The 248,678-nt window shown below is 34.5% G+C and overlaps 10 protein-coding genes across 23 annotated transcripts; 3 read left to right on the top strand and 7 right to left on the bottom strand.

Annotated features, from left to right (window-relative positions):
* Positions 1–7,397: 7,397 nt before the first annotated feature.
* LOC143919999 (uncharacterized) lies at positions 7,398–12,072 on the top strand. The gene is made up of 4 exons (XM_077442661.1): positions 7,398–7,780; positions 7,853–8,086; positions 8,229–11,771; positions 11,854–12,072. Exons 1-3 carry the CDS (start codon positions 7,667–7,669, stop codon positions 9,846–9,848), a joined length of 1,968 nt encoding a protein of 655 aa, XP_077298787.1. The 5' UTR covers positions 7,398–7,666; the 3' UTR covers positions 9,849–11,771; positions 11,854–12,072.
* A 909-nt stretch (positions 12,073–12,981) lies between these two features.
* LOC143920000 (uncharacterized) lies at positions 12,982–17,981 on the top strand. Of its 2 annotated transcripts, XM_077442663.1 has the most exons (4): positions 12,982–13,084; positions 14,389–15,732; positions 15,809–16,027; positions 16,172–17,981. In XM_077442663.1, exons 2-4 carry the CDS (start codon positions 15,619–15,621, stop codon positions 17,501–17,503), a joined length of 1,665 nt encoding a protein of 554 aa, XP_077298789.1. In that variant the 5' UTR covers positions 12,982–13,084; positions 14,389–15,618; the 3' UTR covers positions 17,504–17,981. The 2 variants fall into 2 exon arrangements, with proteins under 2 accessions (XP_077298789.1, XP_077298788.1); XM_077442662.1 differs by lacking the exon at positions 12,982–13,084 and having other exon boundaries at positions 13,915–15,732.
* A 5,040-nt stretch (positions 17,982–23,021) lies between these two features.
* On the bottom strand, positions 23,022–25,712 carry LOC143920001 (uncharacterized). The gene is made up of 3 exons (XM_077442664.1): positions 25,504–25,712; positions 25,115–25,420; positions 23,022–25,034 (listed from the first exon to the last, which is right to left on the bottom strand). Exons 1-3 carry the CDS (start codon positions 25,612–25,614, stop codon positions 24,024–24,026), a joined length of 1,428 nt encoding a protein of 475 aa, XP_077298790.1. The 5' UTR covers positions 25,615–25,712; the 3' UTR covers positions 23,022–24,023.
* Positions 25,713–27,387: 1,675 nt separating this feature from the next.
* LOC143919998 (uncharacterized) lies at positions 27,388–30,070 on the bottom strand. Of its 2 annotated transcripts, none has more exons than XM_077442659.1 (3): positions 28,804–30,070; positions 28,443–28,722; positions 27,388–28,359 (listed from the first exon to the last, which is right to left on the bottom strand). In XM_077442659.1, the coding sequence occupies exons 2-3, from the start codon at positions 28,641–28,643 to the stop codon at positions 28,045–28,047; spliced, it is 516 nt and encodes a 171-aa protein (XP_077298785.1). In that variant the 5' UTR covers positions 28,644–28,722; positions 28,804–30,070; the 3' UTR covers positions 27,388–28,044. The 2 variants fall into 2 exon arrangements, with proteins under 2 accessions (XP_077298785.1, XP_077298786.1); XM_077442660.1 differs by having other exon boundaries at positions 27,389–28,359; positions 28,794–28,987.
* Positions 30,071–32,589: 2,519 nt separating this feature from the next.
* Positions 32,590–36,109, bottom strand: LOC143919997 (uncharacterized). Of its 2 annotated transcripts, none has more exons than XM_077442655.1 (2): positions 33,728–36,109; positions 32,590–33,134 (listed from the first exon to the last, which is right to left on the bottom strand). In XM_077442655.1, exon 1 carries the CDS (start codon positions 35,477–35,479, stop codon positions 34,946–34,948), a length of 534 nt encoding a protein of 177 aa, XP_077298781.1. In that variant the 5' UTR covers positions 35,480–36,109; the 3' UTR covers positions 32,590–33,134; positions 33,728–34,945. The 2 variants fall into 2 exon arrangements, with proteins under 2 accessions (XP_077298781.1, XP_077298784.1); XM_077442658.1 differs by having other exon boundaries at positions 34,462–35,963.
* A 7,935-nt stretch (positions 36,110–44,044) lies between these two features.
* Positions 44,045–54,385, bottom strand: LOC143919995 (uncharacterized). Of its 4 annotated transcripts, XM_077442652.1 has the most exons (6): positions 54,114–54,381; positions 53,497–53,727; positions 53,144–53,413; positions 53,003–53,066; positions 50,046–50,234; positions 44,045–46,150 (listed from the first exon to the last, which is right to left on the bottom strand). In XM_077442652.1, the coding sequence occupies exons 2-6, from the start codon at positions 53,602–53,604 to the stop codon at positions 45,462–45,464; spliced, it is 1,320 nt and encodes a 439-aa protein (XP_077298778.1). In that variant the 5' UTR covers positions 53,605–53,727; positions 54,114–54,381; the 3' UTR covers positions 44,045–45,461. The 4 variants fall into 4 exon arrangements, with proteins under 4 accessions (XP_077298778.1, XP_077298780.1, XP_077298777.1 ...); XM_077442654.1 differs by lacking the exon at positions 50,046–50,234 and having other exon boundaries at positions 54,114–54,385; XM_077442651.1 differs by lacking the exon at positions 54,114–54,381 and having other exon boundaries at positions 53,497–54,001.
* A 3,469-nt stretch (positions 54,386–57,854) lies between these two features.
* On the bottom strand, positions 57,855–233,750 carry HDAC4 (histone deacetylase 4). 8 transcript variants are annotated; one of them, XM_077442643.1, is made up of 18 exons: positions 233,507–233,750; positions 215,336–215,445; positions 74,028–74,173; positions 69,571–69,696; positions 69,323–69,487; positions 69,121–69,191; positions 68,910–69,040; positions 67,423–67,575; positions 65,572–65,792; positions 62,062–62,929; positions 61,786–61,988; positions 60,863–61,006; positions 60,453–60,572; positions 60,246–60,368; positions 60,028–60,168; positions 59,779–59,949; positions 59,560–59,699; positions 57,855–58,481 (listed from the first exon to the last, which is right to left on the bottom strand). In XM_077442643.1, the coding sequence occupies exons 2-18, from the start codon at positions 215,379–215,381 to the stop codon at positions 58,421–58,423; spliced, it is 3,030 nt and encodes a 1,009-aa protein (XP_077298769.1). In that variant the 5' UTR covers positions 215,382–215,445; positions 233,507–233,750; the 3' UTR covers positions 57,855–58,420. The 8 variants fall into 8 exon arrangements, with proteins under 8 accessions (XP_077298769.1, XP_077298770.1, XP_077298774.1 ...); XM_077442644.1 differs by having other exon boundaries at positions 69,571–69,678; XM_077442648.1 differs by lacking the exon at positions 67,423–67,575 and having other exon boundaries at positions 69,571–69,678.
* Positions 233,751–235,381: 1,631 nt separating this feature from the next.
* Positions 235,382–236,148, top strand: LOC143919622 (uncharacterized). Its single transcript, XM_077442017.1, has one exon. The coding sequence runs from the start codon at positions 235,528–235,530 to the stop codon at positions 235,933–235,935; it is 408 nt and encodes a 135-aa protein (XP_077298143.1). The 5' UTR covers positions 235,382–235,527; the 3' UTR covers positions 235,936–236,148.
* A 203-nt stretch (positions 236,149–236,351) lies between these two features.
* On the bottom strand, positions 236,352–237,946 carry LOC143919621 (transmembrane protein 222). The gene is made up of 4 exons (XM_077442016.1): positions 237,809–237,946; positions 237,387–237,597; positions 237,184–237,314; positions 236,352–237,105 (listed from the first exon to the last, which is right to left on the bottom strand). The coding sequence occupies exons 1-4, from the start codon at positions 237,901–237,903 to the stop codon at positions 237,027–237,029; spliced, it is 516 nt and encodes a 171-aa protein (XP_077298142.1). The 5' UTR covers positions 237,904–237,946; the 3' UTR covers positions 236,352–237,026.
* Positions 237,947–239,165: 1,219 nt separating this feature from the next.
* On the bottom strand, positions 239,166–244,742 carry mio (GATOR complex protein mio). Its single transcript, XM_077442168.1, has 16 exons — positions 244,332–244,742; positions 244,061–244,258; positions 243,163–243,303; positions 242,906–243,082; positions 242,086–242,281; positions 241,797–242,017; positions 241,530–241,711; positions 241,362–241,455; positions 241,138–241,291; positions 240,880–241,063; positions 240,636–240,809; positions 240,398–240,536; positions 240,186–240,324; positions 239,913–240,123; positions 239,616–239,845; positions 239,166–239,540 (listed from the first exon to the last, which is right to left on the bottom strand). The coding sequence occupies exons 1-16, from the start codon at positions 244,459–244,461 to the stop codon at positions 239,444–239,446; spliced, it is 2,667 nt and encodes an 888-aa protein (XP_077298294.1). The 5' UTR covers positions 244,462–244,742; the 3' UTR covers positions 239,166–239,443.
* Between the last annotated feature and the right edge of the window lie 3,936 nt (positions 244,743–248,678).

Raw genomic sequence — 248,678 nt, 5'->3', positions numbered from 1 at the left:
GGCAAAACAATAATATATTTTGAAATTAGTTCTATGATTGACAGATGAATTGTCTACACAAATGGACGAAAATATGTAAAAAGACAAATGGGTTATAAAATTTTACTACCCTCATGTTAGAGGCTATTGAATGCATTTTTTTCTTTGCGTAAAACCCTAGGACAATAGGCAAATGGTGGGTTCGAAATCTCTTCAATGTCCTCTTCAACTTCGGTTTGTAGCATTAGAATAATAATTTTTAGCTATTCACAGTTGATAAGCTCGATCACATTTATTATAGAAAAATATACATATATCTATGTAATAAATTTATAATTTCTCTGGTATTATAAAGTTCTAATAAGGTTATCAAGTTAACAATACTTGTTCACCATCCCACCGCAAAATGCCTATGTTGAACGTGTGTTCTCATTAATTACATAAAGCTCACTGAACAGATGAGCGCAATTCGCATTATATTGACACAGTGAAAAGCGTGTTATAAAAAAGTGTATGTATTATAAAATGTCGTGCATTGAACTATATAATTATATAAAAGGGGAAAAAGAGCTGCTCCAAAAAACGAAAACATGAAGTCGCCCAATTCAAAGAAGAGTAAAGGCGAGAGAAGAACGTATGAATTAAAATGTTAAGGTAAGGTTCTATTTGGTTTTATTAAATTGAATCGCCTATTAATCTATATTGTTTGATTTTAGATTTGGTACAGATGCATTGTTTTAAAAGATTGCACAATTTTTTATAACAAAGCTATGAATTTCGAGTGTATAAAGCTATGAAAGCTATGAGTGTTTTTTTTTTTTGGGGGGGAAGTCCCCTTCGGTGGTTCGACAATTATGGCAACCCTAAGATACGTACGTACATAAAAAGTAGTAATTAGTCACAGTCAATATTGTGTGCACTACAGCCCTTTACGCAAAAAACAGCTTTGTCTGTTTATTTATGAATGGCATATGTCGTTTCAAATGAGTATTTATTTCTTAAACTTACCCGGAAATATTGCAGCTGTTGGTTAAAACAACAAAGAGTCAAGTTTTATTGTTATTGTTAAGAAATATTTTGTTGTTATTGTTTTATTGTTATGAGAGATGTTACAGATCGACGAACTCGTAAATAGCTTCACAGTAAAGCCTAATTTAACTAAAGCCAAACTTATAAATTTAAGTTATGTTTAGCGTTCATTATTTCAATTATAGATTCATTTTTAAAACCTAAAAAAAAAACAATAAGAAGGATATCTATTTTTCATTTTGTTAAAAATCTTGGATATTATTGTAGATTATCTACGAGGGAAAAAATAATAAAATAGCGCAACTCGTAGGCGCGCGCGATATTTGCCAAAAATGGGCTCGATCGGCCTTAAAGTGAAATAATAATTATATTATAATTTCTCTAGTTAGTAAAATTATTTATAATTTATTTATTTCTTTATACAGATGCAGGATATGACATTTGAAAGGACGCAAAAGAATGGAGTTTTATTAATATGCGATGGATTCTGCTACACGCGTCATCGATCGGGTATAGATACTGAAACGGAGTATTGGGTTTGCGAAAACCGAAAAATATGCAATGGACGTGCAATCACAAAATCTAACAGACGCGAGTTTCGGCAAACTAAGGAGCACAGCCACTTGCCCGATAGGCTAAGGCGTGAGATACGCCAAATTCAAGGCTTTATGCAGCAAGCGGCATCGAACGCTATCGGTGCCAGCACCACCACTAGCATAGTGCAAAGATCGTTAATGGCAGCGACTGATGTAGCCAGGGCAAGATTGCCTTCGATAAATCATTTGAAGAGAAATGTACAAAGGCAGAGGAATAAAGCACAAGTACCACTTCCTCTGCCAATAACAAGGAGCGACATAGATGTACCTACAGAGTATCAAATAACAGGTAGCACAACTACACCGGAGCAATTTTTATTTTGGGATTCAGGCTCTGGTTCTGAAGAAAGAATTTTAATGTTCACAACGAGAAAGAATTTAGAATTTTTAAAAAGTTGCCAGAGCATACTAATGGACGGTACATTCAAAACTGCTCCACCACTATTCACGCAGCTATATTTTATACATGGCACGCGACTGGAGGGCACTGACCAAAAGCCGGGGAAGGCGGTTCCCTTAATATTTTGTCTGCTTCCAGATAAAAGTGGAACCACATACAATAGACTCTTTAGTCAATTAAAAATGTATATTCAAGATTGGGAACCTAATAGGGTAATGATGGATTTCGAGAGGGCAGCCATCAATGCCGTTCAAAACCAATGGCCAAATGCGCAAGTAACGGGTTGCTTTTTCCATCTGTCCCAAAGTATCTATAGAAAAATCCAGGAATTGGGATTAACGGAATTTTATGATAATCAGGAAAATGCAATTAAATTTAAAATGGTGTTGGCTTTAGCATTCGTTCCTCCAGAAAATGTAGTCGAAAGCTGGGAGGAACTCCTCCAAATTCTCAACCCTTGGCTATTGGAACAAGAGCGAGAAATCCAACAAAAGGTCGATGATTTCCTCATTTATTTTGAGGTAAATTATATTGGGAAAATCATAGCGAATGTAAGGCGTGAACCTCGGGTAGCTTCCATAGACATATGGAATGTTCGAGACCGAATAATACATAATTATGGAAAAACAGATAACGAAGTGGAAGGCTTCCATATGAAAGTTGGCTATACAATTGGAGCCCAATTTCCAAACCTCTGGAAATTTTTGAAAGCCCTTCAAGGTCTCCAAGCCGAGACCGAGAAGTTAGTAGAAGAACTAAACTCCGGAGTTATGGGAAGACAACAGCGGCCGAAATACGTACAATTGGCAGAGAGGATAAAAAACGTCACAGCCAATTGGGCTAATCGACAAAGTTTGGAGACATACCTAAGAGGAATATCGTATAATTTTTAAACACGTTAGTTTTTATTCTAAAATATTATTTCGTTAAAATTTTGTATATAAAATAATATATAACATTCATTTTCAGGTGCGTACACAGGATATTTTTCTCGCAGCAGTCAAGTCAAGGGCGAACAGGGTTCTAGTTTATATATCTAGTCACATACTTATGTATATTATATTTAGTTATTAATTTTAAATCCTTGTATTTTAAAACTAAACTAAACTTATTTAATATGAAAAATATTAAATTCCTTTTAATGTACATATGTATGTATGTATCTACATTATTTAAATACTGTCATACCATTTTTTAATCTTACTAATTATGGATTTTTTAATATTATATACAATATTTTTATTTCCTTTTAGTACATTTTTTGTATCTTTTTTTTATAAAAGCTTCCTCTTATTATCGATATTCCATCAAATGCACAACTTTTTGCTTATTTATTTCTTATTATTTAAGAATGTATAAATTAAGTCATAATATACTCAAATTTTTTAAATGACATCAATATTTTTATGCAGCGGTAGCTGTTGATAAGCAATTATATTATAACTAAATTTGTCACTGATGTTAGGTATTTTAAATTTTTAATTTAACAATTATTGTTTTAATCTGAAAATTGATAAATTTTGTGTTTTAATGTTTTAAATTTAATGACATGTGCATTTCAACAGTTCGAACTATGATGATTCCATTATTTGAGAGCAGATCACTTTTAATCTTACAATTAATGATGTATTATTTTAATTGAATATTGTTTATTTATTAAAATAAATATTATTACAAAATTAAGTAATAAATTTAAAAATGATTTTAAAAATACATGTCAAATGATGATCTATTTTGTATGCTCATATTATGTTTAAATGATTTTTGTTTTGTTTTCAACTGAATACAACTTATTTCATATGAAGAAAAGATTTGTAATTTTGGCTTTTATTTATTTATTTTCATTATAAGATTTTATATTACGGTTGAGAAGCCCTGCCATATAAACTAATGCAATGTAATCTGCAGTTCATACGCTCAGAAAGTTTTTTTTTTCAATTTAAATAAGAAAATATTGGATACGGTTGAGAACCCCTGACATTTATACTAATTTAATAACGCCCGCGATGTGTACGATAAAAAGTAAATTATTCATTTGAAATAAAGTAAATTTTGGAGACGGTTGAGAAGCCCTGCCATATAAACTAATGCAATGTAATCTGGAGTTCATACGCTCGGAAAGTTTTTTTTTTCAATTTAAATACATAAATATTGGATACGGTTGAGAACCCCTGTCATTTATACTAATTTAATAACGCCCGCGATGTGTACGATAAAAAGTAAATTATTCATTTGAAATAAAGAAAATTTTGGAGACGGTTGAGAAGCCCTGCCATATAAACTAATGCAATGTAATCTGCAGTTCATACGCTCGGAAAGTTTTTTTTTTCAATTTAAATACGTAAATATTGGATACGGTTGGGAACCCCTGTCATTTATACTAATTTAATAACGCCCGCGATGTGTACGATAAAAAGTAAATTATTCATTTGAAATAAAGTAAATTTTGGAGACGGTTGAGAAGCCCTGCCATATAAACTAATGCAATGTAATCTGCAGTTCACACGCTCAGAAAGTTTTTTTTTTTCAATTTAAATAAGAAAATATTGGATACGGTTGAACATTTTGAACATTTTTGAACATTTTGTCGCGGGTACATTTTGTCAGTGCACTAATTTTCGGGTACATTTTGTCGTTGAACATTTTGGACTTGCACCAATTGTCGTGTAACCAGCAGAGAGACTCGATTTTCGGTGATTACTCGTCAAATGTGAACCACTAACAGGATAACCGGTCGCACGTAGAAATAGGTTTCCAATATGTTGTTCTAAATTGTACGCCAGTCCTCAAAAGTATTCCGATAGTGGGCGTCTTGCGTACTCCAATATGGTTCCGCGACAAATCACTCATAGACTTTACACTCAACGGCGTTCCGAGCACGAAATTCAGCGACTAATCACTCACGCGAAAACTGGCTCACGGCCAATACACTCACAGATAAATCACTCACGGAATTATTAAAATAGCGTACAAAAACGTTATTCCGATGAGACATTAAACAAAAAAACTGTCGGTGATTTGTCAAAGGGTTTTTTTTTCATTCGTCGAAATAAAATTAATAATCACACATTATCCGATAAATTTTACCTCTGAGATGGATTTAATTATTTGATTTATTTCGACGAGAGAAACAATTGAAGACATTATCCGATAAAATTTACCTCTGAAATGATTTAATTAATTGATTTATTTCGACGAGAGAAACAATTGAAGACTAAAAAAATTTCGTTTGATAAACCGACAACCTACCGGATTGGAACCATCGCTCGGTCACCCATACTTATACATGAGATATTCTCAGTAACTGCGCATTACGGGGAAGTTAAAATAATAATTCTTTGATTTTTTTTTTCGATATTAGTGCGTATCTTCGTAAGTCAAAACATCTTCGACAAACAAAAGTCGAGGATTACCTGTATGTGATTGTTGATGATCTAATTTTAGGTCGATCTCGAAAATTTATTTAAATTGGGCATGTTCTGTTTTAACTTTCAATATTTTATTTTAATTTTGATATATTGATTACAGTGGCGGCTCGTGATAATTTTTAGTGGCGGGGCTGCACTGAAAAGATGTCTATTAAATGTCACCATAATTATTCTATCATGTCATAACAGGACAAAATAAGTACAATTTTTGGCGTACGACCACTTACATGTGGATTTAAGTATTATTGAAACAAAAACTAGCAAAATTCACCACCCATTAAAGGGGTGCGTCCAAACGGGATGAAGATTTCGAAAAATACGCTGGTACTCCAGTAAGATAGCTAAAAAAAAATCGTTCTTGCTGGTTTCGCGACGCGGATTAAAAAAAACCCCTAATTCGTAACGAAAAACATTAACCTGTTGACAATGCATCGATACATCGGTTGTTTCATCTGCCATAACAGTTAGATAAGTTGCTTTTTTTATTTCAGCACTTATTTGTTCCCTACACACGTTCAAAATACAATCTAAAAGTTCATTTTGGATAGTTTTTGATGTCCCTTTAAAACCGAAGAAGTTTGAAAATGTTTTTTTAAAGAATCGTCGAAATTTTGTGAATATTCTAGAAGCCCCCGAAAAACTCCTGGATTTTTTGAATTATCTGTTTCATCGTGTCCCCTCATTGGCATTTCAAATTTACCGCAAAATTTCAATAATTTTAAATAAAACATCCCGATTTTTTTTGACGTTTTCGTTATGCTTATCTATTTCCCGCCGACAAGCTTCCCAAAATCGTGAGATTACACACATTTTTTAAGTGTTCGACACTTCCCTCGTGTTTTTAAATTTATCGTTTAAATGTTTTAAGTCAATAACTCCTGTTTTCGTCCAAGATGCTTCGCCTGGCGACTCGCCTCCAAACAAAAGACACGGATAACAAAATAACGCGTTTTTTTCTGTACATCTCGTTAACCAATTGTATTTTTTATAAATGTCTGGATTCAATTTTTGCGAGTAACTAAAAGATCTACTAGTTGCAGGCTGTGAAATAATTAAATTGGGCGTGAGGCAGCCTAATGCTTTTATAGCGACTTTTTCGTTAAGTTCTAGTCGCGAAAAGTGCAAATTTTGTAAATATTTTACTGAATTCTTTTGTTCTTTCATTTTGAAAAGAAAAAAAATCTTAATATATTTAAATAAAAATTACGAGAAAAAGTTAAACTGATTTGAAAAAAGTTTGCTGTTATCAAAATGAAAACGACTCACCGAAGATTTGATGAGGGCTCGTACACAACCAATTAAGAGTAACGAAAACGAATAAAGCTGTGATCGTGCGATTCAACTAATCAAATGTAAGATCAAGCGCGCGAAATCTTAAACAAACTGACAGATGAATGTCGTTTAACAGGCGAAGGCTGCCGACTGTCCAGCCCAAAACGGCAGAGTGAGTGAAAGAGAAAGAGCTATCTGCAGTTGCAAATAGCTCTTTCTCTTTCTCGTTCCGAAACTCCGGGCTGCGCAGCGTTCAGCGCGGCGCTGTAACACTTTACAGCCAGTACAGCAACATTTTAATTCATCTGTCACCATACAAGTTAGTGGGGTCTTCGAAACGGTCAACATTACTTACAATGTCACCCTTTTGGATATGGGTGATATTGTAAGTAATATTTACTCTGTCGAAGGCCCCAATAGTTCGTCCATCCAACTAATAAAAAAATATCATTAATAAATAAAATATTAAACATATATCTTAGAATTTTATAGGAGGGTCTGCAGCCCGGCAGCCCATTAGGACGAGCCGCCACTGATTGATTATAATTTTATTTTGATATTTGAATTTAATTTTAATATAATAATAATAGTTTTAATTTTGATATTTAATTTCAATTTTTAAATTTAATTTTTATTTTGATATTTTGTACGCTACTGGTTTTATCCTGCTGGTTAAAACGTTGGACCAAAATCGTCGTTGGTTTGGTCCGTACGCAGCATAAGGTGGACTTTTCTTGCCAACGTAAAATTGCCTGGAATTTCCAGGAGAATATGGTTGTTGGCAACCCTAATTTTGACACCCGACAATCTGGAAACCCCTCTCGAGTCTGTCACCACCCCAACTTGCTTGTGAGCCTGAGAAGACCCTCAACTCCAAACGTCTTATACGTCTACATCTACATAGGTATCCATTGTCTACTATCCACTCTCCAGGAGTTTGTGTTTCTCCCTCCCGAGAAGCAATGGAGTGCAGACTTTGTCTCTGCTCTGCTCCAGCAGGCTCCTTCGTCTCCATCCATGACGACCCTCATCCACCGTGTTTGGTGCAACGCATTTGGGCCTGCTGTCAGCTGCGGGTCAGTCACGTGAACCATTGCTATTGATAATTCACTACTCCTCGCAATCGTCAATACCTTTCACATTTGCAGGTTAGGAAAGGTGACCATCTGCCAGATATGATATGCCTTTCTTGTGTCAATAATCTGGAATTGTTCGACAGCTTTCGAAACGCTTGTTTTCGGAATGACACATCGTCGAGGGTGAAATTAGACAAGTATTTGAATGTCAAGCCAGAGGAAGTTTTGCTGGAAGATTTGATATGGGAAGATGAGTTAGGTGCTGATTGTTCACCCGACATTTCTAGTTCACCAGACGACGCTGAGGTAAGTAAACAGGATTCAAGTTCTTAGATCGATGCTTGAAAAAACATTTACTTAATCGAAAACATAAATTCACATGGAAATTACATCTAATCACACTATCAGTACACATGTTTAATTGAATAACGTTCGGTTTATTTTTTAGACTTCTGGAAGAAAAATTGCTTCGAGTGATAATGTGACAGCAATAATAGATAACAATGGACACATTCTAGCGGAAGAATTACCGTGTAGAAAATCTTTAGATAAGATGTGCTCTACACATTCTGAATTGGACCATAAAATTAATAGTGTGACACCAAAAAACTCTGATACTCGAAGAAAACTGCATTATTGTGACATTTGTTCAAAATCTTTTAACAGGAAAGCTAGACTAAGTGAACACATGAGTGTTCATACTGGGGTAAAGCCACACAAATGTAACGTTTGTTTCAAATCATTCCCTTCAAAATCTAGACTCAGTGAACACATGGATAGGCATACTGGGGTAAAGTCACACAAATGTGATATTTGTTTAAAGTCATTCCTTAGAAAAGCAGAGCTCAATTCACATGTGGGTAGTCATAATGAACTAAAACCACACAAATGTGACATTTGTTCAAAATCATACCTTAGGAAATCAGACCTCAATTCACATGTGGGTATTCATAAGGGGCTAACACCACACAAATGTGACATTTGTTCAAAATCATTCCTTAGAAAATCAGATCTCAATTCACATATGGGTATTCATATGGGGCTAAAACCATACAAATGTGACAATTGTTTAAAGTCATTCCTTAGAAAAGTAGAGCTCGATTTACACATGCTTATTCATAATGGGTTAAAGCCACACAAATGTGACGTTTGTTTAAAATCATTCGTTACAAAATTTCAACTCAATGTACATAAGGGTATTCATACTGGGTTAAAGCCATACAAATGTGACATTTGTTTAAAATCATTTCTTAGAAAATCTCAACTCAATGTACATATGGTTATACATAGTGGGGTCAAGCCGCACAAATGCGAAATTTGTTCAAAATCTTTTAGTAGAAATTGCAGACTTGGTGAACATATAGGTATTCATACTGGAGTGAATCAACACAAATGTGACGTTTGTTCAAAAACATTTACTACGAAACATAGTCTTAGTTCACATATGATTATTCATACTGGGAAGCCACACAAATGTGAAGTTTGCTTTAAATCATTCGTTAGAAAATGTGAACTCAGTGCACATATGGGTATTCATACTGGGGTAAGGACATACAAATGTGACATTTGTTCAAAATCATTCTTTAGAAAATCACACCTCAACTCACACATGCTTATTCATACTAGGTTAAAGCCACACAAATGTGACGTTTGTTTTAAATCATTCGTTAGAAAATCACACCTCAATTCACACATGCTTATTCATACTGGGGTAAAGCCACACAAATGTGACGTTTGTTTCAAATCATTTCCTTCAAAATCTGGACTCAGTATACACATGGATAAGCATACTGGGGTAAAGCTACACAAATGTGACATTTGTTTCAAATCATTCCATAGAAAACGTGAACTCAGTGAACATATGGGTATTCATACTGGGGTAAGGCCATACAAATGTGACATTTGTTTAAAATCATTCTTTGGAAAATCAGTCCTCAAAAGACACATGCTTATTCATATTGGGCTAAAACCACACAAATGTGACAATTGCTCAAAAACATTTACTACGAAACGTAATCTTAGTTTACATATGGCTACTCATACTGAGGTAAAGCCAGAGAAATGTTAAAATAATAGAAGCGCTCTTTCGAATACATTTTACGGAGCGGTTCAAATACATAAAAAAAATACCTGTAAGAATATTGTTGACAATAGTGGCTACTATATTATAATTGTATGACAAAATTAAAAAAAAAAACCTTTTATGCACAGTAAATACAATGATTTATTATGTTTTCAACACATTATAAATAAACATATTCTTGAATATATATTATAATATATAGATGACATATAGAAAATGTTATACAATGTAACAAAGATAAACAAACAATGTTACTGACGATTTATTTATTTAGATGAGATATAACAAGTTCATAATAAAATGACGAATTCACTTATAGATACCGTCCATATTAAAGATGATTATTCATAATGTTTCTTAGATCTGTCTGTAACGCGATAAATTTAATAACGACAAGGATTTCTTTAATGTATGATATTAGAAACTTTTACATACATATAATCGTTATTAGTTTGTCATCGGACTGATACCAAAATATTCAATACCCTGTAATTCATTTCATTGCATTCTTTCAATACAAACATTTTCATTGAAAATCTGAATTATTGTTTTATTCTAAATCGGCTATTCAGTACATAAGTAAGTTTATGAAACGAAAACATACATATGTATGTATGTACAAATGAAAACAGATTTTCACAAAATCATATTTCTTAGATTTGTCTGTAACGCGATAGATTTAATAACGACAAGGATTTCTTTAATACATACAAATGATCGGTATTAGTTTGTCTGTTTATGACTTTCCATCGCAAAGTCAATATTAAAATCAAACGTTATTCTGAATCAACGCCAGTGATCTCATATACATATTTCACGACAATACACAAGTCTTACGATAGCATAATCATCGCTCTTGTACAAACATGCAGAATTAATCTCTGGCAACGTCCCATTTGACTATTCCAGAAGAAATAATTCATCACTACGAAGCTGAGAAACGAGCTTCTTTGTACATATAATTACTATTGTAACAAGTGAACATAAATAAAGGATCCTCTTAATAACACAATCAGTGTTTTCATAGACTGAGATACTTTCATACACACCTTCCCGCGGTGAATTAATATTAAACTGTGATTTGACACTCGAACGGTCAAAGTGAAATGAACCCAAAAGCGATTGCCAGCCGGATGGCTAGAGAGCGTCGGATGAGCTGACTCTGATGAGTGATGAGTAGAGGTAGGATAGCCAAGGTGCCGCTCATTGTTCCATTGTTGTAAATCCTTTGTAAAAAAGGTTCGGCAAACCTTTAACAATGCATTTACAACATTGAACAATACGCGGCACCTTCTGGAGCCGGGATTTAGTGATGAGATGCCCGCGAACTCCTGACGGCCACCACCAACGGCTTTTGGCTCGAACACCTATAAAGTATAATCACATCGATGCTTAACACGTCGAATCTACAATGACGGAAAGAACTCGTAAGTCCGTATCAACGTGCGAAGCTCATATTTCTAGTCGATTTTAGGGTGTGACCAGTTTTAGTGTGACGGGTGATGACGTGTGACCGATATAGAGCGACTGGTTGTCCTGTGACTGGTTTAGTCCGTTTACCTTTTCTTAACTACGTACAAATGCCTGGATTTCCCAGGAGAAAATGATAGTTGACAACCCCAATTTTGATACCCGACAATCTAGACACGCCACTTGAGTCGGTCATCAGAGCCACTTGCATGTCAGTATGTCAAGACCGTGAACTGCAAACGTCTTAAGCATCTACATACATCTAGGCATCCATTGTCGACTATCGACTCTTCACGAGTTAGTGCTTCTTCCTCTCGAGTAACGATGGAGTGCAGACTTTGTCTCTTCTCTGCTCCAGCAGGATCCTTCGTCTCCATTCATGACGACCCTCATCCACAGCCTTTGGTGCAACGCATTTGAACCTGCTGTCAGCTGCGGGTCAGTCACGTTACCAAGTGTAAGCCATTGCTATTGTTAATTCGCTACTCCTCGTAATCGCCAATACCTTTCACATTTGCAGGTTAGGAAAGGCGACCATCTGCCAGATACGATATGTCTTTCTTGTGTCAACAATCTGGAATTGCTCGACAGCTTTCGAAACTCTTGTTTTCTGAATGACACAACGTCGAGGGTGGAATTAGACCAGTATTTGAAAGTCAAGCCGGAGGAGGTTTTGCTGGAAGATGAGTTGGGTGCTGATTGCCCACCCAACATTTCTAGTTCACCCGACGATGGCGAGGTAAGTAAATAGGTTTCTAGAGCTTTAGATCGATTCTAAACAAATTGGCATGTAAAATGGCATCTAATCACACTATAAATATACATGTTTAATTGAATAACGTTCGGTTTATATTTTAGACACCTGAAAGAAAAAATACTTCGAGAGATAATGTGGCAGCAATAATAGATACCAATACACACATTCTAGTGGAAGAATTAACAATTAGAAATGCTTTAGATAAGATGTGCTCTACAAATCCTGAATTGGATCATAAAATCAATAGTGTGACAAAAGTTATCTTAGTAGACATGAGTATTCATGCTGGGTTAAAGCCACACAAATGTGACGTTTGTTTTAAATCATTCGTTAGAAAATCAGTTCACGCAAAATATACTCCCATATTGGCGTACTAATTTTGAGAGTTTGGCTACATTCTTTAAATTTTCGGTTCGCATCCATAAATTTCTAAGATTAAATAAAACACATCCGCAAATGTAATTAAATAAAGTGAAAAACGTCGTTTTGATTCATTGATTCGTTTTTTACAAGTAGTTTGTACCGTCTAGTAATTATTCATCGAAACAATCCACCTAATATGAAAAAAAAAACCCCAATTACATTTACTTTATGTAAATAATTCGGATGTGACCAACCTACGACTTTATCTATATATTTGAGGAATATAAGAAGGATAAAAATCAAAATTCGATAATCGAACATATTGTGGCGGCTCATTATATGACATGGTCGAGCTTGGTCACCTTCCTGCGAGTTGGGACCAACTCGCCCGTGTTTCAGAGTTGCTACTCACTCCGCCTTCGGCTTCCATAATAAAAGCACGTGCATCAACATGCCAGTCGTCTCATTCGTTCATCCCCTATAATATGTATGTACATATGTACATACACTTTCACACATACCGGCTATGAGCATTTTCAATAAAAATTGAACACACATGTAGGAAAACTTACACAAGACTACAGTTCTACTTCCGGCTTACGAATTCCGACCAAAACCTTATCAACTCTATGTTAGTACAAAAAGTATTTTCACTTAAGATTTTTTCCAATGGGAAAAAATTCCAAGTGAAAATACGTACTTTTGACTTTTAATTGAACTGGACGACTACTTTAAAGAGATTTTAAAGCTGAAAAGTACTACAAATGGAAGATAAAATACCCGACTATAGATTCCAATATTCATTTTGAACAGGAAATTGACAGATTTTGAGTCATCGACCGAACAACACCAAGATATAGAAAAATCGCGCGATTTAAAAAACACATATATCTCCGAATCTCGAGCCAATCAACATTTTTTATTACCAGATTCGTGTTTACTGGGCATAAATCTATAAGAAAAGTCATATCTCGTCTCTGAACCAAAAAAAAGTCGTCATTTGTCGAACAGTGTTATAGGATTCAATGCATGATATATTATAAATCAAAAGCTCACGAGTCAAAACTTGACCGAATTTTTTATGTTAACAAGGACCCATACTCAAAAGCTGAAAATTTTGAAACCTCACTTGTTTATTGCCCTTTTACACGCAAATTTCACCATTTCTTGCTATCGCACTCGTAAAAGCTCCGACATTGAATGGTTAAATTTTTTATATCTGCCCGTTTCATTATCTCAAAACTTCCCACAGTCGAAAGCTCTGTTTTTTGCGACTTTTTTCTCGTAAAAACTCGTTTTTTTTAACCCTCTTATTCGTCAAAGCTTCGAGGTAAGAAAGTTCAAAGTCTTAAAAGATGCCATTTTCAACGAATGTCGCGGTTGCCGAAATTCGACCCTTATTTTGGTTTCCTTAAAATTTTTTCATATTTTTGAAGTGTTTATTTATTTTTATTTATCATACGTAAGGAAGAAAGTAAATTAATATTTACTTAAATTTTTAATTTAAAATTAACACCAAGGAGTTTAAGTATATTAATTATATATAAAAACGATATGTCGGTAAATATGTATATAAATATGTACATACAGGTAGTCCTCGACTTACGACGGTTCGCACTTACGGCCGAAAAAACTAATATATTTTTATTTATTAATTATTTTTCAAAAATTGATTGAAAAATCTCAAGCAGACGTGAGTTATGAAAACGGAGAATTCTCTTTCGGAAGAAATGAAACATCGCAGTAGTTTTAAAAATTAAGTTATGACTCATTCTTTTGGGATTCGTCACCAGTCGCACGACGGTAACAAACTCATACGGTCGTTACTGTTTGTTACAACTTTTCGTTATTGTTTTAGGATGTTTATTTTCTCAATTTCGTATTGATTAGTGCTCAAATTTTTATTTATAAGAACATTTATAATGTGTGATATAGAAACGTGACAATGACTGATAAAGAAACTCTTGTTAAAAGAAAGAGAAAGGTGATAGACTTAGAAATGAAACTTGAAGTGATAAAACAATATGATAGTGGTAAAAAAGTGATGGACTTGGCAAATAATTTGAAATTGTCACATTCAATGGTCTCCACTATTTTAAAAGCCGTTAAAGGGTCCTTGTCAATCAAATCTAAAATAATAAATAAAAAAAGACTCGGACCCATTCAACAAATGGAAAATTACTAGTGATTTGGATCGATGACAAGATTGAAAAGCGAATTCCATTGCGTCTCTCAAAGCTCATTATTTAAAAATTACATTTGCGCAAGGCATTGAAGCAATAGAAGAAGGAAAAATGAGGTTCACATTTGAATGATTTTCAAATGTGAACCGCAGGATTCAAGAAAATCTCGCATGATACCAAGAATTATATAGAGAAAAAAAACAGGATACTGTTCAAACAAAATAAGACACATTTTTCAAAAAAACTCATACAGTCAAACGTATCTCAAACTGAAGATGAAGAAATGGATTGTACTTATGTGATAAGTGATGAGGATGTATAATTTATAATTAATAAGTACGGATGATGTAGATGTTTAATTTTTTTTAAATTTAAATATGAATTCATTTGAATTACTGTATTAATAAAAGTAAGTAAAATCACCGAAAAAAAATATAAATATATTCCTCGACTTACGACGGATTCGACTTACGACCGAGGTTCGGGAACGTATCTCCGTCGTAAGTCTAGGAATACCTGTATATGGCAGACGATGGGAGCAGTATGAGTCATTTGAAAAAAAAACAATTTTGAGGTTGAGGTGTACGCCATATCGATACGAGAGGGTTAATATAAATACTAACCCTTCACATTTAAACACAAACCGAAAATGTAAACAGTAAAGATTAAACTAGTAAAATCGGAGCTGTGGAGTCGGATCAAAATTTACCGACTCTGACTTCAAACTCCGACTCCAACTTGAACGATTTTAGTAAGCGTGACTTTTATTGCCAACGTACAAATGTCTGGATTTTCCAGGAGATTATGGTTGTTGGCAACCCTAATTTTGACACCCGACACTCTGGAAACCCCTCTCGATTCTGTCACCAGCCCCACTTGCTTGTGAGCCTGAGAAGACCCTCAACTCCAAACGTTTATATCTAGGTATCCATTGTCTACTATCCACTCTCCAGGAGTTTGTGTTTCTCCCTCCCGAGAAGCAATGGAGTGCAGACTTTGTCTCTGCTCTGCTCCAGCAGGCTCCTTCGTCTCCATCCACGACGACCCTCATCCACCGCGTTTGGTGCAGCGCATTTGGACTTGCTGTCAGCTGCGGGTCAGTCACGTTACACTTGAACTATTGCTATTGATTCGCTACTCCTCGCAATCGTCAATACCTTTCACATTTGCAGGTTAAGAAAGGTGACCATCTGCCAGATGTGATATGTCTTTCTTGTGCCAACAATCTGGAATTGTTCGACAGCTTTCGAAACGCTTGTTTTCGGAATGACACAACGTCGAGGGTGGAATTAGACAAGTATTTGAAAGTCAAGCCGGAGGAAGTTTTGTTGGAAGATGAGTTGGGTGCTGATTTTTCACCCAAAATTTCTAGTTTACCAGACGACGGCGAGGTAAGTAAATAGGATTCAAGTTCTTTAGATCGATTCTCGGAGAAACATTCATTTAATAGAAAATATAAATTCACATGTAAAATGACACCTAATCACACTATAAATACACATGTTTAATTGAATAACGTTCGGTTTTTTTTTTAGACCCCTGGAAGAAAAATTGCTTCGAGTGATAATGTGGCAGCAATAATAGATAACAATAGACACATAATAGCCGAAGAATTATCATGTCGAAAACCTTTAGTGAAGAGTTGCTCTACACATTTTGAATTGGACCATAAAACAGATTTCCAAGACAATTCGTTTACTCATAAAATCAATAGTGTGACACAGAAAATCTCGGATACTCAAAGAAATCTGTATGAGTGTGACATTTGTTCAAAGTCTTTTAACAGGAAACACAATCTAAGTAGACACATGAGTGTTCATAGTGGGGTAAAGCCACACAGATGTGACGTTTGTTCTAAATCATTTACTACGGAACAAGGTCTTAGTTCACATATAGTGATTCATACTGGGTTAAAGACACACAAATGTGACATTTGTTTAAAATCATTCCTTAGAAAATTTGAACTCAATGCACATATGGTTATTCATAGTGGGGTCAAGCCTCACAAATGCGAAATTTGTTCAAAATTATTCAGTAGAAATTCGGAACTTAGTGTACATATGGGTATTCATACTGGAGTGTATCAACACAATTGTGAAATTTGTTCAAAAACATTTACTAGGAAACACAGTCTTAGTACTCATATGGGTATTCATAGTGGGGTCAAGCCTCACAAATGCGAAATTTGTTTAAAATTATTCAGAAGAAAAAGGCACCTTTTTGAACATATGGGTATTCATACTGGAGTGAATCAACACAAATGTGACATTTGTTCAAAAACATATACTACGAAACAAAGTCTCAGTACACATATGGTTATTCATACTGGGAAGCCACACAAATGTGACGTTTGTTTTAAATCATTCGGTAGAAAATGGCAACTCAGTGAACATATGGGAATTCATACTGGAGTGAATCAACACAAATGTGTCATTTGTTCAAAAACATTTACTAGGAAACAAAGTCTTGTAACGCATATGGGTATTCATACTGGGTTAAAGCCACACAAATGTGAAGTTTGCTTTAAATCATTCATTACAAAACGTGAACTCAGTGCACATATGGGTATTCATACTGGGGTAAGGCCATACAAATGTGACATTTGTTCAAATTCATTCCTTAGAAAAGCAGACCTCAATTCACACATTGTGATTCATACTGGGGTAAAGTCACACAAATGTGACATTTGTTCAAAGTCATTCCTTAGAAAATCAGACCTCAATTCACATACGGCTATTCATAAGGGGATAAAACCACACAAATGTGACATTTGTTCAAAAGCATTTATTACGAAACATGATCTTAAATCACATATGGTTACTCATACTAGGATAAAGCCACACAAACAGAGAAATGTAATATTATAGAAGTGGCTTTAGGCTACTTTACTACATCGAATATTAAAATAATAACCAAATGCACTGGAAAAAAAGAAAGGAAATACTAGATTATAAAAATAAGGACCTTAAATAGGGGCGCAATTTCAGCTTTTCCCAGGTGGGGGGCAAAATTTTTGACCCGTAAGAAATTACATTCTAGGGGGGGGGGGGGGTGGATGTATGTCTATATGTCTGTCTCAAATAGGCTCCTAAGCCACTCAACCAATTACGATGGAACTTTCAGGATTTGTTGTATGCATGTCTGGGAAGCTTACTGTGAAAAAAAACGTAGGAAAACCTCTTAATAATAATACTCGTAATTACGATTTTACCGATGTAGGAGTATAACATAACTTGTGCCATTTCGAAGCAAAAACAGTGATCCCATACTAGCCCACTTCCCCGTGAATTTTCTGTACTTACCATAAATTTGTATACTGGAGTAAATAAACTTCCTCTGTTAACTACAACGAGTTTCCATAGGCCGGGTTTCGGTCACAACATTACCTCCCGTCCTATAACTGGTGACCCCGTCAACAAACATCGCAACTTCACGGCTACAACTTGTGACTCCTTCAACAAACATCACACCTTCACGACTATCATCCCCTTCGAAGAACATTGCAACGTCGCTGCAACCGCAGCCTCAGCCGAAGCAAACTTAGAAAAACATGTCAGTGAACGGAGATCTAGAACCGGCACCTGTACAAGAAGCCCCAGCACCATTGGAGACAGCACGCATAGCGCTACGCCTCCCACTGATTTTCAAGGAGAACATCTCCTTGAAAATCGGAATTGCAAAAGCTCACTTTGATGGCGCCGGCATAGTATCCGACTGTACAAAATATGGATGCCTTGTCGCAGCCCTGGACTGCGAAACCGTGTCCTTCGTTAGCGACATCATAACTGGACCACGCACAAACGGAGATCAATACGAAAAATTGAAGAACGCATTACTCGAAAGACTAGGCGAATCAGTGGAACGCCGCACCACCTGCCTACTCACTGGTCTCCAACTCGGTGACAAGAAACCATCGCATTTATTGCGCCAGATGCGAGAATTGGCTGGTACACAGCACCCTGACTCCCAGATAGTAAAAACACTGTGGATGCAAAGCCTCCCCAAGCCCGCCCAGGCAATACTAAAATCCATGCCTGACCCAACGCTCCAACAATTGATGGAGGTGTACCACAATCAAGAGACGTACGCTGTAACGAAGGACACCCGAACCCAATATTGTGGAAATGGCAGCTGAAATCAAACAAATTTAGAAAAAACAGGCCGATCGCGAACGTCAAATCCAGCTATCAAACGTGGAACGACCAATTTGGTGTGATATATCTACGGGAAACATACGACCGTATATACCAGTATCATGTCGAATACCGCTCATCAAAAGCTTTCATGATATAGCACACGTTGGACCAAAACCAACACTTAAAGCTATACAGACTCGTTTACTATACACAAAGTTATTACCTCATTCGCTACAAAGACGTGAAAGTGACTTCATTGCTATTTGTACTCGGTGTAAAAAATATGTAAATAAAGATCCTACGTTAAATCTTAACCAAGTCTCCACGAACATTAACCGCTTAGCTGCCCAAAGCGCCTTAAGGCGCAAACAGCCGTATCTATTATACGCTCAGCGCGTCGGCTGGGCGTCTAAGCGGTTAAAACCCAGCTAGATATACCAACCCTACATATGTATATATCAGTGGCGTGTCGTGACTTTTAAATCAAGGGAACAGGAAAAATAATAAAAAAATATATATGTATATAAAAATATTTTTAATTACAAGTAGTTACAAAATTATATGGGTAATACATATATAGTATGAAATTTCACGATGATTTTTCAAATTTGTTTCATTTATATGCGATAGCAATCCTATCGCCTATTTAATAGGTTTTTGAGCTCTTTTTCCTATTACGCTGTACATATTAACATTATAATAATATAATACTATGAGTACTAACAAAATTAATTTAAAATTGTAAAATAGAAAATGATCAGTAGATCAGTAGCTATTAAAATAGATATAAGGTGTATTGTGAACATAATTTCGTAATAATAAAAAGCATTTAAAAATCAAAAAAAACGCCTTTTTCTACAAACTTTTGAACTACCATATCGTAGAAATTTCTACGATTTTGTATAATATATCTTCATGTAATTTTTTTTCAATTGATATCATTGATATTCTGCTTTCACCCTGAGCATTGAGAATTGACGTATTCATGCGCTTTTAAGATGAAAAAGTGCGTTCAACTGTTGACGTACTTACTAGAATAGTCAAAATCAAGGTAGAAAGTTTATATATTTCAGAATATGCTTCATCAGCCAGTTCTGTTTTTTTTAAGAATTCAACAATTTTGCCTGAAAAATCTGACTGTGACTGTACACGGCCATCAATTCACTTCGCAATTTCGACAAATCAAAAAAATTTTGATACTTTCATTTCGGCGATGAAAACTGTTCATCAGGAAATGAAGCTATGAATTTAGAAATTTTTTTAAAATTAATTAATTCTATAAAACCAAGCTCTTTTAAGTCATTAAATCTTACTTACGTTTGCCCTATTATTGTGTCAAATATCTCATTATAGAGACGCAAATACTTTTCTGTATCATCTTCTCCACGTCTTTTTCTTGGTCATCCTTTCCACATCATTTTTTATTTTGGTATAAACTAAAATGAAATCATTTCTATTTTCTTTTAAAAGATAGATTATTTCTTTAACTTTATCTATGCAGTATTTAATATCAAAAGATTTTGACTGAAGAATATTAAATAAAGTGTCTGTCAACCAGTGGTGTAGCGTGAATTCCAGGCGCCCCCCCCCCCCCATATATTCATACTATTTCCTTACAGCAAAATAACTTTCCAAATTAATAATTCATACCTCTTTTACGTAAAAAAAACTTTTTTCAAACACGACTATTTTGTTAAAATTTAATACTAATCATTGCTAATACTTTAAGATGATGTTGTGACATATGTAGTTGACCTTAAGTAATTTTTAATAAGTTTCAACTTGTGAAGTAGCGCTCCGTAGTGGCTACAGTTACCGGAAGCGTGAGGAACAAGATGATTTAAATGACGAATTTAAATTATAAAAATTACAAATAAAGAGCTTTGCCAAATCTTCTTTATTTTTACAAGGTTTATTTTCTTTTAAGCACGAACGGAAATCAAGTATCTGATCAGGCAATGATTTTTCAAAATCATTGACATATTAGTTGGCTAGAGCTTCATGATATACATATGTACATACATATATGTAAATCGTCATCTGATAATTGTTTTGCAGGAAAGCGAACTTTGAAACGATGTTTAAATAATGTGATACGAACCTTCATTTGCACTTGGGTTACGTTGAGTGCCGCATTAAAAATTGTTCAAAATTTCTTTTAATGAATCCTGGAATCGTATATCATGACTAAGTTCATCGAAATGCTTTTAGATTCAATTTTGGCTTCAACCCTAATATTGTTGAAATTGTTACGAATCCTTCAAATTTATTTCTAAAATTACTGATCTCGCAATATGCATTTCTAATCATAGACTGAGCACTGATATCATCAGCGTTTTTTGATTGAAGGAACTTTGAAACAAAGTTGAGAAACCGAAGAATTTTTCAAGAAGCACGAGTACGAGAATAAATTCGAAACTTTCCATTTTCTTTTTTAGTCACTTTTCTTTTGATTGTTCATCATTTCTTTTACTTTTTAAAATTATTTCTGTAAGAAATTTTAAAACATCTTTACATATATGTAAGTACCTACATATATATCGAAGTACATTAATAGAGTCTAATCTGGACGACCAACAAGCAGTGCACAATCTGTTTAAAGTAACTGATGATGAATTTTCCTTAAAAACTTCCCACCTGTTAATGTTGACAGCTAAAAATTTATAAATTTTTACGATTTTACGCCTCATATAATTTTATTTTATTGTTTTAACAAAAATATATACAAGAATAAGAGAGAATTTTCAGCTATATGTAAATACAATAAAACGAGTTAAAAAATAACGGAGGTTTTTAAAAAATTTATTGCAAAGAAATTACGGAACAAATTAAAAAATCTGCAAAAAAGGCACCCCGCCGCGGGGGGGGCGCCCCCCAAGCCTCGGCGCCCCCCCGCATTGCGGGGTCTGCGGGCGCGGTAGTTACGCCACTGCAGTCACTGTCAACGCAAAGATATCGTTGAAAATTTCCAATTGAAAAGAAAAGTCTAAACATTCCACTCTACCTCACGGCACCGAAAGTGAAAAGGTCGAAAAAGCAAATATCGGAAGGCAAAGATCGAAAAATCTTAAGTCGAAAGATCAAAAAAAATGGTAAACGGTACTATGTATGTATATATAATATATATCAGTGGCATGCGGTGAAATTATCTCTCTTTTTGTCATACAGCCTTGTTTAATGTGCGCGCGCAGGGTGCGGGAGGGAAAGCCTGTTCCTCTTGTTCCTGTTGTATCCTACTAGCGCAAATTAAGTGAGGATGTACGACGGGGGGGAGAGAGACTTTTACGGCACGCCACTGATATACTAATACTGATCTACTATACTAACCGTTTTTCGGCAGCGTTAACACTAGAGGTATCCACCACGGTATTTGATGGAGCTAGCAAATACAGCGTGTTCCAATCTTTGGCGAGCCACACGCCCCTCCATAATTCCCGCAGTACCCATCGGATTGCCTTGGGAGGATGTCGTCGATATTTCAGAGAGCGTGTCGCGAACATATTTACGACATTTGCTCGGCTTATTACTTTATTAAATTATCTTTCTATTTATTACTTAATATTGTTTTTACATTATACATTATAAATGATAATAGACTTACTTAGATTTCCGTAAATGTTCAAAGAAACGAGTAAATCGGAATATGATATGCATGCATGCGCACACAGACGTGTAAACCGGTCTCCGAGCTTCGGAAACATCTCTGAATTACGTCAATCGCCAATTGTATCAGGGGCACCGGAAAGAAATCTACTTTTTTTTAACATCATAGGCGTTTATTGATTTTTTTTCTTCATATTAACTTACATATTTATAAAATGTAATACCCATCGTTATCTAGCACTGTTTGCCATCTTTCAGGCAATTTTTTGATTCCTTTTTTGTAAAAATTTGGCAGATTCGAATTAAAATATGAATTTTAACGATTTTCGACTTCCTTCAGATTTTTAAGTTGTTTGTCCCTAGGTGAATGTTGCATCGATCTAAAGAGATAAAAATCAGATGGAGCGAGGTCTGGCGAATATGGAGGATGCTTCAAAACCTCAAAATTTAAGCTCTTTATCTTTTCACGGGTCATCTTTGCAGTGCGAGGGCGCGCCTTATCGTGTAATAGAATCACTCCTTTTCGGTTGGTTAAATTTGGACGTTTTATTTTTAATTGCTCATTCAATCTATCGATTTGTTGACAATAAACGTCTGTAGTTATCGTATCGCCCGGCTTCAACAGTTCATAATGGATAATTCCCCGAATATCCATTATATAGAGTATATATTAACCAGCAGCGTGGTCTAGTGGTGAATGTTGAATTATTTCGTACTTGATGTTACGAGTTCGATTCCCCGCTAAGTCTCGTTGTTGGCCAGACCTTGATTTGTCTAGGTCGATCGTTTCTTATCAGAATTTGCCAATTTTTCTGATTTTCATTGAAACGATTCCTGTAAAATTGGCGTTTCCTTCCCAATTTTCTGTTGCGAACCTTTAGTTATTGTTATATCTTAGGTTTCGCCATATTGCTCACCATAGATGTCTCTGTGGTTGTTTATCGAATATAAAATTCGTATCGTTACATGAAAGTTATTCATCTTTATTTATCGTATTGTTACGTACGCCGCGGATTGAGCGAATTGCACTTAGACCAACGGATATCTGTTATCGGATTAACTAAGTGCATGCACTTACTTCCAAGGATTATATCTGGACTCTAAGTGCATTTAGGCTAAACAATGACCGGTATTAGTTATTTCTCAGAATCGGTACAGGGAGACCCAATGTCGTGGAATTACATATCCGAATACGTGACTATATAACAGGTAAACAGATTAGGCGTCCTGAGAGATCTACCCTTTATAAGGCGGTACGTAGGCGATATCATGTCATTCTGGACTGAGCAGTGACGGTGCATGTATCTCCTTAATCATCAATAGATGCTGTGCTACGACTGTTGGCCTTTTACTTGGATCCTCCACCCACCCCTACGCAACAGTATTAATACGATGTTTGTAATATATGTATACTGACCATATATGTCAGATATTTAGATTTACATGTATCTATGTAATAATTATGTGGACCAGGAAGGCGCATTTGGGGTTTACCTGTTAAGCCTTCCTGGTATATTTGTATATATGTATGTAAAAATAAAAATAAATAAATATATGTACATATGTATATACAATGGTAATTTAGACAGTAAATAGGTATGCAGGTATATTTCCAAGTTTATTTGATATCAGACATTTGTATGATTTTTCAGATGTGAGATTTCGAATGTCTCACGAGATGAGACTTTTGTGAAAATGATTTCAAACAAATATCACATTTGTACGGTTTTTCCCCCGTATGAGTTCTTTCATGCGATGTTAGGGAATATTTTGAATTAAATGATTTTAGACAAATGTCACATTTATACAGCTCAGTGTGACATCTTACATGTTTCATTAAGCCATATTTCGTACCAAATGATTTTATACAAATGTTACATTTGTGTGGTTTTTCTTCACCGTGAGATCTTTTATGTATAGCGAGTGTATACTTATGAGTAAATGAATTTAAACAAATGTCACATTTATGAGGCTTTTCCCCAGTGTGAGATCTTTCATGAACGGCGAGGTTACATTTTTGAGAAAATACTTTCGAGCAAGTATTACATTTGTACGGTTTTTCTCCAGAATGCGATCTCAAATGTCTCTTAAGGTTAACATTTCTGACAAACCCCCTTGAACAAATGTTACATTTGTATTGTTCGACCATAGTGTGAGTTTTGATATGTTCAACAAGACAATATTTTGCAACGAATGATTTTAAACACATATCACATTTGAACGGCCTTTCTTCAGTATGGCACCTCAAATGTCTCATAAGACTACGTTTTGTAGAAAGTGATTTAGAGCAGATGTCACATTTGTGCTGTTTTACCTCGTTGTGAGATTCAACGTGATCAACAAGGTTCGATTTTGTAGCAAATGACTTTAAACAAATATCACATTTGTACCACTTTTCTCCAGAATGCCCTTTATAATGTCTCAAAAGGTTACACTTAGAAGCGAATGATTTTGAACAAATGCCACATATGTATGGCTTTACTACACTATGAGATTTTAAATGTCTCACAAGCTTCCATCTAAGAGGAAATGATTTTAAACAAATGTCACATTCAAACGAGACCTGGGTAGACATATCACAGGAAATAGTTTTATGTGGTTCATTATCATTAATTGCTTCAGATTTATAATCACATGAAGTAACGTTTCCTCCGCGCATCTGAAAACATAAACGAATACCATATCAATTTTAATGTATAATAATATTCATACATATATTGGGACAAGAAATCGTTTTACTTTCGAACTAGTATTTTCAATTGAATCGATGTTTTGTGCAGAATCACGACTCTCTACGTCTACGGCACTCGGTATCATTTTGATTGTATTGTCATTATCATTTGCTGGTGAATTAACACCCGACTCATCCTCCCATTTTAAATCCTCCAGTAAAACTTCTTCCAGCTTGATATCCAAACACTTATTAGACCTCTGTTTCGACATTTCGTCACTTTGAAGACAGACATTTCGGAAATTGCTGAACAACTTTAGATTACTGTCACACGAAAGACATATTGTATCGGGCAACCCGTCACATTTCTTAATCTGCAAATGAAAAAGTTCATGAGACTGGACTAATGATATATAGCAAATGATTAAAAGTAACCGTAAGCCCGACTGTAGCTGACCTGCAGATGACAGCAAGTCCAAATGTGCTGCACTAATGGATGAGGATTGTTATGGATGGAGACGAAGTACTCCGCTGGAGCAGTACAAAGACAAAGCCTGCACTCCATCATCAAAACTAGAAGCAGGGCTTCTTCGGTCGAAGTCAGAGAAGAACGTCGAATCAAAGAGCTGATTGAACAAGATGCATAACACCTCGGTTTACGACCAGCGTCTCGGTGCTGCCACAACGGCAAATTTTGTTTTAATCTAAGCTTTTGATGGTAATTGGATTATTAGTCACATTGCGGTGGTCACAAAGACAATTTTTGCCATTAAAATCGCGAATATGCAATATTTGGCACTCAAGTTCTCGTTAGTATTGTTGCGTAGGGGTGGATGGAGGATCCAAGTAAAAGGCCAAAGTCGTGTCACAGCATTTATTGGTGATTAAGGAGATACACGCACTGGCGGTGCTCCGTCCAGAATGTCTTGATATCGCCTAAGTGGTAATTGGACTATTGGGGTGGTCACAAAGACATTTTTTGTCATGAAAATCGCGAATACACAATATTTGGCACTCAAGTTCTCGTTACTATGATAGTTATCGTTAGTATGATGAACTTTTCGGCTGCCAGATGTTCCGTTATAGAGATTTTAGTGACTTTGTGACGAGTAATTTGTGACCAGTAATCACCGAACCCGCCTAAGTACCGCCTAATAACGGATCGGTCGCTCAGGGCATCTTCGACGTCCGGTTACTCCCCTATTGTTCAGGCACGTACCCGGATATGTATTTCCACGACACTCAGTCTCACGGTATCGGTCACTTCTGAGAAGGGACCGATAGCGGCCAATTCGGTGGCCATTGTTTAGCCTACATGCACTTAGTAAAGAGATAATCCTTGAAACCAATTATAACGGTCACACAGTCTCTGGGATGCTACTCGGCCTAATCTGATTGCACTTACTCGACGGTGTTTTTAATAGTATGATGGACTTTTCGGCTGCCAGATGTTCCGTCATAGAGATTTTAGTGACTGTGTGACCAGTAATCACCGAACCGCTTTTGATTATTTTTAAGATGATTTCATTACCTCCACCAGTGGATTTATAGTGACATTTGTCAATACTATTTTAATAATTTTATTGAAATTATACATTAGCTGCGCTGAACTGATTGAGAGGTTGTGGAACAACGCTCGTGGTTGATTTTATTAAATACAAATGTTGCTGAGCACAGGTGTTTTGTATAGGTACCTATATTTATGCCTGACCACAGTGGCGCATTAGAACACTCTGTAATGTCACTGTGGCTAATATGTTAAATAAAAAATTAAAATGTGTATTATAGTTTTGCTTAAGAAATACTGATAAAAACAAAAAAATATTATATGGGGGCGTAAATTTTCCCCTTCTCCCTCAGACGACAAAATGTCTAATTTCGGCTGATATTTATAATGCATTATAATATAATCTAAAAAAACAAAAACCATGTTTTGAAAATGATCAAGAGCCCCCATTCGTGAAAATCTTAATTTCAAGCCCTGGCTACCACTCTAAACTACACATCCCTAATTAAAGAATTTGCTTAAGTTAAAGTTAGAAGGGTTAAACTGTAGCTGATATCATTTATCTGGTAGTCTGCGCTCATCATTGTTTTCACGATTGATTGTGATTTAAGAGTTGAATTTTGATTAACTCTCTTCCATTTGGTTTTGTATTTGCAGTTGCTTCTTATTTATTGGAACTGGCTGTAGGCGCAAGGCATTCCTAATGTTATATTTGATATTTTTACGTATCTGCTATTATAATTGCTATTGTTTTTTATGATTATGTATGAATGTATTATTGTCTGTGTATATATGTACATATGTTTATATTTATATATTTTTTTTCTCTCTTTTCAAGACATTCCTTCTTTGTTGTTTTTTATATTATTATTATTTGTTGTTTGTGTATATATATATATATATATGTTTTGTTTTCGTTATGTCTAATTTCTTTGGTTATTATTTTGTTTCTTTTCTTTTCTGTTATGTTTTTGACCATTGCGGGGCATTAGGAATTCCTGTAATGCTACAATGGTCCAAACTTTAAATAAATAAAAAATTATTTTAAAGAAGCTTTCGATTCACATTCGATTATTATTGCCTTGAAAATCTTTACAAAAATATTTAAGACAATTTTATATAATTACCGCATTTGAAAATTGTGAAAAACGGAGTAAATAAGAGGGATCAGTAGCATGTCTGACCTCGGACAAAAATTACCTTATCTACGGCACTGGTGCATAAAAATTATTATTCATATGATAATTTAATTTATTGCAAATGCTGTTTATATAAAAAAAACTCATTTGAGAGATTTTCATTCTTCAAAAGAGTGCTTTCTTCTAAAATCCCAGTCTTCGGACGTTTGGTTCTATTACTATAATAAATATTCTTCAATGTTGTTTGTATACATTTTTATTGTTCTACCGTTGTGCAAGATTTGATTAGTTTCCAACAAACGATTTAAAACACATTTTCGTTGCTTTTATTTAGTATGGCGCCTCAAATGTCTCATGAGATTTTTTTTAAAGACAATAATTTAAAACAGATGTCACATTTGTGCCGTTTTACCTCATTGTGAATTTCCACATGGTCAATAAGTTTAAAAATCAATAATTTTAAACAAATGTCACATTTGAATGGCTTTCCTTCACAATGAGATTTTGAATGTTTCACAAGCTTGCGTCTATGAGTAAATGATTTTAAACAAATGTCACATTTGAATGACACTTGGCTACACATATCTTGGGAAATAATCTTAGGAGATTCATCATCATTAAGTCCTTCAGCTTTATAATCACATGGAGTAACGTTTCCTCTATGCATCTGTAAAATAAAACAAATTTCATATGATTTTTAACGCATGTAATAAATATACATTCATATATTGGGACAAGAAGTCGTTTTACCGTCGAACTCATATTTTCAATCAAATTAATGTTTTGTGCAGAATTGCTCCATTCTGCATTACTTGATATCGGCTTTTTTTTAATATCTTTAGCACCTGAATCACCCTCCCGTATTAAATCCTTTAGTAAACTTTTCCGGCTTGATATCCAAACGGTGATTATACTTCTGTTTTGACGTTTCGTCACTTTGAAGGCAGACATTTCGAAAATTGATGAACAATTTCAAACTGCGGTCACACAATAGACATATTGTATCGGGCAACCCGTCAAATGTCTTAACCTGTAAATGACAAGTTTCATGAGACTGAACTAAAGAGATAGCAAATGATTAAAAGTGACCGTAAGCCTAACTGTAGCTGACCTGCAGATGACAGCAAGTCCAAATGTGCTGCACTACCGGACGAGGATTGTTATGGATGGAGACGAAATAGTCCACTGGTGCAGTACAAAGACAAAGCCTGCACTGCATCATAAAAACAGTGCACGTTGTTGGAAGTACGATTCTTCGGTCGAAGTCAGACAAAAACGTCAAAAAGTTGACCGAACTCGATTCATAGCACCTCGGTTTACGACCAGTGTCTCGGTGTTTCCACAATGGCAGCATTTGTTTGGTCCAAGTTTTTTTATTGTTTTTCAAATGATTTCGCTACGTCCGCCAGTGGCTTTATACATAGATATAGAATACATAAATACGCCCTGACGCTCTAAGCCGATCACCCTTTTGGTGCATGCACACCCACAGGAAAGTAAAGTGCATGCACACTCTCTCTCAGTAGCTAGTTAGCTTCTAAATCGGAAAGTCGATTGACGTTTTTCGAAAATGCCAACGTATTCAGTGAAGTTGTGTTACAATTACTCAAGAAAACATAAAAAGTCGGATGGCATCACATATCATAAGTAAGAATTAATATATAATGTCTTCAATTGTAGTAGTATTTTAACATATAATGAAATATCGGCGCGATGTATGTAGTGATTGAACAGGGCTCGACAACCTCTGCCACAGATGTCTCTAAATGTACACGTATAACTTGTTGGCACTGAAGGAAATTCAGAAATCGACATTAAGTTTAAAACTATAAACAATGAACTAAATATTAAAGTGTCAGCTTTAAAATTGATCCTTGTGGAAGTTACTAATGTTTAAATATTGTAATAGTTAATGATGATTTTATTATTTATCGTATATACAATTTTCTCAATATATCTGATTAGTATGGTACGATTCATAACAGGGTACAACACACAACGGAACATCACATTGTTTGCAGAAGTATTTTGTTTCTTTGCGCTTTTTTTCACCAATACTAGTTGTTGAGCAAACATGACATCTCTTCCACGAATTTGAGCGATTTTTAGCTGGTGAAAATTCGCCAAAGCAATGGTTTCCATCTAACCGAGAAACTGGCGATGAACTGGTCCGAGGGCGTTTACTCTTCTGGGTTTTTTCTTTTTTGTGTTTAGATATCAGTTGCCTTATAACTTCTAATTGAAATTGTTTTAGACTTTTATTGTTTCCTGATTTTCTTTTTTTGTAAATTATATGGGCGTTGAAAAGGGACAAATCGAGAAGATGAAAAAATAATTTAGTGTACCACTTCATCGTTTTTCGTGTATTATTCATGGACGATATCATCATATCACTCCTGTCGACTTTTCCCATATTTTTACTGTAATCTATAGCACTGCAGGGTTTAGTAATGGGCTCTTTTGTTTTATGGTTTATTTTTCCAGTTTGTTGGAAATCTGCGACATGCATCGTAGTGAGCATCGATACGTCTCTTTTATCATGCCATGTCTGTACCATCATGGTATCGTTATGATATGCCACAGATTCTTCTTTTTTCAATGTTTTTTCTAATTTGGGTAGTCCCTTTCTATTTTTTCGAACTGTGCCACAGGCATTAGTTTTTTTTTATTATGGAGGGTTTGAAATAGTATTGGGCTTGTACAATAATGGTTACACGACAATTGGTGCAAGTCCAAAAGGTTCAACGACAAAATGTACCCGAAAATTAGTGCACTGACAAAATGTACCCGCGACAAAATGTTCACGCGACAAAATGACCACGGAAATAATGTTCAAGCGACAAAATGTTCAAAAATCCTACATTTTTAAAGTTAATTTTAAATTATTATTATTTTTCAATTTAAATAAGTAAATATTGGATACGGTTGAGAACACCTGTCATTTATACTAATTAAATAACGCCCGCGATGTATACGATAAAAAGTAAATTATTCATTTTAAATAAAGAAAATTTTGGAGACGGTTGAGAAGCCCTGCCATATAAACTAATTCAATGTAATCTGCAGTTCATACGCTTAGAAAGTATTTTTTTTTCAATTTAAATAAGAACCCCTAACATTTAAACTAATTCAATGACATCTTAAAATGATATTCAATGAGTCACAATGACATTCGCTTAAAACCTAATTGTTAAATTTAAATAAGAATATGTTGGTGCGGTTGAGAACACCTGTAATTTATACTAATTTAATAACATCCGCGATCTATATGATAAAAAGTACCATATACATCGATAAATATGTATAATACAATAAAAAGTTACCTTTTCCATTAAAATAGGAAAATTTAGGATTTTTGAACATTTTGTCGCTTGAACATTATTTCCGTGGACATTTTGTCGCATGAACATTTTGTCGCGTGAACATTTTGTCGCGGGTACATTTTGTCAGTGCACTAATTTTCGGGTACATTTTGTCGTTGAACCTTTTGGACTTGCACCAATTGTCGCGTCCCCTATAATAATTGTCCACATATAATGTGTGCCCAAGATCTAAATAGGGCTCAAGAAGCGTAGTGACCGTGCTCTCCAACTCTTCAATGCGTGTAATCTCAGTAGATGCACCAGTGTATATTTTTATTTTATTTTTACATATATACCAGGAAGGCCTTACAGGAAAATCCCAATGCGCCTTCCTGGCCAATTACAAATACAAATGCAGCATTTTTTATTATAATTCGTTGAATTGCGAGACACTGAAAAAACTCGCAAATTAACGAGACATCTATGAATTGTACATAAATTCTTATTGTACATCCATCAAATTTCAAATAGTGGTGACATAGTAGGTAGGAAGGATTTTTAGCCAATTTTTTTTTTCCGGGAACCGTTTCAACAATGAAATCAGAGAAAATTGGCAAACTCTGATAGGAAACGAACAACCTGGAGTCACAAATCCAGGTCTGACCAACAGCATACTCTGAAAAATTCATTTTCATTCAGGGATAGAACCCGGCACCTTCTTGACGGTAAGCAGAAGCTTAACGTCCGAGCTATGCTGCTGGCTCTATGATATGATAATGTTTAGCACATATCCACTTTTGCAATCACACAACACAAATAGTTTTATTCCAAAACGTGATCTTTTGGACGGTATGAATTGCTTGAACACTAAACGCCCCTTGAATAAAACCAAGCTTTCATCTATGCATATTTTTTGATGAGGATAGAACAGTTCCGAAAATGTTATGCTTAATTTATCTAATATTGGTCGAATTTTATATAATCGATCGCCAGGTGGTTGCAACTCGTTGTCGTTGAAATGCAACATTCGTAGGAGCATTTGGAAGCGGTTTCTGGAAATTGTATTCCCGAAAATTGGTGAATACAATATGTAATTCATCAGTGGACCAATTATCCTGTATGGCATTGCGCGAATTTAGAGGCAATAGCATAATAACGGCCAAAAACAAAAACATTTCGTCGACATCCGTATCGACCCACTGCTGCAAACGCCAACTAAGTGTAGTTTTATCTTTTGTCGAAAATTTAAATTGTCGATTTGTTTCTTCGATTACAGTGTTGAAAAATAGCTTAAGTGCATCACTTGGAATGTCAGTTTTTACGCCAGAATTGATACCATCGACGAACTCGTGAAGTTTTGGTATGAATGGATCTGATTTCCATTGGAAAAAATCTGTGTTAACCGGATTCATTTCCAAATCATATTCCATACTAATTTCTTCATCCTCATCATCGGAATAATCCGATTCCAAGCTGCTATCATCTGATTCTGGAGTTACAAATAAGGCTTCGTCGTCTTCTTCTAAAACAATTTGGTAAATTATTGTACATACAAACAAAATCAAATCAAAATTTAGTTTTTATTTTTTTGTTTTCAATTTTTCAATTTTTATTCAGTAAATCAAGTTAATACATAATTCAACATACTTTTAATAATCATGTTTCCTGAATTATGTATTAACACGTTCAACCCGGCGTGTACCACCGGTGGCCACGCGGATAGTGCTATAGCAGTATCAGTATTATACACATTATTGCAAGCGGAATGATCTTTAAAAAATATTGTCCATTTCTCATTTTTTTCCTCGTTTGCTTCAGTAAAAAATTGTTTAATAAAAAGACATCTTCGTATAGAAGGTCAACATTGCAAATAATATTAAATAATAATAGTTAATTCTTCAATTGAAGAAAATTTAATTTTCATGTTTGGTTTAAAGACAAAACTTGAATGGATTGAAATTTGTTACTTTTGAAGTCAAACCATTTCTATTTACATACGTACGTTTTGTACATATACAAATTTTGTTAAGTCGGGATTTTCATAGGTAATACGTGACTCGGGATTTGTCTGTTGAACTGGGACAGTCCCGTTCAAATAGAGACGTCTGGCAACCCGGTTCCGCGACAAATCACTCACGGACTTAACACTCGACGGTTTATAGTTTTTGATCGATGCAATGACACATGTATCAAATCATATAGAGTTCAAACTAACGTTTAAATTATGATCACTGCAATCGTTTGTAAAAGATTGCAATCAGATCAATTATTTTGATAAATCTGCGGATTTTCAAAAGCTTTTATTTAGTTTATAGTACCGGTAGTACCAACATTTTGTTTTCGGTCAAATACCGATACCACCGGTATCGGTACTTCCGGTATTGTAATCCCTAGTGACGACGAGTGTATTACCCATATTCGTTTTTTTGACAATGCTTTATATTGAGTGTAAAGTCCGTGAGTGATTTGTCGTGACACCCTGGCAACTCTGTGCGGAATGGGCGTTGAAGAAATTGCAATATTAGCATTTCTAATTTCAAAGAGAAAAAAGAAAAGAATATTGGGTGCTGTTTCAGTTCCGGATCCCGATTATTTTTTCAGTTTCCCTTCAATTTACGACACCTTTACAATGGAAACAATTACAGTTATATTTCTAATCCCCTAAAATTAGTCATCCGATGTTCTACATTTGGAAATCATTATTTGTTAGCTCTTCGGTCCAAAATTTCTCACGTGTTTGGTCCATGTTGCTCGTATCACCAAAGTCCAAATTTGCTATGGCAGCCCCGTATTCCTGTCATGTGGCCCAGCATCCTGCTGCAGACCAACGTTCAACCCAGAACGTGCTCCAAAGCCATGTCCCACAAGAATCGCTCCCATCCTCACAAAAGTGACTTGGTCCATGTCTCTCGTGTCACCATCGTCCAAATTTGCTACGGTGGCCCAGTGTTCCTATGTCATGTGGCCCAGCATCCTGCTGCAGACCAACGTTCAACCCAGAACGTGCTCCAAAGCCATGTCCCACAAGAATCGCCACCATCCTCACAAAAATGACGGTTGACCCTGGAAAATGTGCACCCCTCAGTCTGCCACTCTGTTGGTGGTGCTTCTTTTCCGTTCCCTTGACCCTGGAAAATGTGCACACCTCAGTCTGCCACTCTGCTGGTTGTGTTTCTTTTCCGTTCCATTGACCTTGGTAAATGTGCACCCAACAGTCTGCCACTCTGTTGAATGTGCTTCTTTTCCGTTCCATTGACCCAACTGAAATCCATTTCTTTCTGATGTATTTTCCCGTTACATCTGCGAGATGATCTAAACACTGCTGCAACTGTCCATGTATTTTTTCAGGTACTCGTGTTTCCACTAGTTTCCAACTAGATTTTTTTCGATGTTGACGTATATCAATTGTTCCGCTCTCTCTCGTTGAAGTCGCGATCTGGCGTTTCTTCGGTTTCAAATGCCCTCACGTGGTTGATCCAAGTCGCTCGTTTCCCCAACGTCCAAATTTGTTGCGGTGGCCCCGTCTTCCTGTCATGTGTCCCAGCATCCTGCTGCGGACCAACGTTCCACCCAGAACGTGCTTCCATTGCCATTCCCTCTGAAGCGGTGCCTCTATCCTCCCAAAAGTGACTTGATTGACTCCACCGACTGACCAACCAACAATTATCCAATCTGATAGATGTGCCTCTCTGCCGTTGCATGGTATTGATTGAATTCCATTTCAATCCGTTTACTTTCCGACTCTTTGCGAGATGCCACCTGTGACATAACAGGTAGTTAACTAGTTTCCAATTAGATTTTTTTTCCAGTTTGTTGACATCTGCCGTCAACAAACAGTTGAAGGGAATAGTGGCTTGTAATCGACATCTCTCAGTTGTAGTCGATCTCTACTCCTCTTCTGACGACGATGCTTTCCCGTGGATCGTCGTCACCTACAGCCGCTAATTCTTGCTACTTGCGGCGAATTGGCGAACTGCCCTCGTCCCGGTCGCCCTTTGGATGACTCTGCAATTGCCGGATGCTGCTCTCCAATGTTGCCCTTGACAACGCCTCAAGTTGTCCTCTCCCGGCAGCACTTGTACGAAACCTCCCTTTTCGTAACCTCCTTCCGTCATCCCGATGAATTCTTGCTCCTCCGCATTCCTGATCTCCGCTCTTCTTCTGACGACGATGCTTTCCCGTGGATCGTCGTCCCCAACAGCCGCTAATTCTTGGTACTTGCGACCTTTTGATCACTCTGCCATTGCCGGATGCTGCTCTCCGATGTTGCCCTTGACAACGCCTCAAGTTGTCCTCTCCCGGCAGCACTTGTACGAAACCTCCCGTTTCGTAACCTCCTTCCGTCATCCCGATGAATTCTTGGCGGCCACCACCGATAATGTCAAAGTCGAGTTGCAGTGATAACTGCAATTCGACAACCGAATATGTGATGACCGATTCTGTGTGTTGCAGTGAAAACTGCATTTTTTTATTTCGTGTCTCCATGGCTCGAACTCTCTCCTACAGCTCCCGAGGATGGCTTCGCTGTAGCTTCTCTTCCTTCGCTGGTGATTTTGTTCCACGGCCCATCTTGGATCCCACTTCTGACGACCAGTGTTACGTAGGGGTGGGTGGAGGATCCAAGAAAAAGGCCAACAGTCGTATCACAGCATTTATTGATGATTAAGGAGTTACACACACTGTCACTGCTCCATCCAGAATCGCATGATATCGCCTACGTACCGCCTTATAAAGGGTAGATCTCTCAGGGCGCCTAATCTGTTTACCTGTTGAATAGTCACGTATTCGGATATGTATTTCCACGTCATTGGGTCTTCCCGTACCGATTCTGAGAAATAACTAATATCGGTCATTGTTTAGCCTAAATGCACTTAGAGTCCAGATATAATCTTTGGAAGTAAGTGCATGCATTTAGTTAATCCGATAACAGATATCCGTTGGTCTAAGTACAATTCGCTCAATCCACGGCGTACGTAACATTATTATTGTTTGTTTCAGATATCTTGCGAGTGGCTGTACCTTCACTGACTACATCTATAGACTCGGCTTAGCAATAAGTAACGTAGTCAGAGATGTTTTTGAAATGTTCTAAGATTGAAATGCTTACCCGTGCCAACAAAAGAAAAGTGGGAAGATATTGCTTCAACTTTCGAAAAAAGAGTAAATTTTTCTCATTGCTTAGGAGCAGTTGATGGGAACACATTTGAATAGTCAACACAGTTGCACCGATGTATTATTATTACAAGGGATTCTCTTTCGTGGTATTAATGGTTGTTGTGAACTGTGATTACCGAATTATTTATAAGGACATTAGAAATTATGAGAAGTATTGCAACTCCATAATATTAAAATATTGCTCACTATGGAAATCAATTGTAAATGATGAACAAGACCTGTGCTGTGTCTTTATCTCGGAAAGAGCTGTTTAATGTTTGGCGTGCAGAAAAGACGACAAGTGCGAAAAATTTTGACTTTAATTCAAAATCTATTATAGTATTGCTGTGGAAAAAGTGAGCATTGGAATCAATAATCAGATGTTTTCCTATCGATTGTAAATCGAATTATAAGCATACGTGGTAAAGTGAAAAATTTGCGAAATATTATGAAAAAATATATATTTTTCATTTTGATAGTTCGCTAGATAATTAATTATTGTAAACAATAAATTTAAAATTTAAAACATTGGTAAACAATAAATTTCAAAGTCAAATTGAACATGATAAAATAACTCAGAATTGAGTATTGTAAAATAATTAAACATATTCTTACAAAATACAAGTTTTCATAAAAATACAAGAAATGTTGATAAACAATAGATTTCAAAATCAATACAACATACATAATGTTACAAAATAGCCATAAGGTAAAAAATGAAATTATTTGGTATTAAAATTAAAGTGCATGTAAATATTTGATATTAGCTTATCACATAAAATAAGTCATCAGGACATTAAAAAAAATTCAAAAAGTTAAAATACATAAAAGACATAGAAATTAATAATTTTATAAAATATAATTTGTTTGTTGAATTATTACACGATATAGGTTACTTTTTTATCTTCACTTGCACTTCTTTCACTTTTTTCACTATATTTTTATTATTATAATCAAATTTTTTTTAAAAACAGACAGTAGGTAAAAAAATGCACATAACTCAATTTGTCAGTTCAGATAAATGGCGTAAGTAGTAATTGCCACCTACGAGAACAATACAAGATACCCAAGAATTTTATTATTATATACTTATACTTATACACAATTTTTCTTCAATTGATTGGCTTAATTAAATTAACGTGAACTCTCTTATGTTTGTTAAATTCAGTTCTCAACGTTACGTTTTGATTATCGTGAATTCTAACGATTTTATACGGCCCTTTCCATTTCGCGAGTAGTTTACGATTGACGCGATGGTGTTCTTTGAGTAACACCATCTGTCCTAAATTATACGGTGGAACATTTGCATTCTTATCATAAATTAATTTGGATCTTTCTTTGGCTCTCAATTGATTTTCACGCCCCCTTCTTCTAATTTCTCCTAACCGGTATTTAAATTGGTTAACTAAATTTGGATATTTAATTTGGTTTTTGGTTTTGATGATTTCAATGTTGGGTTTATAATTTTCTTTAAATCAATTCCTTAATTTAAAATCTGTGGAGATACACAGAGCAATATTGTCTTCTTGCTTTTCTAGAATACCGTCTATTTCTTTGAATTCGGTATCACCTTTAGTGAAGTCCGAATCAAGAAAGTCTTCATAGGTAGATTTTTTTATCCTTGAAAGACAATCTGCGTTAGAGTTGGTTTTTCCCGGTTTATAATCAATTTTATAATCAATTTGAGCCTCCATCGTAATAACCTTGATCCCGGATCTTTGGTTTTGACTAAACTTCCTAGGGATCTATGATCCGTAAGAATTAGGAATTTTCGTCCATATAAATATGGCCTGAAATGATTAACTGACCAAACTATAGCCAGCAATTCCCTTTCTATAACGCTATAATTGGTTTCTGCTTGATTCAAAGTTCGGGAAGCGTAACAAATCGGGAGATCTTTACCTACTTCTCCTTGGCTTAAAATAGCACCAATCGCGTAATTCGAGGCATCCGTAGTAAGGATGAAATCTTTGAAAAAATCAGGATATTGAAGAAGAGGAGCTGTGGTGAGTTTTTCTTTTAAAAGATTAAATGCATCTTGTTGAACGGGTTTCCAATCGAATATAGCATTTTTCCTAAGAAGCTTGGTAAGTGGTTTGACGACTTTACTAAAATTTTCAATACATTTCCTGTAATAACTGGCAAGTCCGATAAAAGATTTGATATTTTTTGGATTTTTGGGAGTAGGGAAATCTTTTACTGCTTTTACTTTGTCGGGATTAGGAGATACACCGTCTTTCGTGATTACATGTCCGAGATACGCGACTTCTTTACGAAGGAATTCGCATTTGTCGGGTTGGATCTTAAGGTTATGTTGAGAAAGTTTGTCAAATATGATACGTAATCGGGACAAATGATCTTCTAATGTACGGGAGTAGATAACTATATCGTCGAGGTATACAGAGCAATATAGTCCTTGAACACCAGTAAGGACATTGTTCATGAGCCTCTGAAAAGTGGCGGGGGCATTTTTCAGTCCAAAAGGCATTCTGACGTATTCGTAATGTCCAGTGGGTGTAGAAAAAGATTTTTTTGCGATATCTTTATCATTCATGGGGATTTGGTGAAATCCATTAGCGAATCCATTGTGAACATAATTTCGTAATAATAAAAAGCATTTAAAAATCAAAAAAAAAAATTTAGCGAGATCGAGGGTTGAAAAGTAATGACTATTACCTAGTTGATCTAGTATTTCATCAACATTCGGAAGGGGGTAAGCATCACCTACGGTGATGTCATTATGGTTGCGATAATCTATCACTATTCTCCATTTAGGTTTCCCAGAAGAGTCAGGTTTTTTTGGTACTACCCAAATGGGCGAAGACCAAGGTGAATATGAAGGTCGAATTATTCCTTGTTCGAGCATACTGTTTATTTGTTTATTAACTTCTTCTTTATGTACATGGGGATACCGGTAAGTTTTATTGTGGATTGGAGGAATGTTATTAGTAGAGGTCGGAATCTGAAGGGGCCGGAAACGTGCCGCCTACTATTCCATTGTTGTAAATCCTTTGTAAAAAAGGTTCGGCAAACCTTTAACAATGCATTTACAATCTTTTAACAATAAACAGCCCCTTCAGATTCCGGGCTCTAGTTATAAGCCGTGACGATTTCGTGGTGGACCGAACTGGTTTTTGTTAAAATGTCACCTTCCAGATGAAATAAAAAATTGTATTGTTCGCAAATTTCAAAGAGGCTTTGTCGTTCTTGGTGGTTTAGATGTTCCGTTCCGAAGTTTGGTGTTTGTCTATACTTTCGTTATTATTGTTTAACATGGAACAAATAACTTGATTATTTTTGTCTACTTTGGATATGCAGTTTGATACATACACTCCGTTTATTCCTGTTTCGATCTCTACTAATCCTTCGTTAATCTCAGGGTTTACTACATCTAACCGCAATATAGTTTCGCTGCGCGGTTTTAAAGTGAATACGTGATTATTTACTTTAACATCATTAATTTCGCGATCTATAACCTTATTATTAGTAGTCTCTTTTACTTTGGTTTTAGTTTCAATTCAAAGGTGTCGAAATCTAAAATTGTTTTATTTTTTCCCAAAAAATCTAATCCTAAAATTCCGTCGTAGTCTAAATCTATTTCTCTAGCATCGACGATATGAAAGGTATGAATTATATTATTATCGTTAAATTTTAACTTCAAGTCGATTGTTCCTAATGTTGTAATGGGATCTCCTGATTTTGAAAATCCTTTTAATAAATGTTTTTCTGCTTCAAGATTAAAATTATTGTTTTTTAATATTGATAAATCTGAACCAGAGTCAATTAGAATGTCGTAAATTTGGTTTTTTAATTTAATTTTAATTGAGAGACGTTTGGAATCTTCAGAGTTTAATAGCCTTTTTTGTTGTTGTCCACGATTTCGGCTTCTACATTCGTGGACATTTGGGAGTTTAAATGACTTTGATTTTTTTCGTTTTGTAAGCAATTCATTGAAAATTTCTTCTTTCTACATTCTTCGTCAGTATGGCCATTTATTTGGCAATACGAACAATGTTTTATATTATGCGGCGGATATCGGTTAAAGTAGGGTCGTTGACCGGAATGGGGCTGTCGATTCAGCTCGAGTTGTTTATTATAATGGGGTTGTTGGTTGAATCGAGGTTGTTGGTTGAATCGAGGTTGTTGGTTGAATCGAGTTTGTTGGTTGAATTGAGGTTGTTGGTTGAATCGAGTTTGTTGGTTGAATTGAGGTTGTTGGTTGAATCGAGTTTGTTGGTTGAATCGAGGTTGTTGGTTAAAATGGGGTTGATTGAAACGGGGTTGTTGATTAGGGCTTTCGATATATCACAGTCCATTATTATTGTTTTCGTAATTTTTTTCGAAGTTCATTTCAATTACGGAATATTCCAAGGCTTGCGTCGTGGTTATGACGTCTTTTGACCGAAGGACTGTTCTAATTCCTGGGTCGCGTAATCCTTTTACATAAGCATTTAATGAAATCTCTTCAAAATGTTCTAATCTAGTGAAAGTTAACGGATTATCCGAATCGTTGCGGATACGACTGACTATTTCTCGATGTTTATCTTTAAATCTTTTAATATAATCTAATGTTGATTCTTCGGGGAATTGGGCATACGTTTGAATTTCTGATAAAAAGTCTATGAATGTTTGTGGTTCGAAACTGGCTTTAATGATTAATTCGCGGAGTCTTTTCCAATTTTTTATGGGTTCTCCCTCTAGTTCATTTGAGATTTCGGACAATTGCGTATAAATATATGTTAATAATAAGGGTTTTTGATTGGATGAAGCCAATGAAAATGCTTCATCACAGCATTTGACGAAGAAATTTGGATTTTTTTTCTCAAAAGGTTTATTAATAAGTTTAAAGAGAGTGTTTCTGGGTATCACTGACATATTGAATTATGTACTCACGGTTTTTAAATAAGTTGTAGCTTAGTGCTGGAACTGCTAGGCTGATGCTCGATGCGGCTAGGCCAGGGGTCGGCAACCTGCGGCTCTTTGGATGTGAAGCTGCGGCTCTTTAGTTCCATACGCAAATATTATTTATTTTATCAAAAAAAAATTTAAAATCGTTCTGAATCGATTAACGAGGATTAGGCACCGATTCGATCACACCGAGTCACTTGTAGTCGCTTTTCACCGCACCCCTCCCCCGTGACACGCGTCGTCACTGACGTCAGTCCGTCGGAAGCTCTCGAATTCCACAAATAACAATAGTCATAATTTATTTGTTTGCAGTGAAGCGTTCACCCCAGCTCGCAGTTTCGTCATCCGCTCGCCGCTTCCACGAATCGTGTTGCAGATTTTGTCCTCAGCTGCAATGATATTCGAAGCATATATTGACATTTTTTTCTTTTTATGTGACCTGTGCTATTTAGAATCTAATATGATTTTCTCAGTCGTACTTTGGATTTTCAAGTGCTTAGATCTCGTTACGCGGTGTGTGTGTTGTGCTAAGACGCTGTTGTTTCTGTTAATTGTACGAAGATTATCTATTTTTATGTAATTACATTTTATTACAATATTTATATGTCCAGTTCTTCGATACAGCGAAGAATAAATTATCAATAATAAACATGGTTGTAAATATGTATGTCCAAATACTTCAGAGCCCGATATAGAAATAATAGACAATGAAATAGAGAAAGTTGAACTAGAAATTGAACAGTCCTTGCAAGAGAAACTTAATCAAGCAAGTAAATAATTGCAAAACTTGTCATCTGCTGTTTTGGATACCTAAATAATAATTTTAAAATTTTTTTATTACAGCTTCACCGCAAGCATGGCATCTACAAAAAAAAAAGATAAGAACTGAAGAGCATCGAGAATTCCATCGGGATTGGATGGAGTCGTTCACTTTCATATGCAACTCAGATGGCCTTCCGACTTGTCTCATTTGCCAAGAAAAACTCGCACACAATAAGAAATCAAATTTAGAGAGACACTTCACTAAAAAACATACTCAGTTTGCTAGTAAATATCCAGCCGGCGAAGAACGAAAAAAAGCTGCCGACGAGCTCCAAAAACAAAAACAGCAATCAAGTTCTACATTAATTAACTGGACGCAATCTACATGTAATGTTAATCTGGCAAGCTTCGCGGTATCACTAGAAATTGCAAAAAAAGGTAAGCCATTCACAGATGGTGAGTATGTCAAAGATTGCTTCATACGTGCAGCTGAAGAACTGTTTTGTGATTTCAAAAACAAACCAGAAATCTTGAAAAAAATCAAAGATTTGCCACTATCCGCTAAAACAGTACAAGATAGAATAGCTAAAATGTCTTCAAATGTAACATATTTGCAGGTGGAAGATATTCAACTTTCTTCTGCCTTATCACTTGCTATAGATGAGTCTTGCGACATAAAAGACACGGCACAAGTTGCCCTTTTTGTCAGGTATATGTCATCCCAAGGTCCAAAAGAAGAACTTCTAGGATTGTTACCGCTCTCGGGACAAACTAGAGGGGAAGATATAGCGAATGCCGTGCAAAAATGCCTTGAAGACAATAAGATCGATTTAAATAAAATCGTTTCAATAGCAACTGATGGAGCCAGAAGTATGACAGGAAAAAATAAAGGGGCAACAACGATTCTTCAGAGCAAAATAAACCACGAAATTCTTACGTTTCACTGCATAATACACCAAGAAGCGCTTTGTGCCCAAACATTTCCGGCCGAAATAGTTGAGGTCATGAATTTGGTAATCAAGCTTTTGGCATCTTGTCAAAAGCACTCTACCATCGTCAATTTAAAGAATTCTTAAATGAAATGGAGACTTAGTATTCCGACCTCCTTCTTCACAATAAAGTGCGATGGCTTTCCAAAGGTAAGGTGTTGAAACTTTTTGCTTTGTGCTTGAATGAAATAAACACATTCCTAAATGAAAAAGGCATTAATCACCCTGAAATAGAGAACGACAAATGGTTGCAAAAATTTTACTTTATGGTGGATATCACAGCGAAATTAAATGAGCTGAATCTAAAACTGCAAGGAAAGGGAAATCCGGCCTATGTTTTGGTAGAAGGATTGGTTTGTTTTGAAGAAAAATTAATTATTTTTGCAGAAGATATTCAGAGCGGTAAATTACTTCATTTTCAATTTCTAAAGCAATATCGCGATAAAACCAGTGCAACTGTTGACACGAATTACTTCAGCATAGTTATAAAAACAATTAAAGATGAATTTGCCGACAGATTTGAGCAATTCAAAACCAACAAAACCACTCTAGCATTCATAGTAAATCCTCTCAACACAAATAGTAACGAAATCCACATTGAGCTATTTGGAATTGATACCGGATCTCTAGAAATACAAAAATTGATCGATTTAAAAAGTAAAGCTTTGTGGGGTGGAAAATTTACAGAGTTGAAAAGCAAGTTGGAAGAGTTGGAGGTCCAGAAATATATATACGTAACGCAACAAAAGTGGACAGCTTTAAAAGAAATGCCGCGAGTTGAGGCACTTATATTCGACGCATGGAATAGTCTTCCAGATTGCTACAGTGAGGTGAAGAAGTTGGCATTTGAAGTACTGACTATCTTCGGATCGACATATTCGTGCGAGCAAGCGTTCTCTAGCATGAATATAATTAAAAGTAAAATAAGAAGCCAACTAACAAATGAAAATTTAGAGTCGTGTTTGAAACTTAAAACAACAAGTTATGAGCCAAATTTATCCAAACTTTCTAAAAACATGCAAAGCCAACGCTCCCATTGAATTTGTTTGCTCAATTGTTTGTTATTGAAGTACAAGTTATGTAGTGTTGTAAGTAAATTTTTAATTGTTTCAATTTTTTACTTAAATAATAAGTAATTATTTAATAATGCCATATATGTATATATATTATCTAATTTGTTGTGAAAACACTACTTATGTATGTATGTATGAATAAATAGATATTTTTTCTTATGAATAAATAGATTAGTTTTTTTTATCAAAAAAACTTTATTTATTGTTTATTGTTGGCAAGAAAAAATTTTGTGGCTCTTTAAAAACTTTGAAATTTTGTAAATTGTAATTTTTGGCTCTTCCGACTCAAAAGGTTGCCGACCCCTGGGCTAGGCTGAAGTTCGATTTTTGATGCAACTGCTTTCTTCTGTCTCGTCGTGGGCGTTGGTTCAAATCTTCATTGAAGGGTAACCACCGCCTGATGATCATGGAAGTAGCTGCTCGAAGTTGCACGTTCTGCTGATCCTTCGGCTTGGCTTTCCTTGTTGTCCACCAGACGTTAAATGGAAGTAGCTGCTCGAAGTTGCACGTTCTGCTGATCCTTCGGCTTGGCTTTCCTTGTTGTCCACCAGACGTTAAGCAGATCCCACCGCTATGGCACCAGTGTTACATTCGTGGGTGATGTGTATTTTGTTGTTATTAATATTTCCGCTGCTACCAAGCGTTTTTGCGGAACGCTACCCCGTAAATAAAACTCACTTTATTTTATAAGATGATTATCTTCTTTAATAGTAGTAAGTATACACGAGATTAATGTACAAGTTTGTATTACACGTTACTAGTTAGGCTGTCTAATCGCAAGTCACTAGTTAGACGGTTCAATCGCAAGTGATTAGTTAGAGTGTTTGATCGCAAGTCATCTTCCATATGTTTAACATCAGTATATATTCAATAGGGGTAACAATTTGAACCAATCATAGCTCGTGAGAAAATAATATTTTAGGGGGGAACTCGAGTCGTGTGAAAAATGCTGGTAAAACAATAAAATTAATTAAAGACAATATTTTAGTGTTTGCATATGTATCCCTTGAGGGTAGATTACACACAATTCGTTGTGTGGATTAAGAAGGGTTTTGATTTTTGTGAGAAACACAATTTGTCACGCAGATAGCGTGGGAATAAGCAATAAAGTTAATTAAAAACGATATTTTTAGTGTTAACATATGTGTCTTGAATGTATCGAGAAATGGTTGATTAGATATACACAATTTGTCTCGCAGGGTCGTGAGAAAAGAATACAGCTAACATAAAACAAATAAAGACTTATGTAGACGTAACAATACATATGGAAAATAGATTTCTATTTAGAACTTATTATATTAACTCTATTCACTAAGCTGATCATTTTTAGTAATACTGTTATACGATGTCGTTTTTTCCACGTTTTGAGAGAAATAACGTACTTTTCCGCCAATTCCCGCGTGTCAAATTCGGTTTTTTTTATTCACAATCGTTTCATTGGAGGCTTCCGCTTTTTATGTAAAATTACATTTGCTTCATCGGAATCACTTTCGGAATTGTATTTATCAATAAATTCAGTTAGATTGCTATTTGTAAGTAACAAACAAGGGTGAAAAAAATACAAGAAATTTTACAAATTTATTACTCAAAGAACATATCATCAATTATGGAATTATCAGAATGATTTGAACTATTTGAATAAGCAGCCGGTGATGGAGTTGTGGGGCAGTATGAAGGTGAGGAGTCGAATGGAGTGAGGGCGTGATGTGACGGTGTTGGAATTGGAGTACATGTAGAAGCATATTCATGTGAAGGAGCTGGAGCAAACGTGTGTGTTTGAGGATGATATCCGCAATGAGGCGAAGGCGCACTTGGATTACGTACTGGTTTATACATATTATATTTTTTTAAAAGACGTAATATATCTCTCATCGCATCCAATTTAACGTCTACGTGAATATTTTTAATGAACGGCAATAAAGATAACAAAAAACCGCGATCGGCATCATCCTCACTTTGTGCTTTCTTTATTTTAATGTTTTCAGAAATGTTTTGCAACACCTCTTGTTCCGTCTTTTCAATATTTGACATCAATCTTGATTTTTTTTTGATGTTTTTGCCTGGAACAGGAGCAGGAGATGGTGACCCTTGCTCTTGATTTAGACTATCTGGTTTAGTCTCCGCCAATACCGACAAGAAAGACAGCTGATTTAAGTATAAGTATTGTTTTCTGCCAGATGCTGCAGCCCCGCTCTTAACATATTTTTGTTTTATTCTTTCTCTTTTGTAACTATCGCGAAGACTCTTCCATTTGCGTTGTATTTGGGTAGCTAAAACAAACAAAAAGAACAGTATCATTAGCATTACATACGGCATTAACTTGGTATTCCTATTTTTAACAAGTATCTTGCAACTGGGTGCTCATTTGTTGATTTTGAATTTGATTATTGCAGTGGATCATCTACTCCAAGAATGATTGTAAAAGAAACGTTACAAATAATTTGGAACTACCTGAAAAATATCTGCACACCGGAGACAACTGAGGACACATGGATAAATATACCCAGCGGGTTTCAAGAGATTGCCAACTTTCCCAATTGCTTGGGTGCAATTGACGGGAAGCATATTAAGATAATTAAGCCATTAGAAAGTGGATCCTTATATTATAACTATAAGCCCTGTCGCACACACAGCCACCTCGCCACTGCCACAAGCTGCGGAATGCATTTCTCATAGAGTTTGTATGGGATGGCATCGATCGATATTGATGCATTTATATCGGAAATCGAAGAGCGTCCATCAATTTGGGATTTGCGCTCAAACGTATATAGCGACAGATTGGCGAAAACCAAGTCCTGGGAGGAAATATGTTTAAAATTTGTGCCACACTTCCAGGAAAAAAATTTGAACGAAAAAAAACAAAGCAGGTAATTTATTTGAAATGTATTTACATCTATTTACAAAATTATATTCCATTTTCTTGCCAACGTATAGCTCCTTTTTCGCTTAAGAAGTAATCCTTTAATTTATCTCTGGTAATGATAGATCGCCGAGATGGCATGTCAGTGCCGTCAGTATCATGAAGTCCCATTAAATTCAATGTGTGGTGAAAATTATAACCATCTCTTAGACGAACAAAATTGTGTAAGATGCAAGATGCCCTTACAATGTCTATAGCGAAATCTATAGACACATTTAAGGGGCGGTGCAATATTCTCCACTTATTTGTTAATATCCCAAAGGAGCACTCGATACATCGCCTAGCAATTAAATATTCTTTTTTCAAAATTCGAATGTTTCCCAGAATATGGCCTCAACATATGTTCCTAAAGACCAAATGCCTCATCACCGACAAACGAATAATTTACAGGATTAGAAGTTCTCGAAATTGGCTTTGGTGATGGTATGTTAAGTGTTTGGTCTTGCATTTTTTTAATCGTTTGCCCGCGGCCGTCTTCTATGGAAGCTTTGGGCGACAAGTGTGTAGCGCGGCTGTCTTCCATACAATTTCTGAACTTTGCACGAGATTTTGAGCCTTATATGCGCCTATTTCAACTGTTTTAAGGTTCAAAATTGGTTGAATATAAGGATCCACTTTCTAATGGCTTAATTATCTTAATATGCTTCCCATCAATTTTCTCCCAAGCAATTGGGAAAGTTGGCAATCTCTTGAAACCCGCTGGCTATATTTATCCATGTGCCCTCAGTTGTCTCCGGTATGCAGATGTTTTACAGGTAGTTCCAAATTATTTGTCACGTTTCTTTTACAATCATTCTTGCAGTAGATGATCCACTACAATAACAAAATTCAAAATCAACAAATGAGCATCCAGTTGCAAGATACCTGAAAAAAATAGGAATACCAAGTTAATGCCGTATGCAATGCTAATGATACTGTTCTTTTTGTTTGTTTTAGCTAACAAAATACAACGCAAATGGAAGAGTCTTCGCGATAGTTACAACAGAGAAATAACAAAACAAAAATATGTTAAGAGCGGAGCTGCAGCATCTGGCAGAAAACAATACTTATACTTAAATCAGCTGTCTTTCTTGTCGGTATTGGCGGAGACTAAACCAGATAGTATAAATCAAGAGCAAGAGTCACCATCTCCTGCTCCTGTTCCAGACAAATACAACAGAAAAAAATCAAGATTGATGTCAAGTATTGAAAAGACGGAACAAGTGGTGTTCAAGAAAATCAAGAAGACACAAAGTGAGGATGATGCCGATCGCGGTTTTTTGTTATCTTTATTGCCGTTCATTAAAAATATTCACGTAGACGTTAAATTGGATGCGATGAGAGATATATTACGTCTTTTAAAAAAATATAATATGTATAAACCAGTACGTAATCCAAGTGCGCCTTCGCCTTATTGCGGATATCATCCTCAAACACACACGTTTGCTCCGACTCCTTCACATGAATACGCTTCTACATCTACTCCAATTCCAACACCGTCACATCACGCCCTCACTCCATTCGACTCCTCAACTTCATACTGTCCCACAACTCCATCACCGGCTGCTTATTCAAATAGTTCAAATCATTCTGATAATTCCATAATTGATAATATGTTCTTTGAGTAATAAATTTGTAAATAAAGTTGTAAAATTACTTGTATTTTTTTCACCCTTGTTTGTTACTTACAAATAGCAATCTAACTGAATTTATTGATAAATACAATTCCGAAAGTGATTCCGATGAAGCAAATGTAATTTTACATAAATAGCGGAAGCCTCAAATGAAACGATTGTGAATTAAAAAAACCGAATTTGACACACGGGAACTGGCGGGAAAGTACGTTATTTCTCTCAAAACGTCGAATAAAAAACGACATCGTATAACAGTATTACTAAAAATGATGAGCTTAGTGAACTGAGTTAATATAACGAGTTCTAAATAGAAATCTATTTTCTATATGTATGTTAAAATAGGGTCTACATGACGAGACAGAATGTTAAATTACAGAAAACACAAATATCGGAAGGCAATGATCAAAAATCGAAAGATCTCAAGTCGAAAGATCAAAAAAAAATGGTGCATGGTAAACGGTACATACTCACTTAATTTGCGCGAGCAGGATACAACAGGAACATGCTTTTCCTCCCGTATTCTGCGCGCGCACATTAATACGGGAGGAAAAGCCTGTTCCTCTTGTTCCTGTTGTATCCTGCTCACGCAAATTAAGTGAGTATGTACCGTTTACCATGCACCATTTTTTTTTGATCTTTCGACTTAAAATCTTTCGATTTTCGATCTTTGCCTTCCGATATTTGCCTTTTTCTGTAATTTAACATTCCGTCTCGTCACGGAGACCGGTTAAAATAATCCGTTTCAAAGTGCAAACTAGCCAAATTAAAGTTGTTGTTAAAACAACCTATTTCAAAGTTCAAATGATCTTTCTCAAAGTTTGGTTATTACTATCAAATCCAAAGTGCAATTATATATTCTCCATTATCTTCACATGACAGTATATATGAATCTATACTGACCTTGAGGTAATAGCAAGTCTTTCTGCGGGAGGAATGCTTTTTCTCATTCGTGTATCTTCATGTTTCAAGGGGTCTTCCATCAAAAAAAGTAATTCGTTGAAAGATTTCAAGCTCATTCTGAAATACTTGAAAAACTTTTCTTCGTGCACTTTTAACTCTTCAAACAGTATATTAAACTGTCCATGGTGCTGGCGAGATGTTAATATTGGATGTATCCAATAACGGCGATGTCGTAGTCGTCGTCTGCGACGTCTTCGTATTTTCAACAGCGCGAAGAGTGCTTCCGAGTCGGAGTCCATATTTCAACTACACGAAAACACTACACTCTGGAGCGAAAAGTGAACGCCACCGGTGGCGAACACAAGTGACTGTGTTTGCGACAGGCCTAAAAGGGTTAATATACAAAAAAGATCCGACTATTGATTACAATACTCACTTTTGGCACAGCAGTACTAGATTTTAAATTAAAGTTTGCAAAAGTCAAAAATCTGTAAAAATTGTACATTTTTATTAAACAATCATATCTCTTATGAGAGTAAGCCAACAAAAATTGTTGTCATATTCGAATTCAATGAGCAGACTTTTTCCACTCTTTTTTTGTTGCTCAGTGTTATTTCTCAGCGGAAACTTAGCGGAAGTTAGTTGGCAAAATATTGACATGTAATTTCTAAGAAAAAAGGTAGGCAGGCTTATTGCTAATTTTACATTCTGTAATAAACAATAACTACACACCGAACTTTTTTCTTTCTTCATCATTCATATCCGCAAATTTGGGATCCAGCGCTTTGCACACGCCTTTCCACGTTTTTCTAGTCTGCACTCTATTCTGGTATGATTCAAGAGACTTGTCCCACAGGACGGGGCGATCTTCCACCAACGGAATTAACATTTCTATGTCGACAATTTCTTCCGCCATTGCTTCTGTAATAGACACGACAAAAATAAGGTTTCAATTGCAAAGGATGATTGCTAGCCCAGCGTGTGTGCACTTCACTATAATTCCATACCTCACCACAACCAACCTGGTAGTTAGAGTGAGCGTGGCCGGCGACCACCCGGGCACCAGCAATCGGCTCGGCGCCGGGTGGACTCATCTGGCATGTCTGAAACTTTGCAAACCCAACACCTAGTACCCAGCACTAGCTTGGTACAGGGCGAATCCATCCAGCATGTGTGTAGCTGTGCTAACTAATGTGGCCGCAGCCTCGGGTAAAGAACATTACGAGATAATTTCGCACGTCGCTTAACCGTTTGCCCGCGGCCGTCTTCTATGGGAGCTTTGGGCGACAAGTCTGTTGTCTTCCATAGAATTTCTAAACTTTGCACGGGATTCTGAGGCTTATATACGCCTATTTCAACTGTTTTAAGGTTCAAAATTGGTTGAATATATTACTGAGAGTTGAATGCCATCTATTCAATTTGCTTAAAATTCATATATACCAGTCAAAATGTAGTTTTTTGTGGAAGCATACTGAAACCTCGTTTATGTGACGTCACGTCCGTTGAATAATGGCGACGATACGTCTCAATTGTATGAAGAATGATTATTTGACAATTAAGCCAAAACTACGAGATATATTATGTATTTTATTGTTTAAAATAATACTTTGTGTTAATTAACATATCTGGTTACTTGAGTAAATATTAAAATCTGTATGCCAAATTCGCGAAAAAGGTGCCGCGTACAGGGCTTGTTCGCTATATTTATTGCCGCGGGCAAAGGGTTAAGGTAGAGAGGTATAGTGTTTATGATAACGTTTAATTTACAGTAACGAACGCATTTTCAGTACATCTTTGTAAACATAAATCACTGGCGGATCAACGGTGGTGGCATAAAGCCAATGCCCACCACCCTAGAGGACTACACAATATTATACATATGATCAATAACTCGAATTCGCATTCGGCGTTTAAAAACGCAATTCAAACGAGCCTTTTTGGTCCAAAAAGTAACATTATTGAATCGGGGGTACGAGCAGACCACTCATGTTATCATGTGCATAATCAATGCATTTGATTCATGATCTTTCGCCTATACTGGGAACTGCTTTTCCTGTATAAAGTCGATTAGCTGTCACACACAACTTCACATATTACATACAACAAATCAAGTCTGGAAGTGATTCAAAATTACACCACAAACTTAAACGAACAAATTGGACATCTAGTGAAACTACTAAAAATCTCGTAAAAAGGTATTGAGCGGAATTTTCGTATGGGCACGTGGATGATTCTCGGTGGAAGGAATTTTCGTGTACCAGGTACTTGATCACAATGTGCCGTTTACCGAGATTTTATGTGTTAGGTTTTTTTTTATTATATAGCAAATGATTTAAAATAAACATATTTGTACAAATTGTTTCCATTAAGGGATTATAGATGTCTCGCAAACTTGCAACTAAAGGTGGAATTTGTGAACGACCGAGACAAGAAACAAGACAGGACACTTTCCTTTCTTCGACTCAGATTTGTCTTGAGACATGCTAGGTTATTCTTCAATCCATCGCTTCTCACTTGCTATTCAACTCGGTTGTGAGAAGCAAGCTAGAGTATAATGCGATTGTGTGGAATCTGCATGAAGCAAATTACTCTCTCTAATGATTAACCGTTTGTTTGCCCGCGGCCGTCTTCTATGGAAGCTTTGGGCGACAAGACTGTAGCGCGGCTGTCTTCCATAGAATTTCTGAACTTTGCACGGGATTTTGAGCCTTATATGCGCCTATTTCAACTGTTTTAAGGTTCAAAATTGGTTAAATATATTACTGAGAGTTGAATGCCATCTATTCAATTTGCTTAAAATGAATATATGCCAGTCAAAAATTAGTTTTTTGTGGAACCATACTGAAACCTCGTGGATGCGGTGCATCCACTCTAAAATCGCCAGACAAATTCAGCGACAGATTAACGGACGGCCGCTTTAAATGTAATTCTCGTCTTCTCGAATGATAGATTGCACATCAGATGACGGGTAACCTTTTGATGTGCACAGATCCAAAACTACGAGATATATTATGTATTTTATTGTTTAAAATAATATTGTGTTAATTAACATATCTGGTTACTTGAGTAAATATTAAAATCTGTATTTAAGAGGGCTGGACAGCAGCGCCTTGTCCATACAAACGTACTATACTTCTCCCTTCCTCAATTATGGCACTAGAGAATATTAAAATCTGTATTTAAGGTCGAAAACTCGATTGTCAAATTCGCGAAAAACGTGCCGCGTACAGGGCTTGTTCGCTATATTTATTGCCGCGGGCAAAGGGTTAAGAAAGTAAAAAAAACATTTCTTCGGTTCCTATATAGGAAAGAGTATGGGTATTACCCATATCTCTACCGTACTCCTTTCCTTATGGGCATGCTTAGGTATAATTCCCTTGAACTTCGGAGAAACTTGTCATTAATTAATTTTGCTATCCAACTTCTACATGGTAATACGTCATGCCCGTCGTTGTTGTATTTAAAATAATTAAAAAACTTTTGATTTGTATACAATTGAAAGGAGAGCATTTGAATCAAGTGTCGACGTCGCTTGTCTCGGTCTCCTTGTAATTGTATACAAAGCAAACATAAAGCGACCCGTCTCCATCTCTTGTTTCGGTCTCGCATTCTTAAATGCCACCTCAAGAGTAAATGATTCTAAACAAATGTCACATTTGAATGATAAATATATTGGGAAATAATCTTACGGGGTTCATTATCATCAATTCTTTCAGCTTTAGCATCACACGAAGCAACATTTCCTATAAGTATCTGTAAAATAAAAAGATAAATATCATATAATTTTTAAAGTTTTATGTATAAATATATCGGGACAGGAGTAATTTTACCTTCGGACTCATATGTTCATTCAAATCAATGTTTTCTGCAGAATCGCTCACTTCTGCAGTACTCGCTATCAGATTGTTTATACTGTCGTCACCGTCCCATATTAAATCTTCTAGTAAAACTTCTTCCGACTTGTAATCCAAACACTCAGTGAACCTCTGTTTCGACGTTTCATTACTCTTAAAGCAGACATCTCGAAAATTGCTTAGCAATTTCAAATTACTGTCACACGAAAGGCATATTGTATCGGGAAAACCCTGACATTTCTCAATCTGCAAACGACAAAGGTCATGAGACTGGACTATAAGGAGATAGCGAATGATCACAAGCAACTGTACGCTTAATTGTGACTGACCTGCAGTTGACAGCAAGTCCTAATGCGTTGCAATATCGGATGAGGATTGTTGTGGATGGAGACGAAATGCTCCGCTGGAGCAGTGAAAAGACAAAGCCTACATTCCATCGCGAAAACAGTGCTCGTTGCACACTTCTTCGGTCGAAGGTAAGGACGAACGTCAAACTGAAGAGCTGATTATACACACTGTATGGCGCGTTTGTTTACGACTATTGCCTCTGTGTTGCCATACTTATGCTCATCTTGAGCACTTCACAAATGCGGTTCGGTTATTACTGGTCACAAAGTCACTAAAATCTCTATAACGGGACATCTGGCAGCCGAAAAGTCCATCATACTATGGGGGATGAACGAATGAGACGACTGGCATGTTAATGCACGTGTTTATTATATGACAGCTAAAGACAGAGTGAGTAGCGGCTCTCCGAACCCAGCCGAGTTGGTCCCCACTCGCAGGAAGGCAACCAAACTCGACCATGTCGTATAAGCGAGCCGCCACAATACTAACGATAACTATCATAGTCACGAGAACTTGAGTGCTAAATATTGTGAATTCGCGATTTTCATGGCAAAAATTGTCTTTGTGACCACCCCAATGTGACGAATAGTCCAATTACCATAGGATTAGACTGGCACCGTGCCTGCGCCGGGTACTAGGTGCTGCGTTGTATGGGGTGGGTATGCAAAGATTCAGACGTGCCAGATGAATCCACCTGGGTTTCGATACCCGACGCCGGGTAGTTGTACCGGGTTGATTGTGCTGGGGTATGGAATTGTATACACCTTATAGTCTATGTGTAGCTAATCACGTGCCGGATGGGTTTGCCCGGCATCGGGCCGTCACCGGTTACAACTATGTACTTCACACGTGGCCGGTTTCTATCTGATTTTGTCCGGTCGAGTTCCGATTGCCGCCAGTGGGGTCTTTGCTCAGTGGCGTAGCTACCTCATAGCAGTCTTGACAAGGGGATCAAATTTGCCCGTTTTTCAGCCCCCTCCCATAAAAAAATATAAATAGAAATACATATATAGACTAAGAGCCGGGCCGCACCGTGCAACTTTGTCGGCCGACTTGTTGCGCGACACGAAAAAATGTATAAAAATGTGTGCGACAAAGAAGTTGACGAGTGTGGCATGTCCCATCTACCTGCATACATTGGTCTGGTCGCCCTCAACCAAGTTGTTCGCGAGTTGAGCGGTGCGGTCCGGCCCTAAAAGACAAGGATAAAATCCTCCCACAGAGACTAAATAATAAATAAAGCTAATAATAATGTTGGTTCGGTGATTACTAGTCAAATGTGAACCGGTCACAGGACAACCGGTCGCTCTAGATCGGTCACTCGTGATCACCCGTCACACTAAAACTGGTCACACCCTAAAGTCGGTCAACCGTTCGATCTCGACGCTCCATCCTTCAAAGGTTAAACGTGTTACTTTTCACCATCGTATTGGCGGAGGCGATTTAAATTTCTATCGTTGACCAAACCGCGCAAAATGGCAAAGTTTCAAAACAATCAGAAGAATGTAGGATATAGTGTCAGACCGATAAGCGAAGTGAACTATAGAAGAGCCTTGTAAAAATGACCTCACTTGACTTCTGTATGGTCTTCTAGTTTCACTATCCGCACAATTTTCCAGGGATAAATGGACTACTATTCATATGTGAACCAGTCACAGGACAACCGATCACTCTAGATCGGTCACACGTGATCACCCGTCACCCTAAAACTGGTCACGAAAAAATAGGTCACACCCAAAAATTCGACCAATTTTTAATTTTTGGGTGTGACCAGTTTTAGTGTGATGGGTGATCTCGTATGACCGATCTAGAGCGACCGGTTGTCCTGTGACCGGTTCATATTTGACTAGTACTCACCGAACCTTTTCCAGGATATACTGATTTTTCTCAAAATAAACAAAGTTTTGATGGAATACAATTTGGTTGTTTAAGGTAGAGAGGTAAAGTGTTCAAAAGAAATGTCCAAATACATACATTTATTAATTAAATATATTTTATATCCAATATTTTAAATGTAACAATAGAATTTCAAATACATAACATGTTAAATTTTAAGTGCAAGCACTTTTACCTGCACTGTGGAAATATTACATACATGAAATGTGTACTTCAATATAGGAATAAGGAAATCTTATTATTTATATAATAATAACGAAAAAAAATATATCGACTGATGAGGCTTTCAATTGTATCAAACACACATTTTATATGTAATATCATAGCTCTAAAAATAAATAAAATTTCATATATAAAAAAAACAATCTACATATAAATATATAGATGTATATGTATGTACGTATAATTGATAATTATAGAAATATAAAATGATATTTTCATTTGAAAAATTTGTTAAATATCTACAAATAAATTTAAAAACACTTAAAATCAAACATCAGTCATTCTTTAAGTACTGATTGTATGAGAGGAATAATATTGAATTAAATAATGATGTGTTTGACTAAAAAACCGTCATCTCGACACAGAAAAGTAAACAATATAAACAATAATAACAGGCAATAATTTTTCACATTAATTTGTTAAACCATCGTTGATATATGCATTTTTTTTTTTAATATAAATATTTGACGTTTATGTATATATATATATATATATATATATATATATATATATATATATATATATATATATATATATATATATATATATATATATATATATATATATATATATATATATGTTCCTTACCCAATTTTACATTTTATAAATATATTTTTAATATATAAACTCCATCATTAAAGTCATTACATATAGGAATGTCTAAGTCTCTATACAACAATATATAGATTTTATAATATAGAAATATTTGGATTCAAACAAAGTTGTTCGAACAATGATGAAAATAAACAACTAAGGCAGTTAAACTCGGAGGTATAATATTATCAACATATGTGCCTTAGTTCTAAAACATCTTATTTCGCTTCAATCATCATCATTACACGTAAATATTCACATCCGTCATATATTCACCATATAATTATTTACTTTCAAACACATATGTTAACATCGAACACTTTAATAAAACGATATAGAAAAAAAAAACAACGTGGATTTCATGAGAAAATTTGATAAATGCAACAATTAGGTTAATAACATTCGTACAGAGTTGCAATAATGAATCGGATATATTTCGCGTACTGAAACACAAGCAGTGAGTGCATGCATCGGAATCTTACACTGAGAATAAATTAAACTTAAATTTTAGCATTCAGAAGAGAAGTAATATCGGTTTGATTTTGAAGATTTATCAATTTTTAAAACGATAATAACAAATCAAAAGAGGCATAAAAATAAATAGGTTTTATATAATAATATTTATATGGGCATAGGTATATTCGTTGCCTTTTTAAGGTCACTCATAAAACACAATTTTCATTGAAAAGTACCCTTTCTTACTGAATACAAAATAGGTAAAAAATATTGAATATCCATACAATATTGGATGCATCAAAAAATGAATCCTCATTATACATTACGTACAAAAACTTCATAAATATTATTATTCATCAATTTTCAATTATTTATTTAATCACTCATATATATATATATATATATATATATATATATATATATATATATATATATATATATATATATATATATATATATATATATATATATATATATATATATATATATATATATATATATATATATATATATATATATATATATATATATATATATATATATATATATATATATATATATATATATATATATATATATATATATATATATATATATATATATGTATATTCACAAGCAACCGCCTATGCTAGCTTTGGTAATTTTGTCGTCAGCTCAGAACATGTGAGAGACAGTTAAATAACAAACATGAAACACTAATCTACACTTACACAATAAAATGAAATTAATTCTTTAAAACATACAGCCTTATACGAAAGAAAAAAAATATTATTAAAGATCAATGTTGTGTCATGCCAAATTGTATGTAAATAAAAAAGAAATGTATGAAATGAAATGGATATGTCTATATATACATATATATAATAATATATATAAAAAAAATTATTCAATAGTGTGAAATATATATACATATAGTATTGAAATTAATCTATTTATTATTCTTGAGTGACATTACTTGCTAGAAATGCAAATAAAAGATCGGACATTGTTCAAATATACATACATATTCAAGTTCAAAATAATCGTTACGCTCTCTCTCTACGTGCAGATTATCAAAAATAAAAATTCAGCAAACGTCGTATCTAAATATATATATAATATTTACATTATCGATCGATTCAACTATATATGTATTTGTATGAAAATTATCAAAATGGTTTTTTTTGTTTTTAACTATGAAATAGTAAAAATTTTGACATTATTTAGAATAAGCAAAATACAATTCGTTCCCTTAAGCTGACGAGATACATATTAGAGTGTAAATTAACAGTATAATAATAATAATCATAAAACAGAAAGTCAATTTCTGCAGTCACTTCAGCCAATATAATATTCAATAAATCCAAATATTATTAAAAATGTTTTAATTAAGTATAGACTTTTTTTTTTTTTTTGTTTAAATCACTGGCTTATATGCGATAGTATGAATAATTTACTTATACAAAACTTCAATATAATATATATATATATATGATCAAATTACATTTCAATGTAAATAGTGTGACAAAGTAAGATTATGCGAATACATATATATATATTTTTGCACGTACATAAATCATTTTTATTTTATTTTTAAAAGAGACAATCAACGATGACCCTTTCTTATTATAACTCGATATGCCCTCGAAGACGGCGTGAAAATTACACAGAATCAAGAGGGATGCAATACATTTGATAGGGTCGTTGAAGACTGATACATTTGGAAATAGAACCACTGCCACGCTATTGCAACGAGGTTCACTTTGCGTCGTCTTGATCCATCGGCTCTTCGACCTCGTCGTGATTCGTCTCCGGCGTACTAAAAAATGGCAACAAATTATTTGGTTAGTTTATGATTCCAAAAGCGGTCAGTAAAACAATGAAAAATGTATCAGTAATTAATTATAAATTGGATCAGTAACTTCTAAATGATCAGTAGAATATAGTAAACGATCGGTAAATAATAATTTTAATATCAGTAAATAAATCCTTTTTGATTAGTATTTTATTTAAATACTGATCAAAACGGATTTTCTATCGTTGAAATTATAATTTTTGACAGCTGGATGATAGCGCGTCGCCCTGCTACTGTCCATTCCCACTCTCCTCATGGTCCACACACCGTAATATCCATCCAAACACATCGTAATATATATTTTTATAAGTATTATTTCATCAATATTTTCACAAAATAAAACATATCTTAGCAGCCAACACTTATTTATTTAAGGGGACAGGTTAGGTTAGGTTAGGTTAAGTTAGGGTTGGCCCTATTCATTTAAGATTAGGTTGTTAAGGTCGGTATTTATTGAATTAAGTTTTAGTTCATCAATATTTTTACAAAAAAAAAATCTTAGCAGCCTTATTTAAGGGTCAGATTAGGTTAGGTTAAGTTAGGGTTGGCCCTATTCATATAAGATTAGGTTGTTAGGATCGGTATTTATTCATTTAAGATTAGGTTAGGTTATGTAAATGTCAACAGACACGCGAGAACTGAGACTGAACTGAACCTGAAGCGAGGGGGTTGAAAACGGAGAAGGGGGAGATTATTAAAATAATGTTGCCAAGTGGAAAAATTCATTAGGAGTAATAATGCAATATGGCAGCACGGACGATTTTCTGGCTGTCAAAATGAAATGATCATTTTTACTAACCTCTTATTAAATCATATTACTGATCATCTTATAATAATCATCAACCGTTTCATTTTATTATCTGATAATTTTGGTTTAATAACTGAGTATATAAACAACTGATCATTTAGAATACTTACTGATAATTTCGAAATATTTACTGACAATTTACAATACACGCCCTAAAAAATGGTCACACAACATCATAGAATCGTAACAAATATACATGTACGTGTGTATTTATGCAATAAATGCAATGCTTACAGAGTAGCGTGATGTTGGTGCATTGACAAGGACGCCATTGCACTGACGGTCTCGGCTGCATCACGTTCGCTCTGTCCGATGCAGTTGATGGATGGTCCCAATCCGGATGTACTACGTTTGATACACGGCCAGTGAGATAGCTGAAAATCGACGAAGACATTATTTATAGCTTCTCAGTGTGCCGTTTCTTCAAATCGACTCATCAAATCCTCAACTTACCTGAATGGCAATAGTCTTTTGTAGCGTTTCAATAGCGCACTGGGCGGGTGGCCGGACAAGTTCTTCGGGAGAGATCGGAGACGGTTCATCGCCGAGCAAAGCTCTCACGCATTCCTGAGCGCAGTCACATATGGCCGGCAAATCATATCCTCCTTCTAAAGCTAACACCACCTGTAACATAATTATAAACCAATAAATAGAAACACATTCCATAGTATAATATAATATGTATACACAAACAAATACTACCTTTCCGTTAGCAACCTGCAACAGCTCTTTTGTCATGTATCCGAAGCAAGCTGGTGATACTTTGTATCCACCGAGCGGTGGTGGATGTCCTATAGCTGCATCGAAGCCACACGACACTAAGACTATTGACGGATCGAACTCCTATAAAGTGTATTTAAAATTAATAACATAATATATTAAAATATGATTGTTATTATTAAAAAGAAATGCATAAATACCTTGGCTATGGGCATCACGATAGTTCTAAAAGCAGCTAAGTATTCCGCATCCCCTAAAGGTGGGCTAAGTCCTCCCGACCACGCAACATTTACATTGTATCCTACACCTAAACCACTCCCACACTATAATAAAACAAGAATTGATTAAAATATGAAATAAATTATAAACATATACAAATTGATTAAAAAAAAAAAATATATAAATACTTCAGTTGGTCCTCCAGTTCCGGGGAAGAAATTACCATCATCATGCCGATGTATGGATAAATAAAGGACGTGAGGGTCGTCGTAGAATATTTGTTGTGTTCCATTACCGTGATGAACGTCCTATAATATAATATCATAAATTGTTATTCATATGTACATTTTCTGAAATAAAACTATGTCTATTTTTGAAGGTACGTATGTCTATTTTTGTTAGAAGACAGGCAGTAGTGTGAAATGAAACTCATTGAGCAGTCTAAAACATTCTTTACTCGGCGGAGTGCCACAAGGGTCTAAACAGACTCTTTCGACACATAACATACTACCAACCTCATCATTAATTCTATTCTTGCATGCCACCCTAATCATTTATACACGTGTTCTTCTAGATTATAAAATTGAATCGAACTCACCCAATCTACTATGAGTATTCTTTTAACGTCAAGTCTTTGTTGTAGGAGACGAGCAGCGACGGCGATGGAATTGAAGAAACAGAATCCCATGGCTTGGGATGCTTCTGCGTGATGACCCGGTGGTCTCACAACTGCAAAGCCATTCTGTAAAATGATCAATATAAATATGAATATACGTATGTATATTATTTCGATAAAATTATTATTAATAAATTATGAGAAAGTGGAATATTTGTAGTATGTAATATATTCCATTAATTTTTTTTTTTAAAACATACATACAAAAATGATTAGCAAATGCATATGTATGTACATGATAAAGGATAATTGATTTTTAACACATTATGGACTGCTAGAAATTTTCAAAAACTCTCAATGAGACAGTAAAAGGTTTTGTAAATGAAATAAACCTTGCTATCGATTGCATTAAAAATTGAAATACAGTTTGTATAGAAACTGTACTGTGTTTACAACCCATAGTGAGTTAATATGATTTTTATTCCGATACCTATGTATATGAGAGGGCCTTATTAACTATCATAACCACAGCGTCTAAGCTCAAAAGTCCTGTTAATTAGTAAAGTATAAATATATATGAGAGATAATGACAGCCTATAATGCAAATTGTATAAGATATTGTGTAAAAAAGTAAAGTTATAGGCGTTTAAGCAATTGTATTTTGATGATAAATTGATTCATTTTATTTGTGTATCAACTTGTTATCAGTTGCTAGACTGACTTACAAACATATAGTGAAAAAATAATTATATACAGTATATTCTTTGTACATAGAAAATAATAATGTTCTATTGTTTATTTTTTAACACTTTTTCATTTAAAATTTTTGCCCTTCATAGTCTCTTATTAAAAAAAAAAACAGATTATAGAACTTCTCCATGATTAGTATCAATAGTTATATTAACCTTAATATCACCCATGTAAGTTTTGAATGCCAAATCGATGACACAACCAGCAGCCATTCTTGCCGCAGGAGCTGTGTGCAGTTCATTCCATGTTGTGTCTGAATCTATACCGATTCCGCCGCAAGCTAAGCGAACGAAATTTTTAATGGGAAGCGTCGCCAACTTTGACATATCTAGTTTCTGCCTATTCAATGGATTTGTACCTAAAAAAAAAATCAAAAACATAATTAAAAAATAAAATACAATACTTAAAGATGCAATAGGCTGAATATTTACCGAAAAGTAAAGTATGAGCTTCTTGATGGCAAGTCTGCAACTCCTCAAGAGAAGCCTTGCGGGACCTGACACGATCGCACCGAGTGACTAGTCCGGTCTCCTGAAGCCGGGCCCACACGCTCTGCAACCTTCCTCCGTGTTCAGGGTGTGCCGAATTATCTCCGCACACGCAAGCGTGTTTAAGCATTAAATTATCGTAAGCTAATCCTGTCGTGGGTGCCGATCCGTGTTCCCTGGGTACTCGAGATATGGTGAGATTGACTCCGGTCTCCATCGGAGAAGTCGGCGAAGACGGAGCCTGCGGAGGAGGCGGAGGACCCAAGTGCACGAGTGGCGAACTCAAAGCACGGCATAGTGGACGGCCGCGCAGCGTAGCCTCGTCCGAGTTCTGGATCGAATGGCGCATCATCCGCTGTTGCTGCATGAATGTAGGTTCATTCTCCTCGTTGGACGCTTTGGCTTTCTTGTCGGTAAGATCTATGACTTCGGCGGTCTCCTCCCGCTCGTCCAGCTGGCCCGTTTCCCTAGCTCCGGCTCTAGTAAGTACCGTTTGCCTAATTTGCTGCTTAAGATAATAGTGGTGCTGGGACATGTCGGATGGGTTTGCTGTGCCAACGAGCATCGGGTGTCCGAGGGGCAGTGGCGCTGACTGCGTTCGGCCAAGAGGTCGCTTGTTGAGCCGTGCGTGTGCGACTTGGATGTCGGTGATGGGCTGATGCGGTGGTGGCTTGTTGTATGATTCTACTGGCAACATTGGATAGTAAGGCAATGAAGGTGGCAACATTCCCTCGGTCAACGGAACGCCTAAGCGGGCTGTGAACGCGGCTCGCACTTCGGCTTCCGATACGGTAGCAAGCATGTTGGATTCCTGAAATAAGTACAAAAATAATTAGATGTTGTTTGCAATTATCACATTAATGCTTTATATTTAAATGTTGTTGCACTTATCACATTAATGCTTTATATTTACACGTATATAGATCTACCATTCTGGCATATAAAAACAATAAAATGGATTTCGACTTTGGGCGAAACTCATTTAAGGGGTGAAATTAACCCAATTCAATCCCCATGAAAAAAAATTCCAGTGCAATTCGTTTATTTTATCGAGGTAAGCCAGTTATCAATAGATTTTTTTTTATTAATCCACAAGAATAGTCGAAATAAGATTTTTCTAAGTGGAATTTTATTTAATTCTCATATAAAGACAATTTAATATATTATCCCTATTAATTCAATTCAGATTCGTGTAAATACGAGTAAATACTAGTACGAGCTTTTAGCTCGCAATTTTACCGATTTAAAATTCAGCACACGTCCAATTGACCCTTTTAAACGAAAACAAAAAATATTCAATAAACTTGTTTCAATAGAAAATACTTGTTACAAATAAAATAGTATAAAAAGTGGCAAAAAATCCCAAGTGAAAATACGTACTTTTGACTTTTGATTTGAACTGGACGACTACTTAGAGAGATTTGAAAGCTGAAAAGTACTACAAATGAAAGATAAAATACCCGACTATAGATTCCAATACTTATTTTGAACAGGAAATTGACAGATTTTGAGACATCGACCGAACAACGCGAAGATATAGAAAAATCGTGCGATTTAAAAACACACATATATCTCCGAATCAATCCCGACCCAATCAACATTTTTTATTAACAGATTCGTGTTTATTGGACATAGATATATCTATAAGAAAAGTCATATCTCGTCTCTGAACCATTTTTCGTGTCGAACAGCGTAAGAGACGACTAGGGAATTGAGAGGTCTTCGGAAATATCGTAGCTTTGGAAGCGTTGTTCCATATTAGCCTTTTTTTTGTATGAAAATATATCCGTTTCACGTGTTGAGAATACTCGGGTGTTCTCTTTCACACTCATCGGTTTATGTATGACATTTTGTATGGAGAATTTTTCAATAGGAGCGCAAAACAAAACGCACACTTGAAATAGATCGTTGACGCACCAGGCTTGGTGGAAACAATTGTATGAACTATTGTCGCATCATATGTTTCGTACGCGTAACTTCTTGAAAATACCCGCTCATTTTTAGTTTTAGTGCAACATCGCATGGGTGTTGACATATTATATATGGCTCCTATTCCAAGAGCTATTCGACTTCTTAATGAAATCGTTGCTGCCGAGACTGAATGTGATATTTTCCACCTTAGTGAGCGTAAATTGTCGGAAATTACTCTAACCAATTTATCTGGTAGTCTGCGCTCATCATTGTTTTCATGATTGATTGTGATTTATGAGTGAAATTTTGATTAACTCTCTTCCATTTGGGCCTTACAGGGATGTTTTGTATTTGTAGTTGTTTCTTACATATTTATTGAAACTGGCTGTAGGTGCAAGGCATTCTTTATGCTATATTTTATTTGATATTTTTACTTTATCTGTTATTATTAAATGCTATTTTTTATGTTTATGTATGGATGTATTTATGTTTATGTTCAAATGTATTTTTTTTTATGTATAATTGATGAGTATATTATTTTCGTTATGTATTAATTTATGTTTAATTGTTATTTTGTTTTTTTTGTGTTATATATTTTGACCATTGTGGCGCTTTAGGAATTCCTGTTATGCCACAATGGTCTGTTTAGAATCAAATAAATAAATAAATATTAAGTTATTAAATTAAAAAAAAATTAAAAGAAATGTGTCGGTCCTGTGTTCGATCCGCACGCTGTGGAATTTTTTTCAAATACGTATAAAATATATTTAATTGTTTAATATGAAAAAAAAGGTAAAAGGACCTACCTACCTACCTACACTTAACAATATATGTAAAACACTAATAGAAGAATTAATTAATTAAATTCGCTACCAAGAGGAAACATTGGTAGCAAATAGTATATATAGAAGTTTTTCTTTTGTTATTGTATTCGTATATACGTTTCGGCAGTGGTTTAGCTGTGACGTCCATATGTATGTCAAATCGAAACGACTATTATAGTACGGCGAGCGTTATCTCAGATAGAGAGACAGACAGAAAGAATAGCGATATTATATTATTGATATAAATTTGTGAATTTTGATTGGGGAGTTCATCGCACAAGCGCCCCTGATCAGCATGTCAAAAAGATTTGTATTATAGCAATGGTTTTACCCATCACCGAAGAAGAGAAGTTAAGACAAGAAACGATTAATCAAAATACAACCTGTTTGTTGAATTGTAGCCATGATTCTCTAATTGGATGTACCTAATCGTTTTTTATGTGTCCCGCAAACGAATCTCAAATCAACAAACTATAATAAACTCAATAAGCAATGTAAAATCTGTCCAATCCTTCCAACACTTAAAATGTTTCTAATCAGCCCTAGTCCTAAAAAAACTACAGTTCTAAACAAGCTACAACTAAAAATTTGATTGTAAATGGTTGGTTGATTGTATGTATAACACTGACTTTTTACGATAGCATTGAGTTGATACTATTTTAATTAAAAAATATTAGGAAAGAATTAATGGTAGTCAAAAATAATGATTGTGACTTACGGTAGTACTAGTCACGTGTGGTCGTCCTAAGGATATGTTGGGCATTGAGGGACTGCTAAATAGGGAGAGATCACCGATGCTGCCCTGCTGACCGTAGGCTTCTTCGACTTCTTCGCGGATGGGAGCGGCTGCGGTCGGAGAGCCACGAGACCCGGCAGGAGCACCGATCGGCGGAGAATTAGGACCTGAATCGGGATTGCTACTACCTGACGTGCCGCAATCTGAAAACATCACCATTGAATACATAATTTCATTTACAACCACGCCGAACGGTATATGATTCGTATACACATGTTTCAAAATATACAGTTTAGTCTTGTTGTGTTCCATATTAATATATGTATGTAAAGCATTAAAATGGACAACATCGGAATTGGAATTTAATTATTAATGTTATCATTTATAACAAATCCTACAGCACTCAAAAGTAATTTTGTTTATTTTTTTTTTGAATTTATAAATCATTATATTACGTATTTGTTACACCCAATATGTGAAATTGCTCATTTCAAGAAAACGTCAAAATATTACTCATGAAAAATGCAAGCCAGTTGCTTTGTTCAGGAATTGGTCAATGAATAAGTATTCTCATAAAAAAACCGCGTCAATTAACACATTTCGACAAATGAATGTCAAATTTAGCTTCGGGTCATGAATTGTATCACAGTTTAAATTAAAATTAATTTGTTAACCCATGGGCCTGAAAAACGCCGATAGGCGTTGTATTTTGAGCATGTACAAAGTAAACAAGAATACTACCCGTTAAGCCTTTCCAGGTAGCATTGAAAAAAAAATGTATTGAACATGAGTCGTGTAATCCATGTCATTCATTTGTCAACGTTTATAAAGACTGGTTTACACAGGAATATCTGAATTTATAACCATAGCAGAATTTTACGATCGAAATTACTAACTGCTGAGTATTTTCGATTGTGGCTTGGCATTTAGATTGTGAGCATTACATTTGAACAACAATGAAGAAGATGGAACTAGTTTTGGAAAAATACATTCATTAATAGACTTCTTTTCGTTATTTTATATTGTTGCAAGATATATTAGAGAGTGTAAACACACCTTTACAAAACTCAAAATCCTCGGCGGTAGTTATCTAGGGTTTGTTTGGATTACTATATCTGCTTTCTATTGGATTTCTAAATAATTCTAATTGGAAATGTTGGCGAAATTTTCAACGTGGCGGGCTTTCAACAGAAAAGACGTCACCACTCAAAGGGTTAATATAAGTTGAAATGAGCATCATAGACAGATTTTTATTTATATAGTAAGATGTTACTTGGTTTATTTATAAAAAAAAAACCACAGGAGGCGCCACTATCTGCTTTACTCAATTCATGAACTAAGCAACGAATTCGACAGATATTTCAGACAAGGATTTGTATCATTCTTGAAGTAAGCATTTTTTTGTCAATTTCATAAAATGAGCATTTTCCCGCATTGAATGTATGTACATACATACATACATATACTATATTAAAAAAAAAAACTAACAAAAACACGATTTTAAACAAACTTTTTAAATGAAACATATGCATACACTTCTTAAAATTAATATATAACTAAAAAAAATTCATTAGTTATTGTATCGTGCACAAAAAAATGCATTTAATTACAATAAAAACTCACTATGCATATTATGTATTAAACGGATGCAATGTTATACTCAAAATAAAACACAATTTGAATTATTTAGGCATGAATTAGATTAAAACATATATATGTAGATATTTATACTGTTTTAAACGAACTTTGTTGTATGGATATTTGTATTTTGCAACGGCAATATTGAAATATCTATACTACGTGTCCGTCGAAATATGTGCGAAGGATGCATACTTGCGGCAGTTCGAAGGGCAACAGAGTGATGATGCGCAAGCTTGCTCGGACTACGGTGTTTGAGGAGACGATCCTGACGTCGCGCCATCGGAGACGCACGTCGCTCGATCACCCGCTGCTTCAGCCTCACCTTGAGTAAGTTGGGCTCCGAGGCTGTCAACCGCGATGGAAACATTCCCAGTGTTAGTAGTGAGTGTAAGACACATTCCATATATATAGATAATAGTATTATAAGTTACAAAAGTTGAATAGGAAAATAAAATATAATCGAAAATCTTCCGATACAACATCTTTCTCTCCTCGGATACATTTAACAGCAGCACAGACTCGACCATTCGCTACATTTTTAGGATTTACATACGTATAAGAGTCAAATATTTCATCACACATTCAAAATATAGGACACATGTAGAATGAATTTTACACCACGAGGACTTTCCAAATTAATTTTAATGCTTTATTAACCGTCTGCCCGCGGCCGTCTTCTATGGAAGCTTTGCGCGACAAGTCTGTAGCGCGGCTGTCTTCCATAGAATTTCTGAACTTTGCACGGGATTTTGAGGCTTATATGCGCCTATTTCAACTGTTTTAAGGTTCAAAATTGGTTGAATATATTACTGAGAGTTGAATGCCATCTATTCGATTTGCTTAAAATGAATATATACCAGTCAAAAATTAGTTTTTTGTGGAACCATACTGAAACCTCGTTTATGTGACGTCACGTCTTCATACAATTATGAAGAATGATTATTTGACAATTAATCCAAAACTACGAGATATATTATGTATTTTATTGTTTAAAATAATACTTTGTGTTAATTAACATATCTGGTTACTTGAGTAAATATTAAAATCTGTATTTAAGGTCGAAAACTCGATTGCCAAATTCGTGAAAAAGGCCGCGTACAGGGTTTGTTCGCTATATTTATTGCCGCAGGCAAAGGGTTAATACTTTATTCATTGCAAACTTCATCAAATAATATACAATCTTGATCATTAATTTGAAACATTAATATTTTAATCATCTGTTAACGTTTTGAAATATATTGAATAAAATTGTTCATTTCTTTTGTTTTTTTTTTCACTATAAAATTCTAATTTTATACCATAACCTACAAATAAACTTCAGATATTGAAAATGCAACGTTTTATTTATTAGAATTTATATATCACAACTTACGACATGACTTAAAATCTTAATGAGATAATTTCAATCATCATTTCGATGGAACGATTCATACAAGTAGTCAAAAAAAAAAAAACATGTCCTCGCATATACAATATGATCATTATGTAAAAGGTTAATGTTAATACGAAACTATGTAACTATCGATGTCTAAAAAAAGCAAAACACAAGTATTTCATTCCAGATTAGTAAATACGTACCTACTATAAATCACACACAAACACAACTTATAAAAAAAAAATAAAACTGAATCTAATTATTCGATCGGATTAGTTCAACGGATCAAAAAATGAATACATACCGGTTTTTCTCAGTGGAAAATCTGACGAGTCATATTTTGTAATCACCGGTTGTTGCTGAGGCAGTCGGTACGGATGAGAATTACTGACTCCGGACGTTATTGATTCACCCGACGAACTCTTTACTACGCCCCTATACAAACAAAATCGACATTTAACATTAAAACTCTTACACAGATTAAAATCATAAATAAAAACACTGATGAAAATTACCAGTTTCTATACGGTGATCCAGGTACTGTTCCATTAGCTGACGCCGCAGCTTGTTTCTTCATCAAAAATACCTAAAAACAATATAAACAATAAGACATCCAGATCTAACAGACCCTTAATCCTTTTTCAAAGTATGAATTTTATGATCGTTCTGATAAATATTGATCTATATATTTAAAATACACCTAAATGAAAGTCTTACTTGTAATTTTTGTTTGACTTCAGTGGATGCTACTGCACTATGATCATGTTTATCCTTTTTCCTTAACGCATCTAATCTTTCTCGCTCTCGTTGTTCCCGAGCGGCTTGCTGCTGCTGCTGTTGCTGTTGTTGTTGTTCTTCTAAAGCTCGTTGTTGTTCCCATAGCTGAAGAATAATGAGCGTCTTATAAGCAAACATGTTTGGAAAGTGTGACGATGTTACGTAGGAATAATCGAATTGCGACGAACCTTAACGTGTTGCCGGATTTGTGCCTCGTGCTGCTCGGCGAGCTGTTGCTGCTGTGCTTGGAAATGTTGTAAAAGGATTTGCTGTTGCAGCTGCTGCTGCTTCTTCAGCTGCGAAAAAGGGAAGTGCTGACAATTGGTGAATGCTGCTATCATTATTGCGGAATTGAATTTATCGATATACAAAAACACAAATAACACTGAGCAAAATGTAGTCAGTGTCATTGAAATGAAATAATAAATATAAATACATATGAAATGAAACGACATACATAGAAACTCGATCTGACAATTAGTTTTATTAAGTCGTGTATTTTTTTAAAATGTGTCCTGACATGTGTTGTTGTGCTAAATTGCTTAAATGACTTGTAAAATTGGACTTAATGGTGGTAATTGAAATTTTCCTCATTACTTTTTATACGCTGAACGTCTATTTTTATCGTCAGCCTCATTGGCACGTTCCAAAAGGAAGTATACAGTACGTCATGAGTTTTTATGGGTATCGATGCATATCATATGTCACTGTGTGACTGAATTAATTAAGAAGTTTAATTAAGGATAATTTATGAAAAGAGCAGGGTAGACCGAGAGATGCAAGCGAATTTATGACTAACAAATTCAAGGATAGTATTATATTATAAATTAATTTGCCTTTTAAGAATAGTTGATTATTTATAAATAACTAGTGTTTTTATTCGGCTTCGCTCGGTATTTGTAATATAAACCGATTAAACATGGCCAATCTAATAGTAAACATTTTATTAAATTTATTTGATTAGTTTTATTTGATTTAAATATATTTGAATATTCATTTGTTTTTTATTAAATTGAACGTCAAGTAATCTACGACCCAAACAAACATACATACAAAGTCTCTTTCGAAATTATATACATACATACATATTAGACTACGATGCGGTGCAAACGATCGACAAGCGCCAGACAGACTGAACCACAGATTAACGACCGGTCTCCGTCACGGGCCCGAATGTGAAACGCCCGAAAACGCAAATATCAGAAGGCAAAGATCGAAAATCGAAAGATCTTAAGCAGAAAGATAAAAAAAGGTGTGAAACGCATTTGAAACTTATTAAAAAAATTGATTTTGCGTTGAATAGTCCTTGCGCTGAATTGTCATCCACTGAGTTGTCTGCGCCGAAAGGTAGGCGCTAAGTTGGTTTGCGCTGATTTGTCGTGCCACCGTATGTATGTTATAATTATGTATTTAATAATATATGTAATATATTGTTGCGTAGGGGTTGGGTGGAGGATCCAAGTAAAAGGCCAAAGTCGTGTCACAGCATTTATTGATGATTAAGGAGATACACGCACTGGCAGTGCTCCGTCCAGACTGTCTTAATATGGTCTAAGTACCTCATTATAAGGGACAGGTCGCTCAGGGCATCTTCGACGTCCGGTTACTTCCCTATTGTTTAGGCATGTACCCGGATATGTATTCCCACGACACCCAATTCCACGCTATCGGTCACTTCTGAGAAGGGACCGGGTGCCACTTACTACGCCAATTCGGTGGCCATTGTTTAGCCTACTTGCGCTTAGTCTGGAGATAATTCTTGAAACCAATTATAACGGTCACACAGTCTCTGGGATGCTACTCGGCCTAATCCGATTTCAGCTACTCGTAACAATATAATTGCTCGAGTCTTAATCTGTTTAGCACACTCGCCGCTGCTGAGCAATCTGTTAGGCGAGTGTGCATGATTATTTTGAAAATAATAAAATAAAAAATAAAATAAAGCCAGTACAAACTGACATCCACTTCAAAGGTTAAACTGGTCAGATAAACGGTAACTAAGATTCCTTTTGTAGACCAAAAATAAAGACGGTTATAAAAAGGAGTAAAAATGCAAAACAACAACAACAAAAAAGAAAAAAATGAAAAGCGCTCGCCCGTGAGTGTTTAGTTAACGGTAAAGGTCTTAATGTGACAAGGGTTGAATCGTTTTGAAAAAAGGAACTTTCGCGTCCTTTGAAAACAGTGCAGCTGGAATAGAAAAGTGGACACGGTTCATTAATCAAAGTCTCATGCGAAAATTATTTTTTCTCGATACGAAAATAGCTCCAAGGATACGTACAAAACTAGTTGGTGATTGGGTCACAGAACAAGTGCAACATCGTGTGAATAATTAACGATGTGTGTAATTATTTCAACATACACATTATAACAAACTACACATGTATAGTATTGTGTCTTAAATAGGTAAAATACAAGTCGAGCAGAATGCAACAGGCATAAATCAAGATAAGCCATGTGTGATTGAATAATTAGATAAAGTATCAATCAAAAGAATGATAATATAATATTCCATATGATAATTGAGTTTATAAATACAAAATATGCCAGTTTTTAAAATAATATATTCAAAATAAATTAACATCGATGAATACCAATTCTGAATTATTTAAGTTTTTTTTAATACTATCAATATAAATACACACACACATGTGGTATTAATGAATAAAATAGACGCATTAAAACAATTCCAAGAAGACTTTATAAGAATGTATGAATTAATTGACCAGAGATACAATATGTCACGAGTAAAAATGGTATTAATTAATGTTTTCATCAACATATTATTCCGGAGTGTTCAATATTATATTATGAATACATATGTATATAATAAAATGTGAAAATATGTATGTACAGCAAATGTGAAAATCTAATATATAATTTCAAAAGAGATTTTGTATGTAAGTATTGTTGGTTGGAAAATGATTGGGAACTTCAAAAACAAGTCAAAATTTTTATGACTACATGGGGACGAGGGACGGGGGGGGCGCCGGGGGCGAAGGCCCGGGGGCGTGAAAGCCCGGGGGGTGCCGGGGGCGAAGAGCAAAGGGGGAGCTGCCGGATTTTGGTATAATATATAATACATATAATATATAATTTCAAAAGAGACATTGTAAGTTTGTAACTATAGTTGGTTGGAAATCGAAAACAAGTCAGTTTTTATGACGATTAGATTGGTTGAATATATATTTTTTTCGATTCAAATAAATTTAATAGTATACTTTCTCTTAAATAGTATACTCTCTGTATACTATTTAAGTATGGTAAACATCATATATGATATATATAATATCGCTTTTCTATCCGTGTGTCTATCTGTCTGTCTGAGATAACGATCGCCGTACTATATTAGTCGTTTCGATTCGACAACATATAATATGTACGTCACAGCTAAACCACTTTAATTTACCGCCATGTATTGGACATTTATTTGATTAATTAATTTTTCTATTGGTTTTGTAGGTAGGTAGGTAGTTTTTACCCTTTTGTTCATATTAAACAATTAAATATAAATATATTTAAAACGTATTTAAAAAAAAAATTGGACCGCGTGGGAATTGAACACATGACCGACGACACGTTTCTTTTAATTTTTTTTTATTAAATAACTTAATATGCCAACACCCATGCGATGATATGTCATCGGGTACAACACAAGTTTTACAGATTAGGGCCGGGCCGCACCGTGCGACTTGGTTGAGGGCGACCAGACCAATGTATGCAGGTAGATGGGACATGCTACACCCGTCAACTTGTTTGTCGCACACATTTCCATACATTTTTTTGTGTCGCGCAATTATTCGGCCGACAAAGTTGCACGGTGCGGCCCGGCCCTTAGTGTCAGTGGCGTACCTACTATGCAGCGGGGGTAAGCAAGGCTTACTGGCCCACGGAGATAGGGGGCCATAAATCGACAAAATAACTGTTCAAATTAAGGCACGTTTTGCGGAAATGCAGGTAGTGAAAAACTATTTCGGTTTTCTTGAACCTAGGAAAATAATTAATATGCCGGAAAAAGATATTCCAGACCATTGTTTAAATCTCAGAAAAAAATATCCAGAAGTTTTCTCAGATCAATTTACACATGTACTTAAAAAAAAAGGAAAGAAAGAAAGATCTTTCTGAAACAATAACCATAAGGAAATTTTCAGAATTACTTATTACCAAGTACAGTTGTTTGGAGAGTGATTTTTCAGAAGTACATATATACCACATTCATATTATTTTTTACTCTTCCGGTAACTGTGGCTAGTGTAGAAAGAACATTCAATAAATTAAAAATAATTAAAGATTACAAAAGATACTCGATCTGTCAAACCAGCACAAAGAAGCAACTACATATGTAATTCATGTTTTTGCAAGAAATTTTAAAATAGGTGAGTTAAATTAAGAAAATTATAGTATGTACCTACATATTAACAATAATTATATTTATATTAATACTGCGTTTCGAAACCAAAATTTTGATATTTCGATTTAAAAATTTGAGGGGCCTTGATGATATTTTGCTTAGGGGCCCAACAATTCTAGTTACGCCACTGATTAGTGTTATAAATGAGGAAAATTTCAATTGTAGAGTTTGAGGAAGCTCTAAATGTAAGTTTGCATGTATGTGTGTTTTATTCTAATATAATCTGGTATTCACCTGTAAGATTTGATGTTGAAATGCATGTTCAGGGTTGGCAGCGGCAGGTGAGGGGGCTGAGGGTGTAGCCGTAGACGCCGGGGGGACACCTTCCCCGCGACGGGACCCCAAAGGACTACCCCCACCGCTGGACTCGTGACCCATTTCTGAAAATAACAATTATAACCATGTTAATTATATGTATGTATATTCAAAATTGAAAATTTAATAATTCGCACCTTAAGTACGATAGGGTTTTGTAATAATAAAGTATGTTCTAGAATTGTAGTATTGTATATCTAGAATAATGTTAGAAGTAAACATTCCCCTTCACTGGGTGCGTCATGGTGACGCTATGTGTGACGATATTAGCGCCAGTGATCATTTAGATATAATCGTAGATTTTTATCTTTAAGTTTTTGTTGATATAATATTCCTTTAACTTTTTCTATTCGGAAAGTATTTGATTGAAAATTTGCTGAAAAACACTTTGTCATGTGGTTTTTCTAAGAAAGGTATTTGACATTTCAATAGATAAGACAATATTGGAAGTGGTTGTTTGATACAAATGAAAAGCCAAACTCAAATATATACAATATGTATGTATATAGACAAACTATTTGCTTCTGAAGTAAAATAAACACTCCTGAAAGACAAATACAATAATGTATTAGATAATGTGCTTTTTATCATAAAATCTTTTTTTACGTTTAGATTGAAAAAAAATCTATATAATATATTTTTTTATTACAACAGCATAGCATTTTTAAGTTGACTTTTTGAAATTTTTATAATATTTCTGGTAAAAAAAAAGGGAAATTTTACCAACTAATAGTCATATAACTAGAGGTAGGACCGGAAGCGTGTTTTTTCCAGGAATCAGGGCGTTTTGGGTCTATTTTCCAGGAAATAGAGCAAACTACAAAGCTAGAGTGCAAAAAAAGGTTCATTATAAAAATGAACAATGCACGGCGAACAATAAACAAGAATGGCACGCTTCCGGTCCTACCTCTACACATAACACAACTAATGGTTATATATAATATAATATATAGTCAGTGGTTGCGTTAATGTTAACCACCAGGACGTCCAGGATTTAAGCCCTGCTTTGACGTCGATTGAAAGGAATTTATTCAGAGTATTTCTGCAGTGCTGCTGTTCAGACTTGGATATTTGTGACTCCAAGTATATCTTTCAAAGTTGGTCAATATATTTGATTTCACCAATGAAACGATTCCTCACCAAATTGGCAACCGACCTATCTATAGGTACATACTATATGTCACCAATATATGAATATAATCTCAAATTTATACATATACATATGTATGTATGAACAAGTTCAAAACCATATGTGTCGCTTTGAGGCAACATGGTAAAAATTTTACGTAAAAAAAAAAAAAATAATAATGAATGACTTTTTGCCAATTTTGCTTTTTGTATTCTAATCTTGCCAATCTTTAGAACTTCAAATATATATATGTATATATATAAAAAATGGCTCAATGATTTACAGAAAGTTCACACAATGAAGCTACCTAGTGCTAATCGTATGTAATAATAGCCTAAGGGCGAAACACCCCCTGGGTGTGTTCCGAAAAATTGTATCCTTGTTTGACAGTGATCGATAACTGTTTTAAGAAATGTAGAAGAACTTGTCGACGTTCTACATACCACATCCCGCGCTGTGTGATTTCGCCCGTAATGTTCACGTATACGTATTGTTCATAGCAAAGCTTTCCAACCAGTAGGAATCGAGATATACATAGTTTGTTTATTGCAAAAGTCAAATGGGAATGAACGCACTAGCAACTTTATCACGGCAACTTTCAGCAACAATTTTTAAATTGTTTCAAGCCATAACAAACAGTTTGTTTCCAGCACATATGTACATACATATGTAGACAGAATTTATATTGTAAAAACCACACGTTTAACAGCAACACGTCCGTCTCAAAGTGGTAAAGAGCAGGCAAATATTTACAGTCGTTTACTCAAGCAAAGTAAACGGGCAACATTAAACGGATTTAAATAGTTTAATTAACCATTTAAATAACACGTACGTACATACAGATATACATAGACATCCCGTGTTTGGTATTACGCAAGAGTTATAACAGAGAGCCGGCACAAGGTTGAGCTAAAAATAGAGGTACATAGATCGACATCGGAGTATGTATTTAACGCAAACTCTCTCAAACTGTACCAAAATTAGGTATACATAGTATACACACATGTATATAGGAGTGGGTAGGTGGGTAAATCGGGCCGAGAGATCCCAAACAAAAACATACAGACCCGGAATTTAAATTTAGCCTATGGAAAATTACGTCGCTTTTCCATAGAATGAATGGCTCACCCTTTGTTAGTTTCTTATATTGTATGTCTGAAGTGCGGAATGCGTTGCACTTGTGATGAAATGCATAATAATAATTCAATTTAGATGAATTGAAGGGGCAATGCACTGTTTGAATTATTATTTAGTGCACGTGTCGAGGTCTCGAAGTGTTGACGGTACTATGCATGGAATATTGAAAAGTTTTGATGAAGTATCATATATGCATGAGCAACATTTCTGTATTGACATGCTCTATATATATGCATATTAATATAATATTATAATTGATATGAAGTATAAACAAACTTTAATTGAATATTTATGTGAAAGCACACATGTTGATTGTGTATGTATTTGGGTTCTGCTAATCAATTGTTGGAAGTTGCCTTAAACATTCAAAGTAAGTTCTCTGAAATATGCAACAAGTCGCAACTTTTAGGGCGAAATCACACAGCGGTGCATGTGGCACGTGGGTTTTTTTTGTTTTTAAATGTGACGTTCATGACACGCGTGCATGGGATAGTCCTTTCAAAACGACACATTCGACCTACGTCGTTGAAACTGTATGGTAGTATTCTATACCAAAACGACCCTTTGGACCATTTTCGGTAAAATTGTATCCTTGCTTGACAGTGATCAATAACGGTGTATCCAATATTCGTTATCGATATATAATCTCAAAATTATTGCTTCAGTATGTGAAAATGTACAGAACCTCAATCGATGTGTAAGGAAAATGTTGTGTCAACATTAGAAAGCAATTTTTTTTTGGAAAAAATTCACTCAAGTCTCTATTTATGCGGGTTCTCATGAATGCAAATTCTCAAAAAAATAAATAAATGATAATTTCGGATGTTAATTCTGTTCATTAATTATTTAATAAATTCGTTGTACCGTTCTTTTAGCTATTTACATATGCTACGTGGGAAATCCGGTTTTTTATGTGTTTTATCGCAAGGCGAAGTTGTCATGTCTGTGTCGGCGTTGAGGAAGGTGAATGTAAGCCCAACCGGCCTTGTTTTGTACAAACGGGCTGCGGCCAGAACAATACGGTCCAAACCAGGCGAGATTGTGCGATGCTGAGCGATATCCCCCTTATTTCCAAACTTTATTGACCAGCACATTGGAACGTATTCCTACTTTTCCTACGTAAGCTGAAAAGAAACCTGAATGAATGTGTATTGAAATATGTTGCCCGTGTTTAGTTAGGTACTAAATAATAGAACTGCACTCGTATACAGAGCTAGATTACGATGACAACTTGTGTTGGTTATATATATTGAAACTCCACAAGAATATCATCAATGAAAAATATGTATTTGAGTATTTTGGATTTAGAGAAATGGAGGGCCCAACTTTGAGAATCGCTGACGTTAATGAATCAAAGATTGGCGTGGAGTTGGCGACGGCTCGAAGGTCGCAAGGGAAGGTGGTTGCCTCACGCAAACTCCTTTTGGATTTAAAAGCAGTGGAAGATGGTTAAAAATACACGACCGAGGCACGCCATCACAACGGTCATAGTCAAGGCTCACGAACGAGCGAACAACGCGCCAAAATTTGGCCGAAACGCGTCGACTCAACGGCCATAACGATAACAACACCAAACGTATATATGTAGATAAGAGCGCAGACACATGGAGTGGTACGCGGCACGTGTTTTTTTTTTACATAGTAAAGCGCATGTAAAAAAAAGCTAGCACGTCTGATCTATGCTATGGCCATACGGGCCAAAACTCACCCCCTGGAGTGTTTTCAGTGATATTTTATCCTCGTATTGAGTGATCGATAACGAATATCGATATTTCCCGTATTTGAAGAAATGTAGGAGAAATTTTTCAAAGTAATAAGGTCGTACGAATCACAGCTGGAGTCTACCTAGGCGTGGCGTGCCGTATTTTTCTGTGCGTCTGCGCCTTAATAAGTGTGTAGCCCAAAGGCGAACTGGGCTAACGGGAGGGTGGAAATTTCCTCGTCAGAAGAGGCTAGAGTATCAGTTGAATAATTTTTGGAAATAAGGTTTAGCTTTTTGTTTGAAGACACTAGTGTCTATGTGTACGAAAATTTGTGCTCGTAGAAAGGAAAAATAATGAATTGAAGTTGGCATTTAACATTATTGTATGAAGCTATACGTAAAACACGGTCGACTGCGCGCGCGCATCGCGCCCCTTTTTCCGATACGGTATATTATTTTTTTGTCGATAGATTTTATTTCATAGAAAATGAATACTCGCCTTTAAAAATTGCTCCAAAACGACGAGTGCACTTAAACAATATACTCAATATATATACATACAAACATCCACTGTGACATCTATGTATGGTGAAATTTTTGAAGAATTTTATAATCAAAATGGCAAACATCAAGACTCTGAATAGCTTGAGACAAGCAAGAGAGATAGGAAAGGAGATGCTGAATTTTACAGGAACCGTTTCAATTAAAATCAGAAAAATTGGCACACTCTGATTAATCAAGAAACAATCGACTCGGAGTCACAAGCCAAGGTCTGGCCAGCAGCGGGACTTTAGTGGGACTCAACCCGTGACCACTCTGCTCGAAAGCATAATATTCTAACCACTATAAAAAAGTTTGGTGGAAATTCAATGACCACTATTGTACACTTTAAAATCTTGTCATACATTATAAGTAAGAAACGCATACAATTTGGAGTTAATTCTTTTTTTTATTTATGTACATCTGATGCGGTCGACACTTATAATATAAAAAATAATGATTTAACGACTATTAAACGTGCAAATAAACCGTAATTTAGTCAGCGACGATTAATATTTCAGTGCCAACATCGCTGAGAAGTGTGTCACCGTTATTTCTAGATGAATTACGCGATTTTAAGCGACATTTTTAATTACAAAACTTTATGTTACGCGTCTCAAATTAAAATTAGATATCCATTCAAACGAACTATTTTCATATCTAAATTTCGGGATGGAAATACCCAAGAATGATATTAATAATACATACATACGCATTGGATGTAGATGCGAAAGCGAAATAATCTAGAGAATTAAGCGAAACGTATACAAAACGATTCGAAAATAAAAGTGTGGGCGATTCAAAGGCGAAGAATTTAATAATGCGCGTAAAACACTTGAACTGTGGCCAAAGTACGAGCAGAATCGAAATTATGCGACGCGTAAAATTACATCGAATAATGTATGTATGCGAAGGAAAATAATTTGTAAAATTTGAATTAACATATTATATTGTTGAGTATTTATTACCTATGTTTGTAGGTATGTATGGTTACATTTTCGAAAAATCTTGGAAAAATCAGATCAGATGAATGTTTTGGAATGTATGGAATTTTTCCGGCAAGGAATTTATGTACCTGTTGTGCTTCTGATTCATCACGAAAGATTTCCCTCTCGTTTGAAAGCATACTTCACGTTGTAAAATGAAAGAAATCGATTCATAAACAAATAAACTGCATAAACCGTATGACAAAAAATTAAATGTCCAGTATTTTATGGTTTAATGGTCAGTATTATGTTATTATATGTAAAATATAAAGATCTGACGTACATACATACATTCGCTAAGATAAATAGCAATGCCTGTTGGAAAGAATTGTCTATCAAGATCGTACCAATCTTGTGTTGATGTCACAGTGAAATTATATTTCAAGTGAAAATATATTGTCACTGACGTTTCAGTGAAATCATAACCAATAACATTTTCAGGGTTGGTTTTATTCATTTAAGATTAGATTGTCAGGGTTGGCCCTATTCATTTAAGATTGGGTTGTTAGGGCTAAATTTATAGAGTTAAATGTTGTAAATTCATAGTTTGATACATTTCAAATGAGCATGTGTCTTCGTATTATTATGTACTTCCGCGCGATCTCCTGCATTATTATGTACTTCCGGTATATAAATGGATATTTTTAAATTTTAATTCTATCCCCGCGACTCGCCCGGCCGTTAAGAGTACAAATGAGTTAGTAGTATGTATACATTATACATTTCTGATAATTATAAGATTTATATTTTGATATATTTATATTTATACTTGTCCATGCGTAAAAACATATGTATGTATTTTTCCGGTTTTATAAATTGTATATTATATGAAAATAAGTATAGAATTTAGAATATTTAAGTTAAAGTTATATAATTATAAAATCATGATTATATATATGCTCAGTGGGCCTTAATATTTTTATAGTAGTAAATTACTTAATACAAATGACGCAATATATCACACGTATGTACCAATCCAAATCAGTAAAAAGACAAAATGCGAAATCGGCGAAAGATTTTCCGAGCGAAATGAAAATGGAAAATGCCTAAACGGCACCACCATCGATCGAACATCTCGGAAAAATAAAGGAAATTCACCGTTCAAAGACGAGGTCACCTTCACAGGCTAAAAATATCACAACGAATGCCGCATAAAACGAGTATTTTCCGAACGTAACGGGACAAAAAAAGTAAAAAAAAAAAAAAACAACAATCACAAACAACCACGTTAAGTTTTCCTTTGATACGATAAATTATAAACGGAAAAACTTTTCCCGCTAAAACATCGATCGCGGCGCGATTAGGACCACTATAACCAGCATTTGCATACACGGCGATTACAATTTCAAATAAGTTCACGAAAACAATGAGCCGCGGCGCAATTTATTCCACACACGTCCGGGCTATTGTTCTCGACGGGATTATCATTATTGATGAGACGCGTAATTAGGGTGAAAGGTGACGGGTAACTACAGTACTTACATAGTAGACATGGGACTTTAATATACACAAGTACATACGTATCATACATATATAGGTATGCGCCAGGGCAGCGCAGTGTATTTTTAAAACGATCGACATTAGCATTTAAAGATGGTTACGTGAATTTGATTTGCGTGTAAAAATAGAACTGTCAAAGTGAGCGCTTGTATGGCGGCCATCTTGATTCTTCGTTCTGTATGGAAATTTCGTACATTTACATAAACAATTCGTACTTTTATATGTAATTATTATTATCAAAAGTGAGGTTCCAATACATTGTAGGCGTACAATGAAAATTTATTAACTGCATAGCTGTTGTTTACAGTAAATTAAAGGCAATATAATAAACATTTGATTATTGTATACATGAAGAACAATGCTCTTGATATTATTAAATATAATATTTATTTTAAATAAGTATTATATAATATTTTAACTATCGAATAATTTGAACAATGTACTTCACGAATCGTTAGGCTTCTGATAGACATGTTTCCAACAAGAGGGTTCGCTTCTGACTGATTTCAATTTGTAAAACGTTGTAAGAGAATTCGGAGAAATTACTTGACAATGGTTAAACGTCCTTTGCTTTTCAGTTATCAATTGTTATTTTTAGAATTGAGCTTTAAAAATAAAATTTTCAGTATTTTGGGTAACTGCGATAATGCTCGATGGTTTCTCAATGGGTCAAATATATCATGAGTCTATAGGTATATAGAAATGGTAATAGTAGTTTTGGGGTTTGCAAAATTAACAAGTGAACACTTAAGACTATTTAATCGATTTGATATTTTCTCAAGAATTTTCCATTTCCAAAAGGATTGGAAACCTATTGGATGAAGTACTACATATATATATATATATATATATATATATATATATATATATATATATATATATATATATATATATATATATATATATCGCTGAGCAATTGTATGAATCGAAATGACATGATAAATATCGGCGTGGACTAGTGGTTAGCATATTATGCTTTCGAGCAGGGTAGTCACAGGTTCGAGTCTCACTAAAGTCCCGCTGCTGGATTTCGAATCCAGCTCGATTGTTTCTTATCAGAGTTTGCCAATATTTCTGAATTGAAACGGTTTATGTACAATTAGATAGTCTCTTGCTAATGACAAGTTATTCAGCGTCTTGAGGCTCGTCAATTATAAAATGCTGCAAAAATTTCTCCATAGATGTCACTGTCGATGTTTGTATGAATTAGCATTGTAAAAAATGCTTATGTATATTGATTATATTGTATCTGTATAAGTGTACTCGTCGCTTTGGAGCGATCTGAAAAAGCGAGTGTTCATGTTCTATGAAATAGAAATATTCAGTAAAATTGCACATGATACGATTCATAAATCAATACGTCAGTTTGACGTTTGCGTGTGATGCGATTTCGAATTGAGTTTTCAGACGCGTCGAATAATGATGATTCCATGGGAACAGGCAGATCAAGGTTTCAGTGTCGGAGAAATGGGTTAATGAATGATGATGCAACTCATCGAGGTATGAAATAATACTGATTTGTATAAAAATAGTGCGTTATCGCATCAGTTACGCGTAATATGTCTATAAATAAGTTGTTGAGATTTGATTTTGTTGTATGTACATATTTATATGGGATAACAACAAAAAATAATAATGGAAAACGAGCCATCGTGATGACAGCTTGTTAGGCAGGCCTAATCTTATGGTGCGTACGCACCAAGCCAACGAACGGCCCACAGGCCAACTTTAAAAACCAGTAGCGTACAAAATATCGAAATAAAAATTAAATTTAAAAATTGAAATTAAATATCAAAATTAAAACTATTATTATTATATTAAAATTAAATTCAAGTATCAAAATAAAATTATAATCATTATATTAAAATTAAAATTAAATATTGAAAGTTAAAACAGAACATGCACAATTTAAATAAATTTTCGAGATTGACCTAAAATTAGATCATCAACAATCACATACAGGTAATCCTCGACTTTTGTTTGTCGAAGATGTTTTGACTTACGAAGATACGCACTAAGATCGAAAAAAAAATCAAAGAATTATTATTTTTACTTCCCCGTAATGCGCAGTTACTGAGAATATATCATGTGTTAGTATGGGTGATCCAACGATTTTTGCTAACCCGGGGTGTTGTCGGTCACATCAAACGGATTTTTTTATTCTTCAATTGTTTCTCTCGTCGAAATAAATCAAGTAATTAAATCATTTCAGAGGTAAAATTTATCGGATAATGTGTGATTATTAATTTTATTTCGACGAAAGAAAAAAAACCCTTTGACAAATCACCGACATCCGACACCGCGTTTTTTTATGAATTGTTTTTTTTTATCGATCATCCAAGTGGAAATACAGTAACATCTCGTGACGACTTTAACAATATTTTTTTCGCTCGTACGCAGAGAAATTATAATATTTCTCTGGTTTTAAATGCGGTATCGTCGTAATTCAAAATATTGTTGTAATTCAAAACATCAACGATGATCTAATTTTAGCTCAATCTCGCTCTTTAGCTTGATTTTGATATTTAATTTCAATTTTAAAATTTAATTTTTATTTCGATATTTTGTACGCTACTGCTGGTTAAAAAGTTGGCCCAAAATCTTCGTTGGTTTAGTCCGTAAGCACCATAAGAACTATCATATTTAGTTATTGTTGGGCCGTTTCGGACGTCTTCGAGTACCATATGACTATTAGGGATTGCAAATTACCGTCAAATTAAACGGTAAATAATTTCTCACATTACCGGTTTACCGGTTTTAATGAAACAACCATCTGATTGCATTTATTACGACTTGGTTGGTCTGTGTTGCCACTCTTAAGCATGCATCAGTGTTGCCCCTCTTAAGAATGCATCAGTGTAGCCACTCTTTCGAATTAAGTGGTACTACATACAAGAGAACTGTCAAACTGGTAGAAGGCTCACTATTCGCTACAACTTATTATAATCAGTTACTATTACGTTGCTACATATATTCGTATTAGAGCAAGCAATGCTGCCAGTCGTAAAAAAATGCTGCTTAGACTAAAGACTTCATCCCGCTCAAAAGCTTTAAAACTGCTAGGTATGCTCCTTGACAAAAACTAAACAGAACTAAAAACAAAAACAGACATATGTATGATAAATTGAAATCGAACTAGATTTTTTCCCTAGCTGTCATACAACCGGGCAACGCCGGTTAGTATTTATTCTACAACATGGTGGTATTTTTCAGGGGTTGATTTCACATGACAGCATGTTCGAGGGCTTTCACATAAAAATTGACACTTTACATTTACCAATGCTAGGATTTTTTTATATCGCAAGAACATCAAAGCTTAATATATCAACATATGGTAATTGAAACGTCGTGTTTTTTTTTGTACCCCGTTCCAACTTTTCAACGGGATTTCACACACACACAATTTTGGAATTGGATGTTTGGAATTCGTACGGGTATTTCTGAAGTGTCAGCCATCTGTGAATTTTGTGCAGACGAAAGGTGGATGTGGTGCGGGTACGGCGAAAGGGGTGGGTCCCCGGGGGAGGTGTGGTGGTGCAAGAGGGGCGGAGGCCCCCGGGGGCGCCCGCCCTGCCTGCCGTTCCAGAAATAGAACAGCTCGCTTATTTATAGGGTCGGTGGGGGTCGAGGGTGTGGAAGGTCGTTCTGCTACGATAAGTAAGACTTTCACACACGTATAGGTACACGAGTGTGTACGGAGACAGACATATGTACAAATTTTTCAAAGGGAACGAAAAGGGTATTCCCCTAAATATAATATGTCTTGTTGTCTCTGTGATGTTTCGTTATGTATTCACCGAATCTATATATATATATATATATATATATATATATATATATATATATATATATATATATATATATATATATATATATATATATATATATATATATATATATATATATATATATATATATATATATATATATATATATATATATCTATATAATATAATACGTACATGGGGAAAGTTTCATCAAAAATAATTTATAATACACCCATATATACTAACCTGAAAAAACTGCATGCCATATATAATATTCCGTTTGTTACAGACATTACTAACAAACTAACCAGTAGATTCTATGACAGAATCACTAATAACCATACTAACACACTTGTGAAGAGTCTCGGTGATTACAACAAAATGTCTATACCCTTCAGGTATAACACACAGATTACCTAAACACAATCTGCTTTAGGTCATCGACTTTAGTGAGTCTTTAATTAATATTATGTATTAGATGTATTATGAACATTTATAAGGATTGTAAATAGGTTTTTGAGCTCTTTTTCCTATTATGCTGTAGATTAACATTAGAATAATATAATACTGTGATTACTAACCAAATTAAATTAAAATTGTAAAATAGAAAATGATCAGTAGATCAGTAGCTATTAAAATAGATATAAGATGTATTGTGAACATAATTTCGTAATAATAAAAAGCATTTAAAAATCAATCAAACATAAGGCAAATGGAATAAAATTAGTGAGCAGATACTTCGTGCAAATAAACAAATATAGTCGCTCAGAGTGCACGGATAGATGTAAATACGAGACTAATGTTTCATTGGTCACACAGTCGTTAAATATCTATCCTCAAAGAGCTGACAGTCTCAGACTCTCCACAACACGTAGGAAAAGGATTCTTTCCTACTTTGGCCATGTTGCCAAGCATAATATAGAGAGTCTAGAGAAGCTGGTAGTCGCCGGAATACTAGAGCAGGCAAGCAAGAGGACGTTCTCCAATAAGGTCAGACCAAATTAATGAACTGACTGGATCGTTCCTAAATACTGCTTTTAACTTGGAACAGGAATGGGAAGAGTAGAGGCAGATTATCTACTGGATTCAAGATTATATTACTGTGCGCGACTTTCAGCATTCAGTAAACGAGGAAGAAGAAGAAATATAGGGAGAAACGCTCTTCAACGTCCAACGATTTTTGACGATGGCTGTTTGTTTTTGCTTTAGCTCGAGGATCAATTTTGGGTACTCAAAAATAATATCACGGCCAGAGTATATTGTTACAAAATGAGAGTCAATCTATCTAATCTGAAATCTAAGCTGGCTTTACGGATGAGTGATAAAAGACTTCCCAAGAAATTATTATCTTCTGTAGCAAAAGGGAACATGCTAATAGGGTTTAACGTTAAAACTAAGGATGATATTTCAGAAGATTGGGTACTTTGTGTAGAGGGAACTAGTCGGTAGAATCGTGAGAAGTTTTTGATTGTAGCTTAAATTGAGTTGATCGAAGCATGTTTTATGGATTACTCATGTAAAAAGTAGTGGATTTTATCCAATTTAATGTACATATATATGTAGAAGGATTTTAGGTGTGGTGCTGGAGACGGATGCTGCGCATACAATGAACCGAAATACGCACGAGCAACTCCATCCTCAAAGAGCTGGCAGTCTTAGAGAGACTATCCATAATATGTAGAAAAAAGGTTCTTTTGCACTTTGGTCACATGGCCAGGAAAAATGTGGAGAGTCTGGAGAGGCTGGTAGTTACTGGAACGCTATAGGAAAGGCGAGCGAAAGGATGGTCTCCCAAAAGATGGTCTTACCAAATCAAGGAACTGATGGGATCTTTAACTTGGCACAGAAATGGAAGGAGTGAAGGAGGATCGTTAATTGAATCTAAGATGACACCGTGATTGATCAATCGAGAAAGAATAAGAAGAAGGATTTAATCAAAGGAATGTAAGATTAAGACAATACTTTATGAAAACAGACTATAAAATTTGCTTCAAATTCGAGAAAGTAGACCGTAGTAGATTTCACCGTATTTTTGACCACATCTTGTATTGTAGCCGTCAACATTTTGAAGTATGCACTGTATTGACGTCCGTGTGTTTTATTTCGAGTTTTATAATTGATGGGTTGCTATTAAAAAAAAAATAACGAGGAACGCTTCTGTCCGTTCTATGTATAGGATTTCAACAGAATATTCCTTTGATTATATTCATAGTTTTCAATCGTATTTCAAATTGGTGTCTCAAAATATGAAGTGTAATTATTATCCGAAAATAGAATCTCCAGCATGAAACAATCTCTACACGAAAATAGAAAATTGATTAAATATTTATGTAAGTCAGAATGTCTAAATTTAAAATGAACTCAAGTAATCATACTGTACACACTTTCGTGATATAAGGGTTATTGGGTTGGCTGGAATAATAATATACAATATCTATGTATGTATGTTTGTAAAATTAGGTAATATAATAAAAAAAATGTTTGTTCATTCTGAAAGAATTTTACAAATGTTTCCTAAATTCGAATGACGTACAGAAAAAGGACGGAAGCTGAGCCAAATTGTCGCTTCCGTTTAGCGAAAATTCAGCAAAAAATGTGAATTTTAGAAACGACAATAAAACGCTTCCAAGAATAGATTCGCCTGAATGCCGAAATAAACTCGTAAATTGGGAAATAAAAATGCCACTTCCCGTTAAGGGAAATTCGTTAGAATTTTATTTAAAATGGTGAAACCAACATTAAAATATATTCAGCTAATAATAAATCTTATATGTACATATGTATGTATATAAAACCGAAACAGCGTCTTTAATTGGTTTCTTATTTTTTTCATGGTTTTCATTTAATTTCCATTTACCGAGCGAAGCCGGGTAGTACCACTGGTGAAATATAAATCATTCCGATTCAATAATTTTCCAGTCAATCAGAAACGACTTTGACGACAGCCAATCAGAAACGAATTACAGACGCCATTTCGGTTTTATATATAAGATTCTAAATGGACACATTCACATGTGTACGTAGTGTATCCGTAACATATGTACATAGATAACCAACAAGATATATTCATATTATACAGCTGAGCATGAAATGTATCAAAAAGGAACGGTTTTCTTCACGCATAGTGGCGAGTGCACGAAAGTGCTGTCATGCGCATGACCAATCACAAACGTGTTTGACCAATTCAGCCAATCAGTAACGACTATGACGACAGCCAATCAGAAACGAATTACAGACGCCATTTCGGTTTTCTATCTAAGATTCTATATCGACACATTCATTTGTGTACATAATGTATCCGTAACAGCAGTAACCGACACGATCTATTTATATTATACAGCAGTGCATGTCATCGAAATGTATAAAGCAGGAACGGTTTTATTTGGTCGCTGTGCTAATATTCACGCATAGTGGCGAGTGCACCTTTACTAACGAAAGTGCTAACGGTCATACGCATGACCAATAAATAACAAACGTCTTTGACCAATCAGAAACGAATTTTTGGTTTTGACAGACGCCGATTTGGTTTTATGTATAAGATATTTATATTCAGTCCGTTCGATTTATTGCGATCTTTAAAACTTTGATTAACTAGGTCTTGAGATAGAAGACGTGGATTTATTACCATATGTGAATATTTAGATCTTTAAACTTTAAGAAGAACTACTTAACTACTATGAAATAAGTACACCACCTTTAAAAGAAGAGCATTGGAGCAACTAGAGGGGGTCAATAGTTATGTGTGTCGATTCGGGTGTTGGTGTTTATGGTGGTGGGCGGTAAGCTTGCTAAGGGGGCGAAATGACCCAATAAAAGTGGTTCGAGTGGAGCAGAGCAGAGCAGAGTTGGTGTATTAATAGTCTGGCAGAGACAAAAACACTTGACATTTGTGGGGCTGCCGCGCTCCAACGGAAATAGCGCGCGCAACATGGCCGCGGTTTTCAAATTTAGACGCGGGAGGAACGCGCTCTCTCTGATGCGATGCAGCGGAAACAACTCCACCTGTCATACGAATGATTCTTGTAGTACTATTGCATTTTATAGTACAGGGGTGTCCATAAGGTCAGACTATTCAGCCGGGACCCACTTTTGTCCCGCGCCTTTTGCTCCTACCTGCCGGGACGGCCTCTTTATGATTATCTTGTGGGTTGTATGTGGAGACGCTTTTACATAGATCGTACAGTTGGCCAAAGAAAGAAATTGGGTAATTCAGACGATTGTATCTATATAAGTTCGATTGGATTAAAAAAATCTATATTTTGACTTTATATAACGTTTTCTAAGTACTATTATTGATCAGCATTTCGTTGCTCGGTAAGTTTAAAAATGCCATAGTACTCAATGGTGAAGTCCATATGGACTGCGGGGCTACAGTCCTCCGAGTACAATACAAATGCATGCTATTTTTGTCATCCACATGGACTGCGGGGCTGCAGACCTCCCAGTACAGTACAAATGCATGCTATTTTTGTTTTCATTCTATTTTTGATTTGGTTAACGAGCTACTGACAGTCTGATTAATCTCTGCAGCCCCACCCACTATGAATTCTTACGAGCCGCTACTGACAGTATTTGAGCCATTATAATTCATTAGTTTGAATTCTAACGGTTGGAGTGTTACAATCCCCGGTTAGATCTCGATTGAAAAAAAATCATACGTTGTATGATTTGAAGTATTTCTGTGGTATTCTGTGGCTCAGATTTGGATACATGTGACTCCAAGTAGATTATAGTTTGGCAATTTATCTGATTCAATTTTCGAACTGTTCTTTGAACTGTTCTTTCTTTGGCTGCCTATTTCTCTTTGTCACCACTGTCTGAATATAATTTTATTTAATACATACACGTGTACAAGTTTGGCCATAAGCGTCGATTTGGGGCAACCTGCCATGGCACGAAAATACAAGAAAGACGCTGATTGACAAGAAGAGTATGAGAAGAATAAGGTGTCAATGCATGTGTTTAGTTGAATATAATGGAAAGGAGATAGACAAAGTCATTTTTTTATAAGAAACAAGAGCAGTTATTTACATAGTAGTGAGCTCATCCAGAAGTTTTGTCACTGTTTGCTACTCAAAAGAAGAACGCGAATGAAATGGTGCCAATACAAAACGGAATCTTTTCAATTAGTACTACTCTCAATTAGTAGGGAAGTTCAGAATCGAATACCTTCCTTTAAGCTCTAGTTTGATTTAATTGTCTTGTTTTCTTAATGTGTGTGGTACCCACTATCTCGAAGATCCAGAAGTATTAGAATGCTTTGTATTCATCTTCTTTTGAGTATTTTCCGTCTAGACACGTACACATCGGTCCATCAGTTCTTCGGTGCAACCTTCACCTTTGTCATGCATCGATTGTTCAGAAAGTCTTTGTTCCCCTTATAGACCACGACTTGAATCAACTTGGTTGTTTTTACTTAAATGGAGTTTGCATAAAACTCATCAGATTCATAAGGTGTATAAAAACACAGTATATTGGTCTTGTTAGAAAGTTCCCGGGAAAAGAAGGGGGAGAGCGCGTTCTATTTACGACTTTGCAAACTGGGACAAGGGTGCACTCGATGTTCTATTTATAGCTCGATGGGGGGAGGTGGGAGCACTACAGGGGATGGTGACCTACTAGTATCCTATCCAACACACCGAAACATCCACCTCCCACCCACTCGCAAACAACAGATTATGCCTCACGGGAGTCGGTGCAGCATACACCTGCAGAGTACGCTAAAATTTGTGCCAACCCTGGTCTCAATCAAAGTGATGATGCATGCCTAGAAATTGGGTTAACATTGTGCGACGGGGAATAAAACACCCTTGACCCAATTCTTCCACAAACCTATGTGTATTTATTTATATAAAGAGAAATTCGAATTGTATAATGCACCGATGAAATCGATGCGTATGTTTTATACATAAACAGAACAGACCGTACGTAGTTGAAGAATTCAATGTTAAATTCAGTACCAAAAGATTTGAATGCATTTTGACGATTTACAACAGTTTCATATCTATAGTTGAAATAAACGTAGAATAAAGTACGCCTTCGGCTTAGAATATCTTTCAGAAATACATACATATATACCGAAAAACATATATACGGAAGTTCAGGGCCGCGTCTAGGAGTAGTCATATATAATATTTGCAAATATATTTTGCCCCCTCCCACGTGTTGATCAACGTGAAAATTGGAGCTGTTCAAAATTATAAAAAATTATCCTAATCATATCTTTTCATCTTTTGATTACTTTGTGAAAAAAATGTTGCGCCGCAGATTAAATTTTTTCCGATGAAATCACGATACAGGTACCTACACTAGGCACGAGCTAGATAAACGTTAAATTATTTCATACTTTTTACTATTGTCTTGTACATTTGATTTAACCATTGCAAGTAACCCAAATGCGAAACAACTGTAAGTCAAAAGGCAATTTAAATTTTATTCTTACAAAGCGACATCCTTATTTTATTATTCAATGACTTGCTTTATTAAATTTTATTTTATTACAGGTAAATCTATTTTTCGTACATATGTATGTAAGTACTAAAAATTCCAAACATTTTCCTTTTTTTTATTATACACGACCATAGAGACATTTATGGAGAAATTCCATAAAAGTCGCAAAATTATTTTAGAGAGAGTATTTAGGAATTTCGAATATTTATAATAATCGACGAATCCGAGATGCTATAAGCTCAAATTTTCGAGAAACGGAAATACGTTGCCCGTTTGATGGAACCGTTTCAACAATAAAATCAGATAAATTGGCAAACTGATACAAAACAAATATCCAGCTGGACAGCAACACCTGGCCAGGGATTGAATCCATAACCCCTCAGTTGAAAGCATTACACTTAAACTACAGATTTATGTTGCTGACTTAAGTGTTATAGTTATGCAAGAGATGATATATAGTGATAAAAATATGAATATATGTCGTTCTACGTCAAAAAGGTACGAGTGGTCTGTTATTTACGGTCATAATACATTTAACTCTTCACCAATTTATTTAACTCTTCACCAATTTATTTATGCATACGTATGTATGTATACACATACGTAAATACGTATGCATAAATAAATTGGTGAAGAGTTAAATGGTGAAAGTTTCGTGTTTTATTTATTAGGTTGTCACGTATTCGAATCCACGTGACACCAGTAATGAATGCATTGAACATGTGCGTGGAAAAACCCTGGAAAATTTGGTATTTTTAGGATGAAAATTTTATAATCGCAGCTCATTAAAATTTTCTGCAATATTAAGTGCGGCGTTCGAATCGCGAAAAATCTATTTTCGGCTCAATTATGCTAAAGAACAGTAAAAAAGTCTCGCCTAAAAAACTCCGACAAAAAGTGTTAATGGAAAATCTCAAAAATAAACGCTTAGACTTACTTGCCAGCGAATTTTCGCAAAAGCGGTGGATAAAAGGAAATGTTTTCTTTTTTTTTGCGTTCGTCGTTGTTATTATGTATGTATGTATTTATTTTCTTCTTAGAAGTTAATTCAGAATAAACTCGTCGTTATGAGGGTGAAACTTTTGTAAACGTATATACTGCGTTTGAAACCTTTTAAAAATGAAAATCCATTGGTAACTTTAATTACAAAGTTCTATTTTTAAAATATACGTATGAAAACTATATAAACGACTAGGAAAAATGTGGCTAATATACTAAATCAATGTGGGTTGGTTGCTTCGGGTAAGACTACTTCTATTTGCGAGTGTTGGATATAATGAATAATACGTGTGGGAAAAAAGCAATAGACGAAAATTGCCAATTCAAGTAAGTGCGTAGATGTATCGCCACTTCAAAGAAATAAATATGGAGATGTACGTTTGAAATTCAAATCATCCCAGAATTATACTGAAACCTAATGGTGTTGGTAATATTACGTAAAATGTTTATATATGTTGGAATAAAAGACCCAAATGGGAATATGTAAAATGTATTAGGTACTAAATTGAAGTGAAGCATGTTTGTATAACAAAGGAATTGATCGAACACAATCCGAACGTAGAAACTACATATATTGGAATATTGTGCATCATGGATGGAAAATGAAAAAAAAATTAAGATGTGGATTGCGAAAATTTACAAGTAAAAGCACTTGTCGAATAGTTGATTGAATCTGTACTGTGTGGAGCGTGGTAGAGACGTAGTCATACACATTTATAAATATACCTTATATTGCAAACGTACAAATCTATTCGTGTTTGAATTTTGGCCCCATGTTTGTTATCTTTGTTTTAAAAATACAATAACTAAAGCGTAGCTCGCTGATTGTTTACTAGTGGAGAGTTCGTGGATTCAAATCCCGGGTCGAATAAAAAAAAAATATATATTAATGTCAAAAGTAAGGTGTCCCGACAAAACCGCGCGGAAAAAAATGGCTTGGACGAAATCGCGCAGCGACAAATATGCGCAAACCAAAATAGTGCGGCGGAATAGTCAAATATAAACAAGAAAATAAATATAAAAATACGTACTTTAAATATTAAAAAACAGGTATAATGTATCAATAAATGCCACATATGTAGAATCCTATTATTGTTCTTCTACACCTGGAGTTTTTCAATATACATTTCATTTTCAATACATATTTCAATGTACTCTGGGTGGGAATAGCTTGGGCAGGTATGTTGATCTTGGCATTACATTTGGGAGTAAGGGAAGACTTGCCACTCATGTGTCTAATGTTTGCAATAAGGCCTTAAAGATGTTATGTAGGATCGGTTTTCTGTAATGCTCACAAATTTAACAACATGAGAATAGTTTGTATTCTAAGTACGTTATACGTTAGTACACAGGATATTAGAGTCTGGATATTTAATTTGGATTCCTAGGAAGGTAACACACTCTCTAAAAATTTAACGAATACAAAGAAAGTTTCTTCATTATTTGTACATGAGATATTTTGGCTACTATCCCCTACTCTTCCCAAGTGCATTTGTTCAGGGAGCTGTGATTGACAAAATTACACTTAAATAATTATAAATTACACTTAAATATTACAAAAATAAATAAACGATTCTTATTTTATCATTACTGTGTTTTGTCAGATTTTTCTTATACATTAGACCTGTTTTTAATATTCATATTACTTGTTTTTTGTATTTATTTTCTTGATTATATTTGTTTAAGTATGTGTTGGGCAATTTTGTCGCCGCGCTATTTTGTTTTGCGCAACTTTGTCGCTGCGCAGTTTCGTCCAAGCGATTTTGTACCGCGCGCTGTTATCTAGACACCAGAAAATACATACGTATATAGTTAGCCGACATCTCAGATCGATTTGACGATCAGAAGTGAACCAAATTGGAATGTCAAACTAAATAAAAGCGTTGAAAAAATCATTTTAATCAATGAACTACTGTTGGCAAGGCCTGTATTGTTACTAAATACAGATTTACAATTTATCTTAAACTTTGTAGTGGTTATTTTGAATTGGCATCCTTCCTTCTCGCAAATTCAATATGAATTAGCTGATTGTTACAAACATTGCATGCAACAATCCGAAACAAAGCTACATAAATAGATCCAATTATAAATGTATGGAGTAAAAATAGAAACAGTCACCGTAATAAAAATTCGCATACTAAACATACTCTTTAAATAGCTGAACAAATCTCAATTTTACGTAAAATTATCATGCAAAAAATAATTAAAAATACATACAGCCTTGAACGAATACATAATGCAAGAACGACTTTAAAAATAAAAATACGAAGAGCAAAAAAATAACGCTAAAAATAACCGACACAAAGCGCATTCGTTACGTTCTTCGACTTTTAATTAAATTACTACGTAAAAAAACTACGTGTTATATATTATTAAAGACAATTCATCTTAATATTGGAGATTAAATCATAGTTAATTAATAATAGCGAAAATAAGTACACTTTCGATTGAAAGTCACACTTGACCGACTTCCTTGCGCAAGGTCGATGCTCGTTACATTTTATATTTAAGTTATATCATTAACCCGACGAAGGTTGCACAAGTGCTATATTTACAAAGATGATGATATAATAGAAATAAACAGGTATGTAAATAAACAATCGAAGATTACCTTCGAACTAGGTTGTACACAATAGGGGTAAACAAACCGGGTACTATAGGCAAATTGTATGAAAATGTGTTTATATATGTATATATAATACGATTCAAATTTAGATATTTTCATTTCAAAATAGACTGAATGTGAAGAAGAGCTTATCTGGGCGAAGAATAGGTAGATGTCTCTGGTATTTTATATTGTAAATATGGTTTCCGTGTTTGTTGTAGTTACGGTCGTTTGCTCAGATAGATTGTCCCATATAATGTACACAATCTTGCTTATGTAAAAAATACAACTTGATATATCCAGAATTTATGTTGTTATCGTAAAAATAAACAACTGTGAAAATAGGTATGGTATGGAATATGATAAGTAGTTGTCGTGCGATCGACTTTGTGAGGTAATGTTTAAAAATAAAATTCAAAAGGTCGTGTTATCGTTTTATGTACATATATTTTTTGGAATTGCAAAAAAGAAAACTGAAATGATTTTAGTATTGAAATGAGTATTACTATTACAATTTGAATTGATTTTTATGTATGTGTGTACATTCTAAAGGGAAATTAAATTGTTATACATAATTCGAATAAAGGTATATTCCTACTATCCAGCACTGCAAATGCAAACAGCACAGCACAGCAGTGCACGGAAAAGACAACTTTTATTCATACTATATAGCAGCGCACGACCATACAAGTTTTGGCTGAGTGCAACGCAAAATCGATTCGACCTTTTTTTGAACTTGCATTTGAACATACATATATTATTGTAAGTATAATACTTGTGAAAGCCCCTATACATCGACTACGTAATTTATAATATGCTTATTATAAAATGATTTCAGTTTTATCTTGTAAGTAAAAAAAAAGTGAATATTGAAAAGTATTGATTGCTTAAAACAACAAGAAAATAATAATTCTATAAATAGACGTATGTAAGTAAAAAGCTAAAAAATCAATAAAGATATAGTATATTTAAAACATAATTTTCCAATATATAATAAACAAAACGATTTGAAACAACGAATGGGTCAAATTCGGCTAAAAATAATCAAATCAGGCAACAGAGCACGACCTTCACTACTAAATCGTTATCACTTCAAAAGATAAGCCACACTCAATACATGTGTATTACGACATATCGACACAGCAAAACAGAATTTTCCAAATGAAAAACTAAATATTATAACTAATTAGAACAAACATATAAAAATGATTATTTATCAATTAGTCGCGACATTATTAAATTATATAATAAACACATCGTATTTGACGTCAATGCTAATTAATTGATCGCGAAAACGATACGCTTAATTACAGTCTGTTCCGTGGACAAAACCGGACTGAAAACATGTTGCAGTAATTTTACGATCATCACAACAAATGATACAACACAATTTATGGTCATTCGGTCAGTATTTTTTTCTCCGACAAATGATCGGTATAAATTAAAAATAAAGCCAACTGAATTTTTGGTCAATAATAAATTACAGTAAATCGGTCGGTTACTTTAATGCATGATATTTTTTTTATTTTTTTTTCTTAAGTGCTTTACAATATATTTTTTGATTAGTAACATTATAAGTTTGGTCAGTAAAAACGTTTATTAGATTAATTAAATGTTCATGAATATGCAATCTAAAGATCATTTTATAATGCGTTATAATCATTTTATAGGGCACAACAGAATTTCATGTCAAAATCAATTGACTATAGTCGATACAAGATAAGTCTATACGAGAACAGAGCATGCTGTTGCATTCGTGCAATGTGTCGTAACATTGTAAGGACGTGCAATTATTTGTTCATTTTTTTTAATTATTTCATGTTCAACTATATAATATTATTACTATATAATTCAAAGCAAGGTATTTATTAATATTACTGTAAGTGTTGCTTTTCATAACATGACGTTGACAATCGTCTAAAAAATATAAATTTCCAATAATATAAAATATATACATACGTATTCCATAAATAAATTAATAATATCAACAACTTACGTATTTTGTATTAAAATGTTATTAATATAAATATTTGAAAATACTAACAAAAAATAAATGTCAAATTCTACCGACCGCTATACGCACAAACAATGTTGTATTTCTTGACCAAAGTGCAATGCGAAACTGAAACAAAATGTAATTGGCTATCGCAAGTCGAGTGGGGGGGGGGGGGGGGGGTTGAATGTATTACATATATCATTTATTACAATTACAATCCGAACATATCGACTGTTTGGTTTATTTGTTGATTATTTATTTGGACAGACTTGTGTTTACAATTTTTATGACCTATTTCCCCTTCCATTCACTGTAATGCTCTATAAGTTGCAATGCTCACGCACAGTCAGACAGACACGTGAAGTCAGTCATACACATGGTAGTCGTCGGCACGTAACTTATGGAGCAATCAAGGAAAGTGTATCTTAATTTACAATAAATGTGAGACAAGGAAAAGAGAGAAGAATATCATTTGAACACTCTGGATCCCGAACATAATCCTCCTTCAATCTCAAACATTATTAATGTTATTTCTGACCAAATTAATAAAAGTTACTAGTTTGAAGTTACTGATTATTATATTAATGAATTAAAATACAAAATTAAATTAATGATTGATTTGTATTACATTATAAACATATTTTTGTTATAAATTAGCTATTGAGCTGCTATTTAACATTAATAAATCAACGATTATATTATATCGCTGGTAAAACTTTCAAATATCAACAAGCCGATGTTTAATGTTGACCGGTAATTGTTACAGATACTGACCATTTAAATGGAAGTCATACGATAATAGTCTCCCGAGACAAAGGAAACAATGATGCGAACGGAGTGCACATACATATTATCGCGATCGTGAGTAATCATTGTTTATTTGGGTCCAGGTAATCTCCGCCATGTTTATTTATAAGCTCGATTTATTTATAAACTGGTCGATGATTCAACCTCGGCCAGGTATTTGTGCATAGTAATAATCGACAATTATTATTTATATACGTTTATTTATTAGTTGTCCTCGGTTTTGCACGTGCAACTACGTCTCAATAATGCGACGTGCAGTTTTTTACAGATAGATAATACGTGCGAAGTTCGCTTGCAATGTTTCATGTAAAAATATGACCTCGACATTTTATTTTAATGTGTAATGTCGACTATATCAATGATATATCGACGAATGAAAGTAGTATGTATTGATAAGATATCGAATTTTTTTTCGAACGTTTATTTGCTACTGATTTGAACGATTAGATATGCTTCTGTGATTTTTTTTAAATTGAGGGGGGTCGGAATAAGGTTGTGGCGATGACAGTTTTTCCGGCTGAATTTTGTTTTGTATTTTTTGGACAAGTGTATTCAATTTAAGTTCCTAGAATCAGTTTCTTAAAACAGTCAACGTAGCGGCCTTCATCAAAATCAAACAAAATTTATTTATGTACATACCAACTTATGTATATTATTATTTATATGTACATAAAATTAATGTTTGTAAATATTTTTTCAATACCACAATTTGCAGTCAGAAATTATTTAACGGCACTCCAATTTTATTTTATTTTATTTATATTTATACCAAGAAGGCCTAAACTCAATGCAACTTCGTGGCCTATTACAAAAAAAGTAATAATGATTAAATAAAATTTAGAAAACATTGATAATATTAAAAAAAAATTAAAGTATAAATATGTAAATATATTTAAACCGTGACGATTTATAGAAGGGTGGGCCTTTTGCAAGATTTTTTTCAATATTTTTATTTAAATGTATAAATAAATATTGAAATACTGTATATTTCTGTTATAAAAAAATAACAAAGCCGAATTGTATGAATATTATTCCGTACAGCCAATGATGCATTTGTAACACTCTCACGAGCATGTGTTCATAAACAGTGGTGCATTTACTTCACTAGGGTTCGAGGGTTTGAGAAAAAAAAGATCCATTCAAAATCTATCTCCCCCCCCCCCTCCAGTTAAGCGGCCGAGCTTAATCAAATGAAGCTCTACGCATTTTCGGAAATGCGTACGTGCGCGCATAAACGCCTATAATGTCGTCTGCGATATTTTGAGAAAAAGTTATTAATTTATTGAAACGCTATTTGCACACCAAGTTCAAGACGATGATGCTGAGATTCTAGCTATAAATAGGTTCTGGCCAATAAGTGCAAATGTGCAGCTTCTCGAAAACATGATGCATTTAGTAAAAGGATGAACACTTTTTTTCTTCAGAAAATGATTCAAATTTTAAGATTTCGTATTGGATTGCTATATACAAAATGCAAGGGTCACCATCCGATTGCGTCCCGAGGCGAGTGCCTCTCCACTGTTCATAAAATATTTGAATGAAGATTTAAAAAAATTATCACTTGAAATTTCGCCAATATCTAGACACAAGCATTCATAAAAAAACGACGCTTTCGTGATGATTCACAATTTAGTACAATTTGCGGTAAATTCTCACATTACCTGTAATAATATATGTTATTTATGATTCTATATATATACATATATATGCACTTTTTATAAGTTTGAATGGAGATACATATGTATGTACATAGTTCAAGGATAATCTCGATATGATAAATATTATGATGTGAAACATTTATTAATATAATGTAAACAAAATACCTCAATATATCATGACACGCATTAAAATAAATATTTTTTATTATGATCGGCTTTGTATATACCCGATAAAATATTAGGGTGAGTCAAGTTCGTGTATACATACATAGTTGGACGACTCTATCTGTGGTATTCCGGGAAAAAGAGTTCGCAAATTGAAATATTACACAGCTCAAATGATTCGCAAAGAAAATCGCCTCTTCCATCGTTTGAAAATTTCTCAGAAGATGATACTCTAAAGCGACAGCGATTTCGCAGAACGTAAGAATTTTTCTTTCAGGGAAATTTCACACTTGTGTGTTGAAAAACACATTTTGTTTTTGTCTTACATACATACATATTTGATAATCGATTCTGTAACACGATTTCGACGCGTGCTGATCCAAAGTCACTTTGTAATCATTTTTGTGAATGAATCAATGCGCGAATACTAAGAAATTCGAATCAAGAAAAAAAAAATGCGCTGTCGAGTAAACAAAAACAGGATAAGTGCAATCGGTGTATTTACAGCGATGATAAAACTGTGTGAAAATCGATAGCGAAATGATTGTAATTTATCATCAATGAGTTTTTTGAGTACATCACGTTTAGATTATCTAATAACAATCAACAACTGTAACTCATATCTAATATACTGTTATTGTGATTTGAAATTTTGGCGCCGTTTTTAAAGATAACTTAAGTCACAAAGTCTATAGATTTCTCCAATACAAATCGTCAAAATAAGAAAATATATTACGTAATGAAATAATATTCTAATTCGAAACGTCAAAAACATGACACAATGAAAGAGAACAGATCATATATATGTTTTTAATTATTATGAAAAAATAATAATTAAAAAAATATATACATATGTAAAAAAACTTATTATAATATCGTTAGACTTACTGTAATCAGATCAATGCGATCTTATCTGCATAGTGCAGTCTTAATGTGATCAAATCTTATTGCTGTTGAATATGATCACTTATGTACATACATATGTATTTCATATCAATTTAAATTATATCATAATAATTCCTATCGCGATTTCTATTAGTCAGAAAAAATCAGATTATCAAAAGGCTTATTTTTTTATTCTTCCTATTGACAAATTGACAGAAATGAAGTATAAGTTAAATCAAATTTGATTACGGTTCAGATTTAATGAGCTTGAGTAATTGAATGATTGTGATCATATTAAGATTTTTAACATAATAATTATAAACACAACGTACTGCACTGGAAGAGCTATTGCAAACCAGTACACAGGTCGTGGGTTCCAGTCTCGGCCAAATACGCTGCAGGCGAGATCTTATAATTATCAAAAAACGCAGATCGACCGTCTCCTTCTAGAATTTTCCGATTTTTCTAGTTTAATTATTGTTGTGACGGATCCAATAAATCGGTATCGGTAAATTGATATTTATTCTATTTACTACAATAAATTGAAATTCAATATGCTCTACATTCAATTTATTCTTATTAATACAGTCAATTCGGGGGCGAAGGGCGGCTCCCCCGGTGCCCTTCGCCCCCGGCGCCCCCCGTCCCCATGTCGTCATGGAAATTTTGACTTGTTTTCGAAGTTCCCAACCATTTTCAAACCAACAATATTTATTTACATACAAAGTCTCTTTCGAAATTATATATTAGATGTATTATATATTATACCAGAATCCGGCGGCTCCCCCGGTGCCCTTCACCCCCGGCGCCCTCCGTACCCATATCGTCGCGGAAATTTTGACTTGTTTTCGAAGTTCAAACCATTTTCAAACCAACAATATTTACTTACATACAAAGTCTCTTTCGAAATTATATATTAGATGTATTATATATTATACCAGAATCCGGCGGCTCCCCCGGTGCCCTTCACCCCCGGCGCCCTCGGTACCCATATCGTCACGGAAATTTTGACTTGTTTTCGAAGTTCCAACCATTTTCAAACCAACAATATTTACTTACATACAAAGTCTCTTTCGAAATTATATATTATACCAGAATCCGGCGGCTCCCCCGGTGCCTTTCACCCCCGGCGCCCTCCGTACCCATGTCGTCACGGAAATTTTGACTTGTTTTCGAAGTTCCCAACCATTTTCAAACCAACAATATTTACTTACATACAAAGTCTCTTTCGAAATTATATATTAGATGTATTATATATTATACCGGAATGCGGCGGTTCCCCCCGGGCCTTCGCCCCCGGCACCCCACGTCCCCACGTCGTCACAAAAATTTTGAGTTGTTTTCGAAGTTCCCAACCATTTTCAAACCGACAATATTTACTTACATACAAAGTCTCTTTCGAAATAATATATTAGATTATTTATTACTATATTTATCTATGAAGGGGGTTATTTGCACGAGGGGGTTAATTTCCAGGGGGTTTTAGGCCGGAGGTACGTGTCCAGGGGGTACATGTCCGGATACCGTATACGTGTACGTACGCATGTGCTTATAGCAAAATTATTGAAATACATATATACATATGCGAAGCAAATCAACAGTCTATTTTTACCCCGAACAAAGAAACCGTACGTACATAACTTTGAATAAATTTCTATTCGGAATATTAATTACAAACGCCACTGACAATGAGCCGCAGAGTGGCCACACCACGTGGTCACCAGAGAGTCCAGTAGCGGCACACGAGAGGGACACGTGACATTGTTATAAATAAAATACTACTACAAGTGCGGCGGCGGGGAACAACGTTTAGTTTTCATTAGTCAGCATCCGCGAAGGCCGGAGAGACTTCTTCTCACGGAACAAAAACGATAGATCCCACGAGCTAAACATAGATTACCCGCCGCTTCTCAAACTTCGCTAAAAACGATCGCAAGTACTTTTCGACATTCCTGAACCCGACTGACTACTGCGAACTGACCAGGATGCGGTCGAAAACGTCGACCGTACGATTTGTAATTTCGACCGCACGTTTTTATCTGAATCATGTTAATTTCGTACATTTAAGTACAATACATAATGCGATTAGATTGCACTCGAATTTGAGGCTAAAAGTGTGGTCGCATTTAACTCGCCGAACTTATCAAATATGGTTTTGACGTGTAAGAACATATATACAAATATATGATCATACGTGCCAAATTTGGTATTTATTTTGCAAAAAAGATCCAACTCAAACGAGTTATGCTTTGACGACTGCAACTTTGCGATAGCGGCTTAATGCAAAGCGATACGCGTTGTGTCTTAAATATATCCATTTTTTTAAATATATATTTTAATATGATACCACTTATGGTATTATTTATATGAATTAACTTAGTTAATTCAATTTATATAAATTTATATTTTTTTATATAAATAATAAATATTTTGTACATATATAAATTTATAGATTATAAAATTGAAATCATATTCATATAGTAATGTAATCAGATAAACTGGCAAACTCTGATAGGAAACGATCGACTTGGAGTCACAAATCTGACCAGCAGCACTAAAGAAATACTCCGAATAAATTGCCTTCAAACAAGGTCAACTCAGGGCTTGAACCCCTTTTGGTGGTTAGCATTAACGCCACGACCGAACTATACTGCAGGCTGTGTATTAAACCAACATAGTATTTCATCACAACTTACGCTATGCCACTTAAAATGACAAATAAATGTATAAGATGTCCATTTAAAAAGGCCACTAGCAAACTAACCAAGAGATTATATGACCACCACAACACTAACAATTAATGAGTGGTTTCAAAAAAGGTATAAACATTATTAACAAATTTGTTTCAGATACTCTACTCTCAAGTGGATTGGATCTCTTAGGCAAAGCCGTATTGTATGAAACAATATTAAATGAAATCAACTTTTGTGCGAACATAATTAATTTACTACACTATCGCTCAAATTAAATTCCGCTACATCTATGTATGTCTATACGTATTATACAAAATTGAATTTCAAGAAAGAAAATCACATGCATTTTATAAATACGCTTTAAAGCACCGGTTCTAAAAATAGTCAGTTCCGGAACGAAAGCGATGTTTAAAGAGACATTTATAATAAGATTACAGAATTGCGACGCATATCAACTCTTACAAATGTTCAACATATGTACATACATATTATTTCACAAGTTTTCCTCTTATCGAATATGCGAAAGAGACTCACTTCGAATCGGCAAAATATGCAAAGTAATTACGAACGAACGTCGAGATAAAAATAAACACGCTATTAAAATCGTTTACGGTATAGCGAAATAAAAATCACATGATAATGTGACCAATTTGAGGATCTCGCTACGTGACTTGGTCCACGTCGAGCGTGGGACGATGCCTTTTTATAGAATGAAAATAGCCAGTTTTGTATGTTTTTTTCTTTTGTATTTATATACATATTTTTTGTGCATCATTGCGAAGTGAGAAATAATATCCGAAAATAGAACCGACGTAAAAAGTACACATGTACAAGTTTTATACGGGTACATAAATCCATATTAAAGTTGGAAGTTTCAGATCTATGTTTGTATGTAGCTCGAGAGCAGTGCAACGTGTATACGAAATGTGGTAAATAAATAAAGCTTTTTCCGTGTGATGAACCCGCAAAAGGGCAAAAGCGAAACGTGGCCACTGCAGGTCAAAAATAGAAGCTGGCTTATTTCGGTCCACGATTCGTATAATCGCGCGGGATAAAACGGGACTTGGTGAAACAATTACGCGACAAAGGAATTAGTTGAAGTCGCTTTGTTTGAAGATTTTCTTACTGAAATAAAATGAAAAATAAAAACCAACAACGTTCTAAATCCTATACTAATTGTATATTGTATATAGCAAGGGCTTTATGTAGAGTCGGAGTCGTTAAAAACTCGTGCGACTCCGACTTTGATTTCATTCCAACCGTGTGCGAACTAAATACAATGAATTTTTATTTAATACTAGTGGTTTTACCCGGCTTCGCTCGGTGTTTGTAATATAAACAGCTTAAACGTGGCAAAACAATCTAATAGTAAACATTCATTTGTTTTTTCATTAAATTTATTTGAATCGAAAATAAATAATATTCAACAATATCGATATCATTGTCATCGAAACTTTGATTTGTTTTCGATGCTCCCATCCAAACCTTTAAACCATACATATAAAGTCTCTTTTTGAAATTATTAATATATTAGACTAGCTGGCATGCGTTGCAATGCCAAAATGACGCATGCAATTCCCGTTCCCGTTCTCATCTGTCGAAAAAATGCAGGCAGCGAACCTGCAATTTTACCCTAACAACGCAGGTCGCGACGCGAAAACATTTGAAATTATTGCGTTGCAATGCCACTCATTCCCGTTTCCGGGCGATTTTTTTTACAGTAAGCTTCACGGACATGCATACAACAAATCCTGAAAGTTCTATCGTAATCGGTTGAGTGGTTTAGGAGCCTATACGAGACTGACAGACAGACAAATAGACAAACAGACATTCAATTGTATTTATGAATGTATACATATATAGATAAATTGGGTGACCGTCACCGCACCGAATGTTAAAAAGTCGAAAATGTTCGTTTACCATGCATACATATGAAAAACGGTTAGTATATATATCAGTGGCGTGCGGTAAAAGTCTCTCTCCCCCCGTCGTACATCCTCACTTAATTTGCGCGAGCAGGATACAACAGGAACAAGAGGAACAGGATTTTCCTCCCGTATCCTGAGCGCGCACATTAAACAAGGCTGTATGACGGAAAGAGAGATAATTTCACCGCATGCCACTCATATATGTACATATCATAGTACCGTTTACCATGTATACCATCTTTCGACTTAAGATCTTTCGATTGTCGATCTTTGCCTTCCGATATTTTCTTTTTCGACCTTTTCACTTTCGGTGCCGTGGATAGACCCATGTGTATGCTATTTTGCAAAAGCTTTGTTTTATGTAGAAGTGGTACCTGCCTTCATAGGTATCCTCTTTTTTATAAGGTTATTATTTTTGAATTAAATTATCTCCCAAGCCACTAAAATAATTGCATAAAAGTATGATGATTTTCATATATAAGTATTTTCAAATTTTTTTATCTCAACCGGAAGTGGTACATTTACTCTAGAAAATCGAGGTTTTTTTTAAATGTTTTCTCCAAAACTGTGAACTGAAATTTTACATCTACAAGTTTCAGCTTAGTATTAATGTAATATAATGTAATTAAATGAAGATCTGAATCAATGTCATGTATATAAAAAAAATTTAACAAATTCGATAAACCGGAAGTGCGACTTTTTCTAAGAAAAATCAAATACGTTGTCACCACACGATTTTATCCTTGTTACTCGATGAATTGTGCTTGAAATTTACATTTTTCTTTGTTTATTTATGTATCACTGTGGTACGATATGAAATGAAATAAAATAATATTTAAATGAATAGATAGAATAGTGCATGTTTTGAATGTAAAATGTCAGAATGTAAATAAAGTAAAGAAAATTTCATAGGTTATACATATTACTACTATCATATTATATTGAATGTACATACATATATTAAAGAATAGGTAGGTTTAAAACTACATACATACAAGTCCCTGAAAAAGCAATACATACACGAATATAGAACCAAAAAATCCAACCGAGGAACATTCGAGTGCATTCGAGACGACCAACCGACATGAAAATCAATTACGACTTGTAAATATGAATTGTGCATACATACATACGTTCATATCCATTTTATATGTACAATTGCTATACGTACATACATACAAATAGTAGGAAGCTTTGTCAGTGACGGTGACAAGCACAATTTTCCACTGTACAAGTGTAAAGCATCTAAATATAACCGCACGACGTTTGTTTGCTATTGCAATAAAGCGTTTTGAATGCAAGCGTTTCCCGGAAATGCACCGCAAATTATACGTATTAAATATATGCATTTAATGATGTTTGATTTAAATGTCGATATTCTCAAGTATTAAATAATAACATAATATAAAACCAAGTGGTTGTATGTATGTATGTGGTATTCGAATTATCTCGAGCTAATATGTAGTATATAGAGATATGAGATTTATCTCTAAAATTGCATAGCATCATCTGTTTCTTTAGAGAGTTAAATAAATACGTTTTTATTGTTTTGCAATTATGCAAGGCTTAGCTTATTATGTACGTATGTAGTCGTTAAAAATGATACGCGTATTAAAATACGGATTAATATTGCTTGCTTAGTGTACTGGACTATTTTATTTGTATCTACTTAAACCGGTTTGACACTGTATGAGTGCACTCGGACCGAGTCCGCTAATTTAGTCAGTCGGACGTTATTCGGACGTTGCCACGTTACGAGTAACGTCCGAGTGATCAAATTAAAGTGCACTCGTATGGTGTAAAAACGGTATCAACAATGACGAAATACTATATTATCAAATAAATCATCAAGTGGTTGAATAATTCATAATAATTAGGTAAATTGACGCAGCCGAGTACCTTTGTTTTATTTTATTTCTAACTAGATTTAATTAATTTTAATAATTTAATGTTTTCAAAACAAATGATGTATAGATTTTTGTTATATATAGTTATAAATGTATAAAAACATTCAAATAAAGACAAGTTTGTAGCATTAAAGATTAGACAGGTTTAATCATATTTTTTTCATTTAATTAATGTTGAATGAAAATAGTTTAGTTTTAAAAAATAATAGAACTTTTTTAATTACATATTTTACTTAACATTCATTGTCAGGTTTGTCAAAGTCATTGCAAATCAGACTAAATTTAAAATATGAAATTGCCTGTGTAAATATGGTGTTGAATGATAAGAGATCCAATATTTTGAGTTATGATTATCAATTGAGTACAATTTGTCAGTTAAACGTCATCGCGACGGCCATACTTAAATGTTATTTGTATTAATTACACAATAAATACAGAAGTAGAATGAAAAATATATGTATGGGTAGAATAAAACTCTTGTGTCGTAAAGTGTGATACTTAACGTCACTTTTTTTGGAAAATTAAGTGGCGGAAAATTTTGACAGCACTTAAAAGTTCGGCTTTGAGGAGTTTGAATAATTCAGAGCTGTGCAGTAGAAGTACGAGCCGTGGAGTCATGGCTTTTTGGTTAAAGTCGGAGAAAATTTAAGAAGAATTTATCTTATTGCTCAAAAACGAATACGAATATTGAATTACTAACTAAGAGTGACTCATCAATACGCGATGTATGCAGAATTCAGACAAAGTGTTTTGAATGTTTGCCATTTTCTCATGTTAAATTCAAATTGAGTATTGTATCAATGTGAAAAATTGTATTAGTATTAACCCTTTGAGTGCTAAAATTTTCGCCCACATTTCCAATAAGAATTATTTAGAAATCCAATATAAAGCAGGCATAAAAATTGTAGTAAACCCAAACGAACCCTAGATAACTACCATTGGGGATTTCGAGTTTTGTAAAGGTGTGTTTAGACTCTCAAATATATCTTGCAACATTATAAAATAAACAAAATGTGTATTAATGAATGTATTTTTCCAAAACTAGTTCCATCTTTTTCATTATTATTGAAATTTAATCCTCTTAAAATGAATAAAAATCGATCGCGTGACATTTATCGGGAAAATACCGGTATATTAAATAGGTGATGCTATTTTCAATAATCACAAATTCGGTTTAATCTGATCGTTCCCATGTGCAACAAGAGACCAAGCTACAGTATGAAATACTCATCGGGTAACACTGATACGGTTATAAATTCAGAAATTCCGTTGTAAATGTGTATTTATAGACGTAAACAATGCAATTGCACGGATTACACGACTCATGTTCGATGCGTTTGTTTAATGCTACCTGGAAATGCTTAGCAGGTAATATTCTTGTTAATTTTATGCATGCACAATGTACGACGCACATCGGCGGTCTTCAGGACCATGGACTTGTCGGTAAAACGCCGATCGGCGTTTTTCATCATTGAAATGGTTATATATATATGTATGTATATACAGTGTACTCTCGATTATACGGGTGCGGATTATCCGTGCTTGAATAGTATTAATTGTTTTTTTTAATTAATTAAATTTTGTTCTTATATGATAATGAGACGCACCGATTAATTGCGACCGTAAACATGCGTGTTATTTGAAACAAATTATGTCACACAGAAATGTTTTTCGTTCCCTTTTTAAATGTATTTTACTATTCTTTCAGTCGCTTTTGATCATCAAAGAAGTAACAAGTGCGTGTATTCAGAGCAGATTTTTTCGAACATACGTATGTTTAATTATTATAATCTTTGCTATTAACTCGAAAATATTTTAGATTTACATACCTGTTCAAAATATGTATAGTTAAACAAAAAAATAAGTTGGAGGCGTTCGCGAGAGATTGTGATAGTTCTGCAGGTCCTTCGAATCGAAAAAGTATGAAAATGTCAAGATACGAAGATTTGGTTGCAACTATAATCATATAGTTAAATAAAAAATGAGCATAAGGAATATCAATTAGCAGTCAAACGTGTATGGAAACAGCCAAGTTTTTCCATGATCGTCTGCCTGGTTGACTAGTTTTTTTTTTATATTTTGGCAACAGTAGTACTAACTATAGGTACTAACGGCCACACATCTGCTTAAATAATGAGTATTAAAATTATGAAACCAAATTTTGTGTTTTTAATATGATATTATACTCGAAACCAAGTAAAAATTTGATGATTCGGATTATCCGTGTTTTTCAATTATCCGTGCCTTCCTCCCCAGCATTAGCCCGGATAATCGAGAGTGTACTGTATATATATATATATAGTTCAAGTTAGCGTGTTAAAGGCGAGTTGTTTCACTTTCAAAACAAACATCTCCCGTTGTGAGTAACAAATTATGAATGTCGAGTTCAAAGATTACCCAATGACATAAGCCCATTCGAGTTTTAAAAATACACACCTGTGGGAATTCGCTCGCATACAGACGCGGCCGAAACGACACGTATTAGATATTATTAGATTATATATGTATGAGTGGGTTCCGGCTCTATGTTGTATGCCGGGAACGCTGTTAAATTTGTAGACCGGGTTTTATTTACGGAACGCGCCAATTTGTTTATGAACATCAAAATGCGAAATGGCCGTGCGGGCGGGGAGGGGAATAATAAAACGAAAGCAAGCATCGCAAAAAAAAAGGGAACAAATCTCGCCCGACGAAAATTTGGCACGGTGAATCAAGTATGCGAAAAATGGTCGGCATTTCCGTTTTTCGAATTTTCCTCGAAGAATCGGTTGCCTCGGGCGGCCGGTTTAATTTGCATTCGCGCGTCTGATACGTGCGATTGTTTTCAATGCGATCCGAGTATACGAACGATGCGGTGTAGAACGAATTTGCAATTATCTAATATATAATTTGGAAAGAGACTTTGTATATATGTATCCTTTGTTCGTAGAAAACCGTGACGTCATTGAACAAATAATTCGCTTTTTTCCGATTCAAAGGATTCGAAGTTCCCGGGGGCTCAGACGCCGAGGGCGGAGTATTTAAATAAATTTATATAAAATAAAACTATTCAAATTTTAATAAAATGTTTACTATTAGATTAGTCATGTTTAAGCGGTTTATGTTACAAATACCGAGCGAAGCCGGGTAATACAGCTAGTATTATAGAAAGCGATATTAATGTACATATGTGTGCAAAATATCAATAAGGAAAAGATTAAAAAAAAAAATTATTACTTTTGTCTTACATATACTACAGAACTGAAATGTATGAAGTATTTATTAAAATGAGGTAATAGTACGATTTAATGGATTTTAAATGTATCTATATGAAAAATTTATTTTCGAGTTGAAAAAAATGGTGGAATAATAATATTATATTTTACCAAATTTTGCATATTCACTGTCCACTACTGGATGAAGGCCTCTCCAATACGTGACCACTCATCTTTGTTTTGCAAACTCTCATCCATCTCAACTTAAACATTTTCCTAATTTCTTCCACCCAATTTGTTTGCGGTATTTTTTTATCCTTTTGCAGTCTCTCGGGTACCATTCGAGTACTTCTTTCGTCCACTCGTAAAGCAACGTGACCCGTACGTTGTCCACATCATCTACCCTTGTCATACTTCTCATCCAATTTTTCCGTTTCATATATTTCCTCGTTATGCCTAGCACACAGTGTTCCATACTTCTTTGAGTGCATTATATTTTCAATGTATATGTAAATGAAATATATGATAACTTTCTATACATGACGATTTTTTCAATATCTCAATATTATTTACAAAACTCGACTACATATTTTTCCATAAAGCATTTAAATATGTATGAGCAGTTAAGGAAGGGGGAGAGGAAGTTTTGTGGACTTATTAAAAAAAAAATCCACCAGAAATCGTACCGTGTTGCAAGTTTACAAAAATCGACTATAGGTGTGTCTGTTTTATTTGTGGCAAATATGTATGTATAGACTCCATAAGCACAGTTGGGTAGGAGGTTTAACAAACTTTTTTTCTAATATTCGAGGTACACTTTTTGGACATGGTCTGCTAATAAAGGGCACGTGAGCCGAAAAACGTTGCAAACCATTGTGATAGATAGATAGATAAATTCAATTTTATTGGTTAGATTATGTTTGATAAGAGAAAGTGTTTGAATAAAATTCCTTTTGAAAAAAATATAAGTGTGAAGGTTAAGTTAAGTAAGGTTAGTTCTGTTGATATATGGTTCGTCAATTTCTATGTTGTATTACAAACAATGAGATAATATAATAATAAGTATCGCTACGATTGTATAAGAACAATTCAATATACACAATTAAAATTACTTTATTCAATTGGCAAAAACATTAAATAATACATGTTTTTAATAATATTTATAGGCCCTGAGCCGATCGTCAACAATTCAATACCTAATAATCAAAGTATTTTATTACAATCCTGACCAAGATAATGCAACAGCATACATTAGAATCATCGCACGAGAAAATAAATAACAAACGTGAGATCCGGCTCTTACAATACACACACACATAATAAAGTCGAATAGAGGGAAAATGTAAGCTTATAAATAATGACTCACAGACTTGAGAATCTATTTTTGAAAATCAAAGAACGTTTATGCATAAATTATATATATGTATGTATATATATATATATATATATATATATATATATATATATATACAAGTAAATGCACGTACGCATACTACATATATAAAAAAGAAATAACACAGAACAAAAAAAGTGCCATATAAAATATTAATCACCGATGAAAAATTACATACATTTCAACGCGAGTTGCACAAATGTATGAAGATATGCCTTAATTAGTATAACACGTTCGCGCTCACGAGGCGGCAAATCCTTTCCCCCCCCGCCTCTACCTCTTGCCCCCCCGTTATATTATTTGATGATAAAATACGTGAGGTATTAATATAGACAACCTTGCTCCGATGCTTTTAGCGTAACACCACTAAAAGTGAACATCGTGTGAACGCAATAAAAATAATGAAAAACCCCGCCAAACAATAGAAATCGATCGAAAATATAATAATAAAAATACATAAATAAATTATGCAAGTATTCGAATACTTAAAGGTTTTGTGTGTTTGTAGTGGAATATGTTAAACGTATTTGTACAAGTGGTGCGTTCGCAGCCAGCACAGTTCTATAAATGGAATATTATTGTTTGATGTGAAATTTGTGCTCGTTTTTATTTTAAATGTGCGTTTAAAATTTAACGCTGTTGGTCGTTGAATTTTGATGATATCTTGAATTATTTAATATTTATTGTGAATAAACGTGTCGATATCGTTATCGCACTCACGTGCATTTGACAGATACGCACCCATATATACATATATCTTTGTGTTTATATAATCGTTGAGAATTTCAATGAATGTTTTGCCAACGATCGATAACAATGCGATGCTTTCTATAAAATATAATGGTGTGTTTGTGCGATGCTTTAAATGTATGAAGCGTGTTATGAAACGAGTGAGCTTCGAAATATTTTGATACAGGTTGTATAGCTGTATAATGTTGAAGGTTATCTGTTGCGTTTGGTATATGAGTCGTTCCGTTAATGACGGCCCACCCCCACTCCACGGAAAAGATGCGCCCGCTGGAATCTTGTACTGATTGTTGCTTTTGCGCACGTTTTCCGTGCAGCGGTACTGAGCCTTCCCGAATGAAACGACTTCTACATTTTCAAAAGATTGCGAAAATACAATCTGTGTGGGAAGTTACATTATGACAATATTTTTTAGTTTTCAATATTTAGTTGACTCGCATATCCCTTACAAGCATATTTACAAAAATGTAATAGTACCAAACTATACATATTACTATATTAGTATATTTAAATATACACATGTTTGAAAGCTAGAAAATAGATTTTTGTAAATCAGATACATAAGATAGGTACATATATCTAAATGAGCCACAGGAAAAAGAAAAACAATTGAAAGCTCTAAATATTCATGCCAGTCTATTTATTATTATATTTTGTATATGTATATACATATTTATTCACATTGACGATAAGGATTGTACCAGTGACGGAACAAACCATATGGGTTGCGGGCTGCAGCCCTCCCATTATAGTACAAATGCATGCTATTTCTTTTTGTTTGCATTTGATCACTGGAATAGTTAGAAAAGAGCTACTATAGATTCTACATACACTCCTCCACGATGAATACTCACGAGCCGCTACTGGATTAAAGTATTTTTAATTCTTATAATTTGGAATAAAATTTATTCTTATTATTTTAACTTAAATAATTTTTTGGATGATGCTATTTTTATTCATCCATTGTTAATTTCGTAATTATTTTTTTTATATTATATTTGATATACAAATTGCAGGTACAGGAAACCATATCATGTAACGTTTGATAAAAAAAATAAACAGAAAGTTTAGAAATGGTTTTTCACGATTATTAATTTCATTTTGTGAATATTTGCATTAGAAGGGTTCTAATAAATTAACAAATAAAAAAGTATAATATGCTGTGAGAATGGGTCAAGTGAATGCATTAAATAAAGTTAATTACAACACGACTGATAAAATATAAAATACTAGTGGCCCGGTATACAAAAAATCGTGCTTATTATATAAATGTAAGTATCCGTTACAAATAGACGAACGGACAAACAGTTTAGCCTTTTATATATGCATATGATTCTAAGAAGCTGGGGATAATTTAAATAAAAATAATTATTAAGTAATTACGTTGAAAAAATACATCTATTATGGGTTGCACAGCAAACGTGTTATGCCAAAATTGTATCCGAATATACATGAATAATATTAGGCAGCATGAAAAATTTTAATGCGCAGTACGAAAAAGTTGAATATTAGGCAGCTGAAAAACCAAATAAAAAAATACATACATAAATTTGAAGGTTTGCTACAAACAGAAAAATAATCGAGCAGCTCAAAATACATTTAGAATAAGCATAGTGAAAAATCTAACAGACAATGGTAATATATTTCCGCATACGACACGACGATAGCAGACAGTCAAAGGTTAAGGATACCCCCAAATGTAAAGAACGAAATCCAAAAATCGAGCTGCCAAGCGAGTGCAAAACTACTCTATAGCATACGTTTAGTATGTAGCAACGATGTTGACTCGTGTACGTGTACGTGCGTGAATGTTTAATTAATGCTACGATAGGAAAGTGAGCGATACGACAGGTACAGCTAAGTAGCTATGAATTGCGTGGAAATTCTAAAAATAGTAACCGTTTGTGAAAAACGTGAAAAACAAAACACACAGTGTGGGTATTATACATATATACATATATGTATATATATATATATATATATATATATATATATATATATATATATATATATATATATATATATATATATATATATATATATATATAACATGAGAAATGCACTTTAATGCGATGTGAAAACATTTACGAGCGAATTTTATTAACTTGTTTTCATCGAATCGGTATAGGGTCTTCGCGATTCGTTCACCTTTTGTATTACGTGTGAGTACATATCGTACGTGTAATATCAAGGGTGGAGTCGGAGTCGTTAAAAATCGAGCGACTCCGATTCAGATTCTGTGATGTTTTTACTTTATAATGAAAATATATACTAACTAAAATACATACTAAAAGTGCTTCAGTATGCAGTGTATCAATCTTTGTCTTTTTTTCATGTTTATGCCTGAATTCGACAAATCCTTTAGGCCAAATATGTGAATATGTATTCAAAAATATAAAAAATAATAATCAGCTCACTAAATTCGGAGTCGTAAATAGCTCAATCGGAGTCGCAAATATCATGATTAGAGCCCGGATAACCAAGGTGCCGTTTATTGTTCAAATGTTGTAAATGCATTGTTAAAGGTTTGCCGAATCTTTTTTACAAAGCATTTACAACAATGGAACAATGAGCGGCACCTTGGCTATCCGCACTCTAATCATGATGGTAACACTAAGGGCCGGGCCGCACCGCTCAACTCGCGAACAACTTGGTTGAGGGCGACCACACCAATGCATGCAGGTAGATGGGACATGCCACACCCGTCAACTTGTTTGTCGCACACATTCCCATATATTTTTTCGTTTCGCGTGACTAGTCGGCCGACAAAGTTGCACGGTGCGGCCCAGCCCTAAGGGCCGGGCCGCACCCTTGGTTCAGGTACCAGGTATGGTACCATGAACGCTATATTTTTTCTATATGTTTAAAGCTATCAAAAAAAAAAACCTACGTCCCACATCCCACAATGTGTGATTTCGCCCTAAACGTAGCTATTTCCAATTGATAAACTCACTGGCAACACATACAAACCAAATCGAAATAAATGCGATCAGATGGTTGTTTCAATTATGATCAAAATTTTAAAAACGTAAAGGAGTTATGTAAAAATATAAATATGATTGGTTAAAAATACAAAAAAAAAAATTAATAATAATATTACGAATTTACTTTAATGCATTTATATGACATTATTACCAGAGATTTATTTTTAATTATTTATGATTCAATTTAGGTTAATGCTTTTAGGAAAAGTAACTATATATATGTAGTTATAGTAAGTCAGCAGCGTGGCTCGGTCGTTAAGCTTCTGCTTAACACTGAGAGGCGCCGGGTTCGATCCTTTGAGCTGAACTCGTTTGAAAATAATTTTTATCTGTAAGTATATCTGTAATGTTGCTGGTCAGACCAGGATTTGTGACTCCTGGTCGATCGTTTCCTATCAGAGTTTGCCAATTTTCTCTGATTTCATTGTTGAAACGATTCCCGATTAAAAATTGGCTAAAAATCCTTCCTACCCACTATGTCACCACAATTTGAGTATGATTAATGTAAATATTACAATAAAATGTATGTACAATTCATAGATGTCTCGTTAATTATCGAGTTTAAGTCAGTGTCTCGTAATTTAGCGACTTATATAATAAAAAATGCTGTATTGTTTGTAATTGGCCAGGAAGGCGCATTGGAGTTTACCTGTAATGCCTTCCTGGTATGAAATAAAAAAATACAAAATTGAATAATCCACGAAATAAACCTTTTTTCGTTTACCGGTATACCGGTAGTAGGAAAAAGCGTTTACCGGTTTATGAAATTTGACAAATTGGTAAATTGATTTGGTAAATTGCAATCCCTAGTCGCCACTTGGATCGATTCATGTATCATTACAGGTTCCAAGGTGAGTAGGAGACTTAAATTATTCGGGGGAGCGATTTAAAGATTGCAATAAATCAAGGGGATGTTTCATTGACTTGTATTGATATTGCTCATTGATAATTCAATGCGTGGTACTGGAAAGGAATTGATACGTGATTTGAAATTAATACATTCCATCAGTCGATTTTTCGGACATAGGTTTTCGAGTAAACTTGTATAGTAATCAATGTCGCCACAATTTCACTAAAAATATGTATATGTAAGATTGGACTCAATTTACAACTGTAACACATCAGACATGTATATAACTGTCAACAAGGCAAAAAAAAACAAAAAAAAAACAACTTATTATGTATTTGAATCACGATTTCAACTATGCAAAATTATTTTTAGCAACTCGACAGCGAAAAAAAATTATATAAGATACACAAAAACGATTCCGCATACAAACTGTCGGATGAGATTCAATTGTGAGAGGGATGAAAAAAATGGCACGAGTTCCGAGTCTGATTTTTTCATTTGATATGATACACAACAACGATGTAATCATTGATAAAAAGCAATCAATTTTTTTCGACACACACACATATCATTGCGAATAAAATTACACACGCATATTATATAAAAGTGTTAAAAAAACCAGCCGAATCATTACATTAGAATTTAACTACGAAAGAAACGGGCCAGTTTAGACCTCTAGCGGTAAGCCTTGTCGTTCAAAATTCAGCACACCATTATAATTTTCGCGGTGCTTACAAAAAATTAAAATATGAGGCTGGTAGGTACCTAACACACGAGGCAGCACAAAAATAGTTCAATATTATATGGCAAGCTGTATTTCTAAACAAGCTGGGTGATATCAATTCTATATATATACACGCGTTCATACATATATCGTCAGATAACGGAGTTGATTGCGACCGAAACGGATCAAAGTGTATGTAATAATATGTACGTATATAATAATATGTGATATTGTTTGGCGTGTGTGTGTGAAAATAAACACGCAATTAATTAAATTATTAATTGATAATGTTTTATTTTTGGAAAGACTGATAAAACGCGACACGGTCTCCTCAATTGGCACACTGTATGGTGAGTGTTATTATTATGTGTAATAATAAAATGGTCGAACTATATGCATGTAGTGTATGATGGGTTAGAAATTGATTTGTGTATTGAATTCGGCGGAATGTTTGACGGTTGAATTTAATTTATTGTTGTTTTTATTTTAATTCATTTACTGTTTCTATAGATTGTACTGTATGTATAGATCTACCGTTGTATGTAATTAGAAAAGCGAAATATTTCAGTTGAGCATACATACATACATACATATGTAAGGTGAATGTTAAACAAATTTGTGTGGCTACTATTATTCTTAAGATAATTTATCTATGATTGATATATGTATGATAAATGATAAAATGTATTTTGTCATATCTTAATTTTAAATTATTTTTGATTAGCTTTAAATTGTATGAAATGAAAATTACGTCTACAAGATATTGAAGCTTTTAAAAGAACATTCTATTTAATAAAATGACACATGAAAATGCCAAAATTTAAAACAAAAGCTATGCGATTGACAATTTCGTCTCTAAATCTAAATGGACTAAAATTTTTCACTCTTCCTTCTATTTCTGACGTAAAAATCCATTGAAATAGGTTTCGACCTTATATGTATGTATATTCTTATATATTTCGACCTTCGATATTCTGTGTACCGAATTTTAAATATATCAAAAGAAGTCATGAAACATAATTATTAAAATTTCATCACAATATCAACTCTATGAAAATGAAAAACATTGAAAATTCTGATTATGTTCATTTATGTATATGTCGTTACAGTCCTAGTGTACATTTAATTCATAAGCATACTAAATGTGTAGTTTGTTCATATACGAACCAATTTGTCCAGTTATAGTGTACAAAAAAGAACAAATGCACAAACGAACTACATAGTTTGTTCGTGCACAAACTATAAGGCACGAGCTAAGTGTTCTGAATCGTTTGTCTCATTGCCTATATTCACATATAAGCTTACTCTGGATTGTAATATTTTAAATAATTGGCGGAAACGGGAATTACAGCAGCGTTGCAATGTGGTTTCCATAGGATTACGCTTTTAAATACTTAGAATTTTGAGAGCTAAAAGTTTCATGCGACACCTGGTGAATCTATCTGAATATAGCTTTTGCCTGTTAGCACTGGAACCATACAATAGTTCGTTTATGAACAAACTAGCATGTTTATGAACATTTATATGTAATGTAACATATCGATGTCTTGGTGCACAGATATTTTATGTGCATTTTTGAATATGTATCGAATTTTAAGTTTGTAGATGCTGGAATAATTCGGGTTATGAATTCTTCCAGAAAACCTGAATAATTCCATCATCTACAAACTTGAAATTCGATAATAGTTCAAAAATGGACATACAATATCTGTGCATCAAGCCATCAATATACATAACTATGTATGCATATAATGAAGACATATGTAGAATGTTTAAGCTTAGCGATAGTATCAATCATAGTTGACCGACATAATATCATATGTACATTAAATGGCAAAAGAATCAGTTCCGTTATTAAAAATAAAATAAAAAAAAACTATAAGTAATTCCAAATCGAATTTATCACATGTGCAGAGTGGAGTATGTATTTTAAGTGATCCTTTTTGCGTGCATTGAAACTGATCAAATTAACATGTCTCAACAAAAATTCAATACACACAGAAAAAATTGACTCGTTTAAAAATAAAATAATTCAATAAGCAGTGGACAATTAAAGAAAATTGTAGGTAACGATAAAGAAAGAGGTTCACCGCAAGTGATAAGGCAAAACCTATTTTCAAAAAAGTGGTAAAATTATAATAACAATACCAACTTTATCAAACACACACACATGAGTTATAAATACACATTCTCTTATCGCCAACTCGTTTTACTGAAATTTTTCGATAAGAAAACTCGTATACATACATATATAGATTAATTATCGACAATTAACCGAGAATCGGCCCCCTAAAGTGGGTATGTAATTATGATGTAGAAAGAATTTTTGCAACGCCGCAGTCTCTAGCGGAGTTATATATTTAAATTTAAACAAATAATAATATCGCACGATGGTTGATTTACGAGCAGATGGTTGATAAGAGCCGTCGAAATTGATGCGAAAACGAAAAATTAAGCACAATAAGTTGTTAATGACCAACTGGAGTGTACCGGTTTCGTGTGCACATAGAAATATAAAATAAAACACATAAAAACTTATTTATTATAGTGTGTGTGGGTGATATGCGTCCTTGTCTTATTTTTATTGATCGCGAGTACAAATTTGAACAGAATTTTTATCGTGTAAATTTTCGCATTAAAAAAAACACGGCGAACAGCTGTGCACACGAAAAATCGATCGTGTTAAAATACAAATGATAATTATTATGATGATTATTGCGCGAAGTTTGCCAGAGGTAAATATGTACATATATAGAACGTTTCGTGTCCACAATAAATATAAATAAAAAATATATATGAATATTCGGTGAGTGAGTTTTGTACAATATGTGCACTGAGCACTGTGGTCAAATAGGTGCAAAATTCGTAGCCAAAATGGTTCAACGTTCGAAAGTATAGTATTGAATAGTGTGCGTCAATTTTAAATACAAGCATAGTATGTGCTTTTAATTTAATTCTTATTAAAAAAATTATTCGGTTAGCGATTTGGGAGATAATTGAATTCAAACACTTAAAAAAAACAGGACATCTATAAGGGGAGGTACCATTTCCAGTCAACTTAAAAATTTGAAAAAAATTCACGTTGTATCGATAAGAATTTCAGTCACAGATACTAAGTTTCAGCTCGATAGGACAAATGGTGTTCAAAAAATCACCAAAATACACAGACACACTTTTTCTATATGATGAAAACGTCAACAGTGATCGATTCTGAGTTCGAATCAGTCAAAATATCGAGTTAGAATTTTCGCATGATCACAAAACTTCATCTATTGTTACTACGTACATACATAGAAAAAGTGAAAATTATGACGAAATGTATGTAATCACATACAGAAGTGTTTGGTACTCAATTTCAAATAAATAAAAAATACGACAAACAGAATGTAATTAAAATTACATACTAAAATTTATTCAATAAAACTGCCTAAATACATATATTGCCTGATAAGCAAAACTAAACAAACAAAGGAAGGTCAAATGTCAAAAATCCATTTGTTTAAATTTTGCAGAAGAATCAATTCCTATTTTAGTGTTGCATAAAATTTAGTGATTTATAAGTTATTTATTTATTGACTGTTCTTTCAATTTACCAACCACGTTTTTGTCTCTAATAACCAGAGATATCGGCGGACAAGTTTCTTCTGCCTACAAAAAATGGTTCACTATTGTCAATTGTCTATTGTCCTACATAGCAAGAGAGCAAAAAAAAAGGTTGACAATAGTGAATCATTTTTTGTGGGCAGAACAAACTTTTCCACCGATCTTTGATTATTATAGACAAAAACGTGGTTGGTAAGTTGAAAGAACAGTATCGAAAAGATTGTGCAATAGAAGAAATAAATACAAAATAAATTTGTATAAGATAGACATGATTGAATGAGATACTGAAACGGTACTCAATAGTGTAGTAACAATTAGGCCAATAGTGTGTTGTAAAAAACAAACGTCTAGAGTCAAGTGGATGAATGCACATAGACCAGAATAGAAGCGCAATAAAGAGAGGACTTCATCCAGCAGTGAGTGAATGGAGCACAAATGCCATACAAAAAAATCTCACACTAGATTGCACTAAATAATACCACACACAACACAACGTTTGATTGCAAGCATTTGAAACTACTGTCAATCGTATTTGAAGTTTTCTTTTCGCCTATTAGCCAACTGACATCTTCCGGGAAAATTTCATTACGCATTCGCGATGACGCACACACACACACACACTCAGTCCTCTTGTTTACAAAGTCCGGGTTCGCACATCGCGAAAATAGCCTGCTTGCATGCAGCATACACACACAAGCGACACAAACACAAAGTGCATTATGTAATTGGACAAATTCGGGCAAATTAGGCCAACGAACTTGAACCTCGCGAATATGTTCGCTACGCCGATCCGGTTCGGCCGGTCTTACCTAGTTTCATGTACATGGTATGTCGTGTGGACACAATCGAATTGGCTCGTTCTTTCACTCGCAGGTCTCACTGTGTCTTTAGAGCATGTTCACAGATCACACATATATACACACACACACACGTTGGTCCAGTGCGGGAGGAGAGTGTACACTTCGCGATGTGCGCGGACGCAGGTTCGACGAACTGTTCGCGCGTGCGCAATGCGTATACCATATATATGTACGTTTTTAAATTTGATGTAATGTTAATGTTCGCGATTGACGACAGCGAGCTGCGATGGCTCGCAGCGTTGTGCGGTCACAATCGAAGATCCCCCCCCCCATCAGTGTTGGAGTTTCTCCCTCCCTTCTAGTCTCCTACTCCTCCTCCTCCTCCTCTCCACCCGCGCCACTGGTTGTACTAAATATAGGGGAGTGACGCGCGATCGCAAACAAAACAACGCGAGGACGACGACGTTCGAGGAGTTGGTATTGTTGAGAGGTGTTGCTGGTGTGTGTGTGTTCTGGTGCCGGAAAATGTCGCACTTTGACCCGGTGAAAATTCCGATTTTTTATTTTGATTTTTTCTTTGAGTTAAATAGTGGCTATAATGTAGTGACAGGTTAGTCTCTATGGCTAACTACTGTACAGTGGGCCGGAGCGATAAATGAGAATTTTAGATTTCCCACGGTGGAAAATTTGCAAACGTATCAAGGGAAAATTGAATAAAAAAATGATTAATTTTAAACAATATCCTGTGCAATTTCCAATCAATCAATTTATTTCGAAAAAGTATAGGTGAATGTTGAGCGATTTTTTTTTTAAATAAATTAAATTTTTTAATGAATATTTAATAAATTACACTGTTCGACACGATAAATAGTTCAGAGACGAGATATGACTTTTCCGAGATATGATATGCCCAGTGAAGACGAATCTGGTAATAAAAAAATGTTGATCGTCTCGAGATTCGTATATATGTATATGTGTTTTTTAAATCGCGCGATTTTTCTATATCTTGGCGTTGTTCTGTCAAAATTTGTCAATTTTCTGTTCAAAATGAATATTGGAATCTATAGTCGGGTATTTTATCTTTCATTTGTAGTATTTTTCAGCTTTTAAATCTCTCTAAGTAGTCGTCCAGTTCAAATCAAAAGTCAAAAGTACGTATTTTCACTTGGGATTTTTTCCCAATGTTAATACTATTTTATATTGAGTATTTTCTATTGAAACAGGTTTATTGGGATAGTGTTCTAGCCACACTATTTTTTGTTTTCGTTTAAAAGGGTTAATTGGAAGTGTGCTGAATTTTAAACCGATAAAATTGCGAGCTAAAATCTCGTACTATTATTTACTTGTATTTACACGAATCTTAATTGAATTAATAGGGATAATATATTAATCTCAATGAAATGGTTGCTGCCGTCCCTGAATGCGACATTTTCCACCTCGGTGAGCGTAGATTATCGGATATTATTTTAACATATTTATCTGGTAACCTGCACTCATCATTACTTTCTTAATTTGAATGTGATGTATGAGTGGAATCTTAATCTACTTTCTTCTATTTGGGCCTCGCTGTGATTTTATTTTTTATTCATATTTTGTTTTATTTATTTTACTTTTTCTTTCTCCTTTATACATTTTTATGTACTATTTTAATTGTATTATTATTTTCCTTTTATTACTTTTTTATTATTATTTTATGTTACCAGGTTTTCTGCTTTTTAATTTTTCTATTTTTTACTAATTTTACCTGTATTTATATTTTTATTAAATGTAGGCCATTGTGGCGCATTAGGTTCTTCCTGTAATGCCACAATAGTCCAAAACTATTAATAAATAAATAAAGTCGCGGTAATCTGACTTGTCCACCGTTTAACAGCGTAAAAACGCAGGCGACGAACACATTTGAAATGATTCAATGGTTTGTTTATTTTACCCTAACGACGCAGGTCGCGATGCGAAAACATTTGAAATTATTGCGTTGCATTGCCGCTCATTCACGTTATTCCCGTTTCCGTTCCCGTTTTTGGGCGATTTTTTACAGTAAGCTACCCGGACATGCATACAACAAAGCCTGAAAGTTTCATCGTAATAATAATTTTATTTTTAATAAATAAATTTGTATATAAATTTTATAAAAAAAATAAATAAATTAAGCAGCTTTTCGTCTGCTTAAGCAAAAGTTTTTATGATATACATATTGTATATAAAAATGTCCCATACAAATCGGGCCACGCTTACAATGACTACATATTTAGGTATAGCGGAAGCGGTCTGTTCAGAAAATCGTCAATTTTTTGAAAATAAAAATTGTTAAAAACATCCTTGGGTACTTTTTTTTTGTACAATTTTTGAAAATGGGCAGTCTAAGAGTTTGAGTTAAAAAAAGGTTGGTAGTCGCTGTATAAAAAGAAGATACTACACATTTAGAATCGCCTCCAATTTTATTGTTGTTGACGTCAACGGGAAAATTATATGATTATTGTTATTCTTAAATTAAGGATAACCGAAAGGATTATTAATCCTAATATTAAAATAATTAAACTAAATGAAAAACAACCTCATCGATTGAATGGCCTTTTGATATCAACCATTAGAAAACCATTTTTATCTACTTACAGCTCTTCGGAAGTACAAATTTGTAAACATCTCAAAGTAAAATTTTTGTCATGTTCACAAAACAATCATTGATACTTCGTATATATGTACATATGTATGTTTGTACATATGAACCTACATACATACTTACGTACATAGAAGGACGTACACGTAAATGTGTATGTATGTACATAAAGTGAGGCCTTATTTTAAAAGTTGAAACCATGATGGCAGGTTTTGTAAGTACAGAGTAGCATGATACTCATTATATAATTAAAAAATTACATTATAAACCCTTCTTTGTGGGAAGAAAAATGAGGGAAAACCGTAGAAACGTTTGCCCAAAATTGAAAAGGTGTTGTTTATGACAGAAAAAACACCCACTACGTAATACATATGTATTCACGAAATAAGACGCAGACGATAATTATGTAAACATTAAATTCCACAGCCTTATTATTATCAAATCCTTAAATAGAACACGTATGTTTGATATACATAATATGATTTAACAATCCAACAAAAAGATAACATCAAAGAGAGACTATTAAAGTTCGTATGTACATATATAATGATATACACGTGCCTACAAAGCGTGTTTGAAACTGTTTATAGATTTATTATCAATGCAGAATTGCAAAACTACTATAAATAAAAGAAAGGTCAATCAATAGTTTTATCAACGCTATTAAAATATGTTTATTGTATTAAACTATTAAATATTATATTTATAGAAATAGGATCTTTTTTTTTATACAATAAAATATTACCGATACTATCTTAAGGCGCAAACACACCGAATCGTACGGTGTGTTTGATAAGGACAAAATATCACCAGGGGGTGAGTTTTTGGAAGATCGCGATGGCACAAACTAAGCATGCCAGCGTCTTTTTTGCATGTGCAACTATCTAAACTATACTAAAAGCACGTGCCGCGTATGAGTCGGTGTGTATGTACCTTTATTCTTTTGGGTGCAATTCATTCTCCTCTAATATGCCTAATCAGTTAACTTTGAATATCGGTTCTTACAATATTAATCGACAAGCTACATATATATGTTATGAACATAATAAGTGCGCGCGCCTATAAATTGTATTACATTATATTTATATATAACTTTTAATTCGTGTTTCAATTCCTTTCCGAAACCACTCGTTGAAGTCAACGGGCACAACACTAGTCTACATATATGTATTGTCCAATTTTCTTCGAAATTCTTGTCCAATTAATAATCTACGATCTATTTTTCTTACATAACAAATGGTCCAAACTTTAAATAAATAAATATGACAGGTTAAATATATAAAATTAAAAAAAATATTTATTATTATGGATTTACTTTAATGCATTTATGAAACTAGCTGAATGCGGCATGCGTTGCAATGCCAGAATAAGGCATGCAATTCCCGTTCCCGTTTCAAGTGATGGTTGGATTTCAACTAACGTCTCTTCAACGCCGTGTCGTCATAAACCAACTGGTAACGTGGTTACCAACGAACACATTTCATTGACTACACAATGGCGCTTCAAACTTTCGCGTCGGTAAATTCGTAATTACGAATACTATTATTAAGAGGTTTTTCCCGTTTTTTTTCACAGAAAGCTTCCCGGACATGCATACAACAAATCCTGAAAGTTCCATCGTAATCGGTTCAGTGGTTTAGGAGCCTATTCGAGACACACACACACACACACAGACATTCAATTTTATATATATACATAGATATAGATTATTCACAAGGGATTTATGATTCAATCTAGGTTAACGTTTGTAGTAATCACATACACTTGTCTAATTTACGAAAAAAAATTCATTTACTGGTAAATACCGGTAGTAGGAAAAATCATTAATAGAAATTTGACGGTAAATTGCAATCCACGTTTGGCCTAATATTCATATATAAACTCTCCAGTCTCCATTACATCCGCTATCTCAGTCATGCTTCCCAATTATCATGATAATATATGCACTGTGTCTTATGCAATATTCAGCACCCAAGTTTTCATCCACGCGTCATTACATACACATCAATACTCCCACTTAGATGACGTCAAACATGCACACATGTAGTATACTACGAATATGATTACAATGTGTGAGGGTCCACGTGTCTCAATCCAAATTGATTCAAGACAATTGATATAAACACGGCGATAAACTGTTTATACGAGACGTTACACTATACCGGCCCAGTCGTAACCGATTCGATTCAACTGTAGGATTGTTTATTTATCGCATTTATAATGTGATATGTACATTATTATTATTATATGCGTAACTGTTTGACATTTTTTTCACTCGTTCAAGGATATGTATATTTATACGTCGAATAAAAAACGCGTAGACGCCTGTAATATAATATTATATTAAGTTCCAAGACGTTATTTATATGTAAATTTATTTATTCGCTATTAAGCCTATCGCTCGTCTATATTTAGACAGATACAACCCATAAAATGGCGAATTAACAATTCGCGTTCTTATAATTTTACCAGTCACGACCTTGTTTGGTATTTTCGAGATGACGAGACTGGGTGTTCGTTGACATTAAGTTATATTTTCGGTATTTAACCCTTTGAATGCTGACCAACGCCGAACGGTGTTTTGCCAACAAGTCCATGGGCCTGAAAAACGCCAATAGGCGTTGTATTTTGAGCATGTACAAAGTAAACGAGAATACTACCCGTTAAGCCTTTTCAAGTAGCATTGAAAAAAAAAACATTGAACATGGGTCGTGTAATCCGTGTCAATGTTTATAAAGACTGCTTTACACCGGAATTTCTGAATTTATAACCCATAGCGGAATTTCCCGATGGAAATCCCTAACTGCTGAGTATTTTAGATTGTAGCTTGGCATTTAGTTTGTGAGCATTATATTTTAACAACAATGAAGAAGATGGAACTAGTTTTGGAAAAATACATTCATTAATAGAGTTATTTTGTTTATTTTGTATTGTTGCAAGATATATTAAGTCTAAACACACCTTTACAAAACTCGAAATCCTCGGCCGTAGTTATCTAGGGTTTGTTTGGATTGACTATAATTTTTATACCTGCTTTCTGTTGGATTTCTAAATAATTCTAGTTGGAAATGTTGGCGAAATTTTCAGCGTGGCGGGCTTTCAACAGATAAGACGCCAGCACTCAAAGGGTTAAAATTAAACGAAACAAACCTGATCGAAATGAAAAACGGCCAACTGTACTCGTCGAGCTTACCTGTATAATAAATAAACAGTGAAAAAATCTTTTATAAGCTCAATTGTGAAAATGTTTCCTTTGTCGCGTTCAAGATTGCAGACTATTGTGTCCGTAACGGGGGAGATAATTACCTGTAACAAAGGAGAAATCGTTATGAATTATTGTGATCACTTTAAAACACTCGAATGAATTATAAAATAATATAAGCAAGAGAGAGAAAGACGTACAACATACATACATACATATATAAAGTTTGTAAATATTTTACACACTATGACTCAAAAGGAACGTGACAATACAAATACCGTCACGCTTCACTCGATCCTGCTCAGCTTTGCGGGCGGCTTTACAAGGCTTAACCCCCAGCTTTTTACACGCAACAATATCTCAGGAATGTGACATCTAAACGACTGTCAAGCGATGCCATTTAAGAACGATTTACAAAGCATGAGCCAAAAGTCAAAAGTCACTACACAAATCGTATGTCACTATCATTATGTACATATGTAATATTAAATTTGTCGTTTAAAAATATTTCTGCTATAAAAAAACCTAAATATATATGTACATATATAAAAAAATTTAAGAGAATTTTTTTACCTCATTTCGCAACATAAAAAGCTCGAAGATGACAATTGGGGCCCACTGAATATTAATATGAAAAGTTCTAATGATTCCCAAGAAGACGATACCCTTTAGATCAAAGTAAAACATTTATAAAGTTCGGTTAAAGACCTTCCCAATTAGCACATATGTGCATTTTCCTGATTTAATGTCAGACGACAATCATTCATATCGATGGCTTAGTGCACATATATTGTATGTCAATTTTTGAATTTGAATCGAATTTTAAGTCATATAAATTAACTTGAAAGGAAAAACCTGAATTATTTCAGAATCTACAATCTTAAAATTCGATATAAATTCAAAAATGGACATACAACATCTGTGCACCAAGAGGATAGAAATAATATAAAATGTCAAAATAAAATATGGAAATATTGTTTAAAAAAAAAAATGCTACTTCCGGTTTAGAAGTTCCAACCAAAACTTTATGCACATGCAGTATTTTTTGTATAGAAATGTTAACAAACAATGCTGAAAAAATACACTGCCCATTAAGTCAGTGTTTTTTCAACTTCAAATATTTTAAACTGAGTATTTTTTAATACATTCGGTTTTAGATATTCGTAAACATTTGAAATTATGATATTTGTTATAAAAAACTGTCTTCGCTTACTGTAATAAAAGTCCAATTTAGTATATGATCAACAAGCATTCCCGTATAGCTGTCATCACACCGGCCTTGTTTGACCTCAATACGACACACGGTAATTCTGTAGGGAAATGATTTTTGTAAGGGACTGATGACCTGACATGAGGGCGCTGAACGAATATTTTCAAACCGCAAACATTTATATGAAAGTTTCCAAGCGGGAAAAGTCGAGTCACATTTATTACAAGTACTATACAGACACGACTAAAGTAAGAAACATAAAAAAAAATGGTTCCGTCTGGGAACGCACTCTGATCGGCATCTTTTACGCAAAAAGTATGTCTGTATTACAAAACGCATAAAAATAAGGTTGGTGGGCTATGTTTGAACGGTGTGTGCCCTCTCCGTTTTAACGCGGTTCTATCAATAGTCACACAGAAGAATTCTCGGAATAGGATATAGAGGGAAAATCTGTACTCTGTACACACATACACACACACACATTCACAGACACATCTATAATATTAGATATGTATAAATAGAATTTTTGTAGCGAAACGAAACACACATAGGCCCCCGCAGCGAGACAAGTGTTAGAAATAAGTGAATCTGTTTTATGCTGCTCGACAGCCGAACAACACGCCTCTGTCGATAAAAAACGCTATTTGGCACCACTAAAACGGGACAAATGAATAAGTGCGCCTATGCTACGTATTATACATGCATATCTTGTATACTTGTAGATGTCGGTACGTAAAAAATGAGTTCACATTGTTTGGGTCGTTTACAGGCTGTAAATCAACTCTTTGTATGCCGTTCGTCAACTCCCTAGCACGTGCGCTTCGATATTCGATTCGTACCTTTCGCAGTATCTTTGTTTGAACGAAACACACAGCGATGAACGGCACGTCGTGGGCTTGGCTCCCCGCTGTGTGGGGGGTCTACTACATATATTCAAATATGGGATTATACACCGTTATCGAACACTGTCAAGCAAAGATATAATTTTACCGTAAACACTCAACAGGGTCATTTTGGGGCGAGGCGTGTTGGACGTTCCATGAATATGTGCAAGGCACGGCCCATTTTTTTCGCAAATTATCTAAAAAAACGTACACCGCTGTGTTTTTTCGCCCTTATTTATTTATATTTTATTATGATGCAATTGCGAGTTGCCCCTGAGCGACACCTATGGTACTAAACTTGTACTACGTATATAAATTCAAATATTTAACGCTCTACAAGTACATGGAGTGTCGGAACCCTATGTGGGGCTGTTAGCTGCAATATACAGAAACGCTAGAGATTCGGTAAAACTTTTTTCAGATACAGATAGATTTAGCATAGGAAAAGAAGTAAGGCAAGGAGACATCATTTCGCTCAAGTTATTCAATGTGGAGTTTTCAGGAACTTGGAATGGGACACAGTAGGAGTAAAATTCATCGGTCGCTTCTCGAGTCATATTCGGTTCGCAGACGATTTAGTTTTAATAGCCAGCCGACTTACTTAACAGACTAACACAGCTGGACAGAGAAAGTAGGAAAGAAGGATTATAAATTAACGTAGATACGACCAAACTAATGTTCAATAGATGTTGCATATCTGATGGCATCACAATAGATGATAAAATAGTAGAAATAGTCGATAGTTATTTATATTAAGGACAAATAATAGACATGTCCGGCAGTAATGAAGAAGAAATAAAGAGACGTATGAAATTAGTATGGAGTACATTTGGACGAATGAATGCGCTGTTTAAATCAAAAATGCCACTTTGTCTTAAGAAAAAGATTTTCGATCATTGTGTTTTGCCAGTGATGACGTATGGATGTGAAACTTGGACATTGAACGCCAAGTTGCTACACAAAGTCTAATGCACTCAAAGAAGCATGAAACGTTGTATGCTTGACATAACGAGGAAAGACAGGAAACGGAATACGTGGGTGAGAATTATGACAAAGGTTGTGGCAATGGGCGGGCCACGTGGCTAGAGGAATAGACGAAAGGTGGACAAAATAAGTGTTAGAATGGTACCCGAGAGAATGCAAAAGGGTAAAAGGAAGACCGCAGGGAAGACGGGTAGATGATACAATTCACAAGACAATGCAAAAAAGTCGGTCGAGACCGTTTCCATTGAGTCACACACGTCCAGCCGCAGACAGACAGACACGTCATCGACACTAACGTCACGCAAAGTGCAGTGCCAGGATATGCGGGTCGATCTATAGCCGATGTCGTTCATACGCTACCGGAACAGGTTGACGCGTATATGGGGAGCATTTATAAGCGAGTCGGCAGATTTGCGAGGGTGTGTTGGTTTGGTCCGAAACAAACGACTGTGTGGATCTGGCGCTTATTTCGGTACCGTTGGAAAAACGACAAACGTTAAATATAGTCGGGTTAAAAATAATGCAGGCATGCTGCCGCCCAGTGTTTGTGTTCCACCACGCCGCGCGTTCTGGATCGTTTCAATTATATTAATACGACGTGTGTCTGTGCTTGAACCGACCGAGCATTGTTTACACCAGGGTCGAATGGGTGGGTAGGTGGTCAGATTCGAAGATGGAAATCATAAAAAATGAAATTCGGAAGGACGAGGAGGTGGGAAAATTCGCGAGGTAAAGCAACTCGGGCTGGGTCGAGCGAAAAATTCTGAGGAAAGTTTCAATAGTTTCAACAGTGTGTTCCTAGGTGAAGTTCGACTGTTAAAATCTAGGAAAAAAATAGTTCAGCAGTTTCTTCAATGAAATTCGTTTATGAATCAGGATAAAAAAATATTTACCAATAGAGAGATTATAGGTTCGAATCCCGTCCGGAATCCATAAATTTATTCTGGATCTGGATGGTTATTTAATACAGATCGAGCGTCGTTTATTAGCAAAGGTCGGTGTTGGAAGGATGCTTTTCAAATAACAATAAAATACTCCACTAGTATTCAAAGCAAGAGAGCAAAAACGCATGGTTTTTCTAAGAAATTGACAAGTCAAAAATTTTTGGTGTGAAAAGCATCCATCGACCGTCTAAACTTTAGACGGAAATAAAGAAAATCATTGCATGAAATACATACATAGAAAATAGAGTAATTTTTTGTGTCAGTCATTTAATTTACTTGTAACACTAAGGGCGAAATCACACAGGGAATAACGGCACGTCGTGTGCTTGGCTCTCCGCTGTGGGGGATCTCTTACATTTCTTCAAATATGGGATACCCCCTTATCGATTACTGTTAAGCAAGGATAAATACAAGGATAAAATTTTACCGAAAACACTCCAGGGGCTGATTTTGGGATGGTGTGTGTCAGGCATGCCACATTTTTTTCATGTTTAAAACTATATAATAAAAACCATGTGCCGCGTTCTTTCGTGTGTGATTTCGCCCTAAAATGGGTCAGGCCGAATTTGTTGATTGTTGCAAGCATACACATGCCTGCGGTTTGGATTTAAAATATGTATACCCATATTGTATAACGTTTGGAGTACACAGTTAGTCGGAGAGTCGTTTTGGGGCGACCTGTCATTGCATAAAATTCCAAGCTATATACATATGTCTGCTTAGGTATTTGTATTTGAAAATATGTTTAATATGTGAGAAATAGAAAAAAAAATTGACTGTATTTTCAAATGAGGGGTCATTCGTTTAATCCCTTGCCCAGTGTTGCTTGCTAGACCTTGGATATATGTTTGTGCGTATCAGAGTTTGCCAATTTATCTGATTTCGTTGTTGAAACGGTTCCACCAAAATTGGCAACCTATCTCCGTTTCTCGCAAATTTGAGTTTTTAGTTTCTCTAATTTTTGTTGATTATTATAATTATGCTACCCACCTACACATCGATATAAAAAATATTCGATATATAGGTACAGCAAAATTTTGCTGTATATCGAATATTTTCATATTATATTATACATACGTATGTCTCTATGGGATTGTATAAATTGAATTGTATTTATAATGTTTTAGGTTTGTGTAATGAAGTTATATGTACTTCAAAAGTTTAGAAAATAACGTTTCAATAAGTGAAACTTTGGAATGTAATTAGATCAATAAGAAACCGACGGGAATATGATTAATGAATAGCTTCTTGTTAAAATTTAACATTAGTTTTAGAAAATAATGAAAAAAGAAAAACTCCAAACGAAGGCAATAGAAGAGGAAAAAATATCAGATCGTCAATTCATACAGAAACCTCAAAAGTGACATAAAATGACATAAAAGTTCATAGAATAGACATTAATTTATTGTTTCAATATACGTATAACCTTAAGCACTTTTTAATTTTGAAAGAATAGCTAGAACAAGAAGTGAGTATATGACAAGGCAGTAAAAATAGATGGAAAATCAACTAAGGAAGTATTATTGAAATGGTACTCAATTGGATTCAAGAGAGTACGAAAGGCAGAATGCTCATTGAAAGAGGATCAGATATGACTAAATCAGTAATAAAAGACGAAATTAATTTTATTAAAATTAAATTGCACGAACCCATCATAACATACAGGTTTTCGAACGCGAAATATGTAAAACCCACGTGAGTAGTCGAATAATAACAGGTTTCATTGGAAAACAATATGTGGAGGAAAAAAGCAATATGTGAAGTCACATGTATGCAACACGAGCAAAAAGCAGAGGGGATAAACGATATGATGATTGCTACCCAGGAGATGGAAGGAGGAGAGCGAAGGAATGCCGAACATACGGAATTACAAGGGCAATTATGAGGACAGGAAGAACGATCGAGAACATCGTTCGTCTCGAATACTCGAGATGGCAAAAAGTACCGAACGAGAACAAGGAAAAATAAATCGAATTCTATAATACAAACAACGGAGACACAGCTAAGGACCTTTACCCAGCGTTGGACTTTGTGCAGAGGCGATGGATCCAATTTGAATACAAATGTGTGTACATATATCTGTTTGAATTTATTTATGTGCGTTTGAATACACGTGTACGAGTCGTTCTTCACGGGAACGCTATTTCGGTGGATCTTTTTATACACAAACCCGACTTATAGAAGAGAGCGACAGAGAGGCAGATAGAAGGCGGGAGGAGAAAAAAGAGCAGTAGACACACTATTGGATCTAATTTTGGATGGAAAATGTTATGTTTACTGGGCGTGCAAGCCAGTCGACGCCTCGGAATAAAATCTAAATAAAACGACGAAAATATTTAACCATATAGCACACAGGTGCTATTTCTAGGCTCAAAAGTCGATAAGTGCCACTCGTGAAACGAATGGAACACGAAAGAAGTGGACTCCGGATTGGTGTCGGTGCAGAAGCACAGAGATCTATAAAAGTTCCTTGCAGGTGGAAAGAAAATTCTGGACGTTGTATATTTTTTATTGCTAATTTCAGAAAGAAAGATCAAGAGGGCAACGCTTAAGTCAAAGGACTGAATCTTAATTATGAACCTCCATCTCCTAAATATGAAGTTCTACTTACTGAATTGTTATGTATAAGTCTAACGTATCTATAACAATAAGACTTGTTTTGCTTTTACTTATTTTTTTTCGTTAGAGATTGAAACTGCATTTCACACAAGTTTTTATTCTCTTATTTATCACAGATAGACAAGTCTGAATTTAACGAATTCGGTACCTAGTGAATTTATCAAATTCGGTAATATTTTATTTTTATTTTTATACCAGGTAGAAATAAAAATAAAAATAACTCCAATGTACCACCATGTAAACCCAATGCACCACCATGGCTAGAAACATTGTACATTTGATATATGTAAATATAGCCAGCAACATAGCTCGGTCGTTAAGCTTCTGCATAACGAGAGACGCCGGGTTCGATCCCATGACCTGACCTCGTTTGAAAATAATTTTTCTGAGTATATCTGTAGTGCTGCTGGTCAGACCTGAATATTTGTGACTCCAGGTCGATCGTTTCCTGTAAGAGTTTGCCAATTTTCTCTGATTTCATTGTTGAAACAGTTCCCGATTAAAAATTGGCTAAAAGCCTTCCTACCTACTATGTCACCACTATTTGAGTATGATTAATGTACAATAAAATTTATGTACAATTCATAGATGTCTTGTTAATTTGCCAGTTTTTAGTGTCTCGGAGGTGTATTGGCCAGGAAGGCGCATTGGGGTTTACCTGTAAGGCCTTCCTGGTATAAAACGTAATAAAAATTTGTCTGTCTCGTATAGGATCCTAAGCCACTAAACCGATTACGATGTAACTTTTTATTTAATGTATGTAAATATATACTTACATACATATATTAAATAAATAAGATTAATTTCGAGCAAATCGTATTTCGGGCAATTTACCCAGAATTACCGAATTTGTAATCAGTGAGTATTGACAAAAGTGATGAATATTACATAGGTCGCTTTTCTAATTTATTCGACAAATGATATCGAAGCCGATGTGATGATACATATATCAAATGGTTATTAATTACAAACATGTATATCATTTCATAGCTGTTTAAATACAGTAGGCGATTCTTATTGGTCAGTTAACATGATCTGACCAATAAGAATCACGTATTTTGGGGTTCATAACAATAAGAATCGAGATTTGGAGTTTGCCTACTTACTAAAAAGACTACTAAAATGAAATATATTATAGGTACAATTGTCAGATTTGTAGTCAGATCAGAGTCCTTCGAGTGTCATGTGTTAAATGAGTCTATTTACCATACTATGGTAAGTTATTGCAAAGGGTTTAATGTGACCCGATGGAATAAATGCTTCGAATAACCTTATTTCTATTGCACGTTATGTTAGCACGCCATAATATAAATAATATTATATTATGGTTGACCAAATAAACATTACAATAAAAATACTTAAAATATGAGTAATTGCAGCTCTTTAGGCAATTCGACTTTTATTTAGGCAAGTCTAGTTGTTGCCCACACAACGTACGTATCATCAAAACGAGAAGACAATGGAATTTCGAACAAAAAAAAAAGAATAATGATCATAACCTATTCCCAGAAAAGCACACAGCTAGCGATAATTTACGCTCGTTATGCGAGTTATTATACAAAAACAAAGTACTTATCGCGTTTAAATTGTAGTATACTACTAAGGTTTATTTTCTCTTACAAAGCGAATGCAAAAATTAAACGCGCCACTGATTTATTCAAATTGCACATTATTATATTTCGAAATGGTCGAGCATACGCAGTATTTAAATTCGCAAGTCACGAAATAGGGGTAGGCTTTTTTAATAATAAAAAAAAATACTATATAATAAGATTGATGGTGTAAAAAATGCGAGCATAATTTCCCCCTAGTCCCATTCGATGACTTTTCTATTATCCGTAACAGCGAATTCAAAACAGTTTCGAAGATAATCGTAAATGAAAATTTTATTACAAAATGTCATACGATTCAAGATGACAGTTGAATGAAATGGACGAGAAGGCAAAAACGGCCTGAAAAATAGATTCAATTGTATCGATTGGAAATAAATTTAGTACGGAATGTGAACACGGCACGCAATGCCACGCACGCAATGTCACGCACGCCTTTGCAATTGAATGCCACGTGTCGCCGCTGGATGACGCTTCAAGGACGAGCCGAAAACCCTGCACGTCACTGACTTTTCGTCAACCCCGTGGCCCTGTTTCGGGGTCGAATTTCCCCGACTGTCTAGTGATGGTTTGACACGCACGAATGGGTTAGAACAAATATGTATACATGTGTACAAAAAGTCACCCAGGTATAAAGAATATCATTAATAAAGTAGAACTTCTTTACGAACGGTATGGTGAATTGAATTTCTTAGATTTGTCTATATGACGAAAATTTGCAACATTGAAATTACTCATTTCATCGTCTCACCTCAGCCCTCCTCCGTCTTATGGTGCGTACGCACCAAGTCAACGAACGGCCCACAGGCCAACTTTAAAAACCAGTAGCGTACAAAATATCGAAATAAAAATTAAATTTAAAAATTGAAATTAAATATCAAAATTAAAACTATTATTATTATATTAAAATTAAATTCAAGTATCAAAATAAAATTATAATCATTATATTAAAATTAAAATTAAATATTGAAAGTTAAAACAGAACATGCACAGTTTAAATAAATTTTCGAGATTGACCTAAAATTAGATCATCAACAATCACATACAGGTTATCCTCGACTTTTGTTTGTCGAAGATGTTTTGACTTACGAAGATACGCACTAAGATCGAAAAAAAAATCAAAGAATTATTATTTTTACTTCCCCGTAATGCGCAGTTACTGAGAATATATCATGTATTAGTATGGGTGATCCAACGATTTTTGCTAGCCCGGGGTGTTGTCGGTCACATCAAACGGATTTTTTTATTCTTCAATTGTTTCTCTCGTCGAAATAAATCAAGTAATTAAATCATTTCAGAGGTAAAATTTATCGGATAATGTGTGATTATTAATTTTATTTCGACGAAAGAAAAAAAACCCTTTGACAAATCACCGACATCCGACACCGCGTTTTTTTATGAATTGTTTTTTTTTATCGATCATCCAAGTGGAAATACAGTAACATCTCGTGACGACTTTAACAATATTTTTTTTCGCTCGTACGCAGAGAAATTATAATATTTCTCTGGTTTTAAATGCGCTATCGTCGTAATTCAAAACATTGTTGTAATTCAAAACATCAACGATGATCTAATTTTAGCTCAATCTCGCTCTTTAGCTTGATTTTGATATTTAATTTCAATTTTAAAATTTAATTTTTATTTCGATATTTTGTACGCTACTGCTGGTTAAAAAGTTGGCCCAAAATCGTCGTTGGTTTAGTCCGTAAGCACCATTAAAATAACTTATAACCAGCAGCGTGGTCTAGTGGTGAGTGTGGTATTATTTCGTGCAAGGTGTCACGGGCTCGATTCCCACTAGTCTCGTTGTTGGCCAGATCTTGGTTTGTCGAGGTCGATCGTTTCGTATCAGAATTTACCATTTTTTCTGATTTTCATTGAAACGGTTCCTGTAAAATTGGCTTTTCCTATCCAATTTTCTATTGCAAACCTAGAGTTATTGTTATATTTCAGGTTTCGCCAGATTTCTCTGCATAGATAGTATCTCTGCTGATGATTATTAAATGTAAAAATTCGTATTGTTACATGAAAAATGTTATTAATCGTATTGTTTACGATGTTTGTAATGTCTGACCATAGATGTCAGGTGTTGTTTCGATTTACATGTGTATGTATGTAATAATTATGTATTTAATATATGTGATATATAAATTATCGAGTCTCAATCTGTTTAGCACACTCGCCGCTTTGGAGCAATCTGTTGGCGAGTGTGAATGATTAATTGAAATAAAAAATAAAAATAAATAAAAAAACTTCACAAACCGAGCAAATACATAGCATTCCTCTTGATAGAGTTTAATGACTCTGGTTGTGGCACTCAAATTTTTGCAACTTTGTTATTATTGACCTGATAATAATATAATCGGGAGAATTCAGACCAAGAGAACGTGGTGTGTTAGTCACGAAAATTTGCAAACGTGGAAACATTGCATACATTTAATCGATCCATTGTCCCACCTCCCCCTCTTCCATTTTTGAAAATTACCTCACAAACTGTCATCTAAAAATAGGTTAAAAACTCAAAATCACTAATCTAATGAATTATCTGGGGTTTTATTGTCAAAATCCGTCTTAAGTTTGGTTCCAAATAAAATATTCGGTAGAATTCAAATTAGGACAACGTAGCAGTCTCGAAAATTTGCAACGCTGAAACATTGCATAAAACTAATCATTCCATTGTTCCAACTCCCTCTCTTGAAAGTTACATCATAAAAGAGGTTAAAAACTTGTAGTCCTCAAATTTCTGCACATGTTATCAGTGAGCTGATGAATTATGTATATGAGATTTTATTGTCAAAATCTGTCTAAAGTTTGGTTCCAAATCAAATGTCGGAAGAATTCAGACGAGGAAAACGTGGTAATTACAATTTTTTTTGATATTATTTTTAGAAACTACCAATACTGCTTTGTTTATAAGACCGTATGCAAACTTGCTCTTAGTATATGTACGATGTTTGTACATTCCTAAGTGGTCAGAACGTTTGCGAATCGATGTTCCGCAAACGATTTTTCCCAATTTTGATACACAAGTTTTGAGAAAAAATAATAAAAACTAGAGGAGTTATGGGACTTGGAATTCCCTAGGTGACTTTTGGGATATCCTGTGTGTACATGCATAGCACGGTTCTTATCACACGCACATTGTTTTTCGCAATACAACGGTCGGTTCACGGTCCTTCGAGCCGGATAGCGAAACGGTATTTTAAAAAAGATTCAAACAAAGGAAATTAATCATGTATTTAAAAAAATGTAAAATTATACTATGGTACGTACACAGTTTGTAATTTGAATCGTGCGCCTAAGCCCTTTCGGTCATTTCACTGCATTTTTAATTACGTTGCGGATTTTAATCTGCGTCGACTAATTTTAGCGTGAGTGTTTTACTTTGTGTTTTTGAGTAGTACTGTTGAAACGTGTTCAATTTAAATGCAAAATAACTGAAAACTATAGTGCATGAAGCAGTTGAGTTGAGTATGTATTTAAATTTTAATAACGTCGTTGATTTTAAAACGAATAAAAAACGTGCTTTGTTTTTAACAATTAAAATATCAAAACAAAGGTGAAGTTAAAGACGACGACAAATATTTCGCAGTACACTTGTTAGGTATTTATGCATCTGTAGAATATTTATTGAGAAATATTCTTATGTTCACAAGGGTTGTGGAGTCAGAGTTGGAGTCGCGGAGTTGTTGCATTTCAAGCGGAGACGGAGTCGGAGTCGTATGTCAAGCGACTCCTTTTTTTTATTCTCTTTAATAAATAGTATTACGGTATGTGTCAACTAGGGATCCCAATCGAATATTCGGATATTCGAGTATTCGAATTATTCGTCTGATTTTTCAGCCATTAAGATTTTCAACTATTCGAATATTATTCGTGTATATATTTTTTTATAAACTAAATACACAAAATCAAGATGAAAAGAGTGATGAAGAAGAAGCCAACGATTATGAAGAAAATGAAATACATATATGTATAATGGGGATAATTGTGATAAAAATGAAGATAATGAAGAAGATTTTTATTAATTACATAAATACGGAAATGTTTGAAGAAAATCACTTTTCGATCGATAATAATCTCTACGAAATCTTAGAAAACACCAGAAAAATAATACGAATATTAAAGAAGTCACCGGCGAAATATACATTTTTACAAGAAATCATAATGAAAAAAGAAAATTAAAAATTGAAATTATTATTGGCTGTAAAAACTAGTTGGAATTCAATGGCAACTATGATAAGACGATTCATTCAAATTTATGCTTGGTTTATATGTAATTACCTTTTTTTAATTTTCGAATATATTCGAATATTCGAATAGCTCTTCATTTACTATTCGATATTCGAATAGTTGAAGTCGACGAATATTTGGGATCCCTAGTGTCAACTAGAGTCTCCAATTTATTGAAGTAAATCCAATAATAAATTGAAATTTAATAATTTCTATATAAAAGTCGTGAATTTAAATTACATTATAAATAAAAAATATTTTGATTTGTTGTGGCCAAAACCGATTGTTTCCTTCGTCTCGTACTATTTTATTCTCAGTTTTAAAAATTAAATTGATTTGTTTGTTTATGTAATTCATACACATACAATATGAATGTACTTTTTAATTCCTATAATTTTTTATATTTTGAAAATCACTAATGTTGTAATTTCTAACATTTTTATAATTTTATAAGGCAAGAAAAGTCGAACAAATTATGATGGACTATTATTTATTTACAACGGCCTATTCAACTCTATTTTAAGAAAAATAAGATTATATACCGATAGTTTCTTTCTTTTCATTCGATAAATTTTTGATGAACGACCTTTACAATCACAACAGCACAAGCTGAAATATTTTTATTCTAAAACGTATATCACGGTTTGAGAGCCACTGAATAAGAAGAGAAAACCAATCAATAAAAAGCCAGCTTTATTAATTATTCACCATTCAATATATAACAACAACCTATTATATATCGATTAAACGGCGATATTAGCGCTTGAACATTTTAAGATGTAACGGTAGATTTACATACATATGTATGTATGTACAATGCATATAAAATCACAATAGACGAAAACCCGTTATATGTATGTGACGACACACTTCTATAACTATAACTTCCCGTCGACATCAATCGAACTTGTATTGACTTGTTACATCAATTAACACGCGTATTTAAATAACATGAGACGCCTATCCCACTTCTGACACCATTGACGAATTGGTTCTTAAAGTATTACGCATGTTGAAAAGCTTTAGATAAAATCCAGACAGCTAAAATCTCGCTTGACTTATGCTATCGAACGTAAATCGAACCGTGTAAACGACACATAGTCCAGTGCCATGCAGAGACGTTCCTCGCTGACATTCAACAGTACAATTTAGTCTAGCGTTTTTACTTATTTTTGAAGCAATAACCAAGTGAAATACAAAAATAGTACATGCCGTCATGAAAAATGGCACCGGCGCGCGCACAGTACCCGATGATGTGATAATATAGTGAGTAATATGACAAAAAAATGATGCTTTTTGACCGACGCTAGAGGTTATTGTAGATGCAATCGTAGGTGTGAAAAATACGCGATAGTGTGGGCCAAAACACCGAATCGCATTAGGCCAGATCTTATGTTTGGTTAGGTCAAGTTACGCTCGTGACACTATCGTGATATCATCTTACTACCGAGCAACTTCCTGGCTAAAAAAAAAAAAATATTTAGTACAAGACGCCCACTCACGCGTTCTAAAAAAAACGTATAAAGAAGAGTCAGAAAAGATATTGAGTATTAAATTTAGATTCGAACCCGGAGTGCGAAAAAATAAAAATGACGCAACAATTAATTGATAAGGTTGGCGAAAAGTAAAAATTCTCAAATAACAAAATACGATTCATTACATATTTTCAATTTCATCAGCAGGTTCGGTTACGCGCTGTATTCGATACGTTTCGAGAGCGAAGCCTACAAACGAAATTTCCAATAGTGATATAATGTACAATATATAATTTTATCGTCGGCGTATTATAAATAGCTCGTTCCGTATCAGCGGCGGTGAATCGATGGCGCGCGTGCCGCTTTTGGCACGCGAAATCTTTTTTTGCGACGCGATCGCTCACGAAATTTGTTTAGATCGTAAGATATAAAAAAAATAAAAAAAAGTGTGTTTCGATAATAAATGATCTGGCATCGCTGTTGTGTACGTTCGTAATGAGTTTTTAATTATCGCCAAGTGTGTGTTCGTGGTGGTCATACTGGTTATCAAACGTAAAGGCCAGGGTTTTGAGATTGGTGAAAAACGGTTTCACAATAAAAACAAACAGTAAAATGTGTACGCAATGTTTGGTAGATTCATAATGCAAACGGAAAATGTTAATCGCTTAATTTGGCAGCGACAGGGCAATTCCGGGTACTTTCAACCCGGTCTAGTAAAGAATAATGGGTTTGTATATGAAAGTTACGCCAAAATATTACACACGGAATTGTAATAAATTTACATAAAACAATAAGGAATGTTTTTCTTGAAAAATGTATTTATGTATGTCAATGTTTTTTTTCCAGTCAAGCATATAAGGTTAGATATTTCAGATACAGGAGCAAATTACCATTAGAAATAATGAAACTAGTAAAAAGAGAAAATTGATAAAACCAAAATAATACGGAGACAAAAATCAGAGTTTTTTTTACGAGTGTTTAAAACGAGACTAAAATCCTTGTAAAAACAGCTTGGCGATAGGAACCCGCTTGAGCAAAGAATAAAAATGATAATAGATCAAAGTTCGAACTAACATTGTATCAGAAGATGCAATCTGAAAGTGGGAAAGTTAATATACAGGCTCTCAACCTTTTTCGGGTGGCGGCCTCTTTTTATTATCAAGTGACCAACGATCCCAATACATTTTTAAGACACATAAAACAAATCGAGATCAAATAAATGAAAACTAAGAGATCGAAAAGAGAGACTGTCAAATATGCGGCGAGAACGCCTTGACCAAAGAACGAACAACGCATCGGCCATTTCAATTTAATAAAATTTTTATTTTTATTATTCATTATATAATTTATTAGTGAAGTAAAAATATATATGAGATAATGAGAGCATATAATCCAAATTTTATAAGATATAGTAAGAAAATGATAAACTTATAGGCGTTTAAGCAAATAAAGTCTGACGAAACGAGTCGGGGGCAGAAAGTCAAACAAACAAGGCTACTGGCTATTGCCAGTGGATGAGCTGTCACCTTCTCTAATTTTTTTGGATTTTTAAACGTATTTATTACTGTTATATTTCACCAGACTTGAAATCTCTACCGGCGGCCAAACCTCTCAAAATGGCAAAGTTTCAAAGCGATCGGAAGCATGAAGGAAGTTTGACAGACCAATTGGTGAAGTGAAACTAATAAAAACCTTGTATGCATGTATCAACAATGCAAATTATATTATAGTCAATTTTTTTATTCACTTGGCCCATTTGAGTTCGTTATGTAGACTTTTTGAAATTTCAACCATTCTATTTAAAAATAATGAATTTCTAATTTATTGTACGATACATCGATTTGAGTCTCATAGTATGACTTCTAGATGAGTGTTTCTCAGAAAGCAAAAAAAACTAATACTAAATTAATAAGGACAAGCTAAAACTGCAACAAGAAGACACAAGACCAAATTGATAGATGGATAAGAAGTTTGTAAATTGAAACAGAAGAAAACAGGCACAGAAGCACATTAGAGTACATTGAAAATCAAATTCTGAAAAAACAGACAGCAATCTTTGATGGAAGCAAATAAAATAAGAAAATTGAGCACACGGATACAAAAATTAAAAAAAAATAATACTTAAATATATATTAAATATAATCATACGTAAATCGAAAATTAATATTATAAATCAACTGAATTGTACAACACAAAAGTTCCGCCAATTCTATATAAATCACATTTGTTGTTTTCGATACTCATTCCACATGCATATACATAAATATAACCATTCAATTTCCGGACAAACGTTCTCGAAATACCTGAATTCCTATGGAATCTATTTCCAACCGGCAATAAATCAATTCTCTAGTAGCAACCAACGTCAAAACGGAAGGGAATACAGAGATGAATATCAACCATCATAGAATGATAATTAGTACTAAAATAAACAAAAAAAAATGGACTACATTCGCACGGCACTGGGACGAGATGCAAAAAAGCGTCGCTTCCTTGTGCCGAGTTTACATCATTAATTTTCAACGTAAAGATAGACACACAGCTACGTAAAGAGTTTGGCATAGGTGTTTGAAAATTCGCACCGCATTGAATAGACAGACACGGAGTCCAGGAATAGCCTAGAGCCAGGAGCGTGAAAACTATACACACAACGCACTGGCGGTTGGAAAATGCGTCGGAAAAATCGGGTACACACAAGACGCGGCGGCGTCGACAACGCGACATCAGGTGAAGATGGGTGGGCGGTGGGTGGAAAAACACTCTCGGGCCCGAGCGAGTGACGGGGACTATGGCAATTAGGTAATCGCTAGGCTATTTTATCGCATCGACCTGACACCTGTGTAAAAGCTGAGGAATTCCTAGCTGGGAATTTTCCGAGTCGTATTATCAGAAAATTTTGTCATGTTTATAATCTGAACTTGGTGAAACTCGTTTCGTTTCTAAGATAATGGGTGATCATTATATAATATGTATATATATGTGTGGTAAGTGAATTTTATAAATAAGTATAACGTTATCGCTCTTAAATAATAATGCGTTACATGTTTCAAAATGTAATCTCGCCCTTAATTTTGTTTTTATTATTCTTGCCGAGGAGAACACTCAGTTGCAGTTGACGTTGGTTTGATTGTTAATAAAGTTTTTAGAACGAGATTTAAAGCTTCGGTTAGTTTTTTAAAGTTATCCAAGTACTTGAAATATTTTTGTAACCGTTTGGAATTATCTTGGAATTTGAAAAACGTACTTTTATAAAGTGCACGCGCGTTCAATCAATTTATTTAATTTGAGAAAAAATACCCGGATCGATAACGTGTCACTACGAACTCCGAAACACGGCTCAAGTTCAAAACAACATAAATGAAATATATCTGCTTATCCATAAATATTGGGTTCCCGTTTCGGACTGTATTTTCGTTTCAGTTTCAAATTTCGTTATTTTATTTTTTTCATTTTCAATTGATCATGCACATTCGCCTTACAGATTGCTCCAGATCGGCGAATGTGCTAAACAGATTAAGAATCGATACATCATATAATACATACATATATTATCAAATACATAATTAAACATACAAACAAATCGAAATAACATCTGACATCTATGGTCAGACATTAATATAAATATCGTAAACAATACGAATAATAACATTATTTATTATGTAACAATACGAAATATTTATATTTCAATAATCATCCATAGAGACATCCATGGATAAAATCTGGCGAAACCTAAGAGATAATAATAACTCAAGGTTTTTCACAATAGAAAATTGGATAAGAAAGTCAATTTTACAGGAATCGTTTCAAATCAGAAAAATTGACAAATTCTTATATGAATCGACCGACCTCGACAAACCAAGGTCTGGCCAGCAACGAGACTCCAGTGGGAAGCGAACTCGTGACCTCTAGCACAAGAGAATACAACACTTACCACTAGACTACGCTGCTGGTGCGCTGCAATAAGTTCTCTTTCGTAAAATACATAAGTTCAATTTCTAAGGCGGTGAATTCCAATGTCAACTGTCAAGAGGCGCTAAAATGACTCCGAGTCGACGACTAATACGTCTTTCATACAATACACTGTTGCATTACACATTTCGAGTTAAAAATAAAATTGTATTATGTTAAAAAAATTCTAAATTTGTAAAATATAATATTAAAATTTCATTAAAAAACGTCACGAATATTATTCGAATAATTGTTCAAATATTCGAATAACGAATAGTTCAAAATAGGCCGAATATATTCGAATATCGAATATTCGGATATTGGAAATTCTAGTAGTGAATAATGCCAATTCAAATATGCGTCACACTTAAAAAGTATCTGCAATTCAGTACCATTCGAGTGTAGTAAACGCACAAAATCAACACTTCATATCATTTAGAAGAGATCCGACTCAAAACTTTCATCCGAAATGTATGTAGGCTTGAACTGTGAACTTCATTTTCGCGACAAGCCAAGTTTGCTTACATCCAATAAGCGTACAAAAGGAAATAAACGACATGGAATACGTATTGGAAAAAGCGTGGGTTCTCTGAATGGCACAAACGTCAAACTTTTAGTACGTATCGTTAAAATCCAAAACATACTAATGACGCGCACGCGGAAATACGTCACGACCCTTCAGATTGACCGTTGCGTGTTTTTCATTGGAAACGACTGAAAGCGTAATACAGGATGATGCAACGGCCCGATCGGTGTTATATAAGATATATATTCATAATTGAAAATGTCGAACAAAAGACTTTAGGGCGGGGGGTTATGTAACCAGTTCGTTATTCCTCCGCAGAATTATATACCCTTTAGTATATATTTAGATTTATTACGTGAATGTCTGAAGTGATTTTGATCAATATAAACAAGTAAGCAGTAGCGGGGGTAAATGACGCCCGGGGCACGCATTTTTAGCACCTGCACCCCTTACCCCCCCCCCACGTTCTTCCTTTTGTCATATTTGTAAAAAAAACCGTACTGTCCAAAAATACCATCGCATTTGATGATATTTAATTTAGTATTACTAATTATATGTGAACCAATATGAAGTAACCTGATTAAGATCTGTCGGCACGCGCAGATATTGTATGTACATGACAATCTATAAACGTCATTCGACTTTTGGCCGAAACACCACACTATTTAAAAATCATTACATAACCTACGAGTGAAGTAAAAATATATAAGAGAGCCTATAATGCAAATTTTATAAAATATAGAGTAAAAAAAGAAAAAGTTATAGGCGTTTAAACAATTAAAATCTGACATAGCGAGAGGTTGGCGAAAAAGGAATAAAAAAACGATCGGAACAGTGTGGATAAATCCGGCAATGTGGATAAATACGGCAAATAGACGTCACCGGGACCGATAATGGAGTATTTTCAAACACGTCTATTACGATTATTTTTCACCATCGTAATGGCAGATTTGATTTCCACATATATGTTGATGACCAAACCGAGCCAAATGGCAAAGTTTGAAAACGATCGGATAAGCAAGTAAATTTCGTCAGACGAAATCTAAAGCGAGTTAAGAAGAGTCTAGTAAAAACAAAATATATTGTTTATGTATAGAAAGCATTGTCATAAATGCCGCTTGAATTTAAAACAGTGTAAAATATGACATGTACATATTTTATTATTCATTGTTTTTAATAAAACCGTTTTAGGAATTGTTATATTAATTGTTATATAGTACGCGCAGCGTAGGAAAAAAATGTCAACATGTTCATAATTAATTTATCACAAATATGATATAAATCTAAATAACGTACTTCGATCTATTTGATAAAAAACTTGCCGCACTGTGATGGATAGCGGTACCAAGATAACCAGGACTTATATTTTATTTTATTTCTCCAAATATACTGAATGCAGAGTCTTTATATTTTATGTATTCTTCATCAAAACCTCCATAATTGGAATGATGTCATTACCAAATAAAAATATCGATCAATATCAACAGAAATAATTATTTTACACGTGCCATATATGTAGATGCAACAGAGAGGGAGAATTCAGTACATCTATTCAAAACAAGAATTATACTTGAATTTTTTCGTGAAGACCACACATGTTTAAGGGGTCGAAAAAAATAGTGGTAGAAAAATCGAACAAGAGTAAACTGCCACTTCCGGTTGAGGGATGATTGCCAAATTTTATACATAGCTTGTTATTACGCTTCAACTTCTATATGAAATTTCAGTTCGATAAACCAAAAGGTTTCTGAGAAAAACCTCGATTCTCTAGAGCAGCGGTTTCCAAACTGGGAGGCGCAGACTATTGCCAGGGGAGGCGCCAAAACATTTTAATAAAAAAATAATTTTCATACCATAATATCTACAAATAAATAAAACTTCATAACGAACGATAATTTTATTGTTAAACTTGCCTATTTGTTTGAAATTTTTGGAAAATTGAGCGGTTTAAATAAATCAATGCAGGGATCACAAATACATCCACTTGTTCAAAAAGACAAAGTAAAAGCTTTCATTAAAAAGTTGAAGTTATGGAAATCAAATTTACAAAATAATGAGTTGGATATGCTTTCACTCTCCAAAGATTTCTGGTCCACAGCCAATATTAAAGCAAGTAAAAATCTTTTTATTGACCACTTGGATGGTCTAGTGCTGCATTTTTCCAATTATTTCAAAGACCTTGATTTCTCAAAGTTTTTGTGTATACAGAATCCATTTTACTACAATGAAAAAGACGAATTCGAGCTGACAACCATCGAAAAAGAAAAATTGTTAGAATTATCATGCGATAGCTCACTAAAACAAAAGTTTCAAAATTAATTAAATTTTGGATGAATCTTAGTGGAGAGTATGACTCTTTGTATTGCAAAACAGTGCATATACTTCTACCGTTTGTAACGTCTTATTTATGCGAAACGGGCTTTTCGGCACTAGCTGCAATGAAAACCAAATATCGAGCCAGGTTAATAGTCGAAAAGGAGTTCCGAGTGGCACTCTCCATATTGCCCCCAAGATTTGATAAAATTTGTGCCAATAAACAACAACATCCTTCGCATTAAATTTTGATGTGTTAGATGTAGTTTAATTAGTAATGTAATATAAAAATAAATATACGCGTTCGTATAAATTTATGTGATAGCAAAACCTTTTTATTATTCTGTCTATTGTAGTGTTCAGTATTTTTTTTAAATAAAGGTTTATAATTTAAAACGTGTCTATACTATTATATCTATTAAAAAATAAAAGGTAGGGAGGCGCGGAAAAAAGGGAGGCGTAGTAGCATAAAGTTTGGAAACCGCTGCTCTAGAGTAAAAGTACTACTTCCAGTTCAGATAAAAATATTTAAAAAATATAAGGTTATAAAGATTATTATTTCTATTACATGTAAAAAAATTTCAGTCCGATTCAGTCAGCGGTTTGGGAAATAATTTAATTCAAAAACTTAAAAAAAAGAGGACACCTATGTATAAGGGGAGGTATCATTTACAGTCAATTTAAAAATTTAAAAAAAAATTACGTCGTGTCGATAAGAATTTCAGTAACCGATACTAAGTTTCAGTTCGATAGGACTAACGTTGTTCAAAAAATCCCCAAAATACACAGACGCACACACATTTTTTCTAGATGATGAAAACGTGATCAGTATTCGATTCTGAGTTCGAATCGGTTAAAATCTCGAGTTCGAATTTTCGCATGATCACAAAACTTCATCTATTGTTACTACGTACATGGATAAAGTAAAAATATATAATATTACAAACCCCGAAACCAAAATCAAAATGAAAATCAACACTTGAATACATCGGAAAATTCACGGAAAACACAGAGCCACAGACATTTCCCGCTAAGCTCACACACACTCACTGGCTTCCGGTACTCCGGTCGTAAAATTAGTGTCGAATATTTTGAAAGTCGATTGACGTGTGGCCGTGCTGACGTCAAGACCCTTAGAGGTGATGCCAAATGCCATCACGTCATCATCACACCCGAGGGGACCTTCACACGCGCAAGTTCACGAACGACGTGAATGAAATAGCCACTGGGCAGACTCGTGTGTACCCTCCACCTACGTCATTCTTCACAACAACAACACAACAGGTACTACAATTATTACCGGATGGGGGATGAGGGGGTTATAGTACATCGTCAATTTTCACGTAAACACGGGTGATTTTCCCGCAATGCCTCCACGATCGATATAGCAATGGGTTGCTTTTTCGTCCGAAAAGTAGTGCTATTTATCATTGGGAAAGTGGGTGAATTTAATATTTATTCGTATCGATTAGCTCGTAACTACATACATATGCACAAGTGTACATGTGTATAGGTACTTAATGGACGGTTGAATTTTGTGGAAAACTAGTGTTGTACCCGATGACATATCATCGCATAAATTGTAAATATGTAGGTTTTTGAGCACTTTTTCCTATTATGCTGTACATTAACATTAAAATAATATAATACTATATGATTACTAATAAAATAAAATAAAAATTGTAAAATAGAAAATGATCAGTAGATCAGTAGCCAATAAAATATATATAAGATGTATTGTGCACCGGTCTCCGTGACGAGCCGGAATGTTAAAATTACAGAAAACGCAAATATCGGAAGGCAAAGATCGAAAATCGAAAGATCTTAAGTCGAAAGATCAAAAAAAAGGGTGTATGGTAAACGTTATATACTCACTTAATTTGCGCGAGCAGGATACAACAGGAACAAGAGGAACAGGCTTTTTCTCCCGTATTAATGTGCGCGCGCAGGATACGGGAGGAAAAGCCTCTTCCTCTTGTTCCTGTTGTACCCTGCTCGCGCAAATTAAGTGAGTATGTACCGTTTACCATGCACCCTTTTATTTGATCTTTCGATTTTCGATCTTTGCCTTCCGATATTTGTGTTTTCTGTAATTTAACATTCTGGCTCGTCACGTAGACCCATTGTCAACATACATAATTTAGTAATAATGAAAAACATTTAAAAATCAAAAAAAATATTTCATCGCATGGGTTTGGCATATTAAGTTATTAAATAAAGAAAATTTAAAGAAATGTGTCGGTTCGATCTGCACGCGGTCGAATTTTTTTCAAATACTTTTTAAATATATTTAATTTAATATTAATATTTAATTGTTTAATATGACAAAAATGGTAGAAACTACCTACATGTAAACAATATAAAACACCGATAGAAAAATTAATTAATCAAATAAATTTTCAATAGATGGCGGAAAACTCTCTGTCAAGATGGCAAATTGGTAGCAAATAGTATATAGAGAATATTTTTTCTTTTGTTATTGTATTCGTATGTATATACGTTTGGGCAGTGGTTTAGCTGTGGCGTATACATATATGTATGTATGTTTTTTTAAGCAATTAAATCTGACAAATCAAATGGGGAACGGAAATACAAACAAACAAAGCTACTTACTGGCTATTGGCAGTGGGTGAGCTGTTATCATCTCCAATATTTTTTTTTTTTTTTGATTCTTTTGCGTGTTTATTACGATTATATTTCACCATCGACTTTGCGGACCCAATTGAAATCTCTACCAGCGGCCAAACCTCGTAAAATGGCAAAGTTTCAAAGCGATCGCAAGCATGAAGGAAGTTTGTCAGACTAATTGGCGAAGAGAAACTAATGAAAAATTTGGATTTATTTCATCTTCGGAATCTTTACCGGTAGTTTCATATTGTTTGTGACACGTTTTGAACAAAATATAAATCTCTAATACTTGAATTTTTTTAACAAATTTCAGACAAAAGCGTGAAATATTATGTATATTCGTGCTCAATGTTCTAGTTTTTACATGTGTTCAAAATTTTCATTAATCACTTTGGCCACTTTTTTCTGTGCTTACGTTATTTTCCGCGATACTTTTTTGAGCGAATTTGTAAATCGAGTTTTCAGCCACAAATATGTAGAATATATTGTTATATTTATTTAAGTAACCATATATTTTATGTCAATGGACACTTTTATGTATATATTTTTTTTAAATAGAGAATCACGCTTGAAGTATTTTGTTTATACAGCAAATCGCTACTGGGATTTTACGCATGACGTCTACAGCAGTCAACCGCGGGTAAAGAGTTAAAATGTTCTGTTTGAAAAGGACAATCAGAAACAAAAATAATACTATTTCGAGTATTTTGAATTCAATTCTCACAACCATAAAATTATATCATAGCTTGAAAATGGTTTTTCTTTTTTTTTTTTTAGAAATACACAATAAAAAGATAAGAGCAAAATTTGATAAATATGAATTTACCAAAGAAAGTTCCACATTTATGTAAATATATTAGAGGAAATTGGCTAAAGTTATGCCTATAAAATTTTCAATATAAAAATCTTGGCATAGAATTTAAATCATTCTATAATAAATTTAAATGCGAAATTAATTTCCTTACATTCCGAAACGTAGGCAAGTGTTAGTGTCATGGAGAAGTATTGAACACGTCAACTTCTCGCTTTCATCCCATCACTTAAAATTTCTATGTGTCTGGACCAAAAATAGGAACACTTAACCTCCTTAGTAGAAGAGATACCAAATTAACCATCAAAAGGGAAAATGTAAATACTCCACGCTCATTTGAGAGCATTTTCCCTATATAACAAAGAACGTACCATGCTATTGCTTCCATCGGTAAATATTTGGCACAAAAACGAACATAATTTACTTTAAAAATCAAACAAACTCTATAGAAAACACATTACTTGTAAGATTATTAAAGATGAAAAAAATTTCCACACATTTTCCGCCATATTGAGAACGATAACGTATTATATTATTGTTATGCGAACGTTAAACACCTACTTATATTTATTCATTGAATTCTTCTTGTAAATTCTATCTACAAACAGAACGTGTCAACAAGTTAAAAACACTAAAAACGATGTATGCTCAAATGGACAAGCAGAAAATATAATAAATTAATAACAAGAATGTAAATTCAAATTAGCATGGTAAACAATATTTTACGATGTCTCCCACAATTACTCACGCGCGAGGAGATTTCATCTCAAACTGAACAGAATCCAAACGAAAATTTTACGTTAGGATTATAAAATAATTAAAGACCTGTAAATGACGCTCTTTTAGACCTGGCAGCGATACTCTGAGCGTGGACAAACTATACATACTTATACACGTTGGAAAAAACATGAATGAAACGGTCGAAACAAAACGAAACACTGTTTATAAGAGCAAATCGTCTATGACTGTATAGCTGGCGGCCATCATCATCATCATCATCATCATCATCATCATCATCGTTGTCGTAGTAGTCGACGTCGTTCTGGAAGACGTCATCCGTATAAAAGTAAAACGAAATTCGAAAGCGCACACGTACAGTTCAATCCAAACGCGATTAATTGCTGCAAGTTTGAAGTGAATTTATATTTTCCCCGGTGGAAAATAGAATTTTCATGAAAAGCCGGTTTTTTTTCTATTTTCGTTTCGATGAATGGCTGTTTGTTTGGTATAAATAGAAACTAGGTTCGGTTCAGAGCAATAAACGCGTTATCGGCCCCCGGTCAGAGGAAGGGTGTAAAAAATAAAGGTTTCTCGTACTTGTGAGGTTTTTAATTTATTTAGGGGTTGGTTGGAAAATTGGCGTAGATTCCAGCGAGCTGCGAGAGAGCGGAATCAAAACAGTCGACCAACAAAAAGTCCAATTCTCGCCAGCCATTTTAGACCGTTGTATTTATAGAATCTGAGTATTTCTGAGCGTGGGCGATTCGCCTTTTTTTTCTTCCCAACGGCGACTTCGATAAACGAAAGTAGGATAAAAAATAAATAAAAATAACGAGACTGCGTATTTTTCCATTAATACACTATATTATTAGCAAAACAAAGAAATATCTTCGACATATTGAACTGGAAGACGTAATAAATAATACAAAAGTAAATTCTTGCGGCTAAATATACAAACATACATAACAATGTTGTTGTTTTTTTTTCATTCCAAAAAATTATTCTATATATTTGCACTTTACGACATTACCTACATATGTAGTTCTGTAAAAAAAATCCAATCCACAAGAGTAACATTTTTAAAATGATAACCATAACTTCACTCTAATAATTTTAAGGAATTCATTCTAAGCTTTCAAATTACATATGTAGTTATAACACGGTAGATATTTTACACAAAAAGATGAACAAAAATTTATGGCTAATTAAATACACAACAAGTCCATCGATTTATGCAGATATTATTAAGCAGTTCTGCAAATGAACATTTTTTCAAAATTCATATCGTATTTGTATGTGTATATATATATATATATATATATATATATATATATATATATATATATATATATATATATATATATTCTCATTAACTATGTACTTGTCTGTATTAACCAGAGAGAGGATTATTTTCCCATGTTAGAAGATAATCATTGTCAAAAATCAAAAAGAAAACATTTACAATGATGAATATCATTCGAATAAAGTTTTAAAGATCATAAAGAAGTAAATAATTTATATTCAATTGGATAAATTTCTAGTATTTTGTTTGTGAATCTGTAAATATGTTATAAAGAAAAATATATAATAATGGTTCTATTTTTTAAAAAATAAACAAATAAATACATATATGAACATTTGTATTACATTTTTTTAAGTAGGTATTAATGTATTTACATAAAAGATATTTTATTTGTCTCTCGTAAATTCAAGTTAAATGTATGTATTTCTCGAAATATTAGTATTATTGAATTGTTCTATAGATGTCATGATATTGTGTAAACATAATTGAATACGCGCCGCGAATAAGGTGGTATCATTATTTCAAAATCTAGCTTTTCGTGGAATAAAATGATACGTGGTTAAATTATTAGTCTCCTCTATAAAAATATTTTCTATTATTTTTATTTTATTTCTACTTCTAAGCAAACGTTGTCGTTGGATTTTTCTCGCGCTCAGTGGAATAACGTGGTTTCAACGCATCTAAGCCCCCGTCTTTCTGTTAATACTTATTTGTTTTATATAAAGGTTGTGGTCTGTAATGCAGTTACAACGTTATTATGCGGACCACGTTATTTTTATTATGTTGTTTTGAATATAGTTTGGTACTTTTTGTTTTTTTTTTTAAATAAAGCGTGTGAATGAAAATATATCGTTTGATATCAAAAAAACTATTAAAATATCGGGAATAAACGGGATTAAAAAATTGTTTTTCTTGAGTACTGAAAAATTTCATTATTAATTGATATCACAGTTCGACACGAAAAATGGTTCAGAGACGAGATATGATCTTATAGATCTATGCCCAGTAAACAAGTGTGTTAAATTTTAATTTGGAAGTGTGATAAATTTGAAATCGGTAAAATTGCGAGTAAAAAGCTTGTACGTGTATTTACTCGTATTTACACGAATCTGAATTGAATTAATAGCGATAATGTATTAAATTGTCTTTACATGAGAATTCATATTTCGAAATAATAGAAAAATCATATTTCGACTATTCTTGTGGATTAATAACAAAAATTCCGGCTATAGATTCCAATATTAATTTTGAACAGAAAAAAAATGACAGATTTTGAGACATTGACCGATTCACGCGATTTAAAAAACACATATCTCCGAATCTCGAGCCAATCAACATTTTTTATTATCAGATTCGTGTTCACTGGGCATAGATCAATAAGAAAAGTCATATATCGTCTCTGAGCCAAAGAAAAAGTCGTCATTTGTCGAACAGTGTATTTGTATTTGGACGTGAAAGCTCATTGGATCCTTTAAGCCTTTTTGGTATTAAATTTGGTATTAAAATATGTATTTCGAACGGTTCGATCCCCACCGGTAGCTGTCGGTCAGACCTTGGTTTGTGACTCCAGGTCGATCGTTTCATATCAGTGTTTGCCACTTTTTATGATTTTCATTGAAACGTTTCCTGTAAAATTGACATGTTTCTTATCTCTCTTGCTAATCTCAAGTTATTCAGCGTCTTGATGTTCGCCAATTTGATTATAAACATGCTGCAAAAATTTCTCCATAGATGTCACTGTGGATGGTGTTTGGATGAATTCGCTTTATATAATATGGTCGTATTATATTATTGTACTGTATTGTATTATTGTATATGTATTAGGACACTCGTTATTTTGGAGCGATCTGTAAAGGCGATTGTACATGTTCGATGGAAATTAAATAAAAAAAAATATGATAATAGTGATGACATATCTGCGAGTTTGAAGAAGCGCAGTATTTTGTAGAACGTTACCACGTTAATTGTGAGACTATTGTGTACACATCATCAAATTTAATTGAGTACAAATCATAATAATGCATCTATTTTTATTTTATTTTATTTTTATTTTACATATAATAGATATGTACATATATACTAGTAAGGCTTGACAGGAAGACCCCAAGACTTCCTGGAAAATTAATTACAAATAATGCAGTATTTTATTATTACATAAATCACTGTATTTCCAGAAGCTGAAGAACACGAAATAACAATTCATTAATTAATTAATTACAAAATTAATCCATTGAGACATCTATGGATTTAAATTTTGTACATAATTTTTAAAAATTGTACATACAATAAATACAGAAGATTTGTGACAGCAGGGAAGATGATTTTTGCCAATTTTAAGAAACCGTTTCAACAATGATCAGATAAAATTGGCATACTCTAATAAGAAACGATCGATTTGGAGTCACAAAACCCTCAAATCTAATCCGCAGTATAGTAGATTGAACCCACTGATCATTTGGTGCTAAACGCTACCGTTAAGCTATACTGCTGGCTATGTAAGAGATATAACATATGTATGTATTTAGGAGATAGAATAAAATATAGTAGCTTAAAAGTACGTTGAACGTACATATATAAACAGACCTTTCAGAAGGTCAAATTCTCAGTAATATAAAAAATGTATTTAATTCAATTCAATTTGACAGAACGTTGTGATTTGAATACAGAAAAGGCAAAATTTACACCACGTGAACATTTAGCGTTTAGATGACGTCAGACCGTTTCATTCACCGCTATACATATAGTGCCAATAATTCCGCATCTGCACTTAAAATAAATCCGCCATATAACCGACACGAAAACGAATGAATTGCTTTGGGATTGAACATGTAAGCCCAGTTTAAATCAATCTTGACCCACTTACATCAAACACAACAGTGAAAAAGTGAACACCCCAAGTGAAAATCGCGACACACGAAAAACATAGGTATAGAAGAGAGAAAAACAAAAAACCACGTCAAAATGCCCGAATTGCGTGTAAAGACCGCTCGTTCACAACTTTCTATTTTTATACGTGCGGGTCGATTTGCAATGCGGTTATTATTTCACCCTTCTCGTCCTCCTGCAGGTGAAAGGGTTGGGGTGAAGTTGGGTGGAGGCATTGTGTTTTTTTAAAAATAGAATTTTCGTGAAAAACTGGGGTGAAAAATCACTATCGACGCAAAAATGCGATTGAAACGCGTTAAAAATAAATTATATGCACGAAGCCAAGTTCAAACGGTTGTAAATAAAAACAAATTTTCAGCGATTTGCGATCAAAGTCAACTCGGTCGTTCGTTGTTTTTTTTTTTTTTTTTTTTGGTTTTTTTTACGTACTCTATGTACATATGTACGTTTATGTAAATCGGTGCAAAAACTAAATGTATAAAAAATGATCGATTCGGTGGTAAACAAAAGATTTCGTGCACCTGTACGGGCGGATGCGTGTGGGCAGAGTGCAAGTTCAGGCATACTCAAACTGTGAGCGAAATTCTATGATCTAATTTCGATATTAAAAGTCAGGTTGAGTGCATGTTAGTGTGCGAAATCGCATTACTTTCGTTTGAACGAAAGTGTCAACAGCAGTGGCGGTTCGTGTAAAAACCGTAACGGTTTTCACCAAATATACCTATTGATCATTTTTAAAATATACATATACGGTTGAAATTAATACAAAAAATAAGGAAAATTGTGTGTTGAAGGATAATGCTAACGAAAGCGGTAAATGTAGTAAACTGGTGGCTCCTTTTACGCGTGTTCACTGTTAAGTGACATTTAAATTAGAAAACGCGTATGATAAACGAGGCGAACAAGACAAGCATGTAGTCACACAATTGACGGCAATTCGGCATTTTATTGTCAAATTTTATGATTTTTATTTTAAAAGTATTTAAAAATCATAAATAAAATATATTTATAATTTTATATATATTATTAAAATATATATAAAATATATACATATCCAATATGCCACGTAAATGTATTTGGAGTTCATATAAAAAGGAGATTGATTCCAATTACGCGGTAATTCTTTCGATTATTCATTTCGGTAATTCAGCACGATTGTAATTCCATGTAACGTTTCATACATTTAATAAATTAAGTACGTAGTAAGTTCAGTGCGGGAAATATCTTACATTATTTCGACTTCATATACAAGGGAGATTGATTCCATCTACGCGGCAATCCCTTGAATTCCTTCAGCACGATTGTGATTCTATTTACTGTTCCATACGAGTTTTAAAATCTTAAATAAATACATACATTTCAATTTCATATACAATGATGTAAATACAATGCGGAGACATACATACCAATTTTGACATCATATAAAAAGCAGATTGATTCTGTTTACACGGTAATTCCTTTAATTCACGTTAGCACGATTGTGACTACATTTAAAGTCACATTCAATAAATAAATATCTTCCTTATTAATTTTCAAAGTTCAAAATAAATTCAGTGTGGGAAACATCTTATATTACTTTGTATTTATATACAAAGGAGATTGATTCAATTTACGCGGCAATTCCCCTGATTTACGTCAGCACTGATTTTTTGTGATTCCATTTTCTGTCCCATACTGATTTTAAATACACACATTTCTATTTAATATGCAAATATGTAAATATGTTGCAGGGCATATTTATTTTGACATCATATAAAAAGGGGATTCATTATATTTACGCGGTAGTTCTTTTGATTCACGTCAGCACGATTATGACTCCATTTAATATAACACGTATTTTAAAATCTTAAATAAATAACTTTCTATTTAATAAGCAATTTATGTTAATTCAGTGCGGGAAATACCTGTTTCCATAGCATATAAGAGGGGGATTCCGTTTACGCGGTAATTCCAATGATGCAATTATACGCGAAAATGGACGAAGTTTTGCGTAACGGCTTAAGCTTAGTGACTAATATTTTGAAATCCCCAACTTTATGAATATTTTTGTACAATATTATGCACTAACTAATAAAATATAATGACAGTGTATGTTTATTACATTTGCCTATTATTAAATTTAATAAATTACTTTTATAGTGTACATAAAATGATTATTTATTTATTTATTTATTTATTTATTTTAAACAGACCATTGTGGCATAACAGGAATTCCTAAAGCGCCACAATGGTCAAAAAATATAACACAAAAAAGAAAAAAAAAAACAAAATAACAATTAAACATAAACATAAATACATCCATACATACATAAAAAATAGCATTTATAATAACAGATAAAGTGAAAATATCAAATAAAATATAGCATAAGGAATGCCTTGCACCTACAGCCAGTTTCAATAAATATGTAAGAAACAACTACAAATACAAAACATCCCTGTAAGGCCCAAATGGAAGAGAGTTAATCAAAATTTCACTCATAAATCACAATCAATCATGAAAACAATGATGAGCGCAGACTACCAGATAAATGGGTTAGAGTAATTTCCGACAATTTACGCTCACTAAGGTGGAAAATATCACATTCAGTCTCGGCAGCAACGATTTCATTAAGAAGTCGGATAGCTCTTGGAATAGGAGCCATTCGAAAAAGGACTGTGCGGGCAGGAGGTACAGCCAGCAAATGATGATGTCTACCACGCACATAGTGAATAGGGACATAAAGCCCCAACTGCTCCAGCAACAACGGGCATGACGTATTACCACGTAAGAGCAGGAGAACGAAACGAATTAATGAGAAGTTTCTCCGAAGTTCAAGGGAATTATACCCAAGCATGCCCAAAAGGAAAGGAGTGGGGTAGAGATATGGGTAATACCCATATTCTTTCCTATATAGGAAACGAAGAAATGCTTTTTGCACTTTCTCAATCATCAGAGAGTAATTTGCTTCATGCGGATTCCACACAATCGCATTATACTCTAGCTTACTTCTCACAAGCGAATTGAAAAGCAAGCGAGAAGACAAAGGATTGGAGAATAATCTTGCATATCTCAAAACAAATCCAAGTCGACGAAAGGAAACGTCAGCGACTTTTTTGATATGGTTGTGAAAGGTGAGCTGAGGATCAAAAGTGATACCCAAATCGACAATAGATTCCACACGCTTCAACAAGACGGATCTAATGGAATATCCGTGACAATAGAGTGAATGTGCACGTCCATAGCTCATAATTGCACATTTGTTTAAATTAAGTTCAAGGCCTAAACTAGAACTGAACTCCAAGACAGCGTTAATATCAGCTTGAAGGAGAGAGGCTTGCCTCTCATCCTTGACAGCAAAAAATAATTTAACGTCGTCAGCAAACAAGAGACATGATGCATTACATAAAACTCTAGGGAGGTTATTAATAAGAATTGTAAATAGTAATGGGCCTAAAGTGGACCCCTGAGTAACACCAGATCGAGTAAAAAATGAAGGAGATTCATTCATTATTAAAATGCAGATGTCGAAAAATGCTTTACTTTAAGCTCCATTATAAACACAGACTTGTTTATGTATTGTGAAAGTGTAACAAAAAAACTGTCTATTTTTAATTCATAGAAATATATGTATATACATATGTATGTATATAAGGACCAATTATCCATTTCACACGACTATTACATCCAAATCCGACATCAAAAAGACAAAGCTTCAATGGAGCACAATCAGACATCGGAGTGGAAATCCGGTCAACGCGACAGTGATAATTGTACGCCTACGAGTGCACAATTTTCATTGCAATTAAATGCAATTACATGACAAAAGTGCAACAACCCCACCCAAACGAAAAATCGTATACACGTCATCGTATATTTTTGAATAAATAAATACCGACGGACGCGAAATTGATTTGTGTGTAAACATTTGTATGTTTTATGTGGAACGAGGTTTTCACCTCGTAATACAATATGTTTTTAATTTACCACTGTAAAAGCGACTCGTTTACTAAAAAACCGCGTAAAAATGTTTCAATTCAATAAAATAAACATTTTCGAGGTGTGGTCTTTTAAAAATTAAGGTAATGGTTTCCAAACTTTATTTACAATAGTTTTTTTTTTTAATTTTGACAATAGGTGATCTGATTTTGCACTTTTATCTTCTTTAATCTTTAGGAAACTTGTCCTGTATCGGATGAGATTTTGTACGAGTAACTCCATTAAGGCTCACACACACAAAATGGTACGGCATGGCAAGCCTAGATGAATTCATGCTATGAATGGGCGTATCATTGTCAATTCATACGATCTTATGATTTCGACAAGTTTCTCCTACATGTCTTCTCCAAATATGAGAATTACAATTATTTATCATTGTTAATACAAGGAAAATCTATTACAGAAAACACTCCAGGAGATGAGTTTTGGCCTGGAATGGATCAGGCGTGCTAGCATTTTTTTTATGTGTATCTGTTAATCTTTTTCTTCTGATATCATAATTATTTGTGACATTAAATTGTGTACAAGGTAGACATCATCATTTGATGGTTGTACCTCCTGCTAGCACAGTTTTTTATCGAATGACTCCTATTCCAAGAGTTATCTGACTTCTCAATGCAATCATTTCTGCTGTGCCTGGGTGTGAAATTTTCCACTTCAGTGGGCGTAGGTTATTTATTTATTTTGTTTGGAAAATTAACAGTTTTTTTAAATTACATAAATTGATAAAAAAAAACATAATTATTTTAAGAAAAAATTTTCGCATATAGGCAAAGGTATTTATTTATTTTAACCTATTTGTATGATAGGCTGCGCTCATCATTATATTCATAATTGTATGTGATGTATGAGTGGAATTTTGATCTCCTCTATTCCATTTGGGCCTCACAAGAATGTTTTGTATTTTCGGCTGGTTCTTATAAATTGGTGTTGGGTATAGGTGCAATACATTCCCTACTTTGTATTTTATTATTTGCTATTTTTACTTTATCTGCTATTATTTTTTTTATGATAGATTTATAAATCTATTTTTTTCTGTGTATATATAAATATATGTACATATATATTTTCATTTGTAATGCCACTATGGTCCAAAATATTGACTAAGCCTGATATAAAACATACCCCAGCAATAATATTTGAAGTATGTATGTAGATAAGTAATTTTTTTTATTTGTTCATTACCTAACCTAACTATTTGTTCATTACTAGTGAAAAACGCTACCTACAATGACCAAAATAGGTATTATAAGTTACTACATATGTATATAATTTTATTACGAATCGGATCAAAGGAAAACGTGTCATGATTTCTGAGATATGTTGCGAGTGTAAGAACGAATAATATGAGGATTTTATCTAAAAAAAAAAGGAATTGTTTGATTTGGCATCTCCAGATACAATTTTATAACCTTGCATCCGATTTCTAGTTATTACACAAAGTTTTTCATATCTTCACCGATGAATACAAGTTTATTATATTTTTTAGTGACATCCATTACAATGGGTATATTTATCGAAATGAAATTGGCAAAGGGATCATTTGGACAAACGTCTAGTTTGAAATTAAATCGCTTTGATCTTTTTTCCTAATGTAATAAATACAATTGCCAAAGAAACCGTTTCCAAATTGTTTCAACCGGTGCAAGTCGAAAATAGATGCATAGGAACTATTTTCAACGCCAAGCATACTCCGCGTATAAATATCCATCGATGAGAAATATAAATCATCAGCTTCTCAGATACTTATTGCATGTGTGCATTCTCGCATTGGACCGGTCGGACGTTTCAATTGTAATAGTTGTGCAATCTGCAAGATGCAAAATGCCACTTGTTCGTTTTATATATTGCATTCAATATATCATTACTCGGTAAAATGAATTAGTATAGCTTTCCAAACTGTCACGTCATACCAAGATTTTTTTTGAAACGATTTAAATACATCATACAGGTATAAGTAATGATCGCACATTCGTACCTTATATTTTTATATATAAAATTATATTTTGAAGCATTTTTAAAGAATATAAAACAATGACAAAAAATGTAAACGAATAAAAATAAACTCACTAAGTCTCGGTTTGTCAGATATAAGGCTTATTTAACGATTCATTATACGGAACATTTTTAGCAATCTGTTTATGAAGAAATCTGAAGGAAAAATCATAGTATATGAATTTATTTTTTCAACTTTAATTTAAGTATTTTATTTTGATTTTTTTCCTTATTGGAATTATAGGAATAATATAAAAATTATAGGAATGTCGGAATTTTTGACACCAAGGGTCAAAACGGTCAAAATGGTACAAATCTCCAACATCTGTATGACTGCTATAATATATACCTATAAATTGAACATAAATTATACCAAAATACTGAAATAGATACATATCTGAAATTTAGACCATTTTTAAATAACCTATTTTAAAATTTTTTTTTCGGAAATTTCGAGGCATTAAATGCCGATTATTCTAACTCACTCATTACAGAATAGCTTGTTTGGAAATGAAGCCTAAGAGATTAGGCTTTTGATAAATGAACAAATTCAAAATAAAAGTAGCCAGCAATTAACTCACACATTTGAAAGAAATTGTGACCTGGGTGACTGTACTTTTCATATACGTATGTATGTTTTTTTTTTGTTTACATACATATGTATGTAGATGTATGTATATGTACCAGGAAAGCCTTACAGGTAAACCCCAATGCGTCTCCTGGTCAATTACAAACAATGCAGCATTTTTATTACACAAGTCAATGAATTACGAGACACTGAAAACTCTTAATTAAGGAGACATCTATGAATTGTACATAAATTTTATTGTACATTAATCATACTCAAATAGTGGTGACATAGTAGGTAGGAAGGTTTTTAGCAAATTTAATCGGGAACCGTTTCAACAATAAAATCAGAAAAATTGGCAAACTCTGATAGTAAATGATCGACTTGGAGTCACAAATATCCAAGTATGACCAGCAGCAATACAGATGTACTCAGAAAAAATCGAGGTCAGCTCATGGGATCGAACCCGGCGCCTCTCGGTGCTAGGCAGAAGCTTAACGACCGTGTTATGCTGCTGGCTAATATATGTATAACATGTATACTAGTTGTTTTACCCGGCTTCGCTCAGTATTTGTAATATAAACAGCTTAAACATGGCGAATCTAATAGTAAATATTCATTTGTTTTTTTATTAAATTTATTTGAATCGAAAAAAAAAATGCACAACCATATCGAATCGATTCTTTTGTTTTTGTTTTTCGATTACCAACAAACCTTACATACATGCATACAAAGTCTCTTTCGAAATTATATATTAGATGAAAAGTTTAATTAAAAATTAACTGTCTTTTCATCAATGTACATATATTAAAACATTACACTGTTCATGTATCGAGCGATAAGTTTATGAAAAGTAAGCGTACCTACTGCCAAGTTTTAAAATGAAATTAGAATTTAATATACATATAATAAAATTAGTTATATAAAACATTAAACGAGTATAATAACCGTGCATAAATAAACAATGTTTACGACATACTGTTTGCGTATCGAAATTTTATAATCGGGATTTTTTCCGAAGATTATTGCGATATGTGGGAGCATTGTACATATGTATAATATAACGAAAATCTGGGGCAAATGTTGTACGGCTAAAAAAAATACATTGAAACAACATACACATTCTGAGAATCGAGATACCCTTATCGACACGGGAATTCGTGGTACATCCTAAGAATTATCTGGTTTTCGTGGTATTTCCGAGATCCTCGCTTTAACCACGAGATAGTAAACAAACCCAAATTTGATTGAACATACATAACATTGAAATTCCTATAACTACACCTACATACATATGTATGGAATATAAGCATATGACAAAATAAGATAAATCCGAGAGGGAATAAGATTATATTATAAATTGCTCCACACCACAAATTGCGTGATTAAAATTTTGATTCACAATACAATCGAAATTGTCTCCGGTATAGAAATAACAATTAGTTGTCTTGTTGACTTATATTCAATCTTCAGTATTGCAATAAAATTATGCTAGAATATATTTAGTCTTGCATAGTACTTAAAAATATGAGACACATGTATATATGTATACACATACGTTTTGACGTATAACTACGCCTAATAATAAGGTGGCTGGCCTAATGATGTTATCGAACAATAATGAGTTGATGTGATGACTTATAGTCAAAGTAGTGCGAAAATGTATGAAACTTTGTATTATATTAAGAAAATGATGAACAAAAAGCCAATATATGAGTCCAATTTTTAGTTCCAAAAACACTATTTCTATTTGACTTGATACACTAATTGTTATCAATTATTTTAATTTAATACAATGTTTAAAATGCTGGCCACCAGTATTTTAAATATTGTAAAACGCAAACCATTATATTTAATGTTTTGCGAAATATTAATCGAAATGAATAAAAATGGACCTTAACCACTTTCAAATATGTATAAGATAATAGTTATAATGATGAAATAAATTTTTAAAACAGTAACTCTGATATTTCCACCTCAACAAGAAAGTCTATTCGGGTCTCTTTTAGAGTGGATCTTTTGTATGCAGTTTGTAAGTTATGCGGTTTATATTTAATGCAAAAAGATAATTTCGGACGTTTTTACCATAACGATTCACCGTTGTTTTAATTATTAACATACGCTATTGTCCATAAGGCGTAGAATGACACTTAGATAAACGTACATGTTGTCCTTTAGATCCCATTTAGACCAATAGCCTTCGTGCATACAATGGTCTACTGTCTGGGTAAGCCCCACCGGCCTTGTTTCGCGCAAATTCGGGCCGCGGCCAGTTCAAGGCGGCCCAAACCAGGCTATATATAGCCTGGTTATATTATGTTAAACACCGAGAGGTTACCGTGTTCGCTCCCGTGCTAATCTTTAATACTACTGGTCAGACTTGGATATTTGTGACTCCAAGTCGATCGTTTCTCATCAGAGTTTGCCAATTTATCTGATTTCATTGTTGAAACGGTTCCTACATTAAATTTGCAAAATCAATCCTACCCGCTATGTCACAAATATCTGAATTTGATTTATGTACAATATGTGAAAACAAAATGTACAAGTCTAAATCCATAGATGTCTCTATGGATTAATTAATTGTTAATTTCGTGTTCTTCAGCCTCTCGAAATACAGCGATTTATGTATTAAAAAATGCTGCAATGATTGTAATTAATTTTCTAGGGAGGTGCTGTTGTCTACCTGTTAGACCTTCCTGGCATGTAAAATAAAATAAAATAAATATATACATATATTGAACGTTCCTGAGCATTATCCCCTTCCTTTTCAAGCTGTAATGACCAACACATTGGAACGCATCCTTGCTTGTTCTACGTAATCCAAGTCTCTTTTTATTTTACTATTACTAGCCTCTTCTTACTTCACTTTCGATTTTTTCGTCTGACTTAATTTGGGTTCTTCTTCGATCGTTTTCAAACTTTGCCATTTTGCTCGGTTTGGTCATCAATATATGTGAAAATGAAGTCCGCCGTTACAATGGTGAAAAATAATCGTAATAGACATGTTTGAAAATACTCCATCATCTTTCTCGGTGACGTCTATTGTCCACATTGGCGCATTTGTCCACACGGTTCCTATCGTTTTTCCCTTATCGCCATTCTCTCGCTTTGTCAGATTTTAATTGTTTAAACGCCTATAACTTTTTCGTTTTTCACTCTATATTTTATTATGCGATATCCCGTAGAACGCATCTAGCACCTGAGTGTATGTATATAAGTATGTAGTAAGTTAAGACAGCGGGCCCGGTAATTTTTCCACCTAAAATCTCATTATTAGATCCAGTAAAAGACACTGAGAGTAGACAGCAAATGGAATCCCATACGTTTAAACGATGGGAAATGAGCACGACCGTGAAAAATGGAAAAACATTTGATTCGCAAGGAGAAAAACAACGTATAGTAAACCAAAAACACATTCGAAAATCAATAAGGAGGCATATACATACATACATATGTACATATGTACGTTTATTATTTCACGAATTTCGATAATAATACGTAATGGATCGACGACGTGAGGTGGGTGGAGAAAAAAGAGGGGGAGGGTGAGGGGGAGGGGGAGGGGGAGGGGGAGGGGGAGGGGGAGGAGGAGGAGGAGGAGGAGGAGGAGGAGGAGGAGGTGAAGGTGAGATATCGAATAATCGAATCAAGGGATTGATCAAATTGAATTGTACGCACACGAATATTGAATAACAATTTACGAGTGAAAGCCTATTCGATGCAAACAATCCCGTCACTCAACAAAGGTGACGTGTAATAATAGAATAATAATTAAAAAATAAATAAACAAGTGGGTTTCGCTTTCATCTGCAGATTGTATTATTTTACAAGACTGTTACAGTTATGCTATTAATAAAATTAAACGAAACCACACTTAATTACAATACGGTAGTTGTAGATAGTGGAAAATTTCATGCTGTTCCGACACGCATCTAAATAGGTGAGCTTTTCTTCGGCCGACTCTCCCTCCCCCCACCCCCCCACCTCAATTCTAGGAAAATTAATTTCATTCTTAGTTCGAGGGTTGATCAGCTCGTCGAAGGTCACCGTGGTCGTTCGTGCCAACCGACATCGCGATAACGACCCCGAGATAACATCTGACAAGCCGAATAGGGGGGGAGGGAAACTTTGGTCGTGAAAATGTGCGTGTCGTAGAAAACACCGTTTTGCAACTTCTTTTCCGAGTGGAATTTTCCCCGAGGCGACGACGACGACTCGCGGAAAAGTGTCCGGGGAGGGTGAAGTCGCAGACTCGCGACTACAGGGAAACTAATCAGTGACACACGTGCGAGGAAAGTTTTCAAATCACGTTCAAAACACGAGCCCAACAATGCGTGCTAATGTGACCTTATGTTATTATGGAAAACAATGAATATACATATGTATATTAAGTGCCTACGTCTATTCTGAACAATTCTGCAATTTGTATTTTGAGTCTCTTTCTACGACATATATTTATATATGTACATACATATACCAGAAGTATGATCTATCTATATATATAAAAATGAATGTCTGTCTCGTATAGGCTCCTAAACCACTCAAACGATTACGATGGAACTTTCAGGATTTATTGTACGCATGTCCGGGAAGATTACTGTAGAAAGAAAATCACCCAAAAACGGGAACGGAAATTGGGAGAAACGGAAATGTTAGGGTAAAATAAACAAACAATTGAATAATTTCAAATGTGTTCGCTGCCTGCATGTTTCTGACAAATTGGAACGGGAACGAGAACGAGAACGGGAACGGAAATTGCATGCGTTATTGTGGCATTGAAACGCAAGCCGAGTTCAACTAGTATGTCTAATATGTATGTAATTTCGAAAGGGACTTTGTATGTAAGTATGTAAATATATAAATATGTAATGTTGGTTGGTAACATTGAAAACAAATCGAAGTTTCTACGACGATTCAATATATATTTTTTTCGATTTAAATTTTTTTTTTTTAAAACCAATAAGTATTTACTATTGGATTCGCCATGTCTAAGCTGTTTATATGCTGAGCGAAGCCGGATAAAACAACTAGTTATATATATTCATAGAAATTCCTCTCATACATTCATATATTAAAAGGTTAAAGCGACTTTGTTCTAATGTAATCGTGGACCAGAACGTAACAGTTTGAAGACAAAATTTGCTTTTATGTGGTCAGTTTTGGAAGTAAAAATTTCGAAGAGTTTCGAGTAAATCATGGTCATATTGAGGATATAAGGAAGAGGGGAAGATCTTCGATGTTACTAGATTTCTTCTACAACAATCTTTGAATCAAGTTACTTTGATGAAAGTGCTTAGTGATAGAGTGCTTTGTATTGAATTCAAAGACAATTGGAAAAGATACATCACAAGTATTAGTTACAAAGGGTGGGACCAGGGAGAATTTGTCTTTGTTTATCACATTAACCCTTTGAATGCGGACCAACGCCGATCGCCTTTTTGCCAACAAGTCCGTCAGCCTAAAATACGCCGATATGCGTTGTATTTTGAGCATGAACAAAGTAAACAAGAATACTACCCGCTAAGCCGTTTCAGGTAGCATTGAAAAAAATGTATTGAACATGGGTCGTCTAATCCGTGTAAATGTTTATAAAGACTGGTTTACATCGGAATTTCTGAATTTATAGCCATAGCAGAATTTCACGATGGAATTCCCTAACTGCTGAGTATTTTAGATTGTGGCTTGGCATGTAGATTGTGAGCATTCCATTTTAACAACAATGAAGAAGATGGAACTATGTGATTTTGGAAAAATACTTTAATTAATAGACTTCTTTTGTTTATTTTATATAGTTGCAAGATATTATATATAAGAGAGTCCAAACACACCTTTCCAAAACTCGAAATCCTCGGCGGTAGTAATCTAGGGTTGTTAGGATTAGCTACAATTTTCGGAAGTAAAATAATACAGATTGACATTGCGAACATTATCTATTCAACACGTAAACATTTGGGAGTACTCAATCTTAATTAAAGTCAGCATTAGTGCACAAATGGAATTTAGGAAAATTGCATAAGGTCCATTTCTTTCATATAAGAAATTACGAAAGAGCAAAACACAACGGAAAAATATTCTTGCGATCGAAAAAGGTTTGCGCGGAAAAACACGAAAGGAAAATTGTGCATTTTACGCTTGTTTACAAACTAAATGATTATCAAAATAACAAACAAACACGAAAAAAATTAATAACAAACAAGAAAAAAAATTCCGATACATAATATGTTAAGTTAAAACAATAATTTTAAATTTGAATGAATCAATCAAACTGAATAATTCGCAGGAAATAAACTTTTTAAAATAAATAATAATTAAAAATTGTAAAACAATGATATTTTATGTACATATGTATGTAGATGTACAAAAAGTAGTCAACAGCATGGTTAGGTGGTTGCATTACTACTAAGCACCGAGATTCAATCCCGTGAGTTGACCTGGATTGAAAAGAATTTATTCTGAGTATAATCTTTAATGCTGCTCATCAAACTTGGATATTTGTGACTCCAAGTCGATCGTTTCCTACCAGAGTTTACCAATTTATCTGATTTCATTGTTGAAGCGGTTCCTCCACCAAATTGGCAAAAACCATCCTACCCACTATATGACATCACCACTTTTTGAATTTCACTTCAAAATTATACTATATGTAACATACATATGTATATGTCTAGGTAATTTTCTTATATACTAATATAGTATTTTTAGTATGCTTATATGTCTGATCACAGTGACCACTATTTGACTGGTCACTAGGTCACCACTGTTTAAATATGATTTAAAAAATTTACTATCTATAACATACATACATAGATGTCACGCTAATTTACTTATATAGATGTAGTACTTCTATTATATGACATATGTCGGGTCATAGTGGCGCGTTAGAGTATTCTTTTATGTCACTGTTGCTAATATAATATGTAAATAAATAATAATAATAAAAACAATCATATGATATTTGATAAATTGTTTCAATGATATATCTAGTACGCAAAAATAACCGCAATATAATAAATTCAAAAAAATATAAACATTAAATTAAATGCATATACATAAAACAATATATTAATAAATTCAGCAATGACGAACCTTTTTTCCTTTCGATACGCCTGGGCTTAGCGAACTCGACCTCTGCCGGAGGCAACCTTTCAGCCGGTTCCAACATTACGAAAGTTTTTTTTTTTATATAATATTACTATATCAGCACATATTTTACACCGTACAAATCGCCGACAAATGTGCGACGTCGATTTCTGAAATATCGATTTGGCAGTGAGAATAAAAAGTGAAATGAAGTGAATCGAACGAAATAAAAAGTGAAACGACAATATATATTATATGTGAATTTGGAGTCGATGTATGATGCGCATTACATTATCGAACGAATCTACAATATAAACACTGCAAATATGCATATATAAGTATGAACGGAGACAGAGAGTGATGTGAAAAATTTAGACGTATTTTTTTGCCATGTTTATCTGATATATGTGTATAATGCGACGGGGGCGTGTGTCAAAACAAACGGTGTGTCGCGTTGTGTCGCGATGTCGGTTGTGAGACGACTGTCCGGGGGGGCGCAGCTCGCACATGCGCGCCCCAAACCGGGGGTGCTCCGCCCCCCGCGACGATACTGGAGTGAAGGCCGGTCACAGCCGCACACAGACCACTTCCGCCACACATACACTAGTTTATGTGTACATTTACCACCACCGCACGTCTCGGAGACACGTTGAAAGCTTTTCGCGCCCTTACTTGGGCCCGAGGCGAGACGCACATTCGATCAAAAATAAAAGCTCAAAGGCGTACTCATGTATTAGGTCGTCCCGGAATTAATGTCGTGTTTCATAGTAAAATTCAAACTTAATTTTTTTAATTATTTATAATTCATCAAGAGTCAAAATTGGATTAGCTTCGATATCCGCCTTTAGAGATGCTTAGAACTATAGCGGCCGCTGACTCATATTTGTATCATGTTGGGTGCACAACGCTTACTGGCCGCTCATACATCGGTCTCCGTGACGAGACAGAATGTTAAATTACAGAAAACGCAAATATCGAAAGGCAAAGAACGAAAAAAAATGGTGCATGGTAAACGGTACATACTCACTTAATTTGCGCGAGCAGGATACAACAGGAACAAGAGGAACAGGCTTTTCCTCCCGTATTAATGTAGCGTAAGCGCGCAGAATACGGGAGGAAAAGCATGTTCCTCTTATTCCTGTTGTATCCTGTTCGCGCAAATTAAGGGGGTATTCTAGTCTAGAGGCATGAATTTTAGGTATTTTTTCAGATGCAATAAAAAAAAACCAAAAATAATTTTAAGAGCCAATATTTTACCAAATATTTATTAATGTTTGAAGAATACATAGAAAAAAAAATCAAAGGAAAAAATTCAAAATTCAATAAGTTACAGGCTGATGAAGTGAGGGGTCTCGAAAAAATGGTGCGCCCTGGTTGACACGATTCCAACCCTCCTAGTATTCCAAAATCAAAAAAGCAAATTAATTCTTAATCCAAACAAATGCTGCTATGGCATGAACTACGGAAAAGTTAAGCAAAATTATTTTCGCAAAATAGCGGCTGTTTGAAATAAAAAGTCTATTTTTTACCAGTTTTTTTGACTTTTCCAAATTTTTTAAAAATAGTTAAAAATTGGAATTTTGTCATAGTTCTAGTTCATGCGATGGAGGAATGTATAGAGAAGGCTCACATCAAATTTCAAGTAAATTGGTCCAGTAGAACTTGAGATATCATGTCAACCGTCTCGAAAAAAGTAGTTTCGAGAAAAACGCAATAAAAACGAAAATAATTTGAATTTTGAAAAATGATGTTAAGGACATATTCTCAAAGGTTGAAGCTTTGAAAATATGAACGAAAAAAAAATCGATTTCTTCAAATTTCTAGACTAGAATACCCCCTTAAGTGAGTATATACCGTTTACCATGCACCATTTTTTTTGATCTTTCGACTTAAGACGAAATATTCGAAATACGTACGGAAATATTCCATATATTTCGAATGGAATTCGAATTCAAACTCGTTTGTGGTTCAATACAAATTCACTTAAATATGGATCAAAACGGGCACGCGTTGTGCCAAATTGACGCTTCATCTTTCTTTTCACAGGCATTCACATATTTTCCACAAATTGCGTATGCATTTCACTATCATTTAGATCCACGAAATTATCCTGGTGAACTACAAACGAATGCATGTATATTCCATTCGCAATATGTGGAATATTTCCGTACGCTGCCCAACCGTCAGAAATTATATGCGAACCAGGCAGTATATGTCGGAGTATTTCATCTGGTAAAAGTCGAGTTTATTCACAGCACGGCAATACTCGAGTACTCGCACAAAAAATCACAGCAAGGAGCGGGTTAGCGGATCCGTCTCGTCTATTACCCGTCTTTTACCGAGTAGGGAAGTTAACTCTTTGAGTGCTGATGTCTTTTCTGTTGAAAATTTAGCTGGAAATTTCGCCATCATTTCCCACTAGAATTATTTTGTAGCTAATCTTAAAAATTGTAGCTAATTCAAACATTTTAATTACTCCTTGTTTTGATTATCATTCAGTTTGTAAACAAGCGTAAAATGCACAATTTCCCTTTCGTGTTATGCCGCGCAAACCTTTTTCGATCGCAAGAATATTTTCAGTTGTATTTTACTATTAAGTAATTTCTAATATGAAAGAAATGGACGTTATTCAATTTTCGTAAATTCTATTTGTTCACTAATTCTGACTTTAATGAAGATTGAGTACTCCTAAATGTTTACGTGTTGAATAGATAATGTTTTAGCAATGTCAATCCGTATTATTTTACTTGTCGTATTGCTAGAATTAAATATGTAGCTAATTGATATCAAGCGCTTCCGAATCTGTTTTAGCAAAAATGATACACAATATATCACGTAAAATTTAAAATGGTTTCCCGGCTAGTTCCCAGTACTGTATTTCTCATTAAAATTTTCTAACCCTTAATTAACCCTTTGAGTACTGACGTCTTATCTGTTGAAAGCCCGCCACGCTGAAAATATCGCCAAAATTTCCAAAACTAGAATTATTTAGAATTCCAATTGAAAGCAAGTATAAAAATTGTAGCTAATCCAAACAATCTTTGATCACTACCCTAGATAACTACCGCCGAGGATTTCGAATTTTGTAAAGGTGTGTTTAGACTCTCTAATATATAATATCATGCAACAATATAAAATAAGCAAAATAAGTTTATTAATGAAAGTATTTTTCCAAAACTACATATATGTAGTTCCATCTTCTTCATTGTTGTTAACATGTGGAGCATCAAAATCCAACTATAGTTATGTAAATATGGAACCATTTGAGAAGAAAAAACAATTTTACACTTTGTACGTGAGCATGTATTGGGGCTATGTGTTTATATGCATTCGAAAAATTTTCGCGCCCTTACACAATTGATCAAAAATAAAAGCTCGAAGGGCTGCGATTGAAATTGTGGCCGAATTTATTATGGAAGCCGTGCCTGACGTTTATGAGCAGACCGTGTGCGGATTGAAAAAAAACGATTGTACACTTTGTGTGCGAGCATGCTTGGTGTTAAGTACATTTGAAAGCTTTTAGCACCCTTACTACTCTTAAGTTGAGGGGATACGAACAATCGATTAAAAATGAACGCTCAAATGTACACTTTCTGTGGTATGCATGCAAAGTAAATTTAATTCCATTCGGCTACGGAAGCCGGACCGGACGTGTATAAAAGGACCATTTGCAACCGATTGTGCCTGATTTGGTTACGGAAGTCGGATAAGTAGACCGTTTGGGGATTCAAAAACAGTTGTGAGTAATTAACCAGCAACAATAACTAGCTTATAATACTCTCAACTTAAGAGACACGGATTCATTCCCTGGCCCGGTGTTGCTGGCAAGACCTTGTATATATTTATGTTATTCCAGGTCGATCGTTTGCTATCAGACATTGTCAATTTATCTGATTTCATTGTTGAAACAATTCCACCAAATTCGCAATCTTATCCCCGTTTCTTGAAAATTTGAGTTTCTAGCATATCAAATTTGTTGATTAAAATAAAATATGCTACCCACCTACACACTCTGTAAAAATATACATATGTATGTATCTCTCGCAAAAAAGTCGAATTTGTCCATATACATACAAAGGTATCCATGGTGTTTTTTTTTTAATTTTATTGTATTCGTAATGTAAAAATAGGTCTACCTGTAAAAACATTAAAAATTAACATGTTTAGTATTAAATAAATTTGAAAGATTTTCGCGCCAATACTTCTCCAACCTGAGGCAAAACGCACACCTATCAGAAATAAAGGCTCAAAAGTGTGTATGTATGTATGTATGCTATTTAAATTGTATTCGACTCGGTTACCTAAGCTGTGCCGAACGTTTATAAATAGACCAATTGAATTTATGCCCAAATTGGTTAGTGAAGCCGTACGTCACATTTATTAGTAGACCGTTTGCAGATTCAATATTAATTGTATACTTGTGTACAGTGTGAGCTTTATTGGTTTTAAGATCATTTTAAAGCTTTTAGCGCCTACAATGTATGTATGTACTACTCAAGTCTTAATGCGAGACGCATATTAGATCAAAAACGAAAGCTCAAAAGTATATAAGTACACGTTTTAGTAAGTGTGTATGAGATTTACATTAATTGTATTCGACTTGGCTACAGAAGCCGGGCCATTTGTATGCGATTTAGTTGTTCCCGACATAGTTACGGAAGCAAGACCGGACACGTATAAATAGCTTTCAACCTTTTAAAGTCAACCGACCTCTTGGCTATATTTCATTTCACGGCTGTTTCCAATAGGGACAAAAAAATGCGTATAGCAAAGCTTTTCGACTAAACAAATTCGTGATTTAAAATTTGCCTACTTTAACGACTAGAGAAATGTAGTGTACAAATATATATTATATATACACCTAGTAAATTCAGGGACCTGAGGAATCGTGATTTGTTTGTTCCTCCTGTGGCTCGCACGAATATGTTGACAACGGCTCCTATATCTAGGGCAATAAACATATCTGCTCAACCGGATTGCTGGTGAAATTGACCTCTTCAATATAAACTATGCTAATCTGGTTGAGTGGTTGTTGATGAATGCCAGTGGTTGATTTTGCCAGTTATTAATGTGAATGATTGTTATTTTTAAGATTTTATGATTATAATGATGTTGTGTTATTATTGTTATCATGTTATTATTATTGAATTACTGGCCACAATGACGCGTTGGAGCTCTCTGTAATGTCACTGTGGCTAATATGTTAAATAAATAAATAAATTATATACAATATATTATTTTCGATCATTTAGCTAGCGGATTAAAATATGTACATTATATACAATAGAAATTATCTTCAATATATAATATTATATGTAGCTCCTATATAATCGTTTATCTTATATAAAAAAAAAAACATAAATTGAATAATTTTCAATACATCTGAAAGGCTAAATACTTCTTGGGAATATCGAGTAAAAAGCTGATCTATTTATAAAATCGTTTAAAAGGATTCATAATATTTCTGAGAAAAGGGAAAATTACATAAATAAACATCACACATAACAAGAACATAACACCCGATTTAGACTCAAGGAAATCTCGAGGACAAATTTCAACCAGACGATCTTAAAATTTGCGCAAATAAAGAGGTTTTAAAACCGACCGGGAGGGTCAAGCGTACGTTAGCTAACCGTACATATGAACATACATGCATGTGAAAAGGTTCAGTCCATTGCGGAGTGAGCTCGGAAAAGTCGGAAAATGTGCATGAGTCAGCAAATCAAGGTTTTCGCAGCTTTCAAGGGCGAATCAGGACGATGCCATTATACGGCATTCTAGTGGCGTTACGTGAGTCGATCATTATATACCACTGACTAACAAGCGATGAAAGCGACATTAGAGAAAACATGTATTGAAATTGAAAAAAATATTATACATCTTACAATGATAATTATTGAATTCAATAAAGCGAACAGCTATAAATAGACAGCTTCACAGGTATAATAAATAAATTATATAATATAAACGAAGAAGAAACAGTAAGAGTTGGTTTGTTTTCAAAGCGTGGTAGCGAGAGCTTTGTATGTTTTCCGGAAAAACAAAGCGAATAACAACTTTCTCAATATTCGCGAAACAAATATCGAAAGCGGATTTTGGTAAAATATTTAACATTTCAGAATTTAAAAAACTTCTTATTATCGAATTTCATTTACATAATTAATTACTATAAAACTCAAAGCGTTTTAAATTAATATCTAAATATTTTTAGGAAGGTTACAATAAGCTGACTGTATCATCTTGTAAGGATAAGTGATATAAGCAAGACATATGTAGTGTGGTGTCCCACAAGGACACAAATAGGTTTCAAATAAATTTTTTTAAAACTACTAATCCGATACCAAGAAAAAACAGATGAATTTTTTTCGATTATCTTTGTTCGGACGTTTCTCGAGTTTGTTCAATTTATGAATAAAATAAGTAGAACAAAAAGCGAAAAAATCCGGTTTATAAGGATATGAGAGGGTAAATTAGTGATACTTAGTAAGGAATGAATATTCCACAGGTTGATATTCCAGAGGCGGTACAAGACAAAAGAGATGGGTGGAGGCGATACGACCACCACCCAAATTGGGATAAAGGGATGGTGGAAAATAAGAGCAAATACAAAGATTTTTGATAAATATATGTAAAATAATATTTAAAATAAAAACATTAATTTATTTATAACATTTTGCGTACGGGAATATACGATTTATAACAATGTATGTTGGTATATAAGATTTCGATGGAAGTTTATAATAATACGAATTCTAGGAAAATGATTACGAATTACTAAATTTCGCTTAATTAATTCGTTCAATATTCAAGGCTAGGATATAAATAATAATGTATAGTACATTTTATAAAGATCGTGATACATTATATTCATGCCGTAGTTACATATGTACATACATTATGTATGTTCGTATGTAAATTGCTTTTCACATCTGCGCATCAATCGATTGAGAATTTTCCCGGGAATTCGTTAGCGTGAAGTGATACTAAATTTGGGAAATTAACTTTGACGAGTGAAAAACAAATAATTGACATAAATAATGTGCATTTGATAAGGGAGACTCTACATAAAATCATTATAGCCTAATTTACTCCTACTCGGAAGAAAATTTCGTTCAATTAAAATGAACGCTAAGGAAAAATCAAAAAGTAAGGATTGGGTTTCGAATTAAATATAATTTGTTACTTAAAATTTCATGACAAAAATGAATAGTAAAGATTTTTTAAAAGTAAAATTGCAAAATATAAAATAAAGATTTCAATCCGATTCAACTACAAATAAAATAAAAATTAAGTATTTGACCCTAATAAGCTCAAATAAACATTTTAGTGCATTTTTAATGCACACGGAATGCAGTTCAATACGACATGCATGTTAAATAAGCAACACACTTTAAAGGGAAAACTCAAAAATCAGTCCCAATAAACTTTATTAAAGTAAACTAAAAAATCAATACGCACAAAAATGAAGTGGATTAATAAATGAAACCAAACAGGCTGTAAATCAAGTCATTGCATGCTGTTCGTTACTACCTAATATTAGTATTCAGTAAGAAGATCGGAATCACACTCAACAGGCTGTAAATCTATGTAGGTTCGTAGTCCCAATCTGGCGGTTGTCCGTAGCATACAATGCCTATTTGAAAAAGCGATGCGCTGCAGCGCATTCAAATGATGGTACGGCTAAACGTAACGTACGTAGTCCCGAGTTGAGTAAGGTTTGCTGGGTCGCCGGTTGGGCTAGGGCCGGAAGTCGGGGTTGCTAGAAGGTCATGGGGGTGAGTCGGTGGGGGGTTGATTCTGTTGCCATGTGTAAGGACAGTCTCCCCCGGGTCGCCCACCCACTCACCCTTCTGCTCGACCCACATACCCAGCCGTTCGCTCTCCCGCCCCGCAACCCAACACCCACCCCACCTGTACGAAACTCCAACACCCTCCCCATGCGACGGCAAATTTGATTACGGCTATAGTAAACAACACGCCAGGATGATTATGATAATCGGATTCGGATGGATGGGTGGATGGTGGATCGACCGCAATATTTTTTTGACGCTGACGCGAAATAAACAAGATAAAAAATACACAATAAATAAGTGGGGGAGGGATGTACATACATATGTAGATGTTGTTGACAAACTAAAAGGTGATGGGTGCTAATTTTGATCAAAGTCGGAAAATCTAATAGATTTTAGATAGCGCATGTAATGGAGACTGAAGAGCTTATTGATGAATATTTGGCCAAACGTGGATTGCAATTTACCGTCAAATTTCTATCAATGATTTTTCCTACTACCGGTATTTACCAGTAAATAATTTTTTTTTTTTTCGTAAATTAGAAAAGTGTATGTGATTACTTTCGTACAAACATTAACCTAGATTGAATCATAAATCCCTTGTGAATAATCTATATCTATGTATATGTACATATATATAAAATTGAATGTCTGTGTCTGTCTCGTATAGGCTCCAAAATCACTGAACCGATTACGATGGAACTTTCAGGATTTGTTGTATGCATGTCCGGGAAGCTTACTGTGAAAAAAAAACGGGAAAAAATCTCTTAATAATAATATTCGTAATTACGATTTTACTGACGCGAAAGTTTGAAGCGCCATTGTGTAGTCAAGGAAATGTGTTCGTGGGTAACCACGTTACCAGTTGGTTTATGACGACACGGCTTTGAAGAGACGTTAGTTAGCTTGAACCATCATATGAAACGGGAACTGGAATGGGAATTGCATGCCTTATTCTGGCATTGCAACGCATGCCGGGTTCAATTAGTATGTATATGAAAATAATTATTAAAAGCATATCATTTCGTGAAGTAAAAGAAATAAGAAAAAAAAGGGAAAAATTAACAATAAGCTGTATAATACCAGCAGAATATACCAATGGACCAAATCAATAAAAACGAAATTACGGTAAAATTTAAAAGTAGAAACGTTAATGCACCTTCATTTTTAAAATATGTATTTTTGAAATATAAATAAAATTCTAATCTTTTTGATTTTTTGTTCTCATTTTCATATAATTTGTTGGTGTTTTCTTTGTGCTTTCTATTTTTCTTTTGTAATCCACTATGGCAATCTACATAGGTAGCTCTGTAACTGTAACGCCATAGTGGAGTATTAAATTGTAAAAAATATATTTTTTATATCACAATAAACATGTAAATCACAAGTACATATGTACATATATATTACTACATGTAAATACAATACAATATGTTAGTATATATAATTGATTCGAATAATTGATTTTACGAATATTTGGGAACCCTATAACAGATCCACGAAAGTACATACATACATGTGTATGTATGTGCCTGATTATCAACAATGATGTGCATAACATCAACTAATCTGAAGTGAACCACCAGAAGAACACCGATCCCGAAACAATTTTACCAGGCAACATTTGTAGCAGCGAGCGAACCAACCTCGAAATAAAGCATACGCCATTTGAAACATAGCGACAAATTTCACGGAATTCCTCTCTTGAGTTATTGATTTTTGATCGCTTACTCGAATTGATATCGTCGTTACACGACATCAAAATTTTAATGTCGAAATTCTGCGAACTTTCAATTGTCAGCCTGTTGGCTTTCATACGCATCAGACCACACCGCGCTCGCGTAATTCGAAAGGATACGTAAATGTCAAAGTGCTACCGTACATACATATGTACATATGTGTAGTATGTGTAAATACGATTCGTACCGACTGGAGTAATTTGTGCGTATTGTGATTGTAGATCGTATAATTGTTTGTTTGTGCGTTAAAATTTTGGGAAAAGTGTGCATTAAATTCAAACCGTTTGAGTGAGTATCGGTCTCGGTTATGTGAGCACAATTTTTATGTATGTATATATTTTCCGGTTTGCGTTTGTACAACCCAGACGATGTGCATTTTCAAATTAGGGCACAAGGTGCGAACGGAGACAAACGTTCAATCGCCTGCGAAACACGAGGTCACAACGCGCATACGGAGACACGAAATTGTCCCGAGTACATACATATAAATATACGAAGATATACTAATGGTTAGCATATAATGCTTTGAACAAAGTAGTTACGGGTTCGATTTCCACTGGTTTCTGCTGGCCAGACCTTGGATTTGTGATTGTCCATATATGTCTCCATTGTAGTATGTTCAAAAAATTGTTAGTACTCCCATTTGTCGCCTTTGGTAATTCTTGCCATGCCACATGTGTATGTATGTAATAAAAATAAAAATAAAATAAAATATGGGGGGTACAATTTTTGTATATGGTTTAGTCAAGGGAGACCTGATCAAAAAAAGGTTGGGAACTACTGATCCAGTCCACGTATAATCAATGGAGGTAGGATAACCAAGATGCCGTCTTGAAAAAAACGGACCCATAGGATGCTGCGTATTATTCATTGCATTGTTAAAGGTTCGCCGAACGTTTTTTTTTTTGGACTCTAGCTTTGTAAAAAGAGCTAAACCGCCCCAATTCCTGGAAAAAGCACTGTGTCTATCCTATTTCTAAATTAATCAACAGCTGTACATATGTATAATATTTTAAAATTTTACATCTGTAGTTTTAAAAGCATACCATTAATCGGCCCGGCAAATAAAAATAGTGCCCCTCTCTAAAATAGATCGCAAGACAGATTCGGTTTTCATAACAACCTAATCTGAAATGAATAGGGCTAACCCTAACTTAACCTAACCTAACCTAACCTAAACCTTAAATAAGTGTTGGCTGCTAAGATATTACGATTACCCAGTGAAAATGTAATTGGTTCTAATTTCACTGAAACGTCAAATTTTATTTTTGTTACTGGCAACCCGTTTGACGTTAGTTTTGCCGGGCGAACGCTGATTCTGTCATGCGAGCTACTTTAGAGATGTTAATTTGACATTAAATGTCGATTTGACATTTGTCGTGTAATTATTTTAAAGCTGTGCCAAAAATATATCCCGTTTTAAAATCGGACTATTCTTTTCCTTACTACTGAAATTAAGTGAAATTGGCTAAATAAATTTTATTTTTATAAATTAACTAGTGGTGCCACCCGGCTTCGCTCGGTAAATGGAAATGAAATGAAAACCACGAAAAAGCTTTATTTAAATTTATTTGACTCGAAAAAAGTAATATTGATTAACGATCGACTAATCACATATGTATGTACGTCTTTGACCAATCCAGCCAATCACAAACGACTTTGACGACAGCCAATCAAAAACCACTTTGACGACAGCCAATTTAAAATTTTGTACTAGGAAATATTTTACCTATAAATACATTTAATAATATTAAGCACTCGTTTAGTAATATTTTTCAGTCGATGGAATTCGGTCAAATAATGACTGTCGTGATGGGAAAATGGAAACCCAATAACGTCAAGATAAATAAATACAAATCAAAACACAGATCCAAAGTAATACGGGTGGGTCATAAGGATACGAGATCGCCGAAGGGGTTTCCCGGTCTGGTTACACACCACCTTGCAAAATGTCGATGAAAATACTGAATCCACAGGTAGGGTAGAGTTCTCCCGCCCACTCGACGGACGTGGGCGGGGAAAAAAGCCGGAAAAACGGAGCAAAAAACCCAAAGGTCAAAGCAATAAAAGGACCGAATGAAAAATGTAGAAAGGGGTAAAAAAACTTGCCCCTTTCAACGTGGAAAAGTGACACTCAAGAATGAAAGCGGTTGTGCGTGGGTACCATTACGCGACGCTGTTGTGGGTGGCGGGGTACAGGGTATTTGTGTGAAACCAAAAATAACACTGGAGAGGCCTAGGCGCTGAAACTGGGGTAACGATTGTAGGTGAATTTCCCTTTCCGGGAAATTCAGCACGAGGCTTTAAAATTTTAATGCGATAAGGATGCTGAAGATCCCCCCGGTTAGAATGGCAAATGTCAAAGACTAAGTCACGAGCGAGTTGAGATTTTCCCTGTAAGGGATGGCCTTGTAAATAAGGAATCTGCGAGGACTTGTTTTGTCCGCTCGAAATATGTATAATATCATATTATATGCAACATATGCATAAGTAGGTACAAACGACAAGGGTAAATAAAATTAATTTATACAAGTATAATGGTAGCGTATATATTTAGAACCAATGAGGTCAAAGGTTCGAGTCCTCGCCAAAATCTGCTGGTTAGATTTGGGGGTTTTGTGACTCCAAATCGATCGTTTCTCTATCAGAGTTTGCCAATTTTATCTGATCATTGCTGAAACGGTTCCTGAAAATTGGTATTATATCAGTTATACCTGTTGTCACAAAAATCTGCCTGTGTATAATTTGTAATAATTATGCACAGTAGTCTAATCTAGTAATCATAGATGTCTTTATGATTATTATTTCTGATTAATTGTTATATGCTATATATTCTGATCGTATATGTATTACTGTATTTCTGATTGTTTATGTATTCTGTATTTCGTTAACGTACACCCGTCGCATTGGAGAAATCTGTAATGAAGAGTGTATATTGATTTGTAACAATAAAATAAAATATATAAAATAAAAATATGTATACCAATACAGCAAACATGATTATAAATCATAATATAAATTGGATTATAAACTTGTCGTAGCCTACCGTGATTTCAAGTCAAAATAAGGACACGAAGAACGCACGAAGACGCAAGGTGTGCAATGGAGACACAAAGCACGCCCATAAGTTGTAAAGTCGCCATTGGGGGGTCGACCGGGAAAAGTCGGCTAGAGTGCACGTGTACATACTGTTATGTACCTCACTTATCAATATACATAGTTAATTACTCACATTTATACGTGAGTAACAAGTCCATTAAAATCCTTGTAATGGGATATTTAGATAAGACAGTAGTGCCGGACTTTTCCCAACCCAGTGTTTTGTATCGCTTATCAATTTAGTTCCTACACTAATCAAATTCACTTTCTCACGTGAGTAAGGGCGAAATCACACAGCGTGGGATGTGGGATGTGGGTTTTATATATAGAAAAAATATGTCGTTCATGGTATCATACTTGGTACCGTCTTTTCAAAACGAAACATTTTAGCTGTTTCGTTGAAATTCTATGGTAGTGTTTATCCTTGCTTGACAGTGATCGATAACGGTGTATCCCATATTCGATACACCGTTATCGATCACTGTCAAAGCAAGGATAAAACTTTACAGAAAATGGTCCAAAGGATCGTTTTGGTATACATATGTATATCACAGCAAAGATAAACACTACTATAGAATTTCAACGAAATAGCTCGAATGTTTCGGTTTGAAAAGACGGTACCAGGTATGATACCATGAACGCCATATTTTTTCTATATGTTTGAAACTATATAAAAAAACCCACGTCCCACATCCAAGGCAATGTGATTTCGCACTAACAAGTCCATTAGAATTCCTGTAATGGGATATTCAGATAAAACAGGAGTGCCGGACTTCGTCCAACCCAAGTATGCCGGAATTTGCCCAACCCAAAAGATAAGAAATCACTTATATGTATATAGGTAGATCACGATTCAGTCATCAACATCGACTCCGAAAGTGACAGTCATAACCATCAAGACTCCAAGAGTGGTAATCATTAATATCGACCCCGCAAGTGACGGTCAACACATAAGCAGCAGAACATATTTAAATAATGAAGCAAAACTAAAGTGAAATAGTTCTACGTATATCATTTAAATGCTGCGTTCCATAATTAAATCATTCGTTTTTCGAACATATCTAACAATAAGATAAATGTAACGTAATAATAATAATAAAAAAATCTTGGTTAGTTAACCGGGTAGTTTTAAAAATTTATTAATCTTTTATTGGAACGTGACAATGCACATGTACAAATATAGGACTAATGTCTCACCGGTATCTATCACTGTCATCAACACTGATTTAGTACAATTATTTCATAGAACATGGACACCCGCCTTTGCAGTCTTTGATGCATATGTATAGTAAATTGAAATGAAAATTCATAGCCTTAAAACTAAATTATGCATACATACGTTAATTAATTAATAATAGTTAAAAAATATATACGACATTAAAAGTAAACGCACGAATACTATTACTTAAAGTGGCGTGCGGTGACTTTTAAAAATAATGAAAGCCTGATTAATAATATAAAAATACGTACAAACGATACATATATTTAAATAATAACGAGACACATACATATATTACATCGTTTACATGAATATTAATAAAAGAAAAACTATATATTCGTGTTAATTTAGATATGTGACTCCAAGGTCTATCGTTTCCTTTAGAGTTTGCCAACTTATCTGATTTTATTCGAAACGGTTCCAACAAACGCAGAAATTGAGTGATCAGTATCTGAAGATTTGTTGATATTTAAAATACTCCAACAATGTGTCCATAGATGTCTCCACGGTTGTTTAATCGATGTTTGTAATTGGTCTTGAATGATGCTTACAATATTTACTTTATTTCATAGAACATGAACACTCGCCTTTACTCGCATAGAACATGAACACTCCAAAGTGACGAGTGAACTTATACAGATACAATAGAAACAATATATAATGCATAGCCAGCAGAATAGCTCAGTGGTTGCGTTTATGTTCAGCACTAAGAGATTATTGGGTTCGATCCCGGGCTAATCTTCAATATACTGCTGGTTAGACTTGGTTATTTGTGACTCCAGGTCGATCATTTCCTATCAGAGTTTGCCAATTTTCTCTGATTTCATTGTTGAAACGGTTCCCGTTTAAAAATTGGCTAAAAATCCTTCCTACCTACTATGTCACCACTATTTGAGTATGATTAATGTACAATAAAATTTATGTACAAGTTATAGATGTCTCGTTAATTTGCGAGTTTTTCAGTGTCTTGTAATTCAACGACTTGTAATAAAAATGTTGCATTGCAATTGTAATTTGTAATTGGCCAGGAAGGCGCATTGGGGTTTACCTGTAAGGCCTTCCTGATATATATGTAAAAAATAAATAAAATACGAATGTCGGTCTCCGGATAAACTGAATCAACTCTTATAAATAAAAACGAAACAACCAGAATTCGAAATTGTATTACGACTTCGAGTATGCTCGCAATAAATTGGAAATTCTAAAAGGAGAACCTTTGACATTCAAAGCAACAGTGTCCTGAGTAGCGAAAACCTCTACCTTTACGAACATAAATGTTGTCTCACGTTTAAGTGTTCACGACCTTTCATAATAAGGTACACGAGACATCCGACGATACGCCGTGAGCTCTCACAATTCCGTTAATCTCACAGAAACATCAAATCAAGACATGATTATTAAGAAATTTTAATTTCAAACAACGTAGCATACTGAAATTGACCTGTCATTCACAGGACTAACAATTCAAATAATCGTAAATTTGTACACAAATACCTATGTATGTATATATCAACTAATTAAATTGTTGATGCATTCCAACTTAATTTTTTTTACATAAAATGTTAATTTTAATGCTTTTTTTATATGAGGTTAACGTAACATAATGATACAGACCGGTTTAAAAATTAGTACTGTCTGATCCGCATACGGTGTATTAAAGTGGTATAATTGATTTCATAGCCCACAGTTTAAGGTCATAGTCCAGTGTACTTTTCCACTGGCGTCCAAAAAAATTTTAAAAATAAAACAAGGCAAGAAAAAATTGATAGTTGGAAAGAAGATAGATAAATAATTATATTTAAATAAAATATCAGCCTGTCTTATACATACAAAGTATAATACATTAGTTTTTTTACTTTACCTATTATGTACATACGTAGTAACAATAGATGAAGTTTTGTGATCATGCAAAAATTCAAAATTTTAGCTGATTCGAACTCAGAACCGATCACTGATCACGTTTTCATGATCTAGAAAAAATATACATATGTGTATAAAAATATATTTTGGGAATTTTTTGAATACCATTAGTCCTATAGAACTGAAACTAAGTATCGGTTTCTGAAATGCTAATCGATACGATGTAAATATTTTCCAATTTTTAAGTTGACCGGAAATGGTACCTCTCCTTATAAGTGTCCTCTTTTTTTGTTTTTGGATTCAATTATCTTCCAGACTGCTCAACGGAATCGACAATTTTTTACTTTATCTATGTACGTAGTTTTTACATGTAATAGAATTTATAAATTTCATATATTAATATTTTTTAAATATTTTATCTCAACCGGAAGTAGTACTATTACTCTAGAGAATCGAGGTTTTTTATACTTTTCTTAGAAACTTTTAGGTGTATCGAACTAAAATTTCATATCCAGAATATTTGCTTAATATCAAGTTATATATAAAATGTAGTGAACACCCGTCAACCGGAAGTGGCAGTTTACTCTTGTTCGATTTTACTTCCACTATTTTATTCGACCTTTTTTATGTCTGTGGTCTTCACGAGAAAATTCAATTATAAACCTTGAATCAATGTGATGAAAATAATAGAAAAATCATCAAATTTAATAAACTGGAAATAGGATGTTTTCGTCTTGATGGTGATTTTTTCCACATTGCTTAACGAATCAAGCTTAAAATTTATATTTGTATTCTTTATGGCCTATGCTATGTACTAACTTAGAGTTGAAAAGGTTTAAGCTAGAATTCGTAAATCGGAAGAAGTAATTTTTATTAAAACAATATTTCATTATTTTATTTTGACCTTTTAAATTAATTCTATCTTCTTGATATTTTACAATATTTATAGTGAATATTATAAAATAAAGTCTTGATGTTTATAATATTTATAGAGATTTTAAGTAAAAAACAAATTTAATACAAATCCGACAACCGGAAATTGAATTTTTGTGTTGTGTAAGTTTTCACACATTCCGCTTAATTTGTATCCAAAATGCTCTCATCGCCGGTATGTGTGAACGTGTATGTACGAAATTTTTCAATATCGAATTTTCCTTATTATACTTAAACTTCTGTACATACATACATATATTCCTCAAATACATGGATAAAGTTATGGGTTGGTCACCTCCGTATTTTTTCAATAGTCAAAGCATAAAATATATACATACATACATATATATATATATATATATATATATATATATATATATATATATATATATATATATATATATATATATATATTATTCAGCATAAAACATGGAGAGATCTGGTATTATTTTTATTATTATAAATTATCCCCTAAATTGAGGAATGATTCACAAGAAAATCTCGTTCTTCTACCTTAAAAATTATACCCACTTGACACAGAACCGCTATATGTATGCATGTACAGTGTATAAAAATTCTGAAGTATCAATCAGTAGGCTCACAAAGAATAATAATAATAATAATTGTTATTATTGTGTATATATTATAATATAATACATATGTTTCACTATCGTATTTTGTTTTTTATACTTCATACATATATAAAGTCATAGGTTAGTCACATCCGAATTTTTATAGTCGTGCTAAATTATCGTAATTATTTTTAAGTCGATCATAACAGAATGCCGAAGATTAAAATTGAGAATTATCGAGATGCAGTTTACTTCCACTGTTTTGGTAAAGGAACTTACATACACATATAATTTTGTCATCCAATTTTCGTGGCAACGGGTTACCAATACAAATTACCATTATATAATATTAGAATTTAAATATCCTTGGCAACCAAATATTTTTACGGGTGATGTTCAACGGGCTAAATTTATCGATAGCTGTAAATGAATAAGTGAACATTCTACATTCAGACCCATCATTAAGACACACTACTATTTAGCTTTTTATCCTTTTTCGAAAATACAACCCACTATTCAACAGCACATTGCGTGCAAAACAGATTTGTGGAAATTAATTTTTGAACAAAAGGTTGCCGCAAACACTTACGGCGAAAACACACTGAGTGGTATGGGACGTCACATGTCCTTGGCTTCCCGCAGTGACCGCAAACAGTGGGTGTTCCCCAAACCGAATTCGGGTGTATTTGCACGTGCAGAATGCATATGTTTGGAACGTCACAAGTGTATGCATCTCCATATGCAACCGACAAGTTTCTCTTCAAATATAGAATTCACCGTTATCGATCACTGTCAAGCAAGGATAAAATATCACCGAAAATATTCTAGAGGGAATAACAAGAATACTACCTGCTAAGCCTTTCATGGTAGCATTGAAAATATAAAATGCATTGAACATTGGTCGTGTGATCCGTGTCATTCATTTGTCAACGTTTATAAAGACTCGCGTACACAGGAATTTCTGAATTTATAACCATAGCAAAATTACCCGATGGAAATCCCTAACTGTCGAGTATTTTAGACTGTAACTTGGAATTTAGATCGTGAGCATTTTAACAACAATAAAGAAGATGAAACTAGTTTTGGAAATTAGCATTCATTAATAGACTTGTTTTGTTTATTTTATATTTTTGCAAGATATATTAGAGAGTCTAAACACACCTTTACAAAACTCGAAATCCTTCGCGGTAGTTATCCAGGGTTTGTTTCGAGTAGCTACAATTTTCAGACGTGCTTTCTATTGGATTTCTAAATAATTCTAGTTGGAAATGTTGGCAAAATTGAGCGTGGCAGGCTTTCAACAGAAAAGACATCAGCACTCAAAGGGTTAAATGTATCTAAACAATAACACGTAAACACGTACTGTGTTTTCGCCCTTCATACATAAATTACTATTCATACAAGACTAGTATCCATTCCGAAATTAGCTCGGGCAATGCCGAGGACAACTGTTACAATTTAGTTTTCATAAATTCCCTCTACCGTAAACTACGTATATAGAATCCTATCGTATGAAACGTTGACACTTGTTGCGCTCGTTTTACGTACACTCCCACTGCGCGTAATCCTCTCCACGTTACACATTTTCTTTCCGAATATCCAAATGAAAATTGCGTCATAGAAAGACGAATAATTTCGCCATGAATATCGTTCCGATATATATCGACGTTTGAGAAGACAGCTCGGCTGTGCAAACGAAACGTAGCCTTAAATAGACTCCGTGCAAAACAACGTGATCAAATAAGTGTACGTTTTTTGCTTAGCACACTTTTGAAACATACTGTGTTTAAAATTAAAGCGGCTGTTGAAACAAACATGTATGATAAAAATTACGATCGATCATAATAAATTTCTCGAAATTGATATCAAAGGGAATTAATGTACGAAGTCGGTACTGAAAAAAAAATTTTTTTGCGTTGTTTCGTTTAAATATACTTTGTGCAAAAAACAGATGGAAACGTTTACATAAACGCGGTTCAGTAAGAGAAAGCTCAACCTCTCTCTCTCTTTCTCTCTCTCTGTTTCATTTTCTCGCGTCTCTTTCTCCTCCACATCAAGGTTATGCCACCCTCGACTCTCCCCTCTGTAGATGGAGAGCAGGGGTGGTATCAGAAATAAACTCAATAAAGATATTAAATTTTTATCCGTCGTATATTGAAAATGTATGATGGTTCTAAAAGTTCGGTTTTCATATGGGAAATCCTGCTCGAAGCTTTCCACGACGAGATGAGATGCTGATCGACATGTCGATCTTTAAAAAACGTCGACTAAAATATTCCAGATGTTTGAAAGTCATATTTTCCCCCTTATTCGTAGAAGCAACTGTTTTTCAATACCAAAAATCAATTTACCATACAATTACATGATACAACACTATTAGAAAAATTAATTAATTAAATAAATTTTAAATAGATGGCGCTAAATTCCCAGAGACTAATTAGCCTAGAGAAAAAATTGGTAGCAAACAGTATATTTAGAATTTTTTTTCTTTCGATATTATATTCGTACATTTTATTTGGTAGTGGTTTAGCTGTGACGTACATATATGTATGTATGTCGAATCGAAACGACTATTATAGTACAGCGAGCGTTATATCAGATACACACACAGACAGAATAGCGATATTATATATAATAAATGATATATGATATTCAATTGTATGCATGTATGCTACGCGAAAAAAAAACAGTCAATTTCGATATCTGATGATTTGAAATGATTTTTGAATATTATTAATTTGGACTATTATCGATAAATTCCTTGGAGAAAAAGTCAAGCTTTAAACCATAGAAATACAAATATATATTTTAATTTATTTATCGATATTTTGGATAAAGATATGCTGATATGACATCTATGAATGGAAGTTTGAAACTAAATCTTGCTTATTGTTTTTGTATGAAGTTTAGAGAATTTAAAAACAAACGCTTTGTTTGCGGCCCACGGTGAGTTAACATAATATAAAACTATCAGTGATACCTTCTATGTATGTATGTACATACATATGAATAAAAAATTCCAACTTTCAGCCCTTTTTTGAAATGAATATGCACATTATTTAACATATTGGTAAATAAACGTGCACATTTAAATTATAAAAAATTATATTTGAATGAGTTAATACACATAAATATGTATAATATATATTTAAGTGCTAAATCAAGGATTTTAACGGTAAAAATACCTGGAATTAAATATATAGATTAAACGGTCAAAGAACTTTTGAATATAAGAGAAGGGGAAAGTAAGCAGATTTCTGAACGATTGAATAAGCGGATTATTCGAATTCGAGAGCGAATTGAGAAAATTTAATTCGCTTCTATAATTAATTTTGAAGGCTGGAAAATTTTCAAATGATTAACTAATAATAATAGTCGGATACGTAGTACGTATGTATGTATGTATGTACATATGTATTTATGTACATATATGCAGTCGGCATACAACGAAAATCAATTAACTGAGACATTTGTGAGACTAAGATACGAGTCTCATTAAATATGTATATTCATACATATACATATGTACATGATATTAAGGAAAATTATGATTGATAATATTAAAAATTAAAACAAATTTAATGTGCAATTGGACGTGTTTTTCGATCCTATTTTTTAGAAATACTCCATCTTCCCTTCATCAGAATCATACTTTGGACACAAATTATTGTGTGGCTACCGCATTCGTACTGGGTGAGAAAATTTCGCGGAAAACTAAGGTTTTTCCGAACAGGATGATACGTATTTTCAAGCAATCAGAAACATCCAAGGACAACTAAGAATGATTTTGACATTAAGTTTAAAAAGCACGGAAAAATCCTATTCCACGAATGAATGTCCTACAAATGTATATGTACATATGTAACATAGACAAAACCTTAATATTTGAAATATCAAATAATTTAAGTAGTATAAACACAAGGACATTATTATTTACTTATGTAAAAATCGATTTCGGTATTCACGAATTCTATCGACGTTCATTAAGTTGGTTTTGAGGGAATCGTATTCCATCAAATATTTATGAGACCTGTATGTACATATACATATGTAGGTATAATATTTACATAATACGTATAGCAAACGAGCCCAGCTCCGCACGGTATCGTTATTGATACATGGAACTGTCGCACATGAAGATTGACGGACTATTTGCCGAAAGGACACTAGACCGATGGACGATTGGCCGAACGGAAATTACGCCGACGGACATTTGGCTGTGACACGTGATTTCTGGATAATTTATCTGCTTCAAGTGAGCTTCGTGTTATTTCGGTACATAATCGGACAAACGTCCGTCAGTCTAATGCCCGTTAGGTCAAGCGTCCGTCGGCAAAGTGTCCATTCGACCAAAAGTCCACGCACGCACACGAATGTATTTCATTATAATTAAGTTTTAAGAGACGTCCGATTTATCGTTTCAATGGCATTTAATAATTATACGGACATAATAGTGCTATGTACACAAATCCAAATTAATCAGGACAGCAAATAAAGTGTGACTAAATATGTATAAAAATGGCAATTATCTGTCATTGTACTCCAATTAATTGTCTCTCAATTGTAAGAAGCTTTAATTTTTTAAGGGTAAATATTTTTGGCACGGCTGTAAAATAAATTACATCACAAATGTCAAAACGAAATTTAATGTCAAATTAACATCTCTAAAATAGCTGGCAAGACAGAATCGGCGTTCGCCCGGCAATTCAAACGTCAAACGGTTTGCAAGTAACAAAAATAAGATTTGACGAATCAGTGAAATCATAACCAGTTACATTTGCACTGGGTAATCGTAATATCTTAGCAGCCAGCACTTATTTATTTAAGGGTTAGATTAGGTTAGGGTTGGCCCTATTCCTTTAAGATTAAGTTGTTACGGTCGGTATTTACTTTTGTCAAATTTTATTTTTGTTACTGGCAACCCATTTGACGTTTGATTTGCCGGGTGAAAACCGAATTTTTCCTCTGAACTATTTTAGAGAGGTGCATTATTTTTAAATATTTTTAAATTTTAATTTTATTAATACTGTTTTTCAATTTTTAATAGTGTTTTGCCCGTTGACATTTCAACGGCTAATTTTTAAAAGGAATTGAAACACGATTAGAAATTAAATTAAATGTTATGACTTATGTACATGTTTTGCTTACATATCCTGCCAAATAACTAACTACATATGTACATAAAACTATAAGAATTTAAAATGTGTAAATTGTTGTGTAAAAAATGAAAATACGAATTGAACAAAACTCAATTTGGCACACCGAAAACTTCATCATTGTACCTTTAAGAAGAGAGACATATATATTTATACTATAGTTATGTATAAGAATATGTAAAATATTCGTTTATATACATACATATAATATAATACGTTTCACATACAATAACAATACAAATAATATAGGGGGGGGGGAGCGTACATATTTTCATATTAATTTCTTAAAAAAAAAAAAAAAGCAACACCTAATAAGAAAGATCATTAGCGTCAGAATCTCCGCACCAATACACATAAAAAAATAAAAGCACATCATTAAAATTAAATCGCCGATTTTTTCCAATCGACTTCCAAACAACCTCCCCCCTCTGCCCCCGCGCTAAGTACTATTGCCACAACACAACCTATTGTAATATAAAATACACACAACATATACAAAGAGGGCTTATGAGGGAGGAAGGGGGGAGTACCGTTGGGGCAGGGGTGGGGGGTAGGCCCTAGCTCGAGTGGTGGCGCTCATTAAAACGATATTACCGAGGTGTAATACGGCGAAAAATTGATGTATAAAATATTGTACGGCCGCGCGGCGAGGAGATGTCGGGATGGGGGCGCATCGGGGGATGAGACGGGGTGGTTGGGAGGGGGATACATAAGGGGGGGGCGGCGGCCGGGGCACGCACTCCCACGCCGCCGGCCCTGCTATTTATAGCACCCGGTCGATGCTGCTATGGGAACCCTTATTCGAAAGGCGTCGGGCTCAGACTCTCCCCGAGGGAGGGTGGCAAGCGGCCCCCCCCCCCCACCCCGTTTCTCCCTATTATAAGTGTATTGAAAATTGGAAATTGCGCTCCCAAATGCCAAAAAAGTGCGGGAAATTTTACAATATTCTCATGCTGCACCATATTGTGTATGTGTGTGTGTGTGTGTGAGTGTGTGTGTGTATGTGAACCTCTCCTGATGAAAATAAAAATAAAAAATCCGCAAAGCAATGACAGTTGAAGTGAGTGGATGGGGGGTGAAAGCACGTCGAGCCTTTTGAATCCTTGGAATATTGAAGGTTTATTTTTAGAATACCGAGAAGTCGACCTTTTACGCGTTTTAAATTAAAATAATAGGCGCTTTATAATATTAAATAACGCGACGAGCACAATGTACATTATTAAATTTCTTCGCTATACTACGTACATATGTATGTGTGTATGTTTATATGCGTCGTCAGAAATTAAATTTAAATTTTTGATGAAAAATATTACATTTTATATACCTATTTATGTATGTATATAAAGTGTGTATAAAAAATTGAAGGTAGCGGTCCCAGTCTTCGTCAGGTTAAAAAAAAACTTCGCCGAAGGATATCAACGATTCGGAAAATTTTCTAGTAACGCGTTTATGGAAATATTTGAAGAAATTATAACAAAATAAATCATACCATACGATTAAATTATTATGATGTTTTTGTCTGTATCCACAACAGCAACCTCAAGCTCAACCCGTGGGCTTCGGGTCATTCATTAAGGTTTCATTGAATCTGAGAAATATCTATGTCATAAATACATATATGTACATACATATGTTGTTACCAAAAAAGTATTTCATCAAAAAAAATTATTCTTTTTAAAAAAATGTGTCTAATCCGCCACCTAATAGTATTTAAATAAATTTTGACATGTAAATAATATGAAGATTAAGGGAAATCAAAAAAAAATTTGCCTTCGGCAGATGACTTTCTATAGTTGTTATTTAACATGCCAAACCAGTACCATCCCCCCCATAAAAATGTTTTGTTTTCCCAAGGCTTGTAGGGGACGCAAGTGGAACAGCCTAGAGTTTTTCTACATCGAAATCCAACTTTGTCGGAATATCACTACTTTAGAAAATAGATAAATTGGCTCAACTATCAAAAAAATTGTCCATTATTTAACATTATGATAAATATAATAAAAATAAAATAGAAATAATTTAAGAGCTCAAATTAAAAAATGAAATATTGTTTTGAAAAAAAAATTACTACTGGTTTACGAATTCTAGCTAAAACCTTATCAACTCTAAGTTAGTATGTATGTACATAAAGAACACAAATATAAATTTTCATCTCGATACGTTCAGGGGTATGGAAAGAATCGTGTGGTCACAACATTTTTGACATTTCTAAAAGGAAAAATTCGTGTATTCACAACATTTTCTCTTTTCTAAGAGAAAAATATCCCACTTCCGGTTATTTTCATCACATTGACACAAGGATTATACTTGAATTTTCTCGGGAAGAGCACACCTATTTAAAGGGCCGGAAAAAATAGTGGAAGAAAAATCGAACAATAGTAAACTGCCACCTCCGGTTGACGGGTGTTATATAACTTGGTATTAAGTTAAAACTTTTAGATATGAAATTTTAGTTCAATACGCTAAAAGGTTTCTGAGGAAAAAAATTAAAAAAAACCTAGATTCTCTAGAGTAAAAGTACTATTAGCGGTTGAGATAAAATATTTAAAAAATATTAGTATGAAATTTATAATTTCTATTACATAAAAAAAAATTCAGTCTGATTCGGTTAGCAGTTTGGGGAAAAATGAATTGAAAAACTTAAAATACAAAAAGAAGACACCCATAAGGGGAGATGCCATTTCCGGCCAACTTAAAAATTTGAAAAAATTCAACGTCGTATCGATAAGAATTTCAATCACAAATACTAAATTTCAGTTCGATAGGACGAACGGTGTTCAAAAAATAAGAAACACACACCTTTTTTCTAACTGCTAAGAAAAAAATCCCTCTTCCGGTAATATTAAATTTAATGACTTTTTTTATCTTCATCACATTATGTAATATAAGGATTATACTTGAATTTTCTCGTGAAGAGCACATATGTTTAGAAGGTCGAAAAAATAGTGGAAGAAAAATCGAACAAGAGTAAACTGCCGGAAAAAAAGGGTACACCTATGAGGTACCATTTCCGGTCAACTTAAAAATTTGAAAAAAATTTACGTCGTATCGATAAGCATTTCAGTAACCGATACTAAGTTTCAGTTCGATATAACTAACGCTGTTCAAAAAGTCCCCAAAATACACACATTGTTTTCTAGATCAGTCAAAATCTCGAGTTGGAATTTTAGCATGATCACAAAACTTCATCTATTGTCACTACGTACATATGTACATAGATAAGGTAAACAGAACTGTGAAAACATTAGACGCCTTCAATACACAAGAAAACTACATTAAAATAAAACAATATTTTGATTCAACACCAAAAAAAAAAGTTAGCCCGACCAGAAAGCAAACAAAACTCAAATTTCCTTCCAAACACGTAGAAACAAAACAACCCCTCACCCCAGTCCCGAACCGAAACGCACATTTCCTCAGTTCGCTAACGAGCGATGACTTCATCCGAACCGACGGCTACAAGCAATCGGTTTTTCCGAACCACACCGTTTATTTGCGTCCTAATGACAACTCAACTAACCCTGTCTACTACTACTACCACTATCGACACACATGCACCAGCCTATACGTGCAGAACACACTAAGGAAAGTGGATATATTATACATAGGTACCAAACAAACACCTAGGTCAAATCCCAGTCAATTTTATAACGGGCGATGACATACGCGCGCGAAAAGGTCACCATCAAACAAACGCCACTCTCTCATACTTATATTTAAAATCAAAATAACAATAATATATACCAACTTACATATATGGAGTTTCAGTTACATCATCGAACACTATAATAACAATATGTAATAATAGGGTTTCCAATTAACCGGCGCATTAGATAGCCAGCTGTCATCACGTTGATCTGACAGACGATTCTGTCGAAATTGTGATGATTTCTTTAATGATTAAAAATCCTCTAGTTAATTTATGTCAGAGACATTTGTTTACATTAATGAGAGCACACCCCCGTATGTCGGCAAAATATCAAAGCGATCGAAATAGTGGTAGTGCTTCAAAATCAGCTCACAAGTTTTCTAGGCCGATCGCTGTCAGTGAAACTAATAAAAAGCTTGTAAAACAACCCAAATAAAATATTTTTAAAATAAAGTGTATTTAAATAAATTAAAAAAATATATAACATGAATGCGGATAATTTAAGATATAATATTAATGATAGTTATGTATAGACATAAAGCGAGGCTTTAAGTCTATAAGTACACTATACATATATCAATAAGTATACGTATGTATAAGCAAATGTATGTATATGTATGTATAAGCAAACCGGTTATCCTGTGCAAGCAGCTTTTCGCATTGCCGAAAACCATTTAAATTCGCTCGGTTAACCGGTTAATTAATGAAACTCAATTGTGATTAAATCAACACAATTGGCATTGATTACTTAAATAAAAATATATAAAAAAATCACGAAACAAAAAACAATTGTTTAATTTCTTAAGGAATAATCGGCCATATATATGTACATATACATATGTACATACATATTTAGAATGAAAACAACCAATTTTTTTGTAAAAAAATGTTTTCCAATTAATTGATTTCATTCTTATAAGCGTATTTGACGGTAAATTATATATTATTATCATTATTAATGGATCGGTTAACCAAGCGGATTTTACCGATTTCCGGCGGGTCAAAACCGGTTAACCGGTTTTAACACCCGTGAAGGTGGTGTTAAACACCGACTATAATTCGGTATAGTCGGTGCTGGGAGCCCTAATGTAATACATACGTATGGTTGTATAAGCTATAATATACATATATATGTACATATTATACCTTAATCAAGGGGATATAATATACATATATATGTACATATTATACCTTAAGTATGTATGTATGATATAGTAAAAATTCAATACGTTCGTATTTGTAACGTTCGTTTCCCATTTCCACTGACGCCACTTCCGGAATGATACATACATATACACATTAAAAATATATTATTCAGCAGGTTATGGAGAGATCTGGTATGAAAGGGATACGTGAGGCCAATAATAATGATTAAAAATGCGGCGTATCCATTTTGAAATTAATACCTATATATTATACGTACTGTAAATAGGAATTTATACGCATTGTAAGATTAGAAATTAGTTCAATTGTAGGATTTGATTTCGATAATCGTTGAACTTTTTAATGTTAAAAAATTTTATACGTCGACAATGATCAAATCAATTTTCAGAACGATCGTTAGTAATGTGAGTACTTTCTCTACAAGTCTATGAATATTAAATTAGTAGATATTTCAAAGCAATGTTTCCCAATAGAATTGACAGACATTAATTAATTTCACGCTTTGTTTTAATAAAATTTACTTTAAAATATTTTTTTTACGCTTTGTTTTAATTAAAAATACTTGGGAAAGGTGACCTAGCCCATGCACCCTATTTTATATTTCTCCATGACGTCATTTTCGGGTTGCCTCTGAGCGACATATATGGTATTAGACTATATATGGTATTAGGTTAGGGTTGCCATACGTCCCAGTTTACGGGGACATGTCCCCGTTTTGAGGCTTGCGTCCCAGTGTCCCCTTCAGAAGGATATTTGTCCCAGTTTTCCATAGATATTATTTAAAAATATATCTTTCCGATAATATATAATTAAGTGGGTTTGCACAAGAAGCAGATGGTTATCACTCCTTCCAGCAATTACAAGGATACTAAGTATAATATGTGGGAGGCGTTGAAAGACTTTTTGTTGAAAAAAGAAAATGCTCCAAAAGCGATAATTGATTTCTTTAAAAATCCTTTGTCAGAACTTTACACCATGTTTGTACACAGTCAAATGTTTTTATTAGAAAAACAAATTAAAAAGCTTGAAAAGGCTATTATAACTACAATAGAAGTAAAACATATTTTAGAAGATACAAAAAAACAATTAATGGAAAGATTAACTAGTAAATACATAGGTTTACAAGCAAAAAAAACATACAACAAACTGAAGAAATGCAAAGAAATTACGATAACACAATTAAAAGTGTTTGACGAAGAAGTGGATAATTTCTTTAAACTTGGAATTAAATATTTTGAACAGTGGTCTGTTCCAATCACGAAATATGATGTTTTTTCATGGATGCTTCTCAATGATGTACTCAAATGGGAACGAGTTGAAGAAATCATTTATTGCAAATGAAACACGTGAAGAATGGGATACCAAAGATGTACATGATAAATGGTTATGCTTTTTTAAAAGACTAAAGAAACAGAAAGAAAAACTAACCTACTGAAATTGTGCCAATACGATATCCCAGCACATAATGCACACGTTGAGCGTGTATTTTCCTTAATTAATACTCAGTGAACAGATGAACGAAATAAGCTTTCAATTGACACAGTAGAAAGCATAATTCAGTGCGTTTTCAATTATAAAATGTCATGCATCGAATTTTATAATTATGTAAAGAGGAAAAAGGAACTCCTTCAAAAAGCAAAAAAAGTCTTCAGAAAAGTATGATTGGGCAACGATGAGCAATGAACATCTAGTTCAAGAAGTTGGGGAAGAGTGAAGACAAGAGAGAATGAGTAAAATAAAATGAAATTAAACATGATTCTATTTCTTATAATTAAACTATCAAAAAATGCAGGGGGGGGGGTCCCCTTCTATGGTCCGACAATTATGGCAACCCTATATTAGGTACAATATACATTGAAAAAAAAATCAAACACTGATGATATAGTAGCTATGTAGGATAGTTTTTGCCAATTTGACGAGGAAACGTTTCAACAATGAAATCAGATAAATTGGCAAACTCGGATAGGAAAAGATCGACTTGGAGTCACAAATATCAAAATCTGACCAGCAGCAGACTACATAAATAATCGGAATAAATTCTTTTTAATCAAGGTCAACCAATGGGATCGAACCTGGCACCTCTCGGTGGTTAGCATTAACGCAATTACCAAGATATACTGCTGGCTCAAAAAAACTTATTATTGCAACCTATGTACATATGTATATGCAAACATAGCTTGGTCGTTAAGCTTCTGCCTAACACCGAGGGCACCGGGTTCGCTCCCATGAGCTGACCTCGATTGAAAATAATTTTTCTGTAGTAGAAAAGAGTATATCTGTAGTGCTGCTGGTAAGACCTGGATATTTATGACTCCAGGTCGATCATTTCCTATCAGAGTTTGCCAATTTCTCTGATTTCATTGTGGAAACGGTTCCCGATTTAATTGGCTAAAAACCTTCCTACCTACCATGTCACCACTATTTGAGTATGATTAATGTGCAATAAAATTTATGTACAATTCATAGACGTCTCCTTAATTACGAGTTTTCAGTGTCTCGTAATTCATTGGTTTCTGTAATAAAAAAAATGCTGCGAAGTTTGTAATTGGCCAGGAAGGCGCATTGGGGTTTACCTGTAAGGCCTTCCTTGTATAAAATGTAATAAAAAATAAAATAAAATTTAATACACATGACTAATCTAAGTACATACATATCTCAAATTATAACAAAATATAAGTTATATGATTTAAGAAACCTTAATTTAATTCGAATCATAATCTTAAAATCCAGAAACGTGATGCCTAACTTTTGAATATACTATATATAAAAACGGACTGTCGCTAAATATATTTGTATATTTGTATATTTGTATATTTGTATATTTGTATATTTGTATATTTGTATATTTGTATATTTGTATATTTGTATATTTGTATGTGACGGACGATCAACCATCAACCAGTATGGGGAACAAAATTTTTTTTTTTCATATTTTTCATTTTTTTCATATTTTTCATTTTTTTCATTTTTTCAGTTTTTTCATTTTTTTCATTTTTTCAGTTTTTTCATTTTTTTCAGTTTTTCAGTTTTTTCATTTTTTTCATTTTTTTCATTTTTTCAGTTTTTTCATTTTTTCAGTTTTTTAATTTTTTTTTTTTTTCAGTTTTTTCATTTTTTTCATTTTTTTCATTTTTTCAGTTTTTTCATTTTTTTCATTTTTTCAGTTTTTTCATTTTTTTCATTTTTTCATTTTTTTCATTTTTTTCATTTTTTCAGTTTTTTCATTTTTTTCATTTTTTCAGTTTTTTCATTTTTTTCATTTTTTCAGTTTTTTCATTTTTTTCATTTTTTCAGTTTTTTCATTTTTTTCATTTTTTCAGTTTTTTCATTTTTTCAGTTTTTTCATTTTTTTCATTTTTTCAGTTTTTTCATTTTTTTCATTTTTTCAGTTTTCTCATTTTTTTCATTTTTGCATCGGGGCGCTGGGGGCGAAGCCCTCGGGATGCCGAAGGCATCGGGGGCGCTGGGGGCGAAGCCCCCAGGGTGCCGAAGGCATCCGGGGTGCTGGGGGCGCCGGAGGCGTCGGCGGCGCTGGGGGCGAAGCCCCCGGGGTGCCGAAGGCATCGGGGGCGCTGGGGGCGCCGGAGGCGTCGGCGGCGCTGGGGGCGAAGCCCCCGGGGTGCCGAAGGCATCGGGGCGCTGGGGGCGAAGCCCCCGGGGTGCCGAAGGCATCGGGGACGCTGGGGGCGAAGCCCCCGGGGTGCCGAAGGCATCGGGGGGGCTGGGGGCGCCGGAGGCGTCGGCGGCGCTGGGGGCGAAGCCCCCGGGGTGCCGAAGGCATCGGGGGTGCTGGGGGCGCCGGAGGCGTCGGCGGCGCTGGGGGCGAAGCCCCCGGGGTGCCGAAGGCGTCGGGGGCGAAGCCCCCGGGGTGCCGAAGGCGTCGGGGGCGCCGGAGGCGCCGGCGGCGCTGGGGCCGAAGGCCCCGGAGCGACGGAGGCATCGGGGGCAAAGGCGTCAGGAGGTCGGCGATGCACAAAACGTAGTTCGTAATTCGTAATCACTTCGTAATTCGTGCATCAATTTCTTTCCGAAACCAGTCGATTCAATATCTTTAACTTTATTTTTATTCGAGTTTCAATTCCTTTTCGAAACCACCCGTTGAAATCAACGGGTCCAACACTAGTCTTATATATAAAACCGAAACAGCGTCTAAAATTCATTTCTGATTGGCTGTCGTCAAAGTCGTTTCTGATTAGCTGGATTGCTCAAAGACGTTTGTGGTTGATCATTCGTTAAATAATATAATTTTTTTTTCCATTCAAATAAATTTAATAAAAAGGGAAATAAAGATTTTTTTCATGGTTTTCATTTTATTTCCATTTACCGAGCGAATCCGGGTAGCACCACTAGTAATTCATAAAAAAATAATGCTTCAATGAAAAGCGACCTTTCCTTGTATACAATTTCAATTCGTTTGCTTCTGGAATAAAGTTTCGTACACAATACATTTCAAAAGTCAAGTCCGAGTGTACAAATAAACAATAATAATAAGTCGTCGCCATTTAAAAATTACAGTCTTGAAAATAATTTGAAAAGCTCTGATTCATCGCCTTCCATAATTGTACCAAATCAATATCGATAAAAAAACAATTCAGTATGCATCTACCCTAACATATCATTACTCGTTCAATCGATACACCCCAAAGGTCAAACGCATAATGACACACAATCAAAGCATCAGCTGATCATCGAGAAAATTCCTAGACCCCATGCCACTAAGGGGGCGGAACTCGCCACCGGGAAGCCTACAATTTTCCGGAGGTCTGCATTTGTCCACATTTGGATTCCAATTATACACAAGCACATCTCAATCAGAGAAGCCTGGAATTGTCCGGTGGACTTCGATAAACCAATGCCATATTAGAAACGTCCTTTTCAACCACGCATTATCTTATCCATAGTTTTGTAGCATATGCTAAAAGGAGCCGCCGTTACAATTGGTTTTCGAGGATTATCTCCAGGCTTAAGTGCTGTCAGCTAACAATGGAGACTCCCGAATGGACTTAGTGGTTGGTAACGGCACACAGCCACTTCCCGCTAGAGTTCTCAGAACTCATGGGAAGTGGACGAAAGCATGGGACTACATGCCAAAACCGTGGGACTGCATATCTAGTACGTGACTATAACAATAGGTAAACGAACGCGTCGATGAAGATGCAGTGAGCGACCTGCACTTTATAAGCAGGTACAGAGGCCATATCAAGGCATTCTGGACGAAGCACTGGCAGTGTGTGAATCTCCTTAATCACCCAATAAATTCTGTGAAGCGAATTTGGCCTTTTATTTGGATCCTCCACCCACCCCTACGAAACAGTATATAAATAAGTGAAAGTAAGAAGAGGCTAGTAATAAGACCATCCTAATGGTGATGACTACGACATGTCATATTTAAAGCTAGCAATTATATTTATACAAACAATTTTATAAGGCTTCGATTTTTCAGATCTTTTCTTTATAGTTATAAAGTGCAGAAAATCATCCTAAAACTCGGAAAAATATTCTGCGCGCGCACATTAATACGGGATGAAAAGCCTGTTCCTCTTGTTCCTGTTGTATCCTGCTCGCGCAAATTAAGTGAGTATGTACGTGAGTATGTACCGTTTACCATGCACCATTTTTTTTTTTATCTTTCGACTTAAGATCTTTCGATTTTCGATCTTTGCCTTCCGATATTTGCGTTTTCTGTCGTTTAACATTCTGTCTCGTCACGGAAACCGCTACCACGCACATAATGATTAAGGACATCAAGTTAATTTAAGTTTAAATTTCTTCAATCGGCTATGCCGCCTAACCGAAATATTAAAAAAAAAAGTTAAGGTTAAGGAAAATTAGAAATAAAAATATTTTTTTTATAATCGGCTTATTGTACGAAAATAGACGTATTTTTACGAAGCCAAACACAAGCACTTTACCCCGGGCAAATTTTTCACAATTTAAGCCGGTACCTAAATATTTGATTTGCTATTCCTGACATTTTTAGTACATGTAACTAGTCTTGTACCCGATGACATATCATCGCATGGGTATTGGCATATTAAGTTATTAAATATTATAAAAAAAATTAAAAGAAATATGTCATCGGTCATGTGTTCGATCCGCACACGGTCCTTTTAAATATATTTAATTTAATACCTTTTAAATATATTTAATTTAATATTTATATGTAATTATTTAATATGAAAAAAATGGTAAAAACTACCCATCTACTTCCATATAAATTAAAATTAATTAATTAAAAAAAATTAATTAAATAAATTGTCAATAGATGGCGGTAAATTCTCTGCCGAGGAAACATTGGTAGCAAATTGTATATATAAGCCTTTTTCTATTATTATTGTATTCGTACATATACATATACATACGTTTTGGCAGTGGTTAAGCTATGACGTACATACATACATGTACATATGTATGTCGAATCGAAACGACTATTATATTGCGGCGAGCGTTATGTCAGACAGACACACAAAATAGCGATATTATATATGTATGTACATATATGATGTTATAAATTCCAGTCAACTAAATCAAGAACTGAAGTCAAAACCGGGAACGCCTGCATGGAGCGCTGAGACGTAAAGCGTATATATGTATGTAGACACGGTCCCAGTAAGCCAAATTCCTCATACATATACATATACTTATTCGGAGAAACTTCTCATTAATTCGTTTCGTTCTCCAGCTACTACGTGGTAATACGTCATGCCCGTTGTTGCTGGAACAGTTGCGACTTTATGTCCCCAATAACTATGTGCGTGGTAAACATCATCATTTGAAGGCTGTACCTCCTGCCCGCACAGTCCTTTTTCGAATGGCTTCTATTCCAAGAGCTATTCGACTTCTCAATGAAATCGTTGCTGCCGAGACTGAATGTGATATTTTCCACCTTAGTGAGCGTAAATTGTCGGATATTTATTCATTTATTTATTTAAAGTTTGGACCGTTGTAGCATTACAAGAATTCCTAATGCGCCACAATGGTCAAAAATATAACAGAAAAGACAAGAAACAAAATAATAAATTAGACATAACAAAAACAAAACATATATATACACAAACAACTAAAAATAATAATTATTATTATTATATATCGTTTATCGTCTTGAATTCATTCTATGTTTACAAGGTTTTTGTATTTCGTAATATTCTTTCTCGATTATGATTTTCAAGTTATGAATTCCATAAGTCCTCACCAGATAGAGTTTCAAAATTTGTCATCCGGACTGACCGAAACCAATCACGACAAGCAAATAATACACCACCACCACGTCGATCTACTCTATCGCGACGATGCAGCCTCCAGGAAGAATCAAAAAGTTCAGCATCAAAAAATGATGAAGTCAACCATGTTTCCGTTAGTGCTACCATATCATCACAAATATGTAGTAGAAACGGCTGAATTAAACGCAGCCAGCTTTGTCCTGAGACCTCGTGCATTTTGGTAATAAATTACCAATTTTCGGTCTCCCAGTTTGGCGCGTGACTTTCTTTGAGACAAGAAATGGCATTGTTTTGATTGAGCCAACGGAGGTTGAGCCAATGGAGACGAAACGGAAGAGGAAGCAGAAGAAGAAGCCAACACAGTCACAACAGAATCACGACTATCAGGACCATTTGAGCAGGCAGATGTAGGAGAAGAGGCAAACATCGACGTCACTGCGACCGTTTCCATAGAAGATTCACTAATACTTGCAGACGTAGTTTTAATATCAGGCTTCAAACATCTAGCAGCTCCGGTACAAACATCAGCAAATGAAACACTTGGGCGCAGCTCTAATGATGAAACAACGTCAGTGGCAGACATAGAAGTAGTATTAGTATTCGATTTTTTATTCTTAATGCTCATTCCCCAATCTTTAAATCTACCAAAATGAACACCAGCAGGCCAAGAACCAGCAGAAAATAACAATAATATTACTCTAACCCATTTATCTGGTAGTCTGCGCTCATCATTGTTTTCATGATTGATTGTGATTTATGAGTGGAATTTTGATTTACTCTCTTCCATTTGGGCCTCACAGGAATGTTTTGTATTATTAGCAGTTGGTTCTTATTTATTGGAACTGGCTGTAGGTGCAAGGCATTCCTTATGTTATATTTTATTTTTGATATTTTTACGCATCTGCTATTATAATTGCTATTGTTTTTAATGGTTATGTATAAATGTATTTTTGTCTGTTACATACATATGTTTATATATTTTTTTCCTTCTCTTTTTTCTTTTATAAGACATTCCCTTCTTTGTTGTTTTTTATAAGTTGCAATTATTATTATTAGTTGTTTGTGTATATATGTACATACATACATATATGTTTTGTCTAATTTCTTTAGTAATTATTTTGTTTCTTTTTTTTTCTGTTATATTTTTGACCATTGTGGCGCATTAGGAATTCCTGTAATGCTACAATGGTCCAAACTTTAAATAAATAAATACACACGTGTTGACACGCCCTCTAATACACGACCAATGGCAGCGCTCATACATAGAAGTCTTCTAGCAGACATTTCGTTCCGAATACGTGTGAGCGCTTCATATGATAGCCCGCCCTGCCCGCGTTTCAGTCCGCAGCCGGCCTAAAGACCAACCCGCCCATCGTCTGCATGTAACAACCGGCACGGCCAATGTAACGAGCACGTGTATGCGTGGTCTCGCAGATGAGAGAGAGAAAGAGCGAGAGAGATGAGGGTGAGGGCGTGCAGGTGAGGGTGGCCAGCGAGTGTAAATAAAGCGGTATGTACGGCGGCGCCCTTGTAGCGGGCGAGAGCGGGCGGCTGTCGCCCAAAATAGCCCCGGGCGATCGATAGCCGCGGGGTTCCCCCCACCCCCGCCCCGCGCCACCCCAACTCTGGGTGGCGATAGGCGGGGGTGGGGCACGAGGGGTATCGGCCTTGAAACTGCGCGCCTCAGCCTGCCTGCCTCCCCGTCCCTCCGCAACTGCGCCCACCGAGCCGCCCCGTCGCGCCACCCCCCGCCCACCCTGCGACACACAATTACACATCCCCTTGCACAACAATCACCAATTTATTACTCCGGCCGCCAGTTACGTTTAATAGAACGATTTATAATATGCATAAGTATTATATTATATTATAATATACATATATACATAATAATAACAATTATTATTATTCGCTGTGAGCCTACTTATCGATATTTCAGAATTTACATACATACATACATAAAGTGGTTCCGTGTCAAGTGGGTATAATGTATTTACGGTAGAAGAACGAGACTTTCTTGTGAATATTCCTCAATTTAGGGGATAATATATAATAATAAACCAAATGATCGCAATCAGATCAGAGAGCGGAGTAATAATTAGGAATAGAGAAGAGATCATAGACAGAGTTTATACGTTCTATGCAAAACTTTACGAGAACAACAACGGTCAATTTCCCGCTCCGGAATCGACACACGGCCAAAGGGTTCCTGCAGTATTGCCTAGCGAAGTAGAGGCCGCGCTAAAAACTGCAAAGAACGGTAAAACCCCAGGGGAAGATAATATTCCCATTGACTTACTAAAATGTGGCGGCCCCCCCCCTAATTAATATCTTAGCTAGGCTTTTCAGCAAATGCATCCAGAACCAAGCTATACCAGAAGGATGGAATAACGCAACTATCATTTTAATACACAAAAAAGCGATATCAAGAACTACCGACCCATTAGTTTACTTTCAGCGGTCTACAAGCTCTTCACGAAGGTTATTACAGAAAGGCTGAAGAATATCCTCGACGAGAACCAACCTATAGAGCAGGCAGGGTTTAGGGCAAATTTCAGCACAATGGACCACCTCCAAGTAGTTGGCGAACTAATCGAGCGCGCCAACGAATATCAACGACCATTGGGCCTAGGTTTCGTCGATTATGAGAAAGCCTTCGATACAGTTAGTCATAATGCAGTACTTAACGCTCTACAAACACAGGGAGTGCCGGAACCCTATGTGGGACTGTTAGCTGCAATATATAAGAATGCCACAGCTTCGGTTAAAAAATTTTCAGGTACAGATAGATTTAGCATAGGTAAAGGAGTAAGACAAGGAGATACAATATCACCCAAGTTATTCAATGCGGTGCTTGAGGGAGTTTTCAGGAACTTGGATTGGGATACAGCCGGAGTAAGCATCAATGGTCGCTTTTTGAGTCACCTTCGGTTCGCAGACGATATAGTTTTAGTAGCTCGTGATTCAGCTGACCTACTTATCAGACTAACACAGCTGGACAGGGAAAGTAGAAAAGTAGGATTAAAAATTAACGTAGATAAGACTAAACTAATGTTCAATAGTTATTGCATGCCTGATAGCATCCCCTTAGATGATAAACCAGTAGAAGTAGTAAATAATTATTTATATTTAGGTCAAATAATTGACATGTCTGGTAGTAAAAATGAAGAGATAAAGAGACGTATGAAATTAGGATGGAGTGCATTTGGACGGATGAATGCTGTTTTTAAATCAAAAATGCCACTCTGCCTGAAGAAAAGGATCTTTGATCAATGCGTTTTGCTAGTGATGACGTATGGATGTGAAACTTGGACACTGAACGCCAAGATGCTAAATAAAATCCAATGCACTCAAAGAAGTATGGAACGCTGTATGCTTGGCATAACGAGGAAAGACAGAAAGCGGAACACGTGGGTGAGAAATATGACAAGGGTAGTGGACATAGTGGATAGAGTGAAGAGATTGAAATGGCAATGGGCGGGTCACGTAGCTAGGAGGATGGACGAAAGGTGGACAAAAGAAGTGCTTGAATGGTACCCGAGAGAAGGCAAAAGAGTAAAAGGAAGACCGCAAGGAAGGGTGAACGAAATTAGGAAAATGTGCGGAATGAGATGGATGAGTGTTGCGCAAAACAGAGACGAGTGGAAGCGTGTTGGAGAGGCCTTCATCCAGCAGTGGATGGCGAATGGCTGTAAATGATGATGATGATGATGATATAATAATAGAATTAATACCAGTAATATATAGGTATATACATATGTATATATATTTATTGCTTTGACTTAACCCATGACTTTTATCTATGTATTTGAGGAATATAAGAAGTATATAAAACAATATTTGATAATGAAAAATACGTACATAAACTTTCACACATACCGGCTATGAGAGCATTTTCGATACAAATTGATAGCAAATGTAGGGAAACTTACACAATACAAAAGTTCTACTTCCTGTTTTCAGATTTTGTTCAATTTTTTTTTAATTACTTAACAGTACCTACTATAAATATCATAAACATAAAATATTAAGAAGATTTTTTGAACACTGACGGTGTTCAAAAAATCTCTAAAATACACAGACACACATACTAACACACGGACATTTTTTCTAGATCATGAAAACGTGATCAGTGATCGATTTCGAGTTCGCGTCAGTTAAAATCACTCGTGAACACCCAAAGACAGTTTATTAAAGTTAAATATTCAGTCAAAATATTACTCATGTGCTTTGGCTCCATTAGGAAAAACGACAAATATTTTGCATTGATTGTGAATGTTAAAGAGCACATGGGTTAACAGACGAACCAAAACTATTATACAAATTCATAGTACGATCTAAAGTTACTCGTCGTGGGAACAAGGGGCGGAATTCCCGATGAGTTGAACAGACCTATCTATTGAACAAAACTAATATTACTACATATAAATCAATAAATTGAAGAAGAAACATTAAAGGTTGTTAGTCACGAAGCCATGAGGTATACATTCAAGGCTTTCCCGGAAAGTAACGTATAAAAAAAACCTTGATTTTTCCGTCAAAAAATGACATATCAGTTATTAGTCAGTTATTAGTTAGTCGCTCACATACAAATGCAGAATTTAAACCATATAATAGACTAAAAAATATTTAAAGAAATCAGTTCATTAATATTAAAGTATATGAACACAGATATACTTCACTCTACATATTTTTTTAAGACAAAAACACAAAGTTTTCGACAGTGATATTATAATTTCAGTAATGTATGTATGTATGTATGCGTGGGTGAAAATTGTATTGGAAAGCGTTCATTACGTACATAAGTTACGGTACATTCAAAATGTTTCTTAGGTTATTTCAAGCTCATTGTTAATAAATAACGATTGAAAAAAAAATAAAAGTTTTCGTTCCGAAGAAAATACGAAATGTGTTAAAATTTTACATCACAGAGTGAAAATATTTTGCAATAAAACGCCCTTAATTAAATTGAATCAAACAGTTTCGCCTACAAAGGTTTATTATATGTATATATTATTAGATTTCGGCGAAACAAATACGACTCCGTCAGAGTTCGATACGCAAATAAACTTGATAAAAAAAATGTGAGGGTAGCAAAAATACGGATTGCGTTAATGGTCCAGCGCTAAAAATAAATTTGAGAACCGCTAGATTATAAACGCCGTTTTGAATTGAATCAACCCTCATGCCGATCAACTTTTCACCAAAGGCGTATTCCAGGAATGAAAAAAAATGTGGATGTATTTTCCTTGAATATGTTTTTCAGTAAAAATAAAACACATAATGGTAACAATAAAACAAAAAAACATTTCGACTTGTGACCTTTGATTTTATTCTGTCTTGTTTTTTTCCCTTTTTTATGCACTGTTTACGACAAACAGGTGGCACACCCGTCCGAGAGTTGTCCGGAAAATCTACCCCACTAACCAAATAAAACAGTATTTTAACTAACCATAAAATATCAACCCTTACACGATCACTAATATATGTAGCTGACAATTTTCAACGAAAACACGACACTTGTTGATTTTCAACCCAATTGGAATCAACGCTGCTTTTTAATATAATTAATTAAAATTCAAATATATTGACTATTTATAATTTATATGGGTATATTTAAGTTTATCATTACTCGAAAGATGTGCTTTATTGAATCCAGATAGACCGTCTTCTGCCAGAGCTTTGTCCGACAATAATTATTGGTATGATTGATTCCACGCAAACTTTCTAACAAAATCAAAAGCCACTTACATAATTTTACATATATCCTTTCTGCTACATACAGTAAACGGGAAACCACTAGGAGTTAAAAATATGTTCCTAAAATTCAACACCTACAAATTTTCTCTAATGTAATGAAAAAACATTAAAACGTGATCAGTAATCAATACTAAATACAAATAAATCAAAATTTTGACATCAAATTTCCTCGCTATCAAATACATATTTTATCTGTTGATACTTCGTATTTATTAAATGAAAAAAATAAAAATCTTTAATTAAAATAAAAATATGAATGTAATTCATCCCTCTGTACAGTCGAAATATTATGAAGTTCTATTGCAAAATTTAATCTTTTGAAGTTAAAATTTTCAGGAAAAAAATTGAGACGTAATCACCGTCTTAGTCTAATACTCAAATAATCAACTAAAATTTAAAAAATAAAATAAAATTAAAACCTTCAGAGGAAAAACCACTCGTAAAGTAGATCCAGCCAAATTTAATCCGTCAAAATTAAAAATACCAAAGTGCACTCACACTCATACAAAAAGGCTTAAGAACCGAGATACATATATAATATGTAGTATAATATGTATGTATGTATGTACATATAGAGGTGTGGCGTGACCGTATTGTTGACATATCTGAGGAGTTTATGCTCCACTGCACTTCCGTCGCAGACTGGCTTTTCCGCGCTCACATAAAACACTGAACAACCAGAGGGTTACGAGGGGTCGTTTTGGACTCTAGTTCAAGGGCGAAACAGAACCCAGACTTAAGGTAAGTACAAATAAGAATAAACAGCGTGAACAATCCACCACTCTGCGGAGACAGCGATTTGAAACCTCCGCGTGGATACTTGGTCCAAATTATACATTGAAAATGCGGAAAATTGGATTGATTAGCGAAATTTCGTAGGAGATGCTGAAGACCTCATAGATTATTTGCTTCTTCTTCTTTTTTATTCCTCTCCTCGTAGGAGGTTGGATATCATGACATATATCTTCTCTCTATCCATGGTTGCCCTGAAAAGTGTTGTGGAGTCACATTGGTACCATCCACGGAGATTTCCCATCCATGAGATGCGTCTTCTACCAACGCTTCTTTTCCCTTGTACTTTCCCCTGCAATATGAGCTGTATGATTTCATATTTCATATAGAAACAAATAAATAGGATATACATATATGTATGTACTATTTGGGAAGGTAGCGATCGTTATATTTACGAAAGCCCACCCCCCCCCCCCCCCCCCCACTTTGTGGAACGTTGTGAATGTGTACTAATTGTTGTTTTAAGTCATCATTCCGGGGAGTGGGGGGGGTCTTCGTAAATGGAACGGTTTCGAAGTGAAGATTGATACGTCTATCCTAATATAATAGTAGAATATCGGGATGAAAACACGATTTGAATTCACAAATAAATTACTCACACGCAAAAAATTGAATAACGGAAAACATCAAATTTGAAAGATTCTATTTATATTTGAACTTTACTTCTGAAATATATATGAAATAAATTCATCAATAAGGCTTTAAATTAATTCGAATTTTTGAAAACAAATTCTCTTTAAAAAAACATATTATTAGCTACAGTCAGAGCCGTGCTAAGAAAATATTGCGCCCGGGGCAATATCTTGAATTCCCCCACTCCCCCCCCCCCATAAATGGTTTATATTTAAATATTTTCAATCAAAGGCAGGAAAAATATCTTTGCATTTATTATTCCACTTAATAATTCGAGAATTCATCATCTATATTATTTAACCAGCAGCGTGGACTAATGGTTAGCATATTATGTTTCGAGCAGAGTGGTCACGGGTTCGAGTCCCACTTGAGTCTCGCTGCTGGCCAGACCTTGGTTTTTGACTCCAGGTCGATCATTTCGTTTCAGATTGCCAATTTTTCTGATTTTCATTGAAACGGTTCCTGTAAATAGGCATTTCCTTTCCAATCTCTCTTGCGAATCTCAAGTTATTCAACGTATTGAGGTTCACCAATTTCTATAATAAAATGCTGCAAAAACTTCTCCATAGATGTTACTGTGGATGATGTTTGTATTAATTCCCATTGTATAAAAATGCTTGGATAATTGTCTTACTGTATTTTATCTGTATTAGTCCACTCGTCGCTCCAAAGAGCGATCTGTAAAGGCGAGTGTACTTGTTGGATTGAAATAAAAAAAATAAAAATTGAGAATTCATCATTCGCGTTCAATTTTGACGATCCTCCCCCCCCCTCCCCTCCTACAAAAATGAAAATTTTAGCGTTTAACAAAAAATCATATTATTTTTCCAATACAAACACATACATCCTTTTTGATCCGTTTAAGGAGAAAAACATGCGATATCTACTATTTAAAACATCTAAGCTTAACGAATATAAATCGGACATTTTGAGATTGGCCTATTTTAGAGATGTCTCGGCCATAATGAATCGAAATTTAAAGTTTGCCAGCAAAGATTGCCGATATGAAATGAAATCGACATTTTAAAGCAATTTCAAGCAAAACATATATCTATATACATATGTACATGTAGATTATAAAAGCAACATACCATTACACAACACATAACCGGATCACAATCGACAGGTATATCATCAATACATAATAATGGCGCACGAAAAATAACAGGCATCACTGAAATAGATAATAATAATAAAACAAAAAAAAAAAACAATTGGTTTAGTTTATGGGACACGTGCCGTTTTTCCACGAGCAAATTTCTATACACAAAAGAGTAAAAATAGACGCGAAACACGTGTTTATCACTCGATAGTTTTATTGCACGTACATATAAACGTACCCATAGTTATACGCATATACATACATGCATATGTATGGGTATAAAAACCTTTTGGCGAATTTACGAACTGCCATAAAAGCGTAAGGACATTTGTCATGGCGTAACATCGCATGTTTCCACGACACGATACGCCGCTCGCAGCAATTGTAATATTTTAATTTTACCCGCAGACAATGTTTCCCTTTTATATTCGATTGGACGGGTTATTTTTATACACCATTAAGTATATAGATTAATATCGACGTACGTACATACATAATAACTGTACTGAGCGTGACATACGCCCACCCCCCCTCCCCCTCCCACCCGTCTCCACGATGGAAGATTAGATTAGTGATGAAGGAACCTGTTGTGTATTGTTAAATGAAACAATTCTTAGTGCATCATCTTTTTATGTAAAAAATAAGATAAGCGTATGTATGTAAATGCGTATGTCACAGCGGCAACGCGATAATCACATCACAGCATCAATGCACATGCGCATGTCAACTGACAGTTCTGTAGACGTTGTTCTATCGAGTACGCCGGTGTTCCCCAAGTGAGCTGTTTTTGGGCATAGTTTTGGAACCTTTTTTTCCCCGACTAATAAAGGACGAATACTAGTCAAGAAATTGATATTGTTCTCGCATATTTTGAAAGGAAATAACTGCAATGATCTGCCCGTTCATTGATACTATTTTTGTATGAAATTACTGTCAGCTAAATACTTTTTTCTCTAAGCGAGACATTATTTAGCTGCCAGCAGGGATGTTCATTTGATTTAATAATAATACTTAAACAGGAAATAAATTTTACCACGGACGGACAGACCGATGTCGTAAAATGTAAGTGCAAGCCTAGATAAAAAAAAGTAGGTATAAACCTCCACGACAGAGAGAAAAATGAAACGACAGATCTTATTAAAAATATTTTACACAAAAATATTGAGATTGTTATTGATTTATTTTATTACAATACTTCGTACTTCTTTATTTATATTGTTGTGGTTTCATTAAAATACATATTATTTTATATTGAAAGCCCCCGTCAACTGCACCTAAAAAAATAATAATCCTGGAAAAACGTAAAAGAGGTATGTAAAAATTAACTACGCCCAAATATAGCTCGCGTGGCGATCAGTACACAAATACGTGTGCCAGACCACTAGTAAAAAGAAATTCAGAAGAAAAAAAACAATGAAAAGTCCCTTGAAACAGTGATCGCAATCGCTATTGACAATATTAAGATGATTATAAAAAGCAAAAAGATACGAACGGAGATGTAAGGTGTGCATGGAGACACAGGGCGCGCGTGCAAGTCTTCATGCGCGTCTTGTGTCCCGATGCGCACCTTGTGTCTCCATGCGCGCCTCGTTCCGCAGGTATAAAAAGCATGTTATCGGGTTATCGTTTTACATATCCTATATAAATATAAACCGAGACAGATCGATGACATCGACGAATTCCACAATGAAGTGGCCATGGGGGGGGGGTCAACCGGGCCGAATCGGTCGGAGTACGCGTATACAAACAAATATGGTATTAATGTCTTAAGGTCTGACCGCACTATGCGTCAAACGAACGATCCGACACTTCACAACAGTGTGCGACAATATTAGGTAAACCGCACTTGAACGACAGCGATGCGACACTACGCAGTAAATTATGTAAATCATTTGTTCGATACGTCGGAGCAAGATGGATGAAACGGACGCTATTATAGTATCTTTGATATGCGAGGAAGAAGAACAATCGAGTAAAACCAAAAGATTATGGCTACATGCTATTTCAAAGTCACGATATGAAGAAGGAGAATAATTGTCGCAAGGCAATCCCTACTCAACGACCTAATATTACCTAATATTGTAGCACACTGCTGTGAACCGGATCTTTCGGTTGTCGCATAGTGCGGTCAGACCTTAACCGGGAAGCCATCTAAGCATTTCAAAGTCAAAGCTATTTTTATTTCATACATTTCCAAACCTATTGACAGCTGTTCCATACCAATTATTGAGACGGTTCCATAGAAAATCGCCACCAACAGAAATCAGAATTATAATAATCCCAACTTTCCTTAATTTCCTCTTCAGAAGGCAAACGGAAAACCTACGACATGACATGATACATGTGTAGCATAATTTTTAACATGTTCGAACCGGCTACGCTCGAAATCGAGTACGCATTAAAAGATATCATTCGAATGACACCAACATTAACAAAAACATGTCTGATAACATCCGAAACATTTTCTGTCGAGGAAATTGAATTTCAAATAAACAAATCGACATTACAATACATTACATATGTATATTATTCAATACTTATATAACCGATATTCAAATCCCAAATTCTGAGAAGCAAAACATTTTCCTTTCGCCACAAATACATTATACCGACAAACGAAAAATATACAATATTCCTGTTAAAAAATCCTTTTGCTTAAAAGAATTTTGTCCCATAGCTTTCTATAAGAAAGTTTTTCATAAGCCGATAGCTTACGTAGGAGGGAAAGATTTATAAAAAATTGATACACACTTTGTACGCAGACAGACCAAATACTCGGAACTGTCAATCAAAATATACAACACTTGTTTTAATTATTATATAATAGAAGAAAAATAGGAAAGCCCGCCACATACCTATGTTGAATACGCGAGATTGGTGGTCCTTTGCAGGACTCCCCATCACTAATGATGACTATATATCATGGCGTTGCACTGCCACAATCGAATCACTTTTCATCTACGACCTGAAAGTAGAAAAAAAAATAAAACTTTAAATCACACAATAGAGGCAAAGAAAAAAACGTATAATAAATCCATGCAGTGTGATATTGGCCAAAATAAACACGTTAAAATCTTGCATAGAGAAAAAATATATGAAAAAAAATAAGCACGCATTCGTAAAAAAATTATGCGACACGCAATTCCTGAATTATTCAGTGGATTTTCACTAAATGTTAAACCTCAAATGTAATCATTTCTTCAGGTTTCCAAGGAGTGCGGGGGTGCGATCGATTAATTTTGACGCTTTTTATTTTTTGTTTGCTATTTTGAAACCGACGGTTATTAGATTTTGTAGGGGTTTGAAAACTTTTTCGAATGTGTAACGATTTTTATCAGACGAAAAGTTCAAACGAAGAAGTCAAATCAAAATGCCTCTCATAAATTAACAAAACATTTTATGTATGTAGGGGAGAGTGGTGTACCTGTGGACAATTTTCGCTTTTTCACTCATAGCTCAGCAACTTTATTGTTTTATGCAAACTTTTTAATGTCATTAGATAGGTTAAATATTCAAGATTAAAATTAAAAAAGAAAAATTAATGATAGCATAACAGTTTTTTTTATTTTTTGCAAAAATAATAGAGACAAAAAAATTGTCCAAAGGTTTAACACAATGTTGAACCTATGGACAGTGTATGTTGTACCTTTGGACAGATATGATAATTTATACAAAGTTAACTATTTCATCCAATGTTGAAATTCTCAAGGTCTACATTAAATTCCAAGTGTGATTTGAGTCTCCTAGACTGGCCTACCACTCGAGGAGGAGGCAATTTCCCAGAAATTTTCTCTTGACAAATATTATAAATTTTGTCATCGACCACAAGAAATCTGTTTGTCGATATTTTCTTGTAATACTTAATTTCAATATCATTTTCGATTGGATTATTCATAACTTCAGCAACATAAAATACTTGAAAATCTTTTTGGTTGTTAATTTCACAAGAAACTCTAACCTTAACCACTGGACGCGTCCAGAGGTACAACCAAATAAATGTCCAAAGGTACAACAAAACGAAATATTCAACTAATATTAAAATACACTTCTTTGTGGTTCCGTTTTAACACAGATATCGTCGTTACCAATACCGTCGTAACCACTATACAAAACTAAATGCATATCTTGTATGAATAGTTATTTTAATAAATATGAAAAAACAAACAGTTCGTTTGTAAATATTTACTTTTGGGTCCCAAATAACGAAATTCTCGTAAAAACTCGAATCTGGCAGCGCGCGGCACCAAAAGGTGGATTGAATGTTGCCAATATTCGATGTTCATAATTCCCTAGAACATTGTGTAGCAAAAATATTTTCTCCGACCGAATAAAGTCATTATCCACAGGTACATTCGTCCATAGGTACACCACTCTCCCCTATGTACATATATAATCTAAAAATATATTTTTTTTATCATTATTTTTCGAATGAATGAGAAAAAAGATTTTTTAACGTTCAAACGTATTTTTACTTTTTTCAATTAGTGTGGCTTGTCAAAGAAATTTTATTGAAAATAATATTATTCTATTTCTGACTTTATAAAAAACATTAGGTTACGAAACCATGTAAATACGTAAATAAATATATTCATATTTTAATGAATTTTTTAAATCTTGACACTCATTAAGTTTTTTTGATTTATCTATGTATGTACGTAGTAACAATAGAAGAAGTTTTGTGATCATGCGAAAATTCTAACTCGATATTTATACTGATTCGAACTCAGAATCGATCACTAATCACGGTTTCATCTAGAAAAAATGTGTGTGTGTGTCTATTTTTTGAACACCATTCGTCCTATCGAACTGAAATTTAGTTACTGTTATTGAAATTCTTATCGATACGTCGTTGAAGTTTTTCAAATTTTTAAGTTGACCGGAAATGGTACCTCCCCTTATTTTTTTTAAGTATTTCAATTCATTTTTTTTTTCAAACTGCTAACCGAATCAGACTGACTTTTTTTTACATGTAATAGAAATTATAAACTATATAACTTAATATTTTTTTAATATTTTTACCTCAGCCGGAAGTAGTACTTTTACTCTAGAATTCGAAGTTTTTTTATGTTTTTCTTAGAAAACTTTTGGTTTATTGAACTGAAATTTCATATCTAGAAGTTTAAACTTTGCATCAAGTTATGTATTAAATTTGGTACGCATCCGTCAACCAGAAGTGGCTGTTTACTCTTGTTCGATTTTTCTTCCACTATTTTTTCGACCCCTTAAACAATTTTCACGAGAAAATTCCAGTATAATCCTTGTATTAATGTGATGAAAAAAAAAAAATAACATTAAATTTAATAGACCGGATGGGGGATTTTTCCTCTTAGCAGTTAGATTATGCATAACCCTACATAATCTTATAACTTATAACTACAGAGCACTTGGTCATTGTGGCAATCCCAGATAACGATATAAATTACAAATAACAAACAAAATAAAGGTTTTCTAAAAAAACATTTTACTTTAATTCGTCTTTGGATTTTCTACTTCGTTAAAAAGTAAAATATAGTAAAATATAAATGCATCATTACATCATCACGATTAATATACTTACATGCATATTGTATATTTAATGATATTATAATAAATCGAAATTATAAGAAAATTAAACTATTTACAAAAGGAAAACATACGACACGGGTGATTTTTTCTTCGAATATGTGCATTTGAATGAAAATCTTAGGCGTAAAATATATAGTTAGCCGTAATTTCATATAGATTTGATTAAATAATAAGTTTTTGAGCCCATAATGTTGTACATTAACATTAGAATAATATAATAACAAAATTAAATTAAAATTGTGAAATAGAAAATGATCAGTAGATCAGTAGCTATAAAAAAAGATATAATATGCATTGTGAACATAATTTATAATAATAAAAAGCATTTAAAAATCAAAAAGCATATAGATTTGACGATCGGAAGTGACCCAACTCGAAACCACAACGAACCAAATTTGGATACGAAATCAAAAAAAATAAAATCATTTAAAAATTGCCTTTCGGAAAACATTCATGAATACATTAAACAACAAGTATCTGGAAATTTTAAATTTTTAAACAAAGCTTCAGGAAAGTTACAAGATGGCAAAACTGAAACCTGTCTGTTTGTCAGCCTTTTTGCTAATCGCACTCAAAAGGTTCACAATGAATAATAAACGAATATTGTTTATGATATAAAAAATGAGCGATAATAGAAACGAAACACAAAATCAAAGAACCACTTTACAGTAACCACTTAAGGACATCAAAAATAACAACATAACGATTGAATTAAACATAACCCACATACGAAACTATCAAAGTCTCAACAGTAACAAACAATCCACCTTCAATAAACATAAGTCACTTTTGAAAACGACCCGGCTAACCCATTCCCCGACCGATTATATTCGTAGCGTCACCTCACATACAATATTTTGTATGCTTTGGCACGATACCTACAGTACTTCGAGCACAGTGGGCGTTTCGACACACACACAGAAACCGTTCCGAGAATAATAATAACAAATTCTGTAGGGTTTCTTCGGACGAGAGGGCGATAATAATAGAACGTGCAAATATTAATAGACCAGCGATAATTGAATTATCCGATTTGAACGGTTCGAATTGTGCAACGGACGAACGGGATTCGAACTAATGCAGTGCCAAGTCGAGCTGGCAGAGAGGAGACGCATCTGCCGACTATTAAATTCAATAACGCCGACGATTCGTCACTTACGCCGCACACAATTTCGATCGTAACATACGCTCGAATATCGCCGGAATGCCATGTCGAGTCCTGATTCGATCTAGAATCGTCGGGAGTCACGAAATCGAAGGATTTTCACGCGCGTTTCGGGAAAGCTGTCGAGGATTCGCGGGCGCTTTGTCGCATCGGCCGGTCGATGGTGGGGAAACTTTCGCACGGTTCGTTTTCAGCTATTGCGAAAATTTCGCTATTTCGAAACGATTCGGTATTCGGTTTAGGCGAATCGTTTGGCACAAGTCACCCGTGGCCGCCATTGAATGCACCGTGAAAAATGCATCAGATCAATCATAAGGAAATTCAGGGGATTCTCGCATTTGTTGCGGGCCATAGTATATTTTTAGAGACTGGATTATATCATATGATTCAGCGCGTTTAAAATTAACACACATATACACAATGTTACACACAGGAAAGTTTTAGAATTATATTATTTACCACAAGGTGCGTTATATATGGGACCAAGTTCGACTTGTAAATGACTAAAAATGATAATAATTTTTTTTTTAAGTTTTCGAGGACACGAGTTTTTCGAAAAACAACAACAATGAATACAACTTAAATCAATTATTTGACCAACTCCAACAAAGTCAAAAATACCATTTTCTTTCTATCGATTACCGCCCGTTGGAATATTTACAAATGCTATTCCATTTTACACAAAAATGAACCTCTCACAACGCACATAGTAAAAAAGTGAGATGCAACACTAGTACTTAAAATCGAAGTGTGATCGAAGAAGTCATCGAAGCTGATGAAGGATTGTCAGTCAGAGTTAGTCAATAAAGCATCCAAACGTCAAACGTCAAAAATAAAGAATTTATGTATAAAATAATGGAATGAGGAGTATGGTAGTGTGCGTGAACGAAAGAGGGGGTACGCCTGGTTGTGATAGCTAGTGTAGCATCTCACTCCTGGCGAAAACTAGTGTAGCATCTCACTCTTTTAGTATGTGCAATGTGGAATAGAGTTTTTAAATATGCCATCCGTTGATATTCCAACGGGCACATATGCAAGTAGGGATTGCAATACCGAAAGAACCGATACCGGTAGTATCGTTATTTGACCGAAAATAAGCCTTTGGTTATACCGGTATTAAAAAAATGAATACCGATACTATCAATTTTTTTAAATCCCTACTTTTTTTTTGTCGAAAACGATATCTCCATGGCTAAAAACTATGAAAACGACCCATGCGTATATATTCTGCACACGCGATATTGAGCGAGTTTTTTTTTTACATATATACCAGAAAGTCCTTACAGGTAAACCTCAATGCGCCCTCCAAACTACAAACAATGCAGCATTTTTATTACACAAGTCGTTGAATTACGAGACACTGAAAGCTCGTAATTAAGGAGACATCTATGAATTGTATATCAATTTTATTGTACATTAATCATTAAAGGCCGGATAACCAAGGTGGCGTCTTGAAAAAAACGGACCCAGAGGGTGCTGTGTATTGTTCATTGCATTGTTAAAGGTTCGCCGAACGTTTTTTTTTTGGACTCTTTGGAGCTTTGTAAATAGAACTAAACCGCCCCGATTCCTAGAAAAAGCACTGTGACTATCCGGTGTCTATTAATCATACTCAAATAGTGGCGACATAGTAGGTAGGAAGGTTTATCCAAGTCTGACCAGCAGCACTACAGACATACTCTGAAAAATTCTTTTCAATCGAGGTCAGCTCATGGGATCGAACTCGGCGCCTCTCGGTGCTATGCAGTAGCTTAACGACCGAGCTAAGCTGCTGGCTGAGTTATTATTTTATAAATTGTTTTTAATCTCGGACTCGGGTTGCCTACAAAGTCGGTTTGGTGGAGATTTTGTGTGATTGGTTTTTTTTTTACAATTTATCCAAAAACGATAAACTAAATAGCGATGCAAGTGGTGCTCGGGATATTGGAAGCGATGTCAATGATACCGGTGTTGGCAATAATACCGGTGCAATTTCAATAATACCGGTATCGTTCAGTTTAATGTCGATAATACCGATTTTGGCAATTCCTATATGCAAGCATGAAAATTTGCCATCGCTTTTCATAAATTAATTAAAATTAATGATAAATTAATTAATAATAAATATATAAATTTAAACACCTAATAGCCTCAAAAGTGATAGAATCTCGGGCAGGTATAGCATAGATAAAATGTGATGAATTGTATTCACACCAATGTGATGAAATTAAAATTGAAAAATAATAACGATACTTGAAACGAAAAATCGCAAACTAATCAAAGCGTCAAACTTAAACCTCAGTGTCGCATTTTATTGCCACGAAAATCGCGAATACGAAATATCTGGCACTAGAGTTCTCATTAGTACGATAGTTACAACGTGCGTAACTCTCGGTGGATGGAATTTTCAGGTGCCAGATGTTCCGTGATCGAGATCGCTGTGTGCGGAATAATCACCAAACCATCGAAATTAACCATCATAATTAACAATACGCCCACAGTGGACTGGCAGCACTGTCAGTCAACGTGGAAAGCAGGACACGTTCGCTAGCAAATAATACAGTCGAGTCACACACGACCCGAATTAATTAAATACACAATAAAATAATTAGTCAACCTAGTTTTAAAAAATAAATATAAATAAAGGACGGCGCCTAATGAATAAAAATAAAATATGTAAATTAAATTCTTAAATATAATACTTTTTTCTTATTTTTTTTTGTTTTTGGGTGGGTAAGGGTGGAACATTGGACATACACACGTATCCTTCATCAATCTCTGTCAAACTTCTGAACAACATATTTTATACGTATTATATAATAAATTATTCACACTTATTGTGTGGGTTTTGGGCTCTTAGCAATAATCTCTTTTTCATTATATGGTAGAGAAGCAAATTTCCTTTATAGTACATTTTTAATTAAACAATTGCAATTATTATTAACAACGGCGATAAATCCACTTGCATTGTTACTTTGGCTATTTATATTTAGGGCCATAATAAATAATAATTAAGGACGTAATACATTACAATAAAATAATATAAGTAAATAACTTAGGACGAAACGTACAAAATATCAATCAACGAATCAAGCGAAAGTCAACGAATCAATACATAAAAAGTCCATACATACGCAAAAGGAGATTTTGCTTCCAGAGCAAGTGTCGCGCGAGCGAGACGACTGTAGAGTCGACTCACTCATGCGCGTACGCAAGAGTGACAGCTCACTTGTGCGCATGCGCAAAAGATTTGTAGAGAATTTCAGCATCCATGATAATACAAGCTCGATGGGAAACAAGCACCGGTCGCGCAGACGGCCACGGCCTTTCAACGGAGATGCTCGTTTATGTCAATTTTGGATCAGACAAAAGATCGTATATATTATAATCACGTAATCAAAAATAAATGAAAGAGAAATAAAACTAAGAAATTCAGAAAACAAACGCTATGAAAATATTTTTGACGTAAATATTAAGGGATGCGCAGCAATCCACAGCATCCATCGACGACACGCCACTGAAGTATACATACATACACATACATATGATACGTATAATACAAAATTAAATTTTCAGATATGCATGTATGCAAGTAGATAAATTCAACCCACTGATACGTTGCGATAGTATTTTCCACGAAATCAAACAAGATAAATGAGTAAAACATAAAACAACAATTTAAGGCGTTATTAACACCAATTTATTGCATGAATTTCGTCAATATCACCATCATCGTCGTGGTGATTCACGTTTTCGATGGAGTGCAGTCATGTCACACAGTTGGATGTCATCGCTTAAATCTAAGTTACATACATACATACATATATGTATGCATGTAAATGTATACAAAACAAAAAAAGGGAAAAATAAATTTGAAACAGTCTATTTTAAGCACGTGAATTCATCCGAAGTTAAATTTTACACTAAAATGAACGCATAATTCCCCACAAGTGGATTGCATACAATAGTATAGCTTTTTATTGATATCATTTTTATTTTTATCTTTGATAATTCTAGCCCTAGTTATAAGATTGCTTGAAAATTAATAGAGTGCAGAGGAGGTTTTCAAATATAATTAAATGTCAATTTATGGTCGCTATCCTAATGCCTTCCTACATACATACATAGGTTATAGTTCCCTTGGGTCACGACGTAGAGTATATCTGGGAAAACATTTATACAAATTGCTGGTGAGCAATCCTTAAATTCTTACAAAATTGAGCTTTAATGTTCCCAGCCAACTCGGGTACATTAGTTGCCGCACTTTGTTCTCTTCTCCTGTGACATGTACCGATTTGATAACATAGTTATGTGCGTGGTATACATCGTCATTTGATGGTTGTACCTCCTGCTCGCACAGTTTTTTATCGAATGGCTCCTATTCCAATAGTTATCCGACATCTCAATGAAATCGTTGCCGCTGTGCCTGAATGTGTGATATTTCCCACCTCAGTGAACCCAAGTTATCGGAGAATATTTGAACCTACATATTTATCTGGTAGCCTATAAATATGTAGGTTAAATTTTTTAAAATTTTAAATTATTTTCATAATGTGATGTATGAGTGAAATTTTGACTTCTCTCTTCCATTTGGGCCACGGAGAGATGTTTTGTATTTGCGACCGGTTCTCATGTATTGAGTGCTGGCTATATACATATACATACATATGTATGTAGGTGCAAGCCATTCCCTACTTTTATTTTTGTATTTTCTTATTTGATATTTTTTATTTATTGAGTATTCGGCGCCACCAAGAAAAATGTTTTTACATTTATTAAAAAATAATTTTTACATTTCTCTGGTGACACCTTTGAAATTTTATGTAGAATACGGGCGATGGCCATGACTCTTTTAGAAACTGTCAAACTAAGTAGTAATAAAAAGGAGGTAAGTAAAAACAAACAGATAAGTTTTTATCGGACATACGTCGAGCACCAAGCATCAAATACATACGACTGACGCCAAAATAATTTGAAAAGGTCTGTGGCCATTCCTCATTTGACAAAAATATGACGCCTAAAGGTCTGACCGCACTATGCGACAACCGAACGATCCGACACTTCACAATAGTACGCGACCAAATATCGTTTGTATGAAATTGTATGAGACATAACGCACTGCGCGACAGTCGCATGACGTACATAGAACGACACCGTACATCAAAGTTGACTTTTCGACCAACTTTGACGCAAGTTGTCGTTCGCGACGCGACGCAAGTGTCGTTGAGTGGGGGCTGCCTTGCGAAAATTATTCTCCTTCTTCATATCGTGACTTTGAAATAGCATGTAGCCATAATCTTTTGGTTTTTCTCGATTGTTCTTCTTCCTCGCATATCAAACATACTATAATAGCGTCCGTTTCGTCCATCTTGCTCCGAGGTACCGAACGAATGATTGACATAATTTACTGCGTAGTGTCGCATCGCCGTCGTTCAAGTGCGGTTTACCTCATATTGTCGCACACTGTTGTGAAGTGTCGGATCGTTCGTTTGACGCATAGTGCAGTCAGACCTTAAAGCCGCTTCTGGTATTATAACATTTCTCTGACTGCACATGTCAACTACAAATGCAATCAGTTTGAACCGGTAGATTTTCCCAGCCGACTACTCTAAAAGCGGGCCCGGGCCTGCCTAAACTGCCGACATCAACACGATGCAAAAAAATAAAATCTGACAAATCGAGCCGATCAATCATACCGTACGCATCAGTTTTGGTATTAGCGATGAAGTCAGTTTCCGTGACATCTCAATTCCGCCAATTAACGATCCTGCAAGTGGGCGACACCCCACTATGCAAGTGCATCGTGCAAGCGCAGGCGGTGCACGCCCACTGCACCCGGCTCTGTTGTGTACGCATTTATTTCTAGGACGACAATATAGTAAAAATAAACGTCATTTACACACACTTGGCGAAAATATAACGATGCGTTACATATAAACGTATATTATGCACATTAATGTGAAAGTGAGTTGACAACACATGCATGCTAATCCGTCCATTGTGCGACGGAAGTCGAATCAGGCGGAAGTTTGGACAACGCACGTCGTAACACGTCTATATGAGCATGATAATAAATTATAATCAGTGTATCGATGATTATATTAAATACAATGTACCTATATACATACATATATACACACGTACATCAATCATCTTTTCATTTTTTGAACATTCAATTCAATTTCATTAAAAATAATTGGTAGAATTTTTTCAGCTCGGGAAACAACTCTTACTTTTGATTTATAAATATACATAATAGCACTGTTTATAACCGGTCTCCATGACGAGACAGAATATTAAATTACAGAAAACGCAAATATCGGAAGGCAAAGATCGAAAGATCAAAAGAAGATCAAAAAAAAGATCAAAATCGAAAGATCAAAAAAAAATGGTGCATGGTAAACGGTACATACTCACTTAATTTGCGCGAGCAGGATACAACAGGAACAAGAGGAACAGGCTTTTCCTCCCGTATTCTGCGCGCGCACATTAATACGGGATGAAAAGCCTGCTCCTCTTGTTCCTGTTGTGTCCTGCTCGCGCAAATTAAGGGAGTATGTACGTGAGTATGTACCGTCTACCATGGACCCTTTTTTTATCTTTCGACTTAAGATCTTTCGATTTTCGATCTTTGCCTTCCGATATTTGCGTTTTCTGTAATTTAACATTCTGGCTCGTCACGTAGACCCGTTTATAAAATACTCAATTAATAATTTGTATTGAAGCGTAACCCCGTTCCGGTTCAATACAAATTATCGGGCTCATTTCAAAACCTGCTTTTTACAAAACAAGACCAAATTGATTGTTGGCATTCTAGAATTATATGTACATACATACATATAATTGTACAAAAAGAGAGATAATTTCACCGCATGCCACTCATATATATTATATACATATACATAGTACCATTTACCATGCACCCTTTTTTTTTTTGATCTTTCGACTTAAGATCTTTGCCTTCCGATATTTGCTTTTTCGGGATTTTCACTTTCGGTCCCGTGAGGTAGACCCAAATCAATATACAGGATGCTATGAAGCGTAAGTTATGAATAAAAAAATTTATAAAATAACAGCTAATCAGAAAAATATAAGAAGTTTTTTAAATCACAAAAGAGGAGATGAAACTCAAAATTACTACCACGAAAGTGAGACGAAAGACTCGAATGCATTGGAAATTGGCATTTGAACAAATAAAATTTTTTGTTATATTTGACATTAGAAGTTAAAATTAAAGTCACTTGTGAATGGCGGCCTTTGTTCGGCGCGCTCCCTCAATTAGGTTATTACACCCTAATTCTGATAATTGGCAAGACATCTGCATGAGTGATACCTTAAAAGAAAGGGTGACAAGCAGGCATGTTTTAAAAAAGGTTTAACCTCTTAAGGAAAATTAAGCTTTTTTTCAATACAAAAAAAAATCAGTTTTACTTGACAAATTTTTGAAAACTTAACGTGTCTCTAATATTTTTTTTCTGTTGACACACATGGGGTTGTATTTGGTATTTTATTGAATAAAAATGAGAAAAACACAAGAATAATAATTTACTAACACTTTTAACTTGGGCAGTATTAGCAAATACATATGTAACTGTGAGATGTTGGTGTTGTTTTTTTTAAATTAAATAAAAAAAAAACTACAAGACTTCATACTGAGGTATGTGTGGCTGAAAATGTTCTAAATGATATAAACTGTCATCCCTTTAAGACTTGCATTTGGCTTCATATACAATATGATATGCACCCTATATACATAATATGTACATTTAGAAAAACGACAGTAGTTAATTATACACGATGGTATTTTTTGTGATTTTATAATTAAAGGAATTGTATTCATTTTCACAAAATATAAAAAAATTACTATCGATAAACATAAAAAATATGTGTATCGATATTTTTTTTGTAATTTAAACACGTAAAATTCACAACATTACATGTTTTGATAATTAAATTTCATTTTAAAACGCGTACTTAAAACAGCTGCCACAAACATATTAAAAACTCATTAGAAATAAAATCAATCGAAAAAACGTCAAAGCGAAATCGAAAATTTACTTTCCTTTTAAAAATTTTCAAAACAAATTTAAAAAAAATAAATCAACACCATGGAAACGCGTTCTTTGTTCGATTTCGAATTCAATTTAGTCAAAATCTCGAAGTCGATTTTTTTCAAGATCACAAAACGTCTATTGTTAAGTACGTACATATTACATATACCTACATATGTATAAGTAAAGTACAAATCAAAGGCAAACTCCCTAAATGTATGTACATACATACATATGTATAACACCAAACATTCACCATAATTCAGCGTAAAAGATCCGAGCCACACAAAAGCAGCAAAATACACAAATATAAATATCACCCCTATTTATTTCCCACTGCCTTTTTACAAGGTGTCCCAGGCTTTGACTCACTATCTTCGAGAAGAATTATTGCCATTTCCAAATACTTCTTTGGAGTATTAAAGAGAAGTATTGACTTCGATTGTATCGGAACTTAAATTTTGGGCGCCTGAATGCGGTAGAGCTTTGCCTCAACGTCTGCTTTTCCAACCTATTGCTGAGAAAGCGTCTGCTTTCAATAACTCATCTCTTGTAACGGCTATCCGGTTCCTTAATGTGATATATGAACATTTGGACCTGTTAGATTGTCATGTTGATGAACTAGCCAGTTTCATGAGATTCAACACGAAACATATCGCACAATGGCGAGAATAACGTCAAATAAACTAATGAAAATGAAAACACATTGTTGTTGCTAATTCTGTATTGTTCGTGTTTTTTGTTTTTTTGTAAGACCGGTGTGACACATTGAGACAACCTGTCAGGTCACATTGGTCATTATTTTATTATTATTATTCTTTATCCATTTATAATGTATTTATTAAAATAATAAATCAAATATAAATAAATAAATCACCAATCCCACAATGCATACATAAAAAACGCACAGCCACTTGCAACAACTAATTGTGTACATACACACTAGAGAAATGTTATAACAACACTGTTTGACACGAAAAATGTTTCAGAGACGAGATATGACTTTTCTTATAGATCTATGCCCAGTAAACACGAATCTGGTAATAAAAAAATGTTGATTGGCTCGAGATTCGGAGATATATGTACATAAGTGTTTTTCAAATCGCGCGATTTTTCTATATGTATATCTTGGTGTTGTTCGGTCGATGTCTCAACATCTGTCAATTTTCTGTTCAAAATGAATATTGGAATCTATAGTTGGGTATTTTATATCTCATTTGTAGTACTTTTCAGCTTTCAAATATCTGTAAGTAGTCGTCCAGTTCAAATCAAAAAACAAAACGACGTATTTTCACTTGGGATTTTTTCCCACTGTTAATACAATTTAATATTGAGTATTTTCTATTGAAACATATTTATTGGGATAGTGTTCTGGCCACACTATTTTTTGTTTTCGTTTAAAAGGGTTAATTGGAAGTGTGCTGAATTTTAAATCGGTAAAATTGCGAGCTAAAAACTCGTACTAGGGGAGCACGGTTTTGTTTTGTGTGCGCTGTATTCCTACTAGTCGTAATTTGACATATTGTTGGTTGTCAAAGTGACAATTGTCCGCATACATTCCTAAATAATTTTAGCATCAGTCGTATTTGATGCTTGGTGCTCGACGTATGTCCGATAAAAACTTCTCTGTTTGTTTATATTACTCGCAAGATGGGCAAGTGCATCGTTAAAAATTGTACAATGCATTCAACTACACACAATAAACAACATGGGATACATTTTTATAAGTAAATTGATCTGATTGTATTCCGCGTAATATTGACACAATTTATTTATTCGTAAGGGCCCTTCTATTATTATAACATTTCTCTGACATACACACGTACCGGAAACCGAATTTGCATCTGGATCTGGCCATCGAACGCTTCACATCATCGCCGATGATAATCACTTATTTGAATTCAAGTACCACGTGTATTTCCCCCGACGCCAAAAACCAAACGAGCCGCGTGTTTTCCGCAAAACTTGAATGCAATCTGATCGATGCACTCCGATGACAGATTAAATCGATTTTGACCATTGCGACATTCGATCGAAAGTTGCGAAACTCGATTGTTAGAGGTGCGGTTAGAAAATATGTATTTAAAAAATGTATGTAAATATATATTATATGTAGTACGTCAAGTCAGTGGTGTCCCAACTTTCACTATAGTATGCATTTGAACAAATAATTTCGTCAAATTCAATTATTGACATATGATCGACAATCATGTAATGAAATAAGTCCAATTCTCCATATGGTGCGAAAAAAATCTGCATATTTTCAGCTCAAAGAATTTAAATTTCTAAGGATTTTAATAGCTCAATCCCTCGACCACGACCAATTATTTATAGATGTTATTTTTTATTTAGTGGAATTAATTTTCCTTTGTAGAGCGTTCGCCATATTGCCAATAAGATCTGTCAATAAAATTACGTGATTTCAATTGACCTTTTTAGTTAATGTTTTTAATGATTTTTTTTTACTTTGTGAAATTTCAGCGTTGGTTCTGTATAAAAAATTCAATGTTAAATTAAATTTATTTATTGTGAAAAAAGTGAATTTTAATCACACGTTTAATATTTTTTTATGTAACGTCAAACTTGGTCATTATGTAAACGGTTGTAGCGAAAAATTAATCATAATTAATTTAAAACATTTATATAATTGTCGATATGGACATACATATCGCACACTGGCGAGAATAACGTCACAACTAAAAAAACCTAACTTTACAGTATAACAAAAATAAACTAATGAAAATGAAAACACATTGTTATACTACTGTCATTTCCAAAAAAATTAACAACCTGATTTCACAAATATTTATTTATAACGCAACGCAAGATTGTTATATTTAATATATCTTCTCTGATATATAATTTCGAAAGAGACTTTGTATGTATGTAATTATTGTTGGGTCGTAGAAAAACAAATGAATATTCAAATAAATTTAAATAAAATAAAACTATTCAAATAAATTTAATAAAATGTTTACTATTAGATTGGCCATGTATAAGAGGTTTATATTACAAATACCGAGCGAAGCCGGGTAAAAACACCAGTAACAAATATTTAACGATTTAATATGCGCGCGCAGATAGATATTAATGTGCGCGCGCAGAATACGGGAGGAAAAGCCTGTTCCTCTTGTTTCTGTTGTACCCTGCTCGCGCAAATTAAGTGAGTATGTACCGTTTACCATGCACCCTTTTTTTTTGATCTTTCGACTTAAGATCTTTCGATTTTCGATCTTTGCCTTCCGATATTTGTGTTTTCTGTAATTTAACATTCTGGCTCGTCACGTAGACCCATGGGTATGATATCGACTAATGATAGCTACGGTAACACCAACCTAATCGAAGTCATTGTTTTTCATACGAAGACATGTCATGATGTCATACGATGATTTTTTTCCACCACGACATCCAAAATATCAATTTCAAACGTAATTTTAATCAAAAAAACATAGGTATGCGAAATAGATCGATTTGACGACCGGAAGTGGTGCAATTGTCCAACGGCGCACACAGTCATCCTAAATAAAAGCTCTTCAAAATTAAGTTTATTACAAGGTTTTTATTAGTTTCTTTCGTTATACTGTAAAGTTAAGTTTTTATAGTTGTGCCGTTATTCTCGTCGGTGTGCAATATGTAGAGTCGTTGATATAATGAGAGAGAGTAAAGAGATTGAAATGACAATCACGTTGCTAGAAAAAGGGACGATGGACGAAAGTGATCGAATGGTACCCGAGGGAATATAAAATGGTGCAAAGAAAGCCATAGGGGAGATGAATAGATGACATAAAAAAATGAGGAATGAAATTGGTGAGAGTTGGCCAAAACAGAAACGAATCGAAGCGTGTTAGAGTGGTTGGCGAATGGCTGTAAATAATATCATCATCATCATCATCTACAGCCACTCACCGTCCACTGCTGGATGAAGGCTTCACAACACGATTCCACTCGTCTCCATTTTGCGCAACTCTCATCCATCTCATCCCACACATTTTCCTAATTTCATCTATACATCTTCCCTACGGTCTTCCTTTTAGCCTTTTGCATTCTCTTGGGTACCATTCTAGCGCTTCTTTCATCCATTCTTCCAGCCACGTGGCCCGCCCATTCCTATTTTTATCTCTTTACTCTATCCACTATGTTCGCTATCCTTGTCCTACTTCTCACCCACGTATTCCGCTTTCTGTCTTTCCTCGTTATACCGAGCATACAGCTTCTCATTTGAGTGCATTCGACTTAGTGTAGCATTTTGGCGTTCAATGTCAAAGTTTCACATTCATACATCATCATTGGCAAAACGCATTGATCGAATATCTTTTTTGGTATACCTGATCGAATATCAGACAGAGTGGCATTTTTGATATAAAAGCAATATTCATTCGTCCAAATGCACTCCATCCTAATTTCAAACTTTTTTTTTATTTCTTCTACTTTACTAACGAACATGTAAATTATTTGACCTAAATATGTATAAATAATTATTTACTACTTCTACTATTTTATCATCTAATGAAATGCTATCAGACATGTAATAACTATTGAAGATTAGTTTAGTCTTATCTACGGTAATTTTTAATCCTACTTTCCTTGTCCAGCTTTGATAGTCTGTTAAGTAGGTTAGCTGGATTGCGAGCTATTAAAACTATATCGTCTGCGAACCGAAGATGACAAGAAACGATAGTTGATGCTTAATTCTGCTGTTTCCCATTTCAGGTTCCTGAAAACTTCCTCAAGTACCGCATTGCATAGTGTATGAGAGATGGCGTTTCCTTGCCTTACTCCTTTTTCTATGCTAAATCTATCTGTATCTGAAAAAAGCCTAACCGAATCTGTGGCATTTTTACATACCTCTTATACATTTCACATGGTTTTCGTTTAAGTCGTCATTTTTTATCTCTCTTAGGGCGGTTTCAGACTAGCGTATTTTTCTGCGCGTATACCGTCGTTTCGGCATACGCGCTTACACGCGCGCTACTTTTCGCGCTTCAAAAAACCGGACGCGCGTACACGGGCTTATTCCGGCGTTTTCGTTCGAACCGGTAGTGGTGATTTAGTATCAACATGGATAATACGAGCTTATAAGCGCGTCTACGCTCGTACGAGTTGCGCGTATGGAAAACGACGCGCCTATACGCGCCTACATGCACTTCAAAAAACGAGATTATACGCGCGTATAAAACGCTAGTCTGAAACCGCCCTTATTCTATATTGCAGCTAGCAGCCCCCACATAGGGTTACGCCACGCCTTCTGTTTGTAGACCGTTAAATACTGAATTGTGACTAACTGTGTCGAAGGTTTTCTCATAATCTTATATAAGTATATAATATAAATAATAAGTAAATCGGAGTCAGACTATGGGAAAATGTCGAAGTCATGCATTTTTTACGATTCTACAACCGAGTATGTATATATATATTATACTTGTTGTTTTACCCGGCTTCGCTCAGTACTTGTAATATAAACGGCTTAAACATGGCGAATCTAATAGTAAATATTCAATTGTTTTTTTATTAAATTTATTTGAATCGAAAAAAATGGTGATTGGATTATTAGTCACATTGCGGTGGTCACAAAGACAATTTTTGCCATTAAAATCGCGAATACGCAATATTTGGCACTCAAGTTATCGTTAGTATGATGGACTTTTCGGCTGCCGGATGTTCCGTTATAGAGATTTTAGTGACTTTGTGACCAGTGCTTTGTGACCAGTAATCACCAAACCAAAAAAATATAAGATTCAACCAAATGAATTGTCATCATAGAAACATTGTTTTGTTTTCGAAGTTCCCAATCAACGATACAAACTTATGTACATAAAAAGTCTCTTTCGAATTATGTATTAGAAGATTAGTTGGTGTGATTTATTTAAATGCCTAATATTATCAACAGTTTCGGTCAGAATTCAGTTCGGGCCAAACAAATGAAGAAAAGTTCGTTAATGTAAACAAACAAAACAAAAGAAGTTTTCAATGCAAATAATTCAAAAATAAAATAAACATCGAGTGTATACAAATATCAAATACACATGTACATGTATATGAATGTATGACGCGCGGTGGAATGTCAGCTGGTGCGAGTTTCGAATTTGGCGGCGCTGTCACACGTCACAACAAAAACACCCCGAAAGCCACCACCGCGATTCGACTCGAAGGCAAAAGTGACACCACTTCCGGTGAAACGTCAAACGTTCGAAACACTCGAAGTGTCCCACGTGTGTGGCCGCGGGCGAGGGGCGGGGCGGGCGGGGGGCAGGGGCAGGGGCACTTACTTGGTGTTGACAGGTGGATGGCAGCCAAGACCGGGGCCGAGGGGGCGGCGAGCGACGGGCGAGGGGGAGGGCGGGGGCGGGGAGGGGCGAGGGGGCGTAGGCGCGGCGGGGCGAGGGGAGGCGGGACGAGCGGGATGAGCGGCAGCCCCACCAGCGACCGACACCAAAACAAACAGGCCACTGCGACGCGGCCGCACGCACTCACCTCTACGGCCATGAGCACACGCACAGTCGTATTCACACTGAATCGCTTCCTCGTCACGTTTTATTTCGGCTTTGAGGCTTCAACTGATGCAATCGACGGCTCCTAAACCGAAATGACTCATATTTAAATTAATAAAAATTACTGCACAAGTTGTGCGTTTGCTTTTCCCAATTGTTAGCTTATTCCAATTGGTTTCGAGTTAGAATTTGAATTTAGTCAATTATGAATTAAAAATATGATCAAATTGAACGAATTTAAATTTTTGAATTTAAAAAAATATTATAATTACATTACATTGTTTTTTATTCAGGTACTTATGATCCTTAATTCCTTACAGGCAGTTGAAAACTATGAATGGCCACTTTTTATGAAAATACTAATAAAATTATATTTTGGACCGAAAATATTCTTCGTGTTGTCAAAGTACGTCAACATCATAAAAAAATGTTTTTCTTTGCTATATAAAATTGTTTACTACATTCGGTACTAAATAAAAATTGTTTTTTATAACATCGATAATGTCCATCATTTATTCTTTACCGACAAAAATTCAATTGAACAAACCTCAATATAAAAGTATGAAAGAATAGCTTAACGCTTATGAAAAATTATTGCAGTCGTTCACCATGTCATCATGCATTAACAGCAATTGATAATACATTGATACACTACGTCAGGCCTGACCATAGGGGGGGTACCAATCGATGCTTATAACCAGAGATCGGTGACCAAGTTGCTTTTACCAACAAAAAATGGTTCACTATTGTCAATTACTATGGTCAACTTTTTTTTGCTCTCTTGCTTTGTAGGACAATAGTAATTGACAATAGTGAACCATTTTTTGAAAGTAAAAGCAACTTGGCTGCCGATCTCTGCTAATAACCAAGGCCCGGATCATATTTTATAATACATAAATTATGGCTAATTTTCATGCCAAAAACTAATAGTTAAAAAACCCGGAAACAAAAACAACTTGTACTAATTGAAAACATAAATGAAACTGTCTTACGTGTGTGTAATGAATGGGTTACACCAGGGCCCGGATTTTCTTTTGTCGGCTTTGTACTACGTTCATTTAGTACTGAATAAATACATTAGAAAAAGGCGTAAATGATAATTAGTAATGTTACAGGGTTTTTATTTTTACAAACTTTTTAACTTAAAACTTATGTAAGTAGCAAACAGCCTCAGCAACGAACCACTGAATTTCTCCATCTCTAGCTACCATTTTCATTATAATTAGAAAAGCAGAACTTTTAAACAGCTCTTACTAATGTTTTACTGAGAATAAAGAATTCATTAAGTGGGCATGCATTTATTTCTAAGTTGAACTCACAAACTTCTATATATTTCAATAAGAAATACACGCAGTAAAATTGCATAAATCGGAAGGAAACATTTTCTTTTCCCAATCAAGGTGATGTTTTGTAAAACTGTAATAATGTCTGCAGTTATCAAATTAAAATAGTAAAAATAAAAAAAATCACTACGTCGTTTGTTTTAAGCTCTTCAAAAACGCACATATTTACTGTCAGTTTTCTTTTCATTGACAATTTATTTAAATATAAAATTATAAGGATAATAAACCGCATAAGATTTTAATTTAATATTAGAATGCGTCATGTTATGTATGACATTTATTCTATTTTGGCTATGGTCGAAACATTACGACTTAGGATCAATCGTCATTAGTCATTTGCTCGAAATTTTGACGTTTGTCTAAAGATTGTGAATTTGTTGTTCTACGCACATACGTGTATCTGATACGTTTGACGGCTTTGTTTGGAATTTATATATTTATCATCAAAACACCACAATGTTTTCATTTTTCGGCCACAAGAAAGAGAAAAAGCATTCTCCTGGCGAGCAAGAGGATACATCTCAACCGCCAATACCGGGACCAGCGGAAGACTTTGTCGTAGTAAATAGAAGGACAGATCTACCTTATCCCACAATGAATCCATCGATGGGAGGCCCGGGGCCCATTTATCCCTCTTTTGGACAACCTAGTAATGCTACTATGGTGGCGACAGCTCAAAAAAAAGAAGACAACTTCCTTCAAGGAGTGCCTTTCAATTTGAACAAGGATTTTTCGGCGGACTCGAGGAATGACATTTTATCAATTCAACTAAGTGAAATAATGGCATATTGCACCAGAAGGTTACAAGTTGAGACGACAGATTATGAATTTTCAGTAGAAAAAGGTGTCCTGCGGGAGAGCTGAGGTTCCTATTGTGATCTTAATCTTAATGCTACATGCACTGTGCGTTAAATTTGCAAATCTTTAAAATTTTATTAAAAACAATGTTGAGTTATTGTACAAAATTAAAAAAAAAATCAATTTCCTGAGCTTTATATACATATTAAATATATAAATGAGATTTTATTATTCAAATTTTTCTACTTTTCATTTTTAATCAATTTATCTCCATTGTAAATTGTGTTTATAATTAGTTACACATTTATATGTATTATGTTTACTTAATCAAATGTTACACATTGCATTTAAGTACTTTATGCATAAAAACACCTAATATGGTTTTCGTTATCATAATTAGCTTTTAATCTTTGGTGTTTCACTTGTAATTCAGTTCAGTTGATAGAAAAGAGCGAACGTTCAAAAAATAAAAGCCAGTGTGTACATACGTTTAATCATTTATTGCTTAAAATTACATAACACATACATTACTTACAATCACATCATTTTAAATAGAATTTAATTTCATGTGTTCCGTTAACATATTCACTTACTTCATATAAAAATGAGTAGAAAATCATCACAATTACATTCATTACTAGTTTTAATTATCACAATTACAAGAATCATCACAATTACATTCATTCTAAGTTGTAATTACTTTTAAGACAGACATGAAGATTACATTTTGACACCAAAGACTTGTTTTTTTAAATTTTTTCATACAGTAAATCCTGGATATCCAAACCGAATGCAACTGATAAGGTCTTGGATAAGATCGAGAACAAAAAGGAGGCCATGACAATGCGTTGTCGCAGTTACTCATCTGATAATCCGTAGTTCCACACGTGTTAATGAAAAGGAGAATATTAGCTTAAAAATATGGATTATGTATGTGTCTATACACCAAATTGGTATTTCATTAGATGTTGTCGGAACAAGATCAAAATGTACAACGACATGACAAAGTACACATGTTCACGTTAAGCTAATTACATATATTGTTCATTGTGTCAGCATACTATGTATTATATATATATATATATTGTAATATGTATGTATACAATCAATAATAAAAATATAAAAAGAATGCTTTTATTTTCATAAATACGATCATATTAAACGTAAAACGATAGGGAAGTGGCTAATGTTAATATTATTAAAAATGGAGTCCACGTTTTGAAGAAGGTTGCAATGCTAAAAGAATATAACAAAGTATTATTAAAAAAAAATTGAAAAAAAAAAGAAAACAAATTATACTTTATTTTAATTCACCTGACATATTTCCCAAATACTAACAGCAGAACGGCCAATTTGAACATATTCCAAGATGTACTACCTCCGTATTCCATCAAATTCAGAGCTGTCGCAACGTGGGAATGGCAATTGTCGCAGAACAAGTTGTGCTGAAATATGCATTCACAAATTGAAACTAAAAGAAAAATGATTAGTCAATACACAAATTCGACAAACAGTACCATTCTTTTTTTATATATTTCGGAAGCTTCAGCGACGGCCGCGTCCCAGCCGGACTCTCCTTGTAGTGCTTGACTTTGAGATAGTTGCCAGTAAACGGCGGGCCTTCCGAAGGCCATGTTATCTTCGGAGACGTAATAAGGTCCTGCGAAATCCCTGATGACTCCCGTCGACGTACCTATTCCCATGTGGCCTATGATTGGAAACAGCCATCTGTGATAATATAAACAAACATGAATAGGAGCGTTGGGCAATTTTAATAAATTGAAAAATTAAGCACGAGGGCGTATTTTAAATGCCTACATTTTGAAGATGTGTTCATTTGTGAGAAGACTTTTCGAGGGGAAAATATAAGCCCCTTTTACCAATGAGAATCGAGATAAAATACGCCACCGTTAAATAAAACCACTGCATGTGTGCATACGTTAATAACGGTATAGGTGTCCAGACTATGCAATATGGGAAACGGTCTCTTTCCCAGTCAATGGGCGGTTCCATTGCTAATCGTTTACCTGTCATCTGTCACTGTTCAACTATTGACATTTGTATTCAGCGTGGAATGGGCGGTCGTAAGAATTGGTTTGTTGACCATTATATTTTTTAACATTTGTGTTTTGAAATGGCTCATTGTAAAATTAAAATTAAACTGGCGCATTTTATAAAAATAATCGTATTTCAATACAGTTTTTAATTTCATCGTTTCACCGTGGTTGTGTTGGAAAAAACATTTCAGTTGTTGACCAAAAGATATGTATGTATGTAGTTCTTAGTCACTTTTATTTTAAAATTAAAAAGAAGTATGTGCCTTCCTTAATAAAATAAAGTAAAAATCCTAGCTAATGCTTATATTTAAATTAAGATGTATTTTTAAATTAGCTTGATAGCTAAAATATATATAAATAAAAAAATAATAAAAAAAAATATATATATATAATCATTTATATAAATACTTAATAATAAATGTTACGAAGTATTATAATTTTAGTGTCACAAATTAATTCGAGTTATAGTCGTTAAAAAAACATGACTCCGGCTTAGATATTTTTCCAGAATCTGACACTGATTTATTTACGTAGTTTAATTTTTTTCCCATTGGGCTAATTTTCGAATATCTCTGGAGTACTAATACAGATGTCAGATATACATACAGGTTTGTTACTAAGAGTTGGCGCGAACAAATGCGCTTGTGTTGTGTCTGTGAATAGGTGTATAGCATGGGGTCATACTGTATTCCATAATAGAAAGACGCTCTGTCCCTTTCGCGCGTTTCTGTACGTACGAAAACGCGCCAACTCTCAGTAACAAACCTGTACATATAATATTGTGAGCTGATATAAATCATTACTTAAACTTGTATTTCTTTGAATACTTACATCAAACTTTCAAAATGTACGTATTTGTCATATTTAGGCTTATCCTCTTTAAAAATATGACGGCTCGATGATTATTCCGCAAAAAGCGATCACGCACAAGTCACTAAAATCTCGATCACGGAACATCTGGCACCCAAAAACTCCATCAATCGAAAGCCACCCACTCGAAATATTGTGACAAAGAGAACTCGAGTGCCAGATGTTCCATGATCGAGATTTTAGTGACTTGCGCGAGATCGTTTTCTGCGGAATAGTCAGTTTAGCACATGTATGTAATATCATGCTAATTCAGAACATAATCTACTTCTTTTTATTTTACAATAACTGTGCTTTACCTTTCCATTTATTTTCAATACTACATAAAAACATGATTTCTATTCCTTATAGTTAAAAAAAATAGTTTATTTTTATTAAATTCTGTATTTCTTTATATTCATATACATATATACAACAAATATTCAAATTGTACAAATACATCATAAAACAATCGGTAAATATAAAATAGATTCATACAATGACATGAAAACATACCGAAAAAAATGTCATATATAAAAAAAGCTTTACCTTTCCATTTATATTCAACACAAAATAAAAACATAAAAATTTTTTATAAGTGGCAAAATTCGCAAATTATTCTTCAGCATACGATCATTTCACATATTAACTTAAGATCAAAATATGGCAGGTCAACTTATACACAGTTGTAAGAACGATTGACTAGAAACTGAATCGACTGAAAAACACTGACACATACACGACGTCACGGGACATTCTGAATGATCTCTGAAACAAGAATGCAAATCAATATAACCAAGGACACATACAATAGACAAAACATCATATAAAGCAAAGGCATACTTGAACCACTGGGTTATATGCACAGCGTGACCTCCATGCCGGCAAGTCTGACACCAAGTGAACCAACTGGAAAAATCACTACTTTTATGAAATTCCCTAGTGCTGACCGTTCCTGGAGCAGTTGCACCAGTAGCAGCAGTAGTAATGGGTCCACCGTGAGTCCCCATATGGAGTAAGCATATGGAACAACGTGGCAAGGGCTTACGGCAGTTAGGACAAGCCGACATTTGCTATAAAAAAAATTATATTAAAAAACACTACGCAAATAGTATTCAATATATTGAAATCAAAACCCACCTTAAACTTATTAGAAGTAGCAGCAATTCTAGCAAAACTATTTCTACTACGATGCAAACCTTGCATGTAAGCAGAAACACTTTTGCCACAGTAGTTACAAGAAATATAGACTTGGTGAGAAGGTTTATTCGAAGAATTGCAAGCACTTAAAGCTATGTCAAAGGACGCTCGTTGAGCCCAAAAGTGCCACGAATCCAACAGATTTCTATAACTGTAAGAATAAATCATGATTAAACATTGCATATCTTCGAATTGGCGTTGATAAAGCAATACCTAGCGATCCAATCGACGACTTGAGGTTCTTTGAGCAGTTCCGGTTGGAAGGTTCGAGCGGCGATCAGGCTCACTGATTGAACGTCTCCGGTGATATCTAAATACTGTTGCAATAGATTAATACATTCCACGCTTGTGCCTGAAAGTTTAGATAGTTTAATTTAATATTATAGTAGAATACAAAGCAGCTTTTACGTATGAACGGTTATTACCGGTTAAAGTGATACCAGACAAATTTCCGTCTTCGATTAGTTTCGCGGTGAGTTGTATAATGTATTCGGGTAACTTTGAATCAGACAAGAATATGCAAGCAAAAGCTACTTTATCGTCTACGCTCATTCCATTTTCATTCTAAAAAAAATGTCCAGATATATAGAAGATTCTAAAGGCATAAAATTAGTCTTTTACATCAACTGAATCACTGAATGATATGAACAAAAACTTATTTACCAATACACTATCATAGCAACCGTTTTCAGACGTTAGGAAAGCAAATATAGCTCTAATATACGGATCGGTCAAATGCCGAGGCGTAGAACATAATTGACGCCACATGCTTCCAGGAGCTTCTGAATATCCGGAGAGCGCCATTGAAATAATTCCTAGATGAGCATTTTGAGGATTCTAAAAAGACGTTGTTAATTTATATCACATATGATAAAATTATCAAAGTAAACAGTGTCAAAATTACTACCTTTTCAGCACCCCTATTCAATATTTCTATACCATATCTCAACTTCATATTAAAAACAGATATAGCAGCGGCACGTGTATATGCTTTTTCAGTTTCTAATCTATCTAGAAAAGCCGTCAGAGACGCAGAATCCTTATCGAAATTCCATCCGCACAATTGTAAAGCCTTATCACGATCCTCGCTCCTGAAAAAAACAACATTGAATAAATCTTTGATTGAAATACACTGATTACAGAGATGATTTGTATTAAAATCTACCTATAAATTGTATTATATATATTGTTTATTCCTGCAAAGTCTGTTTTAACGGAACTGACACAACTACCGGATCCCATCGATGAAGTATTCGGCAGCTCAAGCTTCAATGCCGATTTTACACCAGGATGTTTACTGTTCGATCCTCGAATACATCCTGTAATTATTTTTTTAACATTACAAAGAACAGTACAATATAAAAATATATAAACTGGATTTCAGTGTACCGTCTTCGACAAAAGATCTGCTAACGTGAAGCCAATTCCATAACTTTTTCAAGTGGTCATCATCAGCCAAGTCTCCATTTTGCCACAGATCAAGCTAAAATAAAATTTGGATTGAAAATTATATGTAAAATAAATTGATTACAGCTTCTACATATAAAATGAAAAAACCTTAAGTCCATAATCGATCGTCGCTCTTTGTTTGATCTTAGCCGATATATCGTTCAAAAGCATGTTTGAATCTTCCGTGAGCATCTTTAAAGTGGTATTACCGTGCGACCAAACGAACGGACTGGAGCCGGAGCCCCAATTTAAAGTTATCCGGTCGCATACGACATAGTCTGCAAGTGTTCCTTAAAAATTTTGATGAAAATAATCGATTAAAATATATAAAAGATACTGAACTTTGATCCATATCAACTTTCTATATAATTCTACCTGGCATAGAAATGGTCAAAAGTCGATTACTGTCCGTAGGATGCCAGCTGAAGCTGGTAATAGTCTGAGTGGAACCGGGAATAACTGAACGCTCGAGAGCGGAAGCCGGATCTCCGACGACTTCGGTTCCGATGTCAAACATGGTAGCGTTGCTTAGGCCGCGAAGATCTGCTAGGTGAAGTACAGTGCTGTCGCGTTGCAAAGAAGCTAGCAAATTTTGTCTGCAATGCAAAAGAATATATTGTAAAAAAGAATACATGTAAATGTTAAGCTATGAAATGCTATATACCTAGTGGGACACCAGAGTACTTTCATGACTGCTTTATTTTGAGGAAGGTTCAAAACTGGTTTTTCGAACATTCTCCGGTCCCATATGACGATCGTACTGTCAACGCGACTGGCCATTTGATAGTCGTTGTAAGGGTTCACGCATACACCGTAGACGGCTTTGGTAGAGGCGATGCTTATGGCTTTGTTAGTCGCATCTGTAAAATAATGAAATATTACGTGAAAGTGTTTAAGAAAACCTGTACAAGATAAACCGAATGTTAATAACACTGAGCAACAAAAAGGATTACCGGAGCGGAGACTAACCCAATGAATTAGGATAAGATAATGATTTTTGTTGGTTTGCTCAGTTAAAATTGCGCATTTTTTGAAACGCTCATATTTCATAAACGAGAAGAAACGATAAAAATCATTGTCATATTCGAGTTCAGTGGGTCAAATTTAATAAAGACTTATTAGTCTCCGCTCCGGTACTTTTTTGCTGTTGCTTGGAGTAATTAAATGTTTTAAAAGAACTCTGCTGATTCCCATTTCATCACTTTTATTTTGTTAAATTTTTATAAGAAAATTCAACTTCAGTTCAGTATATTTTGTTGATCTTCCCATAAATCAATTTAAGCCACATAAGATTTATTTATGTTTGTGAAACTTTCTAATACTCAAATAATGTATTTAAATAAACCAATAACATCTGTCGATTTCCGATTCTAATCTATGCTTTTCATTATAGAGTTCAAAAGTTATCAGCAGAACAAATTCTTCCACTAATTTGTACGATGATGATAAGAATTCCGTAGCAAAATTCGACCTCTTTGATTCACCTCTAAGATCGAACGTTTTGATTTGTTTCTGATTCATGCCAACCACTAAAGTACGTGGCTCATGATGAAACCAAGCCAAAGAATGCGCAAGTTCAGACAGTCCCATCTCCAAATAAGGCTTTGATAATTCCGCCACCGGATTCATGTTGTATTGTGACAGTCGGGGAGATAAATTGCCTAAAATTTATACAAAAACAAAAAAATTATAGAACTCTATTGATATACATATATAATTTTTTAAATAATAAATGTAAAACCTTCGCTACTAGTAGGACTCTTCATTACATCCCATAGAAGTATACAATTGTCATTTTTATACTTGTCCAATACACCAGCGAGTAAATTCGAGTCTATTCCATTCCATGCCACTCCGTTGCATTGTCTAGCATGGCGTGGTACTGAAAATTATATACATACATATTTAAATTGCTTAAAAAGAAATTGATTTTTTTTTTAATTTATACCAGGAAGGCCTAACAGGTAACCCCAACGCGCCTTCCTACCCAGAAATATTGTACATTTGATACAAGTACTATCATACATAGTAAATCATATCGATTAACATCCACAGATTGCCGAAAACTCGAGATTTGCGAGAAAATGGGCAAGTTTGCCAATTTGTTGGAACAGTTTCAATGAAAATCAGATAAATTGGCAAACTCTGATAAGAAACAATCGACCTGGAGTCACAAATACAAGGTCTGGCCAACAAAAACCAGTGGGATTTGAACCCGTGACCACTCTGTTCAAAGCACTATATACTAACCACTAGTCTATTCTGCTGGTTGTATATTTGTATACATATATTAATGTTTCTTGTAAGGTTTTAAACATACATATGGCAAATTGCACAAAATTAAACGTTTTAATTGTTTATTCTATGAACGAGTTTGAATGTGTTGTGGTTGCCAAAGCCAGAATCTGTTTAAAAAACTATCTTTTGAATGTTATGTCTGTTAATACTATTTGTTTTCTAGAATATTGATAATCAATTCAATACAATATAAAACTCAACAATTAACATTAAATTTGAAAAAAAAAGTATGTTTAATTAAATTTGTATAATTATATGTGTACCTTTAAAAATCCATCGAAAACTCCATAGTAAAATCATTCATACTATAATAAATTGTATTTAATAATATTATATTATACCAAATTCCTTTCCGTTCAGTCCCAAAGCATCGAAAGACGTCGGACCGAAAGTTGTAAGAGTAACTTTTCCATTCGCTTGTCCTACAGCTAGTAACGGATCGCTCTTTGATTGCGGGCATATGTCGATACATTTCACATAGTGATAGCTATTATTGCTTGCGACTAAATGAGCTCCAGTTTTTTCAGATAAAGTTATACCTAAGATGAAAGCATTCGGTTAATATTGAATTAGATGCAATGGAAACATTAAAAAATAAAACAAGCTACATACATGATGGTTTAGAAGAGACGTCACTGAGTGGCCCAACTTCGTACAGGCTGATATCAGTCCCCCAAGTGATAAAATGATCGGAATGTGTCGGGGACCATTGAACTTCCGACTTGACGCTGCTGCCCATCATCGTGACTTTTTAATGAGATAAAATTAGATGACATAAAGTTTACATCTCTGTCGATTTGCCATTCAAGCGAAACACAACAAAATATAGAACCACACGGCCGTTTTCATAAACGTGACAGCAAACACTTGGTCTAAACAGTGCGAATAGCGATTCACCACTTTTTTTTAGTTAGCCTATAAAGATCGAGTAAAGGTCTATTCATACTTAACAGCACTGCACGGCTTCAGCACTGCACGATTCCGTTTCAAATATGTAATTTTATTACATTTCTATTCATATCTACCTACACGTCGCGGTCACGTCACGCTTACGGCACTTTGGCCGAGTACAAGGCAAAATCGGCTTACTTATACATTACAGGCCATGACGATACGGCGCAATATTGCTTACGTCGTATTGTCGAGTACTTACAATATGAATGCATACACGTGCATTTTTAGCTACGCGTCAGAAAACAAGTCAGCAAAAATGTTTCGGCGTTTATCGAACGAAAAATTATGTATAATCGCGTTTTTGTTGGAAGAAGAAGTTCAAGAAGGTGTAGGAATCTCGTCGTCGTCATCGTCATCGAAACCTTCGAGAATATTCCGCAACAACAAACTACATTCCCGAAACCCAGACGACATGCACCTGCAGTCATTATATTAAACTCAGGCGGAACGCCCCTACCAGTCGAGTGGAACCAAAACGGTCGAAACACGCCGCCACCATTAAAATACATCGAGCGGAAAGGCGCCAAGCATTCCAGAAAATTCGACGCCTCGACGAAAACAAAATTCCTCTCGTACGCGTCAATAACCACTTCCATCAAGCATTCCAGAAAATTCGACGCCTCGACGAAAACAAAATTCCTTTCGTACGCGTCAATAACCACTTCCACCAAGCATTCCAAAAACACTATAAAAGGAGGTACAACCCAAACAACGCCAGTCGACCCACAACAGCAAGCGTCGACACACAGCACCAGACCAGTCGACCCAGAGCAGCAAGCGTCGACACACAGCAGCAGACCAGTCAACATACAGCTCCTGACCAGCCACCACTACACTACGCGGACTTGGAAGATCAACCAGCCGGACGAGCCAGCAACACACTGCCGTATCCAGAGACCTTCCGTACATAGCTGAATGCTGAGCCAGCGACACTCTACCACATCCAGAGACCGCTGAACGACATACTTTTGCCCACAAATACCATACCTTTGTACAACCATAGGCAAACAATAAAACTTTATAAAACTAGCACAACAGTGTTTTGTTAGGCCGGGATACGGTCAACACACATGTAACCCGCCTACATTGGTACTAATCCGACGTGATCTACGCAACCTTCTGATCATCCAACAGCGCTGTCAACACATCGCTACCCCGCCTACATTGGTGACCCCATCTTTGAACCACACAACAGTGTTTCGTTAGGCCGGGATACGGTCAACACATCGTACCCCGCCTACAAAGGCAATAAAAAAGCACGGAGGCGTTTTGATGTGCATCCCATGTTAAAAAAATAGAAAAACTGAAGGAGAGTTTTGGACACTGTATAAGGAGCTTGTGGATGATGGACAAAATTTTTTTAAATATAAATATTAAAATTTCCGTAAAAAATTTAAATTTTTTTAGATATTTGCGCCAAAACCATGTCGAAAGAAAGAAAATTCTGGAAAAAATAATCTACACACGTTTACTTAAAGTCGTAAATAAGAAATTAATAAATGAACAATTTGGATTTCGCACTGGACATTCCACGACCCAACAACTAACAAGACTAACTGAACACGTGACGAAGAACTTTAATATGAAGAGAAGTACCGGAATGGTATGTCTCGACATAGAAAAGGCCTTCGACACGGTTTGGCACGATGGACTCATTCATAAGCTCCTTATTAACAAAATACCAAACTACCTAATTCTCATCATCAAATCGTACTTAACTCGTAGAAAGCTAGTGGTTAGCGTAAATAATGAATTATCGTCTCCAAAAATAATCGCAGCTGGCGTTCCGCAGGGGAGCTTGCTTGGCCCACTCTTGTTCTCCATATATATAAATGACATACCTATTCCAAAAAACTGTCACATAGCCCTATATGCAGATGATACAGCTTGCTTCACAAGTAGCAAAAAACCAGACACTATTCTTAAAAATCTTGAATTTGCAATTAAAACAATGACTGAACACTTCACTAAGTGGAAAATTCAAATTAATCAAACCAAAACAGACGCCATATTCTTTAGTGTTAGAAAACATAAGCCAAGTTCAGATCTGAAAATCCCCTCTGGAGAAAGTCTGAAATGGCAGTCAGTAATAAAATATTTAGGAGTAACGTTTGATAAAAGAATGAGATGGGCACCTCACATTGAGGCAGCGAAATGCAAGGCGATGCGGGGTATATCCTCAGTATATCCAATATTTAATCGCCATAGTTCTTTATCAACGCTAAATAAAATAAAATTATATCGCGCGCTCATATTACCATTATTAACCTATGCTTCACCTGTATGGAATAACGCCTCGAATACTAACCTTTCCAAGCTCCAAGTAATACAAAATAAATCCCTTAAAATAATTTATAATACACCCATATATACTAACCTGAAAAAACTGCATGCTATATATAATATTCCGTTTGTTACAGACATTACTAACAAACTAACCAGTAGATTCTATGAAAGAATCACTAATAACCATACTAACACACTTGTGAAGAGTCTCGGTGATTACAATAAAATGTCTATACCCTTCAGGTATAAACACAGATTACCTAAACACAATCTGCTTTAGGTCATCGACTTTAGATAGTCTTTAATTAATATTATGTATTAGATGTATTATGCACATTTATAAGGATTGTAAATAGGTTTTTGAGCTCTTTTTCCTATTATGCTTTAGATTAACATTATAATAATATAATACTGTGATTACTAACCAAATTAAATTAAAATTGTAAAATAGAAAATGATCAGTAGATCAGTAGCTATTAAAATAGATATAAGATGTATTGTGAACATAATTTCGTAATAATAAAAAGCATTTAAAAATCAAATCAAAATGTCGAAAGATTGAACAGCTGTCAACTGTCACTATCGATAATTGGTCCAAAACAGCAAAGCGGCAGACTCATGGCACGTAATTCGCATGTATATTTCCACGATGGCCAAAAAAACGGATACGATACGTTGACGGATGTTGCTGTAAGGTATGAACAAGAAATGTTGGGTACTGTTGTAAGCCTGCCGTGGCGTAAACGTGACGGTTGGCATGAATATACCCTTACAAAATGTACCAAAGAATACTTTTCTTACGGCCGGATACCTGCTGAAGTCGGAACGTGCTGACTAGGTATGAACAGACCTTAACTGTTAACAATAAATTAATTTACCGTTAGTTACTATTTTAATTCGTTGCATGTACAGGTCTGCTACTGCGAGTTGGCGCGAACAAATGCGCTTGTGTTGTGTCGGTGAATTGGTGTAAAGCATGCTGTCACACTGCATTCAATAATAAAAAGGGTTCGGTGATTACTAGTAAAATGTGAACCGGTCACAGGACAACCGGTCGCTCTAGATCGGTCACACGTGATCACCCGTCACACTAAAACTGGTCACACCCTAAAATCGGTCAACCAGTTTTCTCGTGAGTCAAAGAGGACGTTGCCCTTGACTTCTGCATGTTTGTACAGGAGCGATGATGATGCCATCGTAAGACGGTTCGGTGATTACTGGTCACAAAGTCACTAAAATCTCTATAACGGAACATCTGGCAGCCGAAAAGTCCATCATACTAACGAGAACTTGAGTGCCAAATATTGTGTATTCGCGATTTTCATGGCAAAAATTGTCTTTGTGACCACCCCAATGTGACGAATAGTCCAATTACCTAAATATTCATAGGGATATAAATGTTAGTGCAGAAAAAATATTAGATATGTTTAAAATAAAGACGCGAAGATTGGATCTGTGAATTTCGTAATTTTTTAAAGTATTGTGGCGGCTCGCTTATACGACATGGTCGAGTTTGGTTGCCTTCCTGCGAGTGGGAACCAACTCGGCTGGGTTCGGAGAGCTACTACTCACTCTGTCTTCAGCTGTCATATAATAAACACGTGCATTAACATGCCAGTCGTCTCATTCGTTCATCCTCCATAGTATTCATAATTTTTATTTTATTTGAATTTCGTTCGTACTATACTTTTATTGCGTATTTACTTTATTTTTATATGT

The sequence above is a fragment of the Arctopsyche grandis genome, chromosome 12 (assembly GCF_051622035.1).
Source record: "Arctopsyche grandis isolate Sample6627 chromosome 12, ASM5162203v2, whole genome shotgun sequence".
NCBI classification, from domain to species: Eukaryota; Metazoa; Arthropoda; class Insecta; order Trichoptera; family Hydropsychidae; genus Arctopsyche; species Arctopsyche grandis.
Note: the sequence above shows the minus strand (reverse complement) of the source record. Positions and strands in the feature narration are given on the sequence as shown.

Excerpts from the sequence above, each read along its gene's own strand:
- HDAC4 (XM_077442643.1), bottom strand. The coding sequence starts at position 215,381 with ATGGGGAGTCCTGCAAAGGACCACCAATCTCGCGTATTCAACATAG. Across the intron at positions 69,488-69,570 it reads AAATCCGGCAACACGTTAAG|CTATGGGAACAACAACGAGC; the intron begins GTTCGTCGCAAT and ends ATTATTCTTCAG. Across the intron at positions 67,576-68,909 it reads TTTTCCACTGAGAAAAACCG|CCTCGGAGCCCAACTTACTC; the intron begins GTATGTATTCAT and ends CGCGGTTGACAG.
- LOC143919997 (XM_077442655.1), bottom strand. The coding sequence starts at position 35,479 with ATGGAGACACGAAATAAAAAAATGCAGTTTTCACTGCAACACACAGAA.
- mio (XM_077442168.1), bottom strand. The coding sequence starts at position 244,461 with ATGATGGGCAGCAGCGTCAAGTCGGAAGTTCAATGGTCCCCGACACAT. Across the intron at positions 241,712-241,796 it reads TTTGACCATTTCTATGCCAG|GAACACTTGCAGACTATGTC; the intron begins GTAGAATTATAT and ends AAAATTTTTAAG. Across the intron at positions 241,456-241,529 it reads CGATCGATTATGGACTTAAG|CTTGATCTGTGGCAAAATGG; the intron begins GTTTTTTCATTT and ends ATTTTATTTTAG.
- LOC143920000 (XM_077442663.1), top strand. The coding sequence starts at position 15,619 with ATGGAGTGCAGACTTTGTCTCTGCTCTGCTCCAGCAGGCTCCTTCGTC. Across the intron at positions 15,733-15,808 it reads GGACTTGCTGTCAGCTGCGG|GTTAAGAAAGGTGACCATCT; the intron begins GTCAGTCACGTT and ends TCACATTTGCAG. Across the intron at positions 16,028-16,171 it reads GTTTACCAGACGACGGCGAG|ACCCCTGGAAGAAAAATTGC; the intron begins GTAAGTAAATAG and ends TTTTTTTTTTAG.
- LOC143919998 (XM_077442659.1), bottom strand. The coding sequence starts at position 28,643 with ATGTCTGCCTTCAAAGTGACGAAACGTCAAAACAGAAGTATAATCACC. Across the intron at positions 28,360-28,442 it reads TTGAAAATATGAGTTCGACG|ATGCATAGAGGAAACGTTAC; the intron begins GTAAAACGACTT and ends TTTATTTTACAG.
- LOC143919995 (XM_077442652.1), bottom strand. The coding sequence starts at position 53,604 with ATGGAATGTAGGCTTTGTCTTTTCACTGCTCCAGCGGAGCATTTCGTC. Across the intron at positions 53,414-53,496 it reads GGACTTGCTGTCAACTGCAG|ATTGAGAAATGTCAGGGTTT; the intron begins GTCAGTCACAAT and ends TGTCGTTTGCAG. Across the intron at positions 46,151-50,045 it reads TGAAGAAAGAAAAAAGTTCG|CTACCCAAATACAACGCAAA; the intron begins GTGTGTAGTTAT and ends TGTTTGTTTTAG.
- LOC143919999 (XM_077442661.1), top strand. The coding sequence starts at position 7,667 with ATGGAGTGCAGACTTTGTCTCTGCTCTGCTCCAGCAGGCTCCTTCGTC. Across the intron at positions 7,781-7,852 it reads GGGCCTGCTGTCAGCTGCGG|GTTAGGAAAGGTGACCATCT; the intron begins GTCAGTCACGTG and ends TCACATTTGCAG. Across the intron at positions 8,087-8,228 it reads GTTCACCAGACGACGCTGAG|ACTTCTGGAAGAAAAATTGC; the intron begins GTAAGTAAACAG and ends TTTATTTTTTAG.
- LOC143920001 (XM_077442664.1), bottom strand. The coding sequence starts at position 25,614 with ATGATGGAGTGCAGGCTTTGTCTTTGTACTGCTCCAGCGGAGTACTTC. Across the intron at positions 25,421-25,503 it reads GGACTTGCTGTCATCTGCAG|ATTAAGAAATGTGACGGGTT; the intron begins GTCAGCTACAGT and ends TTTCATTTGCAG. Across the intron at positions 25,035-25,114 it reads TTGAAAATACTAGTTCGAAA|ATGCGCGGAGGAAACGTTAC; the intron begins GTAAAACGATTT and ends TTATGTTTTCAG.
- LOC143919622 (XM_077442017.1), top strand. The coding sequence starts at position 235,528 with ATGTTTTCATTTTTCGGCCACAAGAAAGAGAAAAAGCATTCTCCTGGC.
- LOC143919621 (XM_077442016.1), bottom strand. The coding sequence starts at position 237,903 with ATGACAGGTAAACGATTAGCAATGGAACCGCCCATTGACTGGGAAAGA. Across the intron at positions 237,598-237,808 it reads ACACCTATACCGTTATTAAC|ATGGCTGTTTCCAATCATAG; the intron begins GTATGCACACAT and ends ATATTATCACAG. Across the intron at positions 237,106-237,183 it reads GTATTTGGGAAATATGTCAG|CATTGCAACCTTCTTCAAAA; the intron begins GTGAATTAAAAT and ends ATATTCTTTTAG.